Raw genomic sequence first — 288,358 nt, forward strand, 5'->3', positions numbered from 1 at the left:
ATTCACAAATGGTGGCTTTGATCACAGTTTTGAGGTTAAGGTTGCTTGATGTAGCTTGATGTAGCTAGCAGCACAAGCAAACAATCTGCAAATCCTGCTTCACCCAGCATCAACACCAACAGTTGCTGCAATCCTCCTCCATGCCATTGATTTTGTCTCTGTATTCTAAACTCAGCCAGAAAAAGAAAAGTCCCTTTTCAGGACCCTGTCTTTCATAGATATTATGTAAAAATCCAAATAACTTTACAGATCTTCATTATCAAGGGTTTAAATACTGTTTACCATGCTTGTTCAATGAACCATAAAAAAAATTATGAACATGCCCCTGGTAACGGTCATTAAGACACTAACAGCTTACAGACGGTAGGCAATTAAAGTCACAGTTATGAAAACTTAGGACACTAAAGAGGCCTTTCTACTGACTCTGAAAAACACAAAAAGAAAGATGCCCAGGGTCCCTGCTCATCAGCGTGAATGTGCCTTAGGCATGCTGCAAGGAGGCATGAGGACTGCAGATCTGGCCAGGGCAATAGATTGCAATGTACATACTGTGAGACGCCTAAGACAGGAAGACTAGGAGACAGGACGGACAGCTGATCGTATTGGCAGACCACATGTGTAACAACACCTGCACAGGATCAGTACATCCGAACATCACACCTGTGGAACAGGTACAGGATGGCAACAACAACTGACCAAGTTACACCAGGAACGAACAATCCCTCCATCAGTGCTCAGACTGTCCTCAATAGGCTGAGAGAGGCTGGACTGATTGCTTGTAGGCCTGTTGTAAGGCAGGTCCTCACCAGACATCACTGGCAACAACGTCGCCTATGGGCACAAAAATACCATCGCTGAACCAGACAGGACTGGCAAAAAGTGCTCTTCACTGATGAGTCGCGATTTTGTCTCACCAGGGGTGACAGTCAGATTTGCATTTATCGTCAAAGGAATGAGCGTTACACCAAGGCCTGTACTCTGGAGCGGGATTGATTTGGAGGTGGAGGGTCCGCCATGGCCTGGGGCGGTGTGTCACAGCATCATCGGACTGAGCTTGTTGTCATTGCAGGCAATCTCAACGCTGTACGCTACAGGGAAGACACCCTCCTCCCTCACATGGTACACTTCCTGTAGGCTCATCCTAACATGACCCTCCAGCATGACAATGCCACCAGCCATACTGCTCATTCTGTGTGTGATTTCCTGCAAGACAATGTCAGTGTTCTGCCATGGCCAGCGACGAGCCCGGATCTCAATCTCATTGAGCACGTCTGGGACCTGTTGGATCGGAGGGTGAGGGCTAGGGCCATTCCCCCCAGAAATGTCAGGGAACTTGCAGGTGCCTTGGTGGAAGAGTGGGGTAACATCTCACAGCAAGAACGGGCAAATCTGGTGCAGTCCATGAGGAGGAGATGCACTGCAGTACTTAATGCAGCTGGTGGCCACACCAGATACTGACTGTTACTTTTGATTTTGACCTCCCCCTTTGTTCAGGCACACATTATTCCATTTCTGTTAGTCACATGTCTGTGGAACTTGTTCAGCTTATGTCTCAGTTGTTGAATCATGTTCATACAAATATTTACACATGTTAAGTTTGCTGAAAATAAACGCAGTTAACAGTGAGAGGACGTTTCTTTTTTTGCTGAGTTTAGCAAAGCAAAATCATATAGAATTGGAAAACCAGACATAGCAATGATTTGCTTTTCTCCATCTTTTTTGTTGTGCTTCCTCAGAACTAATGACAGGCTGAACTGTGTTTCATGAGCAATCTTCTACTACTCACATACTTGGTTAACCGCAGTGGTGGCAACGTGAAATTTGCATAAAGTACAGCAGAGCACCGCCCCTGCGCATTGCTCTGCATGCTCCTGTTGGAAATGAATGGGGGGGGCGGAACTTTCTCTGGCGAATTTGGAAGTGGTGGAACGCCTACTTGACTCTGACATGCCAAGGGTTAATCCAAGATGGCCAGGGTTTATGCTTTTTATGATTTAAAATGAAGGTGTCAAGTATCGCATGGTTATTATGTAAAATAACCAAGGTGATGAGGCATACAGTATGTAGAACCTTCACCAGTGGATCCACCACTCAACAACAACAGCTATCAAGCGCAAGGGGTAGTATTTGTAGGGATTCAACTGAATCTTCGATCAATGGTTGTATGGCCCTATTGTACAGAAACCATGGGGAGCCTTCTCAAGTTGTTCAGTAAGAATGTTAGCTATGTTAAAATATTGAGTACTATGTACCATAGTACATGAGTCTGGATGTAAATGCAATGCTGCCGTGACGTACTGTCATAGTTACAGATGTATCGGAAGAGAGAATCCAGAAGACTTCAAATGTGTCTTGTGTGTTTTACAGGTTGGAGAGCATGGAGCTCTGTTGGTGCTAAGAGTGTCCATGTAAAGTTGTTGGCAGCCCCCCGTCAATCCTTCTCACATAAACATGATCCAAGGTTTAAAAAAAATAAGGAAAGAAAAAAACAACACACACTGGTGAAACACACAATTACATTTATTGTTTAGTTCCTGTCATGAATGAATTGGATCGAGATCAAATTGATCCTAACCATAGTTGTATTTTGCTCTTATGTATCAGAAAGGAAGCTGGTTTATAAACATACAGTAGAATTGAACAGGTGAACAGAGAGTTGATCTTTTGCATTGATGTGTGTATGGCTACCACCATGAGTAGATCATGTTTCAGAATTCGGGCAGAGCAGCATAGGTTTGAGAATAAGTAAATCCAAAACATTGGTCCCTATTAAATTCAGACGGTCTGTTACAGATCCACAGCATTTTGCAATTGTTGTTGTCTTTCATAAACATTTTGTCTGTCAGATAGCCCAGGCCTACAGTAAATGTCACTGCAAAAGTTTAACATTCTGCCATCACCTATGAAGACATTTGATCAAGTTTGCTATTGCTATTTCCTTTAGGTGCATGGAGCAAAAAACTTGAAATTATAATAGCCTAACTAGTAGTCACAATTAAATGAGAGATGTGCAGGGTAATTTGGTGTATGGATACTACAGGAAATATAAACTCATCATGCCCAGAAAAGGTGAGGAATTTATTCTTAAAATGTTATGATATACATATCACGACCAAAAGTATTAGGACACCTGCTCTTCGAATATCTCATTCAAAAATGATGGGCATTAATATGGAGTTGGTCCCCCCATTGCTGCTATAACAACATCCACATTGCTACAGGGACTTTCTTCCATTCAGCCACAATAGCATTTGTGAGGTTGGGCACTGATGTTAGGCAATTAGACCTGGCTCAACTCCATTTATCACCTTTCATCTCAAAGGTGTTCAATGGTGCCGTTGTTGCTCCTAGATGTTTCCACTTCACAATAACAGCACTTACAGTTGACCAGGGCAGCTCTAGCAGGGCAGAAATTTGGCCAGCTGACTTGTTGAGCTCTTCAGTAAGGCCCTTCTACTACCAATATTTTTCTATGGCAATTGCATGGCTGTGTGCTAGATTTTATACACCTGTCAGCAACTGGTGTCGCTGAAATGGCCGAATCCACTAATTTGAAGGGGTGTCCACATACTTTTGTATATAGGGTGTATGATTTATGTTATATGAAATTGTCTCCTCAATACATTTCACATTACAGTTCAAAGGCTAGCCTACAAACGCCTTTAGAAAAGGTGAACCGTCTGTTCTACCATTACAATCTGAAGCTCAGTTTATCGTACTATTTACTACTGTGAAGTGTGTCCAGTTAAATGATGGGACAAATGGTCATCTATCATAACTTGTTGTAGGCCTATAGGCTATTCTGCGAGTAGCCTATGAAACCATCACAGTCAGAAAATGTGAGGAATTTATTCTGCATTGATCATGAAAATTAAATAATAGGATACACAGTATAAGCCTATTTCTAATTATTTTAGCATGCAAAGATATAAATTGGGTTTACGCTCTTCTCACTAACCGCAAATGATTGCATCTTGTTACTATATTTCGCCACCTGTTTTTTTGTTGTTGTTACGAATAAGAGCGTCATCATAATATGCATTTGCACAAGGCTACTACGAGGCTACTCATGCCTTCTTGCAATGCAATACTTCAACCACTAGAAGTATCCATGGTCTAAAGTTTGCAGGAGGATATTCTTGTGTGACGTCCAGTTTTTATAAATGCCAACTTTTACATGAACTGGCATACTTATGTTTTGGGACATATTCTGTGCCCACACAATGTTTATAAATTAGGCCCCAGGGCCTTATTCATTAGGGTGGGGTACAGAGTATTCAAACGTTTTGCAACGGAAAACAAAAACAAGTACTTGGACAAGTTTAGGTGGTCCCTCCCTGTTTTAGTCCTTTTTCTTCTATTTGGTGCCTAATGAATACGACCCCGTCCTTTTCTCCCTCACTCTGAGCAGGGACAAGGAGGACAGCAGCGGTTATAGCTGAAGACGATGTGATCTCGCTGCCCAATGACATCCCCCTGTTCTCTGCAGCCACACTGGGTGTTAACCCCTGCACTGCCTTTAGGATGCTCTCTGACTTTGAGGAGCTGAAACCAGGTGTGCTAAGTTCACCATTTCAACATGTAGATGCTAAGGTAGCTGTTACCCATTTTTGCCCATTGTATACCCTTATCCAATACCCCTTTTACACTACTGTGTCTAAGCCAAGCAGTGCTATATGATTCTGGCCTTGTTAAACATCCACTTAAGTTTCTGAAAAGTGTTAGGTTCTGATTTTCAGAGTAAAAACTCAACAGACACTATGAAAGCTTCCCAGCGGATCAATACAGTTGCAATAGACAAAAACCTTTTCAAACAAGCACTGATATTTATCCCTTCCTCCGAGTCTCCTACATATCTGTACAAACATTGTGTATTTCCTGCCTACACTGTGATACGGGCCATAAACTTTTATTTCTATTTCTCCCTTAACGCAGCCTGATCTCAACCCCCCCCTCCCCCTTCATAACTAATCCATGGCTCTCTCCCCTTATCAATGCCTGCCACATGTGATCGCTTTAACTACCCTCAGTACATTCCAAGCTTAATTGCCCCACCATATACTTTCCTACTTCAGTTGGCCAAGGGGCTATTAACACCAGAGGTTAATGGTTATGGCACCACTCACTCCATTACAACTAATGATTAATACGAATTTAAAGTTCATAATTCCAAACCTATCAAGAGGAACATGAAAGTAAAATGTCAGAGCCAGCAAAGTAGGTTCTGGTTGGCCCAATAGTGTGAAAAGGACACAAGTGAGCTTCAGTCTTTTATACAGAACCTAACCTTCCTTCATCACAGTACACTATATAATATGTGTATTGCACTGCTCTTTGTATGCGAGTTCATTCCGGGTGACACAGTGATCCAGAATGCAGCCAACAGATGTGTGGATCAGGCTGTCATATGAGATTGCTGCTGCAAGGGAGATCCAAACCATCAATGTGGTCAGAGACAGGTCAATCCAAATGGCCAGTTCGTATTCATTAGGGCACGCAACTGAACATCTTTTGCAACAGAAAACAAAAATGAGTTTTTCTTCTGGGTCAAGTCCAGGTAGTCCCTCGACTCCCTCCCCGTTTCAGTCTGATTTCTTTGGTGCCGAGTGAATAGAACCAATGCATACTGCACTAAGCTACATTTCTAAAAGAGAACATCTGAATTAGTGACTGATTAAGAATGTGACCTTTCAGCAGCTGAAGTAAAACAATTTAGGGCGGGGGGGGGAGGATTCCAGCCCTCATGATAACACTGGGTTATCAGCTGGGAAGCTGATATAATGAAAACAGCACTGAGTCTTGTTCTATAACCGGGTTGTTGTAAGTAACCCACTGTCATAATATAGCCCATTACCCTAATAAAGTGATGTCTATGTGTGAGAGAGACTGCTATAGAAACTTCCTTAGAGAGCAGTGATTATTTTAAGCAAGGTTGCGTATTCAAGAAGGCCCGTGTTGAAGAACGACATGTACTTGTGTGTCCCTTTTCACAGGCCAGACCTCACACAGCTTACTGACAGGCTGAAGGCCATGGGCGCCAGTCACGTGATCAAAGAGGAGACCCTGAGGCGGAATTTATATCTTTTTCAGAGTTGGAGGGTCGGTGGTGACGTATGGAGGGATGGCCAAGCAGCCAATCACTGTTCCTGTGGTAAGACTGCTACTTCCTGTAATACTACCCTTTTCTACCACGTTCCTCTAGGAACTATTTCAACAGACCGTTTTCTCTCTCCCTCTCACAGACATGGTGATATCTTTAAATGCGAATACCTATGGAAACCACTTGTGTGTGTTGTACGTACTTACAAAAATATATTGTCTGTCCTCTTCCTAGAGCGCCCTGATCTTCAAAAATGTGCAAGGGTTCTGGGTCACCCAATGGAAGATAACCCACTCTCGGGGTGAGCCAGGAGTATTTAGATACAATACACACACACACAAAATATGTAGGAGTCTGGAGAGACAGGTCTTTGCTCTGCATTCTTTACATTCCATTATTTTTATTTATTTTACTAGGCAAGTCAGTTAAGAACAAATTCTTATTTTCAATGACGGCCTAGGAACAGTGGGTTAACTGCCTGTTCAGGGGCATAACGATAGATTTGTACCTTATCAGCTCGGGGATTTGAACTTGTAACCTTCCGGTTACTAGTCCAACACTCTAACCACTAGGCTACCCTGGTGGGTCCAAGCTATGAGTGAGACACATAATACTTTTAATTTTGTCCCTCTGAATGTCCAGTATCAAACATAACCTGTTATATGGATGAGTTTCTATAATGTCTTTTATAATATGGCTTTTAATTAACTCAGCAAAAAAGAAACGTCCCGTTTTCAGGACCCTGTCTTTCAAAGATAATTCCTACAAATCAAATAACTTCACAGATCTTCATTGTAAAGGGTTTAAACACTGTTTACCATGTTTGTTTAATGAGCAAAAAACAATAAATTAACATGCACCTGTGGAACGGTCGTTAAGACACCAACAACTTATGCGGTAGGCAATTAAGGTCACAGTTATGAAAACATAGGACACTGAAGAGGCCTTTCTACTGTATCTGAAAAACACCAAAAAGAATGATGCCCAGGGTCCCTGCTCATCTACGTGAACGTGCCTTAGGCATGCTGCAAGGAGGCATGAGGACTGCTGACGTGGCCATTGCAATAAATTGTAATGTTCGTACTGTGAGACGCCTAAGACAGGACGGACAGCTGATCGTCCTCACAGTGGCACATCATGTCACAATACCTGCACAGGATCGGTACATCCGAACATTATACATGTGGGACAAGTACAGGATGCAACAACAACTGCCCGAGTTACACCAGGAACGCACAATCCCTCCATCAGTGCTCATCACTGTCCGCAATAGGCGTGGAGAGGCTGGACTGAGAGAGGCTGGACCCTCCAGCATGACAATGCCACCAGCCATACTGCTCATACTGGGCGTGATTTCCTGCAAGACAGGAATGTCAGTGTTCTGCCATGGCCAGCAAGTAGCCCGGATCTCAATCCTACTGAGCACGTCTGGGACCTGTTGGATCGGAGGGTGAGGGCTGGGGCCATTCCCCCCAGAAATGTCCAGGAACTTGCAGGTGCCTTGGTGGAAGAGTGGGGTAACATCTCACAGCAAGAACTGTCAAATCTGGTGCAGTCCATGAGGAGGAGATGCACTGCAGTACTTAATGCAGCTGGTAGCCACACCAGATACTCACTGTTATTTTTGATTTTGACCCACCCCCCCTCCCTTTGTTCAGGGACACATTATTCCATTTCTGTTAGTCACGTGTCTGTGGAACTTGTTCAGTTTATGTCTCAGTTGTTGAATCTTGTTATGTCTTTTTTCTGAGTTTATGTTATGTCTCTATGTATCTTTCTGTCTCTCCAGATGAGGGGTTCTTACAGGGACTGCTGGATGAGCTCTGCTTCCTGATCCGCCAGGGAAAACTGACCGCACCTGCCTGTTCCGAGGTAGGCCTCCAAGACTTCCGGCAAGCACTGGACACTGCCATGCAGCCGTTCACCTCAGCCAAACAGGTCCTGGTCGTGTGACCCCTCTTTTGACCAGCCCCAGCTGTTCTCAGGATCATGTTCATTAGGCACCAAACGGAAGAAAATGGACTGAAACAGGAAGGGACTACCTGGTCTAATAAGAAACAGTCTTTTGCACTGGGTGCCCAAATGAATACGACCCTGCATACAAAACGAAGTCCCGGCACGTTCAACGGTTGCAGCCCCAAGGCTGCTGCTTCACCATTGTCGGAAAAACATTGCTCAAGCACACATATTTTCCGTAGAGGCTCAAAGTCCACTATACAGCTCCAAAATGACCGGCACCCCCGACTGGCAATGCACAAACAATACTATAAACAATATAATTATAGAGAGAAACTCAAAATGCCAACATGTGAGAAATACTGTACTTTATTAATGTTTCAATGGAACCAACCAAAATCATACAATTATTTAAAACAAAATCAATTGAACCAAAATCAAGGTTTCATAATTATTGGCACTCCTCATTTAGTACTTAGTGCAGCCACCTCTGGCAAGGATAACAGCATGGAGTCTTTTCCTGTAATGTTTGACAAGGTTAAGGAACACATTTGGAGGGATTTTGGACCATTCTTCTATGCAGATCCTTTCAAGATCCTTCACATTCTTGGGTTTGTGCTTATCAACTGCCCTCTTCCACTCAGCCCACAGGTTTTCATTTGGATTGAGATCCGGCGACTGAGATGGCCATGGCAGAACATCGATTTTGTTGTCACAGAACCCTTTCTGTGTGAATCTTAAGGTATGTTTCGGGCCATTGTCTTGTTGGAAAGTCCACCTACGGCCAAGTCCCAGCCTTCTGGCAGAGGCAACCAGATTGTCAGCCAAAATGACCTGATACTTGGTGGAATTCATTATGCCATCAATCTTAACCAGTGCCCCTGGACCTCTGGAATTAAAACAGCCCTAAAACATCACTAATCCACCACCATATTTCACCATGGGTATGAGGTGCCTCTCCTTGTATGCATCTCTGTTTCGACGCCAAACATGCCGATGCTGTATCTGACTAAACCTTTTGATTTTGGTCTCATCTGACCAGAGCACCTTCTTCCAGTCATAATTTAAATTATGTTTGGCAAACTCCAAGCACTTGTGTCTGTGTCTTGGGGTCAGAAAGGGCTTTCTTCTGGCAACCCTTCCAAAGAGCCTGTGGTTGTGGAGGAGCCGTCTGATGGTGATTTTTGAAACCTGGTGACCACAAGACGCCACTAAGGCCTGCAATTCTTTCACAGTGATTCTTGGGGATTTTGTTGCTTCTCTCACCATCCTCCTCCCTATCCTGGGTGGCAAAATGCATTTGCGTTTTGAGGTTTTCAACTATTCCATATCTTTTGCATTTTTTAATAATTGCCCTGACAGTGCTCAGTGGTATATTCAATCGTTTGTGGATCTTCTTGTAAACATTACCAGATTTATGAAGGTCTACGACCATCTGTCTCTTTTGAACTGCCAGTTCTTTTGTTTTCTTCATGGTGTTGGATGACAGTGGGATATTGCATGTGTGTTACCTCATTTTTATACCCTAGTGAAACATGAAGTGATGGATATGCTCAATATAGTTCCTCAAGGCTTAGATAAACTTAAATAAGTGGAATTTAATTTGTTGTTTATTTTTGGTAGATGTTAATTACAATAATCTTTAAGGGTGCCATTAATTGCGAAACCTTGATTTGGAGGACATTTAATTAATAATTAATTTAATTAAATCAATAAATTATTTTGGTTGTTTCCATTGAAACATAAATAAAGTATCATATTTCTCACATGTTGGTATTTTGAGTTTATCTCTACAATTATATTGTTTATATTTGTTTAAGCATTATTTGTGCATTGCCAGTCAGTGGTGCCAGTAAATTTGGAGCCCACTGTATATGTTATTAGCACCACTTTAAGTCATCTTTCCTGACAACAGTTCATGGAAAAAAATTCAGAATGGTCATGGATTCCTTGACAACATTATGTATTGTCTACATGTTTATTTCTCCTGCATGGTAACATTGTTATATCCTGGTCCCAGATTGGTTTGTGCTATCTTGGCAACTCTTATGGTTATTACTATGCAAGACAGCACAAATAGATCTGGGACCAGGCTAACGTGGTTATGCAACAGATGGTGTTCTGGTAAAACACTTATAAACATTTGGGAAAGATTAAGCTATTTTATAGAGTTCCCAATACTTGTTGTATGGACACGAGCAAATATTATCATGACGCGTATTAGACATGTTTATTACTTTAAAAACAATACTGCAGGGTCCTACTAGAGCTGTTACACTGACCATGTTACCACCACCGGCAGTCACGAGTCATGACTGCAGTCAAGTTCCACGTGAACAAATTCCAGACGATTCCGCAGGTGAAGAAGCCGGAAGTGGAGGTCCTGGGCTGACGTGGTTACGAGTGGTCTGCGGTCGGCCGGTTGGACCTACTGCCAAATTCTCTTAAATGATATTGGAGGTAGCTTATTGTAGAGACATTAACGTGACTTTTTCAGACAATAGCTCCAGTGGACAATCCTGCAGTCACAGCATGCCAATTGCACACTCCCTCAACACTTGAGACATCTTTGGCATTGTGTTGTGTGACAACTGCACATTTTAGAGTGGCCTTACATTGTCCCCAGCACAAGGTGTACCTGTGTAATGATCATGCTGTTTAATCAGCTTCTTGATATGCCACATCTGTCAGGTGGATGGATTATCTTGGCACATGGAACATTTCTGGGATCTTTCATTTCAGCAAATTAATCATGGGACTAACACTTCACACATTGTGTTTTATATTTTTGTTCGGTGTAAATCAAAACTAATTTAACACATTATTTAGTATGTGTAAAGACAACATGAAATGCCGAATAGTCTGATGGGTGACAATATTAGCTTACCACTTGTGAATTATGTATTATCAATTGTGAATGATGCCCAGAATGTGCAGTAAGGCAAGAAACAGCACATGCCTTTTTTTTGCAACTTTTTTTCAAATAATAGTTGCACGCCTCATGTAGCCTAACCCATAGGCCTATGTGTTTTTACAAGGTTTGTAATCACAACTAAAGTGGCCAAATAACTTCTTAATATTAAGCACCTTAATTTGCTTTACAACCGGTGTAGTTGTAAAGCTGGCATACATACGTAGATGGCGTGTGAGTTTCAAGTTTGTGGAAGATCATTTTCACCATTAAACATGCACCTATACAATAAAGCATTACACACAATCGCATTTATTGACTGCATTTAGGAACATTTGCGCTTATAGCCTACTGCCATGTGTGCATTGCTGCGCTTATAATGTGAAGAAATAGCCTAATAGTTTATCAACATTTTAAGCTAAGCGTTCTAACCTGCTGCATAAGCCTCATTGCTTTTAAACGTTTTTTAGATGTGAGGGGTTGTATGAATTTGGGCTCTATTGCATCCTACGACTGTCCCAGAGTAGGCTATGTTTGGAACATTTATTTATTGAGTAGAAGGACAAGTTGACCAATAGAATAGGTCCGGGCTCTGGCTGGGCCACTCAAGGACATTCAAAGACTTGTCCCGAAGCCCCTTTTGTGTTGTCTTGGCTGTGTGCTTAGAGTCGTGGTCCTGTTGAAAGGTTAACCTTCGCGCCAGTTTGAGATCCTGAGTGCTCTGGAGTAGGTTTTCATCAAGGATCTCTGTACTTTGCTCTGTTCATTTTTCCCTTGATCCTGACTAGTCTCCCAGTCCCTACCGCTGAAAACATCCCCACAGCATGATGTTGCCACCACCATGCTTCATCGTAGGGATGGTGGCAGGTTTCCTCCAGGCGTGTCACTTGGCATTTAGGCCAAAGAGTTCAATCTTTGTTTCATCAGACCAGATAATCTTGTTTCTTATGGTCGCAGAGTCTTTAGGTGCCTTTTACTGAGGAGTGGCTTCCGTCTGGCCACTACCATAAAGGTCTGAATGGTGGAGTGCTGCAGAGATGGGAGAACCTTCCAGAAGGACAACCATCTCCACAGAGGAACTCTTGAGCTCTGTCAGAGTTACCATTGGGTTCTTGGTCACCTCCCTGACAAAGGCCCTTCTCCTCCGATTGCTCAGTTTGGCCGGGTGGCCAGCATTAAGAATAGTCTTGGTGGTTCCAAACTTCTTACATTTATGAATGATGGATGCCACTGGGTTTTTGGGGACCTTCAATGCTGAAGACATTTTTTGATATCCTTCCCCAGATCTGTGCCTCGACACAATCCTGTCTCTGAGCTCTATGGACAATTCCATCAACCTCGTGGCTTTGTCTTTGCTCTGATATGCACTGTCAACTGTGGGACTTTTATATAGACAGGTGTGTGCCTTTCCAAATCATGTCAAGTCAATTGAATTTACCAAAGGTTGACTGCAATCATGTTGTAGAAACATATTAAGGATGATCAATGGAAACAGGATGCATCTGAGCTCAATTTTGGGGTCTGAATGCTTACAGTACCAGTCAAAAGTTTGGACACATCTACTCATTCAAGGGTTTTTCTTTATTTTACTATTGGAGGCCAAATAGCACATATGGAATCATGTAGTAACCAAAAAAAGTGTTACATTTGAGAATCTTCAAATTAGCCACCCTTTGCCTTGAGGACAGCTTCACACACTATTGGCATTCTCTCAACCAGCTTCACCTGGAATGGTTTTCAACAGTCTTGATGGAGATCCCACATATGCTGAGCACTTGTTGGCTGCTTTTCCTTCACTCTGTGGTCCAACTCATCCCAAGCCATCTCAATTGGGTTGAGGTCGGGTGATTGTGGAGGCCAGGTCATCTGAAGCCGTACTCTATCACTCTCCTTCTTGGTCAAATAGCCCTTACACAGCCTGGATGTGAGTTGGGCCATTGTCCTGTTTAAAAACAAATTCTAGTCCCTCTTAGCGCAAACCAGATGGGATGGCGTATCACTGCAGAATGCTGTGGTAGCCATGCTGGTTATGTGTAAATAAATCAGTGTCACCAGCAAAGCACCATCACACCACCACCTCCATGCTTCGCGGTGGGAACCATACCTGTGGATATAATCTGTTCACCTACTCTACGTCTCAAAGACACGGCAGTTGGAACCAAAAATCTCTCATTTGGACTCATCAGAACAAAGGACAGATTTCCACCGGTCTAATGTTCATTGCTTGTGCTTCTTGGCCCAAGCAAGTCTATTTTTATTAGTGTCCTTTAGTAATGGTTTCTTAGCAGCAATTTGACCATGAAGGCCTGGTTCACACAGTCTCCTCTGAACAGTTGATGTTGAGTTTACTTGAAGTAAACTTGAACTCTATAAAGCATTTATTTGGGCTGCAATTTCTGAGGCTGGTAACTCTAATGAAATTATCCTCTGCAGCAGAGATAACTCTGGGTCTTCCTTTCCTGTGGTGGTCCTCATGAGAGCTAGTTTCATCATAGCTCTTGTTTGTTTTTGCAACTGCACTTGAAGAAACGTTCAAATTTTCCGGATTGACTGACCTTCACATCTTCAAATAATGATGGACTGTCATTTCTCTTTGCTTATTTGAGCTGTTCTTGCCATAATATGGACTTGGTCTTTTACCGAATAGGGATATCTTCTGTATACCACCCCTACCTTGTCATAACACAATTGATTGGCTCAAACGCATTAAGAAGGAAAGAAATTCCACCAATGAACTTTTAGTTAACAAGGCACACCTATTAATTGAAATGCATTCCAGGTGACTACCTCATGAAGCTGGTTGAGAGAATGCAAATCTGTCATCAAGGCAAAGGGTGGCTACTTCGAAGAATCTAATATAAAATATATTTTGGTTACTACATGATTCCATACAATGTAGAGACTAGTAAAAAATAAAGAAAAACCCTTGAATGCGTAGATGTGTCCAAACTTTTGACGGGTACTGTATGTAAATAAGGTATATATTATTTTTGCAAAAATGTCTAAACCTGTTTTCTCTTTGTCATTATGGGGTATTGTGTGCAGATTGGGCATTTTTTAATTAGGCTTTAACGTAACAATGTGGAAAAAGGGAAGGGGTCTGAGTACTTTCCGAATGCACTATAGGCTAGTGCTTTTTCTGTTTGTTAGACCTACTCATTTTGTTGGCTGACAAATTAGGCTAAATGTGGACAGTTCTTCTAACGTCTTCAATATGCAACTCGCAATTCAATAAAAGGGACGCATGCAGTTGCATCCCCGATGTGTCTGTCTTCACTTGTAGCCCACTTATTAGCTGAGATGCCTGTGAGAAGGGCAAGATCACTTGACGGGCATTGGCTAATAAGATTTTAGATATGAGAGAGCCATGTGAGTGAAAGTGGCTTCGGGGGCACTGCAGCCGGGAGGAGGGAATTATAATTATTATATTCAGCACAAGGGCACAATGGCCACTTTGGCTGCGAAAGGCATGGATTTTTTTTAGAGGGCGTTATGGTGACACAGGGGGGATGCCGCCGAGAAACTTGAGGCACGGTGAGTGAATGAGAGCTTGAAGAAGTGTGTGCAGCCTGCACAAGAAACAAATCATGCCTTTCATGTAACTTTTTTTCAAATCATCATTAGTCGCATCATGCAGCCTTAGAATGTATTAATCTATACATATAGCCCAAGGTTTGTAACAACTAAAGTTGCATAAATAATTTAGAGTTACGCATATAGGAGGACATGTTTACTAACCGCTCGACAGAATAGCTGCATGTGCGGACTTCCTTGGAAATATTTGAGAAAATATCCTTTCTATTTTATTCCGCCATGTTCAATTGTATTCTTCATACTAGAAAATAATAAAACATAAGGCCACGAAATTCTAAGAAAATCGTGTCTGCTAAATGAACTACAGCCATATTAGTGCCAAACATAAGGACAAAATAGACTACATTTTCTTCATATCATGCTTCTTTAGACGAATAAATAGTGGATTTATTGTGATGGTGTAGGCTATATATAGAGAGATTTAATTGACTTGTGTAGATGTTCCAAAGGTCTGCATCAGTGGCTTGTAGGCTATGCCTGGAAGCCAGGAGATAAACCCATTTATGTTAATTAATGGTCAGTTACCGTGAGACGGCAGTTATTAGCTTGACTATCACCGGCTGACAATTTCATGACCGCCACGGCCCTAGGTCCAACTCGATCTTCAAAAGATTATTAAGTGATTTATTCAAATAGGGACTATATAGAAAGAAATTCAAATGAAACCATTGATCATTCTCGCTACAGTCTACCACAAAGGATGGGCCTCTCTAGAGTATCAAAAAGAGTTTCAGGTGGTAGAAATTACACCGATTAACACAAGTTAAAATAAGTCACAAAAAGAGTTTTGAAATCAAAGGTCTTCCTATTAAACAATTTTCTTCTAAATTTTCATAGCAAAACGTACTTTAACAAGCGTGTTACATGGCTGAAATTGAGATGCACAGACTGGAAAATGCCGCATGCAGTCAATCTGTGAATTCTGATTGCTATATTCAAAAAGAGGCATTCTTGACAGATCTGATGTTAGAAAAGTATACATTCATCTATCTGATTAAATCATTCAAGGTAAATGTCCTGAATCGCAACATTTGGGTGAAGAACTCCATAGATTGGAGCAGCCGTTCAGTCCTTTCATTGTAGGCAACCAGTAGTAATGGGTCCATATTTTTGGTGCACATTGAGATCATTAACAGCTTGCCCAGACTATACTGATCACCACAGAGAGAACTGACAACATGGCAACACCAGTCGATGATGCCCTCTCTTTCTCCAGACAATGCTCGTACCTCTCAAAGTCTACCTCTCTAGCAGCACACACGTGGTCAACTCGGCAGTCACTGTTGCATTCTGTCAGGTCGTAGTTGACTGAGTTGAACTCGTAGTACTTCTGCAGGTAGCAGCGGTCGCTGGCCATGCGCTCTACGGCCTGGTGCATGGAGGCCGGGGAGGCATCAGGCACACGAAAGCTCTCAGTGAAGCGGTACTCTTTCTCCCAGCGTGCCTGGGCCACGTTGGCACGGGTCAGGTTCAGGTAGTAGGTCACCATGTCCTGTGGGTTGAGAGACAGATTGGAGACACTAATACCTTTTTCACACTACTGAGTCTATTTTAGTGAAGTCAAGTCCAAATTGATTTAAAGTGCGTTTTACATGGGTCAATCACAACACACATTACATCATTAAAAATAGCAATAGGGAACAGCATTGAAGTAAGGGGAACAATGTGGACAAGAGAGAATTCACGGCACCATAGTAGCAGACTAAGCACAGAGCTGCTGTAAATGTGTAGTCATTTTAATCAGCTGTTTTGGCTAGCATTGTGTGTTTATTGCTTATATCTGATGGTTTTTACCCACACATTTTGCAGATGGACTGGCAGGTCAACTCTTTTTGGCTTGGCCAGCTACATTTTAGTCATTCAATTTTAGTAGACACTTTTATCCAGAGCGACTTAACGGTACTCAAGTCCACATGGACGGATTCCTCACCTCTGGGATTCAAACCAGGGTTCTTTCGTTACTGGCCTAACGCTCTAACCGCTAGGCTGCCTGCCACCCCCTGCTAGCTGGCATTTTTTTTTACTTGAATGATGCATCTGGACACTACCAGCTTGTTTGTTGCACCTGGCTGCTTTTGAAAACATCAATTGAGTAGTCACCTTAATCTTGAGAGGAATAGGAGATGCAGTGGGAGACACCTTGACATTTATTTTATTTTATGAAAAGCGCTGTAGAAGTTTAAGAAATTATTATTATTAAAGCAGAAAATACTCCACAAAGCTGGTAGCAACAGGGTAGCACATCCAGCACAGTTGTCGACCACATGTGTGCTGCTAGAGCGGTAGACAGGAAAGAGCAACGTGAAAAGAAACTAAAACTGAGCCAGCACAGTATGGTTTGGTTCGGCCCTATAGTGTTAATCAGGCAATAATGGAGGAGGCAGAGTGGTAAGATTTTGTTTCTGAGCAACCATTAAATTGACAGATTTGTGGGGCTTTTAAGAAGAGTCCAACGGCTCTTACTTTGACTAGAAGAGTTTGGGTGTCATATTCAAAGATGCGGATCCCAGGGTTGTTGGCTCCGTCTATGACCCCGGGTAAGGTGGTCTTCCAGGGAGTGACACCAGGGGTAAGGAACATGGTACTGATGGGGGAACCTAGGGAAAGACAGTTGATGAGATACTATAGATTAGAGGAAACAAGTACTATAAATTGGCAGCACACATACATTTTTCTCTGCATCCAATGTTTGAACAATCATGTTCAAATGTTGAATTAGCCTGGTCCCAGATATGTTTGTGCTCTTGCCAACTCTATTGCAATGTTGGCAAAAGAGCAGAAATAGATGGCTCTGCCTAATGATGAATGTCTTGAGATGGTGGAACAAAGTTTTTAGTATGTGCATCTGTTAAATGACACTGCACCTTCGAGCTGTAGAACATGCGGAAGCTGTCAGTGTGATGATGGCCGAAGAACTGTCCGATAATTAGAGAGTGATGCTTCTGGATCAGTTCTAGGTAACGTTTGTTGAAGTTGGGTCGAAACCAAGGCTTATTCCGCTTCTTCTCAAAGAACCCTGGTGGAACGTGGCCAATGATGTAAACCTAAGAGAGAAATTGGTGTGGGATTGCGATTAAATCATAAAAGGATATCCTCAAAGTCTGTATGCAACATCTGCTTTTACAAGTCTCAGACAGGGCTACCTCTTCATGAGAGCTTGATTCCAAATCACCTCCACTAAATACGAAGAAAACAGGAGTATGTTATCTCTATATGTCTAACAGATGCTTGGCTTTTACTGGCAGAGTTACTAGGCACTTATCTTCTCTTGCAACATAGAGAGCGTGGTAAGACCTTTTCTTTGTTGTTGGCAGCGTCTGTAAGAACTTGGTCTGCCCAGTTGAACTGGCCGGCTGGATCGTCAATGTTTTCTGTGACCTTGTTCTGGTCATAGTATAGGTTAGTGTTGAGGACTACAACCCTGTAACCTGGTCGGTTCAGCAGGTTCTCTGTATAGTATCCACCTATAAAGAATAAAAGGGAAAGACAATACAACTGTTTGGACTGGAGTTAACTAATTCCATTCCAGACTCCATGAACTGGTTTTCCACACACAGATTAACACTAGCCCTGAACTAAAACGTTGTTTTAATTCATTATTTCAATTGACCATGCTTTTTAATCCAGAAGGCTTAATCTGTGCCCCGGAAACTTGCCCCAAGTGGAATACCCCTACCCATATGCACACACTGTATTACCTCAACTACCTCATACCCCTGCACATTGACTCAGTACTGATATTCCTTGTATATATATTATTATTATTTTTTATTACTATTTCCTTTTTTTATTTAGCAAATATGTGTCTTATCTTTTAACTCTAAACTGTTGGGAATGGCTCATAAGTAAGTGTTTCACTGTAAAATCTACACTTGTTGTATTCAGGGCATGTGACCAAAATATATTTTTGACTTTACATGACCAGGCCTAGGCAGGATCTGTTGTAGCTTACCTGTGCGGAAGGTTGTTTGAGACTCTGGTTCCAACCAGCCCTGCCACAGCTCTGCTGTCTGTTCATAGATGTTGTTCTGGACTGGGGGTAGCTGGCTCTTCGGATGGTAGTCATGATTCCCCAGGGCTGAGTAAACTTTAGTACCTGAAAGGTAACATGAGTTGATCATATGGCTTTCACAAATATATCCAAAAGGAAAACAAAATATATTTCAGTTTGGCCCAGAGTGACTTCTCCCTCAAAAGCAATGGAGGTTAGACAAACTTGGAAAAACAAGCTTTATGATGTGGGTGAGGTTGCTGATAATGGAGAGAACCTCCTCTTCTCCCAGATCCTCATTCGGGACATGCGGCGTGTCATCTCTGTGGGGCAAATGTCAGGTTGTTGTAAGGGGCCTCTTTTAGATAAAGTCAATCACATGTGTAGTTTTATATACAGTACATGGGAGCAATTCTCAATGATCTTCAATGGAACATTTGACTTTAAGAAGGTAAATGGACAAGTAGTTACATTTACACACACACACACACACACACACACACACACACACACACACACACACACACACACACACACACACACACACACACACACACACACACACACACACACACACACACACACACACACACACACACACACACACACACACACACACACACACACACACACACACACACAAGGGCTACATAAAATAAATGTTAGTTTGTTGTACCCTGTCCAGACGATGAAATCCGGATCTGGCAGAATATATTTCATTGCATACACTGTGGAGTTAATAAGGTCCCATGGCGCATCGCAGAGGTAGTCTCCAAATTGTCCCGCACTGGGCACAGGACGTTTTCCACTAGAAGCACACACAAGCTCAGGATTTTCGGTGTGTTTATAGGTTGGGTCCCAGTGAATATCCGTGATGTGCCAAAAGTTTCCTGGAAAAATAAGTGCTGATGACACGCAGATAGATCGACTACAGCCTTATCGAATGGCTTTCTAACAACTAACAACACATAGCTGCATTGTTTTCTATTGTTGATCAGGCTATATTAAATACATTATTTACATTGTTGAATGTATATTGTTAGGCCATTTTATGCACTCACCTGATAGCCCCAGAACTTTCCCGCATGTGAAAAGAAGACAGGACAGGAGGATTGTCCGTATCGCAGCCATAGTGACTGTCATGGGGAAGGTAGACTCACTGGACAGACGTTGCATGCCGTAATCTATGAAGTCATGACTCATGTCCCTAGTTGAATAGCCTAGTCTCTAAAATGAAAGATAAGAAACAGCTGTGTTTAAGGGCTGGTCTGGTTTAAGTTCAACTTATTCATCTCTATATTATATTATGCCTACTAATAGACTGCATATATGGTTCAAAATATTTGTCAAAATAGGCTATAAACTTACATTTATTGTGACCTGTAGCAAATACAATTAGTAACACTAATCAACAACCAAATGTAATGTTTTCTTTTGCAATTTGGTTCCAATAAAATGGAGAGTGTGATGACCCAGCAGTAGAACATGTCCTCTGCAACAGGGACACACCCTTTTCACGCCAATTCGATATAAAGTGACTTTCGTAGTAGGTTAGGACAGCGTCCGGTTTTGTCATTTGACCCGCAAGGGAGAAGGAAGGCAGAGAGCTCTCTTGTTAGAAATTGAAAAGTGTTGCGGTAGCTTTTGATGAAAAATAACATCAAGACAAAGCAACTGCATTATAAGTGGGATGCACTGTTTAGCGCTACATACCGTGGGGTTCGTGCTGATAGTACGCAGATTGTGACAGCCGGTTAAATTAAATGGCATCCCTTGAGAAAGCAAGAACAAGATATATGTCAGGAGAAGTGGAGTATTATCATAAGGAGATGTATACTTGGAATACGGAGGGGGAAAGAGAGGCAGAGGAGGCCTGAGAGAGGGAGGAAGGTGGTGAGCTTTAATCTGTGAAAAATGGCTGGAAGAAATGGAGATGGTTTGCTAAAGAAGAATGGTAGAAAGTGTAAGCAGAGTGCGCTGAAGACAGGAGGAGAAATGGAAGTGAATGAGGGTGAAGTATCGGAGGTGGTAGGTGTGGTGAAGTTCTCAGAGCCAGAGGCTTGCACCGAGTGTCAGGATAAAGATAAGACTGACACTAGGAGTGAAGTTTTTGGAAAAAGGGGACCCTTGCCTTTTGGCTGATCCATTTGTGGTTTCATAGTGGGTGAAAACAGAGATGGGTGCTGTGGAATTGGTGAAGGTAACCAGAAATGGTCTTGTGAGAATTGTATTTCTGCTGGTCAGAGAGAGCAGGCGCTCCGTGTTAAACTAATGGGGACAAGAGATGTGAATTGTTTTGCTGTCAAGCAAAGGGCGTGGGGTAGCTGTAAATGTGATAGTTGACCAATGAAAGGGAAAGATTCCCCTTCAATGTTGCTATCCCTAACCCTTTCCTAAACTTAAACTTGGTCTCCTAACCTGCTGCATAAGTTCTCCTATCCTGCTTAGGGTGACCACATTTAAAATAGGTTTGATCTTGCGGAAATCCTCCCCACCACAGCACAGACAATGAAAGCTCTTACAACATTCGATGATGACATTTCTCTGAAACAGGCTATAGGCTACATGTGCACCACCAAGTCAGAACAGTGTATTCTAAGTTATGAGGGGAAAAGGGACCAAATTATTAGGGTGAGGCACAGCTTACCACACAATGTACACTTAGTATTACTTTCTTAGCTACAGTACACATACAGTGCCTTGCGAAAGTATTCGGCCCCCTTGAACTTTGCGACCTTTTGCCACATTTCAGGCTTCAAACATAAAGACATATAACTGTATTTTATTGTGAAGAATCAACAACAAGTGGGACACAATCATGAAGTGGAACGACATTTATTGGATATTCCATACTTTTTTAACAAATCAAAAACTGAAAAATTGGGCGTGCAAAATTATTCAGCCCCCTTAAGTTAATACTTTGTAGTGCCACCTTTTGCTGTGATTACAGCTGTAAGTCGCTTGGGGTATGTCTCTATCAGTTTTGCACATCGAGAGACTGAAATTTTTTCCCATTCCTCCTTGCAAAACAGCTCGAGCTCAGTGAGGTTGGATGGAGAGCATTTGTGAACAGCAGTTTTCAGTTCTTTCCACAGATTCTCGATTGGATTCAGGTCTGGACTTTGACTTGGCCATTCTAACACCTGGATATGTTTATTTTTGAACCATTCCATTGTAGATTTTGCTTTATGTTTTGGATCATTGTCTTGTTGGAAGACAAATCTCCGTCCCAGTCTCAGGTCTTTTGCAGACTCCATCAGGTTTTCTTCCAGAATGGTCCTGTATTTGGCTCCATCCATCTTCCCATCAATTTGAACCATCTTCCCTGTCCCTGCTGAAGAAAAGCAGGCCCAAACCATGATGCTGCCACCACCATGTTTGACAGTGGGGATGGTGTGTTCAGGGTGATGAGCTGCATTTCTTTTACGCCAAACATAACGTTTTGAATTGTTGCCAAAAAGTTCAATTTTGGTTTCATCTGACCAGAGCACCTTCTTGCACATGTTTGGTGTGTCTCCCAGGTGGCTTGTGGCACACTTTAAACAACACTTTTTATGGATATCTTTAAGAAATGGCTTTCTTCTTGCCACTCTTCCATAAAGGCCAGATTTGTGCAATATACGACTGATTGTTGTCCTATGGACAGACAGAGTCTCCCACCTCAGCTGTAGATCTCTGCAGTTCATCCAGAGTGATCATGGGCCTCTTGGCTGCATCTCTGATCAGTCTTCTCCTTATATGAGCTGAAAGTTTAGAGGGTCTTGGTAGATTTGCAGTGGTCTGATACTCCTTCCATTTCAATATTATCGCTTGCACAGTGCTCCTTGGGATGTTTAAAGCTTGGGAAATCTTTTTGTATCCAAATCCGGCTTTAAACTTCTTCACAACAGTATCTCGGCCCTGCCTGGTGTGTTCCTTGTTCTTCATGATGCTCTCTGCGCTTTTAACGGACCTCTGAGACTATCACAGTGCAGGTGCATTTATACAGAGACTTGATTACACACAGGTGGATTGTATTTATCATCATTAGTCATTTAGGTCAACATTGGATCATTCAGAGATCCTCACTGAACTTCTGGAGAGAGTTTGCTGCACTGAAAGTAAAGGGGCTGAATAATTTTGCACGCCCAATTTTTCAGTTTTTGATTTCTTAAAAAAGTTTGAAATATCCAATAAATGTCGTTCCAATTCATGATTGTGTCGCACTTGTTGATTCTTCACAAAAAAATACAGTTTTATATCTTTATGTTTGAAGCCTGAAATGTGGCAAAAGGTCGCAAAGTTCAAAGGGCCGAATACTTTCGCAAGGCACCGTATCTCCCTGGCATATTACATCATTTATGTAGCAGCATACAAGACATTTTTGGACTCACCTTGTTGTTCTGTGCCCACTTCAACAGGAAGGTGGCGTGGCGGTCCTTCGTGGGAAAATTCTGTCATCAAACTTTGTAATCAACATTTTAACATCTTGGCCATGTTCTGTTATAATCTCCACCCGGCACATCCAGAAGAGGACTGGCCACCCCACATAGCCTGGTTCCTCTCTAGGTTTCTTCCTAGGTTTTGGCCTTTCTAGGGAGTTTTTCCTAGCCACCGTGCTTCTACACCTGCATTGCTTGCTGTTTGGGGTTTTAGGCTGGGTTTCTGTACAGCATTTTGAGATATCAGCTGATGTACGAAGGGCTATATAAATAAAATTTGATCAAAGTCTGGCATTCTCTGGATTTATGGTGCTTTCAAGACATCTGGGAACTCTGGGAGGGAAAAACAAGGTTGAATTATGATGTCAGTTATCTTCAGGTCGGAGCTCTAGAAAGATGCCTGAGTTCCCGACTTGGAATTCCGAGTTGGATGACCGTTCAGTTGTCTTGAACTCACTGAAGTCTGAGATTTCCCAGTTCCGAGTTTCCAGTGGTTTTGAACGCGGCAGAAGTCATGCTGGATTGACAGCATGGCAAATGTTGAATGTTTGTCCTTTTAAGCTTGGAAAATAAACCCTTAAACCCAACTTGGACCACACACCCTCTCCACTGAATAGCAGGCTAGTGATTGCTTTGCAATGCTTGCAGTTAGCCACTGATTCCTTTCAAACCACTCAATGTTGAATTTGCGATTTACAACTTGATGTGTAATTTTTATATCCAATGGCCGATGGCCGATTATATCCAATGGCCGTTTTATCTAAAATGTCTCTTCATATGACAAGGATTGGAAAGGATTTGCCAGTAGATTGTCTACTTCATGATGATGACTGCAAGCTTGCTAGCTAAGATTCTGAAAGTATGTTGACATCAGTCCAATCAAAGCTACGGTAGATATAACGCGATTTGACATCATTTTATCTTTGGCCTATGACGGATGGGCACTTCTAATGTAACCCTATGGCAGCACTCAAGGGGCATGAATTTTCAAGCTCTCCCCTAGAGATTTCCAACCCCTACACTCCGTGTAATTCAGCTGGCCGCCCCTCCACCACAGAAAGCACTGAGCTAGGCTGAAACACCTGCATTTTGGAGCTTCCTTACTTAAGAAAGCAAAAAAGAGACCATGTTTGTATGCAGCTTTATTAACTCAAAGGTTATTATTTATATTTCACATTGTTTGCAAACTGATATGTGACATGAATTAATGCCAAAATAACATGCGAAACAGGCACAAAAAAAAACATATATACTGTATATATATTTTTGTAGCTAAACAGGTGGGGCTCAAAACAGGTCGAGCTCTGCCCACCTGCCCTGAATGATGGGTCGCCTTTGTTAATGCCCATGATTTTGGAATGAGATGTTTTACGAGCAGGTGTCCACATACTCATTTTATTTATTTATTTTTATTCAAAATACAGATCAACAATTTACATTCTTATATCATACAAAACAGAAAGCAGGTATTAACAAGAGAATTCTGGAACAAAAAAACCCAAAACAAAACCAAAACAATTCTAGTGCAATTGCAATCACTCTGACAAAATATTATTGTAATTATTTAGGAACATTTTATTCTTGTTATTGTTCACTAGGGTTAATGTTTTAATAAAAAAAATGACATTCAATCAAAGAAATGTGTCATTTTGGTATACTATTTTTCATAAAATTGTACAGTTATCTTAGCTAGTTGAATTGCTAGCAGAATTGTTTACTTGTTGCTAAGCAGTTGCTAGGAACTCTCCTGTAAGAAGCTAGCTAGCTTACAAAGAATAACAACAAAAAATATCTAGTTAACAGAAGAAAGGAAGACAAAATAAGGACAAAAGAAGGACAGAAGAAAAGGAAAAGAAAGAGGACAACAAAGTGAAAACAGTATACAGCACTTCAGTCAGCACTTCTATTGCAAATTTCGTCGTCCTAACGTAGTCTACACTGCTATCTGCCCAGCAGCTAGCCAGCTAGCAAACGTCCACCGTCTACCGAATAGCAGCACTGTAGAAACTATTACACTCAACTGAACGACTTGATTAGTGTAGTGTTAGCTAGCTACATAGTTGTCTTTGCTGTCTTCGTATCCAAGATAATTGTGTAGTTTAGAGCGTGTAGTCTTAGAGTGATTATCTTAATTTAACGAGGTTAGCTAGCCAGCTATTTGTCGTCCTTAACGTAGGAGACTCTGCTAGCTAGCCAACAGCTAGTCAACGTCTACTGAATAGAACTTCCGCACTCAACAACCCGGTCGCATTCCGCTTCGCTCCACAGGTAGTATCACATTTTTCATTTCATTTCTTTACAGCACAACGGTTTGATTTGTTTGATCGTAGCTAGCTACATAGCTAGCTACATAGCCGTCTGTGTATCAAAGATAATTGTGTAGTCTACAGCGATTTTCTAGGTTAGCTAGCCAGCTATTGTCGTTCTTTTAACGCAACGTAACGTAATCAACACTGCTAGCTAGCCAGCTAGCCCCCGAATAGCAGCACTGTAGAAACTATTACACTCAACGAAACGACTTGATTAGTGTAGTGTCAACAACGCAGCCACTGCCAGCTAGCCTACAAAGTCAACAACGCAGCCACTGCCAGCTAGCCTACTTCAGCAGTACTGTATCATTTGAATCATTTTAGTCAATAAGATTCTTGCTACGTAAGCTTAACTTTCTGAACATTCGAGACGTGTAGTCCACTTGTCATTCCAATCTCCTTGCATTAGCGTAGCCTCTTCTGTAGCCTGTCAACTATGTGTCTGTCTATCCCTGTTCTCTCCTCTCTGCACAGACCATACAAACGCTCCACACCGCGTGGCCGCTGCCACCCTAATCTGGTGGTCCCAACCCACGTGGAGTTCCAGGTCTCCGGTAGCCTCTGGAACTGCCGATCTGCGGCCAACAAGGCAGAGTTCATCTCAGCCTATGCCTCCCTCCAGTCCCTCGACTTCTTGGCACTGACAGAAACATGGATCACCACAGATAACACTGCTACTCCTACTGCTCTCTCTTCGTCCGCCCACGTGTTCTCGCACACCCCGAGAGCTTCTGGTCAGCGGGGTGGTGGCATCGGGATCCTTATCTCTCCCAAGTGGTCATTCTCTCTTTCTCCCCATACCCATCTGTCTATCGCCTCCTTTGAATTTCATGCTGTCACAGTTACCAGCCCTTTCAAGCTTAACATCCTTATCATTTATCGCCCTCCAGGTCCCCTCGGAGAGTTCATCAATGAGCTTGATGCATTGATAAGCTCCTTTCCTGAGGACGGCTCACCTCTCACAGTTCTGGGCGACTTTAACCTCCCCACATCTACCTTTGACTCATTCCTCTCTGCCTCCTTCTTTCCACTCCTCTCCTCTTTTGACCTCACCCTCTCACCTTCCCCCCCTACTCACAAGGCAGGCAATACGCTCGACCTCATCTTTACTAGATGCTGTTCTTCCACTAACCTCATTGCAACTCCCCTCCAAGTCTCCGACCACTACCTTGTATCCTTTTCCCTCTCGCTCTCATCCAACACTTCCCACACTGCCCCTACTCGGATGGTATCGCGCCGTCCCAACCTTCGCTCTCTCTCCCCCGCTACTCTCTCCTCTTCCATCCTATCATCTCTTCCCTCTGCTCAAACCTTCTCCAACCTATCTCCTGATTCTGCCTCCTCAACGCTCCTCTCCTCCCTTTCTGCATCCTTTGACTCTCTATGTCCCCTATCTTCCAGGCCGGCTCGGTCCTCCCCTCCCGCTCCGTTTGACGACTCATTGCGAGCTCACAGAACAGGGCTCCGGGCAGACGAGCGGAAATGGAGGAAAACTCGCCTCCCTGCGGACCTGGCATCCTTTCGCTCCCTCCTCTCTACATTTTCCTCCTCTGTCTCTGCTGCTAAAACCACTTTCTACCACTCTAAATTTCAAGCATCTGCCTCTAACCCTAGGAAGCTCTTTGCCACCTTCTCCTCTCTCCTGAATCCTCCTCCCCTACCCCCCCTCCTCCCTCTCTGCAGATGACTTCGTCAACCATTTTGAAAAGAAGGTCGACGACATCCGATCCTCGTTTGCTAAGTCAAACGACACTGCTGGTTCTGCTCACACTGCCCTACCCTGTGCTCTGACCTCTTTCTCCCCTCTCTCTCCAGATGAAATCTCGCGTCTTGTGACGGCCGGCCGCCCAACAACCTGCCCGCTCGACCCTATCCCCTCCTCTCTTCTCCAGACCATTTCCGGAGACCTTCTCCCTTACCTCACCTCGCTCATCAACTTATCCCTGACCGCTGGCTACGTCCCTTCCGTCTTCAAGAGAGCGAGAGTTGCACCCCTTCTGAAAAAACCTACACTCGATCCCTCCGATGTTAACAACTACAGACCAGTATCCCTTCTTTCTTTTCTCTCCAAAACTCTTGAACGTGCCGTCCTTGGTCAGCTCTCCCGCTATCTCTCTCAGAATGACCTTCTTGATCCAAATCAGTCAGGTTTCAAGACTAGTCATTCAACTGAGACTGCTCTTCTCTGTATCACGGAGGCGCTCCGCACCGCTAAAGCTAACTCTCTCTCCTCTGCTCTCATCCTTCTAGACCTATCGGCTGCCTTCGATACTGTGAACCATCAGATCCTCCTCTCCACCCTCTCCGAGTTGGGCATCTCTGGCGTGGCCCACGCTTGGATTGCGTCCTACCTGACAGGTCGCTCCTACCAGGTGGCGTGGCGAGAATCTGTCTCCTCACCACGCGCTCTCACCACTGGTGTCCCCCAGGGCTCTGTTCTAGGCCCTCTCCTATTCTCGCTATACACCAAGTCACTTGGCTCTGTCATAACCTCACATGGTCTCTCCTATCATTGCTATGCAGACGACACAAATTAATCTTCTCCTTTCCCCCTTCTGATGACCAGGTGGCGAATCGCATCTCTGCATGTCTAGCAGACATATCAGTGTGGATGACGGATCACCATCTCAAGCTGAACTTCGGCAAGACGGAGCTGCTCTTCCTTCCGGGGAAGGACTGCCCGTTCCATGATCTCGCCATCACGGTTGACAACTCCATTGTGTCCTCCTCCCAGAGCGCTAAGAACCTTGGCGTGATCCTGGACAACACCCTGTCGTTCTCAACTAACAAAAAGGTTCATGCTCTACAACATCCGCAGAGTACGACCTTGCCTCACACAGGAAGCGGCGCAGGTCCTAATCCAGGCACTTGTCATCTCCCGTCTGGATTACTGCAACTCGCTGTTGGCTGGGCTCCCTGCCTGTGCCATTAAACCCCTACAACTCATCCAGAACGCCGCAGCCCGTCTAGTGTTCAACCTTCCCAAGTTCTCTCACGTCACCCCGCTCCTCCGCTCTCTCCACTGGCTTCCAGTTGAATCGCATCCGCTACAAGACCATGGTGCTTGCCTACGGAGCTGTGAGGGGAACGGCACCTCAGTACCTCCAGGCTCTGATCAGGCCCTACACCCAAATAAGGGCACTGCGTTCATCCACCTCTGGCCTGCTCGTCTCCCTACCACTGAGGAAGTACAGTTCCCGCTCAGCCCAGTCAAAACTGTTCGCTGCTCTGGCTCCCCAATGGTGGAACAAACTCCCTCACGACGCCAGGACAGCGGAGTCAATCACCACCTTCCGGAGACACCTGAAACCCCACCTCTTTAAGGAATACTTAGGATAGGATAAAGTAATCCTTCTCACCCCCCCCCCTTAAAATATTTAGATGCACTATTGTAAAGTGGCTGTTCCACTGGATGTCATAAGGTGAATGCACCAATTTGTAAGTCGCTCTGGATAAGAGCGTCTGCTAAATGACTTAAATGTAAATGTAAATGTATAGAATTTTGGAATTTTTGATTTTGTATGAAGTATTTGGCAACAAGAATTTAAAAAATCACAATCATATCAGTGGTTTTGTTATTGCAATAGTAACATATATCTTTCATGTTAAAAACATAGGCAGTGTTCATAATGGTAAATAAGTATTTTGCAAGGTTTTCCCAAAATTCTGACACAAATTTACATTTAAAGAACAAGTGAGACAGATTCTCACCTTCTTTTTCACAGAAAACGCACATATCATCAATAGCCACACATTTGGATATCATAGAATTACATGGATATATCGTATGTAGAATTTTACTTCCTTAACTTTGTTTGGTATACAATATTAACCATGCATTTTTCCAGACAATGTCAGGAATAGCATGTTCCAGAAAAACTTTCCTCTCGGTGTAAATTGGTTTTGTGAATGAAGAATTTGTCTGATATATTTATTACAACAAGATATCTCAAGTAAGCCCACGCCTTCCAATCCCAGTTCTGGATCAACTTTGTGATCATTACCAAAGCTAAGATGAGTTTTCATTAGTGTAGTTAGACCACTGGGAACGGCTTTGATCACAGAAATAAACTCTCTGAAAGGTATTGGAAATTCTTTCAATGTTAATGTTATAAATTGTTCATATGTGAGAACATTTCCCTTGTTGTCGAAAACATCAAAAACAAAGTCAATATTCCTCTCATGCCAGCTGGGGTAGAACACTGACTTATTCCTTACAGTTATGTCTGAATTATTCCACAAAAGAGCTTTATGTGGGGAAAAATTGTGCAGGAAACATTTTCCATGCCATTAAAGCTTGTTGGTGAAACCTAGCCAATTTAGCAGGTAGTCTTTCAGGAATATAATTACATTTCAGTAAAAATTGAAGACCTCCCAACTTATTAAACATATTATTTGGAATGAAATACCATATTGAATCAGTATTGATCAAACATCTTTCCAACCAGTTTAGCTTGAAAGTGATATTTATGTCAACAAAATCCAACACTTCTAAACCGCCTTCAGCTCTTTTGTTAGAAAGGACAGATGTTTTTAGTTTGTGAGATTTATTTTTCCAGATGAAGTCAAGAAAGGTCTTATTGATCTCTTTAAAGTAGCAGGATTTACACATAACGATAATGAGGGGTACACAAAACGAGACAGTCCCTCTTCCTTGGACAGAAGTACTCTCCCAAGTATAGAAAGATCTCTTTGTAGCCAATTATTGAATATATTTTTTGGTTTTCTTATTTTAGGAGAGAAATTCAAATGTTGTCTGACTAAGTGTTTTTTTGGCAGAAGTATTCCTAAATATTTAACACAGTCCTTTACAGGCATATTTTCTATTTCTTTATCATCAGAGTCAAATAAACATAAGATTTCACATTTAGAAACATTCAGCATTAATCCTGATGCAATAGAAAATGCAGTTATAGCATTAAGGGCATGTGAGACCTGGTCTTTGTCTCTTAAGAAAAGAGTTGTATCATCAGCCAGTTGGGAAATGTTGATTTCTTTGTTAAAAATGGTTAAGCCATCAAAATTTGCATTACTCAGAATATCTAGAGATAGAAGTTGCACAACCAAAATTAATATAAATGGCGAAATTGGGCATCCCTGTCATACACTTCTGTTAATACTGAATATTTTGGAAGTAGTAAGGTTTAGTAACATAATTATTTATATCATTGTAAATATCTTTGTGAATTACTTTGATAAAATGTTCACCAAATCCAAAAAGTTTAAGAGGCCTAAAGATAAATTAATGTTCAATTGTGTCAAAGGCTTTACAGATGTCCAAAAATAAGACAATCGCATCTGAGTCAATTGCATCTGAATAATCTATAAGGTCCAAGACTAAACGAATGTTAGAGCTTATGAGATGGCCCTTCGTAAATCATGTTTGAGTTATAATGGTATCTATTCCTTTCTTCAATCTTTTGGCACCCCCAATTGTCAATGAGAGAAGGGTCTTTATCGGGCTTCAGGAATCAATGAAATAAGGCCCTGTTTCATAGTGGAGACCATTTCCCTACTTTTAATGCAATATTGAAACATATTAAAAATCGGGTTTTCTAGTAACTCCCAAAAGTGTCTATAGAATTCAACTGACAGGCCATCAGGGCCAGGTGATTTCCCATTTTTCATTGAATTCAGAACCTCTCTAATTTCTTCAATTGACACAGGTGAATCGCAAACTGGTTGGAAATCATCCTCAATTACAGGGACAAAATTCTGAATGTGGCAAATGTAGCTTTCACAATCATCTTCCTGAAATTGCTGTAAAGGGTTTCATAAAAGGAATTTACAAATGATGATATTGTAATGGGATCTTTGCATTAAACATCGTTAATTTTGAGTGCAGTTATAGATTTTCTTTTGTAGTTTCTCTTTTCAAGTGCAAAAAAGTAACTAGTGTTTCTTTCCCCCATTTTGCTCTTGACTTTACAAAGGCATCTTGTGCCAGATCCGTGTTAACCTGTTGTAATTCTAGTTGTAAATATTTGAATACAAACTCCTCTTCTTCAGATAGATTATCTTTCTTTAGAAAACTGTCAAGCTTGCTCATCATCTCTTTTTCTTTAAGGTTCTTCAATTGCATCAGCTCTTTGGCGTGTTTAATGGCTACCACTCTGACTTCGTTAGTCTGAATGCTAGGAGTTTGAGAAATCTTACAAAAAGGAAAGCTTTATTTTTATATTGTTAAGCAGTAACGCAGGTTTTTGTCCTTCTTCAGGAAACTCATTCGGGTGAAAGTGATTCGAATTTTTGGAAATCACAATGGGGAGATATGGCTTGTTTCGTCCATGGATCAAATAATTCTGCTGGTGTTTTGACACTTAATGACAAGTTTAAAGGTGACGTTCTAGAATCCACATCTTCACAAAACGGGAGATGGGTCATAGTAACTGTTACACTTGACAATGCTTTTTTTCATAATTTGTAATGTATATGGACATAACTCACATGCTCCTAATAAGACCCTTTTTACCCAATTTACCAGGAAAGTACAGGATTTAAGTAACAAATACTCAGAGTCTTTTCTAATTATTTCAGGGGATTTTAATGAAACACCTGGTGCATCTGCTGATCGTTTTCCTCCTAGAACGAGTCAAAACCCTCAAAATAGCAATGTTATCACTACATTATGCAAGGATTGCAAGGATCTCTGTGTTAGGGATCTCTGTGTTGAGGATGCCTGGCGTTATTTCAATCCGGATGCAAAGGCTTATACCTGGACCAACAAAACTATGTCACGTAAATCTAGAATAGATGTATTCATAATTTCCTCTGTTATAATTTGTTATAGATGTAGATCATCAGTTGGCTCCCTTTTCTGATCATCACTTGATTTCCCTGCATTTACAAGCTACTAAAAAATCAGAAGGTACTCGAGGATACTGGAAATTAAACAACACACTTCTTAAAGATTACTACTCTCATTGAAAACATAAAATCGTTAGCTAAAGATATTTTTGCAAGAAAAGACTTGGGTCATGGAAGTAGATGGGTGTCCACATACACTACACGGGTATCTCTGGGTATGCTAGTACGTCTAGCAATCTCGCATGTTCGTTAGTGTAGCAACCAAATCTCATCAGAGAATCTCATTGGACAATGGATTTCGCGGCATTTCTGTAGGGCGCATGCGTTCTATACTGTCAACGCGCGGAATTGTACAGGGGAGGGAATCGTTGTGAAGACTTTTGATACGTTATTGTCTTGCCACCTGTTTAAACATTATTTTATCCTATAACATAAACTAACGGCACCATGTGGAACCAAGGTGAGTTTGTCTTTGTATCAATGTTTTCTATGGCTGTCAACAATAGCTCAAAAGCGCTGTCTAGTTGTTGTAAATAACGTTAGCTTGCTAGCTAGTTACTGTAGCCAGCTCTCTGTTTTGTTGTGCAAAGTTTGGGTGCCTAGCTAGCTACGGTAGCTGGCTTGGCTGTATTTCTTATGTAAACCACAAGGCACCGAGCTTTTTGTCGTACAGTAACGAGAAACAACAGTAGCAAACGTTAGCTAGGTAACGTTGACTCTAACTAACTAGTTACTGTAGTGCTTTTGTCAGCTAACTAACGTTAACTTATGTGGCTCGCTTGTTAACGTTGTGTGTAGTCTCCATCAATAAACTACCTAACGTCGTTAGCTAGTAATGCGAGCTTGTTTACATGGTTTTAGTCAGAGAGTGGATTATTGCTGCAGTTGTCTCATTGTCACAACCGGCAGTGATTGTGCGCAGTATTATGGGACTCCCAATTGGTCCAGCGTCGTCTGGGTTTGGCCAGTGTAGGCCGTAATTGTAAATGATAATTTGTTCCTAACTGACTTGCCTAGTGAAATTTAAAAAACACTGCCATTTCATGTAGGGGGATCATACGGTGAATCAAACATGGGAGGTGGATACACTCAGTCCCCGGGAGGATTCGCATCACCTGCTGCCTCCCAGGGAGGAGAGAAGAAAGGGGTCTGTATTTGTCACTCACCAACTCCATATATTACACAGTTAGTGAACAGCAAGTGGAAAAGGTCTGTCATCGTAATATTAGTAGCATAACCTATGGGCAACAGTTAAATCATAGCTAGACAGACAGTAAATAGTACATCCCCATGCACTATTGTCTGCCATTGCTTTATTTTTTTGTTGTAGGATAAAGTTGGCTCAATGTGAATTACTCAGACTTACTATGTATGTATGTTTACAGAGACAACGTGCCCAACAGATTGTCCCCTGCACAGTGTCCCAGCTCATGTCTGCTGCCCAAGCGGAGGATGTCTTCAAAGTGGGAGAGGTAGAGGTTGCCCAGGTAACCCAAATTACATCTGTAAATATGAGGATGGTGGTGCATTGTGATACAGTGACTCATAGACTGATCAGAATTTTAATCTTCCATGTACAAATAAAATGTGTGAGGCGTTGCCTTGGTATCCCATGACAGTACTCTCTTTTTGTGTGCTAGGTTACAATTGTGGGCATCATCAGAACCACTGACAAATCCATGACCAACATCCAGTACAAAGTTGATGACATGACAGGGGCCCCTATGGACGTGAAGCAGTGGGTAGATACAGAGGTAATCCTCATCAGGGCAACTGAGGCTGCTAAATACTAGGATCAGCAAGGATATACAGTACAGTCAACACTTGCAGTATAATTTCTAAATGTTAAATTAACAGATATTTTGTGACATCATGCTACACTCAAATGGGAGTTCAACTGCTAATCTGCTCACCTATGGTTCCGCCCTCCTATGGTTCTGCCCTGCTGTCTCTCCTCACTTATAGGATCCCAGTGTAGACAGCACTGTCATCCCCCCAGGCACTTACGTCAAGGTCTCTGGCAATTTGCGCTCCTTCCAGGTGAGGTCATCATTCCCATACAACTACATACCTTTATCTATAGGTCATATCACAGCCCTGACCGCATGGTTTCCAAACAATGGAGAGCTATGTGTAACCTGAGATGTTTTATTTTATATGCATCTAGGGCAGGGAGTTGTCTCTTTGGCATTTTGATTCACAAATGTAAACCACCCATGCCAGTGGCGATTGGTGCCGTTTAAGATTAGGGTGTACGAGTCATATTTTTATGAGGCTGGCCATATTTCTATTACAGAATTTTGGATGACTGTCATTCGTATTCTATTCACCCAGCTCAATGTATCATGATCGGTTTAGGCTATTGCATAATACGCAAATTTGCCCTATACCCATGAGGTTGCTACAACCTAACCTACAAATGGACGTTTATAGTGTAGGCACACAGGTTGAGAGAAATTGGAGTAATCAAGGTGAGACCGTGACACATTAAATACTGCCTTGCACACTCTTGCCTGCATCTAGCTGATCTGGTGTGTAATCATTTGTCCAAACAGTTATAAAATGTTCTGTTTTGCAACTAAAACAAGTTTCTATAGGACAAATTTGGGTAGGTCATCCCCGTTTAGTTCCGTTTGCTTCCGTTTAAGAAACATTTTCTAACAGAATTGGCGGAGTGAATGTACTGCTGATCACTCACACACACGGTTCACTTTCATAGCAGCCACATACAGCATCATCACTTTGATGACCAGGTGCAACAATCTCCTCAAGCCAAACCTTCATACTACAACTGCTACACAGCCTACATCGTTGTCACCATATTAGCTCATTTCATAGTCAACAAAGTAGAACTATTAAAGCCACAATCAATCCCTGTGTACAATCACACAGTACAGTATACAGCAGTCAGTTTAACAGTTACACTGGCGGGCCAGTGTGGCGATAAATTAATAAAACAGAAAGCTCACCTTGACTTGGAAGAGTTGCAGTGTTGGATAGCCTTAGCCACCTAGCCAACATAAATTGCATTTATCTCTGTCATGTTCTTATGTAGACTAAATCTGCTGCATTAGCTAAGTAAGTGAAAGGTAAACTGAGAATTAAAAAATACATTGAAATTGTACAAAACTTTATGAACCCCTGCTCTTTCGACGACAGACTGACCAGGTGAATCCAGGCTATTATCACTTATTGACCCAATTTGGGTGGAATTTCCTCTCTAAACATTACATCTTTATTACTAGGCAGGTAGTTAAGTGATGTGGGCAACAAACTGTTCCTTCTCCCTTAATGTGGCCTGACCTCAGCCCCCCATTCCTCACAAAACCACAACTCTCCATCAGTGCCTGTCAACATGTGATTGCCTTTCCTTTACTCAGTACATTCCAAGCTTAATTGCCTCCACCATATATACTCCTACATATAACCATTAACTTCTGTTGAAGAAACCAGGCTATGGCACTCAATATTTCAATATGATAGATACCTGATATTAAACAATATTTAAAGTTAAGGAGTCGGAACCCATCAGTACCCTGTTTTGAACATTTAAATCCATACTATTCAACATTACATAAACTTGGAAATGACTTATAAATAATAATAAAACATGAACAAAACAAATAAAACATGATTAACCTTCACAGTTAATGATTAAGTTTACAACTCTGAGACTTATGGCCTTTGTTCTATAATCACACTATGCACGCTCTTATTTCCATTTCTTGTCGGGCAACAGAATGACATTCTAGCTGGAGCTGTTGGCTTCCTGACATTTCAGCTGTAGCTTTTGATTTCATCTTCTGGTTCCTGAGAGAGTGATAGCACAAGACTTTAAAAGCAAAATGAAACACACAACATAACACTATTAATAATGTGTTAAGATATGCACAATTATATATGCACGGGAAAAAACAAAGTTTAATAACATGACAATTCCCACTCTCTCGACTGTTGACTCTATGCCTTCAGGATACTTTTGTGCTGGGTTCCACAAAAATGAAGGCCCTAAAAAACCTAATGCTTTCACCCAGTCTTCCCTTTCAGACCACAGGCTTCCAAACCACAGGCTTCCCCTTTCAGACCACAGGCTTCCCCTTTCAGACCACGGGCTTCCCCTTTTCAGACCACGGGCTTCCCCTTTTCAGACCACGGGCTTCCCCCTTTCAGACCACGGGCTTCCCCCTTTTCAGACCACGGGCTTCCCCTTTTCAGACCACAGGCTTCCCCTTTTCAGACCACGGGCTTCCCCTTTTCAGACCACGGGCTTCCCCTTTTCAGACCACAGGCTTCCCCTTTTCAGACCACGGGCTTCCCCTTTTCAGACCACGGGCTTCCCCTTTTCAGACCACGGGCTTCCCCTTTTCAGACCACGGGCTTCCCCTTTTCAGGCCACGGGCTTCCCCTTTTCAGGCCACGGGCTTCCCCTTTTCAGACCACGGGCTTCCCCTTTTCAGACCACGGGCTTCCCCTTTTCAGACCACGGGCTTCCCCTTTTCAGACCACGGGCTTCCCCTTTTCAGACCACGGGCTTCCCCTTTTCAGACCACGGGCTTCCCCTTTTCAGACCACAGGCTCCCGAGTGGTGTTCCCAAGCAAAGTCATTCTCACTTTGCTCCCCTTCTCCTTTTTCCTCCATAGCTACCAGATATACACATGCGGTAGCTTTAATCAGCTTCCACCTCTTCTTGAGGTAACTCAGCACTGTATGTACGTTTCAGCATCAATGCCCTCAGAAAACAATTTCCCAACAATGCTACTAAAGTAACCCCTGCTACTGCTAGCACTGCCCATCACGCATGCCTCAAAACCCCTCATTTGCGCAATAGTCCAGTTCCATGCTGTTACCATAGTATCCTTCAATTATTGTCCCTACAGCGACTGCCGTGGGAATAACTACTGCCTGGAATCTGTCTCCTGCTCTTCTATTTTCATGCTTCACTGATAGATCTAGGACTGACCCTTTCAGATACTCCCTTCCTATCATCCAACTCATACCCGTTCCCTTAGCCACCAACGTCTCCAATGACGACCTGTGTTCTGCTACTGTCTGTATCTGTGGATAATACTCTCTTGTGCTCAGGATAGATCGATCCCAATCTTTTGCAAAATATGTCAAGTGTTTGCTGGCTGTTGGAAATGGAGAAGAGATTAGTGACATTGGAAGGGTATCCTACCTCACAAACTCTGAGCCACAGTTTTCTTAAAAGTTGACAATAGTGTCTAAAATGACATTACTATCTATGTGTAACGTTCAATTTAACTTCATATTAGTCTCTATGTAGTGCACAGTTAGCTCATAGGAGAGGGACGACAACTATCTCCTGTAACAATATAAATAGTGGTATTGTCCCCCAGAGACTCACACCAACCTTAATTTATGAGCCACCACATATCTCCTCCAAGTCACATTCCATAGTTATAAACATACTAAAACATTCTCAAATCAGTTAGTCAATATACACCCATCCCTCCTCTGGAACAATTATCACTCTTATGTTCCACGACACCTTAAAAATATATTGACTTGAACAGGGAAGAGAGAGAATACATGTTTAATCATTTCACACCACCCTTGATGCGACTAAGACTGGGGGAAAGAACCGTCCATCTGTTCTGTCCCCATGAGATGCTAGTCTCCATGTCCATCTCCTTCATTTTCATCTTTGGGTGTTGACACAGACTATGAGCCTTATATGTAATTAATTGTACCTTATCATCCAGCAATCTATATGTATTGATGCGATTTACATTAAAATTCTGATGACATGGTAAAACAAAAACCCTTTCATCGTTGACTCGAGCTGTCATGTAGTGTTCTCTAATAACCTCCCTCTCGGAGGACACATAAAGATAAGGTTTCTAGTAGGGATGCACGATATAACGGTGAACATATCGGAATCGGACGAAATTAGCTAAAAATGCCAGCTTTGGTATCGGCCCAATGTCTAGTTTAACGCCAATGTGCAAAACCGATGTCAAAGCTGACGTGCATACCTATATAACGCAGGTAGATGTTGTAATGGCGCCACGTAAAATGTTGCACAACACATGCAACACAGCATTCCTAACCTAGCAATGTCTGATGTGTGGGTCGAGCAGTCATTTGAAAGAGTAAGAACATTTCAGCGAGACAACTCAAAGACTAAATTCATTAACGCCAAGAGAATGGAATTCCTTGCCCTTGACAGTCAACCGTGCCCTGTCGTGAGTGATGTTGGCTTTTGCGACTGGTCGAACACCTGTACACACTACGACGTGTGCTATTCATCAGATGTTGCCCTACCAGAGTTACACAGTAATAGCTTCACAACATACTATGGAATGCAGTTTGGGTCTTTGCTTGTCAAAAAAGATGCATGTCAAATAACACTATTTGAAGCTTTTAATTTGACACGTAAATTAAAAGCTCCCTGGGCTCGAACCAGCAACACAATGACAACAGCCACCCTCGAAGCAACGTTACCCATGCAGAGCAAGGGAAACAACCACTCCAAGGCTCAGAGTGAGTGAGTGACGTTTGAAACGTTATTAGCGCGCACTAACTAGCCAGCCATTTCACTTCGGTTACACCAGCCTCATCTCGGGAGTTGATATGCTTGAAGTAATAAACAGCGCAATGCTTGACGCACAACAAGGAGCTGCTGGCAAAACGCACGAAAGTGCTGTTTGAATGAATGTTTACGCGCCTGCTTCTGCCAACCACCGCTCAGTCAGATACTTAGATACTTGTATGCTCAGTCAGATTATACTTAATGCATGACACGCTAGATAATATCTAGGAATATCATCAACCATGTGTAGTTAACTAGTGATTATGATTGATTGTTTTTTTATAAGATAAGTTGCTAGCTAGCATTAATCTTATCTTGGTTTACTGCATTCGTGTAACAGGCAGTCTCCTTGTGGAGTGCAACAAGAGGCAGGTCGTTATTGCGTTGGACTAGTTAACTGTAAGGTTGCAAGTTTGGATCCCCTGAGCTGACAAGATGAAAATCTGTCGTTCTGCCCCTGAACGAGGCAGTTAACCCACCACTAGGCCGTCATTGAAAATAAGAATGTGTTCCTAACTGACTTGCCTAGTTAAATAATGATTCAATAAAGGTGTAAAAAATAATAAAAAAAATGGCAAAATCGGTGGCCAAAAATACAGATTTCCGATTGTTATGAAAACTTGAAATCTGCCCTAATTAATCGGCCATTCCGATTTAATCGGTCGACCTCTAGTACCAACCTGCTCCGGCTTACCTTTCGGGACTTACCCTATACCATAAAGCTACGACCGGTCATAATACAATGGGACTACTTAATAAGCTCAGGCTTTATAGATCCGTATCCTATAATGGGTTCAGCCTATGACTCTCACCTCCCCAAGATTTCAGAATTAGTGATAACAGGTGGAGGAACTGTGCCTACGTTGTATCTGGTGCTGGCTCCTGTTCACTGATTCAGAATCTCTAGTTCAACTGTAAATCGTGACGGACCCTGCTCGCAGCCAAATCACGGACGATTAGTAAAGCTTAAACCAAGTTTATTTACCCATTGGGTCATACAGCTGCATAAGACAAATACATTTAGGTTGGAGTCATTAAACTTGTTTTTCAACCACTCCACAAATTTCTTGTTAACCTCTCGCTAGCGTCCCACCTCGACAACAGCCAGTGAAATTGCAGGGCGACAAATTCAAAACAACAGAAATCCCATAATTAAAATTACTCAAACATACAAGTATTATCCACCATTTTAAAGATCAACTTCTTGTAAATCCAACCACAGTGTCCTATTTCAAAAAGGCTTTACTGCAAAAGCACACCAAACGATTATGTCAGTACCTAGTCACAGAAAAACACAGCCATTTTTCCAGCCAAAGAGAGGAGTCACAAAAAACAGAAATAAAGATAAAATTAATTACTAACCTTTGATGATCTTCATAAGATGACACTCATAGGACTTCATGTTACACAATACATGTATGTTTTGTTTGATAAAGTTCATATTTATATCCAAAAATATGTTTACATTGGTGCGTTATGGTCAGAAATGCATTGTCTCAAACAAACATCCGGTGAAAGTCTAGAGAGCCACATCAAATAACAGAAATACTCATCATAAACATTGATAAACTATACAAGTGTTAAGCATGGAATTATAGATCTGAGCCAGATTTCAAAACTGCTTTACGGCAAAAGCACATTGCAATTATGTTAGGTCAGCTCCTAGCCACAGAAACCCATAGAGCTATTTTCCAAACAAGGATAGGTGTCAGAAATAGCATTAAAATTAATCACTTACCTTTGATGATCTTCATCTGGTGGCACTCCCAGGTCTCCATGTTAGACAATAAATGTTCGTTTTGTTCGATAATGTCCCTCTTTATGACCAAAAACCTAATTTTTTGTTTGCGCGTTTTGTCCAGTAATCCGAATGCAGAAGACGCGTGCACTAATTCCAGACTAAAAGTTTTTTTTAAGTACAATAAAAGTTAGTAGAAACATGCCAAACAATGTTTATAATCAATCCTCTGCTTGTTTTTTGTCATAAATAATCAATAATATTTCAACCGGACAAAAGCTTCGTCAATAGGAAAGGAGAAACAAGAAAGGCGCATTTATGATCAGAAGCATGGCTGATGAATGGACATTTCCACTGGCCACTGATTTGAAAGTGCTGTATCTCCCTCATTTTTCAGAGTAAAAGCCTGAAGCAGTGCCTAAAGACGGGCCACATGTAGAGGAAGGCACAGATCTCGTGAACTGGGTCCTAAGTCTTTGTATGGTGGATAGGCTTTCAATGGAAAAACAACCTTTCAAAAACAATAGTCCTTCCTGGTTGGATTTTCCTCGGTTTTCGCCTGACATATCAGTTCTGTTACACTCACAGACATTATTTTAACAGTTTTGGAAACTTTAGAGTGTTTTCTATCCAAATCTACTAATTATATGCATATCCTGTCTTCTGGGCTTGAGTAGCAGGCAGTTTAATTTAGGCACGTTTCTTATCCAAAATTCTGAATGCTGCCCCCTACCCTAGAGAAGTTAATAAACTATAGTTTTGGAAAGTCAGTTAGGACATCTACTTTGTGCATGACACATGTCATTTAACCAACAATTGTTTACAGACACAGTATATTATAAGTGAAATACTCTATCACAATTCCAGTGCGTCAGAGGTTTACATACACTCCAACTGGTCTTAAACGCTAGTAAAACCAAATGCATGCTTTTCAACCACTCGCTGCCTGCACCCGCACGCCTGACTAGCATCACCACCCTGGATGGTTCCGACCTTCCGACCTTGAATATGTGGACATCTACAAGTACCTAGGTGTCTGGCTAGACTGTAAACTCTCTTTCCAGACTCATATCAAACATCTCCAATCGAAAATCAAATCTAGAGTCGGCTTTCTATTCCGCAACAAATCCTCCTTCACTCACGCTGCCAAACTTACCCTAGTAAAACTGACTATCCTACCGATCCTCGACTTCGGCGATGTCATCTACAAAATAGCTTCCAACACTCTACTCAGCAAACTGGATGCAGTTTATCACAGTGCCATCCGTTTTGTCACTAAAGCACCTTATACCACCCACCGTTGCGACCTGTATGCTCTAGTCGGCTGGCCCTCGCTACATATTAGTCGCCAGACCCACTGGCTCCAGGTCATCTACAAGTCCATGCTAGGTAAAGCTCCGCCTTATCTCATTTCACTGGTCACGATGGCAACACCCACCCGTAGCACGCGCTCCAGCAGGTGTATCTCACTGATCATCCCTAAAGCCAACACCTCATTTGGCCGCCTTTCGTTCCAGTTCTCTGCTGCCTGTGACTGGAACGAATTGCAAAAATCGCTGAAGTTGGAGATTTTTATCTCCCTCACCAACTTCAAACATCTGCTATCTGAGTAGCTAACCGATCGCTGCAGCTGTACATAGTCTATCGGTAAATAGCACACCCATTTTTACCTACCTCATCCCCATACTGTTTTTATTTATTTACTTTTCTGCTCTTTTGCACACCAATATCTCTACCTGTACATGACCATCTGATCATTTATCACTCCAGTGTTAATCTGCAAAATTGTAATTATTTGCCTACCTCCTCATGCCTTTTGCACACAATGTATATAGACTCTTTTTTTTTGTGTTATTGACTTGTCAATTGTTTACTCCATGTGTAACTCTGTGTTGTCTGTTCACACTGCTATGCTTTATCTTGGCCAGGTCGCAGTTGCAAATGAGAACTTGTTCTCAACCAGCCTACCTGGTTAAATAAAGGTGAAAAAAAAAACACTAAGTTGACTGCCTTTAACAAGCTTGGAAAATTCCAGAAAATGATGTCATGGCTTTAGAAGCTTCTAATAGGCTAATATACATAATTTGAGTCAATTGGAGGTGTACCTGTGGATGTATTTCAAGGCCTACCTTCAAACTCAGTGCCTCTTTGCTTGACATCATGGGAAAATCAAAAGAAATCAGCCAAGACCTCAGAAAATAAATTGTAGAGCTCCACAAGTCTGGTTCATCCTTGGGAACAATTTCCAAACGCCTGAAGGTACCACGTTCATCTGTACAAACAATAGTACGCAAGTATAAACACCATGGGACCCCGCAGCCGTCATACCGCTCAGGAAGGAGACGCGTTCTGTCTCTTAGAGATGAACGTACTTTGGTGCAAAAAGTGCAAATCAATCCCAGAACAACAGCAAAGGCCCTATATATATTTATATTTGCCCCAATTTGGGTGGAGTTTCCTCCTCTCTAAACTTAACTTCCTGTCTAGTAATAAAGATGTAAAGTGATGCAGACAAAAAATCCTCTCACACACATATATATATATATATATATAACTGTGGGTGTTTGTGTGTAACTTCCTGTCTTCAATAGAACCACAGGTCCGTGGTGGCGTTCAACGTCCGGCCCCTTCAGGACATGAACGAGATCACCTCCCACATGCTGGAGGTGGTGCAGGCACACATGCTGCTCAGCAAACCACAGACTATTATGGTGAGAACTTCTCTGTGACTACTGTTATACGAGTTGGCCTTGGCCCAACTGCCACATATTTAAATGGAGATGAATTAATCATTAAACTTAGCTTTGAATAAGGCCGTTCAAGTTCAGTAATGCCACAATTACCTGAAGTTTTGTTTTGAGTATTCCTGTGTGGCACCACTCACGCACAGTTTGGGTTCCCTTTTTAGATGGGCGGAGGAGGGGGAATGAACACTAGCAAGGTGCCCATGTCACGGCAGGGAATGGGTGGCAACATGGGAGGTGGATACTCGGGTGCTAACGACATGTCCACTAACGGCCTGAGCCCAAGCCAGAACCAGGTGAGTCTGTAATGGACTGAAGAAAAGTGCTGGAAACTTTAAATAGTTGGTAGGATAAACAATAGGTAGCCTAAACTCACCTACCATACCAATTAGAAAGTAAACCAGCACACCTTACCTGTTACCAGGTGAATGGAGGAAAAAAGTGTACTTTTAAAAATCCAGCATGCTAGATGATTAGAACATTTATTGGGTCTCATCAGTTTTTCTATTTATTGAAAATGCCATACCAAACATACCATACTGCCATATATAGGACTGACAGAACAATTGGGAAGTCTTCAAGTTGTTCTGATTGACACAATATTCTATATGAATGTTTGTTATTCTCATGTCCTCTCATAAGGTGCTGAGCTTGATAAGGAGCTGTCCAGACGCACAGGGTATCAGCACACAGAACTTGAAGCAGAGTCTCAGTGGCATGAGCTTGGCTGTCATCAAGTAAGACATTCCCTTCCCTCTGTCCTCAAATCAGGCTCTGAAGTTCTTGATATGCTTGAATGTGTCCTGTTTGACCACAACAGTGGTCATTGTTAAGATACAAATATTTTATAGAACAAATGTGCTTTTCTGGGATGTAGAATAAGTAATATCAGCTCTATTCATTGCATTTCTATCTGCAATGTTCAACATTTGCCTACTGAATGTGTCCCAGTGCACTCTCATGTGCGAGGCATAACAGAGTAGACTGCATAATTAATCATTCTGCATTGGCACCAGTCTTACTGTCTTTTGTCTAATCATAGGCAAGCAGTGGAGTTCCTCAGCAACGAAGGACACATCTTCTCCACCATCGACGAGGATCACTTCAAGTCTACGGACAATGACGACTAAAGCATCTCTCCATTCCCTGTTAGCACTAAGAACATGATCATAGACTTGGGACCATTCTCAACACAGTGTGCGCTATGAGCGGACGATTGTGTATATAAGAATAACGCCCAAAACCCTCTTAGAATTTTAAGATCTCAACACTCTGAAAATAGAACCAGTAGTCATTCATGGAACCATGATTTATACTGAGTAACATCATGGGATGTCTATATAATCCTGAGGGTTTCTGTGAAATTAGGCCTTCTTGGTTAGACGGACACATCCTGTTTCAACTTCCGTTCTGTTAATTATATTACAGTAAGAGTGGGTGCACCACAGGCCAATGGTTTTTCTCACAGTGAATGCAATCTGTGACTGACTAGTTCCTGAATCATTGGTATTGGTAGTTGTCATTTAAAAATGGTGTACAGAATGCAATTCCTATTCAGATTTTTTTATGTCTCTGTTTTGTTTTTGTCTCTATTAAACATATATTTTCAGAAAAATGTTCTCTAGATATTACTATTACTTCCCAAATGACTATATAAATTATCTCTTACAATGTGTGTAACCTTAGAATTCAGAGATATAACATCATACAGTATTGATATCCAAAGCAATGATACATATGCACCAGTAAAACTTTGTATTGCGAATGAAGATCCCCACTGTTATCACTCCGGCTTTCTGATATTGACCTCTACTCTTCTAACAGGAAAGTCACTGACACTGCCAGACTAGCATCATTGAGTTTTAAAATTAGGGGGGAAATTTAGTTACAAAATACACTGCTACATTATGAAATGTAACTGGACCTTAAACACCAATGGGCTATTATCATAAGCATTTCTGATAATCGGTTGGCAAGTGTTGCTTGTGATTGCAGTAATGTAGAGAAAATTAAAACCAAGTTACAAAATCTTGGTACAATAAGACATGTATCCTGTTTTTGCATAGTCCCATCTCAAAGTATTCACATTTACAGTGGCTGGCTATGAGTCTGCATAGTTCTGACATTCAGTTGTCTTGCACCCGATAGTCTAGTCTATTTTATGCAATGAGACTTGGTTACTTGAATAGTTGTTCTTTTAATAGTAGTTCCTCTGGCTGGTTCAGTAAAGTATAAAACTGTCCTGTGCCGTTTTCAACATGTCGTCCACTTGCTCATAATCATGGTCGCTGCACTCATCTGCTTGCACTTCATATTTCGGTGCTGTTGAAAGAAAAGTTCATTTTAGGTTTACCGTATAATCTAGGTTTTGTGTGAAGTGGTCACCCAGCGCAAAAACATTTATCTAAACAAAGAATAAAACTACAGATAACAGTAAAATGTTTTATAAAAAGCTACACCAAATGCAGAACGATGAATGGGACAGTTTTTGGCGTTGACTTTTACTTCCCTGATGTCATAGCTCACAAGTAATTTCTAATGTAGGACATACTGTACCTTTATTGTTGGGCTTGTGACTTACAGACGTGATGTAAGTGTTTGGCTGAGCCTTTCCTGACTTGACACCGGTCATAGGCTTTCTTGGATTCAGCGGAGGGGCATCCATGATAGCCTTCACGACAACAGGAAAAATGAAACTACCGTTATATTAGGAGGTGTACATGCTATGTTGAAAAAACAGGAACCACATACTTGCATGGGGCGAGGTGTCTGCATAATCAAATAACATCTTTACATGATAACTGATGAGACTACAGTAACATATGTTATATAAGACATTGATTGAACAACCCAAGACCCTATTATATAAGGCAGCATTCTAGTCCTAGTCAAATGAAGTCACAACTTATTCTACTTATTTAAAGTGTATTTCACAATATCTCAACACATAACACACATTTCCCCAGGTTCTGTGTTGTTGTGGGTTTCTATGTGTGTGTATTTCAGGAAATAGCTTCCTGGATTCTAAGCAGCTGATTGGTCGACCCCATCACAGATTTGAGCTCTGACCCCTCCCTCTCGTCAGGGGATACAGCAGTCTCTGAAATGACCAACTCCTTCTCCAGCTTGATAAAATCAAGTGTTCCTTTGTTAGGAGAGAGCTTTTTATGTTCTATGTTGATTGTAGTGGCAGTCAGTAAAAGTTTTGTGGATATTATTTTGTAGCCGCTCCTTCCGAGGTAAGTATGCCAATAGGATTTAGTGTTTTTGATTTTTGAAATTGTTCACTAAGTATTAGTAATAGTAATTGTCCCTGGGGGAGGGCAACGCACCTTGGGAGTGTTTAGGCAAGAGGCCTGCGGGCATACATAACCCGTAGTATTGAATCTGTCTATGCACACTAGGTAAGACCTGGGCGGACCACCCCCTGTATTTTGGTTAGCGCGCCAGGTGGTGCTAAAGGTTAGGTAGAAGAGGGGACTAACTTTTACTTTCTTTGCTTTGGTTCCATCCAGACCCTTTTCCTCACCTTACCGTGTGTAGGAGTAATAAATTCCATGTAAACTGTATTTTTCTCTGCTTCTGTCACCCTTCCCCACACCTATGATCACATACTTTTTTCACTCCACGGGGAGAAGAGATGTAGCGGGGTGTTGCGAAACCCTCCAAGAGGCGTAGGTAACAACACTTTACAGATACTTTAAAAAAAAAAGGTAAAACAGAAACAGCAGACATAGAGACAGTACAGTGACACAAAAAAACGAGACAATTTCACAGCTCAGACTAGGAATGTGGGGGCTCCAAGGCAGACTACAAGGGCAATACATGGGATGCAAGACAGTAGGCAGGACATGTAGGACAGTAAACGAGTCCAGCAAGACAGGAGTGACAGCAGGAAATGAGCAGCGCTATATCCTGCCTAGAAAGTACATACAGTGCCTTGCAAAAATATTCGGCCCCCTTGAACTTTGCGACCTTTTGCCACATTTCAGGCTTCAAACATAAAGATACAAAACTGTATTTTTTTGGTGAAGAATCAACAAGAAGTGGGACACAATAATGAAGTGGAACGACATTTATTGGATATTTCAAACTTTTTTAACAAATCAAAAACTGAAAAATTGGGCGTGCAAAATTATTCAGCCCCTTTACTTTCAGTGCAGCAAACTCTCTCCAGAAGTTCATTGAGGATCTCTGAATGATCCAATGTTGACCTAAATGACTAATGATGATAAATACAATCCACCTGTGTGTAATCAAGTCTCTGTATAAATGCACCTGCACTGTGATGATCTCAGAGGTCCGTTAAAAGCGCAGAGAGCATCATGAAGAACAAGGAACACACCAGGCAGGTCCGAGATACTGTTGTGAAGAAGTTTAAAGCCGGATTTGGATACAAAAGGATCTCCCAAGCTTTATACATCCCAAGGAGCACTGTGCAAGCGATAATATTGAAATGGAAGGAGTATCAGACCACTGCAAATCTACCAAGACCTGGCCGTCCCTCTAAACCTTCAGCTCATACAAGGAGAAGACTGATCAGAGATGCAGCCAAGAGGCCCATGATCACTCTGGATGAACTGCAGAGATCTACAGCTGAGATGGGAGACTCTGTCCATAGGACAACAATCAGTCGTATATTGCACAAATATGGCCTTTATGGAAGAGTGGCAAGAAGAAAGCCATTTCTTGAAGATATCCATAAAAAGTGTCGTTTAAAGTTTGCCACAAGCCACCTGGGAGACACACCAAACATGTGGAAGAATGTGCTCTGGTCAGATGAAACCAAAATTGAACTTTTTGGCAACAATGCAAAACGTTATGTTTGGCGTAAAAGCAACACAGCTCATCACCCTGAACATACCATCTCCACTGTCAAACATGGTGGTGGCAGCATCATGGTTTGGGCCTGCTTTTCTTCAGCAGGGACAGGGAAGATGGTTAAAATTGATGGGAAGATGGATGGAGCCAAATACAGGACCATTCTGGAAGAAAACCTGATGGAGTCTGCAAAAGACCTGAGACTGGGACGGAGATGTCTTCCAACAAGACAATGATCCAAAACATAAAGCAAAATCTACAATGGAATGGTTAAAAAATAAACATATCCAGGTGTTAGAATGGCCAAGTCAAAGTCCAGACCTGAATCCAACCGAGAATCTGTGGAAAGAACTGAAAACTGCTGTTCACAAATGCTCTCCATCCAACCTCACTGAGCTCGAGGTGTTTTGCAAGGTGGAATGGGAAAAAAATTCAGTCTCTCGATGTGCAAAACTGATAGAGACATACCCCAACCGACTTACAGCTGTAATCGCAGCAAAAGGTGGCGCTACAAAGTATTAACTTAAGGGGGCTGAATAATTTTGCACGCCCAATTTTTCAGTTTTTGATTTGTTAAAGTTTGAAATATCCAATAAATGTCATTCCACTTCATGATTGTGTCCCACTTGTTGTTGATTCTTCACAAAAAAATACAGTTTTATATCTTTATGTTTGAAGCCTGAAATGTGGCAAAAGGTCGCAAAGTTCAAGGGGGCCGAATACTTTCGCAAGGCACTGTAAGGTCTGAAAGGAAGAGCTTACCGGAGTCAGATGAGCAGGGGGCCTGTGAGTCTTTTTGCTATCAAGACTTAGACCACTCAACAGGGAAAGGGTGCCACTTTTGGGTGGATGGCAGGGGGTGTCTGGTTGTGAGGAGGAAGGGGTTGCCTTTGAAGACTTTGAGCTTGACGATGGCTTTGATCTTGACGATGGCTTTGGTGGACGTGGTGGTGGGGGCTCATCTGATGCGGTGAGCTTTTGAAATTTGCAATAAAATGAGTCTGTCACCTCTGTAACGGTCTCCAGGTGATATTCTTGGGCCAAAGGCAAGGGGTCATTAGTAAAGGACAAAGACATGTTAAGCCAGTGAGTGGGTATCTCAAAGCACCTCTCTGGATTTCCTGGAAGGCTGGCCTGTATCATGGGCTGTATAGTAGTAGCCTCCAGCCTCAGGGATGAGAACCCCACCAGAGGATCTGTCTCCAGCTCTGCGTCACGGCTCGCCAACTTAACGTCCAACGGCAGAGCGAAGGCCTTGCACAAGTCCATCAGGCTGTACTTCTTGTTGTCTGGGAGCTTCTCCACAAAGTGGCTCTGCATGCACAGGGGCAAGTGGACCACCTTGCTCTCCTCCTCTTCATCCTCCTCCTCGTCATCGTCCACTTCTTGGAGATGTCTACATACAAGGACCTCCATGGTCTGGTTATTCTTCTCCTGGCTAGTTCTTCCACCGGGCAGCTTCACCTTCTCGCAGCGCAGCACCTCCAGCTGCTCGCCCACACTGAGCGCCAGAAAACCCTCCTGATCCAGCTCCTCACTGTGCTGTGTCACCCTGACCTTGAGAAACAGTGCCCGGGTCGAGGCAGCGTACAGCTCGTACACTGACTCAAACTCCCGCGGCCTCCGTCTCAGGCGTCCCCCGTAGCGCTGCGACACTAGGAAGTACTGGCGGGCATTGCGCCCCTTGATACCCGAAATTAGAACCATGGCTGAGGAACCACGCTTGTGAAGGACTAGATGATGGCCTTTGTGTAGTTCAGCCAGCCAGGTACAGCGGAACAGAGGCTGGCCCTCATGGTGCTCCAGTATTTCAGCCGTGGTGGGGAAGGCCTCATCTGACTGGGCAAATACCTCGGGCAGAGTGAGTGGGGTCACAAATGTCAAGTCTTGGGATTGCGTCGTCACGTCGACTACATCCACCTCCAAGCTGGAGGGGAACTTGACTATGTTCTTCCTCACTGTGAGAAAATTTGAGAAATTATGTTGAAGGGTGTAGAGACCCACACAGTAAAGTACTACGTTTGATGATGAGCAGAACACAAAAACTAAGCTGTATGTTCAAGATGTACAATCCTGTAGTGCAATGATTTGTGAAAAAGAAATGCAGGCTACAGCTTGCCAATAGCTTTAATGATGTGCTCCTCAGCCAACACATCTCTCACTTCTAGATTATAACATGATATCTCAGTGTTTTTTTCATTAGCTAAGGAAGTATGCCGTTGGTTGACTCAGAACCAGGTTCTACTCACAGGGCATGATGGCCTGGACCTGGTATATGGGGCTGAACACTAGTGATCCCCCGTGCTTGGTCTTCTTGCTGAAGCGAAAGCGCCGGCTACAGAGGTGGGGTGAGGATATGATCTCCTGGAGAGTGTAGGTCTGGTCACTCTCACACTCATAGAACTCCCCACGGCAGGAGAAGGGGACAAGCACTTCAGCCAACGCCCCCTGCTGGCTTCTGAGTTGACAGCGAACGCAGCTCTCCTCACCCCTGTCTTGCTGCTTTATGTACAGCATGGTCATGGCCATCCCGGCACCGAGGGTGAAATTCTCAAAAGTCAGCTCACATCGGCTGGTGAAGGTGAAGGGAAAGCAGGTGTCCAGGCCTACAGGCCTCAGACTCACCATCTCCTCCACTGTGTCGTATGGCATCTCCTCTGGAACCAGCTTGAACAGTTCTGAGAGGGAGAGTCCGCAATGAGCCGATGAATAACACAGCATTGATCAAGGGACTTTATTAGAATTGATTAAACATATTACCGTGGTTAATAAAGAATTGGGGGGGTTCACTTGCATAGAATTACTAGAACTGCTATTCTTGGTAGAGTCAATCATCTTTGCTTGGTGGACCAAAGGTTTTTCTATTTTTAGCCCTGGCTAAGTGCATTTGTTGAAAACCGTAAGCCTCACCTGCATGGTTGAGGGGCAGCTGAAACTTCTCATTGTTGCTGATGTCCTCACAGCTGACAGACAGGAGCTCGATGTCGATGACCTTCACCAGGTCCCCAGTGGATAGGCACACCTCGTTTCCCGACAGCTCATAAACAGACCCTATAAAGCATCAACACACCACAATTTCAGCTCTGATGACAATGCATATTTGCAGCAACATACATGTACAGAACTTGTTGATTTATATATTTTTTTTATCAGAGGTGATTACTCAATAATACTGTCCAATTACAAAGCATTCCTGAACTGATGGAAAAAGATCTTAATATATGCAGTACACAGTATTAACTTCTCTGTTCTAGGAACATGAGACTTTGTACACTCATTTTTTCCCCATTTGCTTATTTGTCTGCTGCAACATTTCAAGGTAGTCTATTGACTGACCGTCCATCCATATAACCAAGCATATGATCTATTAACCTTTGAACATGTGATATTACATACACTCCTCTATGTATTTATTTAGACTGAAGCAAAAGGTTTCATGAGGCGACAGTACAGTGTCACCTTTTGTTTGAGGGTATTTTCATACATATCTGTTTTACTGTTTAGAAAGGAAAGCACTGGAGACACGTGATGCCGCGGAGCTGAGCAGACGTTGACAAACCGAGCTCTTCAAAGTTATTCTATTTTTTTTAACCTAAATAACAACGTTGAAACAATATTCTAACATCGGGTGATAAATTGTCAAGTACTTACCTTCCCAAAGAGCCATGGACCTCCGACCGAGAGGCAAGAAGGACGACCAAAACGTTGTTGATTCCCAAGATAACGATAACGCTACAGCGAGCAAGATTAGCATTAGCCCTCATAACTCAGACGACAGTTCCAGACTGTTGCTCTCAGCAGCCTCTTGCGAGCCTGCCGACATGCTGGCTACTCTCCTCCGGGAAATTCAGGATGGTAACAGAGGTCTTTCTCTGAAAATCGATAAGAAATCGGCTGAACTCCATTCTTCCATTGACGACCTGAAATCCTCCATGAATGATCTCCTTTTGAGAACGACTGAGGCAGAGCTGCGCATTAGCACAGTCGAAGATACCATCGCTAGACATGACCAGGTCTTGACACAACTGCAAAAGGACAATGCCTACCTCAAAAACAAAGATCAGATGGAGAACCAGAGTAGATGTAGTAATATCCGTGTGGTGGGATTGAAAGAGGACAGCGAAGGCCGTGAACCGGTCCGTTTCTTCACTCAATGGATCCCGGAGGTCCTAGGCATAACCAACTTCACCAAGCCGCTGGAAATCGAACGCGCCCACAGAACATCAGCGCCGAAACCCCGGCCAGATGAGCCCCAACGAGCCTTCCTGATCAGGTTCCTCCGTTTCCAAGACAGAGAGAAGATACTGCAACTCGCAAGAGCCAAAGGGGACATCGTCATCGTTGGGAAGAGGGTCAGCCTTTTCCCGGATATGGGCGCGGACCTCGCCAGACGCCGCAAGCAGTTCAGACCTGCCGCCAAAGCACTGAAGGAGAAGAACATCACCTGCTACCTCATCCACCCTGCGCGGATGAAAGTTCAGTACAAAGGCCGAAGCCATCTCTTCAACACACCGGGAGAAGTGCACACTTTTCTCAAAGAACTGAGCGACGTCTGAGCCAGGATGGTCTCTCTGGGGGATAAAATGCAGTTCGTTTGTTTTCTCTTATCCGGATTGAACTGCTGGTATCTCCCGGTCACTTTAATTGATTTGTACATTTTCAACTAACCGTGTCTTCCCAGGGTGAGTTCTATTACATTTACAGGAGAGTATATTTTGGTTTAGTCCATATCTACTGGGCGAAGCAATAAATGGGTTTAGGCCCACTGCTTTCCCCCTCATTTATGTTAATCTTTCGTAAAGAGACTCAAGCAGCCCTTACCGTGGGCAGTAAATATTCAGCCATAAATATCTATTCACAACGTTTGTTTTCAATTTAGAGAGCTCTCAGGTTTTCGTTTACGCCAAGGTTTAGCTAGTAAGAGCAAGATGGAAAGCGAGCAGCAACGTATCTCTACAAGTGTATTCATGTTTGATTGTTAGGACTGTTGTTCTAGTCTGACAATTGGGGTGGGTGGGATTTTTTCTATGTTTATTGTTTCCTCCCTAAAGAGACACACAGGTCACTTTTGTGCTCAAACCAAAGTTGAAACATTTCCTAATGATCTGTATATGATAGATTTCTATTCAGTTACATATTTGAAACCTAACCTATGCTTAATCCACTAAAATATGTCACATTCAACGTAAAAGGTCTTAACAGCCCGATTAAAAGGAAAAGAGTCTATACATACCTTAAGAAATTAAAGGCTGACATTGTGTTTTTACAAGAAACACATCTTACAGCCAGTGAACACAAGAAATTGAAGAGGGAATGGGTAGGACAAGTTTTTGCATCCTCTTTTAACTCCAAAGCAAGAGGAACTGCAATTTTGATAAGTAGACACATCCCCTTCTTCGTCAACAACACCATCTCTGATCCCTCTGGCAGGTTTGTTTTGGTGCAGGGGCATATGTTTTCAGAGTCTTGGACCCTATTGAATATTTATGCTCCTAACTTCGATGACCATATGTTTATTCAGAATGTCTTCCTTCAGGTTGCTCAAGCACCATCAGGATGGCTACTGGTTGGAGGAGATTTTAATTTTTGTTTAGATACAGTTCTTGATAGGTCTTCTGATAAACCCTCACTTCTTACCAAAGCCGGCAAGCTCACCATGTCATTCATGAAAGATCTCAATTTACTAGACATCTGGAGACAGTTGCACACCCAAGTATAGGGACTACTCTTTTTATTCACACCCATACAAGACACACACACGCATAGATAACTTTTTACTTTCGACACAACTGTTTCATAGAGTGTTAGATGTCGAGTATCTCCCCAGATTGCTTAGTGACAATTCTCCTCTGGTATTATCAATCTCCATTCCTACCAAGGTAAATGGAGCATATAGATGGAGACTAAATTCTACACTTCTAAAGCAACCTGAATTTTGTGCATTCATCAAAGAGCAGATCAATATTTTTACTTTGACAAACAAACCCTCTGCTCCTGACAGCTTCATTCTTTGGGACACATTGAAGGCCTACCCGAGGGGACAGATTATTTTCTATACTAAAGGGCTGAAGAAAAAACACGGTGCGGAACTGAGTGCCCTTGAATCTGAAATCTCCGAGCTAGAGAGAACCTACCAAAGAGGCCCGACTAAAGATCTATACAGGCTTTTGGTAAATAAAAACCTTAAATATAATATTCTGAACACATATCAAGCTGAGAGGGCCATCACTAAATCAAAACAGCGTTATTATGAGCTTGGAGAGAAAGCTCAAAGTATTGGCATGGCAACTGAAAGCAGAGGAAAGTAAGAGTACAATTAATGCCATAGAAACTCTCACTAAAGAGATATCTTTCGACCCTACTGAAATTAATAATACTTTTAAGAAATACTATGAAGACCTCTACACTTCCCAATCAAGCGATGATCTATCAGAGATCGACTCCTTTCTCTCCTCTCTCAACCTCCCATGCCTGTCAGGGGAAGACAGCGAGCGCCTGAGTGAACACTTCTCAGTCCCTGAATTGTTGAAGGCCATTAAATCCTTACCTTTTAATAAATCTCCTGGGGAGGATGGCTTCCCTCCAGAGTTCTATAAAGAATTTAGGGAGCTGTTGGTCCCTTACCTTATGGAGGTACTTAAAAAAGCCAGAGAAGACAACTGCTTTCCAGAGTCCTTCTCTCAAGCAGTGATTACTGTAATCCACAAGAAAGGGAAAACCCCGATAAAGTGCGCCTCCTATAGACCAATCTCTCTCCTTAACACAGATTGTAAACTGGTCACCAAGCTGCTATCTAAGAGACTGGAGTCATGTCTTCCCCTGTTGGTCAACCCAGATCAGACTGGCTTCATAATTAATAGATTGTCCTCCAATAATCTCAGAAGGTTCTTTGATATAATTCACCTTGCTAACAAAAACAAAATACCTTGTGTCGCAGTCTCCCTCGATGCTGAAAAGGCCTTTGATAGAGTTGAATGGCCATACCTCTTTCGCATCTTGGAAAAGTTCGGTTTAGGTACCGTGTTTGTAAATTTGATAAAATCACTCTACAAATCTCCTAAAGCTAGGATTGCTACCAATGGGATCACTTCCTCCTCTTTCCCTCTTTATAGGGGGAACAGACAAGGTTGCCCAATTAGCCCCCACCTCTTTGCCCTCGCCATCGGACAATTGGCTGAGGCTATTAGAACGTGCCCTGACATACATGGCTTTGAGGTGGGCCCTCATACCCATAAATTATCACTCTTTGCGGACGACCTTATCTTATTCCTAACAAACCCAGAACACTCCCTCTCTCACTTGCAGATCCTACTACAGTGTTATAGTTCTTTCTCTGGATATAAGGTCAATCTTGATAAAAGCGAAATCTTACCGTTGTCTGTCTTTGACCATCATACCATCAAGCACAAGTTTCCTTTTAGATGGTCGCCTATGGGCTTCACATATTTGGGCATAATGGTTGATGGTAATCTGAACAACCTCTATAAACTCAATTTGGCCAGTTTGTTGCAAGAGGTGGAGGTTGACCTTTGTAAATGGATGGACTTACCTCTCACTCTACTGGATAGAATCAATGTAATTAAAATGAATGTCCTGCCCAGGTTTCTATATCTGTTTCAATCTCTCCCTATCCCTGTTCCCGCAGTATTTTTTTCCTCTCTCGACAAGCTGACCAGACGGTTTATCTGGCACGGCAAAACCCCTAGGGTTGGCCTGGATAAACTGACCCTTGATTACAGTCAAGGGGGCTTAAACCTCCCCAATTTTAGAATGTACTACTGGGCTGCACAGTCTAGGTTTCTGGTTCAGAGGTTTGACAAGGGTCCCTCTCCCTCATGGTTGAACATTGAAAAGCTTGAGGTAAATGATGACACTGGGGCAGATTTGTTTTACAAATGGGACAGAAAATCTATAAAAACCATCACAGACAACCCTTTAATCATACATTATGTCCTGGCATGGTGCAAACTGCATGAGCTGTTCGGACGAGGGGGATTCCTTTCCCCTAAAACCCCTTTATGGAACAATAGATTGATCCCTATGTTTTTCCAGAATAGTAACTTTAGACTATGGTCTGATAAGGGGATCACTCTTCTGGAACATTGTTACGAGGAGGGAGTTCTTATGTCTTTTGATCAGCTGAAACAGAAATACCACTTGCCTAACAGGGACTTCTTCAGCTACCTACAACTACGAAACTTTATTAGGGTGACTCTCAAGGGACAATGGAACCTACCTAAGATGTCACCTATTGAACAACTCTGCCATGCAGACCAACCACTGTTCAAGACCATTTCCTGTGTTTACAATGCTTTTATGTCAGGACTAACACTGCCTGGGCTAGATGAACCCCAACTTAGATGGGAGAGAGATCTGGCTATTGATCTTGATGAGGATCTATGGAGTGACCTATGCAGGGATGGGGTTACATCCACATTGAACTCCAGATACAGACTGATCCAGTTTAATTTCCTCCATCAGCTCTATCACCCCATCTAGACTGCACAGGTTCAACCCAGATATCTCCTCCCTATGTTTTAGATGTGACTCAGATGAAGGAACATTCCTCCATTCCACTTGGCAGTGTTCAAAACTACACGGTTTCTGGCAGGCGGTATGCGATACCATATCCTCAATTCACGGGGTTACATTCCCTTTAGACCCGGAGGTCTGACTACTGGGTAACTTTACTAACACCAATCTTAGGCAAAACCATACTATAAAGCTAACAGAAATATTGCTAGCGATTGCCAAGAAATGTATTGCCTTGAAATGGAAATTGGATTCCTCCCTGCCAGTTGCAATGTGGCTTTCGGAAGTTAATAGTTGTATCCCTTTGGAGAAAATCACTTACTGCTTGAGGAATAAGTTAGACATTTTACAGAATTTGGTAACCTTTTATTGACTATATGGAGAGTCTCCCCCCACATCTCATTGATTGAATCTATATATAATCCACACGTAGTGTATATTATGTAGCCTACGGCAGGTGATCCAATGTCTCGTTATTTTTAAAATTTTTATTTGACATTTTTAAATGTTGAATTATTGTATGTTTGTTTATATAACTATAATTATAATTTATTTTTGTTACGTTCATCTGTTACTGTCACTTTGTCCTATCGTTGTCTAATATCTTTTCACTTTTGTTTTGAATGTTCTTAATTGGAAAATGCAAAAATAAAATATAAAAAAAAGGAAAAAAAGAAAGGAAAGCACTTTATATATCTAGTCCTCCCATTTTGAAGGTGTCATACAGTATTTAGACATTCACTTATGAGTATTGAAGTCCTCAAACATGTGGTATTTTAATCCCATATTCCTAGCACGCAATAATTACATCAAGCTTGTGACTCTACAAACTTGTTGGATGCATTTGCCGTTTCTTTTCGTTGTGTTTCAGATTATGTTGTGCCCAATAGAAGTCAAATTAAAGTTTATTGGTCACCTACACAGTTTTCCAGATGTTATTGCAGATGCAGTGAAACAGTGCAGCAATATCAAGCAATACGCACATAATCAGAAAGCAAAATAAAATGACAAGGAATTAAGACATCAGAGCAGTTTTCAGAGTCCGGAATATAAATATATACACCATCGTTCAAAAGTTTGGGGTCACTTAGAAATATAATTGTTTTTGAAAGAAAAGCACTTTTTTGTCCATTAAAATAGCATCAAATTCATCAGAAATACAAGTGCAGACATTGGTAATGTTGTAAATGACAATTGTGGCTGGAAACAGCAGATTTTTTATGGAATATCTACATAGGCGTACAGAGACCAATTACCAGCAACCATAACTCCTGTGTTCCAATGGCACGTTGTGTTAGTTAATCCAAGTTGATCATTTTAAAAGGCTAATTGATCATTAGAAAATCCTCTTGCAATTATGTTAGCACAACTGAAAACTGTTAAAGAAGCAATCAACCTGGCCTTCTTTAGACTAGTATCTGGAGCATCAGCATTTGTGTGTTCGATTACAGGCTCAAAACGGCTAGAAACAAATGACTTTCTTCTAAAACTCGTCAGTCTATTTTTCTGAGAAATGAAGGCTATTCTATGCGAGAAATTGCCAAGAAACTGAAGATCTCGTACAACGCTGTGTACTACTCCCTTCACAGAACAGCGCAAACTGGCCCTAACCAGAATAGAAAGAGTGGGAGGCCCCGGTGCACAACTGAGCAAGACAAGTACATCAGAGTGTCTAGTTTGAGAAAGAGATGCCTCACAAGCAATCAACTGGCAGCTTCATTAAATAGTACCCGCAAAACACCAGTCTCAACATCAACAGTGAAGCGGTGACTCTGGGATGCTGGCCTTCTAGGCAGAGTTGCAAAGAAAAAGACATCTCAGACTGGCCAATAAAAAGAAAGGATTAAGATGGGCAAAAGAACACAGACACTGGACAGAGGAACTCTGCCTAGAAGGCCAGCATCCCGGAGTCGCCTCTTCATTGTTGACGTTGAGACTGGTGTTTGGCGTGTACTATTTAATGAAGCTGCAAGCTGAGGACTTGTGAGGCATTTGTTTGTTTCTCAAACTAGGCACTTCTTCTTCGACACAGGCCATACGAGGTGATCAAGAAGCTGGGCCCAGTCAATTACCGCATACGGCAACCGGGAAGATGGAAACCTCAACAGATTTACCACGTGAACCTGTTGAAGAAGTGGCATGAAAGGACCGCATTGGCCGTGTTATGGTCGGTACCAGTGGTCGTTGAACAGTCTCACAGTGCATGGTGCAGCCCCATCGTGTTGGTGCCCCAACCGGACTGTAGCCTCTGCTTCTGTAATGATTTCCGGGGTGTGAACGAAATAAGGTTATTCGACGCCTACCCCATGCCAAGGGTGGACGAGCTCATCGACCGATTGGGAAAGGCCCGGTACATCAGCATCCTTGACCTGACCAAAGGATGTTGGCAGGTACCGTTGCCAGCCTCCTCCCGGGAGAAGACGACGTTCTCAACACCTGACGGTTTGTATCAGTACCGGGTGCTCCCGTTCGGTCGCCATGGAGGCCCGCCCACCTTCCAGAGACTGATGAACAGAGTGCTTTGACCCCACCAGCAGTACGCAGCGGCATATCTGGATGATCTCATCATCCACAGCCAGGGTTGGGAAGAACACCTGGCTGTGGAACCCCACAAAATGCAAACTAGTTTTCGAGGAGGTGGAGTACCTGGGGTATTTGATCTGACGGGGGAACGTCAATCCCCAGGATAGGATGGTTCACGCGGTACATGACTGGCCCGTTCCACGCTCCAAGACACAGGTCAAGTCCTTCCTGGGACTGGCCGGATACTATAGCCGGTTTATCCCCAAATTTGGGGCTATAGCTTCCCCCCTCACCGATCTAACCAGAGCCCGCCTCCCGAAAACAGTGAACATCTGAAGGAAGCACTGTGCTCCCATCCAATTCTCATAACGCCGATTTCCTGGTGCCGATGGTGGTCCAGACAGATGCATGTGATACGGGACTAGGTGCTGTTCTGTTCCAGATACACGATGGGGAGGAGCACCCCATCATGTACATCAGCCGAAAGCTGATACAGAGAAAAAAAAACTACTCTATTGTTGAGAAAGAGTGTCTAGCGGTGAAGTGTGTGCTAGACACTCAAGACTTACCTGTTAGGTACCCACTTCACCCTGGTCACAGAACATGCTCCCCTGGTCTGGATGACCAGGGGAAAGGACACAAACGTTCGGGTCACCAGGTGGTTCTTGTCCCTTCAATGCTGCTCTTGATCTGTTGTGCACAGGTCAGGGAAGAAGCATGGAAACGCGGATGCCCTATCGAGAAAGGAGACGACATACGTTTCACTGATGACAGTCCCCTCCCTGATAAGGCTAAGGGGGGCTGTGTGGCGTACAGCAGGTCAGCCACCAGGGGGAGACTCGTCGAGGCCTGGTGACAGATAGAGCCATCGCCTCGTGATGTATACACTATCTGCTGGACGTGCCAGGTCTCGACAGGTTCTCTGGCCAGGACTAATTGAAGCTGATTGGAAGTTGGTGAGTAATCAAGGGCTGATTGCTCACCAGCTGTGCAAGGCCCATAAAGCTGCCAGGAAGGCAGCACACAGGGAGAGTGGGAGAAGAAAGGACTCCCGTATAGTTGGGGACGGTTAGAGAGGTAACAGGAGTGAGTGCAGTTTTGATCCCGACAGGATACAGCAAGACCCAGAGGCCAGAAGACGGTATCCCGTGGAGGGTCTCATGGGGGAGACCTATCCTTTTCTTTTAGATTTATAATTTAAATAAACACCCTAGAAACCAAGCTAATCCTACTCTGTCCGTGTCTGATCTGTGTAAATGTCTTGACCAAACCCCCTGGTCTGCCAGAACTACCTATGTAGATATTCCATAGAAAATCTGCCTTTTCCAGCTACAATAGTCATTTACAACAATGTCTGCACTGTATTTCTGATCAATTTCATGTTATTTTAATGGACAAAAAAATGCTTCTAAGTGGCTCCAAACTTTTGAACGGTAGTGTGTGTATGTATGTGAGATATAGACAGTATGGATATGAAAAGAAGAGGTGTGAATGGTAAATAATATATTGTGTCATGTTGGAGTCACTTTTTTTATATAAATAAGAATATAATATGTTTCTGAACACTTCTACATTAATGTGGATGCCACCACGATTACAGATAATCATGAATGAATTGTGAATAATGATGAGTGACAAATAGGCACAAAGATCATACCCTCAAGGCATGGGTATCCTAACTGTGGTCTTGCCATACTGGGACACTTCAATAGATTTGACACAAACACTGTCAAGGAAATAGGCTTACTCAAGTTGTGCAGGATAATATATTCAATTTGTGGAGTGCTTTTCATTTACAGATGTAAATCACAACGCTCTTTACATTGAGAGCAACCATTAAAATGAAAAAAAAAAAACATTAAAAGTGGTTTAGTACTATAAAAGGTACAGTAAATAATAAAGCAAACGAAAGGGACAAAACAACAGAAAACTAAACTAATGTATATGACCAACAACAGGCATCACAACATAGATCATATTGAGCTTAGATTTAAAGGCAAAAGGCAGTTGTGGTCTGGGGCATGCAGAGGTGGGGGTGGGGGGGCTTGATCCCACCGAAGTGACCGTTTGGGGCTGAGCAGTTCACTGAGGTTTTGGGGACCAGAGGCATTGAAGGTATCAGAGGTGATGCAATACTGGACCTAATCATTACAGACATGAACCAGCTTTACCATAAACCATCCATCCTACCAATCATTGGCCTCAGTGATCATCAGGCAGTCCGATGGCCTCCAAAAGCCCAACAAACCAGAAGTGAGAGCATCGCCCTATCCGACAATCTAACCTGGACAGTTTTGGAAAGTTGATCACAACCCACTCCTGGCAGGAAGTATACAATGCCCCTGATGCTACATCCAAGACTGCTGCCTTCCATAATAATAATAATATAATATATGCCATTTAGCAGACGCTTTTATCCAAAGGGACTTACAGTCATGTGTGCATACATTCTACGTATGGGTGGTCCCGGGAATCGAACCCACTACCCTGGCGTTACAAGTGCCATGCTCTACCAACTGAGCTACAGAAGGACCACAACATGGACTGCTGTGTGTAATGACCACCTCCCTGTCCAAACTGTGAAAATGCACCCTACTGACAAACCCTGTATGATAGCAGAGGAGACTGGTAGGAGGAGCTATAGGAGGATATGCTCATTGTAATGGCTGGAACAGAATAAATGGAATGGAGTCAAAACATCAAGCATATGGAAACCATGTTTGACTCCGTTCCGTTTATTCCAAACCATAACAATGAGCCCGCACTCCTATCACTGAACTCTGCCAAGGTCAAGGTCCTATCAGTGACCCTCACTGGAAATCCACCTGTCCCATGACCTCTCCAGTTTGAGGGGCAGGACTGCAAAGGAGCTCAAAGTATTTAATAGTGTGAAGATTCTAGGGTTTAACGGTACAGAAGGATTTACCATGGGGTAAGCAGGTTGTTTCATTTTTTTTGTGCAATTTGTTACGCTTTGGTGCAATTTTTACAAGTATGTGGTACATTTTCACAACACATAGTACAAAACTCAAAACAGTGTGGCAGACGACAGGAAGAGGTGAGGGGAGTGGTTATTGAGGGGAGATTTATTGCAGCCTGCTGACTCCACCCCCAAGCCTTATATGGACTTCCTGCCACAACGAGGCAAGGCTGTAGTTCGTTAAGCCATGGAGTGCTTGGGGATATAGGAGGAAGCAGCAGAGAATAGAGAGAGAATTGTGTGTTATGAAGAATGGGAGAAGAGAAAACAGTATCAGTGAGATTACCCTGTTTGTGTACCGAATTGGCTGAGGACCTACATTTTGGGATTCCCCTGGGAGAATGGAACAGACAACGATTTGTGAACTGGGAAGTAATTGATGAATTTCCCCCTTTCTCTGTGCACAAAATCCCTAATATCTCCCCTTTGTGCTACTGGTGCATGTTGTGTTATTGAACTTGGTGACTTTGAAACCCCACACCCTTTAGCCTGCTACAACAGATTAGCAAAAAGGCAGTTTCAAAACTCAAAGCACATTTCCAAATGACTGGGTAAAACACAATCAGTCACCTTTTCACTAAAATTCAATCAGTGTTTCATCTAGAAATACATATTAAGAATTTGCCTTTTGCAATGCTCACATTACTTTTAATATGGTAGTCTTATTTGTTAATATACCTTTCACTATTACTTAATCCAACTGCTCTTATTTGATAATAATATAATAATAATAATATATGCCATTTAGCAGATGCTTTTATCCAAAGCGACTTAGTCATGTGTGCATACATTCTACGTATGGGTGGTCCCAGGGATCGAACCCACTACCCTGGCGTTACAAGCACCATGCTCTACCAACTGAGCTACAGAAGGACCACATAATCACTTAACCTTTTTGTAAACCTATACATTTCAAAACATATACAGATTTGGATAACTACAGAATTCCAATGTATGTTTTTAAAATATAAACAAAAAAGTATGATACACTGAGTGTACAAAACATTAAAGACACCTGTTCTTTCCATGATCTTGACTGACCAGGTGAATCCAAGTGAAAGCTATGATCCCTTATTGATGTTAAATTCACTTTATGTGTAGCTGGTAGGGGAGGAGATGGGTTAAAGAAGGAATTTTAAGCCTTGAGACAATTGGGATTGTGTATGTGTGCCATTCAGAGGGTGAATCGGCAAGACAAAATGATTAATTGTCTTTAAATGAGGTATGGTAGTAGGTGCCAGGCACACCGGTTTGTGTCAAGAACTGCAATGCTTCTGGGTTTTTCACACTCAACAGTTTCCCATGTGTATCAACAATGGTCCGAGGACAGACGCTATGCGCTTCAGCACTGGGCGGTCCTCGTTTTGTGAGCTTGTGTGGTCTACTACTTTGCAGCTGAGCTGATGTTGCTCATACACGTTTCCACTTCACAATGACAGCATTTACAGTTGCCCAGGGCAGAAGTTTGACAAACTGACTTGTTGGAAAGGTAGAATCCTACGATGGTGTCACGGAGCTCTTCAGTAAGGCCATTCTTCTGCTAATGTTTGCCTTTGTTGATTGCATGGGTGTGTGCTCAATTTTATACACCTGTTAACAATGGGTGTGGCTGAAATAGCCAAATCCACTCATTTGAATTGGTGTCCACATACTTTTGTGTATATATAGTGTATCTTGCATTTTTTGCTATTGGATCAACTGGTTATTAAAACAACTCAATTGGGAATGTATAATTGTTGTATTTTTGTGATTAAACCAATGTTTTCATGATATTTCACAGTAAACTTATATTTTGGATGAATGTTTTTGTAGTGAAAGATGTTTTTGAGTGTAAGACTGGCTGTGTTACAAGTGTTACCAGTTTGGAGTTTTGTACTTGTGAAAATGGCAACAAAGCGATTGAATAGAACTGTAAAACTCAATGTTTTATTTTAGGAAAGTTGGAAGATAATGTTTGTAAGAAGGCAATTGTAGGCCAAAATATAATCTTTTAACTTTGCTAAAATAAAACAGAATTTTTAATGGTGAGCTTTTCTTTCTACGGTGATCACATTTTTAGGTTGCACCTCAACTCACGTTGGTTAAGCGCTCGCCACTTAATTTCACATCAGCCTAGCCGTATGTCAGGCTTGGATTCGCGGTACCAAAACGATTCATTCATGATGATCCATAATCATGGTAGCATCCACATTAATATAGAAGTGTTCAGAAACATATGGTACTTTTATTGTAAATAAGACTCAAATGACACAATACATCACTTACTATTCAGTTCTACTGGGCACAACACAATCTGAAACACAACCAAAGAAAACTGCAAATGCATTCTAGGACTATTTAATCAAATACTACACCTTTTGACTACTTTTATACACATCTGTTTTACCGTTTAGAAATTACAGTATCTAGTCTCACCATTTGAAGGTGTCTTATTTGGACAAATGTAATTATATGTATATGAAAATACCCTCAGTTGTAAATATGACAGTCTGTACTGTTGCCTAATTGAGACTTTTGTTCTACTTCTGTTTGTGTATGTCAGAATTGAGTTTTAAAAAACTGCCACTGACTGTTAATCAGTAAGCTTGTCTGTCTCATTTCAGGCAATGTAAAAATAGGTTTGCCCACACATGGGGTTTATGAAAGAAAGTATGAAAAAGTCCTACCTTGAAAGTATACACCAGAGCAAACCTGTAGAGTCCGTGGCAGACAAGTTTGATCCAAGGATGCAATTAATTCTTGCAGGGACATAACTACTTCAGTGCCTGCCATCGCTGCAGTGCAGAACCCGATGTTGTGCTGTCTAGGCTCAACTGTGTTTCCAAGAGAGGTGCCACTGATCTACCAGTTGAAAGTAACGACTGTATGAGGAAGTAGGCAACCAGATATTTTCAAGTAAAGTTAACCTCTGCCCTGTGATACTAGCTTGTGTTGCCAGTAAAGATATGTGAACATGGCTTTGACATCTTTATTGTTTGCTTGTTTTATGCAGACATAAACATTTTATTATTTGCCTACAATCAAAAAAGAAACAACTCACCATGTTTCCTATGGGAAATTGATGATTTCTAGCAGTACAGTATTGCATTGTGGAATTTTTTATTCTATTCATGTTCTCTGTATGTGAATATATTTTTAAAATAGATTTCTCACTATCAGCTGTAAAGCAAACTGCCCCTCAGGAATAATAAACATTATATACTCTACACCATAGCAGTCCAAAGGTGTAATTAAAATACATTCTGCAAAATTGTATGGTCTGTGATAAATGGGAAGCCACATGAACATGCACCAAAATTAAATGTTGCACTGCAACTTCCTATAATTTTCAGTCTATAAATGGAATATAAAACAAGGAGGATGTTGCTCTGGTAGTCTGTTCTTCTGTTCAGTGACTTTTCCATTAAACATGGTCTATTCTATTGACTATTCTTGAAGTTATTCAATCTGATTCAAGGGAATGCGCGATAATGAAACCTAGGCATAATAACTGTATGCGTTAGTGCTTGTGTGTTCACAGTTCATAGTTGCCATTACATTTCAGTAGTTAGCTTTTTTCTAGGGTCGAATCAAGTCATTGTAGATAATGGCATGCATTACTTTTTTTTCGTCCATTTGGACAGAGACGGGGAGATTTGGCTGTCAACGGATTAACCCGCCCAAAACTACAATTCCCAAACCAAGGGAACATTTTACCCAGCATTCAACGGGTTTGTGAATGGGATAATGCTGCAAGATGGCGACAATTGCAACTGCTACAAATTTACCATCTTTTGATTGTCCAACATGGTGAGACAATGCAATTATTCGAGATATTTACGTTATACAAAGACATCAAGTGCATGCAAAATCACAAAACAGCATTACTTTTTAAAATTTTGTAGCTGGAAACGTATGTATTCCTTTTAGCTACGTCTTATTAGCTAACACATGCTAGCTAGCTGATACATTTCACTGAATGGTGTGCTTAGCTTTTGGTCCTTGTTCTTTTCAGGGCAGGCAAGCCCCCTCCAGGACTCCATTTGGACGTGATGAAAGGTGACAAAATGGTCGAGGTAAGAGCTTGGGGCTTCACGGGGCAAACATTTGAACTGCGTGTCCGTATTAGCTACACTCAAACAAGGGTAGATATTCTGTATTGTTCCTTAGAATATGCCTAATATCTTGCATAATAGATAATCCATAACGCAACTGATGGGTTTACTTACATTCTGTACTGACCAGCTGTACCAGCTTTATCAAAAGCTCTGATCGAGAACCATATGTGGTCCTACGTGATGTAGTTTACCCTTAAATGTCTATAGTCTAGACTGTCTACTTCAATATAGTATATACAATATAGTCTACTTCAGTCTGTATACTTCAGTATAGGTAGCTAGGTGTCCTGGTGTAATTAACTAAATAAACAAATTGATCAAACATGCATGCACCAGATATGGACCCGACTGTCCTCAGCACCAGTACACACTGGTGTCTTGAGTTCCGTGACTGTTGGGTTTTAAGAAAGGTGCCACAGAAACAGCAGCCCTGATATTTAAGCTCATGAGTGTGAAGGTGCACTCTTGAGTTATGGCTCAGAGGCACAGTGCTTTAAACAGTTTCTTACAGCTGGAAAGGATTTCATTCAATGTTATCAGTATTGTTAGCCTGGGTGTCTGTTTCTGATCTCTTGCAGACTCCTTATAGAATTGTCTTGCTAAAACAGCTTGGTGTGAGAATGAGTGATGAGTTGGCAAGAAAGCAGAATTATATATGGGACCTGGCTATGATGTTGTGACAGGGCAATACATGTATTTTCTCACATCTGTTTGTTATGATGGTGAATCTTTGTAGAAACTGATCATTGACGAGAAAAAGTACTACTTATTCGGGAGGAACCCGGACATGTGTGACTTCACCATCGACCACCAGTCATGTTCACGCGTGCATGCTGCCCTGGTCTACCACAAGCACCTGAAGAGGGTGTTCCTTATTGATAACAACAGCAGTAAGTGAACTGTCGTGAACATTAGTCTGTAAAATACTGTATCTTACTGCAGCTAGTAAAAGGACTCAAAATGTAACAGTTGCATTGCCTCAGAGGAGTGCACTGTAGAATAAAGGCTATGGAACTATTATGTTTTGTTGACTCTTTACTTCACTTTTTATAAACTACATCCCTACATGATATGTGGACTTGAAGGTTGTAAATTACGTTCTCAGCGCATGGTACCTTCCTGGGACACATCCGCCTGGAGCCCAATAAGCCTCAGCAGGTCCCCATAGACTCCACCATGTCGTTCGGGGCGTCCACGCGAGCCTACACCATCCGGGAGAAACCTCAGAGCCAGCAAGGAACCAATGCCGCCACAGGGGACAGCAAGGCCGGAGAGGACGAGGAGGGGTCTAAGGGCCTCTTAGGATTACCAGAGGAGGAGACCGAGTTAGAGGTGTGTCTCCAGTAGTTGTCTACCAGGGCATTTGTATAGACATGCTGGTAAGGCGGGTGTGTACTATTACCACAGTAGCTATAGATACACTTTGTTAAACAGGACATAGTGAGTTATCTTTTGTTCTGTCAGTGTTTTTAGTGTTTTTTAGTGTGTTCTTTTTAGCTCTCGCTGTTTCCAATTCTGCGTGTTTAGACAAGGCTATTCCTATTAAGCACATGTGTCTATTAACTTTGTTTCACTTCTCCTTTCCCAAACATTCATCCATCCCTGTCTGGGCTGTGACAGAACCTGACAGAGTTCAACACGGCCCACAACAAGCGCATCTCCACCCTGACCATCGAGGAGGGCAACCTAGAGATCCAGAGACCCAAGAGGAAGAGGCGGAACTCCAGAGTCACCTTCAACGAGGACGATGAGGTTATCAACCCGGGTAAGCTCTCTCTTCAACCCCATTGGCCAAGCACCAGTATCCAAGTATTGGTTCTTTATCTGTTGTTGAGGAAAACGTGTTTCTGTGCCTGTCTTCATATTTCACAAAGTGTCTAAGAGACATAAAAAATAATAATAATTATGATCTAAAAGAAAATATTGATCCTAGTTGAACACTCACTTTGAGATGCTTTGTAAACATGGACCCTAATTTACAGTACCAGTCAAAAGTTTGGACACCTACTCATTCAAGGGCATTCTCTCAACCAGCTTCACCTAGAATGCTTTTCCAACAGTCTTGACGTAGTTTCCACATATGCTGAGCACTTGTTGGCTGCTTTTCCTTCACTCTGCGGTTTAACTTATCCCAAACCATCTCAATTGGGTTGAGGTTGGATGATTGTGGAGGCCAGGTCATCTGATGCAGTACTCTATCACTCTCTTTCTTGGTCAAATATCCCTTACACAGCCTAGGGTTGTGTTGTCATTGTCCTGTTGAAAAACAAATAGTCCCAATAAGCGCAAAACAGATAGGATGGCGTATCGCTGCAGAATTCTAAATAAACCACTGACAGTGTCACCAGGAAAACACTCCCATGCCATCACACCTTCTCCTCTGTGCTTCACGGTGGGAACCACACATACGGAGATCATCCGTTCACATTCTCTGCTTCTCACAAAGACACGGTGGTTGGAACCAAAAATCTCTCATTTGGACTCGCATCAGACAAAATGACATATGTCCTCCTGTCTAATGTCCATTGCTTGTGTTTCTTGGCCCAAGCAAGTCTTCTTATTAGTGTCCTTTTAGTAGCAGTTTCTATACAGCAATTTGACCATGAAGGAATGGTTCATGCAGTCTCCTCTGAACAGTTGATGTTGAGGTGTCTGTTACTTGAACTTTGAAGCATTTATTTGGGCTGCAATTTATGAGGCTGGTAACTCTAATGAACTTATCCTCTGCAGCAGAGGTAACTTTGGGTCTTCCTTTCCTGTGGCGGTCCTCATGAGAGCCAATTTCATCATAGCACTTGATGGTTTTTGCGACTGCACTTGAAGAAACTTTCAAAGTTCTTGATATTTTCTGCATTGACTGACCTTCATGTCTTAATGTAATGAGAAACTGTCATTTAATTTTGCTTATTTGAGCTGTTCTTGCCATAATATGGACTTGGTCTTTTACCAAATAGGATAAAAAATATACACCCCTACCTTGTCAACAACACAACTGTTTGATTTAAACGCATTAAGAAGGAAAGAAATTCTACAAATGTACTTTTAACAAGCCACACCTTTTAATTGAAATGCATTCCAAGTGACTACCTAATGAAGCTGGTTGAGAGAATGCCAAAAGCTGTAATTTAGGCAAAGGGGGTCTATTTGAAGAGTCTCAAATGTAAAGTATATATTTTGATTTGTTTTACACTTTTTTTTTTTTGGTTACTACAAAATTCCATGTGTTATTTCGTAGTTTTTATTTCTTCACTATTATTCTACAAAGTAAAAAATAAAGAAAAACCATGGAAATGAGTAGGTGTCCAAACTTTTGACTGGTGCTGTAAGTAATTATATAAACTGAGGTTGGGTGAAAATAAGGAACTTTGTGCCAATCTAAAACCTGTTGCTTCACTCATGTAATGCATGCAGTAACTCAATGCTTCTTGAAATCTTACAGAGGACATTGATCCTTCAGTGGGGCGCTTCAGAAACATGGTGCAGACTGCTGTCGTCCCTATAAAGGTAAGCCACTAAAATGCATCTATTGCATGAGGTGTCAAGATCCTATTATACGGTCACATTTCAGTTCAAGGAAGCCTATAATTAAGATAATTGCAATGATATCCCAGAAACAAACACTATACATAGCCTACAGATGAGTTACTACTCAGTCTTTGGTCGTTTCCACTCTAGAAACAGAAAATGGAGAGGCACGGCTCACTTAGTATGGACGACGTTGTGACGAGGCGCATCCACAACTACACCTTCGGCGGCGGCCTTTACGGGGACCTGCCACCCACCAGCCACGAGGGCCACCACGCCGGGGCCCAGAGCGGAGCCACTATCCTGGGGGGTCTCCCTCTGCCCTTCCCCAACCCGGCCCCAGAGGTGAACCTGGCCCCGGACGCCCCCCAGCCACCTGTCACGCTCAACCCTGTCCCCGTTACAGGCCCCTATCTCTCCGAGGTTCTCAACGAGCCCCGCAAGAAAAAGTACGCTAAAGAGGCATGGCCAGGCAAGAAGCCCACCCCCTCCCTACTAATCTAACCCTCTCCCTACACTACGGCTCTTTCTCGATTCGTCTTTCCTCTGTTCTTTACCTCCTCTCTCATGCATTGTAGAAGATCCAAGGTCTCTCCTCTTGGACCTTCTCCAATGTATTTTGAGGCGAGGAGAGAGGCATGAGAAATCCAGGAAAGCCGAATTGGGAAAGAGCCTATGTGGTGGAGGCAGGGCTGACTCTCAGGGTATGGGCGGAGACATCAGGGACCATGACCCGTTGGAGGCGGATCGATTTTTCTTAAGACTGTTTTGTCAATGTTTTCTACGTTACTTCCTCGTTCTCCTAAAGATTATCCGAAAGTCTTCAGTAGTACATTCCATGAAGACAGGAACCCCACTCCTTCGGGAGATGAATGTTTGATGTGTTTTACAAATGAAGTCATGTAAAAAAGGCAGTACTTGGCAGACCAAGTCAGTTGGTCAGATAAGAGTTTTACATCTAATTGATAGTCAGGCATCGTGCAGGGAAACAAACACGAAGCAAATGTAACTTAGGAAAACAGCCCTTATGTTGGAAACAAACATTATGTTCTCATCCAGATTCACATGGATTTATTTTCCATGCTACAGCACCCAATATTATAGCAGGTTTTTAAAGGACCTGCTCTGTGTTGCCATTTTTGCTATGGGAAAAACATTGCGATACTGGTATCACAGCCTAATCGTTATATGGTTGGTCACTGTGAGTTCCATATTATGATCTCCACTTCCTTCTTTAAGGGCTTGATATTTGTTTGAAGTCTATCTTTGGACATAGTATTTTTGCCCACTGTAAACATGCATATACAGTGCATTTGGAAAGTATTCAGACCCCTTGATTTTTTCCCCCCCACATTTTGTTACTTAACAGCCTTATTCTAAAATAGATGCAGAATTTTTTATATATATATTTTTATCCATCTGCACACAATACTCCACGTCGAAGCAAAAACAGTGTTTTAGACATTTTAGCACGTTATTAAAAATAGAATGCTGAAATATCACATTTACATAATCGCACCTTTGGCAGCGATTACAGCCTCGAGTCTTCTTGGGTATGGCGCTACAAGCTTGGCAGACCTTTATTTAGGGAGTTTCTCCCATTCTTCTCTGCAGATCCTCTCAAGCTCTGTCAGGTTGGATGGGGACTGTTGCTACACAGCTATTTTCAGGTCTCTCCAGAGATGTTCAAGTCCGGGCTCTGGCGGGGCCACTCAAGGACATTCAGAGACTTGTCCCGAAGCCACTCCTGCGTTGTCTTGGCTGTGTGCTTAGGGTCGTTGTTCTTTTGGAAGGTGAACCTTCACCCCAGACTGAGGTCCTGGGCGCTCTGGAGCAGGTTTTCATTAAGGATCTCTCTGTACTTTGCTCCATTCATCTTTCCCTCGGTCCTGACTCGTCTCCCAGTCCCTGCTGCTAAAAGGTATCCCCACAGCATGATGCTGACACCGCCATGCTTCACCGTAGGGATGGTGCCAGGTTTCCTCCAGATGTGACGCTTGGCATTCAGGCCAAAGACTTCAATCTTGTTTTCATCAGACCAGAGAATCTTGTTTCTCATGGTCTTAGTCTTTAGGTGCCTTTTGGCAAACTCTAAGCGGGCTGTCGTGCCTTTTGTGAATGAGTGGCTTCTGTCTGTCCACTGTACCATAAAGGCCTGATTGGTGAAGTGCTGCAGAGATGATTGTCCTTTTGGAAGATTCTCCCATCTCCACAGAGGATCTCTGGAGCTCCTTCAGTGACCATTGGGTTCTTGGCCACTTCCCTGACCAAGGCCCTTCTCCCCCGATTGCTCAGTTTGGCCAGGCGGCCAGCTCTAGGAAGAGTCTTTGGTGGTTCCAAACTGGATGGAGGCCACTGTGTTCTTGGGGACCTTCAATGCTGCAGAATCGTTTTGGTACTCTTCCCCAGATCTGTGCTTCGGCACAATCCTGTCTCGGAGCTCTGCGGATAATTCCTTCATCCTCATGGCTTGGTTTTAGCTCTGACCTGCACTGTCAACAGTGGGACCTTGTATAGACAGGTGTGTCACTGTCCGAATCATGTCGAATCAATTGAATTTACCACAGGTGGACTCCATGTTGTAGAAACATCTCAAGGATGATCAATGCAAAGTTATTTCTATATATTTTTTAAATATATAGATTTGCAAAAATCACTTGTTTTCGCAGAAAAAGTCAAGGGGTCTGAACTTTCTGAATGGACTGTATAGTTATTTTTTAAATCTGTTAAACTTGTAATGTGAACTGTTTTATACAAGATGGATTATTATAGGAATTGACAAAAGTAGATCGTTAGTTTCTGAAAAAAGATATGTCCATTTTCCTAAAGACTGAATAGGACTATAGGTTTATATTTTTACAGTGCTATCAAGATGAGTGCAGCGAGGAGGGGATTTAATGTTTACTCAGTTTACATTCACAATCTCAGTAATAAACAGTTAATAGACTGCGCAGAGTATATTTAAATACCATCTTCCATTATAAAAAAAAGATTGCAGTGTAACCTGTAAGTTGCAACTCTGCCTGAATGTTAGTGAGTCCTGAAGTCGTCTAGATTTTACATATTGCAATGTAAATTGGCCTGATCTGAGCCACCAATAAAATGGATTGGTCACATGAGTTAAGACTAAGGTTCTCAGTTGGTGCAATTTGATGTTGAGTATTGTTTCACAGGCCTTTTGAAATGATTAAATTTCAAATGTGGTACACATGGTCCTGCATCAAAGCACCCATAAAATAACTGTCAATATAGCTTCTTGATGTTCAAAGAATTGTTAGTTTTCACACCAGCAGAATACGATGCCCCCTTCACTGATTAATGAAAAATTTGTGGTATTTGAGAACTTGCAAAAGCCATGCTATTTGCATTAACTTTATACAGATGGACAGACACGTGTACCCAGACCTTTTGTCCCACTTTCGGATGATGTTGGATTTTTTTATTCACATAATACACTGTAAATAAAAACTGAATTTTGTCACATTTTTTTTTTTTTTTTGTGCGGTTTACAGAATAGTGTTGTTTTTACATGGCAGTAGGCTTATCTTCAAACACCATGATTCAATTGGGATTTTGTCAGTTAATTTTTAATTCCAAGGATAGTAGCCATCTTAGTATTAAATACCAGTATCTACCAGCACGTTGCATGAATGAATGCCAAGTGTTAAACCTATTCCAGAATATTCCATAGACATAGACCAGGCAGACTAATTTGTGAGGACTTTGAACACAGTCATCAGTGTTGGCCAGAGCATGCCAGTCTGTCGGTTATGTGTTGAAAGCCTGCCGAAACCGCACCTAGTGTTTCTCAATCCATCAGCTGGCAAATGCCCATAGTGTGACCCTTCACCCAGTGGCATGGATGCTAACTGTTGGGTGGTGGTTAGGACTTCTTTACATACTCATGTGACACCGTAGCAGGGTTGGGGTCAATTCAGAGAGTAAACCAAATTCCTAATTGAAGGGAATTGGAATTTCAGTGTACATCCTGAATTGACCCCAACCCTGTACCATAGCATCTTGGGTGTGTTTAGGGATTGGAAAACACATTATTGCAGAAAGAAATAGACTGGAAAGAGCTGGCACGATTCCCTATTCAGACCATTTCTGTTCTACACAACACATTTCTATCTGAACGTTCTGCAACGTTACATACTCCTGCACAGGCCCCCGATGTGGCACCATGCATTTCCGACCATCTGTTTTTCAGGGTAATGAAACCAATGTCATTTTGCAATTGAGTAAACTATCCCTTTTACAATACTTATCATTTTGTATGGTAAATCCTACAATGTGGTGAAATGAATGTGTTCCTTCCTTGTCGTGGTGATTGGGGAGCAAAACTGAAAAACAGATGGTCGGAAATGCATGGTGCCACATCGGGGGCCTGTAAGGAGGATGTAACGTTGCAGAACGTTCAGATAGAAAGGTATGACAGCAATTTCTGCTTCAGTTGAGTTTCTCTGGCACCATTTTAGCATTTGTGGCACAAATCCCATTCATGGAACTGATATTCACATTTTTCGTGCTTCATGTCCAAGTCATCCAAAAGTATCTCAAATTGATTGTGAAGCTCACTTCTCGATTATTTGAACGTGTGAAAAATGCTGATATCAGTCCCATGACTTGAATGGGACCGCGTGTGGAAACTGCCAGGGAAACTAAACCAGAGCATGGATTGTTGTCACACCTGCATACAGGGTAAGGAAACAAATATTATGCTATGTAGATTGAGTGACAGCGAGGGAAGAAGTGTTTTAAGTTACTTGAGGTAGCGTGCTGGAAACACCATACAAACTTGCGAGGTAAGCCATATAGGCAACAACAAAGAGAAACCATGTTATAAGAACCTCTTATTGTACTTAAACCTACAGAGGTACACTCTGAGAATGCAAATGAATGGATTGTGCCACATGTTTATTTGAAATACTGAGAATAACATTAATCTCAATCCTTTGCCTATTCCTTTTCAAAGGGACATTGACTTACCATAGGCTATATGTCAAAAGGAAAAAACGAACAACATTTAGGCAGTTGCTGGCAAAATATTAGTAACAAATTTGTTTTTCATCTTTGTAGAAGACATTCTATAAAATTCTCTTTACATGGATATTTACATTTAAATTCTGAATACAGCTTTGAGAAGTTAATATTTGAAAAATATTCCTTAAATCTAACATTTGTTTTATTTCCCATTTCCTGGCGAATTGATACGTGTTCAAAAAAAAGTTAATATGAACATTCCATAAAACAGTAGCCTATGCCGGATAAAACAAATGCAACTATACATTCCTTATGGTTCAAGATTGACAGGTTTGATTTTCAGATGGATCCCATTGAGTGAGCGGAGCACCAGCCTTGGAATCATTTTTGGTTTCTTCATTGGGTCCTCGGTCAGCTGATATCGCTTGAGTGTCTGTGCCACCACCACTTTCATCTCATTCATGGCAAAGTTCTGCCCAATGCAGTTTCTATAGCGGGAGAAACGAACATGGACAACATATTGAGTCAGTGAAGTGTTATTTGTACATTTCACCAATGCCAGTCCTGCACAGCGGGCTATTCATTTGAAAGCATTTAGTTGTAGAACTACTATACATTCACCCTATGTAATAAATAAGTTATGCAGTAAGACTATCAAAGGTTTATAGCTCTTTTACATAATAAAACATTACCATATCATCAGACAGAACCTACAGCTCTTTGAAGTGAGTTCAGCCTGTGCCTACTCCACAGACCTATAATAACTACTGTTGTATCAGAGGGGGATGGGATCTAGCCTGATCCCAGATCCGTTTGTGCTATTTTGCTAACTCCTACTTTCATTGTCATGCCAAACAAGACAGTACAAACAGACCTGGGACCATGCTAGACAACATATTTGTCCCCCTCTGACACAACAATTGGGGTTAACATAGTTCGGTTGGATCTAGGTCACAGGCATCAAGGGACCGAAGGGCTCAAAATCCAGTCAGGTGAATGAGTAGCTCTATGCTTCCATCATAGTCCCAGACTACTAATGTGAGAACCAAATCCTGCTGCCAATGCTGCTCTCTTAAATAGTGGCACTGGTGTGGTAACGAACCTCGGGCCGGCAGAGAAGGGGACAAAGGCATGGGGTGATCTTTTTGCAGAGTTCTCGGGCAGAAATCGGAGTGGGTCGAATGCCTACGAGAATACAAAATAAAATAGAATAGTTTATTGAAACAGTGGGAAAGACTGTGCATAGACAATTGGTCCCAAATATGTTGTCTTGTTCATAGTCACTGCAAACATGACCTTTTGAGACGACAAGACAGCACAAACAAACCAGGCTTAGTTAGACAAACTGCCACCAGGCTTTTATAAAGGGGCCTTGAAACAGGTTTCAGTTCCCTATTGTGTATACCCTGAATCTTATAGCGATAGATTAGTAAAAATCAGACCCATGGGCTTACTGCTAGATCACAAGTATTTCATTACAAACTAACTCAGCAACAGCCTCATGTTGTTTCCTGTCAATACTGCAGACCTTGTCCTCTGTGACCAGAAACACAGGATTTTATGATGCATGTTCAGCTGCTCAAGCGAGCATTTCCTCTACTGCTAATCATGAATTATATTAACCCAGTTAAATGTTCATGAGAAAATGGTGTTTATAAAGATGGTGTGCATACGTTAGGATCCTCCCAAACGGTCGCGTTCCTATGAATGCCAAAAATGCTGGTTCCAACAAGACAACCTAGAAGGAGTAAAGAGAGAGAAATTATATTTCCACAGTGTTAGGGCTTGACATCTGTTTTGTTTCCTATGGAAAGTGTGATAATATTGTCCATGCTGCAAAAGGATCCATCCACTGAGGCAGAAAGAGACACTATCTGGCAGAGGTGTGGACTCGAGTCATATGACTTGGACTCGAGTCAGATTCGAGTCACAAATATGATGACTTGAAACTCGACTTTGACTTTAACACCAATGACTCGTGACTTGACTTGGACGTGAGCCCTATGACTCGACCTGACTTGATACCCTCCCCAAGCCCAAATGTTAAAAATGATCCTATTAAAAAAAGTGTGAAGCACATTAACTCTTCATTTAACGGATTACAGTTTGAATCGGACAGCAGCCAATCAAATTGTGCCAGCTGAGAAAAAGTTGTGCCTGGCAGTGCAGAGGAACGTCAGCGGGTGAATTCAGATGGAGCCCTTGGAAAGATGATACCCAAAATGATTATTTTCGGATATAAAGACGATGCTGTATAAAAAAAACGGATTGCAACTTGCAAAACATGCGGGAAGAAAAGTACAGACGGAGGAACAACAACTTCCAACTTTGTTTGACATTTGAAGCTGCACAAAGAACGGTAAGTCAGACCCCTTGACCCCTTATATTAAATATATTAATATATTAAGTCGTGGCTAATATAGCCGACAGCTATATATTTTATTACTTTACTAGTGTGTCATGTAGGCTAACGTAATGTTAAATCAGTGAGCCTCCAGACAGTCAGTGCGGGAAGGTGATCATTGCACCCAAGATTGAGCTACAACTGGATAGGCAGTTGGTAACCTAAATTCTGCCTGATGTTACTGCTGTTCCTAAAACCATTGATATACGTTAGCCTACTGTAGCCACACAGAGAGAGTGTGTGTTAAGGTTGGGCGATTCTGTACAAGCCTACATTGTCCGATCGTATCGATCCTCGATAGTCGATCACTATTGGGGGGAGGGGCTATCCATTTATTTCCATGGAAATATAACGTTTATTTGGAAAGTAATACATATATAGATATTTTTAAAAGCATTCTTGATTTGCGTAAATGTAATATACTAATTATTACTCTTGTTAAAAATATGAAATGGTATTACATTTGGTGAAGAGCATATTATGACTCAAAGTTTAGGATTTGCGACTTGACTTGATGGTCTTGACTTGAGACTTATGACTTGTGAAACCATTAACATTTTTTAAATCTTTATTTAACTAGGCAGGTAGGTTAAGAACAAATTCTTATTTTCAATGACAGCCTAAGAACAATGGGTTAACTGCCTTGTTCAGGGATGGAATGACAGATTTTTTCCTTGTCAGCTCGGGGATTCGATCTTTCAGTTACTAGTCCAACACTCGAACCACTAGGCTACCCTGCCGACCCAAAAGAGCAATGACAATGACTTGGTCGCAACTCTGCTATCTGGACAGACTTTTTGTTTTTGTCAGTAATAAACACGATGAGAAAAACATGGTGAGAATGCTCCAACAGCACCAATTCATTTGATATAAAAAATACTAAGGGCCTGTTTCCAGGACAGAGATTAAGCCTAGTCCTGGACTAAAAAAAAACACTTTAAATGGAGGACCTGCAACGAACATTTTACTTAGTCCAGGACTAGGCTTAATGTGTGTCAAAGAAACTGCCACTAGAAATATATAATTGTTTATGAAAAAGATTAATTAAACAAGTTGCAGTTAGTCTCTACATACTAACTAGTTGGTGACATAATCTCAATGCTATACGGAGAACTGGCTCTGGAGACAAACAAACGTGAGTTAATATTTAATTTGTTATAGCCGGTGACTGAGGAAAAGGTTACGGAGGACTCCATTGCAACCACTTACAGCCTCATTTTAAGGCACAGAGCCATTGTGCATTTAAAACTATATTTAAAAAAGTCCCCCGTCGGCGTGGGTTTGGTTCCGACCTCACTGCCTGTGTGACCCACTCTCCTACCACTATCTCGCCTCAGTCCAATAAAACGTACAAAAAAAGTCCCCTTCGGTACATCACAATGCGACATTTTTTAAATGTACACATTTACCTTCAGGCACAGTCCTCCCATCGAAGAACGTAATGGGTTTGGTTATCTTCCTGGACATCCCAGGTACAGGAGGGTAGAGGCGGAGGGATTCCTTTATGCACATGGTTGTGTACGGTATTTTACTGAGATCTTCCCTGAAGAATACAGAACATTTTCTTTATATCAATTATCTTTTAGTAAACATGTGTGGCTCCAATCTAAGAGGAAATACAGACCTGATTTTCCCTTCCTTTACTCTATCTATATCTTAAATAAAGGAATGGCTTTGGTCACTAGTTCCAAACATGGAGCCTATTGGTTGTTGTGTAGCCCTTAGCTGCAATCAATGACCAAAAGCACCCTATTTGGCCTCATGGTGGAATGTTATTCATATTTTTCATCATTTCATAATTAATAAATAGTACATTTTTTTTAGGAAGAAAATCTGGTGTTTCTATGTCTAACCAGTTTGTTATATTTCAGTCTTCTGTGACGTATATAAAGTGTTATATTGGGATGCAAACTTAAAATGTAATACATTTCAACTCTATATCTGACATAGTACAGGTGTCTTAATTTCTTTAAGCCCATAATCATGTGTGTGAGGTGCATACTTTTGTTTCAAAGTAGATTTGTTTAAGACCACCAAGAAACACTCTGTGTGACCCTGATTTAGACCAGTGCAGTAAATGATCCCCAAAGTAACAAAATAGTAATTTATAAATACTGCAGCTGCGGACTGTAAAATAACCAAATAAAACCTTGAAACTTAAATGCATATCTAACATACACTGCACAGCATGATCTCTGAACAATAAATCTGGACAAAACAGCCTTCCACTCCATGTCACTCTCCTGCAGCCAAATGAATGCATATCTAACATACAACATGACTAGGACAGTAAATCAGGCCCCATATTCATAAAGCATTTCAGAGTAGGAGTGCTGATCTAGGATCAGTTTTGTCTTTTAAATCATCATGAATAAGAAGGGCGGGGGGGGGGGGGGTCAGCATTCCTACTCAGCATTCCTAGATCAGCATTCCTACTCTGAGGCGCTTTATGAATACGGGCCCTGGAGAGTAGAACCTACCATTCCATGGTGTCCCTCCCCTCCAGGGCGCTGATGACCTCATCCCTGCAGATTTGCTGGTGCTCCGGGTTGCAGGCCAGGCTGTACAGGGTCCAGGAGATCCCACTGGCTGTGGTGTCGTGGCCTTCGAACATGAAGGTGTCCACCTCCGCTCGGATAGCCTCATCCGACAGGCCATGCTGGTCCTCGTCCTGGATTGAAAACCATAAGGAACAATCAGATCCTTGCATTAGAGGTTGACTGATTATGATTTTTCAACGCCGATACCGATTATTGGAGGAACAAAAAAGCCAATACCGATTAATCAGAGGATTTTTTAATTTGATTTATTTGTAATAATGAAAATTACAACAATACTGAATGAACACTTATTTTAACTTAATAGAATACATCAATAAAATCAATTTAGCCTCAAATAAATAATGAAACGTGTTCAATTTGGTTTAAATAATGCAAAAACAAAGTGTTGGAGAAGAAAGTAAAAGTGCAATATGTGCTATGTAAGAAAGCTAACAATTAAGTTCCTTGCTCAGAACATGAGAACATATGAAAGCTGGTGGTTCCTTTTAACATGAGTCTTCAATATTCCCACGTAAGAAGTTTTAGGTTGTAGTTATTATAGGAATACCATTTGTATTTCATTAACCTTTGACTATTGGATGTTCTTATAGGCACTTTAGTATTGCCAGTGTAACAGTATAGCTTCCGTCCCTCTCCTCGCTCCTCCCTGGGCTCGAACCAGCAACACAACGACAACAGCCACCATCGAAGCTGCGTTACCCATGCAGAGCAAGGGGAACAACCACTCCAAGGCTCAAAGCGAGTGACGTTTGAAACGCTATTAGCGTGCGCTAACTTGCTAGCCATTTCACTTTGGTTACACCTGCCTCATCTCGGGAGTTGATAGGCTTGAAGTCATAAACAGTGCAATGCTTGGCGCACAACGAAGAGCTGCTGGCAAAACGCACGAAAGTGCTGTTTGAATGAATGTTTACACGCCTGCTTCTGCCTACCACCGCTCAGTCAGATACTTAGATACTTGTATGCTCAGTCAGACTATATGCAACACAGGACACGCTAGATAATATCTAGTAATATCATCAACCATGTGTAGTTAACTAGTGATTATGATTGATTGATATTTTTTTATAAGATAAGTTTAACTAGCTAACAACTTACCTTGGCTTACTGCATCCGTGTAACAGGCAGGCTCCTTGTGGAGTGCAACGAGAGAGAGGCAGGTCATTATTGCGTTGGACTAGTTAACTGTAAGGTTGCAAGATTGGGTCCCCCAAGCTGACAAGGTGAAAATCTGTCGTTCTGCCCCTGAACGAGGCAGTTAACCCACCGTTCCTAGGCCGTCATTGAAAATAAGAATGTGTTCTTAACTGACTTGCCTAGTTAAATAAAGATATATATATAAGATTACATAAAGGTGTAATTATAATTTTTTTAAATAAAAAAAAACAAATCTGCAAAATCGGTGTCCAAAAATACCAATTTCCGATTGTTAGGAAAAATTTAAATCGGCCCTAATTAATCGGCCATTCCGATTAATCGGTCGACCTCTACCTTGCATTGTTGTTCCTTGTTTGGCTTCATTTTATGGAAAAGGTATAACTCACACACCTATAGTGTTACTAGCCTGGTTCCAGATCTGTTTGTGCTCTTTTGCTCATTTTCAAGCCAAGCCATGTTTTTGGCATGACAATCACTAACAAGGAGTTGGATAGCACAAACAAACTGGCACTCAGGCTATAGTGTTACCAGTGGCATGGAAAGATTATAATGAATAGAAAATAAACTCCAGCACACTGGCGATTTTGAGGCTTCGATGAGTTTCTTTTCAAATTGGCTTCATTCAATGACATACTATACCATCGCCAATGGAGCCGTTTTTACCAAATGACCTGATTAGATGACTACATAAATGGCATAATGGTGGATAATAGTTTCGTAGCGTAATAGAGGAGGTGTGACGTACTCGTGCGCAGAGCAGGATATCCAGAAAGTCCAGGTTTCTCTTAGCCTGTATCCTGCCCAGTTCCTTTACGTCCTTCAAGGCTTCTTTTCGCTTTCGTATGATTTCCTCTACAAGCAGAGGGCATCAATCAAATTTGACATCAAATGTATTTTATAAAGCCCTCCCCTTTTTTTTTACATCACAGATGTCACAAAGTTCGATACAGAAACCCAGCATAAAACCCCAAACAGCAAGCAACGCAGATGTAGAAGCATGGTGGCTAGGGAAAAGCTCTCGAGAAACACATCATGGGAGAGCATCAGACATAGCAGGGGCAGCATAGCGCATTCTTAAGACATGGTTATAACATGGTTGAGCCTATAGCTGTACATGAATACAATATGTATAATCTTTGGAAAATACATACAGGCATACTCCACAAGGTGAATGCATACATGCTGCTTTGTCAAATTCATACATGTAAATGTTTTCAGGGCTGAGACCTGCTGGCACAGGGGATTAAGATAATCATTTCAACCTTCATTCACAGAACGCACCTGTATGACTGTGTGCAACATTGCATGCTTTCCTGTATTTGTACCCATGTGGGCTAAGTTGGAAGATCCACTCGCTGTGGTAGGGAAAGATCCGGAAGCGGACATTCACCAGATCACTGAGCTCGTACACAGCCTTGATGTACGCGTTGGTTCCACTGAAACGAGAGAAAAACAACAGAAAAGTATAAGTTACTTCCACTCAATCATTGCTGATAGGCAGGGCCTTGGGTTTTTCCTGATCATGTGATCTGGCCCGAAAACCTCTGGGCCTGTATTCACAACAAGTCTCTGAGTAGGAGTGCTGATCTTGGATCAGGTCCCCTCTGTCTTTATATTCGTATTAATTATGATCTAAAAAGGGAAATCTGATCCTATATCGGCAGTCGTACTCTGAAACTTTAGCGAATACGGGCTCTGGGTTTTAGTTAAAGGACAAGAAAGAAAAGCGTTAGTATTGGGTTGGGGCTTACAATTTATAGAACATTTACGCTGACAAGACAAGATATTCAACATGGGCAGATGTAAATGGCAGATGATGCAGTGGTTAAAAACATTTAACTGACTGACCTCTCTCCCCCTTGCACTGTCTGGCAGTTAGTGTTGGAGCTGAAGGCACACTTCATAATGCTGTCCAGTGTCATGAGGCTCACATGCTCAAATAACTCAAATGACTCGTCGGATTTTGAGTGAGTCTCCCATTTGTCCTGGAGCAGAAAGAGGACAGACATAGTCAACTTGCACAAGTGACATATAGTACATCACTCCCTTATTAAATGACCCCTTTTGCTTGTTCATGCAGAATTTCCCTCCAAATACAGTTGTCAAACTATACAGCATTCTAATACAGTTGGCAGAATATGTAACTTTAACTCTTATGCAATTTGGTTTTTTTTGTATCCAGAAATCCCCCCCCCCCCCCCCCCAAATAAGCTATGGTTGTCAATCTATACAGTAATTAGGGTAGAGCTAACAAAACGCACCAGCATAGTTTTGGCAGAATCAGCCATCAGTTTGACATAGGGCTTTAAAACATCGTAATGGAAGCCAGGGGTCAAGAGTCTTCTGTGGCGGAACCATTTCTGACCTTCAGACACCAGTAAACCATCCCCTAGAGAGACAGAGAGAGAGACAGAGACAGAGAGCATATCCTGAGAAACACATATGTTGCACGTTCATGCAAAATAATAGAACTAAAGAATATTAATTTTAACCATAGCTGTATAATTGCCTAAGTGGCATGGGTCAGAATGTTATTGAAAACCAGAACTGCACCCAAAGGGATGAATATTAGAAAATGCCTATTCTTAAAATATATGCAGTTAAATACATAGAATCTAACTTTGTTGGTTCAATATTTGTAGCATATGTGACTTTGGCAAAGACAATGCAACCTTACCTATCCATGGAATTAGAAATCTATATAAAAGGTCATCTTTGGGCTCTATTAAGAAAGAGAGTGAAACAGGGTATTCTATCACATGTAGTGAGATTCCATAGATAGACATTACATAGATGCAACTAGTTTAAATAATGTGTCTTGTCGTTCCAAAGAGACCAACCTGTTGATGCCAGGATGGTTTTGACATAATCTGGGTGGTGAATATTGAGGAAGGACACAAATGGACCAAACCACATTTGAAATGCAAGGGGGTACGACTCTCCCCATTTGACAACCTTATACATATCGGTCCCATCTTCTTTAAACTGCAAAAAAAAACAGAGAGAACATGCACTTATAAAATAAAGCAACAAATGCACGAGCATGACACACCGAAACTTGCCTCTGAAGCTGACGGTACAATGTTCCACACGGAGGAAACAATTTTGCAGTCACTCAATGTGCACGTTAAAGAAATTCTCATTTGAACCTAACATTACCTCTCGGACATGACCGAAAAGCCAGTGTTTTGGTGGTCCTGGGAATGTCTCGAGCGCCCGAATCCATTCATTCCTTTTCACAATAAGTTTAGAGATTTTAAGAATGACATAGACCAAGCTAAATATTGCAACCAAGTGATGAATGCGATAGGAATCCAGCGTCACTTTTTTCAACGTTTCAAATAACTCCATTGCAATGGACGTCTACCTGCCGACGCTACCATTGACAACTCTTACAACACAAGGTGACGGTCTGGTGAGTGACACAACTGCGAGAAGCAGAAGAGAGTAGGGTGGGTGGTTTGAGGTAATTTACGGGCGGAGTCCCGCCTGCTGGAGATAACAACAGCACTGTCTACCAATTCTTTACCTTGATGTATCTAATTGTTGTTTATTTTTAAATACATGATGTCTTCAAATATTCAGCTCTGCATATATCAGAATCATGTTTTTCCCCTGACAGTTATTATGACTGATTATAGCGCTATATTATCAGAACACACAACCCTGGGGAACCCCAAGAAGAGGACAATGCTGGACAAAATACAACCAAATGTTGGACATTGGCCATCAACCTCTACTATAATATAACTATAGATGATATACTGTAGTCAGGTAGCACATGTTGACTTCCTGTTAACCCTTTGATTGGCTATTCCTCTCTGAAAAACAACATAAAGGCCAAGATCTAGGCCGAAACATTCAGTTTCTAATAGCAATTTGCAATGCAATGGAACCAACATTTCAAATGAAGGCTGACAAGCCTAGTGACTAATGACATGTTCTCACATGGTGATAATGCCTTACAAGAAGCTGCATGCAAACCCGCTGATGGAAAATGGAGATACAGACAAATTTAGTCAAGGGCACCATTTTGTGTCACTGACACCTACACCACAGCCTATGCCTGTTATGCAGGTGAGTGAGGACCCAAAAGCGATTTAACAGAAACAGAGTCTTTTAATGTCCAAACAGGGAAAACATAAATCCTCAATCTTTACAGCAGATGTCCAAACAGGGAAAACATAAATCCTCTATCTTTACAGGAGAGTCCCCCTTCTAGTAGTAGAGGAGAATTGCAGGGCTAGCGGCAACAGACTGCAGGTCCCTTCGGGTAGGCGCGGGCTGTAGAGGACAGAGACACCTGCTCACACGCAGCATCTGATGAAGAGGCAGATAACGACAGGACGGAACAAGGGCAAAGCAAACAAGAATCCGACAAGGACAGAAGCAGAAACAGAGAGAGAAATAGAGACTTAATCAGAGGGCAAAAGAGGGGACAGGTGTGAGAGAGTAAACGAGGTCGTTAGGAGAATGAGGAACAGCTGGGAGCAGGAACGGACAATAGAGAGAGAGAGATAGAGAGAGAGAAAGTAACAGGGACAAGACATGACAATACATGACAATGCCATTGGTTCTGAGGAAACATCTGTGTGGGAGGTGTTCGTAAATGTTTATGTAAAGCATTATTTCTTATTTCTGTTTCATACTGAGTCAACTGTTAGATTTGTAACTTCAGCTTAATTGCCTATAGCTTTAAATTACAAACATTAAGTGGCAGTTTTGGCTTAGGACTGTAGCCTACACATTTTAGAGCAGATTACCTGTGTTTAAAAAAACAAAACAATGCTAAAGTAATCTGCCTCATCAGTGTTTGTAATCATGATCGCTACCTCTGCCATAATTATTGTATTTATGGTTTGGGCCTCATTTCCAACATCAGGTAAGTGTTCGAAATTTACAAAAACATTAATATTGCTCAATACTAGAATTCTCACATATATTGGACTTTATTGAAAATTCACAAGGCTATATATATACAGTGTTTAACCTTATTGTACACTGTTATACAGCCAAACAATTAGTATACAGATGTACCACAGAAACTTAAAAATAGACGTTTTTCGAATACTCACTGATTGAATTCAATTTCAATATTCAAATGTCTCTTTGGACATGCAAATCAGTTTATTCAAATAGGACATGCATTGAGTGATTTGTTTAGACTATTTATGAAGCTGTATTAACATGTTGTTATTGTTTTCTATAGGCATACGAGACATGTACAACTATTTCAATCATCAATCCACACTTTATAAACAGTTCTTTCATGTAATGCTATTGTGCTTCCTTATTGTTTTTAACAATCTGATGTAGGTTCTTCAAGTCCTCTTTGCACACCGCTTGGTAGAAAATTGTTGATACCCTGCATAAGTAATGAAAGTCATCCAGAATCTTTTAGCTGGTTTTACAGTACAAACAATGCTGGTCAGTGCCGCACACAGCTTTTTCATGAGGATAAAAGTGGCCGACATCGCCTTTCCAAAGATTTATGGCATAGAAAGAGTGTTTCAAGGAATCGTTCACTGGTAATCAGCCCTTTTACAGAGAAGGATCAAGGAATATACTCATGTGAATTGTATAAAAATGACAAGATGACATATGGATTGTCCACATCAGTTGTTCTTGAAAAAGGTTAGTGAGCTTATTATAATTGGAGATAATTTGCAAGCAGATTGATCGTCTACACTAAATTTGTTTACAGCTCACCCTAACCATCTATCTCTTTATTTAGAATCTCACATGCCAGTAATAACCGCTGTGCCAGGCAGTGGCTTTATGCATGAAGTAACAAAGAATGTGATTACCAGCACATATTACTCACTTGACTCCGCTCTGAACAACACCACCAACAAAAGAATAGGTGAGAACCAAAAGTTTTGAGTAGTTCTTAAATCCCAATCTCATTGACCTTCCACAAGTTCAATAACTTCAACAGGATTGACAGATACTTCACTACCAGCATTTTCTGTAGTAACACTACACAACACTGTTGCCTCTTTTACAGACAATGGGCCTACTCCTTCAGGTAACCGAGAAACTCAGTGGCTGGCATCAACAGTAGCTGGAATCTCTGCAGCTGTGTGCCTTTTCCTTGTTGTACTGGCACTGTTTATATTATGCCATTTCAAATGGAGAATACTTACAGGCAGGATAAATATTCCATATTGTTATCTTTGAAGATTAATACCATTTTTTGGAGATGGTATGCAGTTTGTAGCCCTATCTGTTTTAATGGGATTACTTAAAATAAAAATAAATGTGTGTCTGTTTGTTCAAATGTTTAAGCTTCTGCCAATCAACTTCTCTTTGGTGGCCAGTGGACCAACTTTGTAAGTTATCTTATCTAGCCGACATTACTATTATTATTCTTGTTAAAACGATGATGATGATAATTAGTTGCACAGCAGTATGGTATTATGCGCATTCATCTATGCATCTCCTTTCAACAGGAGAAAGAACCTACACTTGTTTATTCATCCTTGGTTATCAGGAGACTCCAACCGAGAGATGACATCATAAATGACAATGAGTGTGTGCACAGTCATATCAGGGTCTAGGAACTAAGAATGATACTACTTTGATGAGAGGAGTAATAAATAGCTTAAATCAAGTTTTTTTTCCATTGTGCTCAGGCACACAAAATTCCAAAAAGGCCTACTATTGTTATTGGGAATTATTTGCAGGCTTTTGAATGGTTGGTTTTATATAATCACATTATTGCATGACCTTTTGTTTGTACTTCAAATTTGTATTGCACTGTGTCAAAAACTTCTGTACTTTTAACCTTTAAACCACTGTAAAAAAAAAAAAAAAGAAAACAAAGAAAGTCTGCTCTATATCTCAAAAAGCATAAAGCCTGTGTATTTAGATATCAATACAAGTCATTTGTGACAAAATTTTAAACAAGTTGCTGAAATGTGACATTTTGAACTCATCATCGAGCCACTGAGTTGCTTTCAGAACAATCTACAACATTACCGTTCTTGAATGCCCCATGCTCCAACCCGCTGCGAAATGCGCGGATCTGGGTGACGAGCTAGATAATAACTAGCTATTCCTCTATCACACGGGCTCAATCAACTCAGTTCTGTCACTGCTGATAGTGGCATATGTGTAGCGGTTGCTTTTGAACGTTTGTTTGGAGTTTCCTAGCTAGCTAGTTTCAATTTAACCTTACTTAGCTATGAGCTAACGTTAGCTAGGTTGCAAGTTAGCTTGAGGTGGTGCAGTGCAGTTTGGGAAGGAAGAAGCAGATACGCGACAGTTTAAGGACAAATATAAGGCAAGTTTAGTGCATTTAGCGTTATTTCGCAGTAACTATCTTATCGGTGAGTTGTAATACTTTCTGGCTGTAGTTTATTTGGCTGGCTAGCTAACTGGCTAGCTAACTTTGTTTGAATAAAATTAGCTACTGTCTGTCTAAACTAGCCTGCTAACTTAGCCAGTCAGGAAAGTTGGATAGGTTAGAGATGCATTCACGAAAAATACATGTTCATAGTCACTGGTAGTCTGTAACACGATGTGTTTTCATTTTTTCCATTGAACTAGTTAACGTTACCTGTCTGACACTGACGTGTGATGGAGGCCCCACCAGTCTCAGTGCTGCCCATCACGGGTGGCACAATCAACATGATGGAGTACCTGCTGCAAGGTGAGTCTGCCTAGGTCGGAATTCTAGCGTCACCATTAGGGCAGGCATACCTATTTGAATTCTGTATTTGGGTGTCTGAAGTGTAAATATTGCAATGAAACAGGCAGGGAGCAGGTCTCGAACCCTCAACCTTCTAACCCGAAGTCCAGCACGCTATCGATTGTGCCCCAAAAGCATGCTCATGTGGCAGAGTCAATATCCGCGCTTATAAACCCAGGGTCGTTACACTACTCCCTCCTTTCAAAGAGCGCGTCCGATCCCACTTCTGACACCAATGTAATGACACAGGGAGCAGGTCTCGAACCTTCTAGTCCGAAGTCCAGCGAGCTATCGACTGTGTCGCAAAAGCATGCTTGAGTGGCAGAGTAGAAATCCGCGCTTATAAACCCTCCTTTCAAAGAGCGCTTCCTCACGCTAGCTTGCGACTCTACGTCTTATAGGAACGCACTCACTGGCCAAGCACTGTCATGCATGCAAGGTCCGATCCCATTTCTGACACCAATGTAATGACACAGGCAGGGAGCAGGTCTCGAACCTTCAACCTTCTAGTCTGAAGTCCAGCGAGCTATCGACTGTTGCAAAAGCATGCTCGAGTGGCAGAGTAGATATTCACGCTTATAAACCCAGGGTCGTTACACTATGTTAAGGTGAAGACCCCATACCAGCTCCTGTGCTGTGGCTTGGTCAACTTGGTCAACTCAGTTGCAATTCACAAATTGAAAAGTACAGTCTGTTTCCATTGAGGCCTTTTATGTTTTTGAATTGGCATTTCAATTCACTCTAAAAAGTCAAAATGACAAGTTACCCTGCTTTTAAGTTACTCTTGTAAATGTAAACATTGCTGACACTGTTCTGTCATGTCGCCACTCAAGGCAGCGTCTTGGACCAGGCCCTCGAAAGCCTATTGCACCGCCTCCGGGGCCTTTGTGACAACATGGAACCTGAGACATTCGCCGACCATGAGCTGGTCTACCTCCTGAAGGGCCAGCAGGGAAACCCATTCTTGCTACGTGCCCGCCGCTCCCTCTCCCACCCAACAGTTCCCTGGCACCTGCGCTACCTGGGCCAGCCGGAGGTGGGTGACAAGTCCCGCCACGCGCTGGTTCGCAACTGTGTGGATGTGGCCACCTCGCACAGCCTGCCCGACTTCCTCAACGAAATGGGCTTCCGCATGGACCACGAGTTCGTAGCCAAGGGCCACATTTTCCGTAGAGGCGTGCTCAAAGTGGTGGTGAGTAAACTGTCACGCATCCTGGTCCCTGGGAATACAGAGAACACTGAGCCGCTGTCACTCTCCTACCTGGTGGAGCTCAGTGTGTTGGCCCCCGCGGGCCAGGATACCATGTCGGAGGACATGCGCAGCTTTGCTGAGCAGCTCAAGCCCCTAGTTCACCTGGAGAAGATTGACCCCAAGAGACACATGTAAGAAGGGGTGTGTTAAGATGTTGTAAGTGGCTATTGGCAGTCATGGACAAAGTGGAGTTTTTATTAAAATGTATTTTTTGGGACTTAATTTTGTATGATTCCTATAAGAAAGTGCTTTCCCACAGTCCTTTGTCTCTGTGAAGGAACTCTATATCTCACCATCTGTCATTAGGATGTTAGTAGTGTTTGAAAAGGACTTCACAAGAGGATTGACACAGCCAACATGGACGATGTGACAAATGAGGCTTTGAATGAGTCAATAAATAACAATATCTATTTAGTGCTGAACATTGGTTTTGTGTGATGCTGATAGTGCTTTGTTCTGTGTTGGATATGTTTCCAGAAATGCACAGCTATAGTGTTTATTAAACATGATTTTTCTCAACTCAACTGTGTCCTCTTGGTTTGCAGCACTCAACAGATGCGGGTGCAGCAGTTCACAACACTGGAATGGCCCAGCAATTGGCCCAGCGTTGTCCGGTGTTGGCCAGTGTAAGCCGTCATTTTAAATAAGAATTTGTAACTGACTTGTGTAGTTTAAAAAAAATAGCCACTTACAGGAGCAATTGGGTATGCCTTGCCTAAGGACACATCGACAGATTTTCAACTGGCTCGTGAAATCAAACCAGCGACCTTTCGGTTACTGGCCCAACAATTGGGTATGCCTTGCCTAAGGACACATCGACAGATTTTCAACTGGCTCGTGAAATCAAACCAGCGACCTTTCGGTTACTGGCCCAACGCCCATACCTGCCGCACCATCATTCCAGCTCTCATACCTGCCGCACCATCATTCCAGCTCTCATACCTGCCGCACCATCATTCCAGCTCTATTAATAACAGTTATGTCTGCAACACTCCCCAACGTTTGTCTTCTACATGTGACCCTGTTGACAGGTGCCATTTCCATCGTTTACCACTAGGGAGCTCTCCTACTCTATATGTGCAAACCCGGCCTTTCTGGTTAGAGCCAGTTATATCTGCACCTCCGATCATCTACACAGGAGCTGTGGTTGCCATGGTAATAATTAGCCACGAGTTCTGCACATCTCATCCCACAACTCTAATTAGCTTTTTCAATTGCTTAATTATACATATACCTGTGAAAGCTTTCCCTTTCTTCTTCTCACAAAAGCATTGATTTCCCTTCCCCTCTCATTTCTCTTAACCCATTAGTACCTCAATGGCAACCTAAGCGGAGGGAGGCTCTTGTATGTACAAGACTTGAGGCCTCCGGTTGTATAATCTACAGTTATTTCAAAATGGTCTTGTCTCCATTGTATCATCTCCATTCTTGGCTAGAGATCAGTTTTCCGCTGATGCCCTCCTATATACAGTGCATTCGGAAAGTATTCAGACCCCTTCACTATTTCCACATTTTGTTACGTTACAGCCTTATTCTAAAACTGATTACATTATTTTTTTTCCTCGGTGTACACACTACCTCAGCATGACAAAGCGAAAACAGGTTTTTAGAAATGTTTGTACATTTATTAAAACGCTTTGTTTCCAGACCCTTTGCTATGAGACTTGAAAGTGAGCTCAGGTCCATCTTTGAGATGATTCTACAATTTGGTTTGAGCACCTGTGGTAAATTCAATCGATTGGACATGATTTGGAATGGCACACCTGTCTATATAAGGTCCCACAGTTAGAGCAAAAACCAAGCCATGAGGACGAAGGAATTGTTCGTAGAGCGCCGAGACCGGATTGTGTTGAGGCACAGATCTGGGGAAGGGGTACAAAAAATGTATTCAGTATTGAAGGTCCCCCAAGAACACAGTTGCCTCCTCCATTATTAAATGGAAGAAGTTTAGAACCACCAAGACTCTTCCTAGAGCTGGCTGTCCGGCCAAACTGAGCAATCGGGGAGAAGGGCCTTGGTCAGATGGTGACCAAGAACCTAATGGTTACTCTGACAGAGCTTCAGAGTTCCTCAACCATCTCTGCAGCTCCACCATTCAGACCTTTATGGTAGAGTGGCCAGGCGGAAACCACTCCTCAGTAAAAGGCACATGACAGCCCGCTTGGAGTTTTCCAACAGGCACCTAAAGGACTCTCAGACCACGAGAAACAAGATTCTCTGGTCTTATGAAGCCAAGATTGAACTCTTTGGCCTGATTGCTTAGCGTAACGTCTGGAGGAAACCTGGCTTCACTGAAGCAATGGTGCATGGTGGTGGCAGAATCATCCTGTGGGGATGTTTTTCAGCGGCAGGTATTGGGAGACTAGTCAGGATTAAGGGAAAGAGGAACAGAGCAATGTACAGAGAGATCCTTGATGAAAACCTGCTCCAGAGCACTCAGGACCTCAATCTGGGGCAAAGGTTCACCTTCCAACAGGACAACGACCCTAAGCACACAGCCAAGACAATGCAGGAGTGGCTTTGGGATAAGTCTCCGTAATGTCCTTGAGTGGCCCAGCCAGAGCCTGGACTTGAACCCGATTTGAACATCTCTGGAGAGACCTGAAAATAGCTGTGCAGCGACACTCCCCATCCAACCTGACAGAGCTTGAGAAGCAGAGAAGCAGAGAAGAATGGGAGAAACTCCCCAAATACAGGTGTCCCAAGCTTGTAGCGTCATACCCCAAAATGCTTGAGGCTGTAATCGCTGCCAAAGGTGCTTAAACAAAGTACAGAATAAAGGGTCTGAATACTACAGTACCAGTCAAAAGTTTGTACACTCGGTGTCACCAGCAGAGCACAATCACACCACCTCCATGTTTCACGGTGGGAACCACACATGCGAAGATCATCCGTTCACTGCAGTTGGAACCAAAAATCTCAAATTTGGACTCATCAGACCAAAGGAAAGATTTCCACATGTAATGTCCATTGCTCATGTTTCTTGGGCCAAGCAAGTCTCTTCTTCTTGTTGGTGTCCTTTAGTCATGGTTTCTTTGCAGCAATTAGACCATGAAGGCCTGATTCATGCAGTCTCCTCTGAACAGTTGATGTGTCTGTTACTTGAACTCTGAAGCATTTATTTGGGCTGCAATTTCTGAAGCTGGTTACTCTAATAAACGTATCCTCTGCAGCAGAGGTAACTCTGGGTCTTCCATTCCTGTTGCGGTCCAGTTTCGTCATAGCACTTGATGTTTTTTGCGACTGCACTTGAAGAAACTATGGAAGTTGTTGACATTTTTCGCATTGACTGACCTTCATGTCTTAAGGTAATTATGGACTGTCGTTTCTCTTTACTTATTTGAGCTTTTCTTGCCATAATATGGACTTGGTCTTTTACCAAATAGGGCTATCTTCTGTATACCACCCCTACATTGTCACAACACGACTGATTGGCTCAAATGCATTAAGAAGGAAAGATATTCCACTTTTAACAAGCCAAACCTGTTAAATGCATTCCAGGTGACGATCTAATGAAGTTGGTTGAGAGATTGCCATGAGTGTGCACACCTGTCATCAAGGCAACGGGTGGCTACTTTGAAGAATCTAAAATATATTTTCAACACTTTTTTTTGGTTACTATATAATTCCATAAGTGTTATTTCGTAGTGTTGATGTCTTGATTTAGTTTTTTACTTACCCATAGTCAGACAAACTCATGGTTGCCATTTTTTATCTCTGCGTGCAGTTTGCATATCATTAGCTTAGCACATTTGCCTGAATTCTCCTGGTATAGTAGCCAGCTGTGGTGAAATAGACATTCTAACTACTCAGAAGCTGGGTGGTTGGTCATGTATAATCTTACAAAGCTAAACATACTGTCGTCATCTATATTTTATAAATGTGTTACTTCTACTCATCGAAAGAAATAAGATTCTATCCACCTCCTTATTCATTCTCCGTTGCAGTATAGAGATTACAAAGTTGTATCTATCCCATTATGGTGTCTGTGAGCGCACAGGCAGTGCCATTGAGACCGATAATGCAAAAGTAGGTAAGTAGAATAATGACCTAAATTGTGAAATCTCGCAGGGCACAGTATTCCATGTCCCTGCTTCAACTGAGCAGGCAGTTCAATGTCAAGTGACCCTGTGTGTGAAGTGGTGACTGAAAGGAGGGTTTGGGAAGCAGGTGGCTGTCTACTCCTTGAGTTATTGGCATGTCAGGGTTGGTGAGCAGTTTGACGTTTTATTGTCATGAATCAGAACAGCGATTTCGGCTAGATGGGCCAGCTGCAAAGTCTAAATTGTCTGGTAAAAATTAATGAAAATAAAAATGGCCTTTTCGGCCGTAATTTAAGGTTAGGGTTAGGCATTAGGGTTAGGGCCTGCCTTACAACATGTCTGTCTCCACTTCCATTTAGTCTGTTTGTAATTATTCAAATACAGCCCTTTTCTGTGCACAGTATTCCATAGTGGCTGATTTATCAATTAAAGTACAAGATAGAGACACAGCCCTTCTTGCCACTTTGACCAACAACCAAAACCAGAGTCATGGCCCTAAGGAGTCTGGTGTTTCTTGTTGCCTATAAAGTGAATTATATATTAAAGAAGCAGATGCCTCTTGCCCAGGGCTGTTTATGTCCAGCCCATCATACACATTCTGCTGGCTTTTTTCCACTTAAACTTGTGTTTAGTAGCCTGATCTCTGGTCATGATTCCCCCCATCCTACCCTGGGTACCTCTCCTCCGCGCTGCCTGGAGAGCCCAGCCAGTCTAATCAGCTGCTTGGCATCGGGCCCTCTCAGCCATTGTGGATCCTGCCAAGCAATGGCGTCTTCTTGTGCTAGTGAGTGATTTAACTCACTGTTGGAGGCAGAGGCCAAGCGATGGAGCCTCAGTTTCTTAGAAAATAGAATACAGAGTCCCTCCTAAAAAACAGATTAGACAAGGAGATAAATGTAGTAGCATGACCTCTTGGGTTGCACACAGTCAATAGTAATGCTCATCATGTGTAGTCAGTAGTAAAGCGTATCGCAATCTGTGGCTCAGCAGAAGGTTATGGGCATCTCATAGACTACCCTTTTTAAGAAATATGAATCGTATTAATCGAGGATTGTCAGGATGTTCTTGCAGATAATGTACTTATATGCCCATTGTAGAGGAGCATGGACATTAGCATGACCTTTCCTCTCCTCAACTTCCTCTGCATGACTTCCTCTGCATGACTCTAATAAATGTGAAATCAATGCGTATTCCCCAATGCCATGTTCATGTATTTGACAACCAGAACACACATCTATGCCACCTTACCATCTTCTGCCACCCAAAGAAACAGCCTAGTATGGGAGAATCCTCAAATAGAGTTGTATCATCCAGACAGTGTTTAATTTGTAAATAGGATTAAGCGGGCCAGTATCGCATTAGTTAAACCTCTCACTGTCGGAGCCCTCGAAACAGAGAGAAGCTGTTACCTGCGCTCCACTTTTTCCCCTCTCCTTTCCATTCTGCTGCATTCCGTCTTAATTATAGCCTCTTGGCTCCACTCATCTCTGTGCCTCTGAGCATTATGTTCATACCAGGTAGGGCCCGTGCCAAGATCTGTGCCACAATAAGCCTGACTCCTTGCCCAGGGCAGGAAGTATTTAAGTCAGCCTAAGTTGGGCCGGTGCCATGTAGGGGGTGAAATCCAGACTTGCCTACTCAGGAACATTCTTGATACTTGCAAAGGAGCCTTTCTCCTTCCTGTGTCATTGGGAGCCCATATGCTTGGTGAGGGAGGCGAACTGTGACTGAAGAGGAGGGAGGCGTTTTCCTAGGACGAACATTGGTCTCCCCAGGGCCTCCTTGTGGCTCCTCCAACTTCCAGTCTTCCACTCACCCCAGTACCACCAGAGCGACAGGGGTACATGGCTCACTTATGTAAAGTTGTGAGGTTACTGGAGGTGGGAGGAGGAATGATGGGTGGGTCTTGGCTGTGGGGAAGTGGGAGGGAACCCTTTTATTTATTTATATTTTTTGTAAGTGAATGAAATTCCACTGAGTGCTTCTTCGGTGTGTCAGTGAAAGAAATTGTTTGTTGTGGTGAACAGGCTATTCTAAGGTCAGCCCCAGAGAACGCCTGCAACCAGCCCTCCTGCCTCGGAATGTCTGATATGGGGACCAGTGTAAAGCAGCCTGCCTGGCTACGTCTCCTGACAGTGACAGGGCCTCCCTCTGTCTCTCCACCTCTTCCTGGCCTTCCCTCTTCTCCCTCCTTAGGTGTGGTCCTCTTTCAAGCCTCTGGATTGGGCGCACTGTCTCTCATCACCTCTGATTAGTTTGTTCTTTGTCTGAGTAGGTGTTCTTGTTGTGAGACATGTTATGCAATGCTGGCCAAAACTCTGTAGCTTGGAAATGGTAACTTTTCAGTTTCTGTGAAGAGTGGATGTCCACACCCTGCAAAAATCTTAACTAGCATAGTAAAACAAAAATCCCCATAAAATCTTTCTGTTAAGGTAGAGATACAGTATCCATTTTTTTGTTGTTGCACGGGCTGCGTCTCAATCAACACCATCTGTTGATGCCGGCCTTCATCATCTGCGGTGAAAGGTGGCGGAGCTACAGCGGTATTTGTCAGACCAGGAGACATCCTGAAAATCGGTCTTCTCACGAAAACCTCTGTAGCGTCCGAATGGTTTGACCTACTAACTATTATGACCCATCTATGGAAAGGTGAGACTCTCACGAACACGTTGGTTGTTTTGCTCTAGGATGCCCACAAGACTAGTCTGAAGAAATGGGGTTCAATAATAATAATTTCTTGATTTTATATATCTCCGATATAGGACAGACACTTCAAAACAAACTTGCTTTTGATTTATTATATTTATATTATTTATCTGTTTATCCATGTATGAATCTGTTATTCAATGCGGTTCTATGGGTTAACAGCAGTAAGGCCAAATTCAATGTTTAATCAAATGTAATTATTTGTTATTTTTTTATATCTAAATGGGCCTTACATTTCTAACTCAAATTGCTAAATGATCCTTGGTGTGACCATCTTAAAACAATTCCTTATGTTAGCTTAGTTATTTAAATTAATATGAATAAAATTATTTTATGTTCAGAGGTTTTCCTCTGTATTAGCAATATAATATTATAACTGTGTTTAACTGGATGTGCAATATTTATTATACTGTGACACACATCCTTCCAACTCACGCATGTGCTACAATTGGCATGTACAATTTCACAACTGTGACTGCATTTTGTAGACATGACTGTGCAACTTTAAATGTACTTACTGTAGTAGGTGTGCTGGGTGGGGATTTGGTAGACAATCTCAGTTTGTGCTTTAAATAGATGTTTTTGTGGGCTGGGATCTTTGTGGCCACTTATATCACTCAAGGAATATGTGAGCGCGCATAGTTTTTTTTAATGTGTGTGCTGTCGGTCCCTCAAGTAAACAATGCTATTCGATCCACCATCTAGAATTGTCCTCAGAACAAAAGCTTCTGCCAAAAACCTTTAATCATGGGTACAATGATGTAGAACGTTGTTAACCCCTTTTACATAACAAATAAATTAAATGTGAAGTAATTCACAGGTGTGTGTATGTAGCAATGACTGTGGGTTGGTAGTGTTGGCCTACCTATCTCATAACTGGTGCGTGCAGACATTCCGTAATGGCCACGATATTGCCCAACTACTCACCTGATCCTGGGTTGGTTACACTAGACAATGGGCGGCAAGCCAACATGCAGTCTACAGGTCCACACCCTAAACAATTTCAAGATGGAAGATGACATTTTATTCCTGACGAATGACATTTTTTTTTAAAAACTCAGATATTTAAAAGTCACTGCCCTAATCCTGAATCTATCCTGTATTCTATTGAACACTGTCTTTAATGAGCAACCCATGTACAGTCAATTAGATGTGTCCATGTGTGTAATAACTGTCATAGAATTGTAAAGCAAGTTTGATTTATTTGGTGAAAAGTACAGTATATGGGTCAGATATGTTGCACAGCGTTTGGGTATATGTTTTCCATTCCTGTGTGGTAAAAAAATACATTATGGGTTAGGCAGCCCCTTATGTCTATTTTTACTTTTCTGGTTTTATGTAGTTTATAGGGCTAGTGTCTGTTTTTCAAAAACCACTGACCCATATGTTTTGAGTTAGACAACGAGAATGAACACCAGGGTGTCTGATTTCTCTATTACCCTGACTGTTACATTTGGCAAGTCTGGATTACTCATGATGTAAATACCCCAAGTCTGGATTACTCATGATGTAAATACCCCAAGTCTGGATTACTCTTTGGTTTTGTTCACCCTCGACTATTACTGTCAATGGCAAATGTGTGACGCAGACGCACCACCAATACAATTATAAATTCTCAGTCAAAATAAAGGATACCACGTTGATTACACCATTCATCTGAATTAACCCCTTATGCCATACATTGGGCCAATGGACAACGTGGTCTGAAACACGATAGCCAATCGGCATCTAAGCAACTGAGCAATGTGCCCGCCCAGCTGTCAATTTGATACATGAGGAGGCGGCAGCATACAGTGAGGCATGGTCGGAATCCCCTCGGTCAATGTAGCAATCTGGTAGTTATGCACACATGGGTCAAACGCGCTGCCACTGGGAGTCTGACATCCTCAACAGTCATGCCTGCCGTGTAGAAAGAAACAGGCTGCTGTAACGCATCGAAGCTTGGCAAATGCGATTTTAGAAAATGATGTGCTAAATTGTGTTATACCCACATTTTTTCCAGTGATGGGGGGTATAAAGCAGAGATAATTGAACAGCATGTAGTTATTGCATTTTTTCCTCACTCATCGGATTATAATCTGGGGTTACCTAATCTCTGGTAATCTGAACTAAATCTATCTAATTGTGGTAGAAAACTACACTCCCGCTGTTCTGGTGCACCATCAGAGACGCTTTGCGCGTCAGTTGGTCTTGTTGGACACCGTGCCGCCAAAAGGAAATTATCAATTGATTCTCCAAGATTTAAGGACATTAAGAGAGTACATCTGCACCAAATTCTCTTAAGAGTGAAATTAAGGTTAATTGGAAACTGGAGACCAAAGTTCGCATTAAAACGCGCAGCAGCTGCTTTTTTTCCCATAGATTAAGAACATTTAGCATATATTGTTGAAACATGTATGCCATGGATATTTGTCTCCGTTTCATGATGGGGTTGATATTATATGTGAGAGTTCGGGCCGGGGTGTTGTAAAGCGTGTTCTGGGAGTAATGGGCGCGCCATCCAATGGCAGCATCTATTCCACACAACAGCGTCAGCACGTCATCAGTTCACATCTACGAAACGAGTTTTATTAAATGAGGACATGTGAGGGGATCTGAGTGTAAGAAAAACAGATTGGAGATCAGATAGCCTACATGTTAGACATACTAGAGGCGAGCAAGACGTGTGATAAATCATTTGATCAAGTGGACAAGAACAGACTGATACTGGACTGTGCACTGTCTGGAAGCGTGTCGCTTTTTAAAAGACACATGCGACTCGATAAAAAAGTAACATTGCAATTTAATTCGGAGTCGTTTGTGTGTGACTGTGAATGGATTTGCATTTGCCAGCCTATTCCGTGAAGACTGGTATATTTAATGTACGATGATCACACATCGTCGCTTGTCTGTGCTGTCTGGACAATCCTGTTGATTTAAACATTATTCCCGTCTATGTTTTGGCGGATTCTTTCGAAGGCTCTCTGCATCTCCATTCTCGTTCTATGAGGTATCATCTGTTGCTGCAGCCGGATTAACTGACATTGTCATGCATTTGGATTGACTCTAGCTGCTGGAGATGTAGGCAATCAGCAATTCATAATTTCCCCAATTTAACATGTTTTATTTCAGGTAAAATGGGAGAACGATTATTGTTACTATTACTGCTACTCTTATCGTTACATGCGGGTTGTGATAGCCTTCTGCAGATGAGCCATTCAAAATCGTCCATCTCCACAGCAGCCGGCTTCTCTGAGATTTGATCGTTACTTTATTGAATCAGACTGTAATATCCCCGCCACGAGACGGATTTCGGCTTGAAGTAGGTCTAGTATTGGAGACAATACGGGAATTGTGGAGGTATTGTATTTCTTTCTAACTCGGTTATTCCTTCACAACTGAAGATAAATGTTGATGATGGGGGACGACGAATTGGCTCATCAGGTTGATTCGGATTTCGAGCCGCAAAACCGGCCTCGCTCGTGCACTTGGCCACTGCCTTGTCCGGAGGATTTCCCCGAAGTACTGGAGGTCAATGGGGGTCTTCCACTGACCACCATCAAGGTGGAACCAGATGACAATCTAGCCGTTTCAGCGTGCAGAGCGGGGAGAATGGGTGGCACGCCGACGGAGCTGAAGCATCCAGCAGTCGCCCCTGCTCCCATCGGCGCGACGCACCCATGCTTGGCCGGCGCGGCACTTGATGTGACTGGACAATTGCGCAAAGCCAAATCCTCGCGGCGGAACGCATGGGGTAACCAATCGTACGCGGACCTTATCACACGAGCCATTGAAAGCACCCCTGAAAAAAGACTCACGCTATCACAGGTCTACGATTGGATGGTCCGCTATGTTCCCTATTTCAAAGATAAGGGCGACAGTAATAGTTCAGCTGGATGGAAGGTAAGCGCACGTCTACAAATGTTATAATAGGACATACTTTATGTCGATATTAAACACACCAGAAGTCTCAATCAAGACAACATTTGGGTAGGCTATTACTGGGCCATAGGCTACATTTTTGCACAGATACTGTGTATTCCATTGCCACATGTCACACTTTAGGGTTGTTACGCATGAATGGTGCCATGAAATTATCCCTCTCGTCAATGTCACCGATCAATACATTACTGTAGCCTACCATTGGCAGCGCAATGGAATGGAGCTGTGTAGAGGTTGGAAAAGCACTGTACATATACCTTCATAATTCCATCTTCAGTTTGGCTACATGTATACAGTAAATGAGTAACCGCCCCCTTTTCAAAGCCTATGATCATGAAAGTGCAAGCATTTTTATATTGGTTCCTTTGGTTTCTCTCCTCTCACACTATCTCTATGTGTGTGAGACGGAGAAATGGGCCCTAGACAGAGGCATAGAGCCAATAATAATCTATTTTCACGACTAATATCTGTTGTACACCTACTCTATACTCTATTTTTAAAGTTGTCACTTGAGAGACACTTGTAGTTGTAGCCGGTCAGCTGTCCATCGTGTAAATACCCACTGGGCACACACTTGTTGAATCAATGTTGTTTCCACGTCATTTCAATTAAATGACATAGAACCAACATGGAATAGACGTTTGAATTGACGTCTGTGCCCAGGGGTTAGGCTATTCAAAAGGTGCTTTTCTACAGACACGCACACACACAGGCTACCGCCTGTCTCGCTAGCAGCCTAGAGCTGCCTCTCCTGGATGTCTGCCCATTTCACTGTATCAGCCTCATTATTATACCGTCTCACTCATATCGCTGTTCTTCATTAATACAAGCTAATGTTAAGAACATACAAATGAAATCGCAAAGTAACAAGGACAGTTAGAGGCACAAGTTGGCTGTAGCTTGTGAGGTGTGGAAACACTTTGTTGCTTTTATGAATTGTCTTGATGCTTTTTGTTCTATGTTGCTCTATCTGTATGCTACGTCTTGCTTGTCCTAGGTTGCTCTGTCTGTATGCTGTCTTGCCTGTCCTATGTTGCTCTGCGTGTGCTCACTGCTCAATGATTGTCTATATTGTAATTGTTTTTAATAACCTGCCCAGGGACTGCAGTTAAAAATTAGCCGGCTGGCTAAAACTGGCACTTTTACTGAAACGTTAATTTAATGTGCACTGTCGCTGTAAAAATAAAATAAACTCAAACAAGTGTGGCTCTTGATATTGTTCCTCAAAGAGAGGAGATCTTGAGGGCCAGTCATGATGAGGTCACAGGTGGGAGCGTTATAAACCCATACCATAACACTTGTCCCTGTAGAAGAACCTTTTATGGTTCCAGGTAGAACCTTTTCACCCAACGGAGAACACTTTTGGAATCCTTTCTTTCGTAGAGGCACGGTTCCACAGGAACCATTTTGTCTGAAAAAGGTTTCACGTAGAGAACCCTTGTCCCTGTAGATCAGAAGAACCCTTTTCGAACCTATATGACATCCACAGCACTTTGAACCGTGTGTCGTGCGTGCAGTGGGATCGACTGTAGTATCCCCTCAGGTTTGCTGTCAATCTGCTGTCAGTCGTTCCTGTTGGTTCCCCTCTCAAGAGGCTGTTTTGAAAGCTACTGTCGTGGCCTCTTTTTCTGTCTGTGTGATCGCACCAAATCAGCGTACACATGTTTTGGCGGATGCAGTGAAATGCTTGTGTTTCCAACTCCGACAGTGAACTTATACCGAGCAGAACAATACAAACAGATCCAAAAAATGAAGCAATATCAGGATGAGCAATGTCAGAGTCTGGAATATACACGGAGCACACAAAACATTAAGAACATCCGCTTTTTCCTTAACATAGACAGACCAGGTGAATCCAGGTGAAAGCTACGATCCCTTATTGGTATCACCCGTTAAATCCACTTCAATCAGTGTAGATGAAGGTGAGGAGACAGGTTAAAGAAGGATTTTTAAGCCCTGTGACAATTGAGACATGGATTGTCTATGTGTGCCATTCAGAGGGTGAATGGGCAAGACAAAAGATTTAAGTGCCTTTGAACGGGGTATGGTAGTAGTTATGGTAGCACTGAGTTGAATGTGTCAAGAACTGCAGTGCTACTGGGTTTTTCACACTGAACAGTTTCCTGTGTGTATCAAGAATGGTCCACCACCCAAATGACATCCAACTAAATCAAATCAACTAAATCAAATTTTATTTGTCACATACACACATGGTTAGCAGATGTTAATGCGAGTGTAGCGAAATGCTTGTGCTTCTAGTTCCGACAATGCAGTGATAACCAACAAGTAATCTAACTAACAATTCCAAAACTACTGTCTTATACACAGTGTAAGGGGATAAGGAACATGTACATAAGGATATATGAATGAGTGATGGTACAGAGCAGCATACAGTAGATGGTATCGAGTACAGTATATACATATGAGATGAGTGTGTAGACAAAGTAAACAAAGTGGCATAGTTAAAGTGGCTAGTGATACATGTGTTACATAAGGATGCAGTCGATGATGTAGAGTACAGTATATACATATGCATATGAGATGAATAATGTAGGGTAAGTAACATTATATAAGGTAGCATTGTTTAAAGTGGCTAGTGATATATTTACATCATTTCCCATCAATTCCCATTATTAAAATGGCTGGAGTTGGGTCAGTGTCAATGACAGTGTGTTGGCAGCAGCCACTCAGTGTTAGTGGTGGCTGTTTAACAGTCTGATGGCCTTGAGATAGAAGCTGTTTTTCAGTCTCTCGGTCCCAGCTTTGATGCACCTGTACTGACCTCGCCTTCTGGATGATAGCGGGGTGAACAGGCAGTGGTTCGGGTGGTTGATGTCCTTGATGATCTTTATGGCCTTCCTGTAACAACGGGTGGTGTAGGTGTCCTGGAGGGCAGGTAGTTTGCCCCCGGTGATGCGTTGTGCAGTCCTCACTACCCTCTGGAGAGCCTTACGGTTGAGGGCGGAGCAGTTGCCGTACCAGGCGGTGATACAGCCCGCCAGGATGCTCTCGATTGTGCATCTGTAGAAGTTTGTGAGTGCTTTTGGTGACAAGCCGAATTTCTTCAGCCTCCTGAGGTTGAATAGGCGCTGCTGCGCCTTCTTCACGACGCTGTCAGTGTGAGTGGACCAATTCAGTTTGTCTGTGATGTGTATGCCGAGGAACTTAAAACTAGCTACCCTCTCCACTACTGTTCCATCGATGTGGATAGGGGGTGTTCCCTCTGCTGTTTCCTGAAGTCCACAATCATCTCCTTAGTTTTGTTGACGTTGAGTGTGAGGTTATTTTCCTGACACCACACTCCGAGGGCCCTCACCTCCTCCCTGTAGGCCGTCTCGTCGTTGTTGGTAATCAAGCCTACCACTGTTGTGTCGTCCGCAAACTTGATGATTGAGTTGGAGGCGTGCGTGGCCACGCAGTCGTGGGTGAACAGGGAGTACAGGAGAGGGCTCAGAACGCACCCTTGTGGGGCCCCGTGTTGAGGATCAGCGGGGAGGAGATGTTGTTGCCTACCCTCACCACCTGGGGCGGCCCGTCAGGAAGTCCAGTACCCAGTTGCACAGGGCGGGGTCGAGACCCAGGGTCTCGAGCTTGATGACGAGCTTGGAGGGTACTATGGTGTTGAATGCCGAGCTGTAGTCGATGAACAGCATTCTCACATAGGTATTCCTCTTGTCCAGGTGGGTTAGGGCAGTGTGCAGTGTGGTTGAGATTGCATCGTCTGTGGACCTATTTGGGCGGTAAGCAAATTGGAGTGGGTCTAGGGTGTCAGGTAGGGTGGAGGTGATATGGTCCTTGACTAGTCTCTCAAAGCACTTCATGATGACGGAAGTGAGTGCTACGGGGCGGTAGTTGTTTAGCTCAGTTACCTTAGCTTTCTTGGGAACAGGAACAATGGTGGCCCTCTTGAAGCATGTGGGAACAGCAGACTGGTATAGGGATTGATTGAATATGTCCGTAAACACACCGGCCAGCTGGTCTGCGCATGCTCTGAGGGCGCGGCTGGGGATGCCGTCTGGGCCTGCAGCCTTGCGAGGGTTAACACGTTTAAATGTCTTACTCACCTCGGCTGCAGTGAAGGAGAGACCGCATGTTTCCGTTGCAGGCCGTGTCAGTGGCACACGGGCAAAAAAGTTATTTAGTCTGCCTGGGAGCAAGACATCCTGGTCCGTGACTGGGCTGGATTTCATCTTGTAGTCCGTGATTGACTGTAGACCCTGCCACATGCCTCTTGTGTCTGAGCCATTGAATTGAGATTCCACTTTGTCTCTGTACTGACGCTTAGCTTGTTTAATAGCCTTACGGAGGGAATAGCTGCACTGTTTGTATTCAGTCATGTTGCCAGACACCTTGCCCTGATTAAAAGCAGTGGTTCGCGCTTTCAGTTTCACGCGAATGCTGCCATCAATCCACGGTTTCTGGTTAGGGAATGTTTTTATCGTTGCTATGGGAACAACATATTCGACGCACGTTCTAATGAACTCGCACACCGAATCAGCGTATTCGTCAATATTCCCATCTGACGCAATACGAAACATGTCCCAGTCCACGTGATGGAAGCAGTCTTTGAGTGTAGAGTCAGCTTGGTCTGACCAGCGTTGGACAGACCTCAGCGTGGGAGCCTCTTGTTTTAATTTCTGCCTGTAGGCAGGGATCAGCAAAATGGAGTCGTGGTCAGCTTTTCCGAAAGGGGGGCGGGGCAGGGCCTTATATGCGCCGCGGAAGTTAGAGTAACAATGATCCAAGGTTTTACCACCCCTGGTTGCGCAATCGATATGCTGATAAAATTTAGGGAGTCTTGTTTTCAGATTGGCTTTGTTAAAATCCCCAGCTACAATGAATGCAGCCTCCGGATAAATGTTTTCCAGTTTGCAAAGAGTTAAATAAAGTTCGTTCAGAGCCATCGATGTGTCTGCTTGGGGGGGGATATATTGCATCCAGCCAACTTCACACAACTGTGGGAAGCATTGAGGTCATCATGGGCCAGCATCCCTGTGGAACACTTTCGACACCTTGTAGAGTCCATGCCTGACAAATTGAGTCTGTTCTGAAGGCAAAGAAGGGTGCAATCAATATTAGGAAGATGTTCCTAATGGTTTGTCCTCTCAGTGTACATGTTTATGATGGTGTGTATAGTATACAGTATATAACCTCAGCAAAAAATAAACGTCCCTCTTTCAGGACCCTGTCTTTCAAAGATCATTTGTAAAAATCCAAATAACTTCACAGATCTTCATTGTAAATGGTTTAAACACTGTTTACCATGCTTGTTCAATGAACCATAAACAATTAATGAACATGCACCTGTGGAACGGTTGTTAAGACACTAACAGCTTACAGACGGTAGGCAATTAAGGTCACAGTTATGAAAACTCAGGACACTAAAGAGGCCTTTCTACTGACTCTGAAAAACACCAAAAGAAAGATGCCCATGGTCCCTCATCTGAGTGAACGTGCATTAGGCATGCTGCAAGGAGGCATGAGGACTGCATATGTGGCCAGGGTAATAAATTGCAATGTCTGTACTGTGAGACGCCTAAGACAGCGCTATAGGGAGACAGGACGGACAGCTGATCGTCCTCGTAGTGGCAGACCATGTGTAACAACACCTGCACAGGATCGGTACATCCAAACATTACACCTGTGGGACAGGTACAGGATGGCAAGGAACGCACAATCCCTCCACCAGGAACGCACAATCCCTCCATCAGTGCTCAGATTGTCCGCAATGGGTGGAGAGAGGCTGGACTGAGGGCTTGTAGGCCTGTTGTATGGCAGGTCCTCACCAGACATCACCAGCAACAACGTCGCCTATGGGCACAAAACCACCATCGCTGGACCAGACAGGACTAGCAAAAAGTGCTCTTCACTGACAAGTTGCGGTTTTGTCTCATCAGGGGTGATGGTCAGATTTGCGTTTATTGTTGAAGGAATGAGTGTTGCACGAGGCCTGTACTCTGGAGTGGGATCGATTTGAAGGTGGAGGGTCCGCCATGGCCTGGGGCGGTGTGTCACAGCATCATCGGACTGAGCTTGTTGTCATTGCAGGCAATCTCAACGCTGTGCGTTACTGGGAAGACATCCTCCTCCCTCATGTGGTACGCTTCCTGCAAGCTTATCCTGACATGACAATGCATGTCAGCATGACAATGCCACCAGCCATACTGCTCAAACTGTGCGTGATTATCTGCAAGACAGGAATTTCAGTGTTCTGCCATGGCCAGCGAAGAGCCAGGGTCTCAATTCCATTGAGTACGTCTGGAACCTGTTGGATCGGAGGGTGACGGCTAGGGCCAAATCCCCTAGAAATGTCTGGGAACTTGCAGGTGCCTTGGTGGAAGAGTGGGGTAACGTCTCACAGCGAGAACTGGCAAATCTGGTGCAGTCCATGAGGAGGAGATGCACTGCAGTACTTAATGCAGCTGGTGGCCACACCAGATACTGAATGTTACTTTTCATTTGGACCCCCCCCCCCCTCCTCCCCTTGTTCAGGGACACATTATTCAATTTCTGTTAGTCACATATCTGTCGAACTTGTTCAGTTTATGTATCAGTTGTTGAATCTTGTTATGTTCATACAAATATATACACATGTTAAGTTTGCTGAAAATAAACGCAGTTGACAATAGAGGTCGACCGATTTTGATTTTTCAATGCCGATACTGATTATTGGAGGACTAGAAAAAGCTGATATCGATTAATCGGTTGATTTTTATATATATATTTGTAATAATTGATTATATGCAACACGGGACAACCTAGTTAAACTAGTAATATCATCAACCATGTGTAGTTAACTTGTGATTATGTGAAGATTGATTGTTTTTTATAAGATAAGTTTAATGCTAGCTAGCAACTTACCTTGGCTCCTTGCTGCAGTCGCGTAGCAGTCTCCTTGTGGATTGTAATGCAACCGGCCATAATCGGCATCCAAAAATGCCAATTACCGATTGTTATGAAAACTTGAAATCAGCCCTAATTAATTGGCCATGCTGATTAATCGGTCGACCTCTCGTTCACAGTGAGAGGACGTTTCTTTTTTTTTTTGCTGAGTTTACATATGAACCCATCCACTGTACATGTAGGCTATATTGTGATGGTTTTACCCTCACAATTTAACGGTGAGATCCTCCAAAACACGAGAAAATCGTCAGGGCTAGTTTGGTTGCTCACTACCTACTGTGAATAGACATGGTTAGTTTAGGGTATCACACGGGGCATGTTCACCAGAGCACAACGTTGTGGAGCGTTCAGGTGTTACGTAGAACAAACATGCCTCTCTGACATGTAGAATCAGTAATAATGTGGGCGTTATTCATGACATTGCAATGTTCAACAAAGCTAACCTTGGAACACGGTCCAAAAAGCAGCTTTGGAAGGACCACAGTTGGTAATCAACACCAGAACACGTAGACAGAGGATTCAGAACTATACTAACACCATCCCATAAAAGAGTGAAAATCACACGTCAGTTCATCACCTACCAGGCATTCCATGCTTGGCAAGTGTCAGTTTAGTCTTTCACAACCAGGCTCACAATAATGAAACAAACACTTTATTGGTGTTCATGTGAGAAATGCTTGGAGGCCTGGGGTTTTAAGTGTTTCTTTTCCATTTAAACGCGACTTTGTCTTCATGATCTGTGTCTCCCTGTGTGGAGTTCGGTCGTCTTCACATAAACACCTGTTGTAGTCTATGTTTCTAAAAATAGCCCTGTGTGTCCCAAATGGCGCCCAATCCCATAAAGTAGTACACTATACAGGGAGTAGGGTGCACTTAGGTAGTCACGAGTTGAGGAGTATGTCGAGTTCAGTCCTCTAGTCTGCTTAGCCTTAATCACCAAGCGCCTGACTGGCACTTAGCTCTTAAGTCCATCCCATTTAAGTGAGCGCTGCTAAGGTGTGTCTGCAGGTGGCTTAGCCCTTGTTATCCCCGCCCTGTACCTCGACGGCAGTGGCACCACCAACAGAACGCTAACCATGCTAACAGACTCTAACCGCTAAGCGACAGCCCAGCTCTATCTTTAGCACTAGTGTCACCCAGTCAGCGAGCCCGACAGTTACGAAACAGGCAAATTAGGGGGTTTGACTCCATGGAAGATTGAGGAAGTCTGAGGGCCAGGGTTATTATGAACCCAGGTTTATTATGAACGGTGCGAGGCGAGAGGCGCGGTCCATCCCAGGTAATGAAGGTGTTTAGGAAAGTTGTTTTAATGCAAGGCGTAATTGCAGCAATAGCCCTGGCCTGGTTTCATTGAGAGACGTGGTAGGTAATGTAAATATACACTTAGAGGAAGCACTCGCGTACCCAGGCCTGAGGAGACAGTGTTTAACGCGACACAACCCCCATCGTCCGTACAGCAGCCATTTGTAGTTAATACAAAACGTATGGTATAGTCGATGATCAATTTTAAATGATGGACAGTGCAGGGGGTTTAAACATCCAGTTGTTGACCAACTGCTTTGATGCAAATACTGTCGCAGACTCGCAGCACAGTCCAAATTATGAGTCAGTTGTTTGTAGATGCTATCTCCCTCCCCTCCCCATACACATTTCCATACTTACACAATCATATCAGGCTCCCTAATTATTCGCAATGTGTGTGTGAGAGTTGGATAAGATTGCCCGCGTCGTACGCTACATTCCCATTTCAATCAATAGGCGAACGCGTTTGATGTGGGAACAGTTGTTTTTATTTTGCGGGAGAGAAAAAAAAGATAAAAGACAAAAATATTGGTAAGCCTCTGATGAAATGAACTGAAATGGTATGGTTTGCGGGGGAGGGGTCGGCTGAAAGGAGAGGCACAGGCAGACGGCTATTGAAAGAGGTTTGTATATAGTCATTCTAATCTGGTCCAAAAGCAGGTAGTCTTTTCAGCCTCCAGTTCCTCTCTCTCTCTTGGTCTGGAATGAACACTGGATTGATTACCTCTTGGTTCTAGACAGTACTAACAACAACCAACAGCTGACTATAAATACTGGCTCTTCTGACTTCTAGGAAGGCTGGAATCCGAGGCCCTGGCCTGATCCTAATCATCTCCTTAGAGGAGGCTACTGTAGTGCGTGGGCTTTGTGGCCCACACGCACATGCACGTGCGCAAACGCACACGGGCGTAGAAAAGCTAACACACACACACCTATGAGGGCAAGCACACACAGAACATACACACACATGATGCTGACAACACACAACAAAGGGTCAACAGTGAGTGGTGGTGGTGTGTCTTTGTGGGGGATACTGCAGTGGGGGGGGTTGTCTTAGGCCCCCCTGATTGGTGTGACTGCGTGTCACTGCAGAGAATGGTGCACAGCCTTGGCGCTGACTTCCTAATGTCTATAACGGTGTGCTTGTGTTGTGTAATGCCTGCAGGGGCTAATAACTTCATTTGGTTCAAGGGAATCTCCTGTGTTAGGGGCTAATGAAGATGTTGACTGTGTGTGTGTGTGTTGCCTGCATGTGGAATTAGTTTTTTTCCCTTTGTTTCGAGGAGAATATTTCTTAATGACCTCTGTGTGTGTGTGTGTGTGTGTGTGTGTGTGTGTGTGTGTGTGTGTGTGTGTGTGTGTGTGTGTGTGTGTGTGTGTGTGTGGGGGGGGCTGGTCTCTGAATGTGTGTGGTTCTCTGTGCTACTTAGGGTATATGTGTGTGTGTCGCACAGTGTGTGTGAGCTGCAGGCAGTCAGATGCCAGGGGATTGGCGTCAGGTTGGAGCGGGTGCGTCAGTCAGACGCTCTAATCTGAAGTGACGAGACTGTTATTTATAACGTCTCTTTAAGTAACGGGCGGTCCAGGCCAAGAGGGCATAGGGTCAGCAGCTAGCTAGCTGCTTGACAGAAATCAGCCAAAATAGAAAGTGGGGGGGGTAACATTTTGTAATGACAGGGTTGTGTTCATTAGGCATCAAATGAAAGGAAATGGACTGAAACAGGGAGGGACTCATTTTTGTTTTCGGTTGCAAAAATAACATTTTCCGTTGCCTGCCCTAATGAACACGACCCAGGTTCTACGCGGACAATCACACAATCTTATTACAGTGTTAAAATAAAGTCATTACTCATAAAGGGGATAAAGTCAATTTGATCATATCTGTTAAGTTGATTTCTACAAACATGACACTGACACGTGTGCCAACCTCTGTGGAGAGATGTGCAGACAGTTCTAGTACTGTTGGGACACACGGGCCTTAGCAGAAAGTAAGAGATAAACACTCCAGTTGGGGAAATAAGACGGATACGGCTATCTCTGTGTGTGAGATAGAACATGTGTATGACAGAAAGGAGACTGATATCTCTTGAGTGTGTGTGTGTGTGCGTGCGTGCGTGCGTGTGCGTGCGTGTTGAGGGTGGGTAGTCTGAGGGAAAGAGACACACGCAATGAGAGCACAGGTGATACAAATGGGATAGATTTATGATGTCTGATTATGAACACCTTATACAGTGTCTCTCACTTGTCACACGCTCTCTGTTATGTACATGCATGCACACTCCAGCCAGGTCACTCCAGATCCAAGGCGATATTTGACATTCGTCCAGGTCCCCAGGATGTCGGGAGATGCCTTCAAAACCATCCACTAGGGGCAATGGTGAGAACTATTATCATCAAGTAGGCTTGCGGCTTGCTAGCGAGCGCCGAGGGTCGCGTGTTCAATCACAGTACTAGGCACTCATTTGTAACAATATCCCAAACCTTAACCCTTACCTAAACCATCGGAAATTAATGACAATAATAACAAAAAAACTATTCTTACCCATTTTTTCTCCCCATTTCCGTGTTATCCAATTGGTAGTTACATTTACATTTAAGTCATTTAGCAGACGCTCTTATCCAGAGCGACTTACAAATTGGTGCATTCACCTTATGACATCCAGTGGAACAACCACTTTACAATAGTGCATCTAAATATTTTAAGGGGGGGGGGGGGTGAGAAGGATTACTTTATCCTATCCTAGGTGTTCCTTAAAGAGGTGGGGTTTCAGGTGTCTCCGGAAGGTGGTGATTGACTCCGCTGTCCTGGCGTCGTGAGGGAGTTTGTTCCACCATTGGGGAGCCAGAGCAGCGAACAGTTTTGACTGAGCTGAGCGGGAACTGTACTTCCTCAGTGGTAGGGAGGCGAGCAGGCCAGAGGTGGATGAACGCAGTTACAGTCCTTAGTTACAGTCCCATCGCTGCAACTCCCCTAACCCGAACGACGTTGGGTCATTTGTGCACCGCATCATTGGTCTCCTGATTGCGGCCGGCTGCGACACAGTCCGGGTATCGAACCAGGATCTGTAGTGACGCACAGCTAAACCTAAACTTTAACCTTAATCCCAAACCCTAACCTTAATGGTACGATGATATCTCCCTCTCTTCCCACCAACCTTCAGGCTGTCAGCACAGCAGTTCTAAGGGAAGTGATGGAATGTACACGCAAATGACCAAAGCATTCAAATTCACAAAATGCCAAACAGGCATTAATGTGAAAACAATAGCGTTTCCCCTTTGAAATGACACAATTATAGTCCCACTGTCTCTATCTCACAGATATAATACCACACTGTCTGTCTTCATTGACCAATTTCAACATGTTCTCTCGTTCCTTCTCTACGCCTTCCCTCACATTTATCCTATAGCACGGGCCAATTCAGGTTAAATGTCTTACTCGTTCGGAGTCTCCTGCCTCTGCCAGTTACCCAGAGTGCCATAAGCAGCAAGTGCTTCCTTACAGCGATCACATCTCTCCCAGACCAGATCTCACCAATAATGACACTGCATGGATTTCCCCTCTCCAGCTGTATCTGTATCATTCAAAATATGTTGGAAATGGCACTCTATTCCCTATTCAGTGCTCTACTTTTGACCAGGTCCCATAGAGTAGTACACTATGTAGGGCATAGGATGTCATTTGGGACGCAGCTCTAGTTACAAAGGGTTACTCACTTGGAGGGCTTCCATGTTGAGACTTACCACACTAAACAACCGTTTCTCGAGTTTTCTCAGGCAAGAGGTTTGTAAAGGCAGTGTTGTGAGTGAGGCTAGGTCTTTAGGACGTGGACTCTGCTCATTTTAAAAATAAAGTGGATCATCATTCCTGCAGCGTCGCGTCATCACCCTCTGACTGGGCTGGCTCCTACCGTACCGCACACACTATCCCTTTGCCTTGGAGCACCACCCATGGAGGAACACTGTGTTCTTGGTGGTGAGGCCCGTGGGGTGGGGGTATGATGAGAGGGAAAAGTCATGTAAATGTGGTCGTTCTTTTGTTTTGAAACGAGCTGGACTTGGGGCGGATTGGCTCTTTGGGGAGGTGTGGTATTGTTTGGTAAGAGTCAAATGCTTTTGGTGACGCCTTTTACAGCTTGGGACTTGGTGTGCCGAGGCACTTTACGAGTTTGGAACGTCCACAGTCAAGGGAAGGAAGGGAGGACGGGACGGGACGGGACGGGGGTTCTGTTCTCAGCATTGAGCCAACGTTGGATCCTCGGAGAAAGCACATCTCTTTCTACATTTCTCTCTCTCTACCCTGCCAGGGTTGGATCGACCGGGGGGGGGGGGGGGTGCCAAAGGCAGAAGGAGGAGGAGCGGATGGGGAAGTAAAGAGGGAAGAGTGGGAGGCCTGCTTCTGTTGCTCTCTCTATAGAGCAACAACTATCCAGCTGACTGACTGGGTGCACAATGAGTTAAGAGGCAGCCGTCCACAACTAGGCCTATATTCCAACGTAGCAACAATTAAAAAGAGACACTGAGAATTCGGCGGAGTTGTAATTGTGCCCAATAAAAGCTGGATGTGGATGTGGTTGGTCCCCATGGTAAAGGGCTTTATTTTCATCCCAAACCAAATATTTATCCTTCCTTCTTGGCTTGTGTTCGCTCACCAAAAGGCTTTTGTTTTGGAGGATTTGGTGTGTGTGTGCGTGAATGTGAAGGCGGTAAAACAACTCATCGTGCTGATATACGGAGTCCTGTCTAATTTCCTTCTTTTTTTTGCCCGTTTATTTGTGGTTATCGTTGCATTGTATGCGGTTCAGAAAATGTGTGCACATTGGTAGCCGTGTCGTTTGTCTGTAGGCGATGAGTCTCAGTGGGAGTGGCTCCGATATGAGCAACGATGTCCTTCAAGTCGATTTCAAGCTCCACATCAGGCTCCCTTCTGCGTCACGTGCGCAGAATACGGGTGTAGACTTTACCGTGAAATGCTTACGTACAATCCCTTTTGCTTGGGCCTGGGTTGGTCTGGGAGCTATTCATTTGGATAGGTACGGAGTGAAGCCCGTCTGTTCCCATTCGTTCAGCTGGAACTGCACAAATGGAATGGCATCAAACACATAGAAACCATGTGTTTTGATATATTTCCACTTATTCCGCTCCAGCCATTACCACAAGCCCGCCCTCCCCAATGAAGGTGCCACCAACCTCCTGTGGTATTATGTATATGTGTGCACATACTGTATACCTTTGTGTGTGTGTGTGTGTGTGTGTGTGTGTGTGTGTGTGTGTGTGTGTGTGTGTGTGTGTGTGTGTGTGTGTGTGTGTGTGTGTGTGTGTGTGTGTGTGTGTGTGTGTGTGTGTGTGTGTGTGTGTGTGTGTGTGTGTGAGAGAGAGAGAGGGCTCGCATGCGTCTGAATGGCTGATGAGCTCAGTGGGAGTTTGGTTCCCGGGGGAACGGCTTCTCATTAATAATTCAGACGAGGCTCATTATCAAGGCAGTACAGATTTCTCCCTGATTTCACCTTAATTGCAGGCAGCCTGCTCCACTCAGGCAAGGCAGCAATCCCAGTCCTAGCACAGCCCTCATATTCACTCTGCCTTCAGTAAACCTGGGTTTAAACACTATTTGAAATATTTAAAATACTTTGAGCGTTTGAGCTCGTCTGTCCTGAGTGCCAGAGGGGCGATTTTTGGGGTTTTGAAGTTCTGATACTATTCTATCGGTTCCATTGTGTCAGGCAAGCTCAGTCAAGCCCAGCTAAAGTATTTGAAATGATTTGAACCCAGGTTTGACTCTCTGCCTCCAGGATTCACCCCAACTCTCTCCCGTTCTCCTCCTTCCTTCATACGGCCACAGCAATGTCGCCTTCTGTATTGCACTGTACACCTCCCCGTACTGTGCACGGGATGTCACAAACATACTATTTGTACTTACTTACAGATCAGATGAGCTGTTGCTACAGTCGGCCTAGTATCTCGCTACAGCAATGTTTGTGGAATGTCATGTAATTGTTATGGTTGCTATAGTGATAAAGGCCTACGGTGTGTTGCTGTTTAGAACGCTATGATAAAACTATCTTGATATTTATTGTACAGTGTGCTGAAATTGGGTTTTTCTGTAATGCAACACCATCATGTACATAATGCACTCACTGATGGTTTTCCGTTCCGTCTTTTGTCCTTCTTAATGACCGTGTGGTGCGGAATCCCCATCGAGAACGCAGAATAATGGTTGCGAACCTGTCATATTTGCATATAAATAATCAACCATTTGCTGACGTGAGCATGGTGTTACTTTATACTTTAAAAAAAAATGTTTATATTTTATATATATATATTTTTAAAGAAAGTAAGAAAAGCATGTTGCTCCATAAACAACGTATGATTCTTTCATACGGAGATACTGTACACTGGAAGCCATATCTCTCTCAGCGCCGCAAACAACAATCATAACACAAAATCTAGGCGCTCATATATCGTATATCATAACACAATATGCAGCGATTGGTGAGGGCGAGAAAACGAGAGGGCGGGACGGTGAGGAATGTGGAAGAGCAAGGAGGGGAGAGAGGGAGGGAATAGAGGCTGGGTGGGTGACACTCTATCTTTGGCCAGTTTGAGGTGGCGTGTCCCCGTATATCTGGGCCATCTGTCAGTGTGTGTGTGTCTGTGAGAGAGTGTATGTCTGGGCCTTCTATCAGTGTATCTAAGGTTCCCGCAGCCACATGGCTTGACGGGTAACCACCCTAAAGGGGATGAAAAGGGCTGGATCACAAAGGGAAATGTAGTTGCCGTTGACAGAATTTTGACATATCATTGTCTGGTTGATATGAGAATGAGGAGGAGACCTGGGCTGAGAACAGTTATAGTGTCTGCTTGTTATGCTAATGGTTACTGGCTATTCATGTACAGTGCCTTGCGAAAGTATTCGGCCCCCTTGAACTTTGTGACCTTTTGCCACATTTCAGGCTTCAAACATAAAGATATAAAACTGTATTTTTTGTGAAGAATCAACAACAAGTGGGACACAATCATGAAGTGGAACAACATTTATTGGATATTTCAAACTTTTTTAACAAATCAAAAACTGAAAAATTGGGCTTGCAAAATTATTCAGCCCCCTTAAGTTAATACTTTGTAGCACCACCTTTTGCTGCGATTACAGCTGTAAGTCGCTTGGGGTATGTCTCTCAGTTTTGCACATCGAGAGACTGAATTTTTTTTCCCATTCCTCCTTGCAAAACAGCTCGAGCTCAGTGAGGTTGGATGGAGAGCATTTGTGAACAGCAGTTTTCAGTTCTTTCCACAGATTCTCGATTGAATTCAGGTCTGTACTTTGACTTGGCCATTCTAACACCTGGATATGTTTATTTTTTAACCATTCCATTGTAGATTTTGCTTTATGTTTTGGATCATTGTCTTGTTGGAAGACAAATCTCCGTCCCAGTCTCAGGTCTTTTGCAGACTCCATCAGGTTTTCTTCCAGAATGGTCCTGTATTTGGCTCCATCCATCTTCCCATCAATTTTAACCATCTTCCCTGTCCCTGCTGAAGAAAAGCAGGCCCAAACCATGATGCTGCCACCACCATGTTTGACAGTGAGGATGGTGTGTTCAGGGTGATGAGCTGTGTTGCTTTTGCGCCAAACATAACGTTTTGCATTGTTGCCAAAAAGTTCCATTTTGGTTTCATCTGACCAGAGCACCTTCTTCCACATGTTTGGTGTGTCTCCCAGGTGGCTTGTGGCAAACTTTAAACAACACTTTGTATGGATATCTTTAAGAAATGGCTTTCTTCTTGCCACTCTTCCATAAAGGCCAGATTTGTGCAATATACGACTGATTGTTGTCCTATGGACAGTCTCCCCCACCTCAGCTGTAGATCTCTGCAGTTCATCCAGAGTGATCATGGGCCTCTTGGCTGCATCTCTGATCAGTCTTCTCCTTGTATGAGCTGAAAGTTTAGAGGGACGGCCAGGTCTTGGTAGATTTGCAGTGGTCTGATACTCCTTCCATTTCAATATTATCGCTTGCACAGTGCTCCTTGGGATGTTTAAAGCTTGGGAAATATTTTTGTATCCAAATCCGGCTTTAAACTTCTTCACAACAGTATCTCGGACCTGCCTGGTGTGTTCCTTGTTCTTCATGATGCTCTCTGCACTTTTAACGGACCTCTGAGACTATCACAGTGCAGGTGCATTTATACGGAGACTTGATTACACACAGTTGGATTGTATTTATCATCATTAGTCATTTAGGTCAACATTGGATCATTCAGAGATCCTCACTGAACTTCTGGAGAGAGTTTGCTGCACTGAAAGTAAGGGGGCTGAATAATTTTGCACGCCCAATTGTTCTGTTTTTGATTTGTTAAAAAAGTTTGAAATATCCAATAAATGTCGTTCCACTTCGTGATTGTGTCCCACTTGTTGTTGGTTATTCACAAAAAAATACAGTTTTATATCTTTATGTTTGAAGCCTGAAATGTGGCAAAAGGTCACAAAGTTCAAGGGGGCCAAATTCTTTCGCAAGGCACTGTACACCTGTATGTAGCCCACTTCTGCCCATGCAGTTGATGGATTTGGCTGTTGGTGGTCAGCTGCGTCACTCCAGGTACTGGTTGCTTCCAGCAACAGGTCTAGGATCAGCTTACCCTTCCCTAATCCCAACTTTATGCACCTGGGGGGAAGGGCACAAATCTGATCCTGGATCAGTATTTAAGCCCAACTTCAGCCTACGGTACTACATTGGGGGGCTCTGTTCACTGGGGGTAGGGGTATAGTTGCCAAAATACCCAATTGTTTTCAAAGTTCGCTGTTCACTGGAATCGGAAGGGAATGAGCTCTGAAGGAATTCTCCAACCTGGAACTCTTCACAAAAAAACTGTGCATTTTAGGGAATTGTCCAACCCTAGTAGGGATTGTAGCAGCAGGGATGGTGAGGGAGGTTAGCGGTGGCCAGCAGGCCGGCTGGACATCAGGGGCTGAAATTTGACTGTCCTAACTGGATTTGTGTGTCAGTGGGGATGAATGTAAGGTCAGGATGCGGGGTCTCGTGTTTAGTATTCTGACCGTGTGAGGAGGGCTGAACTCAGAGCCAGCAGATAGCCCGGAATGAACCCAGCACGTATGTCTCCCTCAGTTTCAGTCTCTCTACATGTGTCTCTCTCTGCTTCTGTCTCTCTCTCTTACTCTTTTTCTCTCTCCCTCTCTCTTTTGCTCTCGCTTTGTATCGTGGGCCTTTTTCTCTCTCTCTGTTTCCATCTCCCTGTGTTTCTCTCTCTAGCTTTTTTTCTCCCGCTCTCTTCTTCTGACTCCATTTCCCTCGTATAGTGGGCTTTCCTTCTCTCACACACCCACTTCCAGTCACTCAATCTATTGACTTCTCTCTTCTCTTGCTCTATTTCACACTTTCAGTCACTTTCATTCCTCCCCGCCAATGTACCCCTTTTACCACTCATTTCCCCATCCCTCGCTCATTTATTCCCTCTCCCTTTCATCCTCTTTTGATGTCCTGTTTCATCTCTCCTTCTTTCTCTCCTTCAGTCATTCTTTTAATACTACAACTAACATGATAAACGCCTCACTTTTCTTCTCCGTAAATGCCCGTCTTAGAGTTGTCTCTGACTGACGTTTTCCATTGTGAGTTCGCGGCCTATAGTTGCTATAGTCGCCTGTGACCACATCCAGTCTGATGTATCCGGGAAATAACCATAAAGGGTTCTTTGGCGGTCCCTGTAAGAGAACCTTTTATGGTTCTACTAAAGAAGAACCTTTGGTAAAAAGGATTCTCCTACAGGGACAGCTGTATAACCTTTTACGGTTCTATCTTTTTAGTAAGAGTGTACCAGAGAGCTTCAAGGATTGTTCCAGACTGAGGTCTTGGCAGGACTTGACAGCTACACCTACCATAAAGTTCTTTGACAATGGGGTGCATCTCAATAGTTTGTCTCCTTCTCTCGTCCCCTTCATTCGGTGGACACATTGAAGCAGGTTTAAACTGTTTGATCGCTTCTATCCTTAGTTTTTTCCGTCAGTACATACAAAAGGAGAGAAGGCTAGGAGACGATGCAACTTCGGACTAATATACCCGGTATGTCAGACAACGCTACTTGTGTCTATTGAGACACGCCCCATGCGTAGAGGTAAGACGCTCAGTCATGTTGCTAACCTAACCTCTCCTTAGCTGTGTCCTGAGGCAGTGAGAGTATGGTAAAGGTCACTGCTTGTTCCGTGTTGTCCTCCTTTCCCTTGTTCTCTCCATCGCCTTGCAGAGGACAGGGAAGAGGGGATAGATAGGTCAGGTTGGCATATGGATCCATGATCTTTTGTCATTTGGGAGAGGATTCAGAAGAGAGAGAGAGAGAACAGACGTTTGTGTGTGTGTGTGTGTGTGTGTGTGTGTGTGTGTGTGTGTGTGTGTGTGTGTGTGTGTGTGTGTGTGTGTGTGTGTGTGTGTGTGTGTGTGTGTGTGTGTGTGTGTGTGTGTGTGTGTGTGTGTGTGTGTGTGTGTGAGAGAGAGCGCAGGCGGAGAGACAGAGAAGGAGAGGGAGATGAGGATGAGTGGATTAGAGCTTCCAAGCAGGACTGGAAGCCAGACTTGGCTGCACTTCAGCTACTCTGCGCACTTCAGCTCAAGTGTGCGTCCATTAGTGCACTCCCACTGCACTCAGAAATGCATACAGTCAGACACACACACAGTTTTGTATTGCTATCCTTGTGGGGACCAAATAATTGCTTCCCATCTAAAATCCTATTTTCCCTAACCCTAAATCTAACCTTAACCTAACCATAACCCTAACCTTAACCCTATGTCTAACCTTAACCCCAAACCCCTAACCGTAAACCTAACCGTAACCCCTAAACCTAATTCGAACCCTAACCGGCATAATGTCCCCACTTGTCTGAATTTTCCTCGTTTTACTATCCTTATGAGGACTTCTGGTACCCACAAGGATAGTTAAGCAAACACTCATAAACACACACACACACCACACACACACACACACACACACACACACACACACACACACACACACACACACACACACACACACACACACACACACACACACACACACACACACACACACACACACACACACACACACATCCACAAAATCACATATTCACTGTAAAATTCACACAGTATATAGCCTACTTTTGTGCAAATAAAAAAAACACAGGCACACAAAGACCCGTCTTCCCTACACATATACCTCATTTCACTCAAGTTCTAATCTGGTCTAGACTCACTGGCCTAGACTCAGTCACTGTATGTCACAGTTACTGTAAAACACACACGCACGCACGCACGCACGCACGCACGCACGCACGCACGCACGCACAACCTCTCTTATCCCACCAGATTGCTCAGTGCTTCCTGACAAAATAAATAATTAAATGAGAGCAATAACAGCTTCCGAAAAAAGATCCCTCAATTAGAACAGAATGGGTGAATGGGGTGAGGCGGGGGCTGTGTGTGTGGGGGAGTGGTATTTCGGGAACTCAGACACACACTATTACATAAGGGAGACCGTGACCCAAGAAGGTTTTATGCAGTTGTGCGACATTAATTTGTCCCCCCCTTAGCAATCAGCTTAGCAAAAGTATTTTCTAAAATCCTTACAAGTGATCCATGCAGACGGACCAACTGGGGAGGCAAATAAATCAGTGGTGTAGAAGAGAGGTGTGTGTGTGTGTGTCTGAATGTTATGAATGTACGTTTGTCATAAGGGAGAGGTTGTTGGGTTGAGTTACTCGTGTGTGTGTGTCGATCGGGAGAGCAGGCTAGGATGCTGGCTGGTGGGATGAACTCGTAGGTGGGAAGGTGGGACCTAGAAGGCCTGAGTGACACGCTGACAAGAGAATGAGGGAAAGGGGGGTGATCAGATGCCGACACTCTCGGGCAAGAGAGGGGAAGTGAGGGGGGGATTGACAGCTGAAACATGGTTGAGAGCTTGCAGTGTTGACAGATGTGTGTGTGTGTGTGTGTGTATGTTTGGAGGGGAGTGTGTGCAGTCTCAATGTGATTGCCTATCTTTTGTACATGAGGCGTCTAGGCTGCTTCATCTAGCCACCTTTTCACACTCTGTCGCTAGCCACTCTTATCATTCCATCTTTGTCTCAGTCATCCCTCAAATACACTGTTCAGTCTTGTAGCCTACTTGCCGAAACTCTCTGTCCTCTATCCACTCAGCCCCATTTGCACCTGTGCAGTCACGTGCTTCCCCGAGCAGCGAGTGGGCGTACATGCGTCTCATTTTCTGTCTGCATGTCATCTGAGGCTTGAGTCTGTTTCAGAACGCTATTGGCATCAGGCCAGATTGCATCACTTAGCCTCACTAAATCAAATCAAATCAAATCAAATTTTATTTGTCACATACACATGGTTAGCAGATGTTAATGCGAGTGTAGCGAAATGCTTGTGCTTCTAGTTCCGACAATGCAGTGATAACCAACAAGTAATCTAACTAACAATTCCAAAACTACTGTCTTATACACAGTGTAAGGGGATAAGGAACATGTACATAAGGATATATGAATGAGTGATGGTACAGAGCAGCATACAGTAGATGGTATCGAGTACAGTATATACATATGAGATGAGTGTGTAGACAAAGTAAACAAAGTGGCATAGTTAAAGTGGCTAGTGATACATGTGTTACATAAGGATGCAGTCGATGATGTAGAGTACAGTATATACATATGCATATGAGATGAATAATGTAGGGTAAGTAACATTATATAAGGTAGCATTGTTTAAAGTGGCTAGTGATATATTTACATCATTTCCCATCAATTCCCATTATTAAAATGGCTGGAGTTGGGTCAGTGTCAATGACAGTGTGTTGGCAGCAGCCACTCAGTGTTAGTGGTGGCTGTTTAACAGTCTGATGGCCTTGAGATAGAAGCTGTTTTTCAGTCTCTCGGTCCCAGCTTTGATGCACCTGTACTGACCTCGCCTTCTGGATGATAGCGGGGTGAACAGGCAGTGGTTCGGGTGGTTGATGTCCTTGATGATCTTTATGGCCTTCCTGTAACAACGGGTGGTGTAGGTGTCCTGGAGGGCAGGTAGTTTGCCCCCGGTGATGCGTTGTGCAGTCCTCACTACCCTCTGGAGAGCCTTACGGTTGAGGGCGGAGCAGTTGCCGTACCAGGCGGTGATACAGCCCGCCAGGATGCTCTCGATTGTGAATCTGTAGAAGTTTGTGAGTGCTTTTGGTGACAAGCCGAATTTCTTCAGCCTCCTGAGGTTGAATAGGCGCTGCTGCGCCTTCTTCACGACGCTGTCAGTGTGAGTGGACCAATTCAGTTTGTCTGTGATGTGTATGCCGAGGAACTTAAAACTAGCTACCCTCTCCACTACTGTTCCATCGATGTGGATAGGGGGGTGTTCCCTCTGCTGTTTCCTGAAGTCCACAATCATCTCCTTAGTTTTGTTGACGTTGAGTGTGAGGTTATTTTCCTGACACCACACTCCGAGGGCCCTCACCTCCTCCCTGTAGGCCGTCTCGTCGTTGTTGGTAATCAAGCCTACCACTGTTGTGTCGTCCGCAAACTTGATGATTGAGTTGGAGGCGTGCGTGGCCACGCAGTCGTGGGTGAACAGGGAGTACAGGAGAGGGCTCAGAACGCACCCTTGTGGGGCCCCCGTGTTGAGGATCAGCGGGGAGGAGATGTTGTTGCCTACCCTCACCACCTGGGGGCGGCCCGTCAGGAAGTCCAGTACCCAGTTGCTCCCGTGTTAGTGGGGCTAATGCTGGGCTACGCTAGGCAGCTCTGTGCCAGTCTCGCAAATCTTTCATAGGGACAAATGCAGCATCTCATCATCTGTTTGGGTGTTAAAATGCTAACACTACCACCAACAGATGTACGCTAAGAAATGATTCAACCTGCTAAGCAAGCAAGCCACCATTGCATGGGGGACAATTGGTGCCGTGCTTGTATGAATCCCGGGTGGTGTTCAATATGACATGCTACGGTAAATGTTTCCAAACATTTTGCAACAGAAAACGTAAATGAGTGTTTCTTGTTGTAGAACTCCATGTAGTCCTTACCTATTTTCTTCCTTTTGGTACCTAATGAACACGGCCCAACTATGTAGAAGGATACAGGCAAATGTTTACCATTATCCTAGTAAATGTCATCCATGTTGTTTTCAACATTTAGCGTCGGGCATCTCTGCACTGGGCAAAGCCCCAGAGCGAAGGAAGGAGAACAATGGGAAAACAGTTGAGGAATGAAAGAGTGCGTACTAGAGACGTGTGTGTGTGTGTGTTTGTGTGTGTGTGTGCGTGCGTGTGTGTCCGTGTGTCGGTCTGTGTCTACGCATGTGTCTGAAGACATAGAGCAGTAGCTACGTAGCACCGTGGACCAGAGTGCAGGCAAGTGACACTGATGGAGAGAGGGAAAGAGAGGAAATGAACGCGAAGGCTACAGGGTTGGAGAACATGGGGAGATTGGAACGAGGGAAGAAAAAAAATGACGTGCAAGCAATCAGGAGAAAGTGGGAGCGATAGATTTGGAGCAAGGGAGAGATTCAAAGAGATAATGAAGATGAAGTGAATGAACGGTGTGAACGAGGAGGAAAGAGATGTGGAGAGAGTGAATAAGAGACTGGGGAAGGGGGGTGGAGGGGAGAGAGAGAGTGACAGAGGAGATAAGGGGGGGGGGGGCTGAGTCTCTGCTTTTACGGTGGGGTGATTACGTGACTGAGAGGAGAGTGCAGCGCCATGTATAATGCTCTCAAGACGGACATTAAGACGCGCTGCCCGACTCAGTCTCTCTCTGCCTTCTTTCTCTCCTGCGTTCCGTTCCTTCTCTCTCTCTCCGTCTCTGCTAATGATCCACGCGTCTTGCCACACAGCCGGGCTGAGTGATACCCACTGACAGTACCACTCAGGCGGAAACTCTGCAGGCCCCTTCTCGGAGAAGCGGCAACACACACACACACACGCACGCACGCACGCACGCACGCACGCACGCACACACACATACATACAAGCACATTCAACAGTACTAATAGACATAATGGTACTTTTATCCCTCTGTAGAGGAGGCAATACAATATATATCCTGTATGCCTTATAGCGACCTGTGTATGACTGTAGTCTGAATCTATAATCCCCATTGGCCTATGCGGTCACCCCGCCACACTCCCCTACACAGCCGCGTATGCCCTCGGGCAGTACGACCCCATACATCCTACTACATCCCCTTACAACCCTCCACAGCCCCATACATATGTCTCAGTGCAACATAAGCCCATACAGCCCTGGACACCTCCTGTGAACCAGGTCTCATGTTCCTGCCCTAATCCGGCCTGCCTCGTGCAATCCCATACATCTTTACCCAGACCCATAGATAGACTGTACGTCCCCACCCAGACCCATAAATAGACCGTACGTCCCCGTGCAGCATGACCCCATTCATCCGTACAGTCTCATACAGTCCCATACAATCTGACATAGACCTATACGCCCCTTATGAACCAGGTCTCATTTCCCCGCTCAAACTGTAATCCGGTAGGCCCGCCCAGCCATAACTGCTGCCGAGAGGGAGAGGTTAGGTCAAGAATTAGGTCATAGGCCCAATAGGAGCCCACTCCTCCAATTAGCGAGTGGATTAAGCAGGGGAGTGTGTGCATCTGCGTCAGCACGCTGGCAGCTCCAGCCGCTCCTAATCCAGACATGGCCTCTATGGTAACAGAGGGTCCTGGGAAGACGAAGTAACCCACATTTCTCATTCTTCGGCTCACTAATCCCCTCTCGACTTCACAAACAAAAAAGGTGATACATCCAGGTGCTGCCGATTGTGTCTCGTACACTTTGAGTTGAGGAGAATGCTAAGGGTGAGTTAAGGTTCCAATAGTAGTTGAAGTGGTCCTACTTTCAAAACGTTCCTGCACGGTTCACAGTCAATAAGTAGCCTTGAAAATCCACTGAATTGAAATGTTTTCACTTTTGCTTTACCTTTCCATGTATTTTGTCTCTTCTCAATGAATCGGGGATTGCGCATAAACTTGTGCATAAACTTCTCAGCGACCCGTGTCTTCAATGTGGGGGTATATCCCAAATCTATCACCCATTTGGTTTTACGAATCCAATCAACAAGGCCGAAATAGTGCATTGGTTTTCTACTGAGAGACTCTCTTGAAGTAACACTGCATCACTTTCAGATACTCGCGGGCTACTACTGTCTGGCCTGTGTGGTTTTCTTTACAGCCCTACAGCTGATACATTCTATATGAAACATTTCTATGTTTACATTCTATATGAGGCATTTCTATGTAAGGGTTTTGGAGACAACATTCAGACTACTGCAGTTGCATTTAAAAAAAAAATGTACCCCCTTTTCGTGGTATTCAATTGTTAGTAGTTACTATCTTGTCTCATCGCTACAACTCCCAGGCTTGGGAGAGACAAATGTCGAAAGCCACACGTCCTTCGAAACACAACCCAACCAAGCCGCACTGCTTCTTAACACAGCGCGCATCCAACCCGGAAGCCAGCCGCACCAATGTGTCGGAGGAAACACAGTGCACCTGGTGACCTTGGTTCGCACGCACTGCGCCCTGCCCGCCACAGGAGTTGCTAGAGCGCGATGAGACAAGGATATCCCTACCGGCCTCACCCAGACAACGCTAGGCCAATTGTGCGTCACCCCACAGACCTTCGCGGCCGGCTGCGACAGAGCCTGAGCGCGAACCCAGAGTCTCTGGTGGCACAGCTGCGATGCAGTGCCCTAGACCACTGCGCCACCCGGGAGGCCCAGACTATTGCAGTTTTGATGTTGGTAGGTTATTTATACGTTTGCCTGCATATACAGTATGTTCATTTTGACATGAACTCTGTGTGCATTCATTAAAGCATAAATAGCCCTAGAACTGAAACTTCAGTGTACAGTATAGCTCTGAGGGGTAGTGTGGGTAAGAGGGTTATCAGTCAGCACGCACCAACAGGGAGAGCGCAAGGTAGATGGATGAGAGAGCGGTGGAGAGACATAGATGGAGAGACAGAGAAAGGAAGGAAACAGGGAGAGACAGAGAAAGGAAGGAAACAGGGAGAGACAGAGAGAGGAAGGAAACGGGGAGAGACAGAGAGAGGAAGGAAACAGGGAGAGACAGAGAGAGGAAGGAAACGGAGAGACAGAGGGGAAGGAAACAGGGAGAGACAGAGAGAGGAAGGAAATAGGGAGAGACATAGAGAGGAAGGAAACATGGAGAGACAGAGAGAGGAAGGAAACAGGGAGAGACAGAGAGAGGAAGGAAACAGGGAGAGACAGAGAGAGGAAGGAAACAGGGAGAGACAGAGAGAGGAAGGAAACAGGGAGAGACAGAGAGGGGAAGGAAACAGGGAGAGACAGAGAGAGGAAGGAAACAGAGGGTGAGACAGATAATGAGAAATAAAGAGGGAGAAAGAAAGATTGAGGGAACAAGAAGAGGAATAGTGGGGATAGTCGTAATGAAGTTTTCAGGAGCCTCTTAAAAGGTCACGGCATGGCTCTACACCCCCCCTCCCCCACCAATACTGCACTCCCCCCATCGCTATCTATCCCGCCATCAGCCCCCCCCCCCCCCCATCTGTGTCCATTAGCCATTCATGAACCCACTCATAGCCACTCATTAGGGAGGGAAGGGGTTTGAAGCGATTGCATTCAGAGGAGAGGAGTCTGTGACCGGAGCATACTGATTAATATTTCAGCGTCTCCCGTCGAGGAGCTGAGAGCAAGTTTTCCCCGCTTATGTTGTAGAGTAGTGCGTTTCTCTCTCTCTCTCTCTCTCTCTCTCTCTCTCTCTCTCTCTCTCTCTCTCTCTGTGGTTGGCTGCTCTCCCATTCTCTCTCCCACGCGACTAAGAGATTGAGAGAACGACCCCCCCCTCCCCTCTTGTTTTCCTCTCATACACTCACAGACAAATGTACAGACACACACCACCAGACCCTAACTCAAACTGACTTAATTGGGCTCTTTTTGTTTCGGGAAATGGAGGCAGAAGGCAGAGGAGGAGGGGTGAAATCCCTCCCATTCCACTTTTCCTCCTAACTCAGAGGGGTATCTCTCCTTCTCTCATTAGTCTAGACAGTGAGACAAGTTACCCCAGCGGACAGGGTGTTCTGTGCCCTTCACCACCGCCACCCCCCATTGAGAATCAAACTAGGCAATAAAGCTCCTCATTCATACAGTAGGTTGGCACTTCCAATCTTTCTGTACAGCACTTTGAGATATCAGCTGATGTACTAAGGGCTATATAAATAAATTTGATTTGATTTGATTTGATTTTGATTTGATTTGATTTGAGGGTCAAGCAACCATATATATAACTAGAATCCATTTAATTTCCATGGAAGCAACATGGTTCATACATTTTCCACTACAAAAGGCACTCTTACTGTATGTGTATGCACTTCAGTGTTAAAGGCAAGGTACCTTGACCTATGAACTCAGCATTATCACTTCGCTATATCACTCTCTGTACTCCGTTTAAGCAATCTCGGAGGCCTCTCTTGAGGGATGAGTAAGTCCTGAATGAGCACTCTCTTACTCTACAGTATGGGCTTTTGTTTTTGTGAAGGAATGCTGCTATAGTATGTTTCCTTGAATATGTTGTGTGGTAGGTTCCCATTGAGCCGTTGTACTGTATGGTTGGATATGTAGCTTAGCTGTATGTGAAGTTGAAATCATTCATTGTTTGTTCATGCTCATGGACTGAATTTCCAGGAAGTAGATGGAATGGGCTCACTGGACATTTCCTTTCGTGGGATAGCCGGAGGCAAAGTTCATTCATGTTCATGAGTTGCGTTGGGTGATTGGTTGAGCTTTCTTGGGTGTGTGATGTCACACAGATGCGCTGCAGAGCTGTCTGTTTAGCTTGGTCACCAGCCTAAGCAGTAAGCACTGAATGACTTGGGAAACCCAACTTCATTAATTGTGAAATAAATTGAAGACTCACCCATCTATTTTAGTTTCACTGTCTTGTCGTTCACAAAAACGAGTCCAGTAATTGTTATTTTTACCTTTGCACAAACTGTCTGCTGCTTGATATGAGCAAGTTGACCCAAATCTATCAAAGAATAGGAAATCCACGATTAGTTGGTGAGCTAGCTAGCTACATTTCAGTAATTTCGCTATCCTCCTAAATGCAGTGGTCAGTGGATAAACTAACTATGAGATGAACATATTTAGGAGAAAACGAACTAGTAGCCAGTTGATGTTGTCCATGGTGGAAGCATATCTAACCAGTTGTCTCCTGAAGCCTATGTGACCTGTCTATAACTACCGAGTCTGGACGCAGTCTAGCTAATGTTAGCTAGTTTCAAACGGCTGAGGTGACTAGCTAACGAGCCCTCCTCGGCGGCAATGTTTTTGGGTTGTGGGAATATTAGATATAACGGTCAGTGAAGTTGGTGGTTACTACTGGTTTTAGATTCGAGGGGAGAGACATTGGCCGTCATTATTTTGTGTTTCGATATGGGCTCGGAGTGATGTCACACAGAAGGCTCAACCAATCACCCGGCGGCTATCACTGGATGGCCATATTGGCTCAAAGAGACGGCGGTAACAATTAGTTTACATAAAGTAATATCTCAAGATGGCTCCATGGTTAACAGACGCCGCCATAGTTAAGATCCCCCAACGTTCTCCATTCACACCAAAATTCAAGACCCTCTTTGATCCTCCTTTGTTCTCTTTTCCCTCATTCCTTCTGTAGCTGCCTTTTCTTGACCTAAGATTCCACATATACACTTACCTTTTTCAATGTCATGTGTAGGCGTACATCATAGGTGGGTGTAGCTTTCTGCATCTCTGAATAAGTGTGTATAGCATGTGGTGTATATTGTTGAGGAGCAGTGGTTGGTGTGCTGCACAGGGCGTTTAATGAAGTTCCCCAACACCTCTCCCCTATTAGACGGGTGCCCTCTACCTCTCCCTACTTCAACCCCCCCCCCCTCTCTCCTTAGCTGCCTTTCCCTCGGGGGATAGTTGGCAGGGAGCAGGCCGGCTGCTATGGCAACAAGGAGCCTCCCTCTCCCACAGGTCTCCTTAGCAACTAGTAGCTTGGCATTGCGGTAATGAGCGTGCCCACTGTGCCAGGCTCTTTGTGAGTGTGTGTGTGTGTGTGTGTGTGTGAGTGAGTGAGTGAGTGAGTGAGTGAGTGAGTGAGTGAGTGAGTGAGTGAGTGAGTGAGTGAGAGAGAGAGAGTGTGTGTGCGAGGCCTATGTGTCTATTTTGTTTGCCAGTACATGTGAGAAGATGAACGTGTGAGGGAGAAGCTGTGTGTTATTGCGTGACTGATGCATGTGATATACGTGTAGACATGCCTGAGTTTCGCTCTTCACATCATCTGCACCTCACAAGTCATGATGGATACCCTACTGTGTGTGCGTGTGTGCGTGCCTGCCTGCTTAAGATGCATCCGTGCATGGCTGCGTGCGTGTCTTTCTGGATCTTTGGCCACTTCCATCTGATTGCGATGATCATTAGTCTCTGCGCTATGAAATTGCAAGCAATTAAAAGGGGACTATTCTATGAATTCTGCGTGCCATAAGGCAACCGCTGCCGAATGAGTTCCCTGCTCTGCTGATATGAAATGAAACCCCGAGAACTGAGGTTTATTAAAGTCTGATCAGAGGTGTGTGCTGACCTTTAGAATGCGGGAAATGAGATTGTTATTATTATGAAGGAGATTATGTTGATTATGTTGTAGAGTGAGAGGAGGAGAGAATCGCATCGGCATTGATTCCATTGTTGCATCATCTGTTTCTTTGTGGCAGAGGGTGGTTTCAATATAATCAAATCCACACTCCGCCTGTGGGCCGTTAAAAGACCTGACTCAAGCACACACAAATAGACAAGCACACACACACACACACACACACACACACACACACACACACACACACACACACACACACACACACACACACACACACACACACACACACACACACACACACACACAGAAAGCTGTAAAAGCCTCTCCAGAAACGTGCATGACAGCATGATGGCAGGCCCTGTGGAAAATGTGCGTCTGATGGATCCCCAGACTTTAGTCGAAGTGTGAGCTGTGAGCAGGCCCCACAGGTGGCCCAACCACTACACCTGTTTTGTGAACCCTCACAGGAGGAAGCGAAGCCGAACTCCCATAGCCCCTGTGGAAAACCATACCCTCTTGCATGTGCCCACCTTGTGCCCTCCCTGTCTCAGGTCTTACCCACGTTTGGCGTGGGCGTCAGACGTGATTACGATCCCAGGCGGAGGCTTTTGTTGCGTGGGTGTCATAGATGTCGTGTCCCCCTCACGCCGACCAACTGGAGAGCCGCCAAGACCTCCCTGGCATGCTGTGGTGGATTTTCCGATCCCCTATCCTGGTCTCAGATGGTCTGCTAATCTGTTAGCGGCTATTTTTAGCCGCCAAAGCTTGTGCAGCCCTTGATCCACAGTTCCACACCCGACCGCTAACCATCCCACTTGGTGCTTATAGAAGTATACAGGCAGTGATTTGCCAGGGACTGGCTGCAATTAGAACACAGCCAAGCAGGAATCCCCCATCAATTCCATTACACCATCTCCCCACAGACTTCCTGACTGTGGGCACCATGGCACATGGCAGCTCAAACTCTCAATTGACTTTCCCTCTTTCCCCTTTTGGAATGGCACTGAGGGGTGTGTGGGATGATATAGCAATTCTGAAATTGATTTGGGGGAACATGCCTTAGTAAGGTATGGCAAAGGTTCTCCAGGCTGTGTCTTAGGTACAGATAGTAGCCAATGGTCTGCAATGTAGCTCAGCCTGGTTCCTAGCCAAGGTTTCTGACAGGGCTTGCTGTGACTACACAACTAGACCTACTTGATAGTTCCGTGACTATGGACATACATTGGACCATGGCAATGAGGATGGCATTATACATGACAACTTTTTTTTGTCATTCATCCGATGATCTTCTCCAGAGCGACTTATAGGAGCAATTAGGGTTAAGTGCCTTGCTCAAGGGCACATCACCAGATTTCTCACCTAGGCCTTTCGGTTACTGGCCCAACGCTCTTAACCCTAAGGCTACCAGCCGCCCCTGTGGCATGTGGCGGCTAAGTTAGTTTCTCAACTCCTAGTAAGAGGTCTTCGTTTTTTGAATCGTTCCAATTTGGGCGCAGTCCAGAAATCAGGCTCGTCCATCTGCCCATCTGTCTCTCCTTAAAGTAGGCTCTCCTCCTCTAAAGGGATTTGAATTATCGCCTGACTTTGGGCTTCCTTCGCAGGCAACAAGATCTGTGTTTCTGTCTGTACCTGTGCCACTTGGGATAGCGTGCTGTATCTGCCTTGTTCCGTATAGAGCCATATTTTATCTACCATTAGGCCCTTCAGTCCCCTTGAAGCCCTCCCATCCCTCCACTCCACCCCACCCCTGCAGACAGAGAAGGCTGAATGCACCAACCCCCCGATTCCCATTAATCTATGCGCCTCTAAATTCTTTATTTCCCTTCAAAGGGGGACAAGCCGAGCTGTGACATCAATCACGGGAAGCGAATATTTAGCCAGTGCTAATTTCCATCAATAGCCTGGAGACAGGCTTAGCTGACAAAACTCATTCCTTTGCCTGAACAAAACTGCTTGTGTTTGAGCCTCCACCCCCCCCCCCCCACCCCTTCTGCAGAGGCACAAACAGCCATCACAATAAAGCCACAGCCAGAGCCTCTCCTGGTCCCCCTTGATTTGTGCTTATCTAATGAATGGCGTGCTATGAAGAGATACCCATAGACAGCAGAGGGGCATAATGGCTGCTTTCTGTATGAAATGGGATTGATAAACACCGAATGAGTACATGGCGAATGGCGGTAAACAGCTTCCAGACAGACGCTCGTCTTTGCAGAACGAACATGCCAGTCATCCAACCCTTTTAAGTTATTTGAACCGGGTGAGTGGTTTCTTTTGGCGTTCCCATGCGAGCCCTCTTGTCTTTGGGCTCGTCACTCGGTTCTATTTGAATGAGTACACCCTCTCTCCACAAGACGGGCCCTGTACAGTTTGACCTGTTTCTTCTATCCTCTCTTGTGAGTATGTGTGGGGGGTAGAGGGGCCCCATTTTGAGGGCAGCCCATTGTGTGGCTCGGAGGGTTCTCACACACTGGGCTCCATACTATACCTCCACATTCCCACCCCCTTACCCCCCCCCCCCTGTCCCAGCTGCCCGCCTTGCCAGTCAAGCCAACCCAGACGGTCTATTGCCCCACCACCCCGCTCACCACAGTCTTAATGGCAGATTGCTACCCTGGGAGTGGTGGCACAGGGGACACACATTGGCATTGCGCCAGGCTGGGCAACTGGGCGCGGTCACCCTACTCACACAAACTCACACGGGGGGTACCCTCGGGCAAGAGCATTGGAAAGGGAGCCATAATCACCTTCACAAGGATAGTCCAATAGAATATCTTCCTACAGACAGGCAGACCTTGATGTGTCTGAAGCCAAGCCTTAGCATTGAAGGCTATTAAGTTGAATCGATTCTCCAAGTTGAACTGCCTACTCCAGATTCCAAAAAATCAAACTCAGTGGGTGTGTGGAGGGAGGACTGAGCAGGAATCAATGTGAATGGCCAGAACGCTGAGGGGCAAATTAAAGGGTTTGAAAGAGAATTATTTACCATGACCAGGGCCCGTTTTGTTTTTGTTCATTCTCGGAACATGAACAAAAGCTCGGTCGATCCAAAACAGGAAGTCTTGTAGTCTCTATTGGATTGACTTTGAACAAGTACCCCAGTCTTGGAAAAAGGAAAAATCCCTTTCTGCTGCTCTGAGGCCACCTGCGTCGGAAAGAGAGTGAACGTGTCCGATTTGAGCGGGTTAATGGGTCTTAAACTTAATCTGCGGGCAAAGAGGCTGTGGTAGAGTGGCTTGGTACAGAGCGAATGAAGAAGACGTAAGTCAGGTATCAGGATCGTGGGCTCTAATGAGAGTTGATCTCAAGCCGATTGTCTCTCTGGGGCCATCGGAGTGCCACACCATAGAAATAGAATTACTAGAAAGGGCAATTCCCATTCAAGTCAATTACTTATGTGAAGGGTGAACCGGCTGCCGTATTGAATGTAGCCATGAGTGTTCTGTGAACTTGATGTGGTCTGAGGGGCTTTACCATTCTAGTAATTATATTTATATGTGCTACACAGTCTTCCACGGGCTACAATTGTTCTATAAATCGGACAGATGCCCTTTTCACAAATAACAGTGCGAGGCTACTGAAAACCCGTTGTTGTTGTTTAAAAACCCACTGTGATATATACATTTCCATAGAAGTTTGATTTGACAACTTTTGATATACAGCAAGTCTGTTTACTTAAGTCGGATGGGATCAGGCAATACATTTGTGTCTTCGCTTTCTATTTTCACTTTATCATTTTGGCCTTCCACAATATGTATTGTATCAATGGGCCTGATTTCAATAGGAGATCGCTGCCGGACCAAGGGTTGGAATGTGTTTTCCGTGTCATTGTGTGTTTTTGTGTGCTTCCTTTCATTTGTCTGGTCCTGAAAGCCAGGGGGCTGAAGAAACATTTTATGAATATTTAATAGAGAATAATGTTTTCAATTTTATTCTGTTGTAAGCCTGTGGGGAGAAGTATGGAAAAAACCACCCTCAAGGACAAACTCAGAGTGAGGCATTCCGCTTAGCTCTGTCAGATAGGAAATTGAAAGGGTGGTTGTATTAACATGGCCTTGTAGATCATGGCCTTTCTTCTCATTGTCTTACATGGACAGGTTGCTTAACAAAGGAATCTCCGTAGTCTGCCCCCTCATCCTCCTCCTCCCATTGGATCATACCGTATCTGGACTGCCCGCGGTGCACACGAAGACCTGACAGTGGACGGTGTGAGACGCCCAGCTGGGAGTGCCCCTGAATCAACTCCAGGATTAGCTCGGGATTGTCTGGGATTACTCAGGATGGAGCGGGATTAGCACAGGCTGCCTGCGACTGGCTGTTTTAGGGGCGTGAGTGAGTGGGGCATGGGCCGGCCATATTTCCCCTGACTCAGGCCGAGATTGGGCGAGAGGCCAGGGCTAGGCTACATCAACACAGGGAGGGACACCTGTAACCTGGCAGGGCTATTCTCAGTCCCTAAACCCACACCCAAACAGGATGACTACTACTGAGAAACGCCGGGTTTGAAAACAAAACAGAAAGGCCGGCAGACAGGAAGCAAACAGCTAGCTGACTACGCCATCATGGCCAACTTACCCACGCAATGGCTGTGTCCCAAATGGCACCGCAGTCCCTATATAGTGCTCCACTTTTGAACAGAGCCCTATGGACCCTGGTCAAAAGTAGTGCATTATATAGAGCATAGGGAGCCAGTTGGGACACAGCCGATCCCTTAAATCTCTCTTAAGCAGGTGGATTCAGGATTCATCAGATAAAGAGGGCATGGGGATGATGTTCAAATCCCTCTCCCAAGTCTATAGCGGGGGACTTTTTTTGATCCTACATGCTACGTTTGGAACAGATCAGAGATCATACGCGGTAGCGGCTTCAACCGGGTCCGGTCCCATTGAAGGAGGTGCATTTTCATTCGGCCTTCAATCAACCTGTCATCTAACCTGATGGACAGCATTTGTCATGATCTGATAAGGTAATGTTCTGGTGTGGGAGAGACAGGTATACCTTGTTTACACTAGCAAGCCGGACCGAACTTTGCTGAGCCAAGCTGTTTGAGCTGGCTGGGTATCCACCATAGTTGCTTGAACTGTGCCGAAAAGATCCATGTGAAAAGAAAATATGTGAGCCAACACAGTACAGTTCCGGTCGGCCCTGTAGTGTGAAAAGGGTAGTAGTCGGCGCAGGCACGTAGTCGCCCGCCCCTAACCGCCGACCGGGCATCCCCGACGGACTGGCATGGCCCAGATGCAAGAAACACTGCTTTGAGTTAGAGAGAGAGCTGCAGCATCAAACAGCCATCTCCCCAATCCCCCCCCCCCGCTACCCTTACTCTGCCTCCCTGCTCTACCCACCACAATATCATATACTCCCTCTCCTGCACGTTTACCAACAGTTGCCATGGTTACCCAATGCTCGAGGTGTCACAGCGAGGCAACCAAAGGGAGGCATTCACAGATCACCTGCATTCAGTCAGTCGCCGCTTTTCAGTTGGTGCTCCACAATTTGATTTGTGTGTACTCAGACTGTGCCATTCGCCCGTGAATACAAATGATGTGCGACACAATGGACGTTGTACCTCAATCTGAAACAATGGAATATAGTACTATAGTGCCAATGTAAGGCTTAGCCACACTAGGTGCTTTGGTTACATTTTGCCGTTCAAGTTTCAGAATAGCGCCTACAGCGAAAGCAGAACAGAACAACTATTGTCAATCAATATTTATCAGTGTTCACTTGGCCTTCACTTGGCCTTGACGAAAAAGTCTAATACACCTACAAATTGTTTTTGGAATGAGAAAGTGAATGAACAGAGTCATCTGTTGAGAGTTTGTCACTGAATTTGAGTGTTCCAAAAAATAAATGTGGGGAAAGAAATGGACAGAAAATGTGAAATCTTTCTCTCAGCGGTAAATAATGACTGCAGTATATTAACAAACACAGGAGACGTGGAGAGAGGGAGGAAAGAGGATGAAAAGAAAGGAGAGAAGCAACAAGTTTGCAGACCGCTTAGAGAAGATAGAGAGAGAGAGAGAGAGAGAGAGAGAGAGAGAGAGAGAGAGAGAGAGAGGGGGAGAAGGTGGAGAGAAAGAGATGGTTATCGAGAGACGGAATGAGAATAAGGCGATAGAGAGAGTCTGTGTGGGTAGGAGGTGGTTGGTGGGCTCCATCCGTTATCCCTGGTAGCTCCTAGCTCAATCTCCCGATCCATCTCCACATGGCTGGTGCTGGGCCAGAGTGGCAGCCACATCAAACACAATCCCCAGCCAGGCACATCGAACCAGGGATTCGTTTACATCTACCAGGCAGAGGAGAAGAAGTGGTGAGGAAAGAGACAGAGGGAAGGAGGGAAGGAGGGAAGGAGGGAGGAATACCCTCCACTTCACATGAGATAAAGTGGACGTAGTGTCTTCAGTTCAGACAATCTTTGGCACTCTCACCTGATAGATTGTACAAAGAGTCTGGCTCACTCCAGTTTAGACTACAGAGTGAAGAATAGATTTTAGGACATGAGTCCTACTGTTTGGTAAAGGCACAAGTAGCTAGTTTGTAGACGCCATGATGGTGAATAGGCAGGAGAGTTACAGAGAGACTGGGTCACTTTGTAGACTACTGAGGGGTATACCACGAAGCATGATCAATGAGTTAGCCAGCTAACCTAATCATTCTGAAAAAAATGTAAAACATTTTTTGAAAGATAACCTTGAAATGGACATGGTCTAAGTTGACTCGACAACCAGAAACACATATTTTAGTTTCGATGTCTTAATGACGCAGAAATGGGTAGTTATTATCGGGTTGCTTATCAAAGTTAGCTGGCTAACTCATTTATCCTGCTTTGTAGTATACCCCTGTGGACTACCTACCAGGCAATTGATTTATGGACCCATTTTTTTACAAAGTGATCTATCTGGATTTCGCCTATTGGATAGGATTAAATTGATAAAAACAGAATGGACTATTAATTGACTCTATGCATTTAATCATATCCGGTAGTTGAAATTCGGACAGATAACTTCAAGACAAACTGGGCCCTGGTGTCTACGGTTTAGAGGGCCGACAAGGTACTAGCAAGTCTTTTGTGGCCCCAGGATGGTGAGTGTAGAGCGGCTCTATAAGCATAAACACAAACTGTCTGGTACATATTGATCAGCGAAGCTCTTCTTGGAAGGGGAATCCACACACTCCCCAGTGGCTTCAATGTGTGCGAGATAAACCTTTAAACAGTCATCAGTATGGAGCAGCAGGCTTGGGATCAGATTGGCAGGTTGCACGTCGTCAAAGTCGCTGGCACTCTAGTTTCCTCTCCGACAGACAGTTGTTTCATATTATTATTATTATTTTTTTTATTTCACCTTTATTTAACCAGGTAGGCAAGTTGAGAACAAGTTCTCATTTACAATTGCGACCTGGCCAAGATAAAGCAAAGCAGTTCGACAGATACAACGACACAGAGTTACACATGGAGTAAAACAAACATACAGTCAATAATACAGTATAAACAAGTCTATATACAATGTGAGCAAATTAGGTGAGAAGGGAGGTAAAGGCAAAAAAAGGCCATGGTGGCAAAGTAAATACAATATAGCAAGTAAAACACTGGAATGGTAGTTTTGCAATGGAAGAATGTGCAAAGTAGAAATAAAAATAATGGGGTGCAAAGGAGCAAAATAAAGAAATAAATTAAATACAGTTGGGAAAGAGGTAGTTGTTTGGGCTAAATTATAGGTGGGCTATGTACAGGTGCAGTAATCTGTAAGATGCTCTGACAGTTGGTGCTTAAAGCTAGTGAGGGAGATAAGTGTTTCCAGTTTCAGAGATTTTTGTAGTTCGTTCCAGAGAACAGCAGAGAACTGGAAGGAGAGGCGGCCAAAGAAAGAATTGGTTTTGGGGGTGACTAGAGAGATATACCTGCTGGAGCGTGTGTTACAGGTGGGAGATGCTATGGTGACCAGCGAGCTGAGATAAGGGGTGACTTTACCTAGCAGGGTCTTGTAGATGACATGGAGCCAGTGGGTTTGGCAACGAGTATGAAGTGAGGGCCAGCCAACGAGAGCGTACAGGTCGCAATGGTGGGTAGTATATGGCGCTTTGGTGACAAAACGGATTGCACTGTGATAGACTGCATCCAATTTGTTGAGTAGGGTATTGGAGGCTATTTTGTAAATGACATCGCCAAAGTCGAGGATTGGTAGGATGGTCAGTTTTACAAGGGTATGTTTGGCAGCATGAGTGAAGGATGCTTTGTTGCGAAATAGCAAGCCAATTCTAGATTTAACTTTGGATTGGAGATGTTTGATATGGGTCTGGAAGGAGAGTTTACAGTCTAACCAGACACCTAAGTATTTGTAGTTGTCCACGTATTCTAAGTCAGAGCCGTCCAGAGTAGTGATGTTGGACAGGCGGGTAGGTGCAGATAGTGATCAGTTGAAGAGCATGCATTTAGTTTTACTTTTATTTAAGAGCAATTGGAGGCCACGGAAGGAGAGTTGTATGGCATTGAAGCTTGCCTGGAGGGTTGTTAACACAGTGTCCAAAGAAGGGCCGGAAGTATACAGAATGGTGTCGTCTGCGTAGAGGTGGATCAGGGACTCACCAGCAGCAAGAGCGACCTCATTGATGTATACAGAGAAGAGAGTCGGTCCAAGAATTCAACCCTGTGGCACCCCCATAGAGACTGCCAGAGGTCCGGACAGCAGACCCTCCGATATGACACACTGAACTCTATCACAGAAGTAGTTGGTGAACCAGGCGAGGCAATCTTTTGAGAAACCAAGGCTGTCGAATCTGCCGATGAGGATGTGGTGGTTGACAGAGTCGAAAGCCTTGGCCAGATCATATGAAAAGGGGTCATATGCATACTTGATTCAGCTGATGTCTACAGATGAGGAGTTCTGGGACATGCACAAAGGCGGCCAGTACCCGTAGGCCTGAAAGTCACACGCTGTCCTCACCCAGAGCTAAAGTGTGACGTTAGGTGGCAGCGGTGGGATCCAGTGTGTTAAACGGTGAAAATGCTTACCGTATATAATATGATGAACAATGTAACGTGCACTCTAAATTAATCTCTCTCTCTCTCTCTCGCCCCCTCTCTCACTCTCTCTTGACCCCCCCTCTCTCTATATATATATCTCTATCTATGTCTGCAGAACTCCATCCGACACAACCTGTCCCTCCACACGCGCTTCATCCGGGTGCAGAACGAAGGCACGGGTAAGTCCTCCTGGTGGATGCTCAACCCTGAGGGGGGCAAGATGGGCAAGGCCCCTCGCCGGCGAACCGTCTCCATGGACAACAGCACCAAGTACCTGAAGAGCAAGGGCCGGGTCAGCCGCAAGAGGGTAGGCAGGCCGGGGATTGGTTCTGGGGCTCAAGTGGGGCTCCAGGCTTCCCCTGAGCAGGGTAGCCCACCGGGGAAGGTTCTCCCAGGCAATATAGGGGTAGCTGGGGGTGTGGAAGGAGAGTTTGATGCCTGGACGGAGCTCCACTCCCGGGCTAGTTCGTCTACTTCGACCCTGAGCGGGCGCCTCTCGCCCGTCCTGGCCGAGGTCAAGCTGGAGGAGTCAGAGGAAGGCGGGCTCTCCTGCTCGGCCTCGCCCCACCTCTACCCCTCCCCCTCATCCAGCGCCCGTTCCCCGGCCATGGGGGCCGCGGGAGTCCACTGTCCACCCGTGGAGCAATTGCCCCAGCTGGCTAATCTCACGGGGGCGATCAGCCTGGAGGAGAGGCTCCTGGAGGAAGGCTACCACCATCATCATCCTCACCCAGTGGCAGGCCACAAACTTCCCCAGGTCTATCATTACAACCCTGGGGTTAAAGGTCAGGGGTCGTACTGCGGCGCGGTCTACAGCCAGACTGGGATGGGCATGCTGCACCACCACTCACCCATGCAGACCATCCAGGAGAATAAGCCTGCTAGCTTCGGCGGCACCATGCGGGCCTACTCAGGGACCAATGCCCTGCAGAGCCTGCTGACAGGAGGCCCCGGAGTTCCACAGCAGTACTGTGCCAAGGACATAATACTGGGCCAGGAGAGAGATGCCCACTCCATGATGGGGCCCTCCACGAACGGAGTGAGCTCCACCCGTCACAGCCATCACTCCGGACACAACGGACATGCAGCACACAGTCACAATGGCAGCCACACAAACCACAACTCGGCTCACAGACACAACGGTCACAACGGTACTCAGAGTCGTAACCTCAACCCTGTGACCAACCACAACCACAACTCTCCTCATCTTGGCCACAACCTTAGTCAGAACCACAGCAACCACACAACGCACACACCGACTCAAGCCCCAGCCCCAGCCCTGGCCCCACGCATCAGCAGTGGCCACCTCCAGCCCTACAGTCACAAAGCCCCCTATCTTTACAGCCCCCCGTCCCACGCCCACCTCCCCGCTTCCACCACCCTGCCACCCAACCCAGCCGGCATGCTGGGGATGCCTCAGGACTCCTGCCACCTGGCCACCGCCCCCCACCCCTCGCACCCCTGCCACAACACTTACCCCAGCCCCCAACACCAAGGACTGGGCAGTGGACTGTACCACCACCAACGGGGCATGGTGGGAGGTGGCACAGGAGGCAGCTACCATGGTAGCTCATACCACCAGCCTCACCCCCACGAGAGACTACTAGCTGATCTGGACCTGGATATCTTCCACGGGAGCTTGGACTGCGACGTGGAGTCCATCCTCCTCCACGATATCATGGACTCCGGAGAGGAAATGGACTTCAACTTTGACAGCTCCTTGGCCCAGGGGGTCGGGATGGGGATGGGGGTTGGGGTGGGGGTGGGCATGAGTGGACTGGCAGGTCCTCAGCAAGCCCACAACAACCAGAGCTGGGTGCCCGGCTGAGACGTTTCCCGGAGTGCTTCCGGGCAGGCCTCAGAAAAGACTCCACTACCCAGAGTGCTGCAGGCCAGCCCTCACCGCCCCTCAGATAGACAGACTCCACCCCCTCCCCACTAACATGTTGGGGAGCACTGTGCTTGACTGTGTCATTCCTGGACTGAAAACAGAGGAGATGGGACAAACACTGTCACTCACTTCCCATACCTTTCTATGTTGTGTTATAAAAAGCCCCCGTCCCTCCCTGCCCGGACTCCCTCTGGATATTGTAGCTCATGTTACATTGGTTTTTCTCACATCAGCTGTATACTGTGATGACAATCTCAACTGTGTTGTTGCCCAACCTTGTTCCTTTCTCATCTACTATCATGAGACCTGAACTCACCAAGCACTTTAAAACAAGTGGGTCAGACTCCACAGCTCACTCACAAACAGACCTGGGTTCAAATACTATTCAAAATCCTTTCCATCACTTTATCTGGGCTTGACTGAATTTGCCTGGTGCAATGGAACCAATAGAATTGTCGCAAAAGTGCAAACCCCGCCTATCTTGCGCTCCAGGTAGACGACAGCAAAAGCTGAATGGATTTTAAATATCTCAAATGGTATTTGGACCCAGGACTGCTCACGTAGAAGGCAAATTCATGCAGAGTTTGGCTGTTTGCAAGGCGGGTACGGTATTTGACATATCATTTTGCTGAACAAATAAAGAAAGTGCAAGAATCAGAATCTGTAGATACATTCGTGGCATAGATGTATAATGGGGTTGCTATGCTGCTACGTTTACTGCCAGTGGGAAGCAGGGAAAATGTCAGCAAAGATTTCTGATTGATTGCTTATTTGGTCTCTTTGTCAGTGGCTCGTATTAGTCAAATTATACATTTTGGGAAAGACTCTTACAACAACCTGTGCCTCCTCACTGACCTAATTGAAAACTATAATCTGGTGCTTTACTTGACTGTGCAAGTCAAAATGTATGTTATATTAGTCAGTTGCATTCTGTCATTATGTCAATTGAATTAATCTTTAGAATATTCAGAAGAGAACATTCTAAATGGCGTATCACCTTGCCTCAACCAGGGTTTATTTTTTCTTTGTGGCGCCAGCTTTTTTTCTTTAGCTTTTTTCATTTCCCCCCCCTCTCTCTCTCTCTCTCTCTCTCCTTTCTCTCTCTCTCTCTCCTTTCTTTAACCTCTCTCTCTCTCCTTTCTTTAACCTCTCTCTCTCTCCTTTCTTTAACCTCTCTCTCTCTCCTTTCTTTAACCTCTCTCTCTCTCCTTTCTTTAACTTCTCTCTCTCTCCTTTCTTTAACCTCTCTCTCTCTCCTTTCTTTAACCTCTCTCTCTCTCCTTTCTTTAACCTCTCTCTCTCTCCTTTCTATAACCTCTCTCTCTCTCCTTTCTATAACCTCTCTCTCTACTTTCTTTAACCTCTCTCTCTCTCCTTTCTTTAACCTCTCTCTCTCCTTTCTTTAACCTCTCTCTCTCCTTTCTTTAACCTCTCTCTCTCCTTTCTTTAACCTTTCTCTCTCTCCTTTCTTTAACCTCTCTCTCTCTCCTTTCTTTAACTCTCTCTCTCCTTTCTTTAACCCCTCTCTCTCCTTTCTTTAACCTCTCTCTCTCCTTTCTTTAACCTCTCTCTCTCTCCTTTCTTTAACTCTCTCTCTCTCCTTTCTTTAACCTCTCTCTCTCTCCTTTCTTTAACCTCTCTCTCTCCTTTCTTTAACCTCTCTCTCTCTCCTTTCTTTAACCTCTCTCCCTCTCCTTTCTTTAACCTCTCTCCCTCTCCTTTCTTTAACCTCTCTCCCTCTCCTTTCTTTAACCTCTCTCCCTCTCCTTTCTTTAACCTCTCTCTCTCTCCTTTCTTTAACCTCTCTCTCTCTCTCCTTTCTTTAACCTCTCTCTCTCTCTCCTTTCTTTAACCTCTCTCTCTCCTTTCTTTAACCTCTCTCTCTCCTTTCTTTAACCTCTCTCTCTCTCTCTCTTCTTTAACCTCTCTCTCTCTCTCTCCTTTCTTTAACCTCTCTCTCTCCTTTCTTTAACCTCTCTCTCTCCTTTCTTTAACCTCTCTCTCCTTTCTTTAACCTCTCTCTCTCTCCTTTCTTTAACCTCTCTCTCTCTCCTTTCTTTAACCTCTCTCTCTCTCCTTTCTTTAACCTCTCTCTCTCTCCTTTCTTTAACCTCTCTCTCTCTCCTTTCTTTAACCTCTCTCTCTCTCCTTTCTTTAACTCTCTCTCTCTCCTTTCTTTAACCTCTCTCTCTCTCCTTTCTTTAACTCTCTCTCTCTCCTTTCTTTAACTCTCTCTCTCTCCTTTCTTTAACCTCTCTCTCTCTCCTTTCTTTAACTCTCTCTCTCTCCTTTCTTTAACCTCTCTCTCTCTCCTTTCTTTAACCTCTCTCTCTCTCCTTTCTTTAACCTCTCTCTCTCTCCTTTCTTTAACCTCTCTCTCTCTCCTTTCTTTAACCTCTCTCTCTCTCCTTTCTTTAACCTCTCTCTCTCTCCTTTCTTTAACCTCTCTCTCTCCTTTCTATAACCTCTCTTCTACTTTCTTTAACTCTCTCTCTCTCCTTTCTTTAACCTCTCTCTCTCCTTTCTTTAACCTCTCTCTCTCTCCTTTCTTTAACCTCTCTCTCTCCTTTCTTTAACCTCTCTCTCTCTCCTTTCTTTAACCTCTCTCTCTCCTTTCTTTAACCTCTCTCTCTCTCCTTTCTTTAACCTCTCTCTCTCCTTTCTTTAACCCCTCTCTCTCCTTTCTTTAACCTCTCTCTCTCTCCTTTCTTTAACCTCTCTCTCTCTCCTTTCTTTAACCTCTCTCTCTCCTTTCTTTAACCTCTCTCTCTCCTTTCTTTAACCTCTCCCTCTCTCCTTTCTTTAACCTCTCCCTCTCTCCTTTCTTTAACCTCTCTCTCTCTCCTTTCTTTAACCTCTCTCCCTCTCCTTTCTTTAACCCCTCTCTCTCTCCCTCCTTTCTTTAACCTCTCTCTCTCTCCCTCCTTTCTTTAACCTCTCTCTCTCTCTCTCTCTCTCTCTCTCTCTCTCTCTCTCTCTCTCTCTCTCTCTCTCTCTCTCCTCTGCCAAAGGAGACAGAGTGACCATCCCTCAGACCGACCCATTAAACTGGGTCTTGATTGAAATTCAGCATCTTGCTTTTAATCTCCAAAGTGATGCTGCGGCCATGCATCATTATCGGCAATCTAAACGCAACAGCCTCCCATCCCTCTCTCTCTCTCTCTCATCCCTTTCTCTGTCGCTAACGTAATGTGCTGACTGATAGCTGTGATTAACGCCTAGTCATCCTGGCCCGAGGGAGACAACGCCGTCCGCTTTTGTCAGTTTGTCTGTTCTGGGAAGGGCGCGGATGGGAAAAAGAACACCACACAAAATAAGTAAACACAGGTTGATAGTAGGTCAAAAGACGAGAATCACATGATCATGTCCCTTTCCCCGTCCTTTTTGGGCATGTGTGTCTTAAACGGGTAGTGTGTTTGTGTCGTAAGTCATCCGCTTCGTCGTCGTCATCTGTATTTTGTGTTCCCTTGCACACATTATGAGGTCGTCTGACTGTGTTTTGGGCCCGGTGGGAGTTCTCTGGCATAAGGTACTGTACATATAGGCGGAGAGGGGTTGAAAAGACGGCAAAAACAATCAGCCAATCAGATTGGCATTAATCTCTGTCAGACAGGGTTGTTGTTCCTTCCAACCTTCCTTCCCCTCGTCTCCACATTCAGCGTGTTTCCCTTTCTTTGTCGTCGTTCTCTCTTGTTGTCGTTGTAACGTTGACGTTCTGAAGGGACATACAGGGTGGATATGGCATGGTAATGTGTGAAGGCAGATATTGGGATCGTGACCCCCGCCCCCTCCACACCCGATACTCTAGGCTACACCCGTCCCTATGAATTGGACCACGGTGTCTGTGTATATGTGGAGAGTCTACTTACTGTAGCTCTAGCCACCACACTCTAGTTCCACACAAAGCCTCGGGACAGGAGAGAGCCATGGTTCATGTTCATTAGGGCACACGCAGAACACCGTTGCGAACTGTCTTACAGCGCTTTGCAACGGAAACCCAAAAATGAGTGATTCTTATTGGACAAAGTCCAGGTTGTCCCGCTCCGATTCAGTCAGTTTTTGTTTGTTTGATGCCTAAAGAACATGAACCAGCTCTCCCGTCTCCCTCAGTAGACACGCTCTGCTGTGGACTGTACTGAGTACTTCTAACAGGAATGTCCTAAAATGTACACCGTACCGGGATTTCCTAACATGTACACCGTACAAGGGACATATCATTACAACCAGAGGGCAAGTATGGCACGGACTATCAGGCCCTATCCTCGAGATCCTTATTCTAGGATGTCGTCTCTTGTTCAATCTCAGTCTGTGAAGTATGTGTGGAAGGTCTTGGCGAAATGTTATAGCCTGCGCTAAAAAGGTTTAGTGACGCCCCGATATTGGAAAATAGAGCTATATATAATATAACATTTTATTATACACATATTTATTTATGAAAGAGGTGGGTCTTTGTCACCCCTGAGTGTGGTAGTTTGTGAGCCAACTCCCATTTCCCTCCCATTTGTTTGGTCTTTGTTTCCGCGTCACACTTTCTTTATAGTTGTAAGGATTTTATTTTGTACAAAAATCTATATATTGAGGATATTGTATAATAGTTTTTAAACTCAAAAAGGAATTATTAATTTTGTCGTCTTTCTTTTTTTAAGAGAATGTATCTTATCTGGTGACTGTTAAATAAATGACATGAAAAGAAAGCATCTGTTTCTTGCTCTGTTTCTTGCTCTACGCTTGTGTGGTTCCATGCGAGGATTTGCCACGATTGTGTGATGACATTTCCATTGTAATCCCCTGATTCGTGAGTTGTCTTGTGCTGGTGTGTCCTTCATTCCTTGTTCTTTCATATACCTGTGTGAGCGACTGCGTGTGTTGTGTTGCATATGCATTTGTTCTTTAAGTTGATATCATCATCAACAAGGTTCTCTTTTTGTACATACAGCACACACAGACTCACTTTGCTTCAAAACATGTGTTTTTGTGAACGAGTAGTTTTTTTTCTTTCTTTCAAATAGTTTATGCATATGTTGATGGGTGTCCGTTTGTGCGTCCCTGTGTGTGTTTGTGCGTCCCTGTGTATGTGTGCCCTTGGGTGTGTATGCGTGTTCTTGTATGTTAGTGTGTCTCCTTCTGTATGTGCGAAAGCAAAAACTGTGTGTGAGAGAGAGATGGGGGAGGGGGTAATGAGGGGGTGAGTGTCATCGCCGCTGTAGGTTGGTCACAGCTGTCCCAGTCCCTTCTGAGGCGTTTTCACAGGAGGAGAGCGAAATACTGCCAGGCCGCAGGGGAGTCTCCTCCTCCATACATACACACACACACATATGGACGCGCATACACACACACATGGACACAGGTACACACACAAAGGCGCATACAGACACACACAGGAGCGCGGGCACACAGGAGCGCCCAAACACTCCTCTCACTGAAATGTTCGCTTTTAATTGACTCCACTCGGCAGAGACTCTCGGGAGGGAGGGAGGGAAAAAGAGGGAGGTGGTGGACCATATAGAGGGAAAAGCCAGAGAGGAGAGAACCAGAGAGAGAAACACAATTTGAAAAAGACCCAATTCTCAATACATAACAGTTATCACTGTACTGAATAATTCAAACAAGCCATTACACATATACTCTACATTTACATTTACATTTAAGTCATTTAGCAGACGCTCTTATCCAGAGCGACTCTGGACGCGTGCCGGGCCCTTCTCGCGGATCTCCCCAGCTACGGTGCTCGTTGGCTCCGTTTACATGATGTCTGCGTAGTTCCGTTCCTCTAGGTCGTACGCCAGCACGTGTGATTAAGCAGAAAAGGCGATGGAAGAAGGCATTGCTCTACAAGTCTGGTGGATATCCCCAACCCTCCATTCTGCCACCCCCACCTCGAGAGAGAGAGGGAGAGAAAGAGCTAGAGAGAGATGGTGAGAGAGAGAGAGAGAGAGAGAGAGAGAGTCTGAAAGAAAGACAGAGGAGAGAAGAAAAAGCAGACGGCTCAGTCCAGGTGCTGCGCCTCAGGGATGGACCAGTCTTCTGTTGCCTCATTATCGGAGAGAGAGAGGCTATACATTCCGGTGCCATTATTCTCCCACTCAAACAGCTCAACGCAGGTCTGCTTCACTGAGCCTGGTGATGGTATAGCATAGAAAAAACTCACGGGGTGGGCACTGCCAACCAAGACCTATAGGTTAATATAACACTAGAATATAATACTGAAGACGGATCCATTTGATTTAATGCTGATCACATGCATTTCTACTTAGAATCGAGCTTCATTTCATTCTCAATGAGGATGCTAATATAACTGTCATCAGTGCACATTATGCTGCTGTTCAGATGGAATCACGGTCCTGGTCTGTCATAAATTGCCCTATCGTCTTAGATCCGTGCTTATCCTTAGGTCACCCCGGTTTAAAATGTGAATATAGAGAGAGGAGAAAGATGAAAACCAGCTATTCCCTGTAGCCTAATAATACTACTGCAGATCTCAAGTCAGACATCCAGAGGAGGTGGGGGTGATGACACAATTAATGTCAAATGAATACCCCTGAGCCCCCTTCTCAAATCTGTATTCCCCCCTCCCCCTGCTCTATCACACATGGCCTAATCCCACATGGGGAGCTAAGCGTTAAGCGTCGTAGCCTGATTTAGCTAGCGCAGCACTGGCGTACCGGGAACAGGGCCGACTGGCGTCAATAATTACGGACTGATACTGAGAGAGTAATTAGCGAGGGTGGCTAATGGCGGCAGCTTTGGAACGTTAGGGTTGATCGCTAGGAGATAGCGATGCTTCGACTAGCCTCCCATGGGCAAGAGCAGACACACAGGTTCTGAATCAGCGATGGTTCTGATGCTTAAATACTGGGTTATGTGGTTGCTGTAGGGGAGGATTGGATTGGGGCTTGGGGACTGCGGAGCTCAGAGAGAGAGGTCAAATGTAGGCTGTGGTTGGCAGTTCATGTATCGAGAGAGAGAGAGAGAGAGAGAGAGAGAGAGAGAGAGAGAGAGAGAGAGAGAGAGAGAGAGAGAGAGAGAGAGAGAGAGAGAGAGAGAGAGAGAGAGAGAGAGAGAGAGAGAGAGAGAGAGAGAGAGAGAGAGAGAGAGAGAGAGAGAGAGAGAGAGAGACTAACAGAGATATAATTGAATTGAATAAACTGAAAAAATGAGAGGAATAGAGAAAGACTGTGCGTGTGTGTGTGTGTGTGTGTGTGTCTGTGTGTTAGACAGAGGCTCAGAATCGAGGACAGCCGTAGTGTAGTTAATAGGCCTGCAGTGGAGAGCCTTCTGTGTGTGTATGTGTGTTTCGTTATCCAGTGTTCAGTCTACCCTGACCCTCAGTAAGCATCACCTGGAACCAATGGACCTCAGAGAGATAGACACGAAAGAGAGAGTGAGAGACAGAGTGAAAGTGAAAAAAACAGCACCTCTCACTGAGTAACCTGGAGCAGCACTTCAATCTGGCTGCTAACAAGAGTTCTCTATCTCTTTCTCCTCTCTCTCTCTCTCTTTTTCTTCTCTCTCTTTCTCTCTTTCTCTCTCTCTCTTTCTCCTCTCTCTCTCTCTCTCTCTCTCTCTCTCTCTCTCTCTCTCTCTCTCTCTCTCTCTCTCTCTCTCTCTCTCTCTCTTTCTCCCTCTCTCTCTTTCTCCTCTCTCTCTCTTTCTCCTCTCTCTCTCTTTCTCCTTCTCTCTCAGCATCTCGCTCTCTTTCTCCTCTCTCTCTCTCTTTCTCTCTCTCTCTCTCTTTCTCCTTCTCTCTCAGCATCTCTCTCTCTTTCTCCTTCTTTCTCTCTCAGCATCTCTCTCTCTCTCTCTCTCTCAGCCTCTCCCGCTACCTTAATCACCACAGAGTTTGTGTACACAGCAGCGTCCAGATTCCCAGAGAAGTCGCCTTGCAAGAAAGTGACTGATTAAAACCCAGGAGAGAGGAAGAGAGACAGAGAGTTCATCCCTCCCTCTGGAGAGAGAAGCTGCAGCTTATCAAGGACCAGCTGGGGACGAGCCGCTAACAACCGTCGACAAACGATACCAAGTCTGCTTCCACATGCAATGTGGAGTCATGGACCACTGTAGTAGTAAGAAAGTGACTGTTAAAAATAACAAAATAGAAGTGTGCCATTGTTGAACTCAAATGAAACATAGTGTTGTGTGTGGAAATAGACTTGGGATGTGCCCAAATGGCTCCCTATGTAGTGCGCTACTTTTGACCAGGGCTTGGATGACAACTGTGCTTCGTGCGGCCTTGGTTCTCTGTATGAATAAGTGTTGATATGAAGCAGTGTTCATACTGAATCAGGGCAGAGCAGAGGGGTGAGCACGGGAACCCATGCATCTATAGCTGTCGCCATGACTTTGCCACTGGTGAGGTTTCTGTGGTGGTAGAGGTGGAAAGGGAGAAAGGGTGGTGGAATTTGAAGGGCAGATTTTTACGTCAGCCTTTTAGGGATACCTTAACAGGCAGTTACAGTGGTGTGTGTGTAGGGTGGGCAGCGTGTGTGTGTGTGTGTGTTGGGGGTTTCAGTGGTGGGGAAGAGGACGGTGTTGTGTTGGTGAGGCCATCCATCACAATATTGAGAGGCAATGAGGCAGCATCGGACACACTCAAACTCACTGACGCACACACACACACCCTGCTATATCTCGTCTCACCCAGGCTCTTGCAATTCCCCCTCGCAGGCGGCTGTGGCGTCGGTTCGTCTTCACTGAGAGGAGAGAGAGTCTAGACTGAGGCGATAGACATCTCATTAGAATCTCCTACAGCTCCACCGGCTAGCAGTCTGTCTTCCCTCTTACTGCCAGGAGAGAATGTGTGTGTGTTCTGTGTGTGTGTGCTTGTGTGTGTGTTTGTGTGTGTGTGTGTGTGTGTGTGTGTGTGTGTGTGTGTGTGTGTGTGTGTGTGTGTGTGTGTGTGTGTGTGTGTGTGTGTGCGTGCGTGCGTGCGTGCGTGCGTGCGTGCGTGCAAGAAAGAGGGAGGGAGGGAGAGAGAGAGAGAGAGAGAGAGAGAGAGAGAGAGAGAGATGGAGAGAGAGAAAATAAGACTGATAATAGCAATAATAGTCTTGATCCTCCCATAGGCGAACAGCTCTCTCTCTCTCTCTCTCTCTCTCTCTCTCTCTCTCTCTCTCTCTCTCTCTCTCTCTCTCTCTCTCTCTCTCTCTCTCTCTCTCTCTCTCTCTCTCTCCTCTCACCACTGTTTCATTCTGAATGAATTCCGAACTCATTAGTGCTTACAGCTCTTCTCCTCCCCACCTCCTTCTGAGACTGGCCTCAGATCTGTTTCTCGTGTCTCTCAATGCCAGGGTATTTAATATGTGCCTGTATCAACTGTTCTTAGATCTCTTGCCATATACCTTTTAGTCTGTTACAATCTCTGCACTCTTAGGGCTCTATTTTCGTCTGGCTCTAAGGAGGTGCAAGAGTCAAACGCATGTTAGTTTGCAATTTAGTCATGTAAAATGGGCCTTTTCCATATTAAAGCAATGCAACTAGAACAATGTGGACTGCAAACATGTTCAACATATTGAAGTAAATATCAGGCAGGCTATTTAACGAACTAGGCTATAACGAACTAACATTCGAATTGGAGTTGATGACAACGCAATACATAAAAGACCATAAATAAAACAACATATTTAGCTATGGAGCGCAATCTGATTGGCCAGTGAGGGGACAAGCCTCGACACCCACAACTTGTTTTTTCATCAAATAAATGGCGCCACCGCCAGCTACGGCACCAATAATTCCAGCTGTGAAAATAGCACCAATATTTCTGACACACCCCTGAACCTATAATGGTACCACTAGCGCTAAGATTTACCATTGCGTTAGTTTTGTTAAAATAGAGCCCTTATGAAACAAAATGTGCTACACAGAAGCAGAAAGAGCTCATCAGATGAAAAAGGTCCCATGTAGAACCCTAGATCTCCACAAAGAACCATTTGAGAACCCTTTTTCTAAGTGTGTGCATGTACCACCCTTGTCCTCAGATCAGAATCACTTCTCCCTCTCCTTTCCCAGCCAAGGCCATTTACACTTTGCTTATATCAGCACCCGCACGCACACAGTAACCCTCCCTCACACTTACCCCTCTGACCCCTCTCTCTCTCTCCCCAAGCCCAAGCCGTGAGTTAGTAATCCTAGCCCCAGGCTAGCCCCCGAGCGTTCTGCTAAAGGAGTAGTGCTGTCTGTGTGAGGCCTTGACCCTGTAGGTTAGAGCCAGCCAGCCAGCCACCCACGCTCACTCTCTCTCTCTGGCTTCGGACCCTCACTCTCTCTACCTCTCTCTCTCTCTCTCCTCTCTCTCTCACCAGGAACCCTCCAGAGCACTCTCGCTCTCTCCCTTTAGTGGTAATTGCTCAGTGAGAGAAAAGAGAAAATCCGGCAGCCACTCTCAAGGTCATCTCGCCGTGTGTGTATGTGTGTGTGTGTGTGGAGGAGACGAGTGTCTGAGGGGAGACGAGATAGACTCACTGCCAGATGTTATAGCGTGACCTGCTCTCTGGAGAACCAATCACGGGATCCCTCTGGGCCTGACCTCTAACACCACATTCTGTGCTGAATGGTTATTGGTTAGCCTGTCATAGCTCTCTCTCTATCCCATCCATTCTCAATGACAAGTAATCATACACCTCGACTTATTTGATATTTTGTTGTGTCACAGCCTGAATTCAACATGGATTAAATAAATAAAAACGTATTGTGGCAAAGTGAAAACATGTTTTTAAAACATTTTGAAAATGTATTGAAAATGTCATCTCATTAACATAAGTGAACATTTACATAACTAGTCACACTCCTGAGTCAATACTTTGTAGAAGCACCTCTAGTGGTTAGAGCATTGGGCCAGTAACCGAAAAGTTGCTGGATCGAATCCCCGAGCTGACAAGGTAAAAATCTGTCATACTGCCCCTGAGCAAGACAGTTAACCCACAGTTCCCGGGCGCTGTGGATGTTGATTATGGCAGCCCCCCGCACCTCTCTGATTCAGAGGGGTTGGGTTAAATGCGGAAGACACATTTCAGTTGAATTTATTCAGTTGTACAACTGACTAGGTATCCCCCTTTCCCTTTTCTTTTGCAGTGATTACAGCTGTGAGTCTTTCTGGGAAGACTCTAAAACCTTTCCACACCTGGAATGTGCAACAGTTGCCCATTATTATTTTCAAAATTGGAGCTGTGTCAATTTGGTTGTTGATTTTTGCTTCCTCTTTAGGTATCCCAAAAACATTTTATAATGATTTGATTTAATATTTAATTTGGTATTTTTTACTATATCCCATAGAAACACATTAAATAACACATTAACAAATTTTTGCAGATCGAGAGACTGACATTTTTTCCCATTCCTCCTTGCAAAACAGCTCGAGCTCAGTGAGGTTGGATGGAGAGCATTTGTGAACAGCAGTTTTCAGTTCTTTCCACAGATTCTCGATTGGATTCAGGTCTGGACTTTGACTTGGCCATTCTAACACCTGGATATGTTTATTTTTGAACCACTCCATTGTAGATTTTGCTTTATGTTTTGGATCATTGTCTTGTTGGAAGACAAATCTCCGTCCTAGTCTCAGGTCTTTTGCAGACTCCATCAGGTTTTCTTCCAGAATGATCCTGTATTTGGCTCCATCCATCTTCCCATCAATTTTAACCATCTTCCCTGTCCCTGCTGAAGAAAAGCAGGCCCAAACCATGATGCTGCCACCACCATGTTTGACAGTGGGGATGGTGTGTTCAGGGTGATGAGCTGTGTTGCTTTTACGCCAAACATAACGTTTTGCATTGTTGCCAAAAAGTTCAATTTTGGTTTCATTCTTCCACATGTTTGGTGTGTCTCCCAGGTGGCTTGTGGCAAACTTTAAACAACACTTTTTATGGATATCTTTAAGAAATGGCTCTCTTCTTGCCACTCTTCCATAAAGGCCAGATTTGTGCAATATACGACTGATTGTTGTCCTATGGACAGAGTCTCCCACCTCAGCTGTAGATCTCTGCAGTTCATCCAGTGATCATGGGCCTCTTGGCTGCATCTTTGATCAGTCTTCTCCTTGTATGAGCTGAAAGTTTAGAGGGACGGCCAGGTCTTGGTAGATTTAAGGGGTCTGATACTCCTTCCATTTCAATATTATTGCTTGCACAGTGCTCCTTGGGATGTTTAAAGCTTGGGAATTTTTTTGTATCCAAATCCGGCTTTAAACTTCTTCACAACAGTATCTCGGACCTGCCTGGTGTGTTCCTTGTTCTTCATGATGCTCTCTGCGCTTTTAACGGACCTCTGAGACTATCACAGTGCAGGTGCATTTATACGGAGACTTGATTACACACAGGTGGATTGTATTTATCATCATTAGTTATTTAGGTCAACATTGGATCATTCAGAGATCCTCACTGAACTTCTGGAGAGAGTTTGCTGCACTGAAAGTAAAGGGGCTGAATAATTTTACACGCCCAATTTTTCTGTTTTTGATCTGTTAAAAAAGTTTGAAATATTCAATAAATGTCGTTCCACTTCATGATTGTGTCCCACTTGTTGTTGATTCTTCACAAAAAAATACAGTTTTATATCTTTATGTTTGAAGCCTGAAATGTGGCAAAAGGTCACAAAGTTCAAGGGGGCCGAATACTTTCGCAAGGCACTGTGTATATATATATATATATATATATATATATATATATATATATACATATACAAAAATAACATTAAAAAATATATATATATGTATATATATTTATCAGATCTCCATACTCTCATTAATTTGTATGGGTTACATTTTGACGAGTCCCGCACCTGTGGGCGTCATAGAGCAAAATGGAAAACACCATTGTGTTTGTGAGAGTCTCTCCCTTCTATAGAGTGGTCATCTGCTACAGATGTTTTCGCGAGAAGACCGATTTTCGGGATGTCTGCAATTCTGACAAACAGCGCTGTAGCTCTGCCACTTTTCACCACAGATTTGGAAGGGTGACGTAGGTTGATGCAGTGGATTGAGACTCAGCCCATTAAAAAATAGATATCTCTAGCTTAAACTGACGGATTTTGATGTCCTTAGATTGACGCAGCGGTGAGTCAATAGGCTCTAGGGGGTTAATATGTAAAAAATATATATAATAATAATGAATAACTTACACTATGGGTCAAAAGTTTTAGAACACCTACTCATTCAAGGGTTTTTCTTTATTTGTACTATTTTCTACATTGTAGAATAATAGTGAAGACATCAAAACTATGAAATAACACATGAAATCATGTAGTAAACAAAAAAGTGTCAAACAAATCTAAATATATTTTATATTTGAGATTCTTCAAATAGCCACCCTTTGCCTTGATGACAGCTTTGCACACTCTTGGCATTCTCTCAACCAGCTACACCTGGAATGCTTTTCCAACACTCTTGAAGGAGTTCCCACATATGCTGAGCACTTGTTGGCTGCTTTTCCTTCACTCTGCAGTCCGACTCATCCCAAACCATCTCAATTGGGTTAGGTCAGGGGATTGTGGAGGCCAGATCAGGGGATTGTGGAGGCCAGGTCATCTGATGCAGCACTCCATCACTCTCCTTCTTGGTAAAATAGCCTTTACACAGCCTGGAGGATTGTTGGGTCATTGTCCTGTTGAAAAACAAATGATAGTCCCACTTAGCCCAAACCAGATGGGATGGCGTATCGCTGCATAGTGCTGTGGTAGCCATGCTGGTTAAGTGTGCCTTGAAATCTAAACAAATCACAGACAGTGTCACCAGCAAAGCACCCCCACACCATAACACCTCTTGCTCCATGCTTTACGGTGGGAAATACACATGCGGAGATCATCTGTTCACCCACACCGCGTCTCACAAAGACACAGCGGTTGGAACCAAAAATCTCCAATTTGCACTCCAGACCAAAGGACAAATTTCCACCTGTCTAATGTCTATTGCTTGTGTTTCTTGGCCCAAGCAAGGGTCTTCTTCTTATTGGGGACCTTTAGTAGTGATTTCTTTGCAGCAATTTGACCATGAAGGCCTGATTCACGCAGTCGCCTCTGAACAGTTGATGTTGAGATGTGTCGATTACTTGAACTCTGTGAAGCATTTATTTGGGCTGTAATTTCTGAGGCTGGTAACTCTAATGAACTTATCCTCTGCAGCAGAGGTAACTCTGGGTCTTCCATTCCTGTGGTGGTCCTCATGAGAGTCAGTTTCATCATAGCGCTTGATGATTTTTGCGATTGCACTTGAAGAAAAGTTCAAATTTCTTGAAATTTTCCGTATTGACTGACTTTTCTGTCTTAAAGTAATGATGGACTATCGTTTCTCTTTGCTTATTTGAGCTGTTTTTTTCCATAATATGGTCTTGGTCTTTTACCAAATAGGGCTATCTTCTGTATAACCCCCTAACTTGTCATAACACAACTGATTGGCTCAAACACATTAAGAAGGAAATAAATTCCACAAATTATCTTTGAAGAAGGAACAAATCTCAAATGAATCCACTTTAAATTCAGGTTTAAATTCAGGTTGGGGACTACCGGTAATGATTGAGCGACTCTCTCTCTCTCTCTCTCTCTCTCTCTCTCTCTCTCTCTCTCTCTCTCTCTCTCTCTCTCTCTCTCTCTCTCTCTCTCTCTCTCTCGCTCACCACTGTTTCACTCTTAATTAATTTCTCACTCATTAGTGTTGCAGCCCACAGCCCGTCTCTTCTCCATACACCCTCCCTCCCTCCTTCCTTCCCTCCTTCCTTCCCTCCTTCCTTCCTTCCCTCCCTCCCTCCCTCCCTCCCTCCCTCCCTCCCTCCCTCCCTCCCTCCCTCCCTCCCTCCCTCCCTCCCTCCCTCCCTCCCTCCCTCCCTCCCTCCCTCCCTCCCTCCCTCCCTCCCTCTGTCATACAGAGGAGGAGGAGTCTCTCTTCTCCTTCCCAAACAAGCCTCCAGGGAGAGGCAGTCCCATATCTAAACAGCTGTGTTTTCCCGGCTGGGAGGCTCTCTCCTTAGGTGCCCCACCACCATCTGTCCAGCTGGGACCTAACTACTGATACAGGGTCAGAGATGTCTACACCCACAGACCACCTAATGGTTAAGATTAGAGGAAATCTTATTTTTAGATCTGTAGTCAAGGCATGGGTGGAAAGTATGGAGTAGTAGAAGACGGCCCCTAACAATGGCCCCTAACCACTGACTGACACTTCATCTACCGACCACATTTTGATTAAGGTTAAAGGTAATCTTACCCTAGATAAGTGGTTAATGACAATATCTACCACGAGGAAGCCTGATCCCAGATCTGTTTATGCTGTCTTGCCATCTCCTGGTTCCTTCTGGTTCATTGTCATGCCAAACATGACAACTACACAGCACAAACTGATCTGGTAACAGGGTTAAGGTTGTGGGTGGTTGAGTTGGGTGGCTTTTGGAGGCAGGGCCCAGGGTGGTCCATCCATCCAGGCTGGGGTCCCTAGTTCTTGTGTTGTGGGACCAGGGGGGAACCAGTGTGAGCCTGTGAGGACCAAGGGGGGTTGTGTGGGGAGAGCCCAGCCCAGGAGGAGACAGCCAGCCCAAGCCAGCCAGCCTTCTCCTCAGCCCTCTGCGATCACTGACACTAATTGAGGGGCCATGAATTATAGATGAATTCTGTGGTGGCTCATGCAGCACTCTCTCTCTCTCTCTTCATCTCTCCATCGCTCTCTCTCTCTCTCTATACCTCTCCTTCTTACACTATTACTTCCCTCTCTTGGACCCTACCTTACTCTGCCTGCTTCATTGACTCTATCAGACAGCAGACACAGCATTGGCATGCACATGTATGCTGCAGTGCACTATGGACCTCCAGTTGGGGGTTATGGGTATCCGAGAGGGTCAGACAGAGATGTTTGGGGGCAAAGGTGTAGCTGGTCAGAGAGAGAGAGAGAGGGGTGTGTGTGTGTTGTAGTTTGAGTGTGTAGAATGTGCATAGTGTGATTGTGTCAGTGTGCATAGTGGCAAAAATGAAAATACAATTGAAGGGTCAATGCAGATAGTCCGTGTGGCCAATATGTCAGCTATTTAGCAGTCTTATGGTTTGGAGATTGAAGCTGTTCATGAGTCTGTTGGTGTCAGACTTGATGCTCCAGTACCGCTTGCCGTGTGGAAGCAGAGAGAACAGTCTATGGCTTGGGTGTTGGTTCCTTTCACACCACCTGATATAGAGATCCTGGGTGTCAGGGAGCTCGGCTCCGGTGATGCACCACCCTCTGTAGTGTATTGTGATCAGGGTTAGTGCAGTTGCCATACCAAGCAGTGATGCAGCAAGTCAAGATGCTCTCAATAGTGCAGCTGTAGAACATTTTGAGGATTTTGAAGGCCCGTGCCAAATCGGTTCTGTTGTGCCGCCTTCACGACTGTTTGCGTATTTGTGGACCGTTTTAAGTCTTTAGTGATTTGGACACGAGGCTCTCGACCTGCTCCACTCCAGCCCCGTCGATGTGGATGGGGGCTCACTCGCCCCCCATTTCCTGTAGTCCACAGTCAGCTCCCTGGTCTTACTGACATTGAGGGAGAGGTTGTTGTCCTGGCACCACTGCCATGTCACTGACCTCCTCCCTGTAGGCTGTCTCCTCATTGCCGGTGATTAGGCCTACTACTGTCGTTTCGTCAGAAAACATGATGAAGGTGTTGGAGTCATGCGCAGCCATGTGGGGCTCCAGTGTTGAAGGTCAGCGTGGCGGAGGTAATGTCGCCTACCCTCACCACCTGGGTTCAGCCCGTCAGGAAGTCCAGGATCCAGTTGCGAAGGCCCAACCCTGGTCGGGGGGGGGGGGACTATCGTGTTGAACGCTGAGCTGTAGTCAAGGAACCGCATTATCACGTAGCTATTCCTTTTAGGTGGTTGAGGGCAGTGTGGAGTGCAATTGAGGTTGCAACGTCTAGGGATCTGTTGGGGTGGAATGCAAATTGGAGTGTTTGGGATAATGGAGTTGATGTGTGCGATAATCAGCCTTCAAAGCCCTTCATGGTTACAGATGCGAATGCTACAAGGCGGTAGTCAGCCTTAGAGTTCTTGGGAACAGGAATGATGGTGGTCAGCTTGAGAAATGGGTGGATTACAGACTGAGAGGTTGAACATGACTGTGAATATGCCTGCCAGCTATTCTGTGCATGCTCTGAGAATGCGCCCTGGAGTACCGTCAGGCCCTGCGGCTTTACGAGTGATGACCTTATTATAAACCTTACTCACGTCGGCCTCGGAGAGCAAGATCAGCCAGTCCCCTGTGTCAACGAGGGCCCTCGTGCACGGCTCAGTGTTGTTTTTTCCCGAAGCGGGCATAAAAGGTAGTTAGCTCATCGATGCTATCGGCGGTGTCCCAGAACATAATCCAGTCAGCGCTAGCAAAACAGCCTTGTAGCATAGCTAGATGCATGTGTCTTCAGAGGCATACTACCATCACTATGTCTCTGGGGAATATTTCTCTCTCAATTCAATTCAATTCAAGGGGCTTTATTGGCATGGGAAACGTGTTAACATTGCCAAAGAAAGTGAGGAATATAATATACAAAATTGAAATAAACAATACAAATTAACAGTAAACATTACACATACAGAAGTTTCAAAACAATAAAGACATTACAAATGTCATATATATATATATATATATATAATATCTTTGTCCCCATCTCCATCACCCTTCACCCTCTATCTCTCTCCCTCCCTGGCTCATTCATGTCTTTCGAGATCCCAGGTGCTTACCATCAGTAATTTGGCTTGGCTGTCACTTGTTTCCTTGTTTTCTCCATTGGCTCACACTCAAGTGGGAAATCACAAGTGTATGTGAGGGTGTACTTGTGTGTGTACAGTAGAATTGAAGAGTTGAAGAATTGAAGAGCTTTGCACAGCTCATATTGACGCCCATAATGTTGGTGTTTTTATTTCGTGTACATTGAAAGGTCATCCATGGATTCTGAGTCCTTTTCAAGGTGATAAATGAATAATTTATAAAAGAGTGACCAACAAAAAAAATAGCTAGAGCCTATAACTGTTAGTCCATTCTATTGTTCTACAGAGACTTTTCTACAGAGACCAGAATCATATTATCTGTATCAACTGCCTCCGCGGATACATTGTCTCGCAAGTGTCACATGGACAGAATCCAAGCGTGTACTTCTCCACAACTCTTTCTTCCCTTTCTTCAGATGACTAGTGAGACGATACAGAGAAAGAGAGAAAGATAAGGGAGTGAGAGGATAAGAAAGGGTTATTTGTGTGCCCATGCGTTAGTGTATACATATATATGCATGTAGTGTGAATGTACAAGTCTAAGTGGCTGGTGTTACACTCTATGTCCTCTCTCTCTCTCTCTCTCTCTCTCTCTCTCTCTCTCTCTCTCTCTCTCTCTCTCTCTCTCTCTCTCTCTCTCTCTCTCTCTCTCTCTCTCTTCCTAGTTGTAGAAAATAGTATTATTGTACGCCTCTATGCATTGTGTAAAGCTACATCAGTGGAGGCTCCCCAGAGGAGGATGGGGAGGACCATCCTACTCAGTGAATTTCATAAAAAGAACAGTTGTGAAACATTAAAAAAGCAATCCTTTTTTAGATAAAACTACACTAAATATATTCCCATGTCACTGGCCTCAACAGCACTCTGTAGGGTAGCACCATGGTGTAGCTGGAGGACAGCTATATTCCGTCCTCCTTTTTGTTTGTTAACATTTCACTTACTTAGTTAATGCAGCCAATTTATTGATTGTACACATACATTTTAATAAAAGAGATCCAAGTTCATTCAAGTTGCCTTTTTGTTAATTCTCCTGACGTAGAATTGCACGAAATGCGTTTATAAAAGGACACATTTTTCCCAGACCCTAAGGCTACGAAAAATGTTCCCCATGTAAGTGCCTCTACTCTACTGCTCTATGCTACTACGCAAATGCAATGATATGCAATGCTTTATTTTGAAGGTGATTTCTTCCCCCCTCATGCCTTCCGGTGCCTCAGAGCTCCCCAGGTCACGCTCCTCTCGCATTCACTTTTTGTTCCGGCACCTCCCGATTTACAAATGATGTTATGTTGAGCTGAGTGAATGGGAAATGAATGACAATCATCCAATATGCTTTAACTGAAATAAGGCCATGCTCATTAATGCCATGCGCATAAAAAAATATTGTCCTCCCTAATCTATAACGGCACCGAACGCCACTGACCTGCATGTACTGTGAATGTACAGTCTGAGTAGCCGTTATCTGTTATTGCTCCCCTACCCCCTCGCCTCCTCTCCTCCCTCTCTCTGTCTTTTTCTTTCTCTGTTGCACACTCACTCCCCCCTCTCACCCACCCTCCTTCCTGGTTGTCGTGTCTGCCACAGTGTCGTGCTAACTCCTGACAGCATAGCCTAGTGAATAATTGATGGCAGGGATGTGAAAGTTTGATGCGTGGCTCATGGGCAGATTTAACCTGCAGGCTGAGCATGCCTTTGCCCATCAGCCAGCTCTCTCTCTCTCACACACACACAGAAACACACACACACACAGTCTCTCCCTTTCTCTTTTTCCCTGTCTTTCTTTAGTTCTTTCTTTCTCTCTCTCTCTCTATCTCTCTCTCTCTCTCTCTCTCTCTCTCTCTCTCTCTCTCTCTCTCTTTTGCCAAACAGCCCTCTGTCTGCACAATGGATAACTCTCTGTACAGTAAAGTAAGCGACATACTGCAGCCACGTACAGCAACACATGTCAAGAGACAACCAGAATTACCTTGATGACCGTCAATTGGTGATAGCTCTTTAGCTCTACAGGAACAGTCGTGCAAAACTCAAGGAGTGCAACAGACCATAAACAAGGAATGCCATTACCAAAATACACAAGGAATGCCATTACCAAAATACACGAGGAATGCCATTACCAAAATACACGAGGAATGCCATTACCAAAATACACAAGGAATGCCATTACCAAAATACACGAGGAATGCCATTACCAAAATACACAAGGAATGCCATTACCAAAATACACGAGGAATGCCATTACCAAAATACACAAGGAATGCCATTACCAAAATACACGAGGAATGCTTTGGGTCGTTCCACCAATTCCGTGTCTTTTGAGAAGTCTAACTTGATCCAACAAACTTCTGATTTCGCCTCATTTTAACATTGTCATGAAGAGCACATGTTCAACTTCCCATCTCAATAGAGAAATGTAATACAAATGAAATACTATAGTGCCTATTAACTGCCAAATAAAGTAACAGGGTTGACCGTAATAGGGTTGACAATTTCATATTAAATCAGACATAAATCCCCTTGTGACAGGGGGAATGGATTTTTGTTGTGTGCAACAGGGAGTGGCAATTGAATGCAAGCAAAATAATGATAATTGCTAGAACATTTCTAGCCTGTCTATCTATGGGTAACAGAGTTGACATGTTATGCTCAACCATCTTAGTTTTCCACCACAAAACACCAGGAAATGGGCCAAAAGAGTAGAACCAGCTCACCTGTTTTTACACTATAATTTGACTGTTAGATGTTCAATGTTACTTTTGAAAAAAACATTCAAAAGAGAGCAGTTTCACCATTTTAAAACTGGAGTTCAGTTCACATAAAAGGGTTGACCTTAAAATGAGGGACAGACAGTAAATTCATCGCTTATCACGTGTGTGTGTGTGTGTGTGTGTGTGTGTGTGTGTGTGTGTGTGTGTGTGTGTGTGTGTGTGTGTGTGTGTGCGTGCGTGCGTGCGTGCGTGCGTGTGCGTGCGTGCAGGGGCGGACTGGCCATCTCGTATTTCGGGCAAATCCACCGCGTCTCGATTGTTGTATGCACAGGATTGTACTAGCTCTAAGATTTTAAAAGCCTGTTATATTAAATGAAGTGCCCTTTAAAGAGATACTTCGGGAACTTGGCAGAGGCCCTTTATGATGGGGACAGAGACATAAAATGGTATCAACAAATTCATCTGACTCTTGGGAAGAAAATTAAAGGGCCTCATTGCCAAAATCTGTAAGAGTCCCTTTAGTATAGGCCTTCCACATTTAGGAAGATTTTAATTAACTGGCTAATAATGGGGGCCTCAAATAAAAAATTAAAAAATACAATTGGCCCTTATTGGGGCCTCTATGGAAAAAAATTGGCCTTTTTTGGTTCCTCTAGGAAAATAATGGGCAGGAGTGTTACATTTACATTACATTTAAGTCATTTAGCAGACGCTCTTATCCAGAGCGACTTACAAATTGGTACATTCACCTTATGACATCCAGTGGAACAGCCACTTTACAATAGTGCATCTAAATCTTTTAAGGGGGGGGTGAGAAGGATTACTTTATCCTATCCTAGGTATTCCTTAAAGAGGTGGGGTTTCAGGTGTCTCCGGAAGGTGGTGATTGACTCCGCTGTCCTGGCGTCGTGAGGGAGTTTGTTCCACCATTGTGGGGCCAGAGCAGCGAACAGTTTTGACTGGGCTGAGCGGGAACTGTACTTCCTCAGTGGTAGGGATGCAAGCAGGCCAGAGGTGGATGAACGCAGTGCCCTTGTTTGGGTGCAGTGCCCTTGTTTGGGTGTCCTCCCGGGCAGTCCTTCCCCGGGAGGAAGAGCAGCTCCGTCTTGCCGAGGTTCAGCTTGAGGTGGTGATCCGTCATCCACACTGATATGTCTGCCAGACATGCAGAGATGCGATTCGCCACCTGGTCATCAGAAGGGGGAAAGGAGAAGATTAATTGTGTGTCGTCTGCATAGCAATGATAGGAGAGACCATGTGAGGTTATGACAGAGCCAAATGACTTGGTGTATAGTGAGAATAGGAGAGGGCCTAGAACAGAGCCCTGGGGGACACCAGTGGTGAGAGCGCGTGGTGAGGAGACAGATTCTCGCCACGCCACCTGGTAGGAGCGACCTGTCAGGTAGGACGCAATCCAAGCTTAGGCCGCGCCGGAGATGCCCAACTCGGAGAGGGTGGAGAGGAGGATCTAATGGTTCACAGTATCGAAGGCAGCCGATAGGTCTAGAAGGATGAGAGCAGAGGAGAGAGAGTTAGCTTTAGCAGTGCGGAGCGCCTCCGTGATACAGAGAAGAGCAGTCTCAGTTGAATGACTAGTCTTGAAACCTGACTGATTTGGATCAAGAAGGTCATTCTGAGAGAGATAGCGGGAGAGCTGGCCAAGGACGGCACGTTCAAGAGTTTTGGAGAGAAAAGAAAGAAGGGATACTGGTCTGTAGTTGTTGACATCGGAGGGATCGAGTGTAGGTTTTTTCAGAAGGGGTGCAACTCTCGCTCTCTTGAAGACGGAAGGGACGTAGCCAGCGGTCAGGGATGAGTTGATGAGCGAGGTGAGGTAAGGGATAAGGTCTCCAGAAATGGTCTGGAGAAGAGAGGAGGGGATAGGGTCAAGCGGGCAGGTTGTTGGGCGGCCGGCCGTCACAAGATGCGAGATTTCATCTGGAGAGAGAGGGGAGAAAGAGGTCAGAGCACAGGGTAGGGCAGTGTGAGCAGAACCAGCGGTGTTGTTTGACTTAGCAAACAAGGATCGGATGTCGTCGACCTTCTTTTCAAAATGGTTGACGAAGTCATCTGCAGAGAGGGAGGAGGGGGGGGAGGATTCAGGAGGGAGGAGAAGGTGGCAAAGAGCTTCCTAGGGTTAGAGGCAGATGCTTGGAATTTAGAGTGGTAGAAAGTGGCTTTAGCAGCAGAGACAGAGGAGGAAAATGTAGAGAGGAGGGAGTGAAAGGATGCCAGGTCCGCAGGGAGGCGAGTTTTCCTCCATTTCCGCTCGGCTGCCCGGAGCCCTGTTGGCCTGAAGGAAGAAAATGGGCTTGTGTCTTAGAAATGCCAGGGCCGATTTTTGGTCCCAGTCCGCCCATGTATGTGCAACAAACATCCATGCGGAAGGTCTAAAGCTCTCTCTCTTTCTGTGTCCCTGTCTCTCTCACGATTCCCCTGCTGCTGTGTGTGGATGTGTCATGAAGGAGACATCAGAACCCCATCTGTTGATTTATTCATGATATCACTTTTAATATCATTTACTGTGACACAGGAGTCTGCATCTCAAATAAGCCTGCAGGCGACTTTGTGTGTGTGTCTCTCTCTCTCTCTCTCTCTGTGTGTGTGTGTGTGTGTGTGTGTGAGCGGTATGGGGATGTCATGGTGTGTATTTGTTGGAAGATGTGGGGGTGTGCATGTGTGGGGGTGTGAAGGGTTGAGAATATATGGGTGAGGAAGGGGACTATGTGTGGAACTGGTATGATATGCCTGTAGGCCTAAAAGTGAGTAATGGGGAATGCAAGCTATAAGGTTGATATCAACATGTAAAACAATATAAGGTGAAAGTATTGCCAAAGTATTCATCCCCCTTAGCATTTTTACTATTGCCTTACAACCTGGAATTAAAATAGATTGTTGGAGGGGTTTGTATCATTTGATTTACACAACATGCCTACCACTTTGAAGATGCAAAATATTATTTATTGTGAACAAGAATTAACACATAAAAACAGAAAACTTAAGCATGCATACCCCCCCCCCAGGTCAATACTTTGTAGAGCCACCTTTTGCAGCCATCACAGCTGTAAGAATCTTTGGGTATGTCTCTATAATCTTGGCACATCTAACCACTGGCAAAGCTGCTCCAGCTCCTTCAAGTTGGATGGGTTCTGCTGGTGTACAGCAATCTTTAAGTCATACCACATGTTCTCAATTGGATTGAGGTCTGGGCTTTGACTAGGCCATTCCAGGACATTTAAATGTTTCCCCTTAAACCACTTTAGTGTAGCTTTAGCAGTATGCTTAGGGTCATTGTCCTGCTGGAAGGTGAACCTCCGTCCAGTCTCAAATTTCTGGAACAAAAACAGGTTTCCCTCAAGAATTTCCCTGTATTTTAGCGCCATCCATCATTCCTTCAATTCTGACCAGTTTCCCAGTCCCTGTCGATGAAAAACATACCCACAACATGATGCTGTCACCACCATGCTTCACTATGGGGATGGTGTTCTCGGGGTGATGAGAGGTGTTGGGTTTGCGCCATACATAGTATTTTCCTTGATGGCCAAAAAGCTCAATTTTAGCCTGATCTATCCAAAGTACCTTCTTCCATATGTTTGGGGAGTCTCCCAAATGCTTTTTGACGAACACCAAACATGTTTGCTAATTTTTTTCTTTAAGCAATGGCCTTTTCTCTGGTCACTCTTCCGTAAAGCCCAGCTCTGTGGAGTGTATGGCTTAAAGTGGTCCTATGGACAGATACTCCAATCATCCCATTGTGGAACTTTGCAGCTCCTTCAGGGTTATCTTTGGTCTCTTTGTTGCCTCTCTGATTAATGCCCTCCTTGCCTGGTCTGTGAGTTTTGGTGGGTGGCCCTCTCTTGGCAGGTTTGTTGTGGAGCCACATTCTTTCCATTTTTTAATAATGGATTTAACGGTGCTCCGTGGGATGTTCAAAGAGTTTTTTTTTATAACCCAACCCTGATCTCTACTTTTACATTTACATTTACATTTACATTTAAGTCATTTAGCAGACGCTCTTATCCAGAGCGACTTACAAATTGGTGCATTCACCTTATGATATCCAGTGGAACAGCCACTTTACAATAGTGCATCTAAATCAATAGATGATTACTTTATCTAAGGTATTCCTTAAAAGGTGGGGAGGTGTCTCCGGAAGGTGGTGATTGACTCCGCTGTCCTGGCGTCGTGAGGGAGTTTGTTCCACCATTGGGGGGCCAGAGCAGCCAACAGTTTTGACTGGGCTGAGCGGGAACTGTACTTCCTCAGTGGTAGGGAGGCGAGCAGGCCAGAGGTGGATGAACGCAGTGCCCTTGTTTGGGTGTAGGGCCTGATCAGAGCCTGGAGGTACTGAGGTGCCGTTCCCCTCACAGCTCCGTAGGCAAGCACCATGGTCTTGTAGTGGATGCGAGCTTCAACTGGAAGCCAGTGGAGAGAGCGGAGGAGCGGGGTGACGTGAGAGAACTTGGGAAGGTTGAACACCAGACGGGCTGCGGCGTTCTGGATGAGTTGTAGGGGTTTAATGGCACAGGCAGGGAGCCCAGCCAACAGCGAGTTGCCACAACTTTGTCCCTGACCTGTTTGGAGAGCTCCTTGGTCTTCACGGTGCCACTTGCTTGGTGGTGCCCCTTGCTTAGTGGTGTTGCAGACTCTGGGGCCTTTCAGAACAGGTGTGTATATACTGAGATCATGTGACAGATCATGTGACACTTAGATTGACTTTATTTAACTAATTATGTGACTCCTGGAGGTAATTGGTTGCACCAGATCTTATTTAAGGGCTTCATAGCAAAGGGATGAATACAAATGCACGCACCACCTCGGTATTTATTTATTTATTTTCCATTTAACCAATTTCGACTATTTTGCGTATGTCCATTACATGAAATCCAAATAAAATCCATTTCAATTACAGGTTGTAATGCAACAAAATAGGATAAATGCTAAGGGGGTGAATACTTTTGCAAGGCACTGTATAGTGGAGTCTGCCCGTCTGTCCGTCCGTCCGTCTATAAATAATGACGGCGCATCCCCATATTTGTACGTTTGCAATATATGTCAATGTGGTTGTCAGTCTACATCATAAAGTAAATGCCTTTTCACTTTTCAATTTGTCTCAAACCCCAACACCATCTAGCATTTCCTTGAGATGTTACAGCGACATTATTCTCACTTAGACTATAAAAACGTAATTTGACATAGTTTTCTAAGGTCAATCTTCTTCACACATGTCAATCTCTTCTTTTTTTGTGTGCTTATTATCTATTAGAGTCTTTCATTTAACGGCGTGGAAAGGGTGGGTGGATGGAGCAGGAGGGGAGTGCAGGAAGTGTGATTTCATTTGGTTATAATCTAATTTGCTTTGATTAAACATGTATGCAAATCCCTCTTAGCATGGGGATCAGCAAGACGAAGTGACACATTTCTCTCTCGCCGCCTCCTCTCCTCCTCACACTCCTCCAATCCAGCCCCCCTCCCCCTCGTTGCCCTAACCACGAAATTAAGAGTTGTGTGAATTGGAGCTGAGACCTATGTCATGCTGCTACTGTAGATGCTGTATAAATACAATAGATATATGCAGGTGACATTTGACCTTAGCCCATCACACAGGGTGTGATGTCACTCCTGCTGGCCACATACTGTACAGCCCTCAGTTCTGATGAGGTTTGATTTGAAATGTGTAGTGTAGAGGGCATGTGTGTGTGCGCGAGTGTCCACCAACGGTGCGTCAGTGTTTGTGTGTGTGTGTGCCCATACTGTCGGAGAGTGACTTTGCCAAGACTCGCATGTCTCCTCGAGGTTGATACCCCCTTCAGCTGCCCACTGCTGAAGGTCACTGCCATATTCCTGGTCTCTCTCTCTCTCTCTGTCTGTCTCTCTCTCTGTCTCGGTCTCTCACTTTCTCTCAGGGCCGTGAACAGACCTTTCAGGGGGCATGTGCTCAGAATGAAAAAAAGGGGCACCCCTTTTATGAAGCACTCCTCCCCCTGCTTCATAATACATATCTCGAAATTCATATAATACCAAATGCCTCTGTAAAGAGCAGAGTATAAGTCTATGTATTTATGCAACAACACACTCACTCATCATCACAAATTAAAATAAAACTAGTTACAGTGCCTCCTAAAGACCTGATTGACATCGGGAAAAGAGGGTGAGTTATCAGGTGATCGTTGATGATTGATTTAAATCTGCTAGTTAGTGATCTCAATTTAGTTTATTCCCTGCTGCACATATCAGCCATATCTCTCTCTCTCTCTCTCTCTCTCTCTCTCTCTCTCTCTCTCTCTCTCTCTCTCTCTCTCTCTCTCTCTCTCTCTCTCTCTCGCTCTCTCTCTCTCACACACACACACACACACACACACACACACACACACACACACACACACACACACACACACACACACACACACACACACACACACACACACACACACACACACACACACACACACACACACACACACACACACACACACACACACACACACACACACACACACACACACACACCCCTCCCCTCTAACTCTCAATGTCCCCAGTGCATGAGTGTCTCAGTGACCACTGCCCCAGGCCGCTAACAACCTTCATCTGGAGAAACAATAATGGACAAGCTCCCTGTGCTATGACACAGGCTGTGTGGAGGAGGCCAGCAGGGCTATGTGTGTGAGCGTCTGGCTGGCTGGCTGTGTCAATCTGTACAATTTTCTTCATGTCTGCGCGCCTCTGTTGATCTGTCTCCTCTCTCTCTTCTCTCCCTCGGTGAGTATGCAGTAATGAACTATGCCCAGCTCCTCTCTCTCCCTCTCTCTCTTCCACTCTCTCCTCTCCTCCCTCTTTCGCTCTCTCCTCCCTTTCTCCCAGCCCCAGCCAGCCTGTTCTTCAGTGTTATGTAACCACGGAGACAGATGCTGAATCATCAGCTGCCCCTTGGCAGTCTCTGCCCAGAGGGTGCCAGGAGGAGACTGCCCTTCTCCATCCCCCCTTCACAAACACACACACACGCATGCATGCATTCCGTGTGTGTGTGTGTGTGTGTGTGTGTGTGTGTGTGTGTGTGTGTGTGTGTGTGTGTGTGTGTGTGTGTGTGTGTGTGTGTGTGTGTGTGTGACATCCTGTACAGAGAACACACACACACACACACACACACACACACACACACACACACACACACACACACACACACACACACACACACACACACACACACACACACACACACACACACACACACACACACACACACACACACACACACACACACACACACACACACACCATGAACTAATTCACATAAGCCCAAACACACACACATGCTCCACGATGGAACTGTAGTGAGAGGGGAGGTGGAGGAAGCCTCTTTAATGTGTTTCCATGAGAAGAGAGAGAAAGGGAGGGAGAGTGGGAGAGACAGATCCCTCAGCTGTCTGGTGGGTTTTGATGTGGTGAAGAAAGGGTTTTTCATGTTCCTCAACTCTGAAGATGAATTGCTTTTGAAGTGAGTTTGCTAGTTTGTTAGCGTCAGTTGGATTAATTTTCTCTCGCCTTTTCCCTTCTCGTTTGATCTATTTGGAGGTTTGTGTTTGAATCATGCTGCTCATCCTTTTGTCTAAAATGGTATTAAAAAGGTTTTATGGTCAACTTGAAGGCCTGGCACCTATCATCTCTTAGAGGAGTAACAACTCATTCTGAAGTAATGGTAACAAGGCCAATATAATGGTGAAACTAATACTAACATAATGGTGACCACTCATATTGAAATAATGGTAACCATTAATACTGAAATCATGTTAACAACTGTTACGGAAATAATTCTAACAACTAACAGAGGTGTCATGCCCATAGGGTCCACAAGGGTTAGATTTGTTTTTAACTGCTCGTGATGTTGTTGGCTATGTAGCCTATTGATTCCTTCTTGATTAATAAATAAAAACCAACATTTTGTTTTTGTTTTTAGGTAATACTAGCCACCTAGAAATGATATAAATTTGGCTTTATCTAGCCACCTACTGTAGATAGCTAGCCACCTACTGTAGATAGCTAGCCACCTACTGTAGATATATATATAGATAGCTAGCCACCTACTCCCAACCTCATAACTAGCTACCAATCCATTTCACGCAATCAGTCAAATTGGAGTAGCTTATCTAACTATCTTAGCTGGCATGCCTGACTTAGAAAGGACCAAGATTTCTTTAATTATTGGGTTATACTATACTATAAACCAGTGTGGCAGCTGTACAAAATGAATAAGGCATACAATCAATGTGCATTATTCATTAAAATTACAATAGAACAGGTAAAGAGGTATGCTTAGATAACCTACTGTATGCAGACAAAAATACATATTTTTGACAGAATTAGGCATAATGATTATGGCTGCAGATTGCAGAAAGCTCCTTCCTGTTTTAGGTGTTTGAAATAATGGTTACAATTAACGCTGAAATAATGGTTATCTCTAAGTAAGGGATAAACGCAGGCGCTCTGTACATTACTTAGGAAATAATGGACGACGCAGCGTGATGAGTTGTAATGAGGCGAAGCCGCTTATCCCACTTATACCACAGTATTTCTACAGTTGAGGTCGGAAGTTCACATACACTTAGGTTGGAGTCATTAAAACTCGTTTTTCAACCACTACACTAATTTCTTGTTAACAAACTACAGTTTTTGCAAGTCGGTTAGGACATCTACTTTGTGCATGACACAAAGTAATTTTCCCCACCATTGTTTACAGACAGATTATTTAACTTATAATTCAATGAATCACAATTCCAGTGGGTCAGAAGTTTACATACACTGAGTTGATTGTGCCTTTTATTAACAGCTTGGAAAATTCCAGAACATGATGTCATTGCTTTAGAAGCTTCTGATAGGCTAATTAACATAATTTGAGTCAGTAGGAGATGTGCCTGTGGATGTATTTCAATACCTACCTTCAAAATCAGTAGCTCTTTGTTTGACATCATGAAAAAATAGAAAGAAATCACCCAAGACCTCAGAAAAAAAAATTCCAAACACTGGACGGTACCACGTTCATGTTCATGTTCATGTGTACAAACAATGTACGCAAGTACAAACACCATGGGACCACGCAGCCATCATCCTGCTCAGTAAGAAGACGTGTTCTGTCTCCTACAGATGAACGTACTTTGGTGCGAAAAGTGCAAATCAATCCCAGAACAACAGCAAAGGACCATGTGAAGATGCTGGAGGAAACAGGTACAAATGTATCTATATCCACAGTAAAATGAGTCCTATATCAACATAACTTGAAAGGCCACTCAGCAAGGAAGAAGCTACTGCTCCAAAACTGCCATTAAAAAAAGCCAGACTACGGTTTGCAACTGCACATGGGGACAAGATCTGACTTTTTGGAGAAATGTCCTCTGGTGTGATGAAGCAAAAATAGAACCGAAGAAGCTGAAGAACACCATCCCAACCGTTAAGCACGGGGGTGGCAGCATCATGTTGTGGGGGTGCTTTGCTGCAGGAGGGACTGGTGCACTTCACAAAATAGATGGGATCATGAGGTGGGAAAATGATGTGGATATATTGAAGCAACATCTCAAGACATCAGTTAAAGCTTGGTCACAAATGGGTCTTCCAAATGGACAATGACCCCAAGCATACTTCCAAAATTGTGAAAAAATGACTTAAGGACAACAAACGACACACAATTAATCTTCTCCTTTCCCCCTTCTGATGACCAGGTGGCGAATCGCATCTCTGCATGTCTGGCAGACATATCAGTGTGGATGACGGATCACCACCTCAAGCTGAACCTCGGCAAGACGGAGCTGCTCCTCCTCCCGGGGAAGGACTGCCCGTTCCATGATCTCGCCATCACGGTTGACAACTCCATTGTGTCCTCCTCCCAGAGCGCTAAGAACCTTGGCGTGATCCTGGACAACACCCTGTCGTTCTCAACTAACATCAAGGCGGTGGCCCGTTCCTGTAGGTTCATGCTCTACAACATCCGCAGAGTACGACCCTGCCTCACACAGGAAGCGGCGCAGGTCCTAATCCAGGCACTTGTCATCTCCCGTCTGGATTACTGCAACTCGCTGTTGGCTGGGCTCCCTGCCTGTGCCATTAACCCCCCTACAACTCATCCAGAACGCCGCAGCCCGTCTGGTGTTCAACCTTCCCAAGTTCTCTCACGTCACCCCGCTCCTCCGCTCTCTCCACTGGCTTCCAGTTGAAGCTCGCATCCGCTACAAGACCATGGTGCTTGCCTACGGAGCTGTGAGGGGAACGGCACCTCAGTACCTCCAGGCTCTGATCAGGCCCTACACCCAAACAAGGGCACTGCGTTCATCCACCTCTGGCCTGCTCGCCTCCCTACCACTGAGGAAGTACAGTTCCTGCTCAGCCCAGTCAAAACTGTTCGCTGCTCTGGCCCCCCCCAATGGTGGAACAAACCCCTCACGATGCCAGGACAGCGGAGTCAATCACCACCTTCCGGAGACACCTGAAACCCCACCTCTTTAAGGAATACCTAGGATAGGATAAAGTAATCCTTCTCACACCCCCCCCCTTAAAAGATTTAGTTGCACTATTGTAAAGTGGCTGTTCCACTGGATGTCATAAGGTGAATGCACCAATTTGTAAGTCGCTCTGGATAAGAGCGTCTGCTAAATGACTTAAATGTAAATGTAAATGTAATATGTTTCGGGTAGCCTCTGAGAATAACATTGATGAATACACGGATATGAGATGTTGTATCCACAGTGACTATTAAAACCTACCCAAACAGTGTAGTTATTCCCTCCTTAAGGCAATAAAACAGGCAAAATATCACTATAGAGACAAAGTGGATTCGCAATTCAAATGGCTCAGACACGAGACGTATGTAGCAGGGTCTACAGACAATCATGGACTACAAAGGGAAAACCAGCTACGTCGCGGACACTGACGTCTTGCTTCCCGGACAAGCTAAACACATTCTACGCCTGCTTGGAGGATAACACAGTGCCACTGACGCGGACCGCTACCAAGGACTGTGGGCTCTCCTTCTCTGTGGCCAACGTGAGTAAGACATTTAAGCGTGTTAACCCTCGCAAGGCTGCCGGCCCAGAAGGCCGCGTCCTCAGAGCATGCGCAGACCAGTTGGCTGGTGTGTTTACGGACATATTCAATCTCTCCATATCCCAGTCTGCTGCCCCCACATGCTTCAATATGTCCACCATTGTTCCTGACCCAAGAAAGGATGAAGTGCTTTTTTATTTTAATACATTTAAAATATATATATATATTACACCTTTATTTAACCAGGTAGGCCAGTTGAGAACAAGTTCGAATTTACAACTGCTACCTGGCCAAGGTAACACAAACAACAACAAAGAGTTACACGTGGGATAAACAAACGTACAGTCAACAACACAATAGAAAAATCTGTACACAGTGTGTGCAAATGAAGTAAGGAGGTAAGGCAATAAATAGGCCATAGAGGCGAAGTAATTACAATTTAGCAATTAACAGTGGAGTGATAGATGTGGAGATGAGGATGAGCAAGTAGAAATACTGGTGTGCAAAAGAGCAGGAAAGCAAAAACAAATATGGGGATGAGGTAGGTAGTTGGACGGGTCATTTACATATGGGCTGTGTATAGCTGCAGCGATCGGTAAGCTGCTCTGACAGCTGACGCTTAAAGTTAGTGAGGGAGATATAAGTCTCCAACTTCAGTGATTTTCGCAATTCGTTCCAGTAAATTGGCAGCAGAAAACTGGAAGGCAAGGCGGCCAAAGGAGGTGTTGACTTTGGGGATGACCAGTGAAATATACCTGCTGGAGTGCGTGCTACGGGTGGGTGTTGCTATGGTGACCAGTGAGCTGAGATAAGGAGGAGCATACAGGTACAGTGGTGGGTAGTATATCGGGCTTTGGGGACAAAACGGATGGCACTGTGATAGGCTGCATCAAGATTGCTGAGTAGAGTATTGCAGGCTATTTTGTAAATGACATCGCTGAAGTCAAGGATCGGTGGGATATTCAGTTTTATGCGGGTATGTTTGGCAGCATGAGTGAAGGAGGCTTTGTTGCAAAATAGGAAGCCGGTTATGGATTTTATTTTGGATTGGAGATGCTTAATGTGAGTCTGGAAGGAGAGTTTACAGTTTAGCCAGACACCTAGGTATTTATAGTTGTGCACATGTTCTAAGTCAGAACCGTCCAGAGTAGTGACTCTAGTCGGGCGGGTGGGTGTGGGCAGCGTTCGGTTGAAGAGCATGCATTTAGTTTTACTAGCATTTAAAAGCATTTGGAGGCCACTGAAGGAGTGTTGTATAGCATTGAAGCTCATTTGGAGGTTTGTTAACACAGTGTCCAAAGGGCCAGAAGTATACAGAATGGTGTCGTCTCACCCGCAGCAAAAGCGACATCATTGATATATACAGAGAAGAGAGTTGGCCTGAGAATTGAATACTGCGGCACCCCCATAGAGACTGCCAGATGTCCAGACAACAAGCCCTCCGATTTGACACACTGAACTCTATCTGAGAAGTAGTTGGTGAACCAGTCGAGGCAGTCATTAGAGAAACCAAGGCGGTTGAGTCTGCCGATAAGAATACGGTGATTGACAGAGTCGAAAGCCTTAGCCAGGTCGATGAAGACGGCTGCACAGTACTGTCTTTTATCGATGGTGGTTATGATATCGTTTCGGACCTTGAGTGTGGCTAAGGTGCTCCCGTGACCAGCTTTGAAACTGGATTGCATAGCGGAGAAGGTACGGTGGGATTCGAAATGGTCGGTGATCTGTTTGTTCAATTGGCTTTCGAAGACTTTAGAAAGAGAGGGCAGGATAGATATAGGTCTGTAACAGTTTGGGTCTAGAGATTGAAAAACAGCTTCTATCTCAAAGCCATCAGACTGTTAAATAGCCATCACTAGCCAGCTTCCACCCGGTTACGCAGCCCTGCACCTTAGAGGCTGCTATCCTATGTACATAGACTTGGAATCAGTGGACTCTTTAATAATGTTTACATACTACTTTACTCATCTCATATGTATATACTTTATTCTATTCCACTGTACTTTAGACCCTGAAGAAGGGTGATGCCGAGTGGCTTTTTACACCAATAAATTACTGGGAGGTTATACATATGGATTGGTGGTATTTTACCAAGTACATTACTGGGATATACATATGGAGTGTGTGAATCTCTTTGTTTTTATAGCTTCCAGTTTATTCTCCGTTACTCAGCACCTCTACACTAAATAATGTTCTCTCGGTGTGCGCCAGCTCATGCTTTTAATTAGTCAATGCCACTTTGACATTTCTCTATCTAATATTTATATATTTCTTAATTCCATTCTTTTACTTTTAGATGTGTGTGTATTGTTGTGAATTGTTAGATACTACTGCACTGTTGGAGCTAGGAACACAAGCATTTCGCGACACCCGCAATAACATCTGCTAAATATGTGTATGTGACCAATATAATTTGATTTGATTTGATTTACCAAAGAAATCCCTATGAAAGCCGGTAGAAACATATATATTATTTTATTTATATTAACATTTTTATGAGAAAATTCATACTTTCTCATCTTTTGGTTGCTAGAGACACGACCCAGTCGTTCGCTCAATTAGTTCGATATTTATGGACACAATACAGTCATTCGTTCTTTATGTTCCATTGCCATGCTCAGTGGCAATATTCTTATGCCTTGTTTGCTGCTAGCTAGCCAACTAGCTACGGCTGCACAGTCACGAACTCTGCAGCCAGAATAACAGCAAAGTTTATTCTGAATGCATTGCATATCAAACACGAGGCTAAAAGCTAGCTAAATAACTTGTTACTAGCAAATATGAATTCAAAAATATCAGTTGCTGAAAGCAACTGGTCAAACTACAAATGTGGGTGGATTTGACAGCATAGCGCCACTTGAGTCATGACTGCACTGCAACAGTAGGAACCAGAGAAATTCATGTCCATCGCTCACCACATTAGGTCATCGGCTGCTCCCAAAAAATATGTCTCTGCAAAAAGAAATCAATGTTTGTTAATTTTAGCAGATTAGCTATCTAGCTACATTTGTCTTCATTGGGCCTGTGTTTTCAATGCATCCAGTTTAGGTTTGTGTGGTTGTTGGTTTAGCTTTCAGTAACTTTGTAGCAAATAAAACCTAATTATATTTGTCACATGCGCCGAATAACAGGTGTAAGCCAGTGAAATGCTTACTTACAAGCCCTTAACCAACAATGCAGTTTTAAGAAAAAGTGTTAAGAAGGTATTTACTAAAATAAAAAAAGATATTAAAAAAAAAAAAAAAAAAAAAATACAAATAATTAAGGAGAAAAAAAAAAAAAACAGTAGCAAGCTATATACAGGGGGTACAGGTACAGAGTCAATGTGCGGGGGCACCGGTTAGTCAAGGTAATTGAGGTAATATGTACATGTAGGTAGAAGTAAAGTGACTATGCATATGTGCTGATTGCAAGGTGTCCAGTTATCTTTTCCAACTGTCCCGATGTCTTTTTCCAACTGTTCTATTATCTGGTTTTCATGTCCATTCTAGCATGCCCTTCTAGCCAATCAGAAACGAGTATTCAACAATGAATATGCCTGCCTACTCTTGAAACTCGTGTGAAAGAGCAGAACAATAATTATCCTCCTCCCTCTCTGTCTTTCTCACTCACCTGTTTCAATCTCATCTCTCTCTGTCCCACAGCATGGGTGACTCATTTAGTCTCTAGAGTCTATAACAATGGCAACCATCCATCTTATAATGGCAACCATCCATATTATACTCATCTGTTCTGTGTCTGTGTGTCACACTTACACAATGCTTATTTGTTGAATGCTAGGGAATTTCACATCTCCACACTCCTCCATCCACCATTTCCCTCTCTGCCCTTCTCTTCTTTCTCTCACTCTCCAGTTCCATCCATCTCTTTTCCTCCCTCTCATTTCTCTCATCAGACGGATGTAAGAATAGAACAGGGGAAGCCCTCTCACCTCTCCCTGCACATTGCCAAAATTAGCATATTCATGAGTGACAACATTAATTATACATGAGATCCGGAGGGGAAACAGAGAGGCAGAGAATGAGGCATATACAACACACACACACACACGCACAGAAGAGTACAGACGGAACCAATGTGACACACACATGCATATAATTGGTACGGGAGAATGAAAGGTATTGACAGAACGCAGGAGAGAGGCCCAGTGCTGGTATAGACAAAATGAAGGAGAGAGAGAAAACAGAAAAGGGAGAGAGAATGGGAAATTGAAAAATGCATTGCTTTTACATAAAATTCTTCAACTTGCATCACTGTATTTAGTCAAAAAGCATGGGGAGACGACCAAATCATAGTAAAAGCCAATAAAATGATCACCATAAAGCAAGGATATTAAAATCCTTTTGACATACAACATGACGTCCGATCTGACACATCAGAGTGACTCATAGGATGGACAGGGCTCTGAATGAACAGTTATCATTAGTAATTGTGATTTTGCAACCAAATATTGTGATTTTACTTGCAATATAGATCGAAACACTTGGGTGAACTGTTGTAACCACAGAAATAGGATAATGACTCTAATGATATAGTTGGTGTTGTTTGGCATGATAAAATAAAAAGCCAGGTAAATGCCAGGTAACAAATAGAAAAAGCCAGGTAAGAGTTATGACAGGGCTGGAACCAACGTTTTGGAATAGGCTATCTGACTCAGAACACGTAGTTGCACAAACAACATGCTGATCTACATAATACCTTGCAGCAACCTGTATTGTATCTACCGTTAACTTGGGTTTTGCAGAGAGAGCAAGATACAGAAACTGATAGTATAGCAGAGGAAACCTCTGGATTCATATTTAGAAGCAATGTGGTAAGCAGAATTGTTCTTGTTTTTGGAGGAATCTGTGTTGAGTGCATGAATTGGCAGCATGCCGAGAGAATGAACAGCATGGAGGAACTGTCTGCTGCCTGCTTGAGTGACAGGGTGGCAGGTCTTGTTGTGTGTGGCCCGGGAACTGTAAGCAAGCAGCCGCGGATGGAGAAAGAGGACTCTATGGCACTTGGAGGCTGAGGTAAAGCGAGCCTAATCATTACACAAATTATTATCTGGGTGCTCCCAAAATCCAGTTCACACAGCAAAATATTAGGGAGCATATGCGACCAAAATGGTCGACCCTTAGAGCCCTGGGGATGGGAGAGGGGCATGCTGGGTGATGTGTGATGGTGGTGGCGGGTGGCTGAGTAAGTCGTCCAGTGTAGACTGGTGTCACTTGAAATCAGAGGACAGGCTCATTGTAATAGTTGGAATTGAATTAATGGTTGGTACCTTTCCATTAATTTCCATTGAGCTCATCTTCCGATTTCTCCCGCCACCAGCCTTCACTGGAAACATCTGTAATATCCAATCAAAGACAATTGAAGCAGCCATACCTATCGGACTATTAGAGAACTTGCGGTAAACCCCCTTAGCCAGCCCGGTAAACCCCCTTTAGGACTACTGAAGACCTCATCATCCACCTCTCTAATTCATTTCCCTCCTCATCCCCCTCTACTTCATCCCTCTCTCCATCCCCCATTCAACCCACCTCCTCATCTTTCCCTCTTTCTCCCTCTCTGATTTGATTCACAAAATCACTACCAAGTATCACCACGGTGGAGTATCACATAAAGCATTCATGGGTGCACTAGAAGAGACACTTGTCTGTGGTTACAGTGTAAACATCCATATATGGCGCTGTTCACTTTTTTTCTTGACTAATATTGCTGTAAATGGATAGTTAGCTAAGAACGTAATTACTTCATTCTGGATTAGATTCCACTGCTTGAGCCAATCATGCCATAATGAAACCTAAACTGGACATACTCTGCAGTAGGCTAAGCATGGACGGACATTTTCAGACTGAGCTTGAGCACAGTGATAGTAATAACATGATGGACATGATTCAGAGTTTAAATAAACACAACTCAGACTTTTGTGTAAATCATTAATTGACATCAATGCGAGACTTAAACAAGCAAATGTCAAGTCAGAGTACCACCCACATTGTCTGCTGCATGATATGTAATTTGAATGGGATATTTTTTATTTTTTAAATTTCACCTTTATTTAACCAGGTAGGCTAGTTGAGAACAAGTTCTCATTTGCAATTACGCCTGGCCAAGATAAAGCATAGCAGTGTGAGCAGACAACACAGTGTTACACATGGAGTAAACAATTAACAAGTCAATAACACAGTAGAAAAAAAGGGGGAGTCTATATACAATGTGTGCAAAAGGCATGAGGAGGTAGGCGAATAATTACAATTTTGCAGATTAACACTGGAGTGATAAATGATCAGATGGTCATGTACAGGTAGAGATATTGGTGTGCAAAAGAGCAGAAAAGTAAATAAATAAAAACAGTATGGGGATGAGGTAGGTAAAAATGGGTGTGCTATTTACCAATAGATTATGTACAGCTGCAGCGATCGGTTAGCTGCTCAGATATCTGATGTTTGAAGTTGGTGAGGGAGATAAAAGTCTCCAGCTTCAGCGATTTTTGCAGTTCGTTCCAGTCACAGGCAGCAGAGTACTGGAACGAAAGGCGGCCAAATGAGGTGTTGGCTTTAGGGATGATCAGTGAGATTACACCTGCTGGAGCGCGTGCTACGGATGGGTGTTGCCATCGTGACCAGTGAACTGAGATAAGGCGGAGCTTTACCTAGCATGGACTTGTAGATGACCTGGAGCCAGTGGGTCTGGCGACGAATATGTAGCGAGGGCCAGCCGACTAGAGCATACAAGTCGCAGTGGTGGGTGGTATAAGGTGCTTTAGTGACAAAACGGATGGCACTGTGATAGACTGCATCCAGTTTGCTGAGTAGAGTGTTGGAAGCCATTTTGTAGATGACATCGCCGAAGTCGAGGATCGGTAGGATAGTCAGTTTTACTAGGGTAAGCTTGGCGGCGTGAGTGAAGGAGGCTTTGTTGCGGAATAGAAAGCCGACTCTTGATTTGATATTCGATTGGAGATGTTTGATATGAGTCTAGAAGGAGAGTTTGCAGTCTAGCCAGACACCTAGGTACTTATAGATGTCCACATATTCAAGGTCGGAACCATCCAGGGTGGTGATGCTAGTCGGGACTTTTTCATTACATTTCATTACATTTCATTATAGCACAACGGTTTGATTTGTCTAATCTTAGCAATTTCTTCTTAGCTAGCTACATAGCCGTCTTTGTATCAAAGATAATTGCGTAATTATCGTATTTCGCCGTCCTAACGTAGTCTTCACTGCTCTGCCCAGCAGCTAGCCAGCTAGCCAGCTAGCAAACGTCCACCGATTAGCAGCACTGTAGCACTGTAGAAACTATTACACTCAACTGAACGACTTGATTAGTGTAGTGTTAGCTAGCTACATAGCTGTCTTTGCTGTCTTCGTATCCAAGATAATTGTGTAGTTTAGAGTGTGTAGTCTTAGAGTGATTATCTTAATTTACCGAGGTTAGCTAGCCAGCTATTTGTCGTCCTTAACGTAGGAGACTCTGCTAGCTAGCCAACAGCTAGCCAACGTCTACCGAATAGACTCAACAACCCGGTCGCATTCACAGGTAGTATCACATTTTCATTTCATTTCATTACAGTACAACGGTTTGATTTGTTTGATCGTAGCTAGCTACATAGCTAGCTACATAGCCGTCTTTGTATCAAAGATAATTGTGTAGTCTAGAGCGATTTTCTAGGTTAGCCAGCCAGCTATTGTCGTTCTTTTAACGTAACGTAACGTAATCAACACTGCTAGCTAGCCAGCTAGCCCCCGAATAGCAGCACTGTCGAAACTATTACACTCAACGGAACGACTTGATTAGTGTAGTGTCAACAACGCACCCACTGCCAGCTAGCCTACTTCAGCAGTACTGTATCATTTTAATCATTTTAGTCAGTAAGATTCTTGCTACGTAAGCTTAACTTTCTGAACATTCGAGACGTGTAGTCCACTTGTCATTCCAATCTCCTTTGCATTAGCGTAGCCTCATCTGTAGCCTGTCAACTATGTGTCTGTCTATCCCTGTTCTCTCCTCTCTGCACAGACCATACAAACGCTCCACACCGCGTGGCCGCGGCCACCCTAATCTGGTGGTCCCAGCGCGCACGACCCACGTGGAGTTCCAGGTCTCCGGTAGCCTCTGGAACTGCCGTTCTGCGGCCAACAAGGCAGAGTTCATCTCAGCCTATGCCTCCCTCCAGTCCCTCGACTTCTTGGCACTGACGGAAACATGGATCACCACAGACAACACTGCTACTCCTACTGCTCTCTCTTCGTCTGCCCACGTGTTCTCGCACACCCCGAGAGCTTCTGGTCAGCGGGGTGGTGGCACCGGGATCCTCATCTCTCCCAAGTGGTCATTCTCTCTTTCTCCCCTTACCCATCTGTCTATCGCCTCCTTTGAATTCCATGCTGTCACAGTTACCAGCCCTTTCAAGCTTAACATCCTTATCATTTATCGCCCTCCAGGTTCCCTCGGAGAGTTCATCAATGAGCTTGATGCCTTGATAAGCTCCTTTCCTGAGGACGGCTCACCTCTCACAGTTCTGGGCGACTTTAACCTCCCCACGTCTACCTTTGACTCATTCCTCTCTGCCTCCTTCTTTCCACTCCTCTCCTCTTTTGACCTCACCCTCTCACCTTCCCCCTACTCACAAGGCAGGCAATACGCTCGACCTCATCTTTACTAGATGCTGTTCTTCCACTAACCTCATTGCAACTCCCCTCCAAGTCTCCGACCACTACCTTGTATCCTTTTCCCTCTCGCTCTCATCCAACACCTCCCACACTGCCCCTACTCGGATGGTATCGCGCCGTCCCAACCTTCGCTCTCTCTCCCCCGCTACTCTCTCCTCTTCCATCCTATCATCTCTTCCCTCTGCTCAAACCTTCTCCAACCTATCTCCTGATTCTGCCTCCTCAACCCTCCTCTCCTCCCTCTCTGCTTCCTTTGAACTCTCTATGTCCCCTATCCTCCAGGCCGGCTCGGTCCTCCCCTCCCGCTCCGTGGCTCGATGACTCACTGTGAGCTCACAGAACAGGGCTCCGGGCAGCCGAGCGGAAATGGAGGAAAACTCGCCTCCCTGCGGACCTGGCATCCTTTCACTCCCTCCTCTCTACATTTTCCTCCTCTGTCTCTGCTGCTAAAGCCACTTTCTACCACTCTAAATTCCAAGCATCTGCCTCTAACCCTAGGAAGCTCTTTGCCACCTTCTCCTCCCTCCTGAATCCTCCTCCCCCTGCCCCCCTCCTCCCTCTCTGCAGATGACTTCGTCAACCATTTTGAAAAGAACGTCGACGACATCCGATCCTCGTTTGCTAAGTCAAACGACACTGCTGGTTCTGCTCACACTGCCCTACCCTGTGCTCTGACCTCTTTCTCCCCTCTCTCTCCAGATGAAATCTCGCGTCTTGTGACGGCTGGCCGCCCAACAACCTGCCCGCTTGACCCTATCCCCTCCTCTCTTCTCCAGACCATTTCCGGAGACCTTCTCCCTTACCTCACCTCGCTCATCAACTCATCCCTGACTGCTGGCTACGTCCCTTCCGTCTTCAAGAGAGCGAGAGTTGCACCCCTTCTGAAAAAACCTACACTCGATCCCTCCGATGTCAACAACTACAGACCAGTATCCCTTCTTTCTTTTCTCTCCAAAACTCTTGAACGTGCCGTCCTTGGCCAGCTCTCCCGCTATCTCTCTCTGAATGACCTTCTTGATCCAAATCAGTCAGGTTTCAAGACTAGTCATTCAACTGAGACTGCTCTCCTCTGTATCACGGAGGCGCTCCTCACTGCTAAAGCTAACTCTCTCTCCTCTGCTCTCATCCTTCTAGATCTATCGGCTGCCTTCGATACTGTGAACCATCAGATCCTCCTCTCCACCCTCTCCGAGTTGGGCATCTCCGGCGCGGCCCACGCTTGGATTGCGTCCTACCTGACAGGTCGCTCCTACCAGGTGGCGTGGCGAGAATCTGTCTCCTCACCACGCGCTCTCACCACTGGTGTCCCCCAGGGCTCTGTTCTAGGCCCTCTCCTATTCTCGCTATACACCAAGTCACTTGGCTCTGTCATAACCTCACATGGTCTCTCCTATCATTGCTATGCAGACGACACACAATTAATCTTCTCCTTTCCCCCTTCTGATGACCAGGTGGCGAATCGCATCTCTGCATGTCTGGCAGACATATCAGTGTGGATGACGGATCACCACCTCAAGCTGAACCTCGGCAAGACGGAGCTGTTCTTCCTCCCGGGGAAGGACTGCCCGTTCCATGATCTCGCCATCACGGTTGACAACTCCATTGTGTCCTCCTCCCAGAGCGCTAAGAACCTTGGCGTGATCCTGGACAACACCCTGTCATTCTCAACTAACATCAAGGCGGTGGCCCGTTCCTGTAGGTTCATGCTCTACAACATCCGCAGAGTACGACCCTGCCTCACACAGGAAGCGGCGCAGGTCCTAATCCAGGCACTTGTCATCTCCCGTCTGGAATACTGCAACTCGCTGTTGGCTGGGCTCCCTGCCTGTGCCATTAAACCCCTACAACTCATCCAGAACGCCGCAGCCCGTCTGGTGTTCAACCTTCCCAAGTTCTCTCACGTCACCCCGCTCCTCCGCTCTCTCCACTGGCTTCCAGTTGAAGCTCGCATCCGCTACAAGACCATGGTGCTTGCTTACGGAGCTGTGAGGGGAACGGCACCTCAGTACCTCCAGGCTCTGATCAGGCCCTACACCCAAACAAGGGCACTGCGTTCATCCACCTCTGGCCTGCTCGCCTCCCTACCACTGAGGAAGTACAGCTCCCGCTCAGCCCAGTCAAAACTGTTCGCTGCTCTGGCCCCCCAATGGTGGAACAAACTCCCTCACGACGCCAGGACAGCGGTGTCAATCACCACCTTCCGGAGACACCTGAAACCCCACCTCTTTAAGTAATCCCTCTCACCCCCCCCTTTAAGATTTAGATGCACTATTGTAAAGTGACTGTTCCACTGGATGTCATAAGGTGAATGCACCAATTTGTAAGTCGCTCTGGATAAGAGTGTCTGCTAAATGACTTAAATGTAAATGTAAATGAGGAGGTGAGGGCCCTCGGAGTGTGGTGTCAGGAAAATAACCTCACACTCAACGTCAACAAAACTAAGGAGATGATTGTGGACTTCAGGAAGCAGCAGAGGGAACTCCCCCCCTATCCACATCGATGGAACAGTAGTGGAGAGGGTAGCTAGTTTTAAGTTCCTCGGCATACACATCACAGACAAACTGAATTGGTCCACTCACACTGACAGCGTCGTAAAGAAGGCGCAGCAGCGCCTATTCAACCTCAGGAGGCTGAAGAAATTCGGCTTGTCACCAAAAGCACTCACAAACTTCTACAGATGCACAATCGAGAGCATCCTGGCGGGCTGTATCACCGCCTGGTACGGCAACTGCTCCACCCTCAACCGTAAGGCTCTCCAGAGGGTAGTGAGGACTGCACAACGCATCACCGGGGGCAAACTACCTGCCCTCCAGGACACCTACACCACCCGTTGTTACAGGAAGGCCATAAAGATCATCAAGGACATCAACCACCCGAACCACTGCCTGTTCACCCCGCTATCATCCAGAAGGCGAGGTCAGTACAGGTGCATCAAAGCTGGGACCGAGAGACTGAAAAACAGCTTCTATCTCAAGGCCATCAGACTGTTAAACAGCCACCACTAACATTGAGTGGCTGCTGCCAACACACTGTCATTGACACTGACCCAACTCCAGCCATTTTAATAATGGGAATTGATGGGAAATTATGTAAATATATCACTAGCCACTTTAAACAAGGCTCATATGCATATGTATATACTGTACTCTACATCATCGACTGCATCCTTATGTAATACATGTATCACTAGCCACTTTAACTATGCCACTTTGTTTACTTTGTCTACACACTCATCTCATATGTATATACTGTACTCGATACCATCTACTGTATGCTGCTCTGTACCATCACTCATTCATATATCCTTATGTACATATTCCTTATCCCCTTACACTGTGTATAAGACAGTAGTTTTGGAATTGTTAGTTAGATTACTTGTTGGTTATCACTGCATTGTCGGAACTAGAAGCACAAGCATTTCGCTACACTCGCATTAACATCTGCTAACCATGTGTATGTGACAAATACAATTTGATTTGATTTGATTTGCAGAAATGGTTTGTCAAGATCGGCGTGGAAGAACTTGACAGGCCTGCACAGAGCCTTGAACTCAACCCCATCGAACACCTTTGGGATGAATTGGAACGTCGACTACAAGCCAGCCCTAATTGCCCAACATCAGTGCCCGACCTCACTAATGCTTTTGTAGCTGAATGGAAGCAAGTGGAAAGCAGCAATGTTCCAACATCAAGTGGAAAGCCTTCCCAGAGGAGTGGAGGCTATTATAGCAGCAAAGGGGAGACCAACTCTATATTAATGCCCATGATTTTGGAATGTGATGTTCGACGAGCAGGCGTCCACATATTTTTGGTCATGTAGTGTATTACAGGGACTGAACTGTTCTAAGTGTATGGTGGTGTTACATTAAATAGGTCCTCCCCATTCGGATGAAGATCTACCTTTTTTTCACACCCTGCATGACAGAGACTTCATCTACTGTTCTAAGTGTGTGTGGTGTTTCTGCAAAAAGGGTCCCCTCCAGGCTTTATGTATGATTCTCTGTCCCCATGGTGGAGGCCCACATTTAAGGGTTTGAAAGAGTCCCTCCATCTGCAGAGTAGCGCAACTGCAATTAACTGAGCACATTTCATTGGGAAACACAAGGGGATGGGAGGGAGAAAAAGGGAGGTAGAAAGAGACAAGTAAAGGATGGGAGGGAGATGGAGAGAGGAAAGCAGAGGAAGGGAGGGAGATGGAGTGAGGGAGTGTGATGGGGAGAGAACGCTAGGCAGAATCTCAAATCACTGAAAGATATAGGATGCATGAGTAGCATCTCTATCTATACATAAAATATATATATAAAATGCTATTAGGAATCCCATTAGCCAATTGCGATAGATAGTCTTACTGGGGTCCAACACATAATGAAAGATACATTATAGACAAAAGACAATGTACAATTGAAATACATTTAAAAACATGAACAGGTTGTGTGCCTGTGTGTGTGCGTCTATCAGTTCCACATACATGTCAGTACATACACACAACAAGTAGGTCCCATGGGGGAGAGGCGTTGTGCCGTGAGGTGTTGCTTTATTTGTTTTTTGAAACCAGGTTTACTGTTCAGTTGAGCTACAGCATATGAGATGGGAGTTCCATGCAATCATGGCTCTGTATACTGCACATTTCCTTGAATTTGTTCTGGACCTAGGGAATGTGAAAAGACCCCTGGTGGCATGTCTGGTGGGGTAAGTGTGTGTGAGTTGACGATGCAAACAATTTGGCATTTCTAACACATGAATGTTTCTTATAGAAACAAGAAGGGATGCAGTCAGTCTTTCCTCAACTCTTATATTTGCCCTCTACAACGAAGAGCAAGACGTGCCACTATCTTCTGGGTCTGGCTGCAGCTTAACTAGGTCTTTCTTTGCAACACTTGACCACATGACTGGACAATAATCACGATAAGATACAACTACAAAATGCAGGACTTGCTTTCTGGAGTGTGGTGTCAAAAAGGCAGAGCATCGCTTTATCACAGAAATACCTCTCCCCATCTTTACAACCATTGAGCCTATATGTTTTGACCGTGACAGTTTGCTATCTTAGGTAACACCAAGTAATTAAGTCTCCTCATTTTTTCCCATTAGCCATACCATTCATTACCAGATTCGGCTGAGGTCTAGAACTTAGGGAATGATTTGTACCAAATACAATGCTCTTAGTTTTAGAGATGTTCAGGACCAGTTTATTAGTGGCCACCCATTCCAAAGCTCTTTGTTAAGGGTTTCAGTGACTTCATTAGCTGTGGTTCCTGACATATTCAGGGTTGAATCAGCATACATGGACACACATGGTTTGCTTAATGCCAGTGGCAGGTCATTGGTAAAAATATACATCTCTAGACATGTCTTGAGGTGGAAATTTGTGTCACGTGGTCAAAGTCTTACACAAACCCATAAAGAAAGTCATACATTTTGCTACTTGGCTTCCCAGTCTTCTCTAGTTCTGTATTTCGGTTGCAGAGTATACTGTAGCTTCTCTCCCTATGGATGTAATCAGAAAGGTATGTGTATGTAAATGTGTGTATGCATGCGTTTGTGCACACACATGTACGGTTCAAGAGAAAATAGCTTAATTAATGAAAAAAAACAGCCTCTAATCAACAATGGTATTATTTATCTGCAACTCATAGAACTATTGACTTTATTCACAACTGCCACAAGTTTGATGCCAAAACTTTGACAACAAATACAGTTCCTTCAGAAAGTATTCACACCTCATGACTTCTTCCACATTTTTTAACTCAGCCACTCAGGAGCGTTCCTTGTCTTCTTGGTAAGCAACTCCAGAGTAGATTTGGCCTTGTGTTTTAGGTTCTCGTTTTGCTGAAAGGTGATTCATCTCCCAGTGTCTGGTGGAAATCCGACTGAACCAGATTTTGTGTATGTGTGGAGTACAGAGATGAGGTAATCATTCAATCATGTTAAACACTATTATTGCATGGAAAGTGCAAAGTATATTACTTCAATTATTAAGCACATTTTTACTTCTGAACTTAGTTAGGCTCACCATAATAACTGGGTTCAATACTTATTGACTCAAGACATTTCAGCTTTTCATTTTGAATTATGTTGGAAACATTTCTAAAAACATAATTCCACTTTGACATTATGGGTTATTGTGTGTAGGCCAGTTCCAGTGTTGCGTTGGATAGTCATAGCCATCTGGATTACATAGCATCCCTCTGTTGAATTTGCTAGCTAAGTAATTGAAACAAAGTGAAAGAAAAAGGATGAAATCTTTCTCTCTCTCTGTATTTCACTCTTGTGTCTCCTTCATTTGGGAAGAGATGAATTTGTTCAAAACTGATCAACTATTCTCTTTCTCTCTCTTTGAGTCAACTACTCAAAACATGTTATGCATTGCCGTGCTAGCTAGCTGTTAGCTTATGCTTTCAATAATATATACATTCTCTGATCCTTTGATTGGGTGGACAATATGTCAGTTCATGCTGCAAGAGCTCTGATTGGTTGGAGGACGTCCTCCAGGAAGATGTCATAATTACTGTGTAAGTCTACGGAAGGGAGTGAGAACCATGAGCCTCCTAGGTTTGGTATTGAAGTCAATGTACCCAGAGAAGGACGGAAGCTAGCTGTTCTTTCGGCTACACAATGGTGCTACCCTACAGAGTGCTGTTGAGGCTACTGTAGACCTTCTCTGCAAAATAGTGTGTTTTAATAAATCATTTGGTGACTATAGTATAGTATCGTTTGTTTTTAAGGATAACTTTTTAAATGTTTAAAAATATATATTTATATGAAATTCACTGAGGAGGATGGTCTCCCCTTCCTCCTCTAAGGAGCCTCCACCGATGCGATAAGACCAGAAATAATTACAGACATCTGTGATAATCTGAAGTGCACAAAAGGAGCACTAGATGTCTTGTAATATATTACATAATATCCTTAAAAGATACCAACGTTCTGGTAGTTGACTGGTAACCATAGGACATTTCCAGTAATATACCTTCCTTTTACAAACTTAGTCGCAACAACACACATCTGTATGTAAAAAAACACGATGGATTTGTCAAATATAAATCTATATTAACATTTGAAAATAAACTAAACATTCAAAGCAATGAAGGTATTGGTAAATATATATATATATATTTTACAAGTAATACAAATTAAAGTACATAAACAATAAAGTTGCCAGACTTGAACATACTTCAGACATTTATAATTCACCCAATCACCAATTCACTCCTCTGTTACTTGTTACTTGTCCATTGGACCGGCTGACATTCACTCACTCACCCATTCACACTCTTTCCCTCCCTCCCTCCCTCACTCTTACTTTCCCTCCCTCCCACTTTCCCTCCCACTCTTCCACTCTCTCTCCCACTCTCCCACTCTCCCTCCCTCCCTCCCTCCCTCACTCATTCACTCACTTATTCACTCACTCACAAACTCACCAAGGGTGGAAAAAGTACTGAAATATCCTATTCAAGTAGAATTATTGTTACTTTAATGAAGTTTTAGTTACTGAATAATAGAATTCTCAAAAAAGTACAAGCACTCAGAAAAGCTACTCAATTACACTAACGAGAGTAGTTGTAGTTAGTTATTTTACACCTGTGGAGCGTGTGTTTGTGATGTGCTTGTGTATGTACAGTAGGTGCGTGTGTGTGCGCATGCGTGTTAGTGTGTGTGTGCATGCATGACTGTGTGTGTGTGTGTTTAGTCCCTTGGCCCCGTTGGCTGGCGCTAATATCAGATTACGGATGTAAATTGGCAGAGTGGCAGTCTCTCATTATCACTAATAAGACTGTAAAGGGCCGTGGCCCCTCTATCCTCACTCTAGAGCCAGATGAGGGGGCAGAGAGAGAGGGAGGAGTGAGGATGGCAAAGGAGGGAGGGAGGAGGGCACAGGAGGGGGCAGAGTATAGTATCCCCAGTCTCCAAACACACACACACAGCATTGCACACACACATACACACACCACAGTGACACACAAAACTAAGAGCTTTAGAAACGGATTATATTTTTAGACTCCGATCTTTCAGGAGAGTTAACACATTACACAAACACAATATGTGTCTCAATTTCGCAAAATACTATCACACATAATGGTACAGAAATCTATTCACCCATATGTGCTGTGCCGTCGGTATTCTCATTCCAAATTGCACACTGCTCCCTATTTAGTGCACTCCTTTAGACCAGGACCGATAGATCTCTGGTCAAAAGTAATGCACCATGTAAGGAATAGGGTGCCATTTGGTAGCAGTCGATGTGTGAGATAACAAGATAAGGATCTGGACTCAGAAAGTAAGACAGATCTGAAGTATTATCCGTCTAACATTAGTGTTTATTGTTGCACGGAACTATAATTTCATTGCACAGATTCATTTCTTTCATACAGTTCTAAGAGGACGTCAATTTGGTGCGCAAAAAAACGAAGATATTACAATAGAACACAGTTTAGCACGCACGCACACAAACACACATATACGCACACACATGCATCGTACTCACATCAATTCACCACACCCATGGCTCCCACCCACCCAATCCCTCCCACACACAGACACGTACACACTAACACACACTGACCTGTGCCAGTTGACAGAATGGAAATGATTACCGTGGGGAAATGTCAGTTGAGAATAATGACGGTAATGTAATTACAGAATGTGACCCGTGTAGCAGAGAGGAGAGTGGCACCTCCCACTCCTACAGACTAACTGCTGTTTATGATTATGTCCATGAAAAACTGTGGTGGAGAGTGTTAGGGTTGAGGATATTGTTTCTATTATCCATATACTGTACTGTATGCATAGCCGCAGGAAGTAGAGGTGCTGAGGGTGCTGAATTATCCATTGATAAATCAGAATTAAAAAAATTACAATAATAATAATAAAATCACAATTGTGTCTGTCTGTCGTGAGCTTTAACTGTGTTGGAGAGTGTCTGTGTATATTTGTGTGTACATGCTTAGCTGTGTTTGAGTGCATGCATACAGTGCATTTGGAAAGTATTCAGACGCCTTCACTTTTTCCACATTTTGTTACGTGTTACAGCCTTATTCTAAAATGGATATTTAAAAAATCCTCCTCAATCTACACACAGTACCCCGTAATGACAAAAACAAGGTTTCTATCATTTTTTTGCAAACGTATTCAAAATAAAAAAAAGATTCATTTTTACATACTGTAAGTATTCAGACCCTTTGCTATGAGACTCAAAATTGATCTGAGGGGCATTCCATTTCCATTCCTCATCCTTGAGATATTTCACCAACTTGACTGGAGTCCACCTGTGGTAAATTCAATTGATTGGACATGATTTGTCTATATAAGGTCCCATAGTTGACAGTGCATGTCAGAGCAAATAACCAAGCCATGAGGTCAAAGGAATTGTCCCTAGACACAGGATTGTGTCAAGGAACAGATCTGGGGAAGGGTACCAAAAAATGTCTGCAGCATTAAAGGTCCCCAATGACACAGTGGCATCCATCATTCTTAAATGAACGAAGTTTAGAACCACCATGACTCTTCCTAGAGCTGACCGCCCCGCCAAACTAACAGAGCTCCAAAGTTCCTCTGTGGAGATGGGAGAACCTCCAGAGGTCCTCTGTGGAGAAGGACAACCATCTTCGCAGCACTCCACCAATCAGGCCTTTATAGTAGAGTGGCCAGACAGAAGCCACTCATCAGTAAAAGGCACACGATAGCCTGCTAGGAGTTTGCCGAAACACTGATAACAAGTTCAAACATGTGCCATTATTACAGGTAATGAGTGGAGGACAGAGGAGCCTCTTAAAGAAGAAGTTACAGGACTGTGAGAGTCAGAAATCTTGCTTGTTTGTAGGTGACCAAATACTTATTTTCCACCATAATTTGCAAATAAATTCATTAAAACTCCTACAATGTGATTTTCTGGATTTTTTTTCTAATTTTGTCTGTCATAGTTGAAGTGTACCTATGATGAAAATTACAGGCCTCTCTCATCTTTTTAAGTGGGAGAACTTGCACAATTGGTGTCTGACTAAATACTTTTTTCCCCACTGTAACTATATCTCTGAATGTGTCCATTTCTCAATGATTGTAACGTAATTCCTCTTCTTCAGAGGAGGAGTAGCAAGGATCAGACCAATGTGCAGCGTGGTAAGTGTCCATATTGATATATTTAATAAATCAACTGAACAAAATAACAAAAGTACAAACAAACAACCGAAACAGTCCCGTATGGTGAAAACACTAACACAGGATACAACCACAAACAAAACACAATATAAAACAGGCTACCTAAATATGACTCCCAATCAGAGACAACGACTGACACCTGCCTCTGATTGAGAACCATACTAGGCCAAACACATAGAAATATAACAACAGAACAAAACATAGAAAAACCACATAGAATGCTCACCCCAACTCACGCCCTGACCAACTAAAATAAAGACAAAAAAAGGAACTAAGGTCAGAACGTGACAATGATGGTGTTTGCATCTAATTCTTGTATAAAATGAATGAGTAAAGATTAAACTATTTGTGAAATTATGTAATGTGATGATAAGCATTTAATGTGAGAGAATTCCCTTTAGAGTTTAACTAAGTCATTGGCCCGCCCCCGTGAGCACAGACATGACTAGGTGTCATAGAACCGCCTTTTCTACTGTTCCAAATAAAAGCCCCTCCTGAGGAAGTCCTCTTCAGACTGAGCAAACCCACAGCATGAGCTGTGATTGCGAATAGTTTAGACCACACATACCTCGGTGTAAGCTGAGGTGGCACAGGTTTGATTACCAGGACTAAGCAAATCCACAGTGTTGAGCTGTGATTGCAATAGTTGTTGAATTCCTAACAATACCACAATACCAACAATACAACAATATCACCAACAATACCACGTGGAGCATTGGAAATGGTTAAACTCTGAGACTATCGATCCCTACAAAATAAGAGATAATCTTAGAAACTAGTCTGCAGCTAGAAATTATGTAAACCTGGGACGAGAATACCGACAACCGCTGAAACATCTATTCTATGAGAACATTTCTGAATGGTACTCTGAAGTATCCATCCTAAACGTGAAAAACTATGATCTTCAGGGAAACAGAAAAAGAGATAGAGACTCGGATGAACTCTCCAGCAGACGGACCGGATTCCAACAGAGAAGATCACAATGACACATGGGCGTTTAATATATATTGATTGCAATTATTCCCGAATGAGTGAGCGATCATGTGCAAAGGATTAGCATTTCAATTAATATAACTATCACCTATGTGTAGTGATCCCTTTTGTCTTTCCCACTTCTTTCTCAGTCCACACCCATGTCCCTTTGTCCACCAAGTCTTCATATCGGCTTAGACCACTGGGGAATCTTCCCTATCCTGGTTAGTAACCAATATCTACTGTTAATTTGTATGTGCATTTCTGTGATTATTTCATTAGTTAGTAAATAAATGATTAAGCCAATTGGTGTATGGATGATTTATAGCAAAGGCTGAGTTTGTGCTGATAACCAACAAGTTACGATGTTTGGAATGAGACTGACGTGAGGTAAAGAATAATTCATTAATAGAAGACTAATTGATCAGATATTAAGATATCTGAAGAGTGATATTCAGAAAAGTATAACTTTGTAATCTGAAGATTTTCCGTGGTGCCCCGACTTCCTAGTTAATTACATTTACATGATTAGTTTAATCACGTAATAATAATTCCAGAGAATTGATTTGATAAAATAACAGTCTTAACTTTTAATGATGCCAAAGACACGACACCTCAGACTGGGTTGATGGTTTACTTTCATACAGGACAACGACCCAAAGCACACAGCCAAGACAACGCAGGAGTGGCTTCGTGACAAGTCGCTGAATGTCCTTGAGTAGCCCAGCCAGAACCCGGACTTTAACCCAATCTAACATCTCTGGAGAGACCCATAAATAGCTGTGCAGCGATGCTCCCCATCCAACCTGACAGAGCTTGAGACAATCTGCAGAGAAGGATGAGAGAAACTACTTTCTGAATGTACTGTATGTGTGACTGTCTATCTTCTCCTGGCACTCTATCCCCAGTGTAATGAAGTGAAGTGGGGTTTAAGTGTAGACAGTCTTTCATTATCTGCAGCCACACGTAGTAACTAACCAGGAGGTCAAAGCCCTTGGCCTGGAATGGCCTGCATTTGCTGCCCATATCTGACTGGCGTCTGCTCTCCTCGCTCCCTTCTTCAATCGACTGCAGGGCCGTCTGCTGCCTTTTATTTTGCCTTTAATGATCTATAAAGGGACTGTTACTTTTTAAATAAACCATAAAGCAGGGGTCATAAAAATGAGTGCAATGCTGGGCCCAGGCCAAGCACTCTGAGAAACTGACAAGCTGAGAAGCATGTGGATGAGAGAGGGAGAGAGCGTGGGAGAGAGAGTGTCTGGAGTGAGTGTGGAGGGAGTGAGCGAGAGCGAGAGAGAGAGAGAGAGAGAGAGAGAGAGAGAGAGAGAGAGAGAGAGAGAGAGAGAGAGAGAGAGAGAGAGGGAGGGAGGGAGGGAGGGAGGGAGGGAGGGAGGGAGGGAGGGAGGGAGGGAGGGAGGGAGGGAGGGAGGGAGGGAGGGAGGGAGGGAGGGAGGGACTATCTGAATTTGTCTTCAGTGAAATGTACAGTTGAAGTCGGAAGTTTACATACACCTTAGCCAAATACATTTAAACTCAGTTTTTCACAATTCCTGACATTTAATCCTAGTAAAAATTCGCTGTCTTAGGTCAGTTAGGATCACCACTTTATTTTAAGAATATGAAATGTCAGAATAATAGTTTGTTTGTTTAACCGTTTTTGGTTAATTCATGAGTCCATATGTGTTATTTCATTGTGTTGATGTCTTCACTATTATTCTACAATGTAGTAAAAATGAACAAAAACCCTGGAATGAGTAGGTGTGTCCAAACACCTACAGTCGGAAGTTAACATACACTTATGTTGGAGTCATTAAAACTTGTTTTTCAACCACTCCACAAATGTCTTGTTAACCAACTATAGTTTTGGCAAGTCGGTTAGGACATCTTTGTACATGACACAAGTAATTTTTCCAATAATTGTTTACAGACTGATTATGTCACTTATAATTCACTGTATCACAATTCCAGTGTGTCAGACGTTTACATACTTGACTGTGCCTTTAAAAAGTTTGGAAAATTCCCCCAAATTATGTCATGGCTTCAGAAGCTTCTGATAGGCTAATTGACGTCATTTGAGTCAAATGGAGGTGTACCTGTGGATGTATTTCAAGGCCAACCTTCAAACTCAGTGCCTCTTTGTTTGACATTATGGGAAAATCAGAAGAAATCAGACAAGCACTCAGAAAAAAATTGTAGGTTTGTCTGGTTCATCCTTGGGAGCAATTTTCAAATGCCTGAAAGTACCACATTCATGTGTACAAACAAATGTATGCAAGTATAAACACCATGGGACCACGCAGCCGCCATCCTGCTCTGGAAGGAGACGCGTTCTGTCTCCTAAAGATGAACGTACTTTGGTGCGAAAAGTGCAAATCAATCCCAGAACAACAGCAAAGGACCTTGTGAAGATGCTGGAGGAAACAGGTACAAAAGTATCCATATCCACAGTAAAACGAGTCGATATAACCTGAAAGGCCACTCAGCAAGGAAGCTACTGCTCTAAAACTGCCATTAAAAAAGCCAGACTACGGTTTGGAACTGCACATGGGGACAAAGATCTGACTTTTTGGAGAAATGTCCTCTGGTGTGATGAAACAAAAATAGAACTGTTTTGCCATGATGACCATCGTTATGTTTGGAGGAAAAAGGGGGATACCTGCAAGCAGAAGAACACCATCCCAACCATGAAGCATGGGGGTGGCAGCATCATGTTGTGGGGGTGCTTTGCTGCAGGAGGGACTGGTGCACTTCACAAAACAGATGGGATCATGAGGTGGGAAAATGATGTGGATATATTGAAGCAACATCTCAAGACATCAGTCAGGAAGTTAAAGCTTGGTCGCAAATGGGTCTTCCAAATGAACAATGACCCCAAGCATAGTTTCAAAGTTGTGGCAAATGGCGTAAGGACAACAAAGTCAAGGTATGGGAGAGGCCATCACAAAGCCCTGACCTCGATCCTATCGATCATTTGTGGGCAGAACTGAAAAAGCGTTTGCGAGCAAGGAGGCCTACAATCCTGAGTCAGTTACACCAGCTCTGTCAGGAGGAATGGGCCAACATTCACCCAACTAATTGTTGGAAGGTTAAACAATATAAAGGCAATGCTACCAAATAATAATTGAGTGTATGTAAACTTCTGACCCACTGAGAATGTGATGAAATAAGTTAAAGTTGAAATAAATCATTCTCTCTACTGTTATTCTGACATTCACATTCTCAAAATAAAGTGGTGATCCTAACTGACCAAAGACAGGGAATTTGTACTAGGATTAAATGTCAGAAATGGTGAAAAACTGAGTTCAAATGTTTTTGGCTAAGGTGTATCTAAACTTCCGATTTCATCTGTCTATTTGGATTTGTTCAACACTTATTTGCTTACTGCATGATTCAATATGTGTTATTTCATAGTTTTGATGTCTTCACTATTTTTCTACAATGTAGAAAATAGTAAAAATAAAGAAAACCCCTGGAATGAGTAGGTGTGTCCAAATTTTGTACTGGTACTGTAGTTGCGATATAATGTGATATTTGTGATATTGTGCAGTCTTCTGATACTGTAGGTGCAAAGAATTATACGTATTGAGTACAGTAGTTCTCAATACGTGAATATTCAACTTTGAGCCGTGCTTCAAGTTTTTTTCTTCCTCTGAGAAGAACAGAGGCCTTAGAGACATGCATATTTACGTATTGTGTGGGTGCAAGGATCTCTCTCTGTCTCTCTCACTTTCTCTCTCTCAGTCTCTCCCCATCCCCAACTCTCAGCAAATTCAACATAAAAAAAGGGGGTGGAAATATAATTGCCCGTTTTAGAGGAGTGGAACGTCTAAAATGTGTGTCGCTCATCTGCAAACTTCAACACAGGCTTCAGCAAGGAACAGAGAGCAAATCTTAGCGCGCCACGTTTAAGACATCAAACGGCCTGCAATCAACAGCCTCACAGAGAGAGAGAGAGAGAGAGAGGGCGCTCTTTTCTCTTCTGGGTTTGTCATCCTCCACTCCTCCCTCGTTCCTTTCTCGTTCCTCCCGGAGAGAAGGAAGATCCTCGGCACCTCTGCAACTTCAAACGACCGTCATGAGAGAGGGAGAGAAAGAGAGAGGGGGAGGAGAGAGAGAGTGAGAAAAGAGGGAGAGAGGGGGGAGGTGGAAACAGGCATGGGCTGCAAGTCATCCGAGTAGATGAAGAAAAGAAATATATATGTATATTATCAATTAACTATACTTTTCTAACAACATGTATGTAGAATTGCCGAGTAACTTTATGCCAGGTTATATGTACATATCCACCTCAATTACGTGCCCATGCACATCGACTCGGTGCTGGTACCCCGTGTATATAGCCAAGTTATCATTACTCATTGTGTATTTATTCATACTTTTATAATTACGTGTTATTACTTTTCAATTATTTCTCTATTTTCTTTCTCTCTGCGTTGTTGGGAAGGGCCTGTAATTAAGCATTTGATTGTTATTCTACAACTGTTATGTATGAAGCATGTGACAAATACAATTAGATTTTATTGATTTGTATTGGTGCGAAATGCATGAACTCAAATCAAATCAAATTTTATTGGTCACATATACATGGTTAGCAGATGATAATGCGAGTGTAGCGAAATGCTTGTGCTTCTAGTTCTGACCATGCAGTAATATCTAACAAGAAATCTAACAATTTCACAACAACTATCTTACACACAAGTGTAATGGAATGAATACGAATATGTAGACATAAATATATGGATGAGCGATGGTCGAATGGCATAGACAGGATGCTGTAGATGGTATAGAGTACAGTATATACATATTAGATGAGTAATGTAGGGTATGTAAACATTATATAAAGTGGCATTGTTTAAAGTGACTATTTTTTTACATCCAATTTTTAATTATTAAATAGGCTAGAGATTTGAGTCAGTATGTTGGCAGCAGCCACTCAATGTTAGTGATGGCTAACAGTCTGATGGCCTTGAGATAGAAACTCGTTTTTCAGTCTCTCAGTCCCAGCTTTGATGCACCTGTACTGACCTCGCCTACTGGATGATAGCGTGGTGAACAGGCAGTGGCTTGGGTGGTTGTTGTCCTTGATGATATTTTTGGCCTTCCTGTGACATCGGGTGGTGTAGGTGTCTTGGAGGGCTGGTAGTTTGCCCCCGGTAATGCGTTGTGCAGACCACACTACCCACTAGAGAGCCTTGCAGTTGTGGGCAGAGCAGTTGCGGTGATACACCCCGACAGGATGCTCTCGATTGTGCATCTGTAAAAGTTTGTGAGTGTTTTTGGTGACAAGCCAAATTTCTTCAGCCTCCTGAGGTTGATGAGGCGCTGTTGCGCCTTCTTCACCACGCTGTCTGTGTGGTTGGACCATTTCAGTTTGTCCGTGATGTGTACGCCGAGGAACTTAAAACTTCTACCTTCTCCACTACTGTCCAGTCGATGTGGATAGGGGGGTGCTCCCTCTGCTCTTTCCATTTCTCCAAAGTCCATGATTATCTCCTTTGTTTTGTTGATGTTGAGTGTGAGGTTGTTTTCCTGACACCACACTCCGAGGGCCCTCACCTCCTCTCTGTAGGCCGTCTCGTCGTTGTTGGTAATCAAGCCTACCACTGTAGTGTCGTCTGTAAACTTGATGATTGAGTTGGAGGCGTGCATGGCCACGCAGTCATGGGTGAACAGGGAGTAAAGCAGAGGGCCGCGTTTTACGTTTTACTTAGGTTTTGGTAGCGGGCCGTGTCGGTGGCACTGTATTGTCCTCAAAGCGAGCGAATAAGTTGTTTAGTTTGTCCGGGAGCAAGACATCGGAGTCAGCGACGGGGCTTGTAGTCCGTGATTGACTGTACTGTAGACCCTGCCACATTCCTCTTGTGTCTGAGCCATTGAATTGCAACTCTATTTTGTCTCTATACTGACGCTTAGCTTGTTTGATTGCCTTGCGGAGGGAATAGCTACACTTTTGTATTCGGTCATGTTTCTGGTCACCTTGCCCTGATTAAAGCAGTGGTTCGCACTTTCAGTTTTGCGCGACTGCTGCCATCAATCCACGGTTTCTGGTTGGGGAAGGTTTTAATAGTCGCTGTTGGTACAACATCACCGATGCATTTGCTAATAAACTCGCCCACCGAATCAGCATATACATCAATGTTGTTGTTCGACGCTATCCGGAACATTTCCCAGTCCATTTGATTGAAGCAATCTTGAAGCGTGGAATCAGACTGGTCGGACCAGCGTTGAACAGACCTGAGCACGGGCGTTTCCTGTTTTAGTTTCTGTCTATAGGCTGTGGGCAACAAAATGTAGTCGTGGTCAGATTTGCTGAAAGGAGGGCGAGGGAGGGCTTTGTATGCGTCCTTGAAGTTAGAGTAACAATGATCCAGAATTGTCCCAGCCCGGGTTGCACATTCGATATGCTGATAAAATTTAGGGAGCCTTGTTTTCAGATTATCCTTGTTAAAATCCCCAGCTACAATAAATGAAACCTCAGGATATGTGGTTTCCAGTTTACATAGAATCCAATGAAGTACTTTCAGGGCCGTCGAGATGTTTGCTTGGGGGGGGGGGGGGGATGTACACGACTGTGATTACAATCGAAGACAATTATCTTCGATTGTCAGGAATTCTTGGTCAGGTGAACAAAAGGACTTGAGTTCCTGTATGTTGTTATGATCACACCACGACTCGTAAATCAAAAGGCATACACCCCCGTCCTTCTTACCAAAGCATCATTCTGAGTTGAAATGCCATTGGGAGCTACAGTAGACTTACAGTAACCCTGAGAAATAGCCTCCACTTGATCTATTTGGTTTTCAGGGAGAGGTTGTCTTTCAAAATCCATTTACTGTATAGTCCTCAAACACATCAACCTTGGTCCTGTTCATTAGGGCAAACAATGGGAAAGTGTTTTGCAATTTTAAAAAATGTATGCATATTTTATTGTACAAGTCCAGGTAGTTCATACCTGTTTCAATGCGTTTTCTTCCGTTTGGTGCCTTATGAACACGACCCTGAGTGTGATGGATAGACTGACACAAAACTGCAACGGTCTATACCTCGATCTATACTGATATTCTAGGCCTACTACGCCGTTCACACAGCTACACTTGCCAGTGCTACAATCTTACTAAGTAGTAACCCTATAATAGAACTAAAAACACATTCCTAAACCCAGGACACTTCAACAGGTAACTATCCAGGAAAATAATGTTTTGTTCAAGCACCTTTGTGTATGCTTTCTTACCTATAATAGAGTTGTTATGGAGAACCCCTGCCTCAAATCACCTCTCTTCAAAATGCTCCGTACTCCTCCTCCTATCTTCTCTCACTCTTCTGTTCTCCATATTCCTCTGCCATGTTTCTTTGTGTCTTTCCTTGCTTGATGTTGTGCCTTACCTGTGATCTCTCTCTCTCTCTCACTCTCTCTCTTTACCTCACCCTTTCGCTCTCTGCCTCTCCAGCTTCCTTTGTCCTTGATTACCTACTGGAGCTGCACGGTGTCTCCCCGCCACTCGGTAATGGACAATTTGCATGCAAATGGCAGCACCCACCAAGATTAGACAGGGTGGAGGGAGTGAAGGAGGGATGGCGGCAGGGAGGGATTGAAGGAGGAAGATGACAAGAAGGCAGCCAGTCTTTATTAAAGAGGAAGTGAGGCAGAAAAGCATCTCGATGTTGAAACCAATCCAGGACAGGCTTAGCTTTATATAGTCCTGAGTCCTCACTCTCTATCATCAAGTAATTTATTATCTTAGTCTCCTCACCAGAACAAGTGTTTCTCTTTGCATATCATTGTAACTTTATGCTCTCTTTAAAACATAGACGGGTCGGTTGTTTCGCAACAAAACCAACACATGCACATCTACGGGGAAAAACAGTTAGCTTAGATTATTGATAACATGTCATGTATATTTAGTCTCCAATGTTTGCAAAATGAGCACTTACCACAGGGCACACACTGGTTGTCAACGTTGCTTCCACATAATTTTGATGAAATTACGCTGAAACAACGTGGAAACGGCGTTGAATTGAAGTCTGTGGCCAGTGGGTTGTCTCTCAGATACATCGTTACAGTTGTTGGTTAGCAAGCTAGCAAAGTTTTGCATAGTCGTGATGTAAGTCTAAACGCCTCAAAACAAGACATAGTATCAGGATCAAGATCAAACTAGCCACTTAGGATTCACCACATGGCAGTATCTTGCCATTGTTGCTAGCTATCTGGCCATCCAGAACCACAACAATACACAGCCTTCTGCCTGGTTAGAGCGTTGGGCCAGTAACCGGGAGGTTGCTGTCATGTTTGTCATTTATTATCATGTCTTGTCCCTGTGCTCCCCATTCTATTCGTTTCCCTCTGCTGGTCTTATTAGGTTCTTTCCCTCTTTCTATCCCTCTCTCTCCCCCTCCCTCTCTCACTCTCTCGCTCTCTCTATCGTTCCGTTCCTGCTCCCAGCTGTTCCTATTCCCCTAATCATCATTTAGTCTTCCCACACCTGTTCCCGATCCTTTCCCCTGATTAGAGTCCCTATTTCTTCCTTTGTGTTCCGTTCCTGTCCCGTCGGTTCCTTGGTTAGAATTCACCGTGCTGTGATTGTGTATCGCCCTGTCCTGTCGTGTTTTTGCCTTCATCAGATGCTGCGTGTGAGCAGGTGTCTCTGTCAGCTACGGCCTGCGCCTACCCGGCGACCTGCAGTCTGTGGCCGCTTCTCCTGTTATTCCCCTCTACAGACTAGAGGATTTCTGTTATTCCCTGTTTGGACATTTCCTGTTAAGGATTCAGGATTTGTCGTTTTCTGTTTGGACTTGAATAAACTCTGTTTCTGTTAAGTCGCTTTTGGGTCCTCTTTCACCTGCATGACAGAAGGAACCGACCAAGGAATGGACCCAGCGACTTCAGACGCTCGTTACACTGCCGTCAAGATCCAAGGAGCCATGCTCGGCAGACACGAGCAGGAATTGTCTGCTGCTCGCCATGCCGTGGAGAACCTGGCCGCTCAGGTTTCCGACCTCTCTGGACAGTTCCAGAGTCTACGTCTCGTGCCACCTGTTACTTCCTGGCCTGCCGAGCCTCCAGAACCTAGGGTTAATAACCCACCTTGCTACTCCGGGCAGCCCACTGAGTGCCGCTCCTTTCTCACGCAGTGTGAGATTGTGTTCTCTCTCCAACCCAACACATACTCTAGAGAGAGAGCTCGGGTTGCTTACGTCATTTCACTCCTTACTGGCCGGGCTCGAGAATGGGGCACAGCTATCTGGGAGGCAAGGGCTGATTGCTCTAACAAGTTCCAGAACTTTAAAGAGGAGATGATTCGGGTTTTTGACCGTTCAATTTTTTGGTAGGGAGGCTTCTAGGGCCCTGGCTTCCTTATGCCAAGGTGAACGGTCCATAACGGATTATTCTATTGAGTTTCGCACTCTTGCTGCCTCTAGTGAGTGGAACGAGCCGGCGCTGCTCGCTCGTTTTCTGGAGGGACTCCACGCAGTGGTTAAGGATGAGATTCTCTCCCGGGAGGTTCCTTCAGATGTGGACTCTTTGATTGCTCTCGCCATCCGCATAGAACGACGGGTAGATCTTCGTCACCGGGCTCGTGGAAGAGAGCTCGCATCAACGGTGTTTCCCTGCTCCGCATCGCAACCATCTCCCTCCTCTGGCTTAGAGACTGAGCCCATGCAGCTGGGAGGGATTCGCATCTCGACTAAGGAGAGGGAACGGAGGATCACCAACCGCCTGTGCCTCTATTGCGGAGTTGCTGGACATTTTGTTAATTCATGTCCAGTAAGAGGCCAGAGCCCATCAGTAAGCGGAGGGCTACTGGTGAGCGCTACTACTCAGGTCTCTTCATCTAGATCTTGTACTACTATGTCGGTCCATCTACGCTGGACCGGTTCGGGTGCTACATGCAGTGCCTTGATTGACTCTGGGGCTGAGGGTTGTTTCATGGACGAAGCATGGGTTCGGAAACATAACATTCCTTTCAGACCGTTAGACAAGCCTACGCCCATGTTTGCCTTAGATGGTAGTCATCTTCCCAGTATCAAATTTGAGACACTACCTTTAACTCTCACAGTATCTGGTAACCACAGTGAGACTATTTCTTTTTGATTTTCCGTTCACCGTTTACACCTGTTGTTTTGGGTCATCCCTGGCTAGTATGTCATAATCCTTCTATTAATTGGTCTAGTAATTCTATCCTATCCTGGAACGTTTCTTGTCATGTGAAGTGTTTAATGTCTGCCATCCCTCCCGTTTCTTCTGTCCCTACTTCTCAGGAGGAACCTGGCGATTTGACAGGAGTGCCGGAGGAATATCATGATCTGCGCACGGTCTTCAGTCGGTTCCGAGCCAACTCCCTTCCTCCTCACCGGTCGTATGATTGTAGTATTGATCTCCTTCCGGGGACCACTCCTCCTCGAGGTAGACTATACTCTCTGTCGGCTCCCGAACGTAAGGCTCTCGAGGATTATTTGTCTGTGTCTCTTGACGCCGGTACCATAGTGCCTTCTTCTTCTCCGGCCGGGCGGGGTTCTTTTTGTTAAGAAGAAGGACGGTACTCTGCGCCCCTGCGTGGATTATCGAGGGCTGAATGACATAACGGTTAAGAATCGTTATCCGCTTCCCCTTATGTCATCAGCCTTCGAGATTCTGCAGGGAGCCAGGTGCTTTACTAAGTTGGACCTTCGTAACGCTTACCATCTCGTGCGCATCAGAGGGGGACGAGTGGAAAACGGCGTTTAACACTCCGTTAGGGCATTTTGAGTACCGGGTTCTGCCGTTCGGTCTCGCCAATGCGCCAGCTGTTTTTCAGGCATTAGTTAATGATGTTCTGAGAGACATGCTGAACATCTTTGTTTTTGTCTATCTTGACGATATCCTGATTTTTTCTCCGTCACTCGAGATTCATGTTCAGCACGTTCGACGTGTTCTACAGCGCCTTTTAGAGAATTGTCTCTACGTAAAGGCTGAGAAGTGCTCTTTTCATGTCTCCTCCGTTACTTTTCTCGGTTCCGTTATTTCCGCTGAAGGCATTCAGATGGATTCCGCTAAGGTCCAAGCTGTCAGTGATTGGCCCGTTCCAAGGTCACGTGTCGAGTTGCAGCGCTTTTAGGTTTCGCTAATTTCTATCGGCGTTTCATTCGTAATTTCGGTCAAGTTGCTGCCCCTCTCACAGCTCTTACTTCTGTCAAGACGTGTTTTAAGTGGTCCGGTTCCGCCCAGGGAGCTTTTGATCTTCTAAAAGAACGTTTTACGTCCGCTCCTATCCTCGTTACTCCTGACGTCACTAGACAATTCATTGTCGAGGTTGACGCTTCAGAGGTAGGCGTGGGAGCCATTCTATCCCAGCGCTTCCAGTCTGACGATAAGGTTCATCCTTGCGCTTATTTTTCTCATCGCCTATCGCCATCTGAGCGCAACTATGATGTGGGTAACCGTGAACTGCTCGCCATCCGCTTAGCCCTAGGCGAATGGCGACAGTGGTTGGAGGGGCGACCATTCCTTTTGTCGTTTGGACAGACCATAAGAACCTTGAGTACATCCGTTCTGCCAAACGACTTAATGCCCGTCAAGCTCGTTGGGCGTTGTTTTTCGCTCGTTTCGAGTTTGTGATTTCTTACCGTCCGGGTAGCAAGAACACCAAGCCTGATGCCTTATCCCGTCTGTTTAGTTCTTCTGTGGCTTCTACTGATCCCGAGGGATTCTTCCTTATGGGCGTGTTGTCGGGTTAACAGTCTGGGGAATTGAAAGACAGGTTAAGCAAGCACTCACGCACACTGCGTCGCCGCGCGCTTGTCCTAGTAACCTCCTTTTCGTTCCTGTTTCCACTCGTCTGGCTGTTCTTCAGTGGGCTCACTCTGCCAAGTTAGCTGGTCATCCCGGTGTTCGAGGCACTCTTGCGTCTATTCGCCAGCGCTTTTGGTGGCCGACTCAGGAGCGTGACACGCGCCGTTTCGTGGCTGCTTGTTCGGACTGCGCGCAGACTAAGTCGGGTAACTCTCCTCCTGCCGGTCGTCTCAGACCGCTCCCCATTCCTTCTCGACCATGGTCTCACATCGCCTTAGACTTCATTACCGGTCTGCCTTTGTCTGCGGGGAAGACTGTGAGAGCCGCCAATAAACGCAGGATTAAGAGTCCAAGGTATTGTTGCGGCCAGAGAGTGTGGCTTTCCACTCGCAACCTTCCTCTTACGACAGCTTCTCGTAAGTTGACTCCGCGGTTCATTGGTCCGTTCCGTGTCTCCCAGGTCGTCAATCCTGTCGCTGTGCGACTGCTTCTTCCGCGACATCTTCGTCGCGTCCATCCTGTCTTCCATGTCTCCTGTGTTAAGCCCTTTCTTCGCACCCCGTTCGTCTTCCCTCCCCCTCCCGTCCTTGTCGAGAGCGCACCTATTTACAAGGTACATAAGATCATGGACATGCGTTCTCGGGGACGGGGTCACCAATACTTAGTGGATTGGGAGGGTTACGGTCCTGAGGAGAGGAGTTGGGTTCCGTCTCGGGACGTGCTGGACCGTTCACTCATCGATGATTTCCTCCGTTGCCGCCAGGATTCCTCCTCGAGTGCGCCAGGAGGCGCTCGGTGAGTGGGGGGGTACTGTCATGTTTGTCATTTATTATCATGTCTTGTCCCTGTGCTCCCCATTCTATTCGTTTCCCTCTGCTGGTCTTATTAGGTTCTTTCCCTCTTTCTATCCCTCTCTCTCCCCCTCCCTCTCTCACTCTCTCGCTCTCTCTATCGTTCCGTTCCTGCTCCCAGCTGTTCCTATTCCCCTAATCATCATTTAGTCTTCCCACACCTGTTCCCGATCCTTTCCCCTGATTAGAGTCCCTATTTCTTCCTTTGTGTTCCGTTCCTGTCCCGTCGGTTCCTTGGTTAGAATTCACCGTGCTGTGATTGTGTATCGCCCTGTCCTGTCGTGTTTTTGCCTTCATCAGATGCTGCGTGTGAGCAGGTGTCTCTGTCAGCTACGGCCTGCGCCTACCCGAAGCGACCTGCAGTCTGTGGCCGCTTCTCCTGTTATTCCCCTCTACAGACTAGAGGATTTCTGTTATTCCCTGTTTGGACATTTCCTGTTAAGGATTCAGGATTTGTCGTTTTCTGTTTGGACTTGAATAAACTCTGTTTCTGTTAAGTCGCTTTTGGGTCCTCTTTCACCTGCATGACAGTTGCTGGATCGAATCCCCGAGCTGACAAGGCAAAAATCTGTCGTTCTGCCCTTGAGCAAGGCATTTAACCCATTTTTCCCCGGGCACCGAAGACGTGGATGTCGATTTAAGGCAGCCCCCAAAAACCTCTCTGATTCAGAGTTGGACAACTGACTAGGTATCCCCCTTTCCCTTTGATGTGTGAGCATAGTTTTTGTGACGTTGTAACCTAACTCGTCTATAATATTGTTTATTTTTTTGTAAGGTGGTAAATGTGGTAATATGACTTGTTTCAACTCAGTGGCAGACTGAACGCAAGGAACCGCTATGGTACGGCATCCATATTACAGCAGCCTCAGTCTCAGCTGAGATTGGAACATGTCCTGCTGATATTGAAATAAGTTGTGCTGAGACCGAGCTGACACCATACTATAGGACTCATTTGAGAAGTAGAGTGATGCTGCTTCTAATGTAGGGACACAATACACTGCTTTCAATCTGTGGAGCTGGTCCCTGTGTGTATGTGCGTGTGTGCGTGTGTGCGTGTGTGCGTGTGTGTGTGTGTGTGTGTGTGTGTGTGTGTGTGTGTGTGTGTGTGTGTGTGTGTGTGTGTGTGTGTGTGTGTGTGTGTGTGTGTGTGTGTGTGTGTGTGTGTGTGTGTGTGTGTGTGTGTGTGTGTGTGTGTGTGTGTGTGTGTGCGTGTGTGTGTGCGTGCGTGCGTGTGTGTGTGTGTGTTTGTGTGTGTGTGTGTGTGCTTGTGTATAAGAGTATGAAAGAGAAAGAGGGAAATAGAAAAAGTGTCTGTATGTGTACACTTAAGTATGTGCATGTTTATGCAACTCTAACTCCTAACTCGTGGGGGGGCATTGCGGCATTTCTCCTCTGAAAAATTCAAGCATAGGAGACCAAAGGTTTTGTGTCAGGAGTAAGAAAAAGCCCAAGCCTCGCCTCTCTTTCCTCAAATAAGAATTTTTGATTACAGTAATCAAGCCATTAATAATGCAGATGGTGTGATGATGCAGTGCAGATGAAAGATGGCTTCTTTTCACCCATTCTCTGAAGAGAAAGGCAGAGTGAGGAGATAGCTGCTAGCCAGACCCAATAGGCTAGTTTCCCTTTGTGGAGACTGTCGGGCCAAAACACAACATCTCCAACTAAAGAGGAGAGAAAGTTTTTGGGACAGGAAGTTTGCGCGAGTGTGTTAGTTGTGTCTCTTTAAAGTAGAAAAAACTGCCACCCGAAAACATGTTCAGATTTTGTGTGTTTGGTTTGCAGAACCTGGTCTTGCTATTTGTGCAATGCATGATTGTTCCCTTTCACAGACTGGTCTCATAGACTAGATGTAACATAGACTAGATGTAATAAATATTGGGACGCTCAAATTAGTATGATATGTTATGTTTGGTTACATAAGACAGAATGTTACTTAAGGCAAAAATGACCTCTAACACAAACTTCTGGCAACTCAAAGGTTGCGTATTTGAATCTCATCACGGACAACATTTTGGCTAATTAGCAATTACTTACTACTTTTTAGCTACTTGCAACTACTTAGCATGTTAGATAACCCTTCCCCTTCCCCTAATCCTAACCCTAACCCTAACCCTTTAACCTAACTCCTAACCTTAGTCCTAACCTTAACCTCTTACCCTAACCCCTAGCCTAGCTAACATTAGCCACCTAGCTAACATTAGCCACAAAAACAAATTGGAACTGGTAACATATGATATGTATTGCAAATTCGTAACATATTGTATGAATTGCAATTCATATCATATCACATGAGTTGTAATTTGTAGCAAATCATACAAATTGTCATTTGTAACATACTGTATCATACGAAATGGATGCTGGACATCCACAAGTGAATACATACCATATCAAATGTAAAATATCATACTAATTTGATTTCCCGGATTCATTTTTTTTCTCATTTACTATATTACGTCTACCCCTGAGTCCAGGTTGTCCCTATAGAATCCTTTAATTTCTCTAACACACAAAGAGTCTCTCACAGGTGCAAACACACTCAGATGTAGACACAGTAATACACAGAGACACCCACAACTAGAGAACATTACATCCCTCCGTCCCCTCCCCCCACACACACACCTTTATTTCCACAAGGGTAACTTGGCAGCAGTCCAGCTTTTGGAGAACGCATAAAGAGCTATTGTAGTTAGTCTCGTTAATCAGCTCAATACACTTTCTGACAGGAATGTGTGAAGAAGGTTGTCTCTCTTTGTTATTGCATCCCAAATGGCACCCTATTCCCTACTTTAAGAAGTACAAAAGTAGTGCACTATAAAGATGCCATTTGGTACGCAGACCCTCTGGGCATCCCAATGCACTCTGCACTGTCGTAAAGAGACACACTCTCCAGTACCCAGCTCTAGGATGGCAAGAATTGTACAATTGTATAGTGAGAGAGAGGGGGGAGAGGTGGGAGTTGGGTAACATGAGGGTGGTATATATGTATGTGCTGGCATTTTCAGGCCAAAGCTGTGGGTGGAATGAACATTTGTGGCCACAAGCATGGAAGGATACTGTTATATATATGTGTGTGTGTTCATCAGAAGTCCTCGTAGACTACGTCAAAGCCAGCCAGCCTCGCTTACAGGTTGAATGGAACATCTGGATGCCACATTTAGAAGGTAGGACACATGGTGAGGGGGGGGGACAGAGACTGGGTGTGGAGAGACTGTACCACAGTCATTAAACAGCAGGGGGAGGGGGACTGCACCACCTCTTACACCTGTTCTTGACACAGCTGTTTCAACACCCTGTTACACCTTACTCTGAGCTCTGGAACCCTCTGTTTGCATCCCAAATGGCACCCTATTCCCTATTTAGTGCACTACTTTTCCAAATTTAGTGCACTACTTTTTTAACAGAGCCCATCAAATCAAAACAAACTTTATTTGTCACATGCGCCGAATACAACAAGTGTAGACCTTACCGTGAAATGCTTACTTACAGGCTCATAAGCAACAGTGCAGTTCAGGAACAGATTAAGAACATATTGACCAAATAAACTAAAGTAAAAAATAATAAAAAGTAACAATAACGAGGCTATATACAAGGGGTACCGGTACCGACTCAATGTGAGGGGGTACAGGTTAGTCGAGGTCATTTGTACATGTAGTTAGGGGTGAAGTGACTATGCATAGATAGTAAACAGCGAGTAGCAGCAGTGTACAAAACAAATGGGGGTGGTGGTGTCAATGTAAATAGTCCGTGGCCATTTGATTAATTGTTCATCAGTCTTATGGCTTGGGGGTAGAAGCTGTTAAGGAGCCTTTTGGTCCTAGACTTGGCGCTCTGGTACCGCTTGCCGAGGGGTAGCAGAGAAAACAGTCTATGACTTTGGTGACTGGAGTCTCTGACAATTGTTTGGGCTTTCCTCTGACACTGCCTATTATATAGGTCCTGGATGGCAGGAAGCTTATCCCCAGTGATGTACTGGGCCGTACGCACTACCCTCTGTAGCGCCTTTACGGTCAGATGCCAAGCAGTTGCCATACCAGGCAGTGATGCAACCGGTCAGGATGCTCTTGATGGTGCAGCTGTAGAACTGGCACCCTTTATAGTGCCCTACAGCATATAGGGAATAGGGTGCCATTTGGGATGCAACCAGAGTGTTCCAGAGGACTGGCCACCCAGACTGTAGAGAGCTAGGTCAAGACATCTAGAGACATTTCTCACCCAAGGCCCATATTCATAGTGTCTCAGAGTAGCAGGGCTGATCTAGATTCAGATCCTCCCTTTCATTATAATCTTATTCAATTTGATCTAAAAGGCTAAACTGATTCTGGATCAGCACTTCTGGTCATTGGCTGATTTGGCTCTAGTGTGGCCAAAGTGCTGTGTTTGAGTCTCAAATAAGATGTTACAGAGGTAAGGGGAGTGCTTTCATGACATTGTTGTGAGTGAAGGCTTGATTTTTTTTTACTTGGAACTGATTGGACTTTATTAGTGTGGTCATACAGTTGGGTTGTTATTAGGGTCATTCTTGACATGTTAATATAATGATCTTTTCCATTTAGCAGACACTTTTTATGCAAAGCAACTTACAATAGTGCGTGCATACATTGTCAAATGGGTGGCCGCAGCGAGAGTGGTTATTGCGCTCATTAAAGCTGGAATATATTTGCAATATTAACACGAAAGTAAGTCACAGAAAACAACCGTTTTTTTCCGCCTCAGACATCATTGAACGCACAAAATAACAGCAGCATACTGTATGTTGTGCAATTTTTGTGCAATGCTCCCCAGCTCTGCTTCATCAGCAACAACAAAAACAATAACAACGGCTGTGGGGCGGACAGTGGTGCTGTTTTCCTGTACTGTGGAACACTCAGTTTACTCTACAAGGGAACATCATAAAGACCTTGTGATATACAGTACACTCAGTGCCCAGTTTATTAGGTACACCCATCTAGTAGAAGGTCGGACTCCACTTTGCCTCCAGAACAGTCTGAATTCTCCGGGGCGTGGATTCTTCAAGGTGTCAGAAAAGTACAAATGTTGCTCAATTGGTATCAAGGGACCTAACTTGTGCCAGGAAAACATTCCCCACACCATTACACCACTGCCAACAGCCTGTACCGTTGACAGCATGCAGGATGGGGCTATGGACTCATGGTGCTTATGCCAAATCCTGATCAGCATGACTCAACAAAAAACGGGATTAGTCAGACGAGGCAATGTTTTACCACTCCTAAATTGTCCACTCTTGGTGATCGCGTGACTTCTGGAGCAGTTTCTCCTTGTTTTTTAAATGATAGGATTGGAACCCGGTGTGGTCGTCTGCTGCAATAGCCCATCCAACTGACAAGGACCAATGAGTTTTGTGTTCCGCCATTGTTGTACTGTGTTGTTATTTTCCTGTTTGTGGCCTGCCTGTTAGCTTGCACGATTCTTGTCATTCTCTTTCGACCCATCAACAAGCTGTTTTCACCCACAGGACTGCCACTGACTGGACATTTGTGAAAAGCCCAAGAGGCCACCCATTTCTGAGACACTGGAACTGATGCGCCTGGCGCGATGATCATACCACGCTAAAAGTTGTTTAGGTCACTCGTTTTTCACATTCTAACGGTCAATCAAACAGTAACTGAATGCCTGGATGCCTGTCAGCTTGCTTTATGGAGAAAGCTATTTTATTCAACACCTAATAAACTTCCCATTGAATGTAAAGTGGTGTGGTACATGTGGTGCCTACCTGGTGTGTCAACTCTCATGTCCCCACCAAGTATCGCAGAAGCTTGCTCTGAAGCCAGCTGGCCAACTTATCAAAGAACAGCCCTGGTCATCTCTACTGCCTCTGATCTGGCGAACTCACTAAACACAAATGCTTCGTTTTAAAATTATGTGTTGTGTTGGAGTGTGCCCCTGGCTACTTTAAGACTTTTACTCAAGTTGTATTTTACTGGGTGACTTCCACTTGAGTCGTTTTCAATTAAAGTATATTTACAAGTATAAAAATTGGGTACTTTTTCCACCGCTGTGTGTGATTACTGTAGGTGCAGGTCTACTACATATTATGTGATCAGGCATCATAATACCACAGGTAGCTAGGGTTAGTTAGCATACTATTTTGATGATACGTCTTGTAGCTAGTACGTGCCAGACATAAACACTTTGTGTGCATAGCTAGCTAGCCCATTTGCGAGGCAATGTTCTTTTGCATTGTCTCTGAAGGATGGTCGGCAATTATGCAGGAATTTTGCAACCGCATTCCCATGATCATGCTTTGTTACAGAATTGGATTTGTTTAGCAAGCACAGGCAACTGCAGCAAACCAAACTATAACCAACAAAAGTACTGCTTTCAGCTGTATAAAGCCTCTTTCACATTACTCATAAGCTCTCCATTACGTTGCGCCGGATGTCATGCATTTCAATGGGGACGTCCACAATGGAGTGTAAACACAACGCACACTTGTATTTTTTAAATGATTTTTAAAATGTAATTTTGTACATTTTTTATTTTTTTTACAAATCAATACAGAAAGTACATGAGGGAACACAAGTATATATAGATTATATACAATGGACAGTCGAGCTAGGGGGTACAATATCACATTACAATTACACAAGGACCTTAAGGGATATACATACACAAACAATTCTAACAGCTTATTTGTTAGAGGAGTTTTTAACTGTCTTAAAATACAGTTACATTTCTTTTTGTAGGGTAAGAAAATGTGTTTTTTTTGTTTGTAAATTTGCATTTGTGTATATGAAATTTGGCCAAAAGAATATTGAAATTAATTACATAAAAATGTTTCAGCTTATTTCTATCATATGTAAAGAATCCAAGCAGTACATATCTCCGCTATAGTGTAAAATTGTTATGCAGGTGAGTGAGGACCCAAAAGCGATATAAAGGAAAACAGTCTTTTAATGTCCAAACAGGGAAAACATAAATCCTCAATCATTACAGGGGAAGTCCAAACAGGGAAAACACAAATCCTCTAGTTTAACAGGAGAGTCCCCCTTCTAGTTGTTGAGGAGAGTTGCAGGGCTAGTGGCAACAGACTGCAGGTCCCTTCGGGTAGGCGCGGGCCGTAGAGGATAGAGACACCTGCTCACACGTAGTATCTGATGACGAGGCAGAATACAACTGGACAGAACAAAAGCAAAGCAAACAGCAAACAAGAATCCGACAAGGATAGAAGCAGAAACAGAGAGAGAAATAGAGACTTAATCAGAGGGCAAAATAGGGGACAGGTGTGAAAGAGTAAACGAGGTCGTTAGGAGAATGAGGAACAGCTGGGAGCAGGAACGGAACGATAGAGAGAGAGAGGAATAGAGAGAGAGAAAGAAACCTAATAAGACCAGCAGGGGGAAACGAAGAGAAGAGAAAGCACAGGGACAAGACATGACAATACAATACATGACAAAAATCTTCATAAATGTGTTCAATTATAAATCTACTGATGTCTTGCCACAGTTTTCTTACATGAATACAATGCCAAAAAAGATGCAACACTCTTTCTGGGTGGTCATTACAAAAGGAGCAATTTGAGTTGATGTTTTCCTTAAACTTCTTCATATAGTGGTTGGCAGGATAATATATATGAATCATTTTAAAGGAAACTTCCTACAGTGGGGCAAAAAAGTATTTAGTCAGCCACCAATTGTGCAAGTTCTCCCACTTAAAAAGATGAGAGGCCTGTAATATTCATCATAGGTACACTTCAACTATGATAGACAAAATGAGAAAAAATCAAGAAAATCACATTGTAGGATTTTTAATGAATTTATTTGCAAATTATGGTGGAAAATTATGGTGGCTGACTAAATACTTTTTTTGCCCCACTGTATATGTTTCTCTATAGATTTAAGCAACTCATCATTCTCATGTTTGGTGTTGTACCCGTAGAAGTTTATAGTAAGTAATGAGTGGAACTGATCACAAGACAAGACAAATAACTGATCACAAGACAAATAAAGTGACCAAAGGGGTCACATTCCGAGTGTAGAATATTACCACCAAAGGTATTTTTCATTGTAGTGACACCAGCGGAGCGTTCAGATCCACGGGAAAGCCAAATATCATTTGCCCCATTGTGACCTCCAGAAGATGGCATCAGCCGAAATTGAGTGAGACTCTTGAAGGAAGCAAAAATCTGTTCTAAATTGTTTAGCAAATAAAAATAAGGCCTTGCGCTTTACATAGTTTTGTAACCCCCTAGCAATGAGAGAAACTATAGACAAAGACAAAACAACAAAGATTATATAAAAGTATAAATTGTAGTAGGATGAGTCAAAGACATAGGAGCAGTGAACATAAACGATAAGGAACCGAGATCTGCACCATTTAAGTCAATTTAAAGTGAAAATAGCTTATTCCAAAAACTTTGAAATTCAACTCAACTGAAAATTATGTTCAAGACCAAAGCAAGTGTTCTTGTAGTAAGAGAGACTAAAACCCCTCTTTAGTGTAATCAGGAACTATTCTGAGAAATAAAATACAAAATAATAATTTAAATAAAAGGGTACCTACTATTTTAAGTGCATATGAAAACTGATCATAAAATAATTGAATAAAAAATGTTTTACATGTACATGTTCCTAAAGACCTTTTTTTGGAAATAAGTATTAATAACTAGACAGAACAATAACCGTGTAAAGTCAGAGCAGACCTGTATGCCCTTTAAAACAGTAGTTTAGTTACGTTATACATTAAAAATAAATACAGCTTTCAATCTTCTTTGTAAGTTTGTTAACAAAATAGGTCTTCTGGTCATACAAGAAAAAACTAATAAATTGAAGTACCTGAGTGTTCCTGAAAAATAGTCACCTGATACTTGTTAGGTAAACAACATAAGGAAAATGAGAATACCTTGGCTGAAACCATCAACCTGTTCCTTCTGGTGAGATTTTAGGGAGGAATATGGATTTCTGAACCGTTGATGAAGCCTAGTCCTCCGACGAAGTAAGCAGCCTTTCCCTCATTTCGTGCTATCTTGATCGTTGGCCACAACTTGTTCGTTCTTTCTATGTCCTCCGGGCTGAGATGCTCGGCGAAACGCATACCGTGGCTCTGACGGAAGGCGTTCTTCCTAGCAGCTTTCTAGACAGCATCCCTGTAGAATCGGGCAGTGAAGAGGATGATGATACCCCTCGGTCTTGCATCGTTTTGCTGTTGCTTCTTGCCGAGGCGATGCACAACGTCGATGGTATCACCAACTTTGTTCTTCTCTGCAGGCATAACTTCTTGGCAGATGGGGATAGCCTCTCCTCGTACATCTTCATTCTCCACCTCTGGCAAGCCGTAGAGTCTCAGGTTCCATCTTCTTTTGTTCCAGATCAGTGAGACATCTTTGGTAGACATTGTTCATCTTTTCCACCTTTCCCACACTTTATTCAACTTTTGCCACTCTCATTTTCACATCCTTGATTTCACCACATGCAAACTCCACAGTCCTTTTCAAGCCTTCGATAACCATGGTGTTCGCGCCAACCATTTTCTCAATGGCGTCACACCTGGAGTTGATGAGTAAGGAGAGGGTAGCCACTATGTCAGAGTTCATGTTGGGTTTTTTGGAGGGTGGAGGTTTGCACAGAGTAACCGGTAAAGAGGGGAATTCGCCATCTTCAACAGCATTCGAAAGCATGATATTATCCATAGGCCAAGCGTAGTTATGGCAGTTGTCTATAAGCACGTTTCTCTCTTGTTGTTTAGCAATAGAACTGCTAACTTCTTCCTTTCTTTTTTTGTCACGACTTTGCATGGACATGCCGAAATAAATTATCCAATTATTATTCCAGTAACAGGAAAGGTCTTATATCTTGAACAAATAAAAATAGTAATGACTGTAAAGTAGTTTTTTTCACAATCTTTCTGAAGTTTGGTACGGAGCTCGGTAAAAAAGCGTCTGTTCAAGCCGCCATCTTGGCTGAAAAACCATGCACGCTTGTATTTGAAGGCTCCGTTGCGAGACGGATGCCGTATACTTTGAAAATGTTCAAACTTGCTGTCGTCTCCAGTACAGCCAGAGTCCATCGGAGAACAGGAAGTTACCAAACCACAGAAGAAGATGAAAATGTGATTTTCAGTGATGGCTTTATGGGATAACTAGCAACAATTACCCATTCCTATAAGTGAGTACTATTTTAATAGTCATGTTAAATAATACACATTGGCTGTTAAGCCAATTGCATTATATGGCTGGGGCCTCCCATTTAAGTTTATTGTGATGGTAATGAAGTTTTTTTTAATGATAATTATTAGGTGGTCATTAGCTACAGTGGTATCTTCAACCTAGCCTAGCTTTTAGCTAGCTGCTCTGTAATGCAGGCTAGCTTGACTTGCTATAAAGTTAGAGAAACAAGTTGAGGAAAAAGTATCTAAACAAAACATGTTTTATTATCACCTGAAACAATATATTTATCCTGTCTTGAATGAAAAGGTTATATTTTGTAATCTCCCAACACAAATGGGATCTCTGACGAGAAACTGCCTCTCCTCCATCTTGGGTTACAAACACTACACTTGTCCATTCAGTAACATGGGCAAGACTCTGTAAAGATGACGTACGGCATAATGAAATACGAATAGCGTTAGCTCGCTTAAGAAGAAACAGACACAGTCTGTTTCACAGCTTGGCATTCTGTTAATTCAATACAGACATGATTAGTGTTAAATTACCAAGTTTAGGAATAACAATGTCATTTTATCTGCATTTTCAGACATGACTAAATACACTTGTTTTGCTTTCAGAGCACATGCACAGTGGTTCGGACTGGATCCATTTGACATCCAATCTCTCTTGTAGTCTACAAATATATAAAACCATTCCACATCGAATATTAACAATAAGACTCCTGGGGGCGTGGCTTTCAGATAGTAATGTTTGGCTAATCGTGAGAGTAAATGTCATTCCTATTCATCATGTTAAGTTTCTACACTAGAAATGTCTCTTCCTTTTATATTTTTGCGCATTACATATTTTTTATATACATTTTATAACATTCTTCTTAAAATATTATAAAGCAAAGTGGTAACTATCCCAACATTGGGATATGCATAGGCACTTGAGGAACTCATACTCATGTATATGCCTCATAAAAGCTAGAAAAAAGTGTCTGTGCTCAACCTTAACGTGATGACAATAGAGCTGAACAGATTAACCAGAATGACATTTACTCTCACGTGTGGCCAAAAATGTATATCTGAAAGCCACGCCCCCAATAAGCTAAGCCTCCAGTCTTCAAAGAAAACAACCCTTTCTAAGTGACCCAACTGGCTGGGTCAAAATAACAATATGGCTTGTCATACCATTACTTTTGGCATTCACAGTATTACTAATGTACAGTAGTGTACACATTCACACTGTTGACTTCACAAGTGTATGAGGGAATGAGAGGCTGAGTGTCATCATCCATATTACAGACATCAGAATTAATCTGATTAGTCAAGTCATTCACTGTATATGTGTGGGCAGGTGAGATTGATTCAATGTTATATGAATGAAGACATGATTCAATCTGAATCAGCACAGTCAGCAATGAACTGACTAACATTGTCAGTTCACAGTCTGTTTAGATTCAGCTCAATAGGTTCAGATTCAGTTCAGAATCAGATCAGGGCCAGTTCCAGATTCAGCTCAATAAATTTAGATTCAGTTCCGAGACAGGTCCAATTCAGCTCTTCACAATCATAGACTCACAGCTCTCCCTAAATGTGACGGTTCAGTCATGCAGTCGTGCAAGCAGCCATGTCATCAGCCTGGGGGCGGTCAGTCTGGGTCGGTTGCTGCTGCTGCTGAGGGAAAGACCCCATGTCTTTCCTTCTCCTTCCACTCCTCTGCACTCACACGTTAGTCAAATCAGCCCATTACGTGCTCTGTTGGGCATGTTTAGCTTTTTATATCCATTCCCGGCGTCAAGAAGTCAATGAATTTGAAAAAAATGAGAGGGGAGGGGATGACACACAGACTCCAAGCAGAGGGGTCCTTTTTCACAGTAGATGTGAGAGCATCAGTGTCAGTGTTTGTTTGTTTATTCATGTTTCCCACCATCAGTGTTCTGCCTAAGTCAGCTAGCGCTATTACTGTAATTACCCAGTTCACTGTAAAAGCTGTCACAAGACATTGAGAAATAGGAAGTGAACTTGTAAACTAGAACATGCTAACACTAATCCGCATGCAAACCTCGTCAAAATGGATCGCAAAATCATTTTGATGTGAATCAGAATCACGTTTATTGTCCTACAAGAGGAAAATATTGGCACGCATATTCTTACATGGATATACTGTACAACATGTTCTCATAGCGCTTTAATTTTTTTTGCTAAAACATTATAGCCTGACTGGCTGAAATGGTATGTATTTAGGGTTTGTGTTCACGTTATGGGAACATCCTGCATTACAGGGACTTACCAGTTGTAGGATCTTAAATTGATCACCCTGAAGCAGGAGAACTTTCCTGCAATGCAGGAAATAAAAACTTGCAGTGTATTTGAGGTTTAAAAAGGCTTCTGAAGTTTGTCATTTCAAAATTTCAGACTTGATTTTCCTTCCCTTACAAAAATGTCCATAAATTATAATTCACATAATAATTATAATTTCCTGTTATTTTGCTACTGTAGCACACTGGTTGAAATTAAGATCCTACATCTGTAGGTAAACTTTCATACAGCGGCATGACAGCGACATACAAATATCATCCCAAATGGCGCCATATTCCCTGGCCCTGGTCAAAAGTAGTGGCCTATATAGGGTATATGGTGCCATTCTGGACACAACCTGAGTTGAGGAAGCAGGACATGGTTCAGATACAACACACACAGTCATGGATGGCCTGGCTAAGTGGTGCTACTGTTGAGCTGAAGGCTGGATCACCATAGCCTTTGCCAGCAGGCTGTGAGGGGAGTGAGTGGTTGAACACTGTAATCAGTGTGAGGCACTCACAGAGAGACACCGCGAGACACACAGGGAGCCATATAACTAGACACATAGCGAGTCATAGTGAGACCCAGTGAGGTAGTCCCAAATGGCACCCTATTCCCTATATGGTACACTACTCTTTACCAGGGCCTGTAGGGCGTATAAGACCCAAGGTAGTGCATTATATAGGGAATAGGGAACCATTTGCAACCCAGCCACAGAGGCGCCAAGATGCACATTAAAGCCAATGACCAGGCAGACAGGCCACAGGGACAAACAAAGAGAGTGTCACTCCTGGATTGGAGCACTAAAATGAGAGGCGGATCTGACAAATGACTATGTGACAATAGATGTGTGACTGTGTGTAAGGCTGGGAGCAAGAGATGGAGAGTTTTTAGATGTGTTTGTATGTGTTGCAATTATGTAGGCTCTTGCGCATTAGCTGTAGCATAACCCCAGAGCATTTCACATCCTGTCAATCACTCAGAGTGGCACAGAGAGAGAGAGAGAGAGAGAGAGAGAGAGAGAGAGAGAGAGAGAGAGAGAGAGAGAGAGAGAGAGAGAGAGAGAGAGAGAGAGAGAGAGGGAAAACAAAGAGTGGCTGCTCCCTTGAGTCTGTGGGTAGGGCAGCCCCTCGGGCACAGTTGGCATGCAGCTGGGCACCCTCACTCACTCCAGGGCACTCTGTGTGCCAACGCTCTGCCATGCCTTAGAGAGAGGAGAGGTCGACTGGAGAAGGAGAAGTGTGTGTGTGTGTGTGTTTGCTTTGGTTTATTTTGGTTTATTTGGTTTATTCGGAGTCCCATTAGCTTTTGCCGAAGCAGCAGCTATTCTTCCTGGGGCTCACACAAAAACGTAACAAGTAACAGAACATTGGTACACTGATAGACAAGAACAGTTACACAAATTTAAACTACAACGATATACAAACAATACAACAAAATAATAATGTGTGTGTAGATTGTGTGTTTTAGAGTGTGTGCGTGTGTTTGTGTCATTTCACAGTCCCTATTGTGCAATGAGATGTTTTTTAAGACATTTTTTAAAGGTCATTTTGCTGTTTTCTTGAGTAATTGGAGATGTAGGAGAGTTCCGTGCGATCATGGTTCTGTATAATACTGTGCGCTGACGTGAATTTATATTGGACTTGGGCACTGTGAAAAGACCTGGGTGGCTGAGCTGTATGTTATTTGATTATGCAGACAGTCTGGAATTTTCATCACAGAAGCAGTTAATCTCTCGTCAACCCTCAACCAGGAAAGACTGGTGTGCTTTGTTTTGAGCCAGCTACAGCTTAGGTCTTTCTTTGATGCACTTGAACATATTACCGGACAGTAATCAAGATGTTACAAGACCAGAGCCTGAACAACTTGTACAGTTGATTTTTGTGTAAAAAAATGCAGAACATATTTTTATAACAGACATATTCACAACAACGTTGTGACTCGTTTCAGGAAACTAGGCATATGTCGCAAGTCAGTACTTCACAGGAGAGCCATTTGAACATGTCTTCTGGAACATGTCAACTTTCAGGTGCCTTAATAACCAATTTGAATGCCATCTGGAAATGTTAACGTTTTTAAAATGTTTAAATTACGAGCCTATTTGGTTTAGACACAGAAAAAGTCAGCAATCTTCTCGCTAGCCATGATTGGCTGAGATAATGAGTGGGCTAGACATGCCGAGAGATGACTTTGGATTGGTCTGCCATATAGTACGCTTCTGTCTATTTAAACTGGTCAGTATGTGTAGGTAATCCTGTCTAACGCGGTTTTTAAAATATATATAGCGTAGTAGAACTGCATAAGTGTTGCTCTCCACTTTCTGGAGGACCGAGTTTTGAAATCAGTGGAATTAGAGTATGATAGCTAAGGAGATGGAGAAAACACCTGTTTCCGGATTACATCTTCAAGCTAAGGGCAAGCATGGCATCTGTGACAGGGAGAAGCATCCATACATTTTCAGATATTACACGTTTCTAATTTTGACAGAAAGTCATTTTTATTTCAAGCTAAAGTGTACTGTTAGCCTAATGTTAGCTAGCTAACATTGAAACTGGTTGGTTAGCTACCTTTATTTATTTATTTATTTATTTTTATTTAACCTTTATTTAACCAGGTAGGCTAGTTCAGAACAAGTTCTCATTTGCAACTGCGACCTGGCCAAGATAAAGCAAAGCAGTTCGACACATACAACAACACAGAGTTACACATGGAATTAACAAACATACAATCAATAATACAGTAGAAATATATATATACAGCATGTGAAAATGAGGTAGGATAAGAGAGGTAAGGCAATAAACAGACCACGGTGGCAAAGTAATTTAAATATAGCAATTAAACACTTGAATGGTAGGATGTGCAGAAGATGAGATACTGGGGTGCAAAGGAGCAAGATAAATAAATAAATAAATAAATACAGTATAGTATGGGGATGAGGTAGATTGGATAGGCTATTTACAGATGAGCTGATGCGGTGATCTGTGAGCTGCGGTGATCTGTGAGCTGCTCTGACAGCTGGTACTTAAAGCTAGTGAGGGAGGTAAGTGTCTCCAGCTTCAGAATTTTTGCAGTTCGTTCCAGTCATGGGAAGCAGAGAACTAGAAGGAGAGGCGGCCAAAGGAAGAATTGGCTTTGGGGGTGACCAGTGAGATATACCTGCTGGAGCGCGTGCTACGGGTGGGTGCTGCTATGGTGACCAGTGAGCTGAGATAAGGCGGAGCTTCACCTGGCAGAGATTTAGATGACCTGGAGCCAGTTTGGCGACGAGTATGAAGCGAAGGCCAGCCAACGAGACCATACAGGTCGCATTGGTGGGTAGTATATCGGGCTTTGGTGACAAAACGGATAGCACTGTTATAGACTGCATCCAAATTGTTGAGTAGAGTGTTGGAGGCTATTTTGTAAATGACATCGCCGAAGTCAAGGTTCGGTAGGATGGTCAGTTTTATGAGGGTATGTTTGGCAGCATGAATGAAGGAGGCTTTGTTGTGAAATAGGAAGCCGATTCTAGATTAAATTTTGGATTGGAGATGTTTAATGTGAGTCTGGAAGGAGAGTTTACAGTCTAACCAGATACCTAGGTATTTGTAGTTTTCCACATATTCTAAGTCAGAACCGTCCACAGTAGTGATGCTGGACGGGTGGGCCAGTGCGGGCAGTGATCGGTTGAAGAGCATGCATTTAGTTTTACTTGCATTTAAGAGCAGTTGGAGGCCACGGAGGGAGAGATGTATGGCATTGAAGCTCATCTGGAGGTTAGTTAACACAGTGTCCAACGAAGAGGTATACAGAATGATGTCTGCGTAGATGTGGATCAAAGAATCACCAGCAGTGAGAGCAACATCATTGATGTATGCAGAGAAGAGAGTCGGCCCGACAATTGAACCCTGTGGCACCCCCATAGAGACTTCCAGAGGTCCGGACAAAAGGCCCTCCGATTTGACATACTGAACTCTATCAGAGAAGTAGTTGGTGAACCAGGCGAGGCAATCATTTGAGAAACCAAGGCTGTTGAGTCTGCCATTAAGAATGATGTGATTGACAGAGTCGAAAGCCTTAGCCAGGTCAATGAATATGGCTGCACAGTAATGTCACTTATCGGTGGCGGTTATGATATCGTTTCGGACCTTGAGTGTGGCTGAGCTGCAACCGTGACCAGCTTGGAAACTGGATTGTATAGCGGAGAAGGTACGGTGGGATTCGAAATGGTCGGTGATCTGTTTGTTCAATTGGCTTTTGAAGACTTTAGAAAAAGAGGGCAGGATGGATACAGGTCTGTAACAGTTTGGGTCTAGAGACTGAAACACAGATTCTATCTCAAGGAAGAGAAGGTATGGTGAGATTCGAAATGGGCGGTAATCTGTTTGTTAACTTGGCTTTCAAAGACCTCAGAAAGGCAGGGTAGAATAGATATATGTCTGTAGCAGTTTGGGTCTAGAGTGTCTCCCCCTTTGAAGAAGGGGATGACCGCGGCAGCTTTCCAATCTATGGGAATCTCAGACAATACGAAAGAGAGGTTAAACAGGCTAGTTATAGGGGTTGCAATAATTTCGGCAGATCATCTTAGAAAGAGAGGGTCCAGATTGTCTATCCTGGCTGATTTGTAGAGGTCAAGATCTTACAGATCTTTCAGAACATCAGCTATCGGGCTTTGGGTGAAGGAGAAGTGGGGGAGGTTTGGGCGAGTTGCTGTGGGGAGCGCTGGGCTGTTGACCAGGGTAGGGGTAGCCAGGTGGAAAGCATGGCCAGCGGTAGAAAAATGCTTATTGAAATTCTCAATTGTTGTGGATTTATCGGTGGTGACAGTGTTTCCTAGCCTCAGTGCAGTGGGCAGCTGGGTGCTCTTATTCTTTTTTGAGTTTGTACTACAGGGTGCAAATTTCTGATTGAAAAAGATAGTTTTAGCTTTCCTAAGTGCCTGTGTATATTGGTTCCTAACTTCCCTAAAAAGTTGCATATCACGGGGGCTAATCGATGCTAATGCAGAACGCCACAGGATGTTTTTGTGGTGGTCAAGGGCAGACAGGTCTGGAGTGAACTAAGGGCGATATCTATTCCTGGATCTACATTTTTTGAATGGAGCATGCTTTTTTAAGATGGTGAAGAATGCACTTTTAAAGAATAGCCAGGCATCATCTACTGACGGGATGAGGTCAATGTCGTTCCAGGATACCCCGGCCAGGTCAATTAGAAAGGCCTGTTCGCAGAAGTGTTTTAGGGAGCGTTTGATAGTGATGAGGGGTGGTCATTTGACCCCAGACCCATTACAGATGCAGGCAATGAAACAGTGATCACTGAGATCTTGGTTGAAAACAGCAGAGGTGTATTTGGAGGTTAGTTACGATGATATCTATGAGGGTGCCCGTGTTTACGGGTTTGGGGTTGTTCCTGGTAGGTTCATTGATAATTTGTGTGAGATTGAGTTTCATCAAGCTTAGATTGTAGGAATGCCGGGGTGTTAAGCATGTCCCAGTTTAGGTCACCTAGCAACATGAGCTCAGAAGGTAGACGGGGGGCAATCAATTCACATATGGTGCCCAGGGCACAGCTGGGGGCAGAGGGTGGTCTATAGCAAGCGGCAACGGTGAGAGACTTGTTTCTGGAAAGGTGAATTTTTAGCAGTAGAAGCTCAAATTGTTTTGGTGCAGACCTGGATAGAAAGACAGAACTCTGCAGGCTATCTCTGCAGTAGATTGCAACTGCGCCCCCTTTGGCAGTTCCATCTTGGCAGGAAATGTTATGGTTAGGGATGGAAATTTCAGGGTTTTTGGTGGTTTTCCTAAGCCAGTATTCAGACATGACTAAGACATCCCGGTTGGCAGAATGTGCTAAAGCAGTGAATAAAGCAAACTTGGGTTGTAGGCTTCTAATGTTAACATGCATGGAACCTGTAGATTCATGCAGGGTAGTAAGGTCATGAGTTTGGATTATGGTTCATTGTTTACTTAGCCAGCTAGCTACATTTCTTAACAAAAGGCTTCACTATGCATATAACAATTTCAATGGAATGTCATTGCGACAACTGTTGATAGACGTAGCTGGTAAATTCGCTCTTGCTATCTACTCTGATTTCAGAGGACTCTCGTCTGAGTGTGCCAGAGCACAGAATAATTGACGAATTTATGAACAACACCCGTTGAATATGGCCCTTGTCAGTAAAAGTTGGCGTCAGTTGTTGCCAGCAGCACAGTTGCAGTCGGATCAACCCTTAAAGAGATGGGTGGGGTTAAAGCTTAAGAGGGTGTGAATGATCCTCAAAGGCTGTGTATGATATACAATTTTGTGGCTCTGGCTCTGCTTTTATCCAATGTAAAAAACACAATTTCAAAGGTTTCTACATCAGACCGAATCAAGGTGGTCAGTCACCTTCATCAAACGGACTTGACCATGATAATTGACCATCCAATGTAATACCTAGGCGTTTAGCTTCCTCAACTTGCTCAATGGTCACACCTTTTATGCACAACTCCAGTTGTGGTTTAGGTTTTGAATCAAATGCAATGCTTTTAGTTTTAGATGTATTTATGACCAGTTTATTATTAATCCCGCATTCTGTAACTCCTTATTTAGAATTTCAGTGAGCTCACTGGCTTTAGGTGCAGACATGTAGAGTGCGGAATCATCTGCATACATAGTCATTCTAGCTTCATATAAGACAATGGTGGAAAATCATTTGTAAAAATAGAGAGAAGAGTAACAGCCCAAGGTAACTGCCCTGAGGGACACCGCACTGTACATATCCAATCTCTGGGTTCTAAAGGATAAGTAACTCTCAAACCATGTGATGGAGGTGGTGTAAAGCCATGGCAAGTGAGTTTCTTTCAATATCAATTTATCATAACATCAAAGGCTGCACTGAAATCTAACAATACAGCTCCAACAATCATCTTATTATTTTAAATATTAACCAATCAGTCATCTGAGTCGGTGTAGAACACATTATCGGTGTCGTGCCATTCTCTATGCATGCTGAAAGTTAGTAGTTAACTTGTTCTCTGAAAAATAGCATTGCATTTGGTCAAATACAATTCTCTCAATCAGTTTACTAATAACAGGCAGCAAACTGATTGGGCAGCTGTTAGAGCCAGCAAAGAGTGCTTTACTATTTTTAGTCAGTGGAATTACTTTAGCTTCCTTCAACGCCTGTGGACACACACACTCCTTTAGGCTTTAAAGATATAGCAACTAAGGGAGGCAATACAGTCTGCTACCATTCTCAAAAGTTTCACATTTAAGGTTCTCTGTAAGCGGGTGGCTTACCACACTAACTTGACGGAATTCAAATCAGCAATCCATCTCTTTCATTATTCCCTTTTTTTACACAAAAATATGATAGTTCACTGTTCGATGTTAATTTCATTTCACTTCTGAGTTTTTCTACTTTACTAGTGGAATAGTCATTGAAATGATTGGAAAATATCGAAAGGTTTTGTTATAAATTACCCATCAACTGCAATGAACAATGGAGATGTATTGGGTTTTCTGCCCATGATATCATTTAAGGTGCTCCAAAGTCTTTTTCCATTGTGATTTATGTCATTTATCTTTGTTTGGTAACATAAAGCCCAGGCAGCAGAAAATAGACCCTAACATGTATTGCTGTAGTTGGTGCTGTAAATTAACTAATAAACATGGGTTTATGCTCCCCCAAATAAAAACCACAAAGACTGTGGGAAAGCATCATATGAAAGATTGTAATTTCTATGACTCACACGGTGGAGGAACATACTGCCTGTAGCTTACTCTACATGGTGGAGGAACATATTGTCTGTACCTTACTGTAAATGGTGGTTGAACATATTGCCTGTAGCATACTGTACATGGTGGAGGAACCTATTGTCTGTACCTTACTGTAAATGGTGGACGAACATATTGCCTGTAGCATACTGTACATGGTGGAGGAACATATTGATCACCACATTCTTTTGGAGAGATTGGAAACCCAAATTGGTCTACATGGACAAGTTCTGGCCACTGGTTTAAATCTTATCTGTCGGAAAGATATCAATTTGTCTCTGTGGATTGTTTGTCCTCTGACAAATCAACTGTAAATGTTGGTGTTCCTCAAGGTACTATTTTGGGACCACTATTGTTTTCACTATATATTTTACCTCTTGGCGATGTCATTCGAAAAAACATAATGTTAACTTTCACTGCTATGCGCATGACACACAGCTGTACATTTCGATGAAACATGGTGAAGCCCCAAAATTGCCCTCACTGGAAGCCTGTGTTTCAGACCTAAGGAAGTGGATAGCTGCAAATGGTCTACTTTTAAACTCGAAATAAACAGAGATGCTTGTTCTAGGTCCCAAGAAACAAAGAGATCTTCTGTTGAATCTGACAATTAATCTTGATGGTTGTAATAAAATGGACCTCGGCGTTACTCTGGACCCTGATCTCTCTTTTGACAAACATATCAAGACTGTTTCAAGGACAGCTTTTTTCCCATCTACGTAACACTGCAAAAATCAGAAACTTGCTGCCCAAAAATTATACAGAAAAATGTATCCATGCTTTTGTTACTTCTAGGTTAGACTACTGCAATGCTCTACTTTCCGGCTACCCGGAAAAGGACTACATAAACTTCAGTCAGTGCTAAACACGACTGCTAGAATCTTGACTAGAACCAATAAATATGATCATATTACTCCAGTGCTAGCCTCTCTTGTTAACAGCTGCAACCATGTGTATGTGACAAATAAAATTTGATTTGATTTAAGGCAAGGGCTGATTTCAAGGTTTTACTGCTATCCTACAAAGCATTACATGGGCTTGCTCCTACCTATCGTTACGATTTGGTCCTGCCGCACATACCTACACATGCACTACAGTCATAAGACGCAGGCCTCCTAACTATCCCTAAATTTCTAAGCAAACAGCTGGAGGCAGGGCTTTCTCCTATAGAGCTCAATTTTTATGGAATGGTCTGCCTACCCATATGAGAGACGCAGACTCGGTCTCAACCTTTAAGTCTTTAGTGAAGACTCATCTCTTCAGTAGGTCCTATGATTGAGTGTAGTCTGGCCCAGGAGTGTGAAGGTGAACGGAAAGGCACTGGAGCAACGAACCGCCCTTGCTCTCTCTGCCTGGCTGTTCCCCTCTGTCCACTGGGATTCTCTGCCTCTAACCCTATTACAGGGGTTGAGTCACTGGCTTACTGGTGCTCTTCCATGCTGTCCCTAGGAGGGGTGCGTCACTTGAGTGGGTTGAGTCACTGATGTGATCTTCCTGTCTGGGTTGGCACCCCCCCTTGGGTTGTGCCATGGCGGAGATCTTTGTGGCCTATACTCGGCCTTGTCTCAGGATGGTAAGTTGTTGGTTGAAGATATCCCTCTAGTGGTATGGGGGCTGTGCCTGGCAAAGTGGGTGGGGTTATATCCTGCCTGTTTGGCCCTGTCCGGGGGTATTGTCGGATGAGGCCACAATGTGTCCCGACTCCTCCTGTCTCAGCCTCCAGTATTTATGCTGCAGTAGTTTATGTGTCGGGGGGCTAGGGTCAGTCTGTTAAATCTGGAGTATTTCTCCTGTCTTATCCAGTATCCTGTGTGAATTTAAGTATGCTCTCTCTAATTCTCTCTCTCTCTCCTTTCTTTCTTTCTTTCTTTCTTTTTCTTTCTTTCTCTCTCTCTCTCGGGGGACCTGAGCCCTAGGACCATGCCTCAGGACTACCTGGCCTGATGTCTCCTTGCTGTCCCCAGTCCACCTGGCCGTGCTGCTGCTCCAGTTTCAACTGTTCTGCCTGCGGCTATGGAACCCTGACCTGTTCACTGGACGTGCTACCTATCCCAGACCTGCTGTTTTCACCTCTCTAGAGACAGCAGGAGCGATAGAGATACTCTGAATGATCGGGGTGCTGACCTGTAGCACCCTCGACAACCACTGTGATTGTTATTATTTGAGCCTGCTGGTCATCAATTAACATTTGAACATCTTGGCCATGTTCTGTTATAATCTCCACCCAGCACAGCCAGAAGAGGACTGGCCATCCCTCATAGCCTGGTTCCTCTACAGGTTTCTTCCTAGTTTTTCCTAGCCACCATGCTTCTACACCTGCATTGCTTGCTGTTTGGGGTTTTAGGCTGGGTTTCTGTACAGCACTTTGAGATATCACCTGATGTAAGAAGGGCTTTATAAATACATTTGATTTTGATTTTATATTTGATATTGTCTGTAATCTACTGTACATGGTGGAGGAACATATTGTCTGTAGCCTACTGTACATGATGGAGGAACATATTGTCTGTAGTCTACTGTACATGATGGAGGAACATATTGTCTGTCTGTATTCTACTGTACATGATGGAGGAACATATTGTCTGTAGTCTACTGTACATGATGGAGGAACATATTGTCTGTAGCCTACTGTACATGGTGGAGGAACATATTGTCTGTAGCCTACTGTATATGGTGGAGGAACATATTGTCTGTAGCCTACTGTACATGGTGGAGGAACATATTGTCTGTAGCCTACTGTACATGGTGGAGGAACATACTGTCTGTAGCCTACTGTACATGGTGGAGGAACATATTGTCTGTAGCCTACTGTACATGGTGGAGGAACATACTGTCTGTAGTCTAATGTACACGGTGAAGGAACATATTGTCTGTAGTCTACTGTACATGGTGGAGGAACATATTGTCTGTCTGTAGTCTACTGTACATGATGGAGGAACATATTGTCTGTCTGTAGTCTACTGTACATGATGGAGGAACATATTGTCTGTAGCCTACTGTACATGATGGAGGAACATATTGTCTGTAGCCTACTGTACATGATGGAGGAACATATTGTCTGTAGTCTACAGTACATGATGGAGGAACATATTGTCTGTCTGTAGTCTACTGTACATGATGGAGGAACATATTGTCTGTAGCCTACTGTACATGATGGAGGAACATATTGTCTGTAGCCTACTGTACATGATGGAGGAACATATTGTCTGTAGTCTACAGTACATGATGGAGGAACATATTGTCTGTCTGTAGTCTACTGTACATGATGGAGGAACATATTGTCTGTAGCCTACTGTACATGGTGGAGGAACATATTGTCTGTAGCCTACTGTACATGGTGGAGGAACATATTGTCTGTAGCCTACTGTACATGGTGGAGGAACATATTGTCTGTAGCCTACTGTACATGGTGGAGGAACATACTGTCTGTAGCCTACTGTACATGGTGGAGGAACATATTGTCTGTAGCCTACTGTATATGGTGGAGGAACATACTGTCTGTAGCCTACTGTACATGGTGGAGGAACATATTGTCTGTAGCCTACTGTACATGGTGGAGGAACATACTGTCTGTAGTCTAATGTACACGGTGGAGGAACATATTGTCTGTAGTCTACTGTACATGGTGGAGGAACATACTGTCTGTAGCCTACTGTACATGGTGGAGGAACATATTGTCTGTAGTCTACTGTACATGGTGGAGGAACATACTGTCTGTAGTATACTGTACATGGTGGAGGAACATATTGTCTGTAGCCTACTGTATATGGTGGAGGAACATACTGTCTGTAGCCTACTGTACATGGTGGAGGAACATATTGTCTGTAGCCTACTGTACATGGTGGAGGAACATATTGTCTGTAGTCTACTGTACATGGTGGAGGAACATACTGTCTGTAGTCTAATGTACATGGTGGAGGAACATATTGTCTGTAGTCTACTGTACATGGTGGAGGAACATATTGTCTGTCTGTAGTCTACTGTACATGATGGAGGAACATATTGTCTGTAGCCTACTGTACATGATGGAGGAACATATTGTCTGTAGTCTACTGTACATGGTGGAGGAACATATTGTCTGTCTGTAGTCTACTGTACATGATGGAGGAACATATTGTCTGTAGCCTACTGTACATGATGGAGGAACATACTGCATGTAGCCTACTGTACATGGTAAAGGAACATACTGCCTGTAGCCTACTGTACATGTGGGAGGAACATACTGCCTGTAGTCTTCTGTACATGGTGAAGGAACATACTATCTGTAGCCTACTGTACATGGTGGAGGAACATATTGTCTGTAGCCTACTGTACATGGTGGAGGAACATACTGTCTGTAGCCTACTGTACATGGTGGAGGAACATATTGTCTGTAGCCTACTGTATATGGTGGAGGAACATACTGTCTGTAGCCTACTGTACATGGTGGAGGAACATATTGTCTGTAGCCTACTGTACATGTGGGAGGAACATACTGCCTGTAGTCTTCTGTACATGGTGGAGGAACATACTGCCTGTAGCCTACTGTACATGGTGGAGGAACATACTGCCTGTAGCCTACTGTACATGGTGGAGGAACATATTGTCTGTAGCCTACTGTACATGTGGGAGGAACATACTGCCTGTAGTCTGCTGTACATGGTGGAGGAACATACTGCCTGTAGCCTACTGTACATGGTGGAGGAACATACTGCCTGTAGCCTACTGTACATGGTGGAGGAACATACTGTCTGTAGCCTACTGTACATGGTGGAGGAACATACTGTCTGTAGCCTATTCATAGTAAGCTGTAAGTGGCACTTCACATTTTAATATGGACAACATCTGTGGGAATTTTTCTACAATATTCACAACATATTGACACAATTACAATCTTTATAGAATAAACATCTAATTTCATCAATTACATGTGGAAATACATATTTGAGTGAATATTAGCAAGCCAGCAGATGAAACAGAAAGTGAATTCTCTCCTCCTTCTCTCCCTGGTTTTATCTTGCCATCTAGCTGGCTAGGTTTAGGGTATTTTCTAACCCACATCAACGACAAACTTAACTATGTTATCGACATATGGAAGTACACAAAACAAAATTGAGCTCACTGATTTTGCTACCAAATTCATTCAGAAAAAGAGGTAGAGGATAGCTAGCTATGGCAAGCTAACGTTGGCAGCTGCCTCTTCAACAAGAAGCAACTGAAACAGCATTGATCCTAAGATTTAAAAAAACAACAACATCCCATTGAGCTAAATCCAAATCCACCCCTCCAAAGAAAGCATGGCTCTGGGCTTTTCCTAACCAGATCTAGGATCGGATCCATGGGCGAAACGAGGTTTAGCCCGCACTCTGCAGGCTGTGTAGAAAACTCCCCCGGAGCCACAGAATGGTTGAATTCGTTACCGCAAATAGTTAGAAATTTGAGAATGTTTTCTTGGGGTCCTCTAAGTTACGATTGTATGCATTTCTGCCATTGAGAAATAAGTGGAACACTCCCTTTACGTTTGTGTGTGTGTGTATGTATGTGTGTGTGTCTGTGTGTGTGTGTGTGCCATCATGCTTGTGTATGTGTGTGTATGCTTGCTTATGTACATCTTTGTGGATGCTTGTGTGTGTGTGTGTGTGTGTGTGTGTGTGTGTGTGTGTGTGTGTGTGTGTGTGTGTGTGTGTGTGTGTGTGTGTGTGTGTGTGTGTGTGTGTGTGTGTGTGTGTGTGTGTGTGTGTGTAGTGCCACTTCATCAAAAACAACAACCCTGCTGTACATATCTGTGTCCATGGAGTCATTTCCACTGTGCCATTGTTGCTCAGCGGGACCGTTTACAGCTCACTGCTTGCATAATGATAACAATAGGGTCACTGGGAGGAGGAGGAGGATTGTGTACCATCTCCATCTCTCCCTTCTTTCGACACACTCACCTTACCTCTCAGTCCCACCCACCCACCCACACTCACGCACTTTACCCACAATCGCCACCTTTACACCCCTCCATCCCTTCCTGTGCCCCTTATGCCAGGCACACTCACATCTGCCCTGGCATGACTCTATGGGCACACTGCAGAGCCTGAGCATCGCCCTGAGAGAAGCTCCTAGCTCCCTCCACGGCTGAGTGGTGCTGATTACACCCCTACCTCCACCCTCCCCCATCCTCCCCCCAACCCCTCATTAGTTCAGCTCTACACATGGCACACACACACACACGCACGGCGCAGGCGCAGGCAACAGTGGGTGCGCTCTTTTCTGCTTTTTACAGGCCTGGGTTCATTTTACGCTTGGGCTTTTTTATTCAACCACAGGGCCGTTTGTGTCTGCCATGCTGGCTTTTACAGGGGAGAGAGACACCCTGGTCCTAGCGGTGCGGTCTGGAGGCGCAGGAAACTTGCCATACCCATAATGTGCATCCTCAATGACACCCTATTATCTATATACAGTGGTACGCTACTTTTGACCAGGACAGATAGTGCTATGGTGAAAAGTAGTGCACGACATAATAAAAATAGGGTGCTATTTGGGATGGAACCATACACATACATTGGTGGAGGACTGGCTAGCTCGTGAATAGGGAGGGTAATATTTGGGTAAGGCATGCACGCGATGCCTTCATTCAGTACATAGACACAATACCAGACCTGGGTTCAAAAACTATTTGAAATCTTTCTAATACTTTTAGAGCCGGTTTCCCGGACACAGATTAGGCCGAGTCCAGTTCTAACCTGAGATTCTCCATTGAGCTTTTTAGTCAAACACTACATGTTTGTGTAAGTTGTGTGTTTGAAGCCGAGTGTGTGAGGATCCCTGCTATGCAACGTACCTACAGTCTCTCAAAACACATTCTTGCCATACCCAGGCAATAAAAAACCCTTACCTCCAAATTCCCCTCGACAGAGAACAGAGCAACAACAAACTATGAGTAAAGCAGCACTATTAAAGGGGCAATTCGTGATTGGTAAATCTATTTTTTTTTATTTAATGATATATATACATTGATTCTTGAAGATATATCATTTATAAACGCATCATGAGCTTAGTTTTTTGTAAAAAAAAAATGTATGATGGTCATGGATGGTCAGTCTTTGCATCCATAGACAGAGTCTGTCTATGAATTTGAGTGGTTACATTTCTTCAGTCCTATCCCTCAGCTGTTCAATCCCAGATTGTCCCATTAAAGACAAATGAACTGTGTTACTCAATCAGAACCCAAAATGTACGATTGTTTTACTCCATAATTTGTGAACAATGTATTTGTAAACAAACTTTATAGCTTTAAAACATTGTTAAGGCTATCATATTGATCATATTGGTTAGTCCTTGCAATCATTGCACTGTCTATACATTTCAGAACGGTTCCATTTCTCCAGCCCCATCGCTCAGTTGTTAACCAAAAAAAAGTGGTGGGATGTTTTCTTGTTTTTTGTTTGAATCCTAGATTGCCCCTTTAAAGGGGATTGCTCGTGTGCCAGATTCTTAACCGGTACACGTGTAAGCCATTAAAACAACACTTTAAATTCTGCTGAAAAAGCTGGAGACAAAGGGGGATAGGCAGCGAGACAGAGCAATACAGAGACAGACAAAAACTTGAATTGAATTGAGAGAGAGAGAGAGAGAGAGAGAGAGAGAGAGAGAGAGAGAGAGAGAGAGAGAGAGAGAGAGAGAGAGAGAGAGAGAGAGAGAGAGAGAGAGAAAGGCAGGCCAAGTGTTCCTCTTCTGTGAGTCTATATAAACCTCAAAGTGTCATCAGAGACGCTGGGGTGTTGTCTGGGAAGATCAGCACTCTCACACAGTATTTGAAAGCATGCGTGCATGTGTTTGTGTGCACAGAGCCCTGTCCCAACAGTGACAGTCCCCCACTTTTGGCCAGCACTCCTCTACTTCCTCATTCTGTTTTTACATGGCTAGAAGTGCCGACTGGGTACGACTCGCAAACTACACCAGTCCTGTATGAGCTTCTGTCTTCCTCCGCCTCTATATCAATGTTTCTCTATCTGTGTTACTCTCTCACTCCCCCTATCTTTCTTTCTTTCTTTCTCTCTCTCTGTCTTTGCATCTCTGGGCCTCTAATTGATGTAGTTCTGTCCTTGAGCTGTTCTTGTCTGTTAATGTTCTGTATTATGTCACGTTTCATGTTTTGTGTTGACCCCAGGAAGAGTAGCTGCTGCTTTAGCTAATGGGGATCCTAATAAAATACTAAAAATACTCTCTCTCTTCATCTCGCCCTTTTCTTTCCCTCGGTGTCTCTCATCCTATCTCTCTTTTCATCTCATCTCTCCCTCTCTAGTTATCTCTCTCTCTCTCTCTCTTCCTCTCTCTTTAGCTCTGTCCTCTTGAAGGGCCTGTGAACTTCTTACAGGCCTCATATCAGTGGGACGGGGGATTTGAAGTGGCAGCTTGAAGGGGCCGACACTGCTCAGAGGGGGGAGCGGAAGGTCAGTCAGACCTTCTCTGGACGCACGCCAAAATATTCACCCTCTCTTCCTCTCTGCTGCTCCTCCGTTTGATGCTACTGATGAGGGTTAAGATGTTGTACGCTTGTGTTTATTTATCCCTCCGTCAATCACTTTATGGCACACACACGTACACACACACAAACAGTAAATCCTTTGAAAACCTTTATTTTCTCTCTTTATATATTGTCTCTGTGTGTTTGTGTGTGTGTGTCTGTCTGCCTGTCTGTCTGTCTGCTGTCCATCTCTCCTGCTCTCTCTCACACCCCCTTCTCTCTGTCCAGTGTTGGTCAGCATCTCCCACCCTCCCGGTGTGCTAGTCAGTGTGGACCAGGCCAGTGTGCTGTGTGTGTGGTGCTGGGGGGTAAGAGAGCAGGGTCATCGGAGAGGCAGCAGGGTCCACTGAATAATACATTGACATGCTTCACAGATGTCCTTATTCACACTGACATTAAAAGGCTGACACTCTCTCCCCTGCCACACTTTGTGACCCTCAACAGCACAAAACCAGGGGCGCAGAGAAGCTGAGGGCTGACCACGATACTGCAGGCATTGTTAGCAGAAAACAGGATAGTGAATGGAAAAAAGACGATCATCATGGTCAATCTTATGTGTAAATACATTTTTTTAAAGACAATCATTACGCCAATAATTGCTTCTATTACACCAGATGTATGTCCATTTTTTTTTAATCGCACACAGAAGTTGAAAGGATAATTTAGTTGCTCGACAGAAGCCTGTAGTACCCCAGTCGGCCTTCAACTTGAGTTAATTACTTTTTAAAACGTTTTATTTTTATTTCACCTTTATTTAACAAGGTAGGCCAGTTGAGAGCAAGTTCTCATTTACAACTGCGACCTGGCCAAGATAAAGCAAAGCAGTGCGACAAAAAACAACAATACAGCGTTACACATGGGATAAACAAACAATCAATAACATAATAGAAAAAGTATATGTACAGTGTGTGCAAATGTAGTAAGATTTGGGAGGTAGGCAATAAATAGGCCATATAGGTGAAATAATGACAATTTAGCATTACCACTGGAGTGATAGATGTGCAGATGATGGTGTGCAAGTAGAGATACTGGGGTGCAGAAGAGCAACAACAACAAAAAGAAGAGTGTGGGGATGAGGTAGTTGGGTGTGCTATTTACAGATGGGCTGTGTACAGGTACAGTGATCGGTAAGCTGCTCTGACAGGTGATGCTTAAAGTTAGAGAGGGAGATATAGGTTTCCAGCTTCAGTGATTTTTGTAATTCGTTCCAGTCATTGGCAGCAGAGAACTGGAAGGAAAGGCGGCCAAAGTAGGTGTTGGCTTTGGGGATCACCAGTGAAATATACCTGCTGGAGCTATTGGTAGATGTTGCTGTGGTGAACAGTGAGCTGAGATAAGGCGGAGCTTTACCTAGCAGAGACTTAGATGACCTGGAGCCAGTGGGTTGGCGACAAATTTGTTGCGAGGGCCAGCCAATGAGAGCATACAGGTTGCAGTGGTGGATAGTATATGGGGCTTTGGTGACAAAACGGATGGCACTGTGATAGACTGCATCCAATTTGCTGATTAGAATGTTGGAGGCTATTTTGAAATAGCCTTGACATCGCCGAAGTCAAGGATCTGTAGGATATTCAGTTTTACGAGGGTATGTGTAAAGGAGGCTTTGTTGCGAAATAGGAAGACGATTCTAGATTTAATTTTGGATTGGAGATGCTTAATGTGAGTCTGGAAGGAGAGCTTACAGTCTAACCAGACACCTAGGTATTTGTAGTTGTCCACATATTCAGAACCGTCCAGAGTAGTGATGCTAGTCGGACGGGCGGGTGTGGGCAGCAATCGGTTGAAGAGCATGCATTTAGTTTTACAAGCATTTAAAAGCAGTTGGAGACCACAGAAGGAGCGTGGTATGGCATTGCAGCTTGTTTGGAGGTTTGTTAACACAGTGTCCAAAGAAGGGCCATATCTATACAGAATGGTGTCGTCTGCGTAGAGGTGATCATAGAATCGCTTGCAGCAAGAGCGAGATCATTGATATATAGAGAGAAAAGAGTCGGCCCGAGAATTGAACCCTGTGGCACCCCCATAGAGAGGTCCGGACAACAGTCCCTCCGATTTGACACACTGAACTCTATCTGGGAAGTAGTTGGTGAACCAGGCGAGACAGTTATTTGACAAACCAAGACTATTGAGTCTGCCGATAAGAATGCAGTGATTGACAGAGTCGAAAGCCTTAGCCAAGTCAATGAAGATGGCTGCACAGTCTTTTATTGATGGCGGTTATGATATAGTTTAGGACCTTGAGTGTGGCTGAGGTGCACCCATGACCAGCTCGGAATCCAGATTGCATAGTGGAGATGGTATGGTGGGATTCGAAATGGCCGGTGATCTGTTTGTTAACTTGGCTTTCAAAGATTTTAGAAAGACGGCTGGATGGATATAGGTCTATAACAGTTTGGGTCTAGAGTGTCTCCCCCTTTGAAGAGGGGAATGACCGCGGCAGCTTTCCAATCTTTGGGGATCTCAGATGATGTGAAACAGAGGTTGAACAGGCTAGTAATAGGGGTTGCAACAATTTTGGCAGATAATTTTAGAAAGAGAGGGTCCAGATTGTCTAGCCCAGCTGATTTGTAGGGATCAATATTTTGCAGCTCTTTCAGAACACCAGCGGTCTGGATTTGGGTGAAGGAGAAGCGGGGGGACGGAGTAGGGGTAGCCAGGTGGAAAACATGGGGCCATCCGTAGAAAAATGCTTGTTGAAATGATCGATTATCGTAGATTTATCGGTGGTGACAGTGTTTCCTAGCCTCAGTGCAGTAGGCAGCTGGAAGGAGGTGCTCTTATTCTCCATGGACCTTACAGTGTCCCAAACCTTTTTGGAATTAGTGCTACAGGATGCAAATTTATGTTTGAAAAAGCTAGCCTTAGCTTTCCTAACTGACTGTGTGTATTGGTTCCTGACATCCCTGAAAAGTTACATATCGTGGGGGCTATTCGATGCTAATGGAGTATGCCACAGGATGTTTTTGTGAGGGTCAAGGGCAGTCAAGTCTGGGGTGAAGCAAGGGCATATCTGTTCTTAGTTCTACATTTTTTTTAAATGGGGCATGCTTATTTAAGATGGGGAGGAAAGCACTTTTAAAGAGCAACTAGGCATCCTCTACTGTTGCGATGAGGTCAGGTCGATTAGAAAGGCTTGCTCGCTGAAGTGTTTTAGGAAGCGTTTGGCAGTGATGAGGGATGGTCGTTTGACTGGGGACCCATTACAGACGCAGGCAATGAGGCAGTGATCGCTGAAATCCTGGTTGAAGACAGCAGGGGTGTACTTAGAGGGCAAGTTGGTCAGGATGATATCTATGAGGATGCCCATGGGTACAGATTTAGGGTTGTACCTGGTAGGGTCCTTGATAATTTGTGTGAGATTGAGGGCATCTAGTTTAGATTGTAGGATGGCCGGGGTGTTAAGCATATCCCAGTTTAGGTCGCCTAACAGTACAAACTCTGAAGATAGATGGGGGGGCAATCAATTCACATATGCTGTCCAGGGCACAGCTGGGGGCTGAGGGGGGTCTATAAAAGGTGGCAAAGGTGAGAGACTTGTTTCTGGAAAGGTGTATTTTTAAAAGTAGAAGCTCTAATTGTTTGGGCACAGACCTGGATAGTAACGCCCCCTTTGGCAGTTCTATCTTGTCGGAAAATGTTGTAGTTGGGAATGGAAATGTCTGAATTTTTGGTGGCCTTCCTAAACCAAGATTCAGACACGGCTTGGACATCAGGGTTGGCAGAGTGTGCTAAAGCAGCGAATAAAACAAACTTAGGGGGGGGGGGGGGGGGGGGTTTCTGATGCATGCATGAAACCAAGGATTTTACGGTTACAGAAGTCAACAAATGAGAGCACCTTGCGAATAGGTGTGGTGCTGGGGGCAACAGGGCCTGGGTTAACCTCTACATCACCAGAGGAACAGAGGAGGAGTAGGATAAGGGTAAGGCTAAAGGCTGTAAGAACTGGTCGTCTAGTGCGTTGGGGACAGAGAATAAAAGGAGCAGATTCCTGGTGTGGTATAATAGATTCAGGGCATAATGTACAGACAAGTGTATGGTAGGATGTGGAGGTGGAGTGGAGTGGAGGTAAACTTAGGCATTGAGTGACGATGAGAGCGGTTGCTTCTCTGGAGGAACCAGTTACCTAAGGCATTTAGGGCGGGGCTGGGGACTCTATAGTGAAATAAAACAATAATAACTAACCTAAACAGCAGTAGACAAGGCATATTGACATTAGGGAGAGGCATGAGTAGCCGAGTGATCAATGAGCAGCAATAGGTGAATCAGGGGGCCATTCGATAGTCGCTACTACGCAAGGCGAGCAAGAGACACGGCGATTCAGAAAGCTAGTGGGCCGTGGCCAGCAGATGGATCTTCGGCGACGTCGCAACGGAAAAGCCTGTTGAAACCACCTCGGACGAATGACAGAGGCAGCACTGAGCTAGTCTGCAACGTCACTTCCTGGAGTAGCTCCAACTGCACATGTTATGTCGCCATGAGAAGCCAACTTAACCAATTTCATTTTCACATTGCATCTTCACATTGTAATGAATGGTGTCATGTGATCAATGGTTTTGTCCATTCATATATACAGTCATTGGTGTGCATGTTCATGCCTGCAAAAACGTCCCTGTGTTTGTGTATGTAAATGTGTGTGTGTTTCAAAATCAGACAACACCCACAAACACGTCCATATAACAGAAGAGACACTGCCTGTGGCCTCCTATCACACACACTGACACACTGACAGTCTGGCAGAGAGTGACCGACAGACAGACGGACACACAGACATACGGACGGACGGACGGACAGCTAAGCAGGTAACCGGGACATGTTTCCCAATACCATGGCAGTGAGTGATGTATTTGCAGAGCGGCGGCCCGGATTCCTGAGGATGGGGCGAGAGGAGGGACAGAGACGGGCCCCCAGGCAGACACATCGGAGCCTGACGAACAGCGTCGATTATAGAGGTGTGGACCACAGCGCGAGACCGTGGTGAGCAACCCAGCAGCCCCACTCATAAATCCTGTCACTGGCTCCTCGCGACCCGCCATTCATCCTCTCCCTCTCCCTCTCCCTCTCCCTCTCCCTCTCCCTCTCTCTCTCTCTCTCTCTCTCTCTCTCTCTCTCTCTCTCTCTCTCTCTCTCTCTCTCTCTCTCTCTCTCTCTCTCTCTCTCTCTCTCTCAGACAGAAGACAGACAGACAGAAATGTGAAGTGGAGAAAGAGAGCGAGGAGCAGGGTTGGGGAGTAAATGATGTTATCTGTTACAGTTACAGTTACAGTACATGTAAGGTATTGCAAAAAATGGTAACTGTAATCCCAAAATATTGTAAACAGATTACAGACACTTTTGAAAAACTAGAAGACTTCGAGGAATACTTTTAAATTCAGAAAGCATGTTTGGGATAAAAATCTTGGAGGTAAGGATGACAGTAGAGGTGTAGTCTACGGCTTTACGGATATCACTTATTATTGTTATCTACATAGCTCATTGATGTGAATCACACTGCTGTTCTCTCATTTAGATATTTGCACCTTACGGATTGTGGTTGTTGTGCATGGCTGTTCACAAATCTAAATGTGTATTTGAACCCAAGAGCGGTCGAATTCACAAGAAGTTTACGCCGTCTATCAATCACTGTTTTTAAAACCAGTGGACAGCTAGTGAAAAATGCGCTCTTGCAACAGCTACATAGTGCAGGTCCCAGCCTATGGAATAAAAGTGGGGCTTTTATTGCTCAATCTAATTCATGTTGTTAAAAAAAAAATCCATAGGCCTAATGGACACATGTTCAAACTCGTACACTTTTGAAAGACTTAAAGGAGCAATCTGTAGTTGCTACATCCATTTTTGGATTTATAAATCATATATAAAAAATACTGTAAATATCTCCATTGATTCTTGAAGAATATAACTTGTAAATGCATCGTGAACTTAGTTCAACTGTCACACTCCATGAGAACAAAAAATATATGCTTGTTTTCCCCCAATGTTTGTAAACAAGGTCAATTGAAACAAATACTGTATAGCCTCATAACATGGTTAAAACAATCATTTGGATATCATGATTGGTCAGTCCTTGCATCCATAGCTCTGTCTATTCATCTGAAAGCGGTTGCGTTTCTCCAGGCCCATCCCTCAGCGTTTTACCAAAACAGAGGCGGGGCGACCGTTTTGTTATTGTTTCATGTGTGGATTTGCCCTTTTTATATATAAAAAATATGTAACGTTTATTTAACTAAGCAATTCAGTTAAGAACAAATTCTTATTTACAATGAAGGCCAACCAAAAGGCATCCTTCCTTTGGCTGGGATTCCAAAAAATATATAAAATAAAAATATAGGACGGAACACAACATCACGATAAGAGAGACAACACAACGCTACCTAAAGAGAGACCTAAAACATCAACATAGCATAGCAGCAGCACATGACAACACAGCATAGCATTGTAGCAACACAACATGACAACAACATGCTGCAGATTGTTAAGATATCAGTGTCACCAACAAAAAGGTCAACAATAGGCCTATAGCAAATGCAGCATATGGGGTTCATTTTTCACATGTAAATAGCACTTTTCTGTAGTGCTCAAAGCAAAACATTTCATGAGCTCATCATTTATTTTTCAACTCGAATGAATGAGCCTAATCAGTCCTCCATGACAACAAAATCATTAACAACAGAGTAGGGCTGGCTAATAAGTCCTTAGTTTTGGGGATATGCTCAGGTAAAACAATTTGGCAAATCTGTACTTCCATATTTCCAAGTCCTATTCTTGAAGATCAAGGGGTATAACAACTATTGTAATCACTGGAATTCTGATAGACCTTATTTTTTTAAATGTAAAGATATACTGTAATTTAATTGTATTTGTATATGTAGTAGAAAGCGATGGGTTACAAGAAGGCTACGTAACCAACCCATAAAGTAAAATGTATCATCCATATATGGCCATCTATGTAAACTTAAACATTGATTTATCCTGCAATAAATGTTATTCAGTTGGTAACATACATGTTTGTCTTCTTCTCATGCCTCTTAAGAGGAAAGTAATCTAAAAGTAACTGAATGCAATCAGATTACGTTACTGAGTTTGGGTAATCCAAAAGTTATGTTACTTATTACAATTGTGGACAGGTAACTAGTAACTGTAATGGATTACATTTATAAAGTAACCTACCCAACCCTGGAGAGGAGGAGGTAGAGGAGAGGGGGTAGACATAGGTGGAAGAGAGAAAGAGTGGCACATGGAGAGAGAAAGAAAAATATATAGGAAAAAGACAGATTTGAGAGAGAGGAAAAAGGCTATATTAATATTCACAGACTCCCAGCGCATCCTAAATATTTTATTACTTCCAGCTGTTTGATGTTAAGGAGGCTCACCAGAGACGCACCACACACACACACAAACACACACGCATGCACCAACACACACACCAATTGAGTATCTTTCTTTCAGGAATGCTGTCTTATTTATTTATTTACCAATTTATTTATTTATTCATTATTTGTTGGGTTGACTTCCTTTTATTCTTGAGCTCATTCCAAGGGGGAGAGAGAGAGCATACATTCATCTCCTGTTGAGAGCAGGGATTAATTCAGAACAGGCGCATCCAACCCCTCCCTCTCTCTGTCTCTTTCTCCCTCTCTTTAGCCCTCTCTCTCTCTGCCTATCCCCTATTCCTCACCTTTCCTTGTCTCCCACCTGTGCACCCCACACAACCATTCAGTCACCTCTCCACATTCCCCCTCCCCCCCCCCCCCCCTCCGATATATATATTACCCTGTGTTCCCGGGCCTGTTAATTAGCAGATTGTTAATGAGGCTCTAAAGACTGTACCATTTGGGACTCAGGATCTATCTTCCCTATACAGAGCCCTATAGGCCCTGGGCAAATGTGATGCACTACATAGGGAGCCATTTGAGATGGAGCCAGAGACACAGAGAGTGTTACGTGGTGCGCTGCGCCCTCAGGGCGACAGGGAGAAGGGGAGGATGACTTAGGACCCAATGTCTGTTTTTTCTAAACAGGCTTGGCTAGCCGTCTGTTCCTCTGATGTGTCTCTGATGTCGGGTTCTTAGTGAGGTGGGTGTCTTGTGTGTGTGTTCGCAGGTGGGAAAATTCAGCCTGATTATTTAGCGAATTAGCTTTAACAGGCTGGTGTGCAACAGTGCCAATATTGGTCTGAATTTGGATAGCCCATCTCCCGGGCTAGTTAGGGACCGTCAATAAATTACACAATGTAAATATAATTTTTATGTTGCACACCTTGTAGTTCACATGAAATGCTTTCATTATTTTGTATATGAATTCATAACATGTATGGCTGGTTTGGGGTTTTTAAGTCATTGAAATGTGGATCTATTGCTGTACCATATACTTTGTGTAATTAAGGTAAGGTACCTAACGAGCCCCAAAAGGATATCCAAAACTAAATTTACCATGGCCGTTATGATTAGGTCGCGTGCAGCTGCACTCCAAATTGATGATTACTTGTCTGCTGCCAACTGTGGGCATGTGAGCAGGATTGAAACAAACCCAACCTTCATTTACATTTTGATGCAGTCACGACCACAAGTCTCACAAAACTTAGTTTTAGACGAGGCTGACTTTAATGACCAAAATTATTCTATTTACACGTTGTAGTCCATTTTGACAGTAGAATATATGCTTCTTACTCATATCGATGCCACGTAGGCTGTTTTCTAAATGAGAAGTTGGGTTTTAGGGGCAGCTGCTCTTTAAGCCTGGTAAAGCAATCAGCACTGTTGAAACAAATGCAATTATCAATCTCTTACATTAGCCTACTCCTTCGAACATATCGTGAGAGAAGACTACACTGCATTGTCAAAAGTATGTGGACATCATCCTCATCGTCGAACATCTCATTCCAAAATCATGGGCATTAATATGGAGTTGGTCCCCCCTTTGCTGCTATAACAGCCTCCACTCTTCTGGGAAGGCTTTCCACTAGATGTTGGAACATTTGCTGCGGGGACTTTCTTCTGTTCAGCCATAAGAGCATTAGTGAGGTCGGCACTGATGTTGGGTGATTAGGCCTGGTTCGCAGTCGGAGTTCCAATTCATCCCAACGGTGTTCGATGGGGTTGAGGTCAGGCCAGTCAAGTTCTTCCACTCCAATCTCGACAAACCATTTCTCTATGGACCTCTTTGCACGGGGGCATTGTCATGCTGAAACAGGAAAGGGCCTTCCCCAAACTGTTGCCACAAAGTTGGAAGCACAGAATCATCTAGAATGTCATTGTATGCTGTAGCGTTAAGATTTCCCTTCACTGGAACTAAGGGGCCTAGCCCAAACCATGAAAAACAGCCCCAGACCATTATTCCTCCACCACCAGACTTTACAGTTGGCACTATGCATTGGTGCAGGTAGCTTCCTCCTGGCATCCGCCAAACCCAGATTAGTCCGTAGGACTGCCAGATGGTGAAGTGTGATTCATCACTCCAGAGAACGCTTTTCCACTGCTTCAGAGTCCAATGGCGCAATCTTAGATCTTAGACTTGTGTGTGGCTGCTCAGCCACGGAAAGCAGGCCAAGCAGCCGTACACAAGTGAGTGTTGCAAACAAGGACAGACAATTTTTATTTTACTCGCTATGCCTTTCAGCACTTGGTGGTCTCGTTCTGTGAGCTTGTGTGGCCTACCACTTTACGGCTCAGCCATTGTTGCTCGTACCCACTTCACAATAACAGCACTTACAGTTGACTGGGGCAGCTCTAGCAGGGCAGAAGTTTGACGAACTGACTTGTTGGGAAGGTGGCATCCTATGATGGTGCCATGTTGAAAGTCACTGAGCTCTTCAGTAAGGCCATTCTACTGCCAATGTTTGTGAATGGAGATTGCATGGCTATGTGCTCGATTTTTATACACCTGTCATTAACGGGTGTGGCTGAAATAGCCAAATCCACTCATTTTAATGGGTGTCCACATATTTTTGTATATATAGTGTAAGTTGTGAAAATGTCAACTTTGCAACATCGACAAGGCGGCACGCAACATTTCTCCCTCCCTTTCCGTTTTTGTTTGGTCTGGGTGGTGTCTTGTCCACAAAAATAAAAAATAATGAAACAAAACGAGTCAAACAAAGTGGCCTCGGAGGACCTGCCTCCCATGGGATGCATCCCACATGGAACACTAAACCATGTACAGTGCACTACTTTAGACCAGGGCCCATCTATTAGGGAATAGAGTGCCATTTGGGACGCACCCATGCTGCCCCCAGACACCCAACCCAGCCCCTCTCTGAGCACTTCATGGGGATCAAGCCAAACGAGAGCATGAGCTCCCTATCCCCACCCGGAGACCAGCTGCACCGCAGACCAGCTTCACCCCTTTTAACAGCACCATATTTCCCAAAATGTATCAGCCTTAGATCCGCACCCACGCCGAAGCTCCGCTAAAATCTCTGATAAATGGCCAGTTTTTCACATTTCTTCACATTTTCTCCTGAGGAATATTATATATATTGGGGAGTGTGGGCTGCTGTCTGTCCGCTGAGATCATTTATTGGAGGGAGAGAGACAGGCGGATCCAGCAGGTTGTTAATAATTGTGATAGACTGGACCTCACACTCTCGCTCAATCACCCTGGCCAGCCTCACACTAGGGCTAGTGCGGAGAGAGGGAGAGAGAGTGGAGAGGGACAAAAGTAGAGGGGTAGAGAGAGAAATAGACATAGAGAGGGATAGAGAGAGAGAGGAAGGAGAGACAAGAGAGACGGAGAGAAAGAGAAAGAATAGAGATGAGAGAGAAGGAGAGAGAAGACAGACAGATGGAGAAAGAGAGCGGGAGTGATAGAAGTGTGGTAATAGGAGTAAAAGAGAGAGGGATTGAGAGAGATGTCGAAGAGGAACTCATCGGTAGAGAGTGTAAAGGGAGATTGATTTCGAATTAAGATTTGATGATCAGAGAAGCTTACCATACGTGACCTCTGTGAGCGACTCTGCTTTGAACATACAGGAATTACTAAGAACAGGTGTAGAAGTGAGACACCGAGAGGTTCAGAGGCATTGGAAGGAATAGAGGGATGGGCAATAGAAGGATAGGGATAAAGGAGGAGAGTTTTGCCGTTGCTGAAAGTCTGACAGAACACTGACAAGTGAGAAAGTAGAGGAGAGAAACTAGATGGATGTGAGGGCATCCATCTCACACTCTGCACTGAGGGGCATACTGGTGTGTGTGTGTGTGTGTTTGTTTGTGTGCTTTTTTTGTGTGTGTGTACACTGCTTTCTCCAGCAGGACCTCAGATCAAAACCGCATCCCCCCAACCCACTCTCCCTCTCTCTCCACCCCCTCTCTCATTAAAAACTGCAGGCTCTAGCTTCTAATTAAATCCCACTTGAAAAGTCTTAAAGTCAGACTCAGATTGATTCAATTTGCATTTCTGAACAGGGAACATTGCCTAAAAGGATTAATAAATTGGACAAAAAAATGTCTCTTTCTGCACCGAACAGTCCTAGCGTGTAAGACACAACATCCAAGAGAAATATCCCCCTCAACGAGACATAGTACGCTTTATCAAACATATGCTCCCACCCTCTGTCTCTCTCCCTGGAAGCAATGTTGGTAAGTCTGTGTGGCTCCCAGTCTGTGGAGTAGCTTAGGGTCCTTGGAGGCACATTGGAGGGGGAACACACACACACACTTTTTGAATATTTTTGTGCATATGGAGAGAGTGTGTGTGTGTGTGTGTGTGTGTGTGTGTGTGTGTGTGTGTGTGTGTGTGTGTGTGTGTGTGTGTGTGTGTGTGTGTGTGTGTGTGTGTGTGTGTGTGTGTGTGTGTGTCTGCCAGTATGCTCAGAGTGACAGGAAGCCACAGCGGGTTCCGTACTTCTCTGTTCAAGGCCTGTGGATGTGAATGCGGCCTTTGGCAGGTGCAGACCTACAATGTGGAGACGTGTGTTTGGTGCAAAAAAACAATGATTGGAGACGATTGAAATAGACGTTTTGAGACCATTTGAAATAGATTTAATGAAAAACGTGAGACGACAATATTTCTTGCCTTCAAAAATAGAGCACAAACATGCCAACCTTGTATGCAGAAGTATAGGAAGTATAAAGGAGACATAAATCCATACTACACAGTGGCCTAGTGTCTGGCTAGGAGAGCTGGTCCTTCTGTAGCTCAGTTGGTAGAGCATGGCGCTTGTAATGCCAGGGTAGTGGGCTCGATCCCCGGGACCACCCATACGTAGAATGTATGCACACATGACTGTAAGTCGCTTTGGATAAAAGCGTCTTCTAAATGGTATATATAGCTGATCTATCTGTGCCTATCTGATCTATCTGTGCCCCTTTGTCCCTGTCATTTTATTCATGATGATCTTAAAGGAAAAATTGATCTCAGATCAGAACTCCTATGCTCGGAGACTGTTTATGAGCACCATGTGTGGGCCATGAGAGGAGCTGTGGAGAAGTATTAGAGCTCCACCACTGGCCACACACTGGTTGAATCAATAATGTTCATTTCAAACCAAAAATTCTACGTTTTTCCTTCTGATGACTGAATCAACGTGGAAAACTGACCCGATTTTCAAAAAGTCATCAACCTAAAGGAATATATATATATATACATGGTTAAATGTTTTCTTGATTTTACTTTGAAATAATGTTCGTTGACAACTCAAAGTTAAATCAAAATTAGACGTTGGATTGACGTTTGAGCCCAGTGGGCTGGAGAGGCCAAACCATCAGTGTTCTTTGGTAAGAAAACTGCCTTGTATAATGGCTGATGGATTGTCATAGATTATGAGTACTTCAGTGGTGGGATTATTCAATAAAATGCAGAGGCAACTCAGACCACATGTGACATGTAGTACCTAAGATTCCAAGTAACTGTATTTGAAGTATTTCTCTCTGTCGTTTGTGTGTGTGTGTGTGTGCGTATGCGTGAAATGTAGACCCTAAACTACAAAGACACTCAATGGCAGTCTAATTCCCCCAGTGACATTGAACGCCACCCCGGGGAGAGGATCTTAGCTCTGATATGATGAACATGTGAGCAGGGACTGTATTGAGCCCCATAATTGTATTCATTATAATCTAAAAGGCGAAACTGATCCTGGATCAGTACTCCTACTGTAAGACTACTTGTCAATATGGGCCATTGTGTGCCAAATCTGGGGGGAATAATCCTCCAATAGGCTTTTTTTATCTGGGGATTACCAGAATTTTGCAACCCTAATTCATATGTATAGCTGAAATAAGAGATTATGTACACGGTGAGGAAAGAGACAGTATCAGCAGTTCTTTTTAAGCAAGACAACACTGACCTCTAGTGTTCTGGTCTTATAATGACATATATTGTATTGTAAATCAACTGCAACATTTCTGCGCAATCAAACCTGCTACGGCCTCCTATCTGGATCCTTTTACTGTTTAATTCATCTATCCTCTTGCCTAGTCACTTTATCCCTACCTACATGTGCGTGTCTACCTCAATTACCTTGTACATTGACTGGGTACTTACCGCGTGTATATACACTGAGTGTACAAAACATTAAGCACACCTTCCTGATATTGAGTTGCATCCCCCCTTTTGCCCTCAGAACAGCCTCAATTGGTCGGGGCATGGAGTCTACAAGGTGTAGAAGAGTTGACTCCAATGCTTCCCACAGTTGTGCCACGTCGGCTGGATGTCCTTTGGGTGGTGGACCATTCTTGATACACATGGAAAACTGTGGAGCGTAGAAAACCCCAGCTGCGTTGCAGTTCTTAACACAAACCGGTGCGCCTGACACCTACTAGCATAACCTGTTCAAAGGCACTTAAATCTTTTGTCTTGCCCATTCGCCCTCTGAATGGCACACATACACAATCCATGTCTCCATAGAGCCCCACAGTGGAGATGTCATAATACCCATGAAACCTAGCGGTCAAACAGAGAAATGGGCCAAATCATTTTTCTACCATTCATTTTTTTTCTCATAGGGGATTTTAGAAACACTTAACATAAGGGGGCTGTGTTTCGTGTAGGCTTACCTTGAGGTGACATTTTGATAATCATGTAAATCTCTCTCGGACAAGATGACTTTTGTCAATATATTTGTCTCTACTTTGTCTCAGATTAGAAAAACGAATTAGCATTAAAGTAGATGTAGCCGATGTGAAATGGCTAGCTAGTTAGCGTTGGTGCTCGCTAGCGTCATTTCAATCGGTGACGTCACTTGCTCCGTGACCTTGAAGTAGTGGTTCCCCTTGCTCTGCAAGGGCCGTGGCTTTTGTGGAGCGATGGGTAACGATGCTAGGAGGGTGACTGTTGACGTGCGCAGAGCATCCCTGGTTCGCGCCCAGGACGGGGCGATGGGACAGAGGTAAAGTTTATACTGTTACATAGACATCATGCATAACTACAAATCCCTGCAAGTCATCTCTAGCTGATACTTCTTGTGAACAGGTATTGTGTCTATTTCAAACTTGCGCAAGACAGTTCACAGAATTGTACATTTAAAGAAATGTAGCCTATTTATTCATTACTACACTTAGTTAATATTAGATATTAGACCTTTGCCTGGATTCTGCAGTCTTATCCAGATCATCATGATTTTTGTAGTTCTTTAGCAGCTAGCAGCTAATTAGCATTTTATTTTTTGGGGGGGGGTGAATACAGGCAAATATATTTATAAGTCACCTTGTCCAAGAGAGATTTACACGGTTATTAAAATGTCATGCCAGGGTAAGCCTACACGAAACACAGCCCTTATTTTAAGTGTTTCCAAATTACCTTATGGGTAAAATGAATGGTGGAAAAAAGATTGGAACCATTTCCCTGTTTGACCTCTAGGTTTTATGGGTATTATGACTCATAATGGTGTACTCTATTGTCTCAAGGCTTAAAAATCCTTATTTGAACTGTTTACTCCCCATCATCTACACTGATTGAAGTGGATTTAAGAGGTGACATCAATAAGGGATCATAGCTTTCACCTGGCCAGTCTGTGTCATGGAAGGGGCAGTGTTCAAAATGTTTTGTCCACTCACTGTATTTAGCCAAGTTATCGTTACTCATTGTGCATTTATTCATCTTGTTATTATTTTTCTATTATTTCTAAATTGTTCTCTCTGTTGGGAAGGGCACGTATGTAAACATTTCACTGTTAGTCTACACCTATTGTTAACGTAGCATGTGACAAATAATGGATTGGATTGGATTTGACAATTGTCACTTGTGAAATATCAACCTTTTAATATTTGCCTGCCATTTAAAAAAAACATGCATTCTCTCATCTGGGACCTGATTGAGCAATTATCTGGTGTTTGTGTGTGTGTGAGGGGGGGTACCAGTCTGTGAGGACTAACTCCCTCTGGATTGGAGCCCTTTGATGCGATTGTGGCCCGACAAGCGTGAAGCAGCTCCAATCAGGCGAGTGGGTGACGGCAATTAACCCTTCTCGCCATGTGAGTCATAATTGCCTGGAGTGCAGGGGTGCCTCAGTAAGGAGTGCCCCAGCGAAGGCTGAAATGATGTGCATTAGTAGCACTGCCAGGTGACCAATAAAGGATCAAACCGGGGTTGGTACATCCGTTATTATACTTTTAAATTAATCATATATAGTAATTGAATCTTGAAGAATATAACTTCAAATGCCTCATGAGCTTAGCCCATCAGAACCCAGAATACACAATGGTTTTACTCCGTTGTTTGTAAACAATGTAATTGTAAACAAACACTGTTTAGCCTCAAAACATGGTTAAAACTATAACGTTGATATCATGGATGGTCAGTCCTTGCAACCATGGCGTAGTCTTTCAATTTGAGCGTGGTTACATTACTTCAGTGCCATCCATCATAAACAGTGGTGGGGCACCCACCTTGTTGTTGTTTGAACCGCAGATTGCCCCTTTAAAAAAACATTTGAATTGCTGAGTTTTGCTCTAAATCCGTTGCTACTGTGAAGTTATTGGCATGGAATCACCAAATGGCTACAATCTCAAGTCTTTAACATTCTCTTATCACACGTATCATTAATATTTCTAGGGGAAAGTATCAATGAGAATTAAGCATCCCTCACAAGCTAATACTGTAGCCATCTCTTTCGATAGAATAGCAGCTGGATATTTATGTAATTGCGGCAATGGCTGTCCAGGCTTTGCTGACATGCAGGTAGGAACCAACGATTCACAAAGCAAGCAGGCACAAAAATATGCTGATGCCTGTCTCTCTCACTGCAACATGTTATGATAGCAGTTCGTTAATATGAGAGCTTAGATTCAATCAGATCGAGCGTTAGCCGGCAGTAGCTGACACCTGCAGAGCTGGGCTTTTGACGCGTGGTGTAACTATATCAATTATGTTGCTCTTGCTGCGGGCGATTCCCTGATCCACCTCTACGCAGACGACACCATTCTATATACTTTTGGCCCGTCATTGGACACTGTGCTATCTAACCTCCAAACGAGCTTCAATGCCATACAGCACTCCTTCCGTGGCCTCCAACTGCTCTTAAACTAGAGTAAAACCAAATGCATGCTTTTCAACCGATCGCTGCCTGCACCCGCATGCCCGACTAGCATCACCACCCTGGATGGTTCCGACCTTGAATATGTGGACATCTATAAGTACCTAGGTGTCTGGCTAGACTGCAAACTCTCCTTCCAGACATCTCCAATCGAAAATCAAATCAAGAGTCGGCTTTCTATTCCGCAACAAAGCCTCCTTCACTCACGCCGCCAAGCTTACCCTAGTAAAACTGACTATCCTACCGATCCTCGACTTCGGCGATGTCATCTACAAAATGGCTTCCAACACTCTACTCAGCAAACTGGATGCAGTCTATCACAGTGCCATCCGTTTTGTCACTAAAGCACCTTATACCACCCACCACTGCAACTTGTATGCTCTAGTCGGCTGGCCCTCACTACATATCAGTCGTCAGACCCACTGGCTCCAGGTCATCTACAAGTCCATGCTAGGTAAAGCTCCGCCTTATCTCTGTTCACTGGTCACGATGGCAACACCCATCCGTAGCACGCGCTCCAGCAGGTGTATCTCACTGATCATCCCTAAAGCCAACACCTCATTTGGCCGCCTTTCGTTCCAGTACTCTGCTGCCTGTGACTGGAACGAACTGCAAAAATCGCTGAAGTTGGAGACTTTTATCTCCCTCACCAACTTCAAACATCAGCTATCCGAGCAGCTAACCGATCACTGCAGCTGTACATAGTCTATTGGTAAATAGCCCACCCATTTTCACCTACCTCATTCCCATACTGTTTTTATACTGTTTTTTATTTATTTACTTTTCTGCTCTTTTGCACACCAATATCTCTACCTGTACATGACCATCTGATCATTTATCACTCCAGTGTTAATCTGCAAAATTGTATTATTCGCCTACCTCCTCATGCCTTTTGCACACATTGTATATAGACTGCCCATTTTTTTCTACTGTGTTATTGACTTGTTAATTGTTTACTCCATGTGTAACTCTGTGTTGTCTGTTCACACTGCTATGCTTTATTTTGGCCAGGTCGCAGTTGCAAATGAGAACTTGTTCTCAACTAGCCTACCTGGTTAAATAAAGGTGAAATAAAAAATAAAATAAAAAACTGCATGAGAGTCAAATAGGTAAGCGGCTGCATCACCGTTCTCCTAGCAGCAGGATATTAGGCTGGCATCGTGATCGCAGATTTTTATTTATTTATATGAGTATATATATATATATATATATATATAATTTTTAAACCTATTCCAATTGTTAACCCATACCTTAATCATTTGGAATGAGTGCCTAAACTTAAAGGGAAACTTCAGATGTTCAACTTCATATTCATCATCTCCGGCACCACCCCAACATCAACATTTGTGAAAATTGTGCATTTTTATGTTTTGTAGTAAAAAGGGTTTCCAATGACGTAATCGGTGTGCATCGTGTGATTTTGACCAATTGTGAGTAGGCATTGCCTTCTAATTGCCTACTAATTGTCTACTAATTGGTTGATGATGTCATTGGAAACACTTCTCTTTATCTTTTTTTACGACAAAACATAGAAATGCACCATTTTCACATATGTTGGAGATGATGGACTGTCGTTTCTCTTTGCTTATTTGAGCTGTTCTTGCCATAATATGGACTTTGTCTTTTACCAAATAGTGCTATCTTCTGCATACCACCCCTACCTTGTCACAACACAACTGATTGGCTCAAATGCATTAAGAAGGAAAGAAATTCTACAAATGAACTTTTAACAAGGCACACCTGTTAATTGAAATGCATTCCAGGTGACTACCTCATCAGCTGTTTGAGATAATGCCATGAGTGTGCAAAGCTTTCATCAAGGCAAAGGGTGGCTACTTTGAAGAATCTCAAATATATTTTGATTTAGCCCCTTTTTTTTACTACATGATTCCATGTGTTATTCCATAGTTTTCATGTCTTCACTATTATTCCACAATGTAGAAAATAGTAAAAATAAAGAAAAACCCTTGAATGAGTAGGTGTGTCCAAACTTTTGACTGGTATTGTATATATTAGGGATGCAGGATATATCAGTGAACATATCGGAATTGGCCGATATTAGCTAAAAATGCCAACATCGGTATCATGTAAAATGTTGCGTGCAATACAGCATTCTTCACCTAGCCCACTGTGTCTGCTGTGTGAATCGAGCAGTCAACAAGTCCAGCAGTCATTTGAAAGAGTAAAGACAATTTCAGCCAGACAACTCAAAGGCGAAATCGATTAAAGCCAAGATAATGGAATTCATTCCCTTGACAATCAACCGTTCTCTGTCGTGGGTGATGTTTGCTTTCGCCGTCTGGTCGAGCACCGGTACACACTACCAAGTGCGCTATTTTTCAGATGTTGCCCTACCGGAGTTACACAGTAATAGCGTCACTGCTATTAGCTTCACGACATATATACTATGGAACGCCGTTTGGGTCTTCTTAGCGTGTCAAAAAAGATACAGTAGCGCTGTCAAAGCTGAACAAAAAAGTCTGCAAACGAGCAAAACCAGCCACAAATGATGTGTTTACAATACCGCGTTGCTAATAAAACATCATTGGTTTGACCGCAACTTCTGGGGTAGCTGGCTTTAGCTTGGTACCTAGATAGCACCAATACAATCAGCCTGAAAACAATGACCAGTAGAAACTGCAGTCATTTTCATTATTCTTAGCAATGATTTAGGAATCATTGGGAGTAAGTATTAGCTAGGTTGCCACTTGTTGTTCGCCTATTGAAATTTAATTTCAGTTCATGAAAATAAATAGCTAGCCAGCTATTTAACCTTGTTGGCCAAAACTAACATTATAAGCAGCCAGCTAGCTTCATCTGGCTAGTGAGGCCCGACCAGACCGGGTTATGTGTTGTGATTAGCCACAATAGCGGACTTTGCAGAAGTGGAACTGCAAAGTCCACTATTGTGCCTAATCCTTATTGTGGCTATCTTCACATAGATGGGTCCGACCACCATTAATCAAATAAGAACTATCTTATAAATTAGGGTTATTTTAGATGATGACACCTAGCTAACTCTTGCTACTGAAACAGATTATGTCGTTTTGCTATGTTTTTGGGGAAGAACATTGTTTGCATCCATGAGCTAGCTAGCTTTTTTTATGACCAGCACTGTATGTGCGTGAGACAACTTTACCAGCATCATAGCATACGTATTGATGAATCGTCGTGATGTATGAAATGCGAATGATAGTGTAATCAATGTGTAATAACTACGTAAAAAATGTATGAACACGTTAAATTATTATGTGACGTGCAATCATTCAGGTCCTGATTGGTCAACAAGCTTAATTGACATGCCAAATAGTGTTATTTGACACGCAAAGACCCAAACAGTGTTCAATAGAAATCCTGGCTGAGAATGAAACGACTGAACAAATGAGCAATGAAACAGCACAGCAAGTAAGTGTGCCTGTAATCCAAGTTACTGGGAGGTGTGTGTGTGTGTGTGTGTGTGTGTGTGTGTGTGTGTGTGTGTGTGTGTGTGTGTGTGTGTGTGTGTGTGTGTGTGTGTGTGTGTGTGTGTGTGTGTGTGTGTGTGTGTGTGTGTGTGTGTGTGTGTGTGTGTGTGTGTGTGTGTGTGTGTGTGTGTGTGTGTGTGTGTGTGTGTGTGTGTGTGTTTCTGTGTGTAATCTTTACTTAACTAGGCAGGTCAGATAAAAACAAATGTTTGGTGGTGGCAGCATCATGCTGTGGGGATGTTTTTCATCGGCAGGGACTGGGAAACTGGTCAAAATTGAAGTAATGGTGGATGGCGCTAAATACAGGGAAATTCCTGAGGGAAACCTCTTTCAGTCTTCCAGAGATTTGAGACTGGGATGGAGGTTCACCTTCCAGCAGAACAATGACCCTAAGCATAATGCTAAAGCAACACTCGAGTGGTTTAAGGGGAAACATTTAAATGTCTTGGAATGGCCTAGTCAAAGCCCAGACCTCAATCCAATTGAGAACCTGTGGTATGACTTAAAGATTGCTGTACACCAGCAGGAACCGATCCAACTTGAATGAGCTGGAGCAGTTTTGCCTTGAAGAATGGGCAAAAATCCCAGTGGTTAGATATGCCAAGCTTATAGAGACATATCCCAAGAGACTTGCAGCTGTAATTGCTGCAAAATGTGGCTCTACAAAGTATTGACTTTAGAGGGGTGAATAGTTATACACACTCAAGTTTTCATATTTTTTGTCTAATTTCTTGTTTGTTTCACAATTAAAATATTTTACATCTTCAAAGTGGTAGGCATGTTGTGTAAATCAAATGATACAACTCCCCCCAAAATCTATTTTAATTCCAGGTTGTAAGGCAACAAAATAGGAAAAATGCCAAGAGGGTGAATACTTTCGCAAGGCACTGTATATATACAGTGAGGCAAAAAACTATTTTGTCAGCCATCAATTGTGCAAGTTCTCCCACTTAAAAAGATGAGAGGCCTGTAAATCTTCATCATAGGTACACTTCAACTTTGACAGACAAAATGAGAAAAGAAATCCAGAAAATCACATTGTAGAATTTTTTATGAATTTATTTGCAAATTATGGTGGAAAATAAGTATTTGGTCACCTATAAACAAGCAAGATTTCTGGCTCTCACAGACCTGTAACTTCTTCTTTAAGAGGCTCCTTTGTCCTCCACTGGTTACTTGTATTAATGGCACCTGTTTGAACTTGTTATCAGTATAAAAGACACCTGTCCACAACCTCAAACAGTCACACTCCAAACTCCACTATGGCCAAGACCAAAGAGCTGTCAAAGGACACCAAAACAAAATTGTAGACCTGCACAAGGCTGGGAAGACTGAATCTGCAATAGGTAAGCAGCTTGGTTTGAAGAAATCAACTGTGGGAGAAAATATTAGGAAATGGAAGACATACAGGACCACTGATAATATCCCTCGATCTGGGGCTCCACACAAGATCTCACCCCGTGGGGTTAAAATGATCCCAGAACCACACAGGGGGACCGAGTGAATGACCTGCAGAGAGCTGGGACCAAAGTAACAACGCCTACCAACAGTAACACACTACGCCGCCAGGGACTCAAATCCTGCAGTGCTAGACGTGTCCCCCTGCTTAACCTGCTTAAGCCAGTATATGTCCAGGCCCGTCTGTAGTTTGCTAGAGAGCATTTGGATGATCCAGAAGAAGATTAGGAGAATGTCATATGGTCAGATGAAACCAAAATATAACTTTTTGGTAAAAAATCAACTCCTCGTGTTTGGAGGACAAAGAATGCTGAGTTTTGCATCCAAAGAACACCATACCTACTGTGAAGCATGGGGGTGGAAACATCATGCTTTGGGGCTGTTTTTTTGCAAAGGGACCAGGACGACTGATCCGTGTAAAGGAAATAATGAATGGGGCCATGTATCGTGAGAGTGTGAGTGAAAACCTCCTTCCATCAGCAAGACGCAGTGGTCACCAAACTACGGCCCGCGGGCCGGATACGGCCCGTCAGCACATTTGGCCCGGCCCTCTGAACAATACCAGAGACGCTATCTAATTTTTTTCCTATTTGGCCTCCAGAAAAAAAATCCTAGGCCCGGCCCTGTCAAAGAGAGAACGGAATAATGGCGAAAAGGTTAGGTAAGAGAAAAATTGATTCAGAATGCAGGGTATTTAACCTGCAGTGGACAAACGATTATTTTTTTGTTCAATGCAAAGAAAAGGCTGTTTGTCTCATCTGTCAAGAGACGGTGGCAGTATTCAAAGAATACAATCTTCGCCGACACTATGAATCCCGTCACAAAGACAAGTACGATAGCTTGCAAGGCCAAATGGGAGCAGACAAACTCTCAAAGCTAAAAAGTGGACTACTATCTCAGCAGAATACATTTGTACGCCAAGCTCAGCTGAACCAGGCATCTGTTCGGGCATGGGTTGCTAAACTGATAGCAAGAAGCGGTAAGCCTTTCACTGACGGAGAGTTTGTTAAGAAATGTATGGATGCTGTCGCGGAGGAGGTGTGTCCCGAGAAGAAAGATGCATTTAATGCCGTAAGTCTGTCGGCGAGTACAATCACCAGACGCGTTGAAGAAATCGGGAGTAATGTATATGCCCAGCTGCAACAGAAGACGAAAGAATTAGACTTTTTTTCATTAGCACTGGATGAGAGCACTGACGTAAGACACAGCGCAACTGCTCATTTTTATTCGTGGAGTTAGCGCAAACTTTGAGATATGCGAGGAGCTGGCAGCCCTCCAAAGTCTCAAAGGGACTACAATGGGAGAGGATATTTTTGACAAAGTGTGCCAAACCATGGAGAAGTTGGACCTGGACTGGTCAAAGCTAGCTAGCTTCACGACTGAACCGGGAGTTGGAAAAAAGGGGTCTCACCGCCCCGCTACGAGTCCACTGCCTAATTCATCAGCAAGCACTGTGCTGCAAAGTGTTGACGTGGGATTCTGTAATGAAGGTTGTGGTGTCGTGCATAAACTTCATCAGAGCAAAGGGACTTAAACACAGGCAGTTCCAAGAATTCCTGTCTGAACTGGAGTCTATGCACGGAGATGTGCTGTACTACACAGAGCTCCGATGGCTGAGGCGGGGCAGAGTTTTGAGGCGTTTTTACGAGCTGCTACCCGAAATTAACGCATTTCTTCATTTAAAAGACAAAACGGTCCCAGAGCTGATCGACCCAGAATGGAAATGGCACCTCGCATTTTTAACAGACGTGACAGAAATACTTAACAGCCTTAACGTGCAGCTACAAGGCGAGGGGAAACTCATTTGCGACATGTATTCACACATAAAAGCATTTGAGGTGAAATTAGCGCTGCTTTTGGAACAAGTGAAAAAGCGCAACTCCGTCCATCTTCCTGCTACCCAAAACCTGTCGACAGAGAACCCACCGGTCCCGTTCCCAGCTGAAAAATGCGTGGAAGCACTGGAAATGCTGAAGGCGGAGTTCGGTGTGCGATTCAGTGAACTACATGTTCATGCAAAAGAAATCCGTCTTTTTCAGAACCCCTTTGTTGCCGACATTGATGAAGCCCAGCCTTCATATCAGTTTGAGTTGGCTGAGTTACAGAACTGTGATGTTCTGAAAGACGCATTCAAGCCCAACAGTCTCATTGACTTCTATGCCGCCCTCCCAAACGACACATATCCAAACATCAAAAACTGCAATGAAAATGTCCACAGTTTTTGGCAGCACGTATATCTGCGAGAAAATTTTCTCGCATGAAACTGCTGAAAACCCCGATGAGATCAAGATTGACAGATGAACATTTGCATCAGTGCTTGAGACTGGCTGTAACTAGAATGGAACCTGATATTCAACTTCTCACCAGCCAGATGCAGGCCCACAGTTCACACGGATGAACATACATATAGGTAAGCTCACTTTTCTGACTTGAATGAGTCATTCTGAGCATAAACAAATATAATCATAATAAAATCTACTGGGATAAAATCCATCTTTTACAACCATACTGGTAGTGAAATGTATTGTGCTGTGTAGGTGCTGTATCACTTAGTTCAGTTTCTCAACCTGCTTCTTTTGTGGTTTTAATAATAATAATAATAATAATATGCCATTTAGCAGATGCTTTTATCCAAAGCGACTTACAGTCATGTGTGCATACATTCTACGTATGGGTGGTCCCGGGAATCGAACCCACTACCCTGGCGTTACAAGCGCCATGCTCTACCAACTGAGCTACAGAAGGACCGGGAAGCTGTTTTCACAGGGAAGTTGATGAGAGAGAGCTGCAAACAGCGATGTCTACAAGCCTACTGGAACCTACAAAAGGATTATAAGGAAGGAACACAAGAACTTTAAGAGACTGCTCATATGTGTCAGAGAGATTCTGCTCTGACAACTGAGCTGAACTTTTATCTGTTAAGATTGTGCATGGCACGACAGAAAGTTAATGTTCCATGGCTTTTTTTTCTATGAAGAACCCAGAGAGAGTTATTTAGTTATTATTTATTTCCTGTTTTTTCTGTGAAGAACTCAGAGAGGGTTATTTTATTTATTTCATTAATAGTGTTATTATTTGTTTCCTGACTTTTTTTTCTGTAAATAACCTGGAAAGGGTTATTTGGTTATGTGTGGCTTTCTGAAAACAATACATTTTTTAAGCTCCCTACGATCGTCACACTTTTTCTGTTACAAACTGACACTGGCCCCCCATCAGAGAAGGGAAAAGTTATGTGGCCCTCACAGGAAAAAGTTTGGGGACCCCTGCAAGAGCATTGAAGATGAAACGTGGCTGGGTCTTTCAGCATGACAATGATCCCAAACACACTGCCCGGGGAACGAAGGAGTGGCTTCGTAAGAAGCATTTCAAGGTCCTGGAGTGGCCTAGCCAGTCTCCAGATCTCAACCCCATAGAAAATCTTTGGAGGGAGTTGAAAGTCTGTGTTGCCCAGCAACAGCCCCAAAACATCACTGCTCTAGAGGAGATCTGCATGGAGGAATGGGACAAAATACCAGCAACAGTGTGTGAAAACCTCGTGAAGACTTACAGAAAACGTTTGACCTCTGTCATTGCCAACAAAGGGTATATAACAGTATTAATTATTGAGATAAACTTTTGTTATTGACCAAATACTTATTTTCCACCATAGTTTGCAAATAAATTCATTAAAAATCCTATAATGTGATTTTCTGGATGTTTTTTTCTCATTTTGTCTGTCATAGTTGAAGTGTACCTATGATTAAAATTACAGGCCTTTCTCATCTTTTTAAGTGGGAGATCTTGCACAATTGGTGGCTGACTAAATACTTTTTTGCCTCACTGTGTATATGTATTTTTTTACAGTTATTTGTTTCATGTGGAGCAACGATAAAGGAGGCCAATCTATAAGGAATTACGTTTTATTCCATATAGAAATCACAAAAAGAAAAGACTTGGCAAAATAAATAACGAAAAATTGATCAAATGTGGAACGACTAAAAACTGGAGTGCAGTTCACAAATATATTCACTAGGTGGAGGCGTTCCTTCACTATGTTCTTTTAGATCATATTCAAGTGCGTCTCGCCCTTTGTCACGTTAGTAGTACTATAGAGACTGTAGATCAAAAGTAGAAACGAGGATATTATCATGGAGTTTTAACGATCACCTCTCTGAAAACTTTAACAAATGCAGGGAACGTTAGAACACATGTCCCGTTGAAGTTATCAACAAAATTGGGCAGGGTAGCTGCAACAGAGTCAAAATTGACAAGAAGAAGTAATGCCTGTAGGTTTGTAGAGGCTAAGGAAAGAGTGTATAAAACAAGTATGGTACTCCAAATGTAACTGATATTTACAGTTGAGGTCATTCAAATTCAAATGCATAAGTATCCAGTTCTGTTCTGAAGCAGCAGCAAGGTAATTGCTTCTTTATCTCGTATTCAGGAGCGGGGCCAGCTTTGAGTTTCCTATGGAAATGTCCATCAGCTGTATTATGCATAGTCATGGTGTTGTAGTCATACTTCCATTTTAAAACTGTTCTTTTGCTGTCTTGTTTTTTCTTCTCTCAATCTAATATCGCCCTCTGTTGCATTTCCCCATGATTTTACATTCCCCACGATTTGCGATAACCAAGATACCATCTACCACACACCTCTTTTAAATGTACAAAAGCCTATCTGATTACGGGTCATATAAAAACCGAGGGTAAATAGTCAGGCAAAAATAAACAATCTGAGTCTGTGTCTAAAATATACAAATTCCACCCATCTGGTGCCCTGGGCAAGCTAAAACAGATGCACTTTATTTCACTTCTGTTCACATCTGTGTCCGTGTCCTGATGTCAGCGTCCGAGAGACATTCTGTAATGGAATAAACACCCTCGCTGGGTGTGTTCCGCCAGAATTCCAGTCCAATGGAGGGATGTGGGAGGTTGTGTTGTCCGCACACCGCTTGCTTTTACCCGAGATTAGAAATGTAGTGTCGTTCACAGCTGTAACATTAAATGGCAAACAGTATATCCACTCTACTGTATAATGTCATACCAGCAATAATACTATGTGTTTTTGCTTCTTTTTAAAAATGTAAATGTTTTTTTCACCTTTTATTTAACCAGGTAGGTCAGTTGAGAACAAGTTCTCATTTACAACTGCGACCTGGCCAAGATAAAGCAAAGCAGTGCGACAATAAACAACACAGAGTTTCACATGGGATAAACAAAAGTACAGTCAACAACACAATAGAAAAATCTATATATGGTGTGTGCAAATGGAGTAAGGAGGTAAAGGCAATAAATAGGCCAATAGTAGCGAGGTTATAGGATACATCCTAATAAGATGGCCCAACACATCCGTTATTGGGGGAACAATTAACACGAAACTGAATGAGCTCAGTCACAAAACAAGGGGTGAAGAACACTGAAACTGAGCACATGGCTGCTTTTCTGCCTATAACCCCCATTATGCCTCTTCTTGTATTGATTGGAGACGTGTTTACAATGGCATCAATGCGCTGACTGTCGTTAGGGAACTAGTGGGAGTGTGATAAAGCATCGATGAATAGCCAAACAAGTGTCCTTAATATGCTGAACCAATAAGGCTATTAAAGAAAGAAGATGTTAAATAGGCACCTTACATTTGATAAATGGAATACTTCTGGGAACCCTGTATCTAATAACTAGAAATATGTCTGATTGTAAGGTTAGACAAAGCTTTTTTTGTTTGATCCTCCTCATTTAAATGGATTAGAATAACCCCATTGTTCCCGAGAGAACCTTGTTGTGCCATGAATAGCCAGGTAACCAAAGAAAATGGTCTTTCACTGGAGTCTTTCACTGGAGCTAAGCTGTCTAGAAATAGAGGAGAAGAAAGGGCTAGAGACGGGGGATTGTGAGGTTGGTCGAGGACGGGTGGACAGAGGGCGGGGATGGTGAAACTGACTGCCAGGTAAGGGTGTGAATGGGGATTGGTCGTTGTCTCTACTAGGCAGCCTTGACTGCCAATCACGAGAAGGTGCATTTTTAGAAACACACACAACAACGGTCCCGTCTCGAAGTGGCTCTTCAAGCCACTTTGCAGCTGGACACACGTTGCCACCCTCCGTCATCGTGTGTCTGACTATGGTGAGCGTGTTTGGCTGCATGGTGCTGCCGTGGATGGTGAGTACGCACACGTTGTCATTTCGCAGGAAGACACCACGATATTCCAGACCTCATTTCAGACCCCAAGTTTCTGTCATTTTTGTTGTTGTTGACAACAGATAGATTCTTAGAAGAAAAAAATGAAAATAGAAACGCGTCAACTAAGTCATTCAGAGAGAACAGCGTGAACAAGAGAAAGCACGTTGCAGTTATCAGTCATTAGAACAGATATGTGAGTGCATCATTTGTATCATTTATAAAGAGCTACCTTGCAGTGGACTAACAAACAAGTTCTACGGTCACCACAACCATACCGTCTATAAGACCACATGACGGGACACACTGTGGCTATTGTGTGCGGGTGTGTCTCTGGGGCGATAATGAAAAAAAGTTTGAGATAAGGTTTAAGGCGATTGTAATGGTTCTACTATAGTGGCCAGTCTCGACACAAGCCTGGCAACACTGTTAGAGGCCTCACGTACTCTGAACCCTCGCTCTCTTTCTCTGTATCCATCCTCCTCTTTCTTCGGGCCTTGCACTCTTTGACCCCCAGGGCCAGAAAGACATGCTGTTGGAGAGGACAAGAGGAAGACGAAGGAGGGACACGCAGCATGGTGAGTTGCACACAGGCCAGACACACTCGTGATAAGATGGTCACAGGAATAGAGGGAGAGAGAAAGAGGGGGGTAAGGGAACAGGCTGTTGGCAGAGAGGGGTGGGATAAGGGAGTGGGCAGAGGGAGATGGAGAGAAAGAAATTGGCTCTGTGGATTAAGCAGGGATTGGAGTTGTGGGTGAAACGAAGGCGACTGACAGCTGACGTGAAATGTAGCTGTAGTTTGGCACTGCTCGATTAGTTAATGCGCTTAGCTGAGTCAGTCAGTATGGAGAGTGTTTGGTTTGGTTGGTGATGAAACAGTGATTTTCTACTGTAGTATGCTGTACCACGGGGGGGGGGGGGGTCCTATTAAGGAATATTCCTATTAAGGAATCCAGTCTTGAGTTTGCATGTGGTGCATTGACCCAAAATGTGTCTAAAGAAGCAAGGGAGGGCTTTTAAAAATATATAAATTGACATTTTCCAAAAAATACAGTTATTCCATGTTTAGATTTCTATCAGAGCAGACTTCATCAGTGTCATGATGCTGTTTTTTTATTTTTTATTTATTTAATCATTATTTAACTAGGCAAGTCAGTTAAGAACAAATTCTTATTTAGAATGTGTCATGTTTTGTCATAGATTGTCATGTCTTGTCCCTGTGCTTCCTCTTCTATTCGTTTCCCCCTGCTGGTCTTATTAGGTTCTTTCCCTCTCTCTATCCCTCTCTCTCCCCCTCCCTCTCTCTCTCTCTCTCTCTATCGTTCCGTTCCTGCTCCCAGCTGTTCCTCATTCTCCTAACTACCTCATTTACTCTTTCACACCTGTCCCCTATTTTGCCCTCTGATTAAGTCCCTATTTCTCTCTCTGTTTTCGCTTCTGTCCTTGTCGGATCCTTGTTTGCTGTACTGTGTCCTTGTTCCGTCCTGTCGTGTTTTTGCCTTCTTCAGATGCTGCGTGTGAGCAGGTGTCTCCATCAGCTACGGCCTGCGCCAACCCGAAGCGACCTGCAGTCTGTGGTCGCATCTCCTGTTGTTCCCCTCTACTGACTAGAGGATTTCAGTTATTCCTGTTTGGACATTACCAGTGAAAGAATTCAGGATTAATCGTTTTTTGTTAAGACTGGAATAAACTCTGTTTCTGTTAAGTCGCTTTTGGGTCCTCATTCACCTGCATAACAGAAGGATCCGACCTAGAATGGACCCAGCGACTACGGATCCTCGCAACTCAGCCGTCGAGATCCAGGGAGCGATGCTCGGCAGACACGAGCAGGAATTGTCTGCTGCTCGTCATGCCGTTGAGACCCTGGCCGCTCAGGTCTCCGACCTCTCAAGACAGTTTCAGAATCTCCGTCTCGAGCCACCAGCTACTTCCTGGTCTTCTGAGTCTCCGGAACCAAGAGTTAATAACCCACCGTGTTACTCTGGGCAGCCCACTGAATGCCGCTCCTTTCTCACCCAGTGTGATATTGTGTTCTCTCTCCAGCCCAACACATACTCAAGGGATAGAGCTCGTATCGCCTACGTCATATCACTCCTTACTGGACGGGCTCGGGAGTGGGGCACAGCTATCTGGGAGGCAAGGGCTGAGTGTACTAACGAGTATCAGAACTTTAAAGAGGAGATGATACAGGTTTTTGATCGTTCGGTTTTTGGGAAGGAGGCTTCCAGGGCCCTGGCTTCCCTATGTCAAGGTGATCGATCCATAACGGATTACTCTATAGAGTTTCGCACTCTTGCTGCCTCCAGTGACTGGAACGAGCCGGCGTTGCTCGCTCGTTTTCTGGAGGGACTCCACGCTGAGGTTAAGGATGAGATTCTCTCCCGGGAGGTGCCTTCCAGCGTGGATTCTTTGATTGAACTCGCCATCCGCATAGAACGACGGGTAGATCTTCGTCACCGAGCTCGTGGAAGAGAGCTCGCGTTAACGGTGTCCCCACTCTCCGCATCTCAACCATCTCCTCCCACTGGCTCAGGTATTGAGCCCATGCAACTGGGAGGTATTCGCATTTCGACTAAGGAGAGGGAACGGAGAATCACCAACCGCCTCTGCCTCTATTGCGGTTCTGCTGGACATTTTGTCATTTCATGTCCAGTAAAAGCCAGAGCTCATCAGTAAGCGGAGGGCTACTGGTGAGCGCTACTACTCAGGTCTCTCCATCAAGATCCTGTACTACCTTGTCGGTCCATCTACGCTGGACCGGTTCGGCAGCTTCCTGCAGTGCCTTGATAGACTCTGGGGTTGAGAGCTGTTTTATGGACGAAGCATGGGCTCGGAAACATGACATTCCTCTCAGACAGTTAGGGGAGCCCACGCCTATGTTCGCCTTGGATGGTAGTCTTCTTCCCAGTATCATATGTGAGACACTACCTTTAACCCTCACAGTATCTGGTAACCACAGTGAGACCATTTCCTTTTTGATTTTTCGTTCACCTTTTACACCTGTTGTTTTGGGTCATCCCTGGCTAGTATGTCATAATCCTTCTATTAATTGGTCTAGTAATTCTATCCTATCCTGGAACGTTTCTTGTCATGTGAAATGTTTAATGTCTGCTATCCCTCCTGTTTCTTCTGTCCCCTCTTCTCAGGAGGAACCTGGTGATTTGACAGGGGTTCCGGAGGAATATCATGATCTGCGCACGGTCTTCAGTCGGTCCAGAGCCACCTCCCTTCCTCCTCACCGGTCGTATGATTGTTGTATTGATCTCCTTCCGGGGACCACTCCCCCCCGGGGTAGACTATACTCTCTGTCGGCTCCCGAACGTAAGGCTCTCGAAGATTATCTGTCTGTTTCTCTCGACGCTGGTACCGTTGTGCCTTCTTCCTCTCCCGCCGGAGCGGGGGTTTTTTTTGTTAAGAAGAAGGACGGTACCCTGCGCCCCTGCGTGGATTATCGAGGGCTGAATGACATAACGGTTAAGAATCGTTATCCGCTTCCCCTTATGTCGTCAGCCTTCGAGATTCTGCAGGGAGCCAGGTTCTTTACTAAGTTGGACCTTCGTAACGCTTACCATCTCGTGCGCATCAGGGAGGGGGACGAGTGGAAAACGGCGTTTAACACTCCGTTAGGGCATATTGAATACCGGGTTCTGCCGTTCGGTCTCGCTAATGCTCCAGCTGTCTTTCAGGCATTAGTGAATGATGTACTGAGAGACATGCTGAACATCTTTGTTTTCGTTTACTTTGACGATATCCTGATTTTTTCACCGCACTCCAGATTCATGTTCAGCACGTTCGACGTGTCCTCCAGCGCCTTTTAGAGAATTGTCTCTATGTGAAGGCTGAGAAGTGCGCCTTTCATGTCTCCTCCGTCACATTTCTCGGTTCTGTTATTTCCGCTGAAGGCATTCAGATGGATCCCGCTAAGGTCCATGCTGTCAGCGATTGGCCCGTCCCTAAGTCACGTGTCGAGTTGCAGCGCTTTCTCGGTTTCGAGAATTTCTATCGGCGTTTCATTCGTAATTTCGGTCAAGTGGCAGCCCCTCTCACAGCCCTTACTTCTGTCAAGACGTGCTTTAAGTGGTCCGGTTCCGCCCAGGGAGCTTTTGATCTCCTCAAGAACCGTTTTACATCCGCTCCTATCCTTGTTACTCCTGACGTCACTAAACAATTCATTGTCGAGGTTGACGCTTCAGAGGTGGGCGTGGGAGCCATTCTGTCCCAGCGCTCCCATTCTGACGATAAGGTCCATCCTTGCGCGTATTTTTCTCATCGCCTGTCGCCGTCGGAACGCAACTTCGATGTGGGTAACCGCGAACTGCTCGCCATCCGCTTAGCCCTAGGCGAATGGCGACAGTGGTTGGAGGGGGCGACCGTTCCTTTTGTCGTTTGGACTGACCATAAGAACCTTGAGTACATCCGTTCTGCCAAACGACTCAATGCGCGTCAAGCTCGTTGGGCGTTGTTTTTCGCTCGTTTTGAGTTCGTGATTTCTTATCGCCCGGGTACTAAGAACACCAAGCCTGATGCCTTATCCCGTCTCTTCAGTTCTTCTGTAGCTTCTACCGACCCCGAGGGGATTCTCCCTGAAGGGCGTGTTGTCGGGTTGACTGTCTGGGGAATTGAGAGACAGGTAAAGCAAGCACTCACTCACACTCCGTCGCCGCGCGCTTGTCCTAGTAACCTTCTTTTCGTTCCTGTCTCTACTCGTCTGGCTGTTCTTCAGTGGGCTCACTCTGCCAAGTTAGCTGGCCACCCCGGCGTTCGGGGTACGCTTGCTTCTATTCGCCAGCGGTTTTGGTGGCCTACTCAGGAGCGTGACATGCGCCGTTTCGTGGCTGCTTGTTCGGACTGCGCGCAGACTAAGTCAGGTAACTCTCCTCCTGCCGGTCGTCTCAGACCGCTTCCCATTCCTTCTCGACCATGGTCTCACATCGCCTTAGACTTTATTACCGGTCTGCCTTCGTCAGCGGGGAAGACTGTGATTCTAACGGTTGTCGATAGGTTCTCTAAGGCGGCTCATTTTATTCCCCTCGCTAAGCTTCCTTCCGCTAAGGAGACGGCACAAATCATCATTGAGAATGTGTTCAGAATTCATGGCCTCCCGTTAGACGCCGTTTCGGACAGAGGTCCGCAATTCACGTCACAGTTTTGGAGGGAGTTCTGTCGTTTGATTGGTGCTTCCGTCAGTCTCTCTTCCGGTTTTCATCCCCAGTCTAACGGTCAAGCAGAACGGGCCAATCAGACGATTGGTCGCACATTACGCAGTCTTTCTTTTCGAAACCCTGCGTCTTGGGCAGAACAGCTCCCCTGGGCAGAATACGCTCACAACTCGCTTCCTTCGTCTGCTACCGGGCTATCTCCTTTTCAGAGTAGTCTTGGGTACCAGCCTCCTCTGTTCTCGTCCCAGCTCGCCGAGTCCAGCGTTCCCTCCGCTCAGGCTTTTGTCCAACGTTGTGAGCGCACCTGGAGGAGGGTCAGGTCTGCACTTTGCCGTTATAGGGCGCAGACTGTGAGAGCCGCCAATAAACGTAGGATTAAGAGTCCTAGGTATTGTCGCGGTCAGAGAGTGTGGCTTTCCACTCGTAACCTTCCCCTTACGACAGCTTCTCGCAAGTTGACTCCGCGGTTCATTGGTCCGTTCCGTATTTCTCAGGTCGTTAATCCTGTCGCAGTGCGATTTCTTCTTCCGCGACATCTTCGTCGCGTCCACCCAGTCTTCCATGTCTCCTGTGTCAAGCCTTTTCTTCGCGCCCCCGTTCGTCTTCCCCCCCCGTCCTTGTCGAGGGCGCACCTATTTACAGGGTACGGAAGATCATGGACATGCGTTCTCGGGGACGTGGTCACCAGTACTTAGTGGATTGGGAGGGGTACGGTCCTGAGGAGAGGAGTTGGGTTCCATCTCGGGACGTGCTGGACCGTTCGTTGATTGATGATTTCCTCCGTTGCCACCAGGGTTCCTCCTCGAGTGCGCCAGGAGGCGCTCGGTGAGTGGGGGGGTACTGTCATGTTTTGTCATAGATTGTCATGTCTTGTCCCTGTGCTTCCTCTTCTATTCGTTTCCCCCTGCTGGTCTTATTAGGTTCTTTCCCTCTCTCTATCCCTCTCTCCCCCTCTCTCTCTCTCTCTCTCTATCGTTCCATTCCTGCTCCCAGCTGTTCCTCATTCTCCTAACTACCTCATTTACTCTTTCACACCTGTCCCCTATTTTGCCCTCTGATTAAGTCCCTATTTCTCTCTCTGTTTTCGCTTCTGTCCTTGTCGGATCCTTGTTTGCTGTACTGTGTCCTTGTTCCGTCCTGTCGTGTTTTTGCCTTCTTCAGATGCTGCGTGTGAGCAGGTGTCTCTATCAGCTACGGCCTGCGCCAACCCGAAGCGACCTACAGTCTGTGGTCGCATCTCCTGTTTTTCCCCTCTACTGACTAGAGGATTTCAGTTATTCCTGTTTGGACATTACCAGTGAAAGAATTCAGGATTAATCGTTTTTTGTTAAGACTGGAATAAACTCTGTTTCTGTTAAGTCGCTTTTGGGTCCTCATTCACCTGCATAACAGAATGACTGCCTACAAAAGGCAAAATGCCTCCTGCCTCCTGCCTTAAATCCAATATGAATATAGGACAAAACACACATCACAACAAGAGAGACAACACAACAAAACATATAGATGGATCCAGGGGAAGACGACAGTACAGCCTCCACCAGACTCTAGCCATATTGCTATTGAACTAGATATGATTCAAATGTCTTGAAATCCTCCATTGAAGTTATCAGCTCTATATATTTTCAGGTTTATGTCAGGTGCCATGTAGTCCTTATACACAGTGCATTCAGAAAGTTTTCAGACCCCTTGGCTTTTTCCACATTTTGTTACATTACAGCCTTATTAAAAAATTTATGAAATCGTTTTTTCCCATCATCAATCTACACATAATACCCCATAATGAAAAAGCAAAAACAGGTTTTTATAAATGTTTGCAAATGTATTTATATAAAAAAAACTGAAATATCACATTTACATAAGTATTCAGACCCTTTCCTCAGTACTTTGTTGAAGCACCTTTGTCAGTGATTGCAGCTTTGAGTCTTCTTGGGTATGACGCTACAAGCTTGGCACACCTGTACAGTATTTGGGGGGTCTCTCCCATTCTTCTCTGCAGATCCTCTCAAGCTCTGTCAGGTTAGATGGGGAGCGTCACTGTACATTTATTTTCAGCTCTCCAGAGATGTTTGATCGGGTTCAAGTCCAGGCTCTGGCTGGGCCACTCAAGGACATTCAGAGACTTGTCCCGAAGCAACACCAGTGTTGTCTTGGCTGTGTGCTTAGGGTCATTGTCCTGTTGGAAGGTGAACCTTCGCCCCAGCCTTAGGTCCTGAGCCCTCTGGAGTAGGTTTTCATCAAGGAGCTCTCCGTACTTTGCTCCGTTCATCTTTCCCTCGATCCAGAGTAGTCTCCCAGTCCTTTCCACTGAAAAACATCCACCCAGCATGATGCTGCCACCACCATGCTTCACCGTAGGGATGGTGCCAGGTTTCCTTCAGACGTGATGATTGGCATTCAGGCCAAAGAGTTCAATCTTGGGAATCGTGTTTCTCATGGTCTGAGAGTCTTTAGGGGGCTTTTGTCAAACTCCAAGTGGGCTGTCATGTGCTTTTTACTGAGGAGTGGCTTCTGTCTGGCCATTCTGCTCTTGCTCAGTTTGGACGGGCGGCCGGATCCAGGAAGAGTTGTGTTGGTTCCAATCGTCATGAAGGCCACTGTGTTCTTGGAGACCTTTCAATGCTGCAGAAATGTTTGGCTACCCTTCCCCAGATCTGTGCCTCGACACAATCCTGTCTCGGAGTTCTACAGCGGTTCCTTCGACCTCATGGCTTTGTTTTTGCTCTGACATGCGCTGTCAACTGTGTGACCTTCTATAGACAGGTGTGTGTGTGTGCCTTTCCAAAACATGTCCAATCAATTGGATTTACCACAGGTGGAACTCCCAATGAAGTTGTAGAAACATCTCAAGGATGATCAATGGAAACAGGATGCATCTGGCCTCAATTTCAAGTCTCATAGCAAAGGGGTCTGAATACTTATGTAAACAAGCTATTTCTGTTGTTTATTTTGAATGCATTTGCAAACATTTCTAAACACATGTTTTCGCTTTGTCATTTTGGGGTATTGTGTGTAGATTGATGAGGAAAATGTCTTATTTAATCCATTTTGGAATAAGGTTGTAACGTAACAAAATGTGGAAAAGGTTAAGGGGTCTGAATAGTTTCAAAATACACAAATAAGATGTTATTCAATATTCTGAAATCCATGTATTTATTCATATTAAATACAGTATTTGAATTTCCTGAATGTCTGAGCCATACATATCCACGTCAATCGAGGCTGCTGATGGGAGGACGGATCATAATAACGTCTGGAATGGAATGAGTGGAACGGCGTCAAACATGTTAAATATGTGGTTTCCATGTCGTTGATGCCATTCCACTCACTCCTTTCCAGCCATTATTGTGAGCCGTCCTCCCCTCAGCAGCCTCCACTGACTTGAGTGCATGGTGGAATCTCTGACTCACAGTGTGGCCTGGCTGAGTGTCGCCAGTATCTTGAAGTGGTCACTTGACATTCAAACATCTCACAGAATGCAGCTCACAGCTGGAACGCAATACACCAATGCAGAGGTAAAAATAACTCTTCCGTGAGGAAGACGTTGGAAAGTTTGTTGTTGTCATTTCCACAGTTATATAAAGTATCTGAACATGCACAGCATTGACTGAGAAAACTGGTGCATCAAAAACAATCTGGATAAATGTGTAAACTGGTCAACTTGTTAAAATGGAGGAAATCCTCATTTAATAAGGGAACATATTGGAGACTCTTCTCTTTCATGAAGTCTAGTCGTCACTTTACCGAGAAACATACACCAAAATATAGCAGACGGACTAAACTGATTAATTCATTGATTGGTGTCTATAGTGGTTCAATGTGTACAATTCCACGTGGAACAGAGCTGGGCTACCAGTTGTAGAAATAGGAATATGATGAAACCGCCCCACCTGATCTAGCACTACTCTAAGTTCTTCATTTTCAGCCTGACGGTTGAGGTTAATATTATTTGAAACAATATTTTTTTATTGTCACATACACCAGATAGGTGCAGTGAAATGTGTTGTTTTACAGGGTCAGTCATAGTGGTACAGTGCCCCTGGAGTAAATTTGGGTTAAGTGCCTTGCTCAAGGGCAAATCGATAGATTTTTCACCTTGTCGGCTCGGATATTCGAACCGGCAACCTTTCGGTTACGGACCCAACACTCTAACCGCTAGTAAACAGAACGGTCGAGTAAGCTGATCCTAGATCTGTGAACAACTTCTAGCCAGAGTGTGATTGTAACTGAGTAACTGAGTGAGGACAGGATCTTGTGTGACATTTTAATGCTTCCCCTGGGTTGTGGAGATGCCAGCTGCTTTAAGAATTATCGTTAATATTTAATGATGATAGGGGATCTGGTTACTGTACCTACTGCTGACATTCACTCACTTAGTCCCTCAGGGAATTTGTGACTATGTGACCAAATTAAACACATAATAAAAAATGCAGGGGACTGCAAATTTGACCAATCACTGCAGAGTTCACTGCAGAAAATCGAACCAGTACAGTAAACTTGTCTATGGCAACCCACGTGTAACGCCCCTCATCTACTCATCTACGTGTCTTGTCTGAGTAGGCGTAGTTAGCACTCGATTTCCAATTTAGTGGCCTGGCGGGAAAGCGCCAAAAACAGAACAGCAGCGAAACGCGCACGGAAGAAAGCAAATCGCGAAGGGTAAACTGATGTGATGAACAGGCATTACAGCAGCCATTCACATCAGAAACAAATGGGAGTGTCACTATTCTTCATTCTCAGATTTGTCTGTAGTATATTAGTTAGGGACGACATTCGTCGCCTCTACTTGATTACTATCGGCAAACTCTGCCTTCGCTGCTTAAGTAGTTTGTCATCCCCGGAGGGAACATTGGTTCTGCCATCAAGGCAGAGCTGCCATCTGAACAAGATTGAATAAGGAAAACTCCACTGATTGAAATTGCATCTCAGGCAGTTTGATTCGAACAAGGACACGCATAATTAGACGTATTCATCAGCACACCTGGAGCTACATAGTGCATTTTCTGCCACTTCCCTCCTGATTCTCACGTTTACTGTGCCTTGCCTTTTTTTCATATTCCTCTACCCCGAGTTCTCTCAGGTCTCGTCAATTCCATGTCCTTCCTCTCCACCCCTTTCTTCTCTCTTTTCCAATTTCCTCTCTCCACCTTCCGCCATGTTTTGGGTGTCAAGAAACAATATTTGTGATTTTCTACACTAACAGCCCAGCAACATGCAGGGTCTCACCCTCCAATCATGTCTTGCCAAGTCCCCGCTCTCCACCAATCAAAATGTGCCGAATCCATTCTCTTTTCCAATCCCAAGCTGAGGACTGCACTGCAGATGCAGAGAGTGGACACGGTGACAATGTTCTGTTCATCACCTTGTTAGGCAGGTAAAGAATGTTCTGTCTGGTCAGACATCTTTCCTCCTACTGCAGTATGGTTATAGAGGGGGATAAAGGGTGATGGGATCTTACACAAGAGCTTACGTTGGCTGAGGCGGCACTAGCAACGGGTAGGAACACCTATCGGAGATTATGACAGGGACAGAGAGATATGTGGGTTTATTTGTCAAATGTTCATGTTCATGGTCTTAGTTACCATTCCTCATTGAACAGAGCTCTATATTCTATTCATATATCTCATGTGTTATTAATACCAGTCAGCCATGATGATGGTGAGGGCAGGCAGAAAATGACATGTGGTTTTCTTTGTCAAATGGTGATGATGCTATATGGTATGGTAAAACCTTGGATTCACCCACATCCACCCGAGCCTGAGGGCCAGACATTCAGATTCTGCTTGAGCTGTTTAGTCGCAGGGTCTCCCGCTGTACTTCTTACCGATACAAAGGAGAATATCCGTTACAACAATGTTTCCCAAAATTGGTCTCCAGGTCCAAAGGGAGGCAAGCCTTTAGTTGAATCAGGTGTGTTTCGGGCAAAAAAAAGGAAAATGGGCACCCCTTTGGACCCAGGACCGATATTGGGAAACATTGCGTGAATGTATGACAACAACAGAGTAGTTGATTTCAGTAGAAACAGATCTGGAAACACAAGCTATCCCCCTAAAAGGGAGAAGTCATAACCAAATCCACATCTGGTCCTATGACTGAGGATTTGACTAAAGTAGAAACAGATCTGGCAACCAAAGCAACATTTTTTTTTTAACTATTCCAGTAAGTGATGAGATGTGATAAACCACCTCTCAGTATAGCCTCTCAGGGCAAATGATCAGTGATTTATTGGCATGATTTGATAGTGTGTTGCAGCATTGGCTAATTAATCACGATTTCTATGGGTTCTAGCTACTCTGGCTAACCAGGAGAGGTGTGTGTGTGTGTGTGTGTGTGTGTGTGTGTGTGTGTGTGTGTGTGTGTGTGTGTGTGTGTGTGTGTGTGTGTGTGTGTGTGTGTGTGTGTGTGTGTGTGTGTGTGTGTGTGTGTGTGTGTGTGTGTGTGTGTGTGTGTGTGTGTGTGTGTGTGTGTGTGTGTGTGTGTGTGTGTGTGTGTGTGTGTGTGGTCAGTTTGTAGCATCTGCAAAGAAGGCCATTCAAATACGTTCATTTGTAAACTCCTAAGCAGAAGATGAAAGGGTTATGCTCAAACGTTTGAAGCAATGGCTTAAAAAACACTACATGCCTGCATGTCTTTCATCTGATGAATGTTCAACTAAAATGTGCAATTGTAATGTACATCTTCATAATTTCTTTATACTTTAACTCCTGCTAAACCAAAAATCTGAGCAGAGCATTTAAAAATGTTTTTGTTGTTGTTGGTAATATCAATTGTAAATTGAAAATGTTATAATAATTAAAAATGTGATGTTGGATGTATAGGTGTGGCTACTAGGTTAGCTTAGCACTCAGCATCACCTCAGTACACTCACAACATGTCCTCCGTCTATCACCTTGTTGCAGTTGTTTTAGAGACACAAATTCCCTCTGACTCATTTACACACACACTACACTGAGTGTACAAAACATTAGGAACACCGTCCTAATATTGAGTTGCACCGCCTTTTGCCCTCAGAACAGCCTCAATTCGTCGGGGTGTGAACTCTACAAAGTGTCAAAAGCGTTCCACAGGGATAACAGCCCATTTTGACTCCAATGCTTCCCACAGTTGTGTCAAGTTGGCTGGATATCCTTTGGGTGGTGGACCCTTCTTGATACACGCAGAAAACCGTCGAGCTTAAAAAACCCAGCAGCGTTGCCGTTCTTGACACACCCAAACCGGTGCGACTGGCATCTACTACCATACCTCATTCAAAGGCACTTAGTTGTCTCAAGGCTTAAAAATCCTTCTTTAACCTGTTTCCTCCCTTTCATCTACACCGATTGAAATGGATTTAACAGGTGACATCAATAAGGGATAATAGCTTTCAGCTAGATTCAGCTGGTCAGTCTGTCATGGAAAGAGCAGGTGTTGTTAATGTTTCATACATACTGCATTGTTTCAGTTTTTCACTTTCAGTTTATTTGTAGTAAATGTGCAGACATATATGAATTACATTACTTAGAATTACACTTGGACTTGCAGGAAGAACTGTTGGAGTAGGTCTGTCCTAGCAGGTGGAGCTGTTTCGCACTACGGTGTCCATTAGCTCAGTGGATTCATCATGTTACACACACACACACACACACACACACACACACACACACACACACACACACACACACACACACACACACACACACACACACACACACACACACACACACACACACACACACACACACACACACACACACACACACACATTGCACACGTTACACACATTGCACACTAGTAACACATTAATACATGTGTAGAGAGGGGAGAGGGACAGGGGAACTTGAAAAGCCCCTGACTTTACCCAGGGGCAAGGCTTTACTCAAGGGTAAGGCTGATACTGTGTGTGTGTGTGTGTGTGTGTGTGTGTGTGTGTGTGTGTGTGTGTGTGTGTGTGTGTGTGTGTGTGTGTGTGTGTGTGTGTGTGTGTGTGTGTGTGTGTGTGTGTGTGTGTGTGTGTGTGTGTGTGTGTGTGTGTGTGTGTGTGTGTGTGTGTGTGTGTGTGTGCGTGAGTGTTTGTGATATCCTGTCTTCTGGCATGTGTTGGCATGTGTAACCTTCAGTGAGTATCCTTCCTCTAAGAATTATGGGATGGGGAATTCAGATTCTCATGGCAAGCACAGCTGTCGGTCGCTGGAAACTGCCATCCCTCTTTTATCCCTGTTCTTATCACATCTCCATTCACGCAAACACAGTCAATATGAGAGAGAAAATGTGTGTGTGTGTGTGTGTGTGTGTGTGTGTGTGTGTGTGTGTGTGTGTGTGTGTGTGTGTGTGTGTGTGTGTGTGTGTGTGTGTGTGTGTGTGTGTGTGTGTGTGTGTGTGTGTGTGTGTGTGTGTGTGTGTGTGTGTGTGTGTGTGTGTGTGTGTGTGTGTGTGTGTGTGTGTGTGTGTGTGTGTGTGTGTGCGTGTGCGTGTGTGTGAGAGACACAAATAGCTGAGCAGATAAAAGACGAGTGCAATTGACGAACTTCTTCTAAAAATAGACTCCATGAGTTTACTCACAAGAAGAGGGTGAGGGCTGGAGGGTGAGTAGACAGAGGAAGGGAACAGGAGGGAGTGGAGAGGAGACTGTGGAGGAGAGGGGAGGGATCAAAAGTGCCGCAAAGTTGCCACATAGGTCTTTTTTTCAGTCCAGCACAAGTCGTGTCATTTCTACCTCGTCAACACTTCTCCCCCCACTCCAGGTGTTTCTATGCATATTCATGCTGTAGAAAGCTATGGTACATATCTGTATTATCTGATAATCAAAACGATCCTACTACTTTTAATACAGAGGTCACAGGCTTCCAGTCTATATTTGGACAGCTGGAAAATCAGATGCAGAAGCTGGAACATTGCAGCGCCAATTATTACCCACTCAATCTCAGAGGGAACAGTATGTGTGTGTGCATGTGCGTGTGTTTGTGTGCTTGCGTGTATGTGTGTGCTTGCGTGTTTGTGTGTGTAAGTGTGATTGTGTGCACCCGTGTGTGTGTGTGTGTGTGGTGTGCAGCACACATCAGCCTCTTTCTGTCACAACTGCACCGGAAAAGAGCACATACACACACCCTAATGGAACGTGGCAGACAGTCAGACACCCAACGGTACATAGGCAGTTACATATGGCAGAGGAGTGTGTCTGACAGTCGAGGCGGGCAGTGGAGTGGTGCAGTAGAATGAGGTGCAGCAGCAGACGGACTGTGTGACTCTTGAGTATGGTAGCTCGATGTGGTGACCAGGTGCCGCGATAATGATGATATAGCAGAGGGGAAAGGAAGGGAAGAGAGACCTTAGCGTAGCGCTAGGCTTACACTCTGTCATACTGACTCATTGGGCACAGCAGAACTACAGGCCTCTCCCTCACTCTCCCATCAGCCCCTCTCACACACCAGGCGCTGATACTCACTCTGTCACACTGAACAGAATGGGGCAAGGGAGATACACAGACGTAGCGTTATTGCATCTGCTGGGGCTATGGCACTGATGCTACATACCGGTGCTACTGCTGACGTACGTGGGTTTTTGTACCCTAGGAACCAAAGGTGGGACCAAGTCATTGTTTTACAAGTCACCAGTAAGTTTCAAGTCTTAGCACTCAAGTCACAAGTCAAGTCTCAAGTCAAGACCGTCAAGTATCAAGTCAAGGCTCAAGTCCAAAACTTTGAGTTTCGAGACCTAAAAAGTCATAATGTGCTCTTCACCAAATGTAATACCATTTCATATTTTTAACAAGAGTAATAATTAGTATATTACTTTTAAAAATATACCCCCCCCCAATAGTGATCGATTATCGAGGATCGCTATGGGGCGCACACACACACACACACACTCTCTGTGTGGTTACAGTAGGCTAACGTATGTTAATGGTTTTAGGAACAGCAGTAACATCAGGCAGGACTTAGGCTACCAACTGCCTAGCCAGCTGTAGCTCAATCTTGCAATGATCATGTTCCCGCACTGACTGACTGTGTGGAGGCTCATTAAAGTAAAGTTATATATTATATAGCTGTCAGCTATATTAGCCACAACTCAAACAAAGTTGGAAATTGTTGCGCCTCCGTCTGTAATTTTCTTCCCGCATGTTCTGCATGTTGCAATCTGTTTTTATATCCGAAAATAATAATTTGGGGTATCATCTTTCCAAGGGCTCCTGAATTCACTCGCCAACGTTCCTCTGCACTGCCAGGCACAACATTTTCTCTGCTGGCACAATCCGATTCAAACTGTAATCTGTTAAATGAAGAGTTGATGCACTGCACACTTTTCTTAATAGATCATTTTTAATATTTGGGCTTGGGGGAGGGTATCAAGTCAGATCGAGTCAAAAGGCTCAAGTTCAAGTCAAGTCACGAGTCATTGGTGTTAAAGTCAAAGTCGAGTTGCAAGTCATCATATTTGTGACTCGAGTCTGACTCGAGTCCAAATCATGTGACTCGAGTCCACACCTCTGCGAGGAACACAGTCTGGTGTAAATGAGACAGAATTAGAGTGAACCTGGGATTAAAATTCCTTAATTCAGAGTTTGTATGTAATACTGTAGGACCTAGTTAATCATAGAGAGATAAGTAAAAGAGACATGGAGAGCACAGGAGGTTGGAGGCACCTTAATTGGTGAGGACGGGCTTGTGTTCATGGCTGGAGTGGAATAAGTAGAATAGTATCAAACCATGGTTTTCATGTGTTTGATGCCATTCCATTAGCTCCGTTCCAGCCATTTTCATGAGCCGTCCTCCCCTCAGCAGCCTTGTGACAGAGAGAGGTTGTAACGGTTTTCGTCGTCTGAAGAAGAGGAATCGGACCAAAGCGCAGCGTGGTAAGTGTTCATGCTTTTTATTGAAACTGAACCCTAACAAAAACAACAAAGAGAATAACCGAAACTGAAACAGTTCTGCAAGGTGCAAAAGACTAAACAGAAAATAACTACCCACAAAAACCATGTGGGAAAAAGCTACCTAAGTATGGTTCCCAATCAGAGACAACAATAGACAGCTGTCCCTGATTGAGAACCATACCCGGCCAAAACAAAGAAATACAAAAACATAGAAAAAAACATAGAATTCCCACCCAAATCACACCCTGACCAAACCAAATAGAGACATAAAAAGGCTCTCTAAGGTCAGGGCGTGACAAAAATCAGTTTTTCACAATTCCTGACATTTAATCCTAGTAAAAATTCTCTGTCTTATGTCAGTTAGGATTACCCCCACAACATGATGCTGCCACCCCCATGCTTCCCGGTTGGGATGGGGTTCTTCGGCTTGCAAGCCTCCCCCTTTTCCTACAAACATAACCATGGTCATTATGGCCAAACAGTTTCATCAGACCAGAGGACATTTCTCCAAAAAGTACAATCTTTGTCCCCATGTGCAGTTGCAAACCATAGTCTGGCTTTCTTATGGCAGTTTTGGAGCTGTGGCTTCTTCCTTGCTGAGCGGCATTTCAGGCTATGTCGATATAGGACTAATTTTACTGTGGATATAGATACTTTTGTATGTGTTTCCTCCAGCATCTTCACAAGGTCCTTTGCTGTTGTTCTGGGATTGATTTGCACTTTTCACACCAAAGTTGTGTTCATCTCTAGGAGACAGAACATGTTTTCTTCCGGAGCGGTATGACAGCTGCGTGGTCCCATGGTGTTTATACTTGAACGTGGTACTTTCAGGCATTTTGAAATTGCTCCCAAGGGTGAACCAGACTTGTGGAGGTCTACAATTATTTTTCTGAGGTCTTGGCTGATTTCTTCTGATTTTCCCATGATGTCAAGCAAAGAGGCACTGAGTTTGAAGGTAGGCCTTGAAATACATCCACAGGTACACCTCTATCAGAAGCTTCTAAAGCCATGACATCCTTTCTTTTATTTTGATTTTTATTTGACCTTTATTTAACCAGGCAAGTCAGTTAAGAACAAATTCTTATTTTCAATGACGGCCTGGGAACAGTGGGTTAACTGCCTGTTCAGGGGCAGAACTGATTTGTACCTTGTCAGCTCGGGGGTTTGAACTCGCAACCTTCCAGTTACTAGTCCAACACTCTAACCACTAGGCTACGCTGCCGCCCCAATGGAATCTGGAATTTTCCAAGCTGTTTACTTAGTGTATATAAACTTCTGACCCACTGGAATTGTGATACAGCGAAGTATAAGTGAAATAATCTGTAAACAATTGTTGAAAAATGTACTTGTGTCATGCACAAGGTAGATGTCCTAACCGACTTGTCAAAACTATACTTTGTTAACAAGAAATGTGTGAAGTGGTTGAAAAAATGAGTTTTAATGACGAAGTGTATGTAAACGTCCGACTTCAATTGTATGTCTGGTGTTAGCTAGGGGGGTAAAGGTCGTTAATGCCAACACTTCCGTCAGTGCTGCCGTGAACAGCATCACAAGAGACATGCCGAACAGGAGATGTATAAAAAAAATACATAATTTATGCAATTTCAATGTTGTTTGAGTTGCTTTGTATATCACCAAATTTGCTTGAGATGATGTTACTGCAACACTGCTAAATACATCCGAGTTTCTTGACCTAATCATTTCAAAGAGCCAAGTCAAGGTGAGCTCATACATTTAGGCTGCAGTACCCAGTACATACACTCAGCCTGTCTTTTCAAACTTCCTGGTAAATGTATACTGTTTTCTGTGTATGATGAATTATGTTGATGATGATGATTTTATGTTTTCATGTGACTGTTTTTTTTTCTGTAAAATGTCCCATCCCTGGATGCAAAATAAAATGTTGTTCTATTCTATAGCATATTCTCCAGCACAGTTCAACACTTTTGATTCTGAAAGCACTTTATGATGAAACATGACACCATTTTTTATTAAATACTCTATGTATTTTTAGATGGCATGATTAAATCAGATAGAAATATTGCAGCACACAATTATTGTAATTATTTCACATTGTGCACTATTCACTTTTCCAGATGAGGATTATGGTTGAAGTAACCTGTAAGTGTCACGCCCTGACCTTAGAGAGCCTTTTTATTTCTCTATTTGGTTAGGTCGGGGTGTGATTTGGGTGGGCATTCTGGTTTTTCTATTTCTTTGTTGGCCGGGTATGGTTCCCAATCAGAGGTAGCTGTCTATCGTTGTCTCTGATTGGGGATCATACTTAGGCAGCCTTTTTTCCACCTTTAGTTTCTCTTAATCTCTAAATGATCGTGACAGTAAGAGAAGTGGTTATGTTCTTCTCATGTAGAGAAATATCAATGTGCTGTGTTTTAGAGCATTTAACATGTTAAGGGGATTTAATTTTACCTTTATTTAACCAGGCAAGTCAGTTAAGAACAAATTCTTATTTTCAATGATGGCCTGGGAACAGTGGGTTAACTGCCTGTTCAGGGGCAGAACAACAGATTTGTACCTTGTCAGCTCAGGGGTTTGAACTTGCAACCTTCAGGTTACTAGTCCAACGCTCTAACCACTAGGCTACCCAGTCCCTGGGGACTGGAAATGTAATACGATCTCACCACCCTCTACAAAAATATGGACACTGTGGAGTGTACACTTTGTTGGTAAGAAATTGCAATACTATCTCGCCATTGTTAAGTATTCATGACCTTTTAGCTTTGATTCAAATTGACTTTGCAATACTTATGGTGATATCAGTGAGGCATATCAGCAGTAACCTTTTGCAACCTTTTGTCCCGACTCATGCTGTAATTTCAGTTCGCCAGGGCTGCACCTCATGAAATATTATTTCAAAAATGACCTTTACCCGCTGAATGTGAGGGAAAGCAACTCACTCATCTTCAGATAATGTTTTTATCATTTATCTGCAGATAATCGATGTCTGGAGCTCATAAAGCAGTAGTAACAGTATGCAGATCAGGGAGCCAAATGAACGGCTCTTTCATAGATGCGAGTCGGCTCCAGACGTTCACCAAAAAGAGCCATTCAAAACGAGCCGTTCGTTCGCGAACGACCCATCCTAATGCACATGTTATTAACAGGGTGTGCTGGGATTTTAAAATGTAAGCTATTGTACTCATTTATCAGCTGTTTACAACAACTTCTTCCACATTCACTTACCTTTATATTATAGCTCTCAGGAATTGTTGCAGAGGTGTCAGCTACTCAATAATATACACTTATGTCATATTCCACATTTACATCTGCATCTCCTATGTTAGGTCAAGTGTCTTGGCTGTTATGGCCATTATCATCAGAAGCACCTATTAAAAGGCAGTTCTCATGTGTGCCTTCTGTGTAAAATTACAACTTTTTGTTACACAATCATATATTTATGGGCATGTTTGCAAATGAATAGGTAACACTTTACAATAAAGATACATTAACAAACATGTATTAATGCAGTAGTTCACCTGTATTTGTTTTATTTTATTATTTAACTAGGAAAGTCTGTTAAGAACACATTATTATTTACAATGATGGCCTAGGAACAGTGGGTGAACTGCCTTGTTCAGGGGCAGAGCGACAGATGTTTACCTTGTCAGCTCGGGGATTCGATCCAGCAACTTTTCGGTTACTGGCCCAACGTATAAACCCTTTAGTAATGCATTTAAAAAGCATGAAGCATTTTAATATATTAGCTTTAGTATTAATAACAGGGCTGGCGCTAGCGTTTTGGAACACTAAGTAAGATTTGGTTGCAGTTTAAAAGCAAGTTTTATGCAGTTCTACACATTTTACCGTGAGAGGAAATAGATTTTTGCAAAAATGCTACTCATTTTGAAATGGGGCAGAGACATTTTTATAGTTTGAAACTCAGTATCCTGCAATGCTACACATTTGCTAGCTGAAATGGCTAATTGAGTGGCTGTCATTGACTGACAAAACAAGAGACACTGCTGAGGCACAACCACATTTCCAACCTGCACCTTGTGTATTCTCCTATTATAACTCTCAACAGTTGAAACCCTGACTGGCCCTGATTAATAAAGACACTATTAAACTATAAATAGTACTATTTGTTCATATGAATTTAACCTGAAATCAATAATAAAATGAACATGAAGCAGGTTCTAGCAATAGGTAACTCTTCCTCATGTCACACTGCTGCTGAGATTCGGAGTTTGATTGACCTGAAGCAACTCGTTGACGCCCCCACGCACACCCGTGGGCCCATACTTGACCTGGTCATGACTGACTCCACCCTCATCAACAACATGTGTCTGACTGCAAGGTTGTTGTACTGGATTTGACATCCCTTCCCCCTCTAACCAAGTCCACGTGTCCGCATGCGTTTCCGGGAAATGGAAGAACATCGACGCTGCCAACATGTCAGAGGACTTCTTGAACCTGTCTCCTCTAGCTTTCTTTTTGTCAGTGGATGAGATTAAACTGTGTATTTTTACAACCAATCCCTGAGCAGTGTGCATGACCTCCATAAACCCCATAAAAACAAGCTCCATGGTTTACTCCAGGAACTGAGAAACATGAAATCCAAATACTGGACACATCCTGGAGCGACGTCTCAGAATCTCGGGCCTCGCTGTCCACAAACTGGCCTTTCCAGAGCATCAAAGGGCCTATTCCAACACGGTTGATGCTCTACTCCAACCTCATTAATACAAATCCTGGAAACTCAAAGCACCTGTTTTCGACCATAAACCATCATTTCAAACCACAGTCCAAGTCCCCCGTCGAAACAACGGAAGAGCAGTGTAACAGCTTAATATCATTTTTTTCTCTCACCAACATCACCTCAGCCTCTCTCCTGCTTCTTTGAAGTCACCCAGGGAAGTATTGAGAAAACTATCTTCAGAATGAAAACCTCCTCCTGTATGTGTTCAGGAAGTGTAAATGTGTCTGATAAGCTATAAGTTTGTTAATGAATATTTATATTTTGTGTTTTTAAGTTATCATTTCAGTTTTACTTGGTGTTATCACTGTTACACATTTTCTTTCTTTTTTGTTACACCTATTCCAACCGCCCTGCTCAAGTCATGTACCTCTGCACTCAGCCCTCTAATAACCCAGTCCTTCCAATCTGGCAGTGTCCCGCCTGCATTTTAAGACCTCAGTCATCAGCCCCCTTGTAAAGAAGCCCACCCTGGACCCAGAAGTGCTGGCCAATTACAGGTCAATATCCCTACTGCCCTTCCTCTCCAATGTGTTGGAAAAGTGGTTGCTGTACAGCTCCAGGACCATCTTAATCAGAACAACTTATTTGAGAAGTTACAGTCATGTTTCCGGCAGGCCCACAGCACTGAAACGGCCCTATTCAGGGTCACCAATGACCTGCTGATGGCTCCTAATGTAGGATGTCTCCTGATCCTCCTGTAACGCCTCTGGGACACCACCGGTCTACCTGGAGCAGCTCTGAGCTGGTTTCACTCCTACCTCTCAGACAGGACTGAGTATGTGTCGCTCGGTGGGTCCACCACGTCATCTGCGGTTAAGGATCTGTTCTTGGACCCATCCTGTTCGTCCTGTACATGCTCCCCCTCGGTCGTGTCATTAGCCGGCGTGGAATCTCATTCCACTGCTATGCTGATGACACCCAGCTGTATGTAAAAACTGGCCCTCTGATGCACGTGCCCGTCTGAACGCCTGCCTTAAGGAGATAAGGGCATGGATGAAGCAAAACTTGCTTAAACTGAACAGCAGCAAAACTGAGGCCCTACTTATTGACACACCCCCACCAGGTCCGGTTCTCACCATTAACACACCTCACCATTGAAGGACAGAACATCCCTCTCTCCCCTTCAGTTTCCAATCTGGGTGTAAAGCTCCATTCCTCCCTGACCTTTGACAGCCACGTCAAACAACTGTGTAAAGCGTCATTCTATCACCTCAGGAACATTGCCCAACTTCGTCCCACCCCCCTCACTCAGTCTGATGCCGAGAAGCTGGTCCATGCCTTTATCTCCACAAGGCTGGACTTCTGCAACGCACTCTTCTGGTGCTGACTAAATGTACTCTGTGCAGTCACTTTGTGACTCAAACAGTCTTTTCTTAACTTAAGGAGATGTATTCCTTGCAGCCTGTAGCACTTTGACTGCATTTGAAAGTCTGACCAGACCACATGTAAGGAAACAAATCATATCTCGCAGCTTTGTCCTTGGGACATGCAGAATTGCATGTTTTAAATGATGCAGGTTAAACTATCTCTTTGACCAAATTCAGAAATGTATTTATCTTTATCATTGTCAGCTGACCTCTGATGTTGAAGAGCTGTTCAGATTTTGCAGCAGTGCACAGCAGGTCAGTCAGTTGCACTATGTTTACTTTTGGCAGGTACAAGGAGGGAATTGCACATATTGTGCATGTTGACGATCTCACAAGGTAGACGATGGCCTGATTGGTTGATGGACATGTTGGTCCAGGGACAACATAATAAAGACTACACAGGAACGTGTCCTACTTGGTGAAATGATGATGTGCTATGAGAATTAGCCTTAGCCAGTTGAATGTATGCGAATGGCTAACTGGCTAACCGGCTAGGCTACTACATCCCTACTAGTGACACGGGTACAGGTGCAATGCAGGAGAGGTATGTAGCAAGTGGAACCTCTAAAATAAATACTAGATCATAAGGAATGCTGCAATTGAGAAAGTCTAATACTCCATTTTAATTTGAGCACTGACTTATCATTTTCGCTCTGATAATTTTAGTTCACTGTCAAAACTCAAAGCCCTCATAAGAATAATACTTTCTATTTTTATTGCCTGCCCTTCATCCTCCCTTCATTTCCTTTCTCAACCCTGATTTTCACCCTCGCTTCCTGTCTCAAATTCCTCTTTATTCTTATCCCCCCTCTCTGCATCCCTTTCAGAGAATGTCTTATGCAATGGGAGAGTGGTGTGTTGTAAATGTAATCTGTACTAGATGACGCTCCTGTTAGTCATCCTGAGAGAGAGAGAAGACAGAAAGGAAGGAGGGAAGGAGGAAGGAGAAAGAGAGTGAGAACTAGTTGAACTCTAAATCCTCTTAGTGTCTCGAAATGTCTCTACCATTCATCTCTCTCTCTCTCTCTCTCCCTCGCTCTCTCTCTCTATCTCTCTTGCTCTCTCTCTCTCGCTCTCTCTCTCTCTCTCTCTCGCTCTCTCTTTCTCTATCCCTTTCTCTCTCTCTATCCCTTTCTCTAAACAAGGTGTGTATTTGCATATGATCACGACTGAAGGATTACCCAACATCTATTACCTCACTGAATACCCTGTTGTATTATAGTGACCTATGTAGGAGCAGTGGATACTGTAGCCTGAGGATTCTCTCTCTTTCTCTCTTCCTCTCTCCTTCTTTCTAAATCTCACTATGCCCTTTCTCTCAGCTCTCAGCTCTCGCTCTCACCTACCCCTCTCTTTCACCCCCTCTTTCACCCCCTCTTTCACCCCCTCTTTCACCCCCTCTTTCACCCCCTCTTTCACCCCCTCTTTCACCCCCTCTTTCTCTCTCCATCCGCCAGCTCCTTATATGCCCTCTCTCTTGATCATCAACTCTCTCCCCCTTCTTCCTTTCTCTATTCCCCCATATTTCTTACTCTCTCCCCCTTCTTCCTTTCTCTATTCCCCCATATTTCTTACTCTCTCCCCCTTCTTCCTTTCTCTATTCCCCCATATTTCTTACTCTCTCCCCCCTTCTTCCTTTCTCTATTCCCCCATATTTCTTACTCTCTCCCCCTTCTTCCTTTCTCTATTCCCCCATATTTCTTACTCTCTCCCCCTTCTTCCTTTCTCTATTCCCCCATATTTCTTACTCTCTCCCCCTTCTTCCTTTCTCTATTCCCCCATATTTCTTACTCTCTCCCTCTTCCTCTTTCTCTCCCCCTCACTTTGTTTCTCTCCCTATACCCTCTCCATTTTTCAGCCCCCCTGCAAGGTCATTCCCAAGGACAGCCTGCTCCCAGCATCTCCTCTTTGATTGGCTGCTGGGACTTAAAGGGACAGCTCCCCGCTGAGCACATGGCATGTCTTGAGCTCGCCTACGGTTAGGCACATCACTCCCAAGGCTGCTTACCGTACATGGCTCAGCCCACGAATGCACACACAGTACATAAATGCACGCACGCACGCACGCACGCACACACACACACACACACACACACACACACACACACACACACACACACACACACACACACACACACACACACACACACACACACACACACACACACACACACACACACACACACACACACACACACACACACACTGAAAAGACACACACAGCCCTGTCATTCAAATCATGTCTAAGGCTCCTGATCATACATGGCATACCATCGCACACCGAGGACGATTATCAGGAAAACACATATACAACAAACACTCAATGCAAGATAGTGTTAAGGACACACTACAAACACTCAAAACAGACACCAAACACTGTCTTTACAATAACTAGCAGTAACACATCATCAGCTCAACAGACCTAGCATCAGAAAGCAAACTACTCCATACCAACTATGGCAGATCCCAAACTAAGATCCCAACTAAGTGGCTCCCAAATAGCCAGACCCAAATTCTGGTGTCGTTTGCAGAGTCATTAGCAGACAACAAAGGGAGTGAAACACTGTTGATCGAGAAATGGAGAATCCAAAAGGGAATCCGTAATGTTGAGTTGGTTGAAATGGATCAGGGTTTTAGCCAGCTCATTTTTCTTGAGTAGAGGTCAAAAGTTCACTTTGTTGAGTAATCTTACTTAATATACTTTTTTCCCTTATTCATGGTATAGATATTAGCTAACACCACATACAGTATTTGGATCCAATTGATATTAAATCAAATGAAATGTATTTATAAAGCCTTTTTTACATCAGCAGATGTCACAAAGTGCTTATACAGAAAACCCAGCCTTAAACCCCAAAGAGCAAGCAATGCAGATGTAGAAACATGGTGGCTAGGAAAAAACTCCCTAGAAAGGCAGTAACCTAGGAAGAAACCTAGAGAGGAACCTGACTGAGGGGTAGCCAGTCCTCTTCTGGCTGTGCCCGCTTATAGATGGATTAGCTGACAACTTCACGAAAGCCACGTGAGCTCTTCAATGGGGCAGAAGTCAGCGTGTTGATTCTGGATGGCCAGATAGCAATCAACAATTACAAAAAGGTACCGTGTGGGGAAATTGTAGGTTGCTCGTTTCAGCGAGTTTCATCTTGTTCTTGTCTATGCTGCTGTGACAAAAATTCACTAGCTAATTAACCAACAACTGTAATGATGTATTGTGCCAATTTATTTATGTTTTCGAAAAACATTGGAGACGAAATATAGCTTACATGTTGCAAGCCTGTCTGTTTTTTCTGTTTTGCCCCATAGTTGCGGACGGGTCGGTTTTGTTGCTAAACAACCAACCCATCTATAAGGTTGGCAGGTTTTCCGGAATGACTTGGCCTGGAAGACATTGGCCTGGGAGACATTGGCCTGGGAGACATTGGCCTGGGAGACATTGGCCTGGGAGACATTAAATTGGTTTTGTGTGCTAGCAGTTGTAATCGACTTTGATTAGTAGTCTGAAAGCAAGATCATTCGCAACAGATAGGCTATAGGGATTCTATGAAAAACTGTTGCAGTAAAAATGGGACAATGTTCTAGTAAATACAGTTGAAGTCTGAAGTTCACATACACCTTAGCCAAATACATTTAAACTCAGTTTTTCACAATTCCTGACATTTAATCCTAGTAATAATTCCCTGTCTTAGGTCAGTTAGGATCACCACTTTATTTTAAGAATGAGAAATATCAGAATAACAGTAGAGATAATGATTTATTTCAGCTTTTATTTCTTTCATCACATTCCCAGTGGGTCAGAAGTTTACATACACTCAATTAGTATTTGGTAGCATTGCCTTTAAATTGTTTAAAATGGGTCAAACATTTTGGGTAGCCTTCCACAAGCTTCCCACAATAAGTTGGGTAAATGTTGGCCCATTCCTCCTGACAGAGCTGCTGTAACTGAGTTAGGTTTGTAGGCCTCCTTGCTCGCACACACTTTTTCAGTTCTGCCCACAACTTTTTTATAGGCTTAAGGTCAGGGCTTTGTGATGGCAACTCCAATTACCTTGACTTTGTTGTCCTTAAGCCTTTTTGCAACAACCTTGGAAGTATGCTTGGGGTCATTGTCCATTTGGAAGACCAAGCTTTAACTGACTGACTGACGTCTTGAGATGTTGCTTCAATATATCCACATCATTTTCCTTCCTCATCTATTGGCCAAACAGTTCTATTTTTGTTTCATCAGACCAGAGGATATTTCTCCAAAAAGTATGATCTTTGTCCCCATGTGCAGTTGCAAACCGTAGTCTGGCTTTTTTATGGCAGTTTTGAGGCAGTGGCTTCTTCCTTGCTGAGCCGCCTTTCAGGTTATGTTGATATAGGACTAATTTTACTGTGGATACAGATACTTTTGTACCCGTTTTCTCCAGCATCTTTACAAGGTCCTTTGCTGTTGTTCTGGGATTGATTTGCACCAAAGTATGTTAGGAGACAGACCTCGTCTCCATCCTGAGAGGTATGACAGCTACGTGGTTCCATGGTGTTTATACTTGCATACTATTGTTGGTACAGATGAACGTGGTACCTTCAGGCGTTTGGAAATTGCTCCCAATGATGAACCAGACTTGTGGAGGTCTACAATTTTTTTCTGAGTGCTTGGCTGATTTCTTCTGATTTTCCCATGATGTCAAGCAAAGAGGCGCTGAGTTTGAAGGTAGGCCTTGAAATACATCCACAGGTACACCTCCAATTGACTCAAATTATGTCAATTAGTCTTCTAAAGCCATGACATAATTTTCTGGAATTTTCCAAGCTGTTTAAAGGCACAGTCGACTTAGTGTATGTAAACTTCTGACCCACTGGAATTGTGATATAGTCAATATAGTCTGTCTGTAAACAGTTGTTGGAAAAATTACTTGTGCCATGCACAAAGTAGATGCCCTAACCGACTTGCCAAAACTATAGTGTGTTAACAATAAATTTGTGGAGTGGTTGAAAAACAAGTTGTAATTACTCCAACCTAAGTGTATGTAAACTTCCGACTTCAACTGTATTAATGTAAGTTTATGGGATGTAACATGTAAGACTTTTTTATATGACATACTGACAATGTAGTAGAAGTATATTTTTTAAATATAAAGAGACACTATAAAATCTTCAAAAAACATTCAAATTGATGAATTTGTCTTCAGTGTCTCAGTAGTGTCTCAAAGCTCATGTTTGAAACACGAATGACACTGCACCAAAAGCAAACTAACATTATTAAACATTGTTTAACAGTGAAGATACTGTACAGTGAATTTAGAAAATATTCAAACCCCTTCCCTTTTTCCACCTTTTGTTACTTTAGTCTTATTCTAAAATAGATTTTTAATAAAAATGTATCCTCATCAATCTACACACAATACCCCATAATGACAAAGTGAAAACACATTTTTACAAATATCTACAAATGTATAAAAAATAAAAAACATAACTTATTTACATAAGTATTCAGACCCTTTGCTATGAGACTCGAAATTGAGCTCAGGTGCATCCTGTTTCCATTGATCATCCTTGAGATGTTTCTACAACTTGTTTTGAGTCCACCTGTGGTAAATTCAATTGATTGGACATGATTTTGAAAGCCACACACCTGTCTATATAAGGTCCCTGTCACGATCGTTGGAAGCACACTCGGACCAACGTGCAGCGTGATCTGGGTTCCACATCATTTCTATTTAAAGTAAGTGAACCACACAACAAGACAATAAAGAAGAAACGAAACGTGACGACAATGGAGTGCTAATATGCAACTACACATAAACAATATCCCACAAACACAGGTGAGAAAAATTATACTTAAATATGATCCCCAATTAGAGACAACAATTACCAGCTGCCTCTAATTGGGAATCATACAAATCACCAACATAGAAATATTAAACTAGAACCCCACATAGAAAATATAAACTAGAATACCCTGCAGTCACGCCCTGACCTACTATATCATAGAGAAACAAAGGCTCTCTATGGTCAGGGTGTAACAGTCCCACAATTGACAGTGTGTCAGAGCAAAAACCAAGCCATGAGGTGGAAGGAATTGTCCATAGAGCTCTGAGACAGGATTGTGTCGGGGCACAGATCTGGGGAAGGGTGCCAAAAACTTTTTGAAGCAATGAAGGTCCCCAAGAAAACAGTGGCCT

At 43.8% G+C, this 288,358-nt stretch overlaps 7 protein-coding genes, 1 long non-coding RNA gene, 1 other non-coding gene and 1 pseudogene across 10 annotated transcripts; 7 read left to right on the top strand and 3 right to left on the bottom strand.

The window, feature by feature from the left end:
- Nucleotides 1-5,207: 5,207 nt before the first annotated feature.
- On the top strand, nt 5,208-9,822 carry LOC124005895 (annotated as a pseudogene).
- Nucleotides 9,823-14,917: 5,095 nt separating this feature from the next.
- On the bottom strand, nt 14,918-20,337 carry smpdl3b (sphingomyelin phosphodiesterase acid like 3B). The gene is made up of 9 exons (XM_046313283.1): nt 20,266-20,337; nt 19,614-19,779; nt 19,229-19,442; nt 18,778-18,875; nt 18,514-18,657; nt 17,856-18,025; nt 17,426-17,605; nt 17,025-17,183; nt 14,918-16,053 (listed from the first exon to the last, which is right to left on the bottom strand). The coding sequence occupies exons 1-9, from the start codon at nt 20,320-20,322 to the stop codon at nt 15,691-15,693; spliced, it is 1,551 nt and encodes a 516-aa protein (XP_046169239.1). The 5' UTR covers nt 20,323-20,337; the 3' UTR covers nt 14,918-15,690.
- Nucleotides 20,338-32,391: 12,054 nt separating this feature from the next.
- Nucleotides 32,392-44,740, top strand: rpa2 (replication protein A2). Its single transcript, XM_046313672.1, has 9 exons — nt 32,392-32,549; nt 33,139-33,236; nt 33,475-33,576; nt 33,730-33,843; nt 34,055-34,129; nt 42,973-43,092; nt 43,290-43,421; nt 43,768-43,862; nt 44,168-44,740. Exons 1-9 carry the CDS (start codon nt 32,537-32,539, stop codon nt 44,253-44,255), a joined length of 837 nt encoding a protein of 278 aa, XP_046169628.1. The 5' UTR covers nt 32,392-32,536; the 3' UTR covers nt 44,256-44,740.
- LOC124004841 (protein THEMIS2-like) lies at nt 43,594-64,844 on the bottom strand. Its single transcript, XM_046313670.1, has 6 exons — nt 64,648-64,844; nt 50,857-50,997; nt 50,196-50,624; nt 48,709-49,904; nt 45,682-45,796; nt 43,594-45,447 (listed from the first exon to the last, which is right to left on the bottom strand). Exons 1-6 carry the CDS (start codon nt 64,751-64,753, stop codon nt 45,347-45,349), a joined length of 2,088 nt encoding a protein of 695 aa, XP_046169626.1. The 5' UTR covers nt 64,754-64,844; the 3' UTR covers nt 43,594-45,346.
- Nucleotides 64,845-65,619: 775 nt separating this feature from the next.
- On the top strand, nt 65,620-71,184 carry LOC124004842 (nuclear inhibitor of protein phosphatase 1-like). The gene is made up of 7 exons (XM_046313671.1): nt 65,620-65,770; nt 65,976-66,036; nt 66,815-66,968; nt 67,184-67,410; nt 67,699-67,843; nt 69,518-69,582; nt 69,754-71,184. Exons 1-7 carry the CDS (start codon nt 65,718-65,720, stop codon nt 70,105-70,107), a joined length of 1,059 nt encoding a protein of 352 aa, XP_046169627.1. The 5' UTR covers nt 65,620-65,717; the 3' UTR covers nt 70,108-71,184.
- On the top strand, nt 66,406-66,569 carry LOC124006545. The gene has a single exon (XR_006833800.1). It is a non-coding gene; the product is annotated as a small Cajal body-specific RNA 1 (non-coding RNA).
- Nucleotides 71,185-74,499: 3,315 nt separating the features above from the next.
- On the bottom strand, nt 74,500-84,138 carry LOC124005494 (cytochrome P450 4B1-like). The gene is made up of 12 exons (XM_046314805.1): nt 83,869-84,138; nt 83,550-83,694; nt 83,387-83,431; nt 82,971-83,098; nt 82,558-82,694; nt 81,991-82,145; nt 81,455-81,561; nt 79,471-79,661; nt 78,400-78,533; nt 76,260-76,324; nt 75,689-75,771; nt 74,500-75,074 (listed from the first exon to the last, which is right to left on the bottom strand). The coding sequence occupies exons 1-12, from the start codon at nt 84,058-84,060 to the stop codon at nt 74,897-74,899; spliced, it is 1,560 nt and encodes a 519-aa protein (XP_046170761.1). The 5' UTR covers nt 84,061-84,138; the 3' UTR covers nt 74,500-74,896.
- A 3,536-nt stretch (nt 84,139-87,674) lies between these two features.
- Nucleotides 87,675-90,173, top strand: LOC124004618 (mediator of RNA polymerase II transcription subunit 18). Of its 2 annotated transcripts, none has more exons than XM_046313262.1 (3): nt 87,675-88,040; nt 88,261-88,363; nt 89,236-90,173. In XM_046313262.1, the coding sequence occupies exons 2-3, from the start codon at nt 88,291-88,293 to the stop codon at nt 89,787-89,789; spliced, it is 627 nt and encodes a 208-aa protein (XP_046169218.1). In that variant the 5' UTR covers nt 87,675-88,040; nt 88,261-88,290; the 3' UTR covers nt 89,790-90,173. The 2 variants fall into 2 exon arrangements, with proteins under 2 accessions (XP_046169218.1, XP_046169217.1); XM_046313261.1 differs by having other exon boundaries at nt 87,677-87,994.
- An 8,710-nt stretch (nt 90,174-98,883) lies between these two features.
- LOC124005783 (forkhead box protein O3-like) lies at nt 98,884-141,138 on the top strand. Its single transcript, XM_046315328.1, has 2 exons — nt 98,884-100,285; nt 138,303-141,138. Exons 1-2 carry the CDS (start codon nt 99,791-99,793, stop codon nt 140,013-140,015), a joined length of 2,208 nt encoding a protein of 735 aa, XP_046171284.1. The 5' UTR covers nt 98,884-99,790; the 3' UTR covers nt 140,016-141,138.
- A 118,838-nt stretch (nt 141,139-259,976) lies between these two features.
- Nucleotides 259,977-266,484, top strand: LOC124005097. The gene is made up of 3 exons (XR_006833569.1): nt 259,977-260,084; nt 260,620-260,680; nt 266,426-266,484. It is a non-coding gene; the product is annotated as an uncharacterized LOC124005097 (long non-coding RNA).
- Nucleotides 266,485-288,358: the final 21,874 nt, after the last annotated feature.

The sequence above is a fragment of the Oncorhynchus gorbuscha genome, linkage group LG19, assembly GCF_021184085.1.
Source record: "Oncorhynchus gorbuscha isolate QuinsamMale2020 ecotype Even-year linkage group LG19, OgorEven_v1.0, whole genome shotgun sequence".
In the NCBI taxonomy this organism is placed as follows: domain Eukaryota; kingdom Metazoa; phylum Chordata; class Actinopteri; order Salmoniformes; family Salmonidae; genus Oncorhynchus; species Oncorhynchus gorbuscha.

Excerpts from the sequence above, each read along its gene's own strand:
- LOC124004841 (XM_046313670.1), bottom strand. The coding sequence starts at position 64,753 with ATGGCAGGCACTGAAGTAGTTATGTCCCTGCAAGAATTAATTGCATCC. Across the intron at positions 50,998-64,647 it reads CTCTGGTGTATACTTTCAAG|GGTCTGTTTATGAGCTGTCG; the intron begins GTAGGACTTTTT and ends GATGCTTTATAG. Across the intron at positions 49,905-50,195 it reads GGTCCAGGCCATCATGCCCT|TGAGGAAGAACATAGTCAAG; the intron begins GTGAGTAGAACC and ends ATTTTCTCACAG.
- LOC124004842 (XM_046313671.1), top strand. The coding sequence starts at position 65,718 with ATGGCGACAATTGCAACTGCTACAAATTTACCATCTTTTGATTGTCCA. Across the intron at positions 66,969-67,183 it reads CCTTATTGATAACAACAGCA|CGCATGGTACCTTCCTGGGA; the intron begins GTAAGTGAACTG and ends TTACGTTCTCAG. Across the intron at positions 69,583-69,753 it reads CTGCTGTCGTCCCTATAAAG|AAACAGAAAATGGAGAGGCA; the intron begins GTAAGCCACTAA and ends TTTCCACTCTAG.
- LOC124005494 (XM_046314805.1), bottom strand. The coding sequence starts at position 84,060 with ATGGAGTTATTTGAAACGTTGAAAAAAGTGACGCTGGATTCCTATCGC. Across the intron at positions 75,772-76,259 it reads CCGTTTGGGAGGATCCTAAC|GCATTCGACCCACTCCGATT; the intron begins GTATGCACACCA and ends GTATTCTCGTAG. Across the intron at positions 75,075-75,688 it reads CCCTTCTCTGCCGGCCCGAG|AAACTGCATTGGGCAGAACT; the intron begins GTTCGTTACCAC and ends CTCCCGCTATAG.
- LOC124004618 (XM_046313262.1), top strand. The coding sequence starts at position 88,291 with ATGGAGGCCCCACCAGTCTCAGTGCTGCCCATCACGGGTGGCACAATC. Across the intron at positions 88,364-89,235 it reads GATGGAGTACCTGCTGCAAG|GCAGCGTCTTGGACCAGGCC; the intron begins GTGAGTCTGCCT and ends TCGCCACTCAAG.
- smpdl3b (XM_046313283.1), bottom strand. The coding sequence starts at position 20,322 with ATGCCATTTAATTTAACCGGCTGTCACAATCTGCGTACTATCAGCACG. Across the intron at positions 19,780-20,265 it reads CTATCAGCACGAACCCCACG|AGACTAGGCTATTCAACTAG; the intron begins GTATGTAGCGCT and ends CTTTCATTTTAG. Across the intron at positions 18,876-19,228 it reads GATTTCATCGTCTGGACAGG|AGATGACACGCCGCATGTCC; the intron begins GTACAACAAACT and ends TTTGCCCCACAG.
- LOC124005783 (XM_046315328.1), top strand. The coding sequence starts at position 99,791 with ATGTTGATGATGGGGGACGACGAATTGGCTCATCAGGTTGATTCGGAT. Across the intron at positions 100,286-138,302 it reads ATAGTTCAGCTGGATGGAAG|AACTCCATCCGACACAACCT; the intron begins GTAAGCGCACGT and ends CTATGTCTGCAG.
- rpa2 (XM_046313672.1), top strand. Across the intron at positions 33,577-33,729 it reads GAGAGGTAGAGGTTGCCCAG|GTTACAATTGTGGGCATCAT; the intron begins GTAACCCAAATT and ends TTTGTGTGCTAG. Across the intron at positions 34,130-42,972 it reads GCAATTTGCGCTCCTTCCAG|AACCACAGGTCCGTGGTGGC; the intron begins GTGAGGTCATCA and ends TGTCTTCAATAG.